This window comes from Giraffa tippelskirchi, chromosome 13 (genome assembly GCF_054371585.1).
Source record: "Giraffa tippelskirchi isolate mGirTip1 chromosome 13, T2T-mGirTip1v1.2.pri, whole genome shotgun sequence".
Classification (NCBI taxonomy): Eukaryota; Metazoa; Chordata; class Mammalia; order Artiodactyla; family Giraffidae; genus Giraffa; species Giraffa tippelskirchi.
In genome coordinates, this window is record NC_137287.1 from 21,036,632 (window position 1) to 21,324,989 (window position 288,358).

Consider the following 288,358-nt stretch of genomic DNA (forward strand, 5'->3'; position numbering starts at 1 on the left):
ACTGCAGCATGACAGGCTTCCCTGTCCTTCACCATCTCCCAGAGTTTGTTCAAACTCATGACCATTGAGTTGGTGGTGCCATCCAACCATCTCATCCTCTGCCGTCCCCTTCTCCTTTTGCCTTCAATCTTTCCCAGCAGCAGTGTATTTTCCAGTGAGTTGGCTCTCTGCATCAGGTGGCCAAAGTATTGGAGCTTCAGCTTTAGCATCAGTCCTTCCAATGAATATGCAGGATTGATTTCCTTTAGGATTGACTAGTTTGATTTCCTTGCTGTCCAAGGGACTCTCAAGAGTCTTTTCTAGCACCACAGTTAGAAAGCATCAATTCTTTGGTGTTCATTCTTCTTTATTGTCCAAATCTCACATCTGTACATGACTCATGGGAAAACCATAGTTTTGACTATATGGACTTTTGTCAGCAAAGTGATGTCTCTGCTTTTTAATATGCTGTTTAGGTTTGTTGTAGCTTTTCTTCCTAGGAGCAAGCTTCTTTTAATTTCATGGCTGCAGCCACTGTCCACAGTGATTTTGGAGCCCAAGAAAAGAAAATCTGGCACTGTTTCCAGTTTTTCCCCATCCATTTGCCATTTAGTGATGGGACCAGATGCCGTTATCTTTGCTTTTTCAAATGTTGAGTTTTAAGCCAAGTTTGTTCACTCTTCTCTTTCACCTTCATCAAAAGGCTCTTTAGTTCCACTTCACTTTCTGCCTTTTGGGTGGTATCATCTGCATGTTTGAGGTTATTGATATTTCTCCTAGCAATCTTGATTCTAGCTTGTGATTCATCCAGCCCAGCATTTTGCATGATGTACTCTGCATATAAGGGAAATAAGCAGGATGACAATATACAGCCTTGAAGTACTCTTTTCTCAATTTTGATCCAGTCAGTTTTTCCACATCTGGTTCTAAGTGTTGCTTCTTGACCTGCACGTAGGTTTCTCAGGAAGCGGGTAAGGTGGTCTGGTATTCCCATCTCTTTAAAATTTTTCCACAGTTTGTTGTGCTCCACACAGTCAAAGGCTTTAGTATGGTCAATGAGGCAGAAGAAGATGTTTTTCTGGAATTCCCTTGCTTTTTCTATGACCCAATTGATGTTAGCAATTTGATCTCTGGTTCCTCTGTCTTGGTAGCTAGAGTAGGATGATTCAGTATGAGGAAAGATAGACTCTGCTTGGGGCCTGGGCTGGTCCTCAGGGCCTATGAGAACAGCCCAGTTCTGAGCCAAATCCTGGGCTGTGGCCCTGTTCCTGGGCCCCCACTGGCTAGGTCCTCAGGGATAAGCAGGGCTGTGTAGACTCAGCCTGGTGCCTGAAGCTCCAGCAGGTAGCTTACTGATGTCTGCTTCCTCCCTTTTCCCCTTTACTCCACTGGGCCACCCTCCAGGGGGCAGAATACTGGGTGCTTTTTATGGAAGACTCTACAACCTGGCTCACGGCCTGGTTGGCTGCTGCCCCTTCCCGTAGCAGAAGGTAGCAGGTAGAGTCGGCCCCCAGGCCTGGAACGGGGTAAGTCCTGACCCCTGTCTGCAGCCTGCAACCTTCCTAGAAATGGCCGGTGGACTGAGGTATTTTTAGGTATTTCATCAGGCAGGGGATGGATGATCATGGGAAATTCCTCGGGAAATGAATGTCCACTGGAGTATGCAGATGGACAGTGTGCTCAGTGTCACCAAGGACTCTGGCCCCAGGTACATTTCCTGAGTCCTGGGAGAAGGTGGCCAGATAGCAGGAGGCTCTGAGTGGGTGTGGTCACAGGTCATTAGGGAAATGAAGATTAGAACAATGAGAGTCTTGTCACTTCTCAGAGTGACAGCATTAGTGACACTGGGCACTCGGGGGTGGGGGGAAGTGGTCCTCGAACGCTGCAAGATCATCGAGGAATATTTACTCTGGAGAACAAATTGGCACTCTTCAGAAGAATTTTAGAGTTGGTTGCCTTTCTACAAGGAAGCATGTACAAGTACAAGACCACACTCATCACAGTATGGTTTGTAAAAAAAAAAAAACAGAAAACAGCGAATTCCCTGGGACCCAGTGGTTAGGACTTGGGGCTTCCATGGCAGGGGGCATAGGTTCAATCCCTGGTTGGGGAACTGAGATACCACAAGCTGTGGAAAGGCCAAAAAATATCCCCAAACCAAAAGCAACAAATAAACCAGAAACAACTTAAAAAGCTTAGCAATAAGGAAATGGATGAATGCAATGTGGTTGCAGCAACCACAATAAATAATCTACATGCATCCATGCCTCTAGAGCTAAAAACACAATATTGAATGAATGCATGCTGCACAATGATATGTGTGTTAGCTTTCTATTGTCATAGAACAAGTTATCCCCAAGCTCACGGGCTTTTAACAGCAACACATCCTTATTATCTTCAGAGTTTGTGTGAGTCATGAATTCAAATGTGGCTTAGCTGGAAGGTTCTAGAGTTTCTCACCATGTTAATGGTCAAGATGTCAGCTAGGACAACTGTCATCTGAAGACTTGGTTAGGACCTGGAGGATTCATTTCTAAGGTGACTCACTCATACGGCTGTCAAATTTGTGCTGTTTGTGAGAAGTCTGAGGTCCTCCTGCATGTGGATGTCTCCACAGGACTGCTTGAGGATCCTTACAACATGACTGATCTCCCCCAGAGCAAGCAATCCAAGAGAGTGCAAGGTGAAAGGAACAGTGTCTTTCATAATCTAGCCTTGGCAGTCACATGTTATCACTTCTGCCACATTCTATTCATTAAGAAGAAGTCACTAAGTTTGGTCCACATTTAAGGGAAGAATTAAATTGCCCCTTTCAAAGGAAGGAGTGTCAAATAATTTGTGGATATATTTTAAGATTAGCTTACATATGATTGACATCATTTACTTAGTTTACAATGATATATTACACAAATAGTCCAGATCAGTTGGAGCTCCCTACCACTCTGGCTATAACGATTGCTTCCTGGATGAGTATGTGACACAACTTAGACCAATCAGAATTTTCCCCAGCACTTGTGTACTAAAAATCTCTCTTCTGGAGTTGCTAAACTTTTAGGATATTGAGTCTTGGGCTGCTTGATCCCACTTTGTCCATCAGAATTGAGAAAGTCTTTCTAAAGAACTGAGAGTGAGAGAGAGAAAGAAGTCCAAATGAGACCATTTGAGTCTTTGGATCAAGACATGCCTGAAGCCTTCGTGATTATCTCTGTCCTTTCACTCATGTAAAACAATAAATTCCCCCTTTAGCTTACGCTGGCTTGAATTGGGTTTCTGTTCCTTGCCACCACAACACTTTGATGAATATAGTAGCTATGGTGTTTCTGTAACTAGTCAGAGTTCCCCAGAGAAACAGAATGCATGAATATATATTTATGGCTTCCCTGATGGCTCAGTGGGTAAAAAAGTCTGGTTGCAATGTAGGAGATTCGAGAGATACAGGCTTGATCCCTGGGTCAGGAAGATCCCCTGGAGAAGGAAATGGCAACCCACTCCAGGATTCTTGCTTGGAAAAACCCCATGAACAGAGGATCCTGGTGGGCTACCATTCAAAGGGTCACAATGAGCTGGACACAACTGAGTGACTAAGCATATATATAGACTACAAGAATTGGTTCATGTGACTTTGGAGGCTGAAATGTCCCACCATCTGCCGTCTACAAGCTCATTCACCTAGGAAAGTCAGTAGGGTAGTTCCCATTTGAGTTCAAAGGCCTGAGAACTGGGCAGAACTGATGATGTAGGTTCTAGTTCAAGTCCAAAGGCTCAAGGACCAGAGAGTCAATGATGTATGTCCCAGTCCAACAGTGAGAGAGGGGCAATGTCTCAGCTCAATCAGGCAGAGAGAACAAATTTTCCCTTCCTCCACCCTTTTGTTCTTTTCAGGCCCTCACTGCATTAGATGAGGCCCACCCACACTGGGGAGGGCAAACTGTTTCACTCAGTCTGGTGATTCAAATACTACCAAGCGACTCGTTTTAAGGTAATTTGTTAAGTGGCAATAGATAATTAATAAAGCTTAGAATCACTATTTGTATTCTCAAAGTGAACTGAGGTGTTTAGGTCCAGATTGCTTACCTCTCTTTTATTAGGGCTTTTGTTTCTTGCCATTCCTGTCCCTGGGATCTTTACCTGAAATTGTTTCCTAGGCTAGAGAAATTCTTTGAACTTTGTTTTGGAAAATTATACAGGTGGTATCTTTTCTGAACTCTTGCATGCCAGACTTTTTTTATGTTTCTCTTGCGTGTAAGTAGAGCACAATCTTTCCCACTAAAAATCATACTTGATTCTCTAGTGTTACTGTATTATCTAAATCTTAGAAATCTGCTGGCATAACTAGTTTTTCTGCCTGGGTTTTTGTAGGACTTTTCCTGGATGTTTGACATTTTAAAATGTCAGGGAGTTTGGAGTTTTCATACTAATTTTTGCCAGATTATCAGGGAATTGTTTTACTTCATGAATTCAAATATTTCCTCTGTTCAGGGATAATTTCTTCTGTTATTCCTTGGAATCTTTCTTCTCCTTTGTTATTCCTTTGTTCTTTTCTTCTTGGGATCTGATTACATGCACATTTATTCCTTGAATCTTTTCTCCAATCTGCTTATCTCTTTTTTGCCCAATCCTTTCTCTCTGAGTTTTTAGAACCTTTTAATCTATTCTTCAGATTCACTGACTTGATCTGATGCAACATATAATCTTCTGTTAACTGCCTCTGTGACTTTTCAAAAGTCAGTACATACAGTTTTCATCTCCAGAATAAATTTACATTCTATGATTATTTTCTTAGCAAGAATTATTTTAGAAATTCAGTAGCCTCTAAAATTGGTAAGTCTACAAATTAGCAACTTTTTCCCTTAAGTTTTGCCCTCAGGGCCATAAAGGTGATTTGTGCATCAACGTTTGCTCCACTTCCTCATCTCAGTATCCTTTTGACCTGCTAAATCTTTGTATATGTCCAGTCATTATTCTGTGTTTGCTCATTCTTACAGAAGGAGGCCTGTGTTTGTTCAACACTGACCATTAAGATGGATTAAACAGTCTGTTTAAATATTTTTGGTCCATTCAAAGAGAGGAGGGAAAAGTTTATATTTACTGTACCTTTTCTTTGTCCTATTAAAGAGTTATCAATCTGTGGAGATTTCCTGGGCTTTCCTGACTTCCTTGGTGGTTCAGACAGTAAAGAATCTGCCTGCAGTGCAGGAGACCTGGGTTTGATCCTTGAGTTGGGAAGATCCCCTGGAGAAGCGAACAGCTACCCACTCCAGTATTCTGACCTGAAGAGTTCCATGGACAGAGGAGCCTGATGGGCTACAGTTCAGGGGGTCGCAAAGAATTGGACTTGACTGAACTACTTCACGTTTTTCACTTTTACTTTGTCCTACACAAGAGTCAGCAATCTGTGAAGATACAGAGGCAGCTTCAGCCCAGGGCAGAAGCACGAGGGGGTTTTGCCTTTGTTGGGGGTGCCCCTCTTTAATTTAGCATATCTCCTGGGTTGGGAGACATTGGCCGACAACTCAGCAGAATCAAGTTTTGTTCCTCTCCATCCCCTTAGCTGCACCCTTGGTCTACTGTTGTCTCGAGTCCCTGTGTGCTCAGAGCCAGCAGGGGTCATGGGGCTCTTTTATCCCTTCCAACCTCCTCCTTGAATGGGCTTTTCTTTTGCCTGGAATGAATCAAGGCTTGGCAGTGCCCACCTTCAATCTGGTTTAAGCCTGGTGTATTTTGCAGAAATGCCTTGATGTTTCAGCTGTAAGGTGCACCCTCCCTGTTTTCCCTTCTGTGGGTAGAGATTTTCCTCTTATTTTCCCTTTGCCTTGTCCTCCTTCACTTGGCTAACCAAATTATGCCTCCAGCCTCATCTTAAGCCCCACTGCCTCTAGGAAATGCACCTGGAAGTTCTCTCAAGGAGATGCCCTATGCCGTGCTCTTAGAAATTCTCATATTCTGCCTGTCATAGGACTCATACCTGAAATTCTACTTCTGTTAATATTTACTGATCTGTCTTTCCTTGTAGACTGTAGGCCACAGAGCACTGGGAAGTGCCTATTCATTCATTAAAAATCATTTATGGAAATGAACAAACATTGTAAATCAACTATATTCCAATAAAAATTTTAAAAAATCACTTAAAAATCACTTTAAAATTTTTTTAAAAAGTCATTGTGTCAAGTGGAAATGTGCTAGGCACTATTTTTGTCTCCTGCTCAGTCGTTCTTGTTTGGTTGCTCAGTCGTGTCTGACTATTTGTGACCCCACGGACTGCAGCATGCCAGGCTTCCCTGTCCTTCACTATCTCTCAGAGTTTGTGCAGACTCATGTCTGTTGAATTGGTGATGCCATCCAAACATCTCTTCCTGTCACTCCCTTCTCTTTTTGCCCTCAATCTTTCCCAGTATCAGGGTCTTTTTCAAAGAGTCAGCTGCTTGCATCAGGTGGCCAAAGTATTAGAGCTTCAGCATCAGTGCTTCCAATGAGTATTCAGGGTTGATTTCCTTTAGGATTGACTGATTTGATCTCCTTGCTGTCCAAGGGACTCTCAGGAGTCTTCTCCAGCACAGTGCCTGCCACAAATTATATATTCAAGGAACCGGGCCTGAGATGGTAGCTGGTGATCAGAAAGAATGTTGGAAGGTTGGTGGGTGGAGTCTTGCCACAGCTCCAGGGAGCAAGATAAGTCCAGGGTAGAGGGAACGGAGCTCTCCTAACCTGGGCTGATGCCCTGAGGTCAGCCTGAAGTGCAAACCACCTGATGGCAGCCAACAGGAATTTATTCTACAGGGCTCAGGTGAGGAGCCAGAGGGGCTGGGAACTGGGCAGGCCCTCCAATGTTGTGCTAAGCCATCAGAAGTGTGTCTGTGGCTAATTCCTCCTTGGCTAGAGTTCTGTGCGAACAAGCTAGTATGCTGGAGTGTAGTGCAGTATGTAAGTCTAGGGTCTTTGCATCAAAGAAAGTTACTTAAGCTCTCAGAGCCTGTTTCCTTTTCTGTAAAATGGGAATAAGACTGATACCTATTTTGTAGGCCCTTGCAAGAATTAAATGAGATCATGTGTATAACACATCAGGCTAGGGTCTGGCAAATAGTAAAACATGTAACCAGTATTACAGTTATAATCAATGTTACAATGCATTGTTGTCTAGGCTTCCTTTTTTAACTTTATTTTTAAAAACTTAATTTTGTATTGGAGTACAGCTGATTAACAACGTTGTGATAGTTTCAGGTGAGCAGCAAGGAGACTCAGCTTACATATATATGTATTATACAGTCTCCCCCAAACTGCCCTCCCATCCAAGCTGTCACATAACATTGTAGGCTTACTTTTTTAATTTGCAGTATGTCTGGGGGGAGATAGGAGGAGCAGAACTTTTGTCCCAGTTTGGAAGTATATTTTTAGCTGTCTCTTAGAGCCAGAGGTATATAGCAGCCACCAGGAGATGAAAGGCCTCTGCATGGACCTGTGCCTCCCCAGGCTTCCCTGTGACTGGAATATAGCACAGAACATCTGGGTCTTCCCCTACATGCTGAACCTGCAGATGAGGCCTAAGGCCACCTCGACAAGGTAAAAAGTCTCAACATGCACTAACCATACCTAACCATGGGAAAAAGTCCGAGGATAAAAGGAGTTACTTTGATATCATTGAAAAATCTAGATTTAGCAATAAAACAGTTATCAGTTATCATGGATCAAGCAGAGAAGAATGTAGGCCAAAGGAAGTTTGAAAAGGCCATAGATAAAGTCCTCTGCCTCAAAATGTAAATGTTTATATTATGGCTCTGGTTCAATGTATTGGAGCAACTCTCTTTTTAAGCCTGCCCAACATCTAGGGCTAGTTGGATTGACGGTGAAGGCAGAATAACTTCCAACTTTTTTGCCTGGCTAACTGCGTAGATGGAGGTGCCCCTAGTTGACATTTGGAGAAGACAAACAGATTTGGAGAGGGAAGGGGCCAAGTCCAGTTTTGAACAGAGAGATTTTGGAGGTGTTTGAAGGGTAATGAGGTAGATATGTCTAGAAGGCAATTGAAAATGTGGATCTGGAGCTCACAGAGCTATATAAAGATGGAAAATGAAGGAATTCCCTGATGGTCCACTGGTTAAGACCCCATGATTTCACTGCTGAGGGCCCAAGTTCAATTCCTGGTCAGGGAACTAAGATTACACAAGCCACATGGGGCAACCAAAAAAAAAAAAAAAGAAAGATGGAAAATAAGAATTGTAAATAAGAAGGAGACAATGTCCACTGTGGGCAAGAACAAGATATCCCAGAGTGTAAAGTAGAGCAAGAAAAGGACTAAGGAGAAAACCATAGAGAATTGCCATTTGGGGAGGAAAAATGGAGGAAGGAAAGCCAGCAGAGAAAATGGAGAAGGAAAAAGAAATTGAGAAGTAAGAGGAAAGATAGGGCCCAGATGTGAGACCACTGCACATTTTAAGGAGCCTTTTGAATCACAAGAAACGCAACTGAATTTTAAAGGCATGAAAACACACTCATCTTCACTCATAATGAAAAAATGCACCATAAAACAGTGGAGAGTGGACTTTCCTGGTGGTCCCGCAGTTAAGTATCCACCTTCCAAGGCAGGGAATGAAAGTTCAATCCCTGGTTGGGAAACTAAGGTACCACGTGCTGCGGGCATCTAAGCCAGCGTGCCACAGCCATCAAGTCCAACTACTGAGCCCACGAGCGTCAGCTAGAGAGCGGTCCACGTGCCACAACAAAAGATCACATACACTGCAACAAAGAAGCTGCATACTGCAATGAAGACCCAACACAGCCAAAAATAAATTAATACATAAATGTAAAAACTAAATAAAACAATGAAGAGGTAGCCCTAAAAAAAAAAAAAGTCTACCAAACTGGCAAGAATGGAAAAGTTTAACATAATATTGGAAAGGACGTGGGAATATAGACACTCTAAAATAGTAAAGACATACGCATTTAGGCCTAGTAATTCCATTTCTAGGAATCCACTGGATGGATATGCTTATTTATGTGTACGGAGAGGTCTGTACGAGGATATTCACTGCAGCATTATTTGTTGTAGCAAAGGGTTGCAAACAACCTCAATATCCATCAATAGAGGACTTGCAAAATTAATAATGACACATCATTTAGTGGAATATATGCCTTTCAGTGGAATATATGGGGTTATTAAACAAGGAAGATCAATAAGTACTCATTTGGAACAATATCTAAGATATTTGATGTGAAAAGGTCAGAAGCAGAATAGAACAGGATGTGATATCATTTATGTAAAAGCGGATAAGGGTGGCTTTGGAGCCAGACTGCCTTGGTATAATTCCCAGCCCCACCCTTGTCTAGCTATGTAACTGAGGGAAGGCTACCTGTGCTTCAGTTTCCTCACCTGTCTCCACAGGATTATCAGCAATGTAAAGGAAATTGACTTTTCCCTTTTGTACTTTTTGAATTATTTAAAAACCATGGGCATTTGTTACCTTAATTTTCATTTAATTAAAAAAATTTAAGAAAGTACATGAGTAGCAAATAAGCAGGTGGAAAAGAGGCTCCATTCATTAGGGAAATGCAATTTAAACCACAATGAGATACGACCTTGAGTCTATTCATGCAGCTAGAATTATAAAGACTGACAATACCAAGCACACCACCCCAAGCCCACATTGCTTTGGTGGCTCATTTATGTCAAAGAAAATGAGATCCTCCCTACCTATACCAAACTCACCAAGGGATTCTAATTGATCCTGCCTGGGTCACATGTTCAGCTCTGAACCAATCACTGTGGGGCTGTGAGTCACCCTAAGTGCTGATGAAGATGTGTCCAGCTGAAGTTTTCTTACGCTGCTGATGGGAACGTAGAATGGTATAGCCACTCGGAAAACAGACATCAGGGCAGTTTCTTAGAAAGATTAAAATATGTCTCACAGTAACTCAGAATTCCACTCTTAGGTATTTACCAAAGAAACTTTATGTTCACAGAAAGATTTGTACTTGAATAATCTTAGCAGCTTGAATCAAAATAGCCTCAAACTGGAAACACCCCCAAAGTCTATCAACTTGGGAATGAATAAACAGACTGTGGTATATCCATGCTGCTGCTACTGCTGCTAAGTCGCTTCAGTCGTGTCCGACTCTGTGCGACCCCATAGACGGCAGCCCACCAGGCTCCGCCGTCCCTGGGATTCTCCAGGCAAAGACACTGGAGTGGGTTGCCATTTCCTTCTCCATACAGGGAAGTAAAAAGGAACGAGCTAATACTTGCAACAGTACTGGTGAATCTTAATGGCACTATGCTAAGTAAAAGAATCCAGAAACAGAACCTCCAATACCGTATGATTCAGTTTATTTAAGATTCAAGAAAAGGCAAAACTACAGGGATGAAAAGCAGATCAGTGGATGCCAGGGATTGGGGTTGGAGAGGAGTTAACTAGAAAGAAGCAAAGAGGGATTTTCTGGCGTGATGGAAACATTTTATGGTATGTTCTTGGTGGTGGTTACATGACTGTATATGTTTGTCAAAACTCAAACTAGAGGGCTTCCCTGGGGGCTCAGTGGTTAAGAATCTGCCTGCCAATGCAGGAAATGTGGGTTCAATACCTAATCTGGGAAGATCCCACATGCCTTGGAGCGACTAAGCCTGTGCACCATAACTATTGAGCCTGCACTCTAAAGCCCGTGCTCCACAGCAAGACAAGCCACTGCGATGAGAAGCCCACTCACCACAACTAGAGAGTAGCCCCCGCTTGCCGCAAAGAGAAAAGCCCGTGCAGCGATGAAGACCTAGCACAGTCAAAAATGAATAAACAAAACTTTAGAAACTCAAATTAGATACATAAGATTGTGAATTCTATAAACAAACCTGGATTTAAAAATAAAGACTCAGTCTAACAACTCTGATTTTTTTTTTTTTAAGATAGCCTCTTCTGTAATGTTCAGTAACAGAGGGAAATTAAATGGGATGAAGATGGGAAGGGACTGATTGGATGCTTATGTGCCATGCTGTGCTGGAGAATCTTGGTGGGTGGGGGAATAAAGTTGGACCCCAGATTGACAGGAGTCAATGCGGAGGGAAGAAGTGGAAGTGTTAGCTATCTGAGGACGTCTTCCAAGAAATTCATCTGTACACAGATACCAAATAAACATGACTCAAACTTTCTATTTACAAACGAGATACAGATGAAACCAACATCACTATGGCCCATCTGATTGGTATAGTCTGATAGCCTGTGTGAGCGTAGGTGTAGGAAGTGGTGCATAATCTTTGTAAAAAGCCATTTGAAATCAAAAGACTTCCCCTCTCCTCACAAGTGTCAACTCGTTGACCTGGCCACTCCACTAGCAATTGGGATAATTGGATAGTTGGACAAGGGAGGTAGCAAAAGCTGTTAAATGAAAGTATCTTTATAATGTAAATCAGTGGAAACAACCTAAATATACATTATTAAGGGATCGGCTGAGTAATTAAATTAATAGTTTATTCCTCCTAGAATTTGCTTTCAACCTTTGGCATTTTTTGATCTGCATAATAATTTGGGAGAAGAAGGAACTGGGTAAGCAGGAAATAGAGGTGACAGGGAGATTTATTTATTTATTAAAATTGATCTCTTTGGCTGCGTTGGGTCTTCGTTGGGGCATGCAAGATCTTCATTGCTGCCTGCTGACCCTCTAGCTGTAGCTGGGGGGCTCAGTAGTTGCCACTTGTGGGCTTATTGTCCTGCGGCACATGGAGAGCTCAGTTCCCAGATCAGGGATCGAACCTCCTTCTCCTGCTTTGGAAGGTGGCTTCTTAACCACTGGATGGCCAGGAAGTCCTATGGGAGATTTGCTAAATCTATATGGGTATATGCTAAATACCCTTTTCTATCTTTTGAATTGGGAACCATGTAACTTTACTGCCTACCAAAAAGTTAAAATAAAAATTTTAATAAAAATAAAAATTATGATCTGGAGCTAAACATGGAAGACTATTTACAATATAGTGTTTAGTGGGAAAAGCCCACAGCAGGGCATGATGAGCATATGTGAAAACTGGATTTATATGGGTAAACTATGACAGGAGAAACAATAAAATGCTAACTGTAGTTGTGTCTGGATGGTAGTTTTTGGTGACTATGAATTTTTTCTTTTTATATTTTTAAATTTTTTAAAAAATGATAAATTGTAGGCTTTGTATAATTAAAAATATATACTTTTTGGACATCAGTGGGAAAACTAGTGAAATCAAAGTTTGTAGTTTGGTTCATAGTAGTAAACCAACATCAATTTCCAAATTTTGACCAATGTGCTCAATGTGTTCACTAAGATGCTCACGTTAGGGGAAATTGGATGAAGGGTACACGGGAACTCTCTGTGTTATTTTTTTGTGGCTCATTTGTAAATCTAAAATGATTTCAAAATAAAAAAGCTTTTTAAAACTTTAAAAAATAAGTTTAGTGATCTAAAAACATCACTTTTCAGGACTTCCCTTATGGTCAGTGGTTAAGAATCACCTGCCAACGCAGGGGACATGGGTTCAATCCCTGGTCCGGGAAGATTCTGCATGCCCAGGGCCTGTGCTGTGCAATGAAAGAAGCCACTGCAATGAGAAGCCCGTGCACCACAACTAGAGAGAAGCCCCCGCTCTCCACACCTAGAGAAAGCCTAAGCACAGCAACAAAGACCCAAGGCAGTCAAAAAAATTAAATATATTAAAAAATAAAAATATCATTTTTTTCTACTATGATCGCATTGTAGAATGTAGACGTGACCAAAAAAACAGAGCTTGGTGATGAAGGAAGGAGGAAGGTGGGAATTCCATTCCCAGGAGTGGAATTTTAGGATAGGAGGGTTTTCACAGGCAGAGGAGGGCCCAGGAGACTGCAGAGGTTGAAGATGAGCGTGAAAAGAGCTGTAATTGAACAAGGGGCCTGAGGAAGGCAGGTGGGACCTTAGGACGAGGTGCCTCTTTCTCCAAGACTGAAGTGAAGTGAAGTGAAATTTGCCCAGTCGTGTCCGACTCTGCAAACCCATGGACTATACAGTCCATGGAATTCTCCAGGCCAGAATACTGGAGTGGGTAGCCTTTCCTTTCTCCAGGGAATCTTCCCAACCCAGGGATTGAACCCAGGTCTCCTGCATTGCAGGCGGATTCTTTACCAGCTGAGCCACAAGGGAAGCCCAAGAATGCTGAAGTGGGTTTCTCTGGGAGGCATGGGCCAGCTCACCTGAGGAGGGGTGGGGAAAATGTGGAGCTTGTGGATGACAGAGAAAGTCTGGAAGCCAAAGTGCGTCATGCGACCAAGCAACCATGAGATAGCAGTATTTCCCAAGCGTCCCAGGAGATAAGGGTCACTGGAATGTGTTAGAATTCAAGTCTCTGTGTCTCCAACACAAACCAGGAAAGAGACTTGAAAACCTTTTCATTTAACAAGTGCCCCCAGGTGGCTCTTCCCTGAAGGGAAGCTGGAGGAACACCGAAGTAAAAGATGACTAAGCTCTTGGCTGCTTAAAACACGCTCTGATGATTGGCAGCATCAGCCTCAACTGGGAGCTGGTTAGTACAGCACACCTCACTCCAGACCTAAGAAATTACATCTGCATTTTAAATTTCAGCCCCAAGTGAATCATTGGCAGGTCAGAATTTGAGAAGCATTGTGTTAAGTAACCACTATTACCATCTGTTCATTTCAGTTCAGTCGCTCAGTCACGTCCGACTCTTTGCAACCCCATGGACTGCAGCACACCAGGCCTCCCTGTCCATCACCAACTCCGGGAGCTTGCTCAAACTCATGCCCATTGAATCAGCGATGCCATCCAATCATCTCATCCTTCTCCTTCTGCCTTCAATCTTTCCCAGCATCAGTGTCTTTTCCAATGAGTCAGTTCTTCCCATCAAGTTCACTTTGCTCAAGGTGAGGATCTATGCTTGTTTGCTCAGTCACCATCCTTTGGGGATCCATGTGAGTCTGATGGAACTCATGCTTATTGGGGGGTGGGTATGTGCACAGATGTGGCCAACTGGAGTGTACCATCCTGTGGCCACAGTGACTGGTTCAGAGGTGGGCATGTTGCAAAGAAAAAGCCAATTCTGGCTCCATGTTGGGACCGTCTCTGTGACTTGCTTTTCATTGCTTTTGTTATTATAATCACACAGAATGGCCGACCTCAGAGAATCCTGCCTTTCTGCCTGACTGTTAAATTAAAATGCTGTTGTTCAGAATCCTGTCCACCTGTAGACAGCAGGAAGGAAGAGATTAACACATCTCCTGCCCGGGGCTTGCCATTCTAGGAGATGTTTGCAAGATTAATGGCCTTTTTACTTTGCTTCAGGGCTTCCCAGGTGGCACTAGTGGTAAAGAATCTGCTTGCCAATGCAGGAGATGCGAGAGACTCAGGTTCTATCCCTGGGTCAGAAAGATCCCCTGGAGAAGGAAATGGCCACCCACTGCAATTTTCTTGCTTGGGAAATCTCAGGGACAGAGGAGCCTGGCAGGCTACAGTCCATGGTGTCACAAAGAGTCAGTTTACCTTGCTTCCTCATCTCCCCCCACCCATCTCTCTGTAAAAAGAACCTGGCATCCAGACCCTGATAAGATGGTTATTTTGAAGCGCTAACTTGACATCTTCTTGGTCAGCCAGTTCCCTGAATAAAGCTGTATTCTGTGCCTCAACCCCTCCTTTCTCGGATTCACTGGCCTCTCGTGTGGCGAGCAGAGTAAGCTTGGACTCGGTAACAGGCATGTGGCCCAAGCGGGACCAGAGTCCCTTGGTGAGTTTGGTATATGTACGGCTGGGGAAGGAGGGTCTCATTTTCTTTGACATGAATGAGCTGTCAAAGCAATATAGGCTTGGGGTGGTGAGGGTGGGTGTCAGAGGCCATCTTCCCACTGTGTGGAGAGAGGTGGTCTTGAGAAGCAGCAAGTTGCTCAGGGAAGTGGGGATGGATGAAGTGGAGAGGAATGGGTGAAGTCCCAAGACTGAGCAGCGGAGTCCCAAAGCTAGATGCATCTGCACGTTTCACTTAAACGAGTCAAGATAGACCCCCGCCCTCTCCTTTGTGGAAGCCTACATAGCTCTTTGAGCTGGGGTATCTGTCACACGTGAGAAAGCACAGATTTGAGAAGAAAATGAGGCAGGACTTCCCTGGTGATCCTGTGGCTAAGACTCCATGCTCCCAACACAGGGGTCCCAGGTTCAATCCCTGATCAGGGAACTAGATCCCACATGCTGCAACTAAAGATCCTGCAAGCCACAACTAAGATCCAGCACAGCTAAATAAATACATAAAGATAAATACTTTTTAAAAAAAGAAGAATAAAACAGGGCATCAGGGGCTGAAGTCTCGGGATGATGGGTGATGGTGTATATCAGGTGCAAGAGCTTCTCAGGAAGAAGGCTGGAAGGAGGGGCATGGAAGTGGCAGAGGGGGTCCAGGGGAAGGTGAGCCCACCTCGAGAAATGCCTGCAGGCAATGCCTCCGTTGAAGCCTATGAGCAAAGTGAGGTCAGCCGGACCAGAGACCTAGTCATGGACTGGGCCTGACCCTCAACTGATCCTGAGCACAGACTGACTCCTGACCCTGACTGTGAGGTGGGCCCTCCTGCGGCCATGCTGCTGCTACAGCTGCTGCTAAGTTGCTTCAGTCGTGTCCGACTCTGTGCGACCCCATAGACGGCAGCCCACCAGGCTCCGCCGTCCCTGGGATTCTCCAGGCAAGAATACTGGAGTGGGTTGCCGTTTCCTTCTCCAGTGCATGAAAGGGAAAAGTGAAAGTGAAGTCGCTCAGTCGTCCGACTCTTAGCGACCCCATGGACTGTAGCCTACCAGGCTCCTCCGTCCATGGGATTTTCCAGGCAAGAGTGCTGGAGTGGGGTGCCATTGCCTTCTCCGGCAATACTGACTAGTGGTAACCAAAAACCATTATTCCAACTGGACTCATAAGAAAAAACTTTTAAATGATATCTAATCCTTATAAGAGAGCTTACCATGCACTTTTACTCATCCCAAATACTCACAGATAGAAAATGATTACTATCCACATTCTACAAATGTGAATTAAAAGAGAACATTATTGCCTGAGTCTCTAGTCTCTCCACCTAGGGAAAACAAACAAAAAACACTAAACAAATATCCCCCAGGAAATCAGCATTTCTACACTGTCACAAAAAAAAAACTCCAAAATTCTCTTGTGAATATCTGTTAAGCTGTTACATTCTGAACTACACCAATTTCAGATTTTCCACTAGAACCAGACAGAGTAACAATGGTGCCCAGATCAGCCAGCTAAGCATTTCTCTCATAGAAAAGTCCAAGGCACTTAAAAATTTCTTAGTTTCTTATGTTTATGTGCATCTGTAACTTTTACCCTCAGTATCTTCTTTTAAGTGGGGCCACCCAGCTAACAGGCCCATTCCCCATTTTGTTACTATACTCTATATAAAGAGAAGTAGGTAAAGTCCTACAAAGACACACACTTCATCTATTCCCCTGTGACTAATTCTCTTAGAACTAAATACAAAATTGAGAATGCCTGGCCATGTTGCAGGAGTGGTAACCAAGGACTCAGACACCTGCATGGGTATCAATGCTTCACTCACCATCTCGGTCCTCATCGTGGATGCTGAGGTAGAGATACTCTAGGCCTCTTCCTTTTTTGCCATGCTCAGCTCCTTGAAGTTTAGTCATGAGGGTTGTTTTACCAGAACCATCTTCACTGAAGACCAGAATAGGTTAACTCAATCCCAAGTCCTGATCTTGTTCTATCTCCTTTCTCCTGGACTAGGTGCAAAAACTCTGGGGCAAGCTGACTCAGGCAACCATAGTCTCTCCTTAGTCCCTGAACTACACCCATCGCTCAGGAGGGACTAGAACATTATTCCAAGATCTCAAACTTTGACCAGAAATCCAAATCCAATTTTCCACCTGGAGAACCAGCTAGTGATCCCCCCAATCATCCTCTTTCCTGACATCTCTGCCATGGGGAGGAAGAAGTGATGAGGACACCTCCTTGGCTCTGGTTGTGTTCTGGAATTCTGTGCATTTCCAAAAACTGTTCATCAAGGTTACGGAGGGTGGGTCGCCCAGTTTGCTTGCTTAGTCGCTCAGTCATATCTGACTCTTTGCTCAACCCCATGGACTGCAGCCTACCAGGCTTCTCTGTCCATGGGAATCTCCAGGCAAGAATACTGGAGTGAATTGCCATTTCCTTTTCTAGGCCCCCGTCTCCCCAAGACCTGCATCTAAATGGAGGTGCCCCAGTGGTCTAGTATGGTGATTTCTTAGGAGCCCAGTCTGATTTCAGAGCCTGAAAGATAATTAGCATCTAAGTGGATGATGATAAATAGATGGATATATGAGTAGATGGATAACTGGGTAAACAAATTGGTGATGGGTGGATAGGTGAGTGGCATTACTGAAGGAGGCAGAAGTTTGTTCCAAGGTTGGTGAGGACCTGAGTATGTACTGGTCATTGGAGGCTGACAGGACTGTGGATAACCAACTTCATGGTCTTGCCAAAGCTCCCTTTGCTCTTCTTCACTTTCTCATGTTCTTACTTGGATTGCTGTTATGTTGCTGGGTTGAGGCATCATCCTCAGCTTGACCAAGTTCCCTCTCACATGAAATGATAACCTGGAGGATCTATGGAGGAAGATTGTCATGGTGGGTTAATGGCTACTCTTTATTTTCTGTGCTTTCCTGAAATTTTTTTAAAACAGTGAGTTGGGGCTTCCCTGGTGGCTCAATGGTAAAGAATCCACCTGTCAGTGCAGGCGACATGGGTTTGATCCCTGGTTCAGGAAGATCCCACAGGCCACGTGGCAACTAAGCCCGTGTGCCACAAATCCTGAGCTGCAACTACTGAGCCCGCATGCCACAACTGCTGAAGCCCATGTGCCCTAGAGCCTGTGTTCTGAAACAAGAGAAGTCACCACCATGAGAAGCCCCTGCACTGCAACAAAGAGTAGTCCCTTCTCGATGCAACTAGAAAGCAACTAGAACATGGCAGTTTTCCACAGTGTATAGCAGGTTTCTATTGCTTGTGCTGAACCAGTATACACTCTTCCTTCTTGTGATAGCAGCACCCTAGTGGTTCTTGAGCAACCCCACTCCTTACTCCACTCTCTTTCAATACAGTTTTTGAAGGGAGGCTGCTCCCCTAATATAGAAGTAACACAATCCCGGCCTGGACAGTGTTTCATCTCTTTGGTTACAGTGATTGGTTCGAGAAAAGACCCAAGACTCAAGTATGTCCAATGCAAGCCCATTAAATAATTCTGGGTTTTTTTGGAAGAGTTGTAAGAAAGAAGCTTTCTTCCTTTTGGGGGTGTGAGGGATGGAGCATATGGTTGGGGCTTCCACTCTGTAGGGGGAGTGTGTCTGAGAATGGAGTTAACGTGAAGGAAGGCACAGAGAGGCAGGAAGTGAGGGTTCTTATCTTATCACTTGAGTTTCTGGATCCAACCGTATCTGAAGCCAGAGACACATTTCCAGTTAGGTGAGCCAAAATTTTCTCAATCCAACGTAAGTTAGATTTTTAGAACTTGCGCCAAATTCCTAACACAATCTTAATTACTTTTGTACGAATACAAACCTGTATTTTTGCTAATGTTATTTTAAAGGAACAAAAGACAACTCTCAGATTCCTGAGTGTGTATAATTGGACAAGCAGAGCTGTTAAATAGAATTTGTCAAACAAACACCTGCAGGTCTGGCCAGAAATGTGAGCGGATGTGGCTGGGAAGATTGCTCCGGGAGTGCTCCTGGAGGAAGGGAAGGACGGGTAACGACTGGGTTCCATTCCACCTCCTCCTCTGGCTCCTTCCTGCTCCAGCTGGGTGCGCGATGAATGAGGCTCCTTCAGCCCGCAGCCTGCAATTAGAGCACCCAGGAATCCTGCTGATAACGCCCTTTTTCCACCCTGGGTTGGTCCTGCCCCTGGAAAGACGAAGCTGGAACAATTTCCTGGTTTCCTGGGAGGTGGGAGGTGGCAGTGGCTGCGTGGGCCAGAGCTGGGCCTGGCGGGGGTGCCATTTCAGCACACCCACCCTGGAGGAAGGCTTCCCAGGTGGCACTAGTGGTAAAGAACATGCCTACCAATGCAGGAGACATAAGAGACTCTGGTTTGATCCCTGGGTATGAAAGCTCCCCTGGAGAAGGGCATGGCAACCCACTCCAGTATTCTTGCCTGGAGAATCCCACGGACAGAGAAACCCCACGGGTGGGCTACTGTCCATACGGTTGCAAAGAGTTGGACAAGACTGAAGTGATTTAACACGCATGACACACACCCTGGGGATGCCTCGCTGGCAATCTCCCGAGCTGTCTCAGTGGAGGAGGGAGGAGACAAAGACAGAGATAATTGCCCTTGGGAGCATTTCATGGAACACCACATAGCTTTGTTACTGTTGTTCAATTGCTAAGTCGTGTCCGACTCTGAGTGACCCCATGGACTGGGGCGTGCCAGACAACTCCGTCCTCCGCTGTCTCCCAGAGTTTGCTCAAATTCACGTTCATTGAGTTGGTGAGGATGTCTAACCATCTCGTCCTCTGCCACCCTCTTCTCCTTTTCCCTTCCATCTTTCCCAGCATCAGGGTCTTTTTTAATGAGACAGCTCTTTGCATCAGGTGGCCAAAATACAGGTGCTTCAGCTTCAGCATCGGTCCTTCCAATGAATATTCAGAGTTGATTAAGGATGCTATTAACATCCATGCGCTACCTATGTTACTGCCCACTCACTATTTTCTTTGTTTTCTGAGATTTTTTAAAATGTGCAAAATCATGCACTATAAAGATATGCATAGAACACATATGTGGTTTTTAAAAATAGGAGAGCAAACACCAATGTTTGAACCCCCGCTGAAGAGGGGATCACCACCAGCCTGTTCTCCACATGCCCTGTAGACCTCTGATCACCTCCACCCCTGCCTCCCCCTCCCCAGAAGTTTCTGTTATCCTGATTTCTGTGGTCAGTGCCTCCTGCTTTTCTTTATAGTCTCTCTTACTCTTTTCCTTTAAGTCAACTCACTCTTTTATTTTTTTTGGCTGGGTCTTTGTAGCTGCGCTTGGGCTTTCTAGTTGCATCAAGCAGGGACTACTCTTTGTTGCAGTGCAGGGGCTTCTCATGGTGGTGACTTCTCTTGTTTCAGAACACAGGCTCTAGGGCACATGGGCTTCAGTAGTTGTGGCATGCGGGCTCAGTAGTTGCAGCTCAGGATTTGTGGCACACGGGCTTAGTTGCCACGTGGCCTGTGGGATCTTCCTGAACCAGGGATCAAACCCATGTCGCCTGCACTGACAGGTGGATTCTTTACCATTGAGCCACCAGGGAAGCCCCAACTCACTCTTTTAAAGCAACTAAATTTTTTTGACTTTTCTTTTTGAGACAAAATTCACGTAACACGACATTCAGCATTTTAAAGTGTACCGTTCAGTAGCAGTCAACATGTTCACTCCTGTCTAGCTCCAAACATTTTCTTCACCCCCGAAAGGAGATCCTGGACCCGCTGAGCAGTCACTCCCCACTCTTCCCTCCCCCTCCCCCTAGCAATCTACTTTGTCTCCGTGGATTCGCTTATTCTGAGTACTTCATGCAAATGGAATCATACAATGCATGGCTGGCCTCCTTCATTTACGCAGTGGTTTTGAGGTTCATCCACACTGTAGATGTATCAGTGCTTCATTCCTTTTTATGGCTGAGTGATATTCCATTATAAATAAATTTCTTTTAAAAGGAAACTGTTGGGATTTCCCTGGTGGTCCAGTGGTTAAGAATCTGCCTTCCAATGCAAGAGACGTAGGTTTGCTCCCTGGTCGTGCAACTAAAATCCCGCGTGTCTCAAGGCGATTAAGCCCGCATGCCACAAGGAGAATCCCAGGTGCTGCAAGTAGAGAAGGCCCCTTGCACTTCAACTAGGAAAGAGCCCGAGCACTGTGACAAAGACCCAGCACAGCCAAAAATAAACTAAAATCTAAATAATAACTAAATAAACTAAAAGAAAATTGTTTCATCACCTCTCACTTTTCCCTCTGCTGGAAATGTTCTTTTCTCAGATATGAATGAGTCCCTCAAGTTGTTCAGGTAATACCCTTGCCCAGAGGTCTCCCCTGACCACATAACTCCCAGGCTGGCCCCTCTGTCTGCCCCTGGACTCCCAGACCCTCTCTACCCTGCAGTACATTTTCTTCTTTCCATAGCACTTCTCACCCTCCGACATGCTATCCACTGTACTCACTTCTTATACAGATTGTTTCTGGGTCTGTCTCTCCCTCAGCAGGGGATGAGGTCCACGTGGGCAGGGAGCTTTGTCTGCTGGCCCCACACATGTGTCCCCAGCTCCTACAGCACTGCTTGGCAGAGTAAGCAGTTGGGGGAGGCTGAATAACAGAGCCCCAAGATGTCCAGGTCCTATCCTTGGAACCTGTGAGTGTTACCTTCTATGGCACATGGAGCCTTTGCCGATATGATTAAGTTAGGAATCTTGAGCTGGGGAGACTATCTTGGGTTCTCTGGGTGATCTGAAATGTAATCACAAGTCTTCCTATTAAAAAAAAAGGCAGGGGAAGATTTGGCAGCAAGAGAAGAAGACAATATGATGGGCTTCTCTTGTGGTCCAGTGTTTAAGAATACACCTTGCAATGCAGGGGACAAGCGTTCCATCCCTGGTCCGTGAAGATCTCACCTGCTGCAAGGCAACTAAGCCCATGCACCACAACTACTGAATCTGAGCTCTGGAGCCCTGGAGCAGCAGCTACTGAAGCCTGCGTGCCCTAGAGCCCCTGCTCTGCAATAAGAGAAGCCGCCACAATGAGAAGCCTGTGCATGGCAACTGGAGAGTAGCCCCGACTCGCTGTAACCAGAGAAAACCCTTGCTCTGCAATGAAGAGCCAGCAGAGGCAAAAGTAAATGAGTGAATATTTTAAAAATAAAAGAAGACAATGTGATAATGAAAGCAAGACACTACTCTGCTGGCTCTGAAGATAGACGAAGGGGCCAGGCACCAAGGAATGCAGTTTCAGAAGCCAGAAAAGGCAAGAGGACAGATTCCCACCTGGAGCCTCTGTGGTGCACATGGTCCTGCCGACACCTTGATCTTAGTCCCGTACGACTCTTTTCACAGCTCTGGCCTCCAGAACTGTTAGGGAATACATTTCTGTGGTTGTAAGCCCCTCAGTTTGTGGCGATTTGGTACAGCATCCACAGGAAATTAATGCAGAGCTCAATGGACAGCTGTTAAAGAATACACTGCCCAGTCAGTGATTAAAGGAAACTCCAGTATTACGTACAACAAGCAGAGGGTAACTGAGAAAACAAAGGCATTGTAAACACAGTAAGGCAGTTAAATTTGGCTGGATAGCCAGAAATCTGTGGGTTCTGATGCGGTTTTCTCTTTGTTAAAAAAGAGACCTTAGCACTCAGAAAGCGTTAGAGATCAATGAGCCCCAAACTCAGACTTGACGTCTCTGCATGTTGAAGAATGAAATGCTTTCAAGTTCTGTCCGTCCATGGTACTTAATGCTCCAGTTTGCTGGGGTAGGGGAGGAGGTCAAGGCAGACTTCACAGAGATGGTGATCTCTGTTCCTGGTCTTGGAGGGTGAGTGGAGAGAGAGAGAGAGCAGAATTTGGCATTGTAGCTAAGTTTGGGGGCCACCTCAAGTCGCCACTGTAGGTAGGTCCTGTGACTTGAGGAATGTGGCTGAGGTAATGGGGAGTCGCCAGGGGCATGTCAGCAGGACGTCTGTGAGGGGCTTGCCCAGCGGAGGCACCCTCCGGGCAGAGCCTGGAGTCGGGCTGGGAGACAGGAGAGCTGGGGGATTCGTGAGGAGGGGAGCCTTGTGCCGCTTTTTGTCTGGGCTCCGTCTCGGGATCCAGCTGCGTCTTCAGTGTTCAGGTCTCAGAGTCCATCATTGACTCGCTTCCTCTTTGACCTGCTTTTCTTCCATGGTGACCTCATCCCCTCCCCTGTCGACCCCCACAAGTCTCTCTCTGGCCCAGACCTCTTTCCTGAGTCTTCAACCCCAGGAGAGCCTGGAGTCTCTCTGTTACCACCCCCTGAGGTGCAGGCTTACGGGGGACATGTTGAGTCTGAGGCATCTCTGTCATCAGAGAGACATTCTGTGGGCCATGGGATGCTTGAGGCTGGGACTCAGGGGCCTGGAAGGGAGGTCAGAAGAGCAGTGAGGTCAGGAGCTCAGTTTGAGAAGAACAAGGGTGCGTCAAGAACAAACATTTCCACGACCTGCTTGTGGAGCCATTGCCCCTTGGAGTCAGTAATGTTGCGTCCTGCCCCCAGGCCACAGGTGCGAGGCCTTGCACCAAGGCTGCAGAAGCGGAGCCCAGAACCAAGGTCACCTCCGAGGCTAACTGCACCCTTTGTAACCATTGCCAAAGGCCCCCTGATCATCACTAACAAGCTTCCTGACTCCCAGTTAGGCAAAGATGCCCACTCCAGTAAACCCCCTATGGCACCCTATGGCCAACCAATCATCTAATGCCAACCTTCCAGCAGGAATTGTCTTTGTCTTGAGGCTATAAAATTTGGCTATTAACTCAATGAAAGCTGTTGACTCTCCCTGATCTGTCAGGAGTTGTCGGTCTGCTGCAGTGCCTACTTTATCTCTGCTCTTTGTTCTTAATAAACTCACTCCTCTCTGCAATACTCTGTGTCTGGAAATTCTGCTCCAACCCGCACTCAGACTATCTCCACAAGTAACCCCTGGCACGTGGCTGCTCATCCAAGGGGTCTGGGAATGAAGCAGTGCTCCCCCCCATCCCCACCTCTGTCCTCCCACAGGAGGGCCCTTCAGCTGGGTAGGCTGGACCTGAAGCCAGAGGACAACGGAGGGGAACTCCTCAGGGGCAGGTGGACTTGAAAGGCAGGGTGCACAGCGGTTAAGCACATGAGCTCTGAGACAGGCGTGGGTCCACCAGTTACTAGGGATTGGGGCCACAAGAATGGGGCCCATAGAGATGGTGTCCTGGGCCTCTGTTTCCTTATCTACACCTGCGCTGTGAGACTCCCACAAACTGATGTGTGTGGAGTGCTCAGCAGATTCCCTGGCCAACAATAAGTGCTTAATGAATATTAGCCATTGTTATGGTTGTTATTGTTTTTATTAGCTCCATAAACTTTTCCTAAACACCATCACTGTTCTCAGTCTTACCCCAGTTTGGGGACAAAGAGATAAGACACAATTCCTGCCTTCAAAGCATCCACTGTTTAATGAGAAAGGAAAGGAAAGTGAAGTTGCTCAGTTGTGTCCAACTCTTTGAGACCCCATGGACTGTAGCCTGCCAAGCTCCTCTGTCCACGGAATTTCCTGGGCAAGAATACTGGAGTGAGTTGCCATTTCCTTCTCCAGGGCATCTTCCCAAACCAGGGATCGAATCTGGGTCTCCCGCATTGCGGCAGCCTCTTTACCATCTGAGCCACCAGGGAATTGTTTAAGGAGAGAGGGAGACAAATGAATAAGAAATTGTACTAGGCAATGGAAACTAAGGGGCTTCCCAGGTGGTACTAGTAGTGAAGAACCTGCCTGCCATTACAGGAGACACAGGAGATGCCGGTTTGATCCCTGGGTCAGGAAGATCCCCTGGAGGAGGGCATGGCAACCCACTCCAGTGTTCTTGCCTGGAGAATCCCCATGGACAGGGGAGCCTGGTGGGCTACAGTCCATAGGGTTACAAAGTCGGACATGACTGAAATGACTTAGCATGCTCACTTGGAAACTCTCTGATAGAGGAAGCTAGTAAGGGAAGGGATGGGAAGACTCTGTTGAAGTGGTGATATCTGTACCTGGGAGGATGAGTGGAGGAGGAGAGAGGGCAGCATTTGGCACCACAGGTTGGCTAAGGCTGGGAGCTGGGTAGGAAGGAGGTGGCTGAGCCATGGGGTGTCACCTGCGTGCTGGGGGAGATGTGGGTGGCTGTGCCTCCAGATGCTCTTGACCTGCCCTTCGACAAAGCCAGGCTTCCCTGGTGGCTCAGACGGTAAAGAATTGGCCTGTAATGCGGGAGACCAAGGTTCGATCCCTAGGTTGGGAAGATCCCCCAGAGAAGGGAATGGCAACCCACTCCTGTATTCTTGTCTGGAGAATTCCATGGACAGAGGAGCCTGATGGACTACAGTCCATGGAGTCGCAAAGAGTCGACACGACTGAGCGACTAACACTCACTTTGACAAATCCAGCAAATTCCGAGCCTTGCTGCAAACGTTCTGCCTGTGATGTCATGCCGAGGCAGGTTGGTTCCACGAGTCTGACCCGGCCCCCACCCCTCCTATTTCGGGGGAGGAGGAGGAAGCTCCTTCTGGGCAATGCCCAGGCAGGCATCCGTGGCAAGTTCCCTGTCGGCGCTGGCTGCAGCCATCCCAGCCCAGCATGGACAGGAGCCAGGTTCTCGCCTTCTGTAACCTGATGCTTGCCTGCATCAGCCCTGGCTTCTGAGCCCACTCCTCAGGCAGCTCCTGCCAGGGGTCACAGTGACCTTCTCCCTGTGTGCTGCCATGCCTCCTAGCAGTGCCCCACCTACAAGGACCAAGGGAACCACTGCATGGGGCAGAGATGGCTGTGGCTGCCACAAGTCTGAGGTGGGGTTGGACCGGGCAATGTTCCCCATCCCCTCCTCTTTTTTTTTGACTGAGCTGGGTCTTAGCTGCTTTGTATGGGCTTTTTTTGCTTGTGGTGAGCGGGGTCTATTGCTGTGCATGGGCTTCTCATTGCGGTGGCTTCTCTTGTTGCAGAGCACAGGCTCCAGGGCACATGGGCTTCGGGGGTTGTAGCACATGGACTCTAGAGCTAGGTCTCAGTAGCTGTGGTGCTTGGGCTTAGTGGCTCAGAGCTTGTGGAATCTTCCCAGACCAGGGATCGAACCCGTGTCCCCTGCATTGGCAGGAGGGTTCTTATCCTCTGCACCACCAGGGAAGTCCTCCCTTGCTCTTTCACCGAGGCTCCTGCCTCCATCTAGCAGCCATCCTTGAGCAGAAGGCAGTCCTGAAACACAGGCCTGTCCACATTCACAGATGAGGGATTTCCTTCTGCCCTACAGCCAGGTGTGGAGCCTTCTCCTCTTCCTACCTGGACTGTCTGAGCCTTAAAAGGCACAGACACTGATTGGATGCAAAAATGATGGAGTGATAAAGCACGCGGGCTCTGGAGTCACACTGCCTAGGTTAGAACCCCAGCTCTGCAACTTCCTAGCTGGGTCACCCCGGGCAAGTAAGTCAACCTTTCTCTGTCTCAGCTTCTTCATCCACACAGTGGGATAACCATACCTACTTACTGTGCTAATCCCAGGGTTGGTAGATTTCTTTTTCTGTACAAGGCCAGAGAATAAATACTATACGCTTCTGAGGGGCTGCAATAGCAGCTACTCACCTCTGTCCTCCTTGGTGGCGCAGCCATACACAATTAGTGAACAAAGGGGCGTGACTGTGTTCCAATAAAACTTTATTATGGACACTGAAACTTGAATTGCATAGAATTTTCATGTCACAAACGGTCCTTCTTTTGATATTTTTAATAGTATTAAAAAAAAAACAAACACCGAAATCACTCTTAGGTCACAGGCAAAAACAGGATTTGGCTTGTGGGTTGAAATTTGCAGTCCCCTACGCCAATTTTGTAAGTGCTGAGTGCATCAACCAGCACACGGTTCTTGAGCTGATAGTGAGCACCTACTGTGTGCTTACTACACGTCAGCTCTTATCATCACGGAAGGTGTGGATATGGCAGGAGGCAGCTGTCTGCGTGGCTGACTTGCTGCTGAGGGGCAGGCCATGGTGGGGCAGATGGTCTGCCTTGGAGAAAAAGCAGCTGAGGTGCGTTATCAGGAAGTCATGCCTTGGGCTACCACTAGACAGAAGTTGCTAACATAGTCCTTTAACTGGCCCTTCTCTGCTAAGGGCCCAGAATACTGTCTTAGCTGCCCAGAATGTGTCCCCCTCCCCGGCCCAGCTCAGAGTGAGGGCCTCCTGTCACACCCCTAGGCGCCCCCACAGGGCCCCCTTCCCCTCTAACAAACACTCCAAGGACCCTGGGCCAGCTCCCTCCGGAGGGCTCAGAGCAAACCTTGCCCCAACGTCAATGACTAGGAATGGTTTATTCACAAACAGCTCCAGCTCCAAGCCCGGAGCTTCCTCCTATCTTTGGCACCAGGCAGTGAATGTCAGGCCTCAACACATAAGGTCACATCTTTGGGTCCCAGCCCAGGCCAAAGGAGTGGCTGAAACCCCCAACTTGGGGCTTTGGAGGAGTCTCTCGCTCACTCACTTTCTCTCAAGATCTGGCCAAGAACACTGTCAGGCTTCACTTTTGGCCTTTGTCCAGGCCGGCCCCATCTCCTTGGCCCCATCTCTCTCCATAGCAGGTGTGCTAAGGGGTTTGGGCTGCAGGATCTAGCTAGTCCTGGGCGGCCGTGAGTGCGGCTGGGAGGGGTCCGACAGTCCCCTGCACACGACCAGGCCCACCTTGTTCAAAGCAGACTCATAGTCAATGTCTCTAAAAAGCCCAGGGTGGGAGGTGCAGAGGACCCCCACTGTGTGCTGGAGACAGTCTGAGTTCTCAAACCGTGGCTGGTGGTCTTGGCTCCATCTTTCTTCCCCGCCCTGCCTCAGGACTCAGTGGGCACCTGGGTGTCTGTGAGCTGACTAGAGAAGGCCCTCTCCAAGCGCAGGGTGTTGTATCTGGGGGGCGGCGTGCCAGGCACCTGGGCCCCTGGGGCTGGAGGCAGGCTCAAGGCAGAGGTGAAAGTGGGCAGGTCATCGTCTATGTACAGGCCAGGGTTGTCCTGGCCCTGCGGGCTGCGGGGAGCCTCGGGGCAGGTGGGTGCCCGTCTCCGGGCCCACCATCCCTTGGCTTTATGCCACTGGTGGCGGGCAATGATGGAGAGGGAGTCGATGAAGAAGACCTCGATGATCTCAATGACGCAGACGACGGAGCAGCTCATCCACAGGCCCAGCTGGCCACCGATGTTGGACAGAAGCTGCTCGATCTGCAAGGGAGGCCAAGCCGCACGATCAAGGGGGAATCCCTGCCAAGCTGGCTTCACGCAAAGACCCCGAGGCCCAGGGGAGCCACTGGCTAGCCCTGGCCCTGAACAGGTTTGGGGAAGACAAGGGCAGGCTGCCTGTCCCCTCCTACCCTGCCCGTTCTGATCTGAGGCCTGGTTGACCTTTGGTGGCCCTACTAGCTTGGGCTGGACCCCCACAGTCTGACTCTGCTCCCCAAGGCCAGGCAGATGGGTGCAGTCACAGACCCGGGACAGTCCCAGAAGGGAGCCACTCACGCTGTTGGCAGGGTTCTCCATGATGGATCTCTGGTTCAGGTCTTTGTAGAATATCAAGAGTTTGGCCAAGTCTGTCCTGTAAGAATTCCAACAGGCAGGGCCAAGGTGAGTTGGAGGCCTTTGCACTCTAGCAAATAGCCAGCCCCTCAGCATGGCTGTGTCTCTCCTGCCCAACCCCCAACAAGGCCCAGGCTCTGAGCGCCACAGGGTGTCTTAGTACCTGGTTTATGGGGTTCCTTGTGCACCGCAGAGCACATCTCCAGCCTGGACCTGGTTACTCAGGCCATCCCTTCACTCAAAAACCATTTCCCCAGCTCTAGACTAAATCAGTCCCCGCAGCTGCCCTCCCACAACTAAATCTTACCATCGTGATTGTTTGATGGCAATCTAAAACACGTCTGGGAGACAGGCAAGTGATGTAAATGAGCCAGAGGGAAATAATGATAATAACCATGATAACAGCTAGCATTTATTGACCACTTCCTGTGTTGCCAAGCACTCTTCCAAGACCCTTATGTGACTTAACTCATTTAATTCGCACAACAACCCTATAAGGCAGGTATCCCCATTTTACAGATGTGGAAACTGAGACACGGATTGGTTAAGTAACTTGCCCAAGTCTACACAGCTCATGATTGGCAGAGTTGATATTCTGACATTCTACATCTGACATTAAAGTTCATGCTCTTAACCACTCACTGTACTAAATTCCCTCCTGTTAGGACTGTGGCAAGCTAGAAAGTTCATGTTTATTCCAGAGGGGCAGCCAGTACTCAGTACTCTTTGGTGCTTTGCAAGAATGGAAGTTTAATGTTGCCAGAATTTTTGATCTCCCAGGAAAAGTTGGAAATAACAGGTTATATTGGTGGAAACATATTTGGCTCAGGAGTCACCACTATGCAATACTTGGTTTAAGAGTTTGCAATGATTTGATCAAAGTCTATCTTTACTATTAGACTCTAAGTACCTTGGAGGCAAGGATCATGTCTGCTTGGTCATTATGGCAGTCCCAGCACCTCACACCTTGCCTAGTGGACATTAAATAAGATGCTGGAGACCAAACTGGGGTAGGGAACCATGTAAACAGTAGTGGCCCAGAGAAATGTGAGTTTACACAGCAATTCCCCCACCCACCCTCTCCACTTTTGTCTCCATCTGCTGAGATCCTTGAACTCTGGCCTGGCTGATTTTTGCTAAAGGTCCTTTGGAAGTGAATTTTGATAAGGAAAATTCAAGTGCGACTAGAAGCTGCATGGTTTTAAAGAGTATTTTTCCAAGTGGGTCAAGATACATCAGGAAATCATGAAATAAATGTACTGAGCTTTTACCAGTACCTTTTACAAAGTGAAATATAAAAGATCAGGTTGCATCCACAGAGAGATTCGAAATTTTTAGCAACTGATACAGGCACTAAGCATTTGGAACTATGTTGTGACCCATCGGACGGTTGTAAACAACTGGTACACAAGTCGGATGGTTTGGTACACAAGTGTGCAACATCTGAGAAGCAGTCTGAATGCCCTGTATATCATAAAAGAGTACTGTTTCATGATACTTTTATTTTGGCGGTGCATTCAATGGGCTGCAATGGGAAAAGTATCAATATTTTCATGCTGTGGATTGTGGTCAAACAGTTGAGAGCCCTAAGCCTAGAGCAGGGCCTACTTCATGATAAGACTCAAGTAATAGCTGTTGAATAAAGGAAAGAGTGAAGGAATGAACAAATGAAAAGGAGAGGGTTTGGCACTGAGGAATCAAGTGAGGAGGCTGGAACCAGGGTGGGCAGGAGCAGAGGAAGCAGGGCAGAGATCAACTTACTTGTTGAGTTTCTTCTTTATTTGCTGGCTTTGGTCCCAGGTGAGAACAGACAGCAACCATTTCTGTGGTGGAGAAAGAAGTGGCCTGGGGATGCCTAGAGAGGCCAGAGCCAGCCTGTCTGCTCTCACATCTCAGCCACAGCTCCTGACCCGGGCCTCCCCTGTGAATCATCCCTGAGGCCAGAGGACACAGCCAGGACCTCAGGCTATAGGCCGAAGTTTCCAGGGGGAAAGAGTGGGTAGAGAACTTACCTCAGAGACCTCCGATGGCCACTGCGCCAGGCTGGTGGTCAGTGTCCACTCCTTAAAGCTAAGCAGAGAAGGGCATGGAGTGAGTGTGGGTGGCTTGGCCCAGCCCAGCTGTGCTTGTACCACCCCTTCGGGTCCCCTCACCTGCAGGCTTCCTTGCACACCGACTGGCAGCCCAGCTCTTCCCGGACGAAGGCCTGGTGCAGCTGGTAGTAGCAGTACACTGGGGGACAGGGTACAGGGCGATGTGAACCTTGGGGCCACAGGGCCCTTTCTAGGGTTTTCCAGGGATGCCCCCATGCATGCATGCTTAGTCGCTTCAGTCGTGTCTGACTCTTTGCGATCCCATGGCCCATAGCCCGCCAGGCTCCTCTGTCCGTGGGATTCTCCAGGCAAGAATACTGGAGTGGGTTTCCATGCCCTCCTCCTGGGGATCTTCCTGACCCAGGGATCAAACCTGCATCTGCCTGCATCTCCTGCATCTCCTGCATTGCAGTCATATTCTTTACCCAGTGAGCCACCTGGGAAACCTGATACCCCCATAGTCTCCTTTTAATGATTTCACCTTCCACTTTCTACAAATACTAGTTCTCTGGAAACAATTGCTTTCTTGTGATTTTGAGAGATGGAAAACTGCCACAGTTAAGAACATTAATTGGAGGTGGGATGGGTTGGCAGTCCTTGCCTTGGGTCTAGCTTTGTTAGACCCTGGCTGTGTGACTTGGGCAAGTTGCTTAACCTCTCTGAGCCTTAGTTACCTGTTCTGTGAAAGGACACTATCAGTAATCCCTACCTCCTGGAGTTGACAGAGGGGGTCAGGGACTTAGCAGAAGCTGGGGTGTAGCATTTGGTCCTTAATCAGAAAGTGGAATTCAAGCCAGGTTTCACAACATGAGTGAAACTGGTTAATATCTCTCTGTCTCCATCAGGTCAAAGGCCATCAGGGCAGTGTCCTGGGAGTGCCTTAGCTATTCCCTGGGTGCAGCTGAACCCACTCCTGGGGTATGCAAGGTTGGGGGGGGGTTGGTGTCTCACTCACTCCAGTTGGGGTGCTGTTGGTAGTTGCAGTAGTTGGCTCCCTGGGGTAGAGGCTGACTGTATTGGGCACACCCACAGTTCTCGACCATCTTTGCCTGGAAGCACGAGTGAAGGCAGATCTGAAAGACAAGACCCAGGAGTTCCCTTAACTTCCTTGCTTGTGGCTGCCAGAGATCTCCCCTCCCTATATCCCCCAGTCAAAGAGGGTCAGCCTCCCACACCCTCGGCAGACAGCATAAATGCACCCCTCATGTCACAGCCGATAGGGTCAAAGGGACAAAGCTAGAAAACTTATTGGGAATTTGAGATGTGGAGGCCAGGAGGAGCTAGAGAGGGGCTGGGGTGGTCATTTGCCACCATGTGAGTGCTGACCCAGAGATAAGTGGGGAACTTGGAGCAGGTGCCAAGAAACAGAGAAACAAACACAGTCTCCAACTTTCCAGTTTTCAGCTGCACACAGTTCATGCTGGATCCCTGGGGATCATTAGGTACCACGATATCCACAAAGCTTAGAGCCATAAAAGCTAACAATGGGGGCTTGGAAGTCAGGCTACTTGAGTTCATATATCAGCTTTGCCACCTCCCAGCTGTGTGACCTCAGGTGAGTTATTTAATCTCTCTGACGCTTTGTTTCCCTCATTTCTGAAATCAGTATAACAGGACCTACTTCATGAGGTTGTTGTGATATGAATCGAAAGATATAAACTGTTTGTAAATGCTAGCTTCTCACTAAATATTATCCCAGTGTCTTTCCAATGAGCTGACTTTTCTTTTTCTTCTGTCTTAACGTCAGTGTGATTGCATCTTTATTTCTTACAAGCAGACCTTGTCTGACCACTAGTCTCTTTTCATTCAGTGTCTCCACCATCTCTCAGCTCAGCTCTAATGGAAGCTAGACGATTCAGGGCAGAGGGCGCCTGGTCCTTTTGCCCTGCTGGGTGATTCTCATTTGACTCTCTGGGTATCCTGGTGGGAGGTGAAGGGCAGACTCACAGAAAGGAAGACAAGGTGTAACAGGTGATCGCACCCAAGGGTCGCTGTAGGTAATACACTAATGGGTGGTGGAGATTGCAGGGAACCAAAGGACGTGTCTCATTTGATACACGTCTCATTCTACCTACTGTTTATACTGTAGGAATACGGGCCCATTGTTACCAGATCTTGTTTTTCAAGAGACGCTAGAAATCTGGGTTTTCTTATGAAATTCCCCGACTTTTAAACACCATCCAGAAAAACCAGGTGAGCAGGGTGGAAGGGGCCTGGGAGCCACCGATGAGCAGCCCCTGGTCTAATCCAAACTCCCCTGGTGGCTACTGAGGAGCGCACAACTTGTCCAAAGCTGTCAGCGGATGAAAGGCACGCCTTAGCCAGCCCCTCCCAGACTGCCTCCTCCTCCTGTCACTCATTCGCCAAGGCCGACTTAGGAAGCAGGCTTGTCCAGCTGTACATTCTGTTCCATGGAAACCTCAATTAAGCTCTGGTTACAGGTGGGTTGAAGAGCACTGGAACCAGCCGGCATCATTTGTTCTTGAGATCTTTGGATGAACCCCAGGATTCTCACCACAGTTCCTGGTCCCAGACACACCCCAGCCTATATATAATTTTGTCTCCTGGGTCCAGACCACAGCCCGGGGCTGGGTGCTGCCTCCAGCCTGTACCTGGAGGGAATACGTGGCATTGTAGATGTTCGTGATCTGCACGTCACTCCAGTCCTCCGTGCACTGGCTGTAGGGATCACTCAGCTTGAAGGACTCCGTCTGTAATCACAGCAGCACACATTCAGCCCTGCACTCCTCAGGACTCAGACAAGGGGCATTACTAGCAGCTTCTAGGAGCTGAGCAACCACCCACTCATTCATTTAACAAATATTTATTGAGCACCTACTAGGAGCTTGATGCTATTCTAGGCACTGTGTCACTCGATTGCTTAGTCATGTCCAATTCTTTGTGTCTCCACGGACTGCAGCCTGCCAGGCTCGTCTGCCCATGAGATTTCCCAGGCAAGAATACTGGGGTGGGTTGCCATGCCCTTCTCCAGGAGATCTTCCCAACCCAGGGATTGAACCTGAGTATCCCACATCTCCTGAATTGGCAGTTGGATTCTTTACCACTGAGCCACCAAGGAAGCCCTTTTGTGAGCACTATGGAATCCACAATGATCCAAATAAGTTCCCTGCTCTCCTGGAGCTCACATTGTAATGGAGAAGACAGATGATCAAAAAGCAAATAAATCATTTTGAATAATTTTTTATAGTGATCAGTGGAACTGGGTAGAGACTGGAAGGGTTGGGAGGAGGGTGCAACCTTTCAAAAAGTCTTTAGGGAAGACATCTTTGAGAAAAGAACATGTTGGTTGGACATGGAATGGCAGGAAAGAGCTGGACTTGTCATGAAATGTAGGAAGAGGATTAGGCAGAGGGCGCAGCCAGAGTGGAGGCAGGAGAGGGCCAGGGTGGCTGGACTGTGGTGATGGCTGGTCCACCGTGAAAGGGAGAGCCATCACTGGAGATGACGTCTGAGAGGGACGCCAAGCGCAAATCATGGCAGTCTCCTACCCTGTGCTGAGAAATGTGGGTTTGGATTTGGTTTTCTGAATGGTAGTGAGCCACTGGAGAATCCATGGGGAAGGGGCAGGAGGGAATAGATGACCAGTGACTGTGCTGCATGGGATTCTTGTTTCAGCAAAGGACTCATTTTCTACCTTCTTGCCTTTTGGTCCCAGAAGGTGACTTGGAAAAATGGAATTTCTTAGAGAGGACCAAAGAATGCCCAGCAGTATAGAATGATACCCTGATCATATGAGGTAAGAACATTGCAATTCACTGTTTGAAAGCCTTATTAAATTATGTTTTATTATGGCTTACACATTTGGTTCTAGCTTAATATTTGTCACTTCAAAGGAACAATCCAGACAAGACAATTAGGGGAGAAGAAGGATAATGTCTCCCAAGGGGAAGCAACTATAGAATATAAATTGTGACCAACTAGGATTTGGTTTGTGTGTGTGTGTGTGTGTGTACAAAGTTTTGGGTATTTTTTTTTTAAGATGGGGAGGGTAAAGGGCAAATGGATGGCAGATTTATGGGATGGAAGAAAACTCTTTTTTCTTTGAAGAGTGGCTGAATAGAGAGAAAGATAGTTGGGGGTTGAGGGAGGAAAGGAATCAAGTTTGGTGCAGGTAGAAACTATAGTCATCTCAAGGGGCTATAATCTCTTTCTGTTTGTATTGTAATTCATCTGTTGATCCATTAGTCTTCCTCAATTAACTGCAAGTACCTCCAGGGCAAAAGACAGTGCTCATTTTACAACATTTAAACAGAAGAAGCCGAGAGGAAAGTAACCGTCTGATTTCCTCTCTTCCCCTGAGCACCTACTGCAAAAGGTCAGATTTCGATCCTGAGATCCAGACACACAAAGATTCACATGTTCCTTTGCCCTACAATACCCTTTTCTCATTCATAATAATGAGTGTGTGTCTTTCTGTGTCAGTACAGAATAAACAGACTTACTTCATTCCTCTAATAGCTGGGGAACAAACAGATTCAGAGCTTCCAGTACATGCCAGGGCTGGGCTGGGAAATGGGCACAGAAATGCCAAGCAGTGGCTTCCCTCAAGGGCACCTTCACCCAACGCTACCCTCTAAGCTTCTCCAAGCAGCACACTCCCGATCTGGTGTCCCTTGGAGCCCCCAGGTCCTGCTAAACTGGCCACAGAGCCCCAAGTGTCAGCCCTGGGCTCTATCTGCCTGCGGGGAGAGTTCAGTACCCTGAAATCTGGAGGAGAGGGCCTGTCCACAGGTAAGCCCTATGCAGTTGGCAAAGGCAGCTGAGGCTCCTTCTGCTTAGAGAACCAGCCCGAGGACCACTTCCCAGGAAACTGATTGTGAGGAAGTCATAACATTGTGACTTTTACATGCTTTTTGAGTATTCAATGGCCCTTTACTCCAAATGATGCTTATCAAACTCAGAGCTCCTGGGTTATTCAGGCTGTTTCCTAAAACACCTGGGGCTGGGCAGGTGGGGCAAATGGCCTTTTTAGAGTGGAATAGATGTCTTCAGCTTCTCGAAGGCTCAGTCAGAGGAGCCTGGATAGAGCCCTGGCTTTCTCCCACTCTCTCCCCTCCTCACCCCTTCATCTTTCATTTCCTCTTTCCCCTGTCAGCTTTCCAGAACTGCTGACCTGGGCAGAGTGGGGGAGCATCTTGGCTTCTGTCCTGATCCCTAGGGACCCCAAAATGAGAATGAATACATATGTGTGTGTGTGTGAGAGAGTGTGTGAAGTTTAAGCAGATAGATAGATGGGTGTGTGGTATGCATGCATGCACAGGTGTGTGTGGGTGTGATTAAGCGTAACGTGTGCACATGTGTTGTATGTGGGTGTATGTGGAAACAGGGATCATTTTTCTCGAACCAGGTCCTATCTGTTTCCTTCTGAGAATTCTGGGGGAGGAGGGAAGTCGCACGGAGTCCTTAGCTCACCCCTGTAAAGTCTGAACTGTGTCAGGGAAACGCCCAAGGACAACAGGAAACCCTGGCTGGGTTGTGGTGCTTTGATTCTCTTTTCTTTTGTTCTGTTTTTATACTGTAATAAGTTATGAAATAATTCCTAGACACTAATAAATTATAAGAGTTTATGTTCCTAATCAATGGAGGGAAAAAAAAAACTATTAAGCATACGAAGTTAGGACTACTTGTTAAGAATTTGGAGGAAGTAATAAATTCTATCTCAATTTCAAATCCTGCAGAAATAGTAATTCTAGTGGGTTAGACTATTAAATGAAATAATAAAATAACTGGAAGGAAATTCAGCTCAGTATCTGATCTCAAGGAGGAAAAATACTCAATAAACATAATGACTAAAGGAGAAAATGAAGACTTTGACTATGTAAACATCTGATGTTTTTGCATGTGAAAAAGGTAACATAATGAAAACTAAAATGAAAGCACAAACTGGGAACGATATTTGTAACACATATGGCAAACAATTAATACTCCTTCTAAATACTGTATGGAAGAGAACAATATCTCACTCATAAAGAAGGAGGGGTGTCAGGAAGGACAAGAAAAATCTCCCTTAATGCTTATTTTTCTGTCCTTTCACATCTCTTTTCTTTAAAAAAAAAAAAGGCGTATAGTAATAGCCAATATTTTTGGAACACTCAATACATGCCAAGCACTATTTTCAGTTTCACATGAGTCAACTCACTGAATTCTCACCAGCCTGCACAGTAATATTACTATCATCCCCATTTTACAGATAAGGTAACTGAGACACAGAGATCACACGACCGAAGTGCAAAGTTGGGGTTTGGATCCTAGTTGTCTGGCTCCAGAGTTTGAGCCCTTAATCCCTGTTACAAACATGCTTGTGAAAAGAAATGGGTGCTTTAAGATAAGAATGTACAGTAGAGTTTGCAATGACAGTGAAGTCTCGCCCCTCTTCAGGTCCTGGTCCGCACTCCCCTGGGTGAATTTGCCTTTGCCCACTTCCTCATCTCCCATTCATGATCCAACCTATTGTACTTTGGTTTCTGTTCCACTCCTTCCACTGAAAACTGCTCTGGCAAAGAACCAGTGACCTCTTGGTAGCCAAAACCAGAAAACAGCTTTTACCCTTTATCTTGCCTGACCACTCAACTGTGTTTGGAACCCTAGCTAATACTTTCCTTGAAACTCTCTTCATTTCTTTGAAACCAAGCCTTTCCAGCTTCTGCTGCTACTTTGGTGCCTCTATTTCTCCATTTCCTCTCTGCTCAGCCCTTAAACATCTGTGTTCTGTCTCAGGTCTTGAGTGATGGCATTTATTTCTAAGTCTAGAACTATGTAGATGCAACCCCCTACCCCACCATCACCTGTAGATTTTTCTCCTGAGCTCCAGGCTTAGAGCGTCTAATCACTGGATGTTTTCAGCCTGATTCCCCAAAGCCACAACTTGGGTATGTGCCAAACTGAAGTGGTCATTTTTTCCCTGAACCCTACTCTTCTTGTATGCCCTAATTCAGAACCTAGCATTTCCATTCACCCCACTACCCAAGCCAGAACCTAAACATGGATCTAACTTCCCCTGGGCTTTCCCCCATGACCTTGGTTGTCAAGCACTGTTGCTTCCACGCTGTAATAGCTCTCAAATCCAGTCACTTCTGCTCATCCCTACAGCCATTGCCTCAGCGAGGGAGTCATAATTTCTTTCTAGTATTACTGTAAATACTCAGCTGCCTCTAGTATTTTGAGTGCGCTTCAAAGTGGTTTTTCAAAATGATTCACTACATTTTGAATCATTTTGAAATGATACTTCAAATCCTTTCTGCAACCCCCTTTGTAATTGCTGTGCCCTTTGTCTGGAGTAGCCTTCCTGATTCCATTTGCCTGACACTTGTCCTTAAGAAATCATCATCTAGAAAGCCTAGACCAACAGCTTTTGTCCTGGCTCCCGTTCATCCATTCATCCAAAAATATTTACGGAGGATCTACTATGTTCTAAGAACTGAGCCTGGGAACAGATAGAGATGGTCCCTGTTCCCATAGAGCCTGGACCTGTATTGCAAAGCTGTGTTATCTTCTCTTAAAGGTGAATTTTGAAGGTAGGTACTTTGTTAGACCCATCTCTGAATATCCAGTGCTTTGGGCACACAGTCCCTCAATGAATGAAAGAAGATCTGTTAACCAGCTGCCTAACCAACTGAGTCCACCAGTTTAACATGCCTCTCAAAAGTAAACAAATAACTACCTAAAAAATTAATGAGAAAGGAAGGAAGTCTAGTGTGTTTGGATTTATTCTTAATGACCCCCTGGTGACCTCCCAGTAATCCTTGGGTTTCTTTGTTGTCTTAAATGCTCATAAATCAGAACCAGAGCTGCCTGACCCTGCTCTGTGGCTTTGATTTTGTACATCTCAAGTTAGGTGTAGCAGAAAACCCACCCATGTCTTTGTTTACCCATCATTGCTAAAGGGAGCATTTGCTTAACAATGTGATGGGCATTACTAAGCTCAGAGAAGAAAACCAGAGGGCAATTCCCTTGGTTCTCATACTTTCCCAAGCTCTAAGTTTGCAGACACTGCAAGAGGCAGGAGGGAAGGAGAGCACAAAACAATAAGGTAAGAATGTGCTATAAATTCCAGGTGCTTCTTCAAGTACAAAATTGCTGGGGGAACATTGGATCAAAATGCTTACTGTTCTGATCAGGGAGTTTTGTAATCTGCTGGTGAAGAGAGGAATCAGAGACCTAGTTCCTTAAGTAGGAACCTAAAGTCTTTTCAGATCACAGTTCGAGCAATCTTGGGGCTCAAGATTTTTTTCCTGGGCCATCAGCATCCACACAGTCCAAGTTGGTACACAAAACTTCTCATGTGGAACAACTGCCCACATTGAACAAAGCCCCTAAGTGACATGGCTCCTTTGAGCCCTGGGGCTCCCAGATGACCATCCCCATGCTTTCTCTTGTCCAAGGTTGTTCTTGAACTGGTCTTGGCGAGGCATCGAAGCCACAGATTCCAGTTCAGCAGCTCTGCTTTCCCAACTTAAACACCACTTCCTCAGGAAAGCACCCCTTGAACTCCCCACTTCCCCCCTCCAATAAAAAGCCATAAATCAGGCATCTCTGTGATATGCTCTCATGCATCCTATATTTATCCTTCTTAGCACCTACGATTATAGTTAATCACCTATGTGATTTTTGGTTTGTTATTATAAATTCTCTCGGCTAGACCCAAAGTCTAAAAGGACAGGGACAGTCCTGGGGACACTGATCTCGCACACACGAAGTGCTCAGAAAATTCAGTGTTGGATGAATAGATAACGGATAGATATACAAGCCCCAATGTCCACCATATGACTTTGTAACACTCTGAAGACAGCATTTACGGCTGTGCTAAAGCTCTGGTGTCATCCTAGCTCTACTTTCTCTTCGGAAGACACATTTTTCTTCTTTTTTCATTCTAAACTACTCAGGTTTCTAAAGCTGAGGTTCCCAAGTTTGCTGCCTCTTGGAATGACCGCTCGGGTTTGGTAAAAATACAGATCGTTGGGCTTGTCTCTCAGAGAGATTGATTCAGTAGATCTGAATCTAATGATCAATCAAGTTTGAGACCACTGCTCTAGAGGAAAAACTTGTGAGGGATGAAGGGTAAGGTTTAATTTGGGACTTTAGTGAAGTGAAAGTTGCTCAGTCATGTCCAACTCTTTGTGACCCCGTGGACTATACAGTCCATGGAATTCTCCAGGCCAGAATACTAGAGTGGGTAACCTTTCCCTTCTCCAGGATATCTTCCCAACCCAGGGATCGAACCCAGGTCTCCCGCATTTCAGGCAGATTCCTTAAGAGCTGAGCCACAAGGGAAGCCCTTGGAATGTTAAGGTCGGCTATAAACAAAGGCATGAACAAAGGGTCCACAAGGAGACTTTTTCCCCCTCCATAAATAGGTGAAAAAAGTACCGTTAAGAATGATTGTCAATTAAACTTATAATAGATGTCATTTTTTTCTTAAATTAGCAAAGATTAAAAATTACTTAATGCGTGTTTTGGTACAACGTCATTGGAGGGCAATCTGGCTAATCTACGTCTTGAATGATATACTTCTAGGAAGTAATTGGATGACTACACATCCCACTGCACCATTGTTTTTAGTTGTACCCGGAAATAAGCTCAAGTGTATCAACAGGGAATTGCTTCAATAACTTACCCACACAATGGGAAGAATGAGGCAGAATGTACGTGTATTGATATGGAACTATTTCCGAGCTATACTACCAAGTGAAAAGTGGGGCAGAAGAGTATTCTGCATTTGCATAAAAGAAGAAATGATTATACCTATACACAGGCTTGAAGAAGACTATAAGACCCTCCTGAGTCATGGAAGCAACTGCCATAGCTGCATGTGGAGGAAGGAGGGGACCAGTGGTCAGGGATAGAAGAGAGGTGCATCTGCACGGTAGGATCCTTGTACTGACTTTGTGCATATACTCCTTTGAAATAAGTACTTAATAGTTATTTTGTTAGAATGAGAGACAGAGTGACAGAGTGAGAGAGAGACTGGCATAAAAACACCCCAGGCCTGCAAGCAGGAGACTATACAAGCAGTGACGTGACCAGGGGTGTCCAAGGACACCCTTCACCTTGCCCTTCTACTTCCACTGGGCATGGCCAACCCAAGGATTGGAGTCTGCAGCCCATATGTGCTTCTGTTGACAGGTATGAGTGTTCTCAGCACCCAGTGAGCTCAGAGAAGGTCAAAGATTTGAGAGAAGGTGGTTCTTGGTAAATGAGGTGAAACTGATGGAAGTAGGAGGGACCAAATAGACCTGTGAAGGCCCAGTGACTTTCCAATAGTGGTTTACATGCTCCATTGGCCTCTAGGTGGCCCAAGAAGGTGTAAATCTGCTCCATTTATATGACTGACAGATACATCGTTAGTATCTGATGCCTTGCTTCCAGCACAGGTTTCATAAACGTGGATGTCTGCCTTTGGAACAAGGAAAGTTCCTTCAATTCTTATCCAAAATGGTGTCCTGTCCTTGTTCATCCATACAGAAGACATAAAGACAGCCCTCAGTGTAACTTAGAGAGTGACCATTCGAGTACTCATTGGAAAACACAAGATCACGCTTCCTTTTAAAACCAATACCCTTTTCCGTAAGTTCCAGCTCACTGATTATCCTTCAATAAAATCTGTCCTCCTTGCCGAGCAGATGGAAATCAGAGCATTCTCTTACCAGGTGCATCCCTATGGAGGTGGCCATGGCCGTCTCAATCTCTGTTCCCATGTCCTCAACGAAGGGGTATTCGTCCTGCCGATGGACAATCACCTTAGCCCCAGTGGAGGACACCAGGAAGGGGTTATACTCTTCTTCGTTTACATACAGGATGACCTGCAGCCCTGGAAGGACAAAGCAGCCCATTGTGGTCAAAAGCCAGGAGAAGATTCCCTGCTGGTAGCTTATCTCTCTCACTGCTCTGGGAGTCTCAAAACCAAGACCCAGGCATTTCCTACAAGTGAAAGGTGGACAAGAGCAAAATGGGAAGTTCCATGAGGGGAGCCTGACTTTTCACTGCTCTGTTTTCAGAGCTTAGCACAAAATAGGGCTCAGGAACAGTGTCACTACTGCAGTTTTGCTAAGCACAAGTTTTGCCACCTGGCCTAAGACATGAATCTCCTCGTGGCTCTTTGAGATGGAGAGTTCTGCTGGGCACCCAAAGGGATGTTCAGGGCTGTGGTTGAGATACCACAGCCCTGTGGTGCATCTGGTCACTGCCCTAAATCCTCTCCCTGATCTTGCACCTGAGTCTAATCTGAGCCCAGCAGCCAGAGGTACCTTTTAAAATCAGGTCACTTGCTTGTCTGAAACTCCTCAGTGGCATCTCATTGCATATACAGGGACACCATAAAATACAGTTCAGAAACTTGACTATCTCTCAGGGTGATGGCAATGCCTTCCTCCTCATCCCACTTTCCCCCTCCATCAGGAAGCTCCAAGCATGCTGGTCATCTTTCTGTTTCCAAAGCACACAAAATCCATTTCCTCATTGAGGTCCTCCGACCTGCTAGTGTTCAAATGCTCCTCCATGGCCCTTACCATATATCTTCTCCTCTTCAAACAACCCTCATCCCAGAGGCCTTTCTGGACTTCCTTATCTGAAATAAAACTCCCATCTCAACTCATCCCTTGTGCAAGGTAATTCTCGAGGTATAAACCTAGGATTGATAACCAGATAATGTCTATGTGCTTGTTCATTGATTTATCTGTCTCTCTCCAACAAAATACAAGCTCCTTGAAAGCAGGGATGGCATCTATCTGATTCACCACTGGGTCCCTAAGACTTGGAAGAGGGCCTGACATATAGAAGATACTAAAAAATACTTGGTAAACAAATGAGCAAATGAGCAGTGCTTATGTGAGTTGAAAGAAGAGAATTTTTAAAATTATTCTGACTTCTTTTTGTTGTTTTTTAGTCACTAAGTTGTGTTTGACTCTTTGCGACCCCCATGGACTGTGGCCCACCAGGTTCCCCTGTCCTTTCCTGTTTCCTGGAATATGTTCAGATTCCTGTCCATCGAGTCGGTGATGCTATCTAACCATCTCATCATCTGCAGTCCCCTTCTCCTTTTGCCTTCACTCTATTTGTAAGTAAAGAAATCAAAGCCCAGAGTGGGGGAGTGATTTGCTCAAGGTCACACAGCTCATATGCAGCAGAGTCAGAATTGTGCATAAGTTCCCAGACTACTTCCCACTGATGTATGTGCCCTGAATTATGGTTTCTTACAGGTTTGGTAAGAACACAGACTGTGCAGTAACAAAGATGAGGAGTCCAAGTGGGTTTTCCTCTGTAAGACCTTGCCTCTCTTTATAGGAGCATGTCTATATATCAAATCATGTTCAATTTGTTTAGAATCTTTCAAGACAGACCAATTTGTTGAGTTCCTGCCTTCTCTACAAAAGTCACGGTGGTAGAGTAGCAATAATAATAATATTGGAGGTAGTAATTTTTGGTGGTAGAAGTAGCAGCAGCAGCAATGGTAGTAATGGCAGTAACAGTAGTAATGACAACCACAACTAGCATTTATTGTGTGCTTAGTATGTGTTATGGACTGAATCATGTGTCTTTCTGCAGACCACCCTCCACCCTATTTGTATGTTGAAGTCTTAATCCCCACTGTGATTGTATTTGGAGAATCAGCCTTAGGCAGGTGATTAAGATTAAATGAGGTCATAAGGGTGGACCCTAATCCCATAGGATTGGTGTTCTCATAAGAAGAGGAAGAGACAACACAGCTTTCTCTCTGCATGCCACCAAAGAGAGGCCGGGTGAGGACACAGAGACGAGGTGGCCGACTGCAAGCCAGCAAGAGTCCTCACCAGGACCAAATTTGCCAGCAGCTTGACCATGAGTTTCTAAATGTCCATTGTTTAAGTCACCCATCTATAATATTTTGCTATGGTAGCCCAACCAAATGAATACAGTGTGTGTCAGGTCTTATTCTAACTGCTTTTCATATTTTGACTTCTCAATTACCTTGTATTATTAATGCCATTATTATTCCCACTTTATAAATGAAGGGGAGTAAATTTCACTGGGTCGCACAGTGAGTGACAGAGTGGGTTTTGGCTCCAAAATCTGTCATCTTAATCAAGATAAAGGTGTGTTTGCAGCTCTAATCTCGTGCTCAGCACCTCTGGATTTAAATCCATCCAGAAGCTGCCTGCTGGGCATTACTCGCTCCAGCTACAATCTTAAACCTGAGTGGTTTCCCCAGGTGAAGAAACACCAGGGTTGTCCCTGTTGCTCTCTCAAAAGCAAAGAGGAGATGTCAAAAAAGAAAACAGACTCTGATAGAGAAGGAAAGAATCGACATGGATGAGAAAAAGTTGTATCCCCAGTTTCTGGCCAGGTTAGGGAGAGCCTGTATCCCTGGAAGGCATAAAGCACCCCAGTTGTCCTGCTGCCTGCAAGCTTGCCATTAGAGCACCCCAGGATCCCCCTGATGCAGATATCCTTACCAAATTCACTGCCTCCCATGGAGGTGCTGAGGATTGTCTCATTTTGTCTATTGTTGAATGTGTAGCAGTTCCCATACATTGGATGGTGGAAAAGCGTGAAGTTCCTACGGTGGAAGAATACAGGTCAGAAAGGGCTGTGCTGGGAACTCCCATCACGCGCCTGAACTGAAGTCTCAGTGGGCAGTGCCAATGGGCCAGCGCTCTTCTGTGGACAATGGATGATAGACATGACTTACCTTCCCCATCTTTCCTCTGACAGATGACAAACAAGGCCCCTCGTCCAGTTGACACATGTCGATGTAGAACCACCCTCTGCTTTCCCTTCACCCGCTGAATCCACTCACCTCCCTCTCCATCCTGACTTGGCATTCTTTGTGCCAATATATCTGTCCTCATTTCCTCTACTCTTGAATATCTCAGCCAACACTTGACTTTTTTTCCATTCCGATTCCTAGCAAATGATTCCCAGAAAAGGAATCACATCATACATGTCCTTATACTGACTTTAGAATCCAACCTTCAGGAGACATGATTCTAGTCACTCAGTTTTCACAAGGATCAATATATCGACTAATACATAGAAAGGCTTAGGATTTTAAAAGAATGAAGAAAGCCCTTACAATAAACAGGAACACTTTAGAATGTCCCATAACTGCCTAGTGTCTGCCAGGAATCCGGGTGTTATCTTAACGGTAGAAGGGTCTGAAAGCTCACGTCTGTACACAGACCTTCCTGCCCTCCCTTCTTCTCTCCCTGCCACCTTCCATCTCTCCTTCCTTACTTCCTCTTGACTAGATTGATGGTTCTCACTGGTATGTGTGATGGTAATACCCAAGTTTATACGTCCACCGCCAACTACTCTGTTTTTATAATTTAATGAGTTTAAGGATGTTTTGACGCTAAGTCATCTTCCTCTTCCTCACAGACTCTAGAGCTGAGCTCCTGTGTAAATCATTTTCCAAAAGGCAGGGTCAGTGAGAAGAGCACCTGTCACTCCCAAGACCTCTAGCTGAGCTGCACGTGCATGCAAGGAGCCCAGCGCTTAGAGCCCCTGGTCCCTGGAGCTGAGAGAGGGGCCTTGCACTCCTCACCTGGCATCGCAGGACACCCCGTCAAAGAAGCAAGTGACCAGCAGCTCGTCAGCAGAGTAGCTCATGTTGATTTTCTTCTCCTGAGACACCTGTGCCATGATGTTCATGTAGTGTAACTTGTACCACTCCTGGATAGCATTGACCCCTGAGCTGAAGGTGTAGACCGCACAGTCTGATGTGTCATTAGAACACTGTGAATAGGAGGAGACACCAAGATAAAGCCACTGGCCCGGCCAGGGGCCTGTAGCAGGACTGTGAGGCTAAGAAACTGGGATTCTAGATATTCAGGGGAACAGGAGGGATACCTGGGCAAGGATGGGCTTCTTCTCACTTCTGAGGCCAGGGACTCAACATCCTCAAGCCTCAAGGACCAAGAAGGGGCTGAGTGAGGAAGGACATAGAGCCTCACTCTCATGAGTCCCTAAGTGAGAAGCAAGACCAGCTTCTTCAGAGTCCCCAGATAGCCAGGCTTTAACCGATTACAGCTACTGAGTTCCACCCAACCTTCACCATTTCTTATTGGATCAACAGTCTAAAAATTGAGATTCTAGCCTGCCATGACCTCTCTGCAGGACCCTGGGCAAGGCACTCAGTTCAGTCGCTCAGTCGTGTACGACTCTTCGCGACCCCATGGACTGCAGCACACCAGGCTTCCCTGTCCATCACCAACTCCCGGAGCTTGCTCAAACTCATGTCCATCTGGTCGGTGATGCTATTCAACCATCTCATCCTCTGTCATCCCCTTCTCCTCCTGCCTTCAATTTTTCCCAGCATCAGGGTCTTTTCCAATGAGTTATTTCTTCTCATCAGGTGGCCATAGTATTAGGAGTTTCAGCTTCAACATCAGTCCTTCCAATGAATATTCAGGACTGATTTCCTTTAGGATTGGCTAGTTTGATTGCTTTGCAGTCCAAGGGACCCTCAAGAGTCTTCTCCAACACCACAGTTCAAAAGCATCAATTCTTCAGCACTCAGCTTTCTTTATAGTCCAACTCTCATATCCACACATGACTACCGGAAAAACCATAGCTTTGACTAGATGGATCTTTGTTGACAAAGTAATGTCTCTGCTTTCTAATATGCTGTCTAGGTTTGTCATAACTTTTCTTCCAAGGAGCAAGCGTCATTTAATTTCATGGCTGCAGTCACCACCTTGCAGTGATTTTGGAGCCCAAGAAAATAAAGTCTCTCACTGTTTCCATTGTTTCCCCATCTATTTGCCATGAAGTGATGGGACCGGATGCCATGATCTTAGCTTTCTGAATGTTGAGCTTTAAGCCAACTTTTCACTCTCCTATTTCACGTTCATCAAGAGGCTCTTTAGTTCGTCCCTGCTTTCTGCCATAAGGGTGGTGTCATCTGTGTACCTATCCTTATTTCACCTACAAAGTAGGTGAAATACCATACTTCCCCACCTCCTATGCTAGTTAGGAAGACCAGCATTTAAAATACATAATAATGGGGATTCTATAGGGAAAGTGTGATATGTTCCAGATGTTCTCATCATACTTGTGTGCTCAGTCACTCAGTCATGTTCAACTCTCTGACCCCATGGACTGTGGCCCACCAGGCTCCTCTGTCCATGGAATTTTCCAGGCAAGAATACTGGAATGGGTTGCCATTCCCTTCTCCAAGGGATCTTCCCAACCCAAGGATCGAACCCATTTCTCCTGCATTGCAGGCAGATTCTTTACCACTGCGCCACCTGAGAAGCCCCTCTCATTTCATCAATAGGGCTTGAAAACTCTCCTAAAAGACAGACACCAACAGATGAATTTGGGTATCAAGGAGAACTTTATCTTGTGTAAGGACCCAGGAGAACTTCAAAAAGTTTCAGTGATTAGAGAAAGTGCCACTTTCCCCTCAGGATTGGCAGATAGAGCTATGAGGTCTCACAACCAGCAACCAAGACTATAAAGACTAAGTAGCTCTCATCCTGCAGAAACAGCTGAGGCACAGAGAGGAGGGTGATGGTTGAGTGTGGCCAGGAAGGCAATGGAATTCATTTTTCATAAATGGCTGCTTCTTTAGAGCCCCTTAAATGGGGCCAAGAAGGAGAGATGAGAAGTCAGACTATAGCACCTCATGAAGGGAAGTATTGCTGGGAACACCGTGTGTTTCTGTTGCTCATTATCTATTTTCTTCCTTCTGGTATCTGCACTCCAGTTTTACTTGGTAGAATTTCCTTTCCCTCTTTGGATATACTTGGCCCAGACTGTACATTAAGATGCCCTACCCAACATGAGCCATCAGGTGACCCAAACTTGGGCAATCAGATAGTCCCCAATGGGATTTGAATCAATAATTGAAGCTTATATAATCCAGCAGCAATATCTGAAATGACTCTTCATCATTTCTTGCCACCAGGATCCCTGAATCTTCCCTAATTTCTGTCCTTTGAGAGGACTCCATGAGCTACTGGTCACCTTCTAAGACAGAGGTCCTCAACCGTTTTGGTACAAGGGACTGGTTTCGTGGAAGACAGTTTTTCCACAGATGTTTGGGGTGGGGATGATGGTTCAAGTGATGGGGAGCAGCAGGTGAAGCTTTGCTGGCTCACCCACCACTCACCTCCTACTCTGTGGCTGGGTTCCTAACAGGCTACCGACCTGGTACCAGTTCTACTGGCATTTTTATCTGCTTAAGATTGCCTGGGGGCTTCCCGGGTGGCTCAGTGGTAAAGAATCTGCCTGCCAATGCAGAAGACACAGGAGACACAGGTTTGATCCCTGGGTCAGGACAATCCCTTGAAGGAGGAAATGGCAACCCACTACAGTATTCCTGCCTGGGAAATCCCATGGAAAGGAGCCTGGCTATAGTCCACAGGATTGCAAAGAGTTGAACACGACTGACCACAGCATACATAATAACGATTGCCTGGATCGGTTTCAGTTGCTTGCAGCTGATTCACCCTGAATGTGTTTCTTTCTGAGGGACTATAGGGCTAACAGCAAAGAAGAAACCTCCCTGGACAGGACCACACCTCCCCGGACCCATGACCCTGCCTCCCTGACCCATGACCCCGCCTCCCTGACTCATGACTCCTCCTTCCTGGACCCATGATCCCACCTCCCCGGACCCAAGACCCTGCCTCCCCAACCCATGATCCCGCCTCCCTGGACCCAGAATCCCATCCCAGGCCCCGAAACCATGAGGATGTGCATCTTACCAGCTGGAATCCCACCACCTCCTTGGAATTGTGGATATGCATGACATCTGATGCCTTGTGAATGATTCTTGCGTTGACTTTCCGCTTCCGTCCCGTGAAGAAGTCCCTGGCCTTGCCCGTATCACCCTTCTCAAAGGCCATCAATGGGGCTAGGTTGAGGAATTTGGGATCATTGCCCTCCCTGGCTGAACTCCAGGACTGTGCCTCTCGGCGTTTCCGAGACGTAATCTCTGAAAAGCCATACAGGGTCTTCAAGGCCGCTCTGGTCTCCTGTTCCAAGTCAGCTAGGAGGTGGCGCACAGCACTGTATCTGCCAAGGTGGAAAGGAGGAGTCGGGATGGGGAAACCCCTCTGGCCCTTCACCGTGCTGCTTCCCATCGATGTGCCCATCACCCCAGTGCCCTTGGCCAAGAAGACCAGGCCATTTTAAATTTTCTTCCTCCAACATGACCACTGGCTCAAATAAATGGGGACAGGCTCCTGTATGACCCTTGTGTAACTGCCTGTGGCTTCACCTTTGCCATCACTGTCTGCTTGCTCTCGGGGTGTGTTGATGAGTTTGCCCCAACCAGCATTTCTGGAGTGGCGACTGTCAGGTGCCTCCCATAAACCAGCCACAGTGAAGACAAGTAAATAACTGCTAACCAGGAGTCTCCCCAGGGGCGGGCTCTGTCTCCACCTGGCATACTTGCCCCTACCCACAGGTTCTCCTCGAATCAGTGCTGGGAGGGAGGGGTATTACTGTTACCTTGAAAACCCCCAAGAACACAGAACAATTCAGGAGTTGACTTCGTGAAGCATAACAACACCATCTTTTCATTTTCACAATACTGAACGGTCCTGACCTCCCTCTTAACTCTCCTCACTCTCTCGCCCCCTTGCTCTATGCACAGACTACACAGCATAGTGACTGAACATAGAAACTTCAGAGCCAAACTGCCTGGGTTCCAGTTCCCCATCCTGGTTCTGGATGTGGGACTCTGGTCAAGCCATTTAGCCTTTTTGTGTCTCAGTTTTCCCATCTGTAAAATGGGATTATTGGCAAGAGTCAATCAGTTTATTCTATCTATCTATGCATCCATCCACATATCTGTGTGTATGTATGTGTATATATATATGTGCAGTTAAATAATAATAAATATTATTATTAATTTTATTAGTGTAACTTTATTTGTTAATATTTCAATCCTCTACCAACATCAGCTGGACTAGGACAAAGACTGTGTTTGGGTCATTCACTTCCATGCCCCAGAACAAGGCACAGTGAAAGACTACTTGTAGAGGCTGAGTAAGAGATTACGGAACAGTCGATCGAGAGAAGAAAGGGCGGGGGGAAGAAGGAAGAAAGAAAGGAAGGCAAGAAAGACTTTGAGGGGGAGGATGAGTTTAGACCTGATTTTGATTTTGAGCTTTGCCATCAACTCATCGAGGACTCTGTATGAGTTAGTTCCCTTTGATGGTCTTCCTCCCTTGCTCTTCCCTTCTCCCGGCCCCCACTCCTGCTCTGCCAAATTCTGATCTGCCTCACAAGTTTTCAATAATCCTGAGAAGGATTCCGATGACCCATATAGAACAGGTCAGGCAGCAGACAATTAGGCAGGACGAAGGGAAGGTCCTGCCCATAGCCCAGTGATCTCAATTAGTGGGGCTGGGTTGACTCAGGTGAGGGTTTTGGGCAGCTGAGGTGCTTCCGGAAGTCATCTAGGTGTCATGTCTGAGTCAGCCTCCAGCTCACGCTCAGGGGAGAGTGAGGGTGTGAGCTTGGTGAGCTTAGGGCAAATGGCTAAGCTGGACTCTGTGTGTGTGTGTCCAAGACAGCAGGGATGCTTGTCCATTCCAGACCCAGTCGCCAAGCAGAAGAGTTTCTTGCAGCCTCTCTCGCCCTCCCCTCTTCCTTGAGCCAGCCCATCCTCAGAAGTTGCTGATGGATTGAAAATTTGGTACAGACTTTAAACCAGGGAGAGGGCAGTTTACCAACACTGGCAAGAAATTCAAGTTTCTAAACAGCGTGTCTGCAGGCTGGCGTGCGTCACCTTCGGGAGGGGCATGACCCCTCCTCCACGTGCCTGCTCCTGCCTCTTACTTGTAAGGGTTGATGTTGCAGATGGTGACCGCAGGAAAATCCAGCTTTTGGAAGTGGACTTTGATGGAGACAGAGACGGTGTAGAAGGATGAGATGAGGAGGGCACACTGCCAGAGAATGAGAGCCACGGCTGTCAGCGTGAAGAGAATCCAGAGCAGGCGCCGGAGGCGGCCACGTGACACCACAATGCGGCGGCAGCCGTGGGTGTTGGTGTTCAGACAGTACCACTGCATCAGCTCTTTGATGTTAGGCGCCTGAGGTCCTGTCACGGGCAGATTCTTCTTGATTTTGGCTTTGATCTTCTCTCCAGGAGCCATGGTGAGGATGGGACTTGGTGGGACAGCCAAGCTGGAGGGGCAGAGAAAAAAGGCAAGTGAGTGGGTACAGCCCAGAGGCTGGGCGCTGGGAAACACCAGCTCACGTGTCCCCAAAGTCTGTCTTCCTCTTTCCCTCTGGGCTGGACAGTCTGCTTTCTGAGGCCTTGGCCCTTGCTCCAGGATATTTGTTTTGGGGCCACCACAGCTGCCAAAGAGCTGCCTCCTTCTCTGCCTGCTTCCTGTGGCAGCCCCCAGGCCAAGCTGTGCGGATGTGGGGGTGGGTAAGGCTTAACCTGAAAATGACTGGATGAGTTTGAAAGACCTTTCTCCTGGGTGCTTGGAACAACCCCACCCCATCAGACTCCACTCCCCTCTTATCAAGCTTCATCTTAGCAGCCTAGGCCTGATTTTATCACCGCCATTAGCCTGCCTTCCTTGAGGGCATCATTCCTACCTTGTCCTGCCCCTCTGGTGCTGAGCTCAGCGGGTCCAGCACAGAGCAAGTGCCTTGCGAATCGATTCTAACAGATAAAATCTGCCAAGAGAATTTCCAGGCAGCCACACTAGATCGTGCTCAGTCCCTTGCCAGACCAGTCATATCTTCCCAGGCTTTTCTCAGCTGCTTTACCGCAAGTGGAGTGTTTCTGTTTCACTTCGTTTCACTTTTTCTCTTTATAGTCAAGCTCTTAGTGTTTCTAGAGCACCTGATACAATAATAGCCTATAAACATTGGCCACTTAATATTTTCCAGGCATTGTGCCAGATTTCCTTTATTCTAACATATCACTGATTTGGAGAATACACTTTGATTATATAACAGCTTTGGGGAAGAGTGTTGAAAAGCAAATTACCACATTCATCAATATACATAATGTATCTGAATTACAGAAGCTTTACAATGTGCAATAACAATCTTTTAAGATATGAACTAAAATAATATATAGTCTCACTAGTCTCATAAATGCATACAGTCTCATTCTTCATATAGAACACATATAATAAATCTTGACCCAAATCTATCTATCTATATTTCAGTTCATGTTTCAACAGTGCCATAAGGTAGGCATACTATTATTATTATCTCCAGGTTACTGAGGAGGAAAATGAGTTCAGAGAGATTGGAGTAACTTGTGCAAAATTACACAGCTAGTAAGTGGAGGCGCTTGGCTGGAACCTTGCTGCCTTTATCACCATGGTATATGCCCTGAGGGGCCTGGTATTGTGTTGGGTGCTGCCCCCTGATGGGATCCTGAACAATTTACTTTTCAAATTCTGGGTAGTTAGTACAATCGCTTCCTAACATTGGTAGTAGTAAACACAGGCATTGGGGAGAGGTATATGGAAACTCTTGTCTCCTGTGCCTACCATAGGTGACAGAGACAAATTAGGATATACTGTAATTTGGAGTAGGATATACAGGGTAATCCCCATGCCCTCCCCCAACCCCACCCCACCAGAAGGCTTGGGCCTGGGACAAAGACTGTAGTTTACCCCATCTTGTTCTTCAGGATTCTGGACTTGAGCACTCACTTTTTCTCTACCCCAAACCCATGGGATGTTGTCCAAAATCGAGAGCTTGGGCCAAGCTGGGAGGCCTTCAAGTTTACGGTGTTAGTGAGTTTCAGGTTTATGACAGCAAGGATACAGAGTGTTGCAGGGGAGATAAGATGTCCAGGGGCAGCCAGCCACTCTAAGCCTTCACAGATGTATATGATCTTGCTGTGATCTCTGACCTTCAAAATTATGCTATAAACCTCTTGGCAAGAGGAAAGTGATTTATTGTGTTTTATCATTTTAAATATTGTCCATCCCCACCTCCTCTCTCCCTACAATCCAAAAGCAAAAATTTGCAAGAGTTTGTTTTAGAAACCTAGGTCCAGGTACAATTTTGTATCAAATAAAACTGTAACCCAGGGAAGATTTTCCCCTATGTGAATGTTCCACAGAAACTGTGATTCTGGAAGTTTCTGTCATCAAACCTTCTTGTCCTCTCACTAAAGACAACTCCTAGGGTCTCTCTACCCCATGAGCCCTTCCCCAGGACTGCTTTGACCCCAGTGGGTCAGCCACCAGTGTCCGTTAAACTGCAGGTGAAAGAAGGGAACCCACCTTGCTCATCATAAAACCTATACATCTTCACACCAATAATATTTCAACTTCTGAGCAAAGTAAGGTTTGCTACAAAGCAAGGTTGTAGCTACATTTAGGTTATATTGCTTGATTAAACATGATGCCCTTGTGGTAGAATTAGTAACTGACACCCAGCACTCATTCTTCTAAGCACTTTACAAGTATTAGCTCAATTAATTTCTACAACTATCTTCGGCAATAGGCACCACAATCTTCTCCATGATACAAATGAAACAGAGACACTGAGTGGTTAAGCAACTTGCCCAAGGTCACACCAGATAATGGCCGAGTTGGAATTGAAACCAGGAGCCTTGAACTACAGACTACTCCCCAAATAATAATAATAAAACAACAGCAACAGCAGCAAGAACAACAAAAATAATACCAGCTTTCATTTATTGATCCTTTACTCTCAAGCTTCCTGCTCATATTCTTTTCACGCATTATCTTATTTAATCCTCACTGAGGAGGAAATGGCAACCCACTCCAGTATCCTTGCCTGGGAAACCCCAAGGACAGAGGAGCCTGGCAGGCTACGGTTCATGGGATCACAGACAGTCAGACACGACTGAGCACTAGAAGGCACAGAGAAGAAAACTGAGAAGCAGAGCTTAGGCAACTTGTCCAATGCCACAAGGTAGAAAGGATTAAAATAATTCTCTGGAATTCCGGGGTCCCTCATGATTCTCTTCTGCACCCCTCTCGCCCATTCCCGACCTCGACTGTCCTCCAAATCTCAGTGATGGAACCCGAACCTCGGGCCCTGCGCGCCAGATTCGCGCTCCTCACCGGCGAGTCTGCAGCCCCTGCCCTCCCCGCGCAGAGGGACCCGGTGCTGCGCCCGAAGCCGCATCTGCTTCAGGGCAGCCAGGGCTGAAGCCGCAGGAGAGAACCCAACTAACTCGCTTCAAGGGTTTGCTGTTTTCTGCAACCACAGTCACCCTAAAGAAAACATTCCAGAGAGGGAAAGGAAAGACCGCGGTCAGGTCCACGCGTCTCACTGAGGCAAGGAAAAGAATGAGCAGGTGCTGGGTGGAGAGACTGGGCGGGGCGCAGCCCCGAACCCCTGGACCCAGTTTCTGAATAAATCAGAAACGCCTCCGGCTCTAGCTCTGCCTCCCCGGCCACCGCGGGGGCAGACAGCAGAGCGCTAGACCGAATGGATATGGGAAGGAATCCGAGCATCCCAGGTACCCGAAGGCAGCCCCTGGCTGATGATGCCCACTCCGCCTCTACCGCCCGGACAGCGTTCGGAAGCTCACCGCGGCCGCTCCAGTGCCTGAAACTCCCGACCCAACTCCACTGGGCTCACCTCACTCGGATCGGAAGTGCCTGCGGTTAGCGTGTACGCGATCCGAGTACGCTCTGTTCCGCTCCTCTTACAGCGAGAGCATCCCGCAGCCCCAGCCGCCAAGGCTCTTGTGGGCTGGGCCCCGCCCCTGGAGCCCCGCCCCCATCGGGCCCCGCCCCCACCTGCCCAGGTGTATTTCCCCAGCGACCGGGGGACTTGCGGCATCCTAGAGTCGGCCACGATTCTGCAGCGCCCCCTGCCATCACGAGGGCGTTCTGCGCCCCAGCTTGTCCTACTTCGTGCTTCCAGGTGGTACAGCGCTGTGCCTGCTGCCGCCCTGAGGCCTCCCTGCATCCTGCTCCTCAAGCGCTCGCAGCGCCTCCTGCCGCTCTGTTACTGCCCAGCGCCTTCCATTCTGGTCCAGCTGGGCACCCTCCCGGCCCCATCATCAAGAGAAATCCCAAGTAGACTCCTATCCCCGGCTTCCTCCTGATCTGGATGGAGCCTGAGGCCGCTTCAGTGCCCACCTGGGCAGCAGGGATGTTCAGGCAGGTCGCTCATCTTTCAGTCTCTTCAGCTGTTTGTTTGTTTTAGGAGCTCACGCTGAAAACTACAAGAACTGAGCTTGGAAAATTGCAACTGGGGGGACCACAGGGACACTTTTGTCACAGCCCCATCGACTAGAGAACGAACAGGTGCAGAGAGGAGAAGCGGTCCTCTCTGGCTCAGAGCTGCTCAGACTTTCACGTGCTAATCGCGCTCACTGGAGGATTCTAATTCAGTAGGGGTGGGGTGGGGCTTGAGAATTTGGATTTTTCGGGTGATGCTTCTGTTGCTGATCCAAGGACCACACTTTGAATTAGCAAGGGGTACTTTCCCAGTTAAGTGGAAACAGGTTCTGTATTTGGGGATGGCGATTCAAAGAAAATTATCTTCGAAAAATCTCAACTGTTTGTTTTCTAACAATACATGTTCATAGTGCAGAATTCAAAAGATAAAGAGAATATAGATGACTTTCCATAATCTGCAACCCCACTAAATACTAGTACGTATATATATGCTGCTGCTGCTGCTAAGTCGCTTCAGTCGTGTCCGACTCTGTGCGACTCCATAGACGGCAGCCCACCAGGCTCCCCCGTCCCTGGGATTCTCCACGCAAGAACACTGGAGTGGGTTGCCATTTCCTTCTCCAATGCGTGAAAGTGAAAAGTGAAAGTGAAGTCGCTCAGTCGTGTTCGACTCTTCGCGACCCCATGAACTGTAGCCCACCAGGCTCCTCCATCCATGGGATTTTCCAGGCAAGAACACTGGAGTGGGTTGCCATTTCCTTCTCCAATGTATGTATATAATGATATACAAACTGTTCTTTGACTTTGTTTTAATGCCAATACACTACACAGTTAGAGTCTCATAGTAAAATAAAGCCAGGGTTTTATCACTTCATGATATAGTATATGTAACTTTCCTTGCCAATAACTACATTTACCTAAGTATTCCACTCACATATCATTTAATCAGTATTTTTATATATTTCAAGATTATCTCCAATTTTTTACTAATATAAATTATTCTGTAAAATATCATGTACATCTCTGATTATCTTCTTGGGATAAAATCCTATTAGTGTATTTTTTTTTCTGTCAAATGTTTCTGTACCCAGTTAAATTGGCACAACAAAAAGGACAATTAAGCAAAAAAAGCAGGCTATAAAATACACAGAATATATATCAAAATATTTTAAAAGAAGTTATCTTTTGGGGTAGACTTACAAGTGAATTTTACTTATTTGTGTTTTCTTGTTACATATATATATATATATATATATATATATATACACACACACAAATATATATGGTTGTTCAGTCACAAATTTGTGTCCAACTCTTTGTGATCTCATGAACTGCAGCACATCAGGCTTCCCTGTCCTCTATTACCTCCTAGAGTTTGCTCAGGCTCATGTCCATTGAATTAGTGATGCCATCCAACCATTCCATTCTCTGCTGCCCTCTTCTCCTTTTGCGTTAAGTCTTTCCCAGCATCAGGGTCTTTTCCAACGAGTCGGCTCTTTGCATCAGGTCACCAAAGTACTGGAACTTCAGCTTTAGCATCAGTCCTTCCGATGAATATTCAGGGTTGATTTCCTTTAGGATTGACTGGTTTGATCCACTTGCAGTCCAAGGGACTCTCAAGAGTCTTCTCCAGCACCACAGTTTGAAAGCATAAATTCTTTGATGTTTAGACATATGTATATAAAAAATCATCTATATATGTAAAACCTGTGTCATAAGATAAAAAAAGGTTTTTTAAATAAGATTTGGAGCTAGTTGAAATCAGAAATAAGACTTCAAATCAGATCTATATAACTATAGGATATAGTGAATTTAGGCTAGATTGACTGTTTTTTAAAAATCCAGTTAAAATGTATATACAATGAAATGCACAGATGTTATGGGTTCCACGAATTTTGGTAAATATATGCACTATGTAAGCGTCACTCATATCAACATATAGCACATTGCCCCAGAGAGTTCCCTCGGCCCATTTTTACTTACTTCCCACAGACAGCCAGCATTTCTTTGGGCAAATAATAGATTCACTTTCTTGGTTCTTAAACTTCATGTAAATAGAGTCACATAGTATGTACTCTTTTTATGTCTGGTTTTCCCCCTGAATTCATTTGTGACTTTTGTTTTTCTACTATGCCATCACTGCCTCTGCTTATGGAATTATTATTACCCCAGTTTTACAGATGAAGGAACTGAGACTCAGAAAGCTGAAGTTTACCATTTGTGAGTGGTGGAGCCCATATCTGCAGCCAAGTCTGCTTTATGGAATGCAAAGCCTACATACTTACCCACAAGGCTGCATGAGAATCTTGCTGTGAGGATGACCAAACTTCATCCTTCCAGGTCCCACATGAAGCATGAAAAAACATTCTTGGGGTGGCTTACATGGAGAGAAGCCCCTCACTTCCTAGGCCATGGGACTGCAAGCCTTCTCTCAAGGTGCTTGCATAAGGCATGGTTGATCAAAGTTATAAAAACTGAAACAGCTCTGTCATCATTAGACCATGCATGCATGTGTACTAAGTCGTTTCAGTCATGTCTGACTCTTCACAACCCCGTGGACTGTAACCTATCAGGCTCCTCTGTCCATGGAATTCTCCAGGTACGATTACTTGAGTGGTTTGCCATGTCCTCCTCCAGGGGATCTTCCCAACCCAGGGATGGAGTCATGTCTCTTAGTCTCCTCCATTGGCAAGTGAGTTCTTTACTACTAGTGCCACCTGGGAAGCCCTTATTAGACCATAAGCCACTTCTTTTACCCCTGGAAACATGTTTATGAAATGTATCTACAGTCTACTTCTCATTACCTCTGGGGCCACCACTGTGCTCCAATCCATCATCTTTCTCATGTGGATCGTTGCCATAGCCTCCCAACTAGTCTGGATGAGTCCATCCTCTACAGCCTGTTGTCAGTACTGTACACTACTCACCGGGATGCTGTTATATTAGCTGTATCATATCACCTTCTGTTTAAATCCATTCAGTGCCTTTTTACTTCATTCAGGGTAAAAGCCAAAGTCTTCATGACACCTCCAAGGCCCTGCATGACCTGACTCCTGTTATCAACCTTCGCTTATCTCCTATGGATTATACTCCAATTTATTCTTCTTCTTTCTCATTGACCTCCACATTGTTTCTTGTATATGATGGACACACTCCTGTTTCAGGCCTTGTGACAGGTGTCCAGTCTATCCGAACTGTTCTCTCTCTCTCTCTGCACATCTCTACACACACACACACACACACACACACACACACACACACACAGAGTGATTCAGATAATTCCATGGATTATCCCCTTGCCTCCTTCAAGTTTTTGAATTATTATTATTTTATCAGCTACAACTTCCCTGGTTGCCCTATTTTAAATCACAGTGTTTCCTATCATCCCAAATGCCTCATACCCGCTTCCTTTGTTATTTTTCGATATGACAGGCCCGATCAAGACCGGGAGGACTGCCACGCTTCCTCCCCTCCCCAGCTGATTCCAGGTGTACCAGTCATTCAACATTGCTGTGGCAATTGATAACTGATATAACTTCACTCATACAGAAGCTTTGAACAACCCAAGCATCTCAGGACTATTGGGACTAGTGTCAGGCTCAGGAGCCAGAGCTCAGAGCCTGGAAAATGCAACCACAGGGGCCAAGTTCAGAGAAGAGTAAAATTGCTTACACTCAAAACCAGCTACTCCTTTCTCAATGATACTGGACACCTTGTGACTGGAATTAGTCTCAGTAAAGTCATTTGGTTTCAATGAATAGAAAGAGACTTAAATTAGTATCAGCAAAACCAAGAAAGTATTAAATGATGTAGGCAGAAGCCTTTTAAATAGGATCCAAAGAAACATAAATAAGGCCTCAGGAGAATGGGAACCAGCAACTTTCTGGATCTCTCAGGAGGAGGATTTTGTGGGCTTTTTTTGAGTTCCCCAACCCCTCTCCAGAGAAGGCAATGGCGCCCCACTCCATTAGTCTTGCCTGGAAAATCCCAAGGACAGAGGAGCCTGGTAGGCTGCAGTCCATGGGGTCGTGAAGAGTAGGACACGACTGAGTGACTTCACTTTCACTTTTCACTTTCATGCATTGGAGAAGGAAATGGCAACCCACTCCAGCGTTCTTGCCTGGAGAATCCCAGGGACAGCGGAGCCTGGTGGGCTGCCTTCTATGGGGTCACACAGAGTTGGACACGACTGAAGCAACTTAGCAGCAGCAGCAGCAGTAGCCCCTTTCAGTCTGAGGGGAGCCCATGAAGAATTTGAGTGGCCACTATTATGCCAATGAGCTAGATTCTGGGGATCAGGTGTCTTCACGTCCAATGAGCTAACAGCGTGAGAGTAGGATCAAACACGACAGCAGATGTCCACCACTATGGGAGAATGGGCAATTTTCAGAGCGTGTGGCTATGAGTAGAGAAGAAATCTTAAAATGAAGTGAACCAACACTTCCTTTTGAGTTAGTAGTATTACTTCTAGGCCACTTAGGAAAAGATACATTTAGATAAGACTCCCCTGCTTCCTCAATGCCTGCTTCCCTGGTGGCTCAGATGGCAAAGAATCTGCCTACACTGCAGGAGACCCAGGTTCAGTGCTTGGGTTGGGAAGATCCCCTGGAGAAGGGAATGGCAACCCACTCCAGTATTTCTGCCTAGAAAATTCCATGGGCAAAGGATCCTGGTCAGACTACAGTCCTTGGGGTCACAAAGAGTGGGACATGACTGAGTGACTAACAGTACTACTACACTGCCCCCTGGGCTTCTCCAGTGGCTCAGTGGTTAAAAGAATCTGCCTGCAATGCAGGAGCTGCAGGAGATGCTGGTTTGATCCCTGGGTTGGGAAGATCACCTGGAGGAGGTCATAGAAACCCACCCCTGTATTCTTGCCTTTGAGAATCCCATGGAAAGAGGAGCCTGGATGGTTACAGTCCATAGGGTCACAAAGAGTTGGACATGACTCAGTAAACTGAACATGCGTGCACACATACTGTCCCCTAACTACACAGATCTTATAGATTTGCTTGCCCAAAGCACTGGTATAGTGGACATCTGCTTCTTCTATTTTTTAATCAACATTTATTTCCTCTTATTCTGGGGACATCCTGAATTTCCTTGGAGAGCAACTCCCTAACACTTGAACTGTGGTTCAGTCTGGGTTGATCCCACCTCTGGCTCTGGGCCTGGCCAATCAGCTTATCTAACCATTCAGGTCACAGTGTTTTGTTCAGGAGTGGGCATGGGCCCCAATTCAATCCAGTGAGAGTCAGGCTCACCGAGGATGTTTTCTGAAAGACTGAAAAGGAGAACTTTCTTTACTATTGGAGCTAGTAGCAGAAAGGATTGTGTAATCAAAGAAGTGCTGGGAAAATCACATGAGACCTGGAAGCAATGCCAAAATAAAGAAAAGGAGAGCTAAGAGATGGAAAGGGTTCCAGCCCTGATGATAACAGGTGAGTCTCAGGACCTAGCACAACCCAAAGCTGAATTTACCTCCTAAATTTTTCAGTCATGTCAGTTAATGCATTGGCTATTGTGCTTAAGATATTTTGAGTTCGGTTTCTCTCACTTGAAATCAAAGGAGTTTCAACTAACAATCTACTTGGTTAGGGTGATGCCATCTTCCGCTCCTTAAAGTAAGTGTATTCCATATCCAGTCCCAGATGTAGGATCTACAAACTTTCTGGGGAACATTATTTTTATGTCAAATGACACCGGTGAGGGCCATCTTCCACAACTTGAGCTCATGAAAAGTGGTGGCATAATAGACAATCAGGGCTTCCCCGTTGGCTCAGACAGTAAAGAATACATCTGCAATGTGGAGGACCTGGGTTCAATCCCTGGGTTAGGAAGATCCCCTGGAGACGGGCATGGCAACCCACTCCAGTATTCTTGCCTGGAGAATCCCCATGGATAGAGGATCCTGGCAGGTTACAATCCATGAGGTTGCAAAGAGTTGGGACATGACTGAGTAACTAAGCACGCACACACACACACTAAACAATCATTCTTCTTTCTTAATCCAACCCTAGCTTCCGGTGACCTGAATACTGTTTCTGCACATTGACTTACCTTGGGCCAATAGCATTACTTTTCATAATAGTAAAGAAATGCAAATCTAGTTACATTAATTTTCTATGATTTTTTTTTTCTCCAAGGGACATAAATGCTTCTAACAACAGTTAGCATCATTTTCTAGTGTAAGAAACATTATTTTGTTAATCAGATTCTTTAAAGCTCAAGAGACATACTTATGAGGGGACTTATTGAAAGCACTTACAAGACAACTATTTCAGGAGAGTTCTTGATGGAATCTACTTCTCCTGCCTGCATGGAATGTATTCCACTTTCTACTGGCAACAGAGCCTATATTTTCCTTTGGGAAATCATCTTCCCCTAGCTTATAGCCATGATTCTGGTAGGAGCCCCCCACTTCAACACCAACCAGAGCATTTTTCTCTCTGGGCATCATTTGTTCAGGAAGGGTATGCCTCCTGAGCCAGCTGATAAAAACCTTACCCTAAAGAGAATTTAATCAGCATTTTGCTAACAGGTGAAAAGTCTTCCCAACTTCCTAGCTATGTCAAAAGGGTTTTCACTGCCCTATATCCAACTTACTTGGCCTTCGTGAATTCCACATTTTATCATACATCACCTAAAATATTTTAGTCCACGTCTAGTACTTATTTGTAATCTAAGTAGAACTCTGTATTTTGAAAGTATCTGAAACAAACAACTCTGAACTAGTTTAGTTTTAAGATGGAACAAATCATCTCATATACTGAGGAGTTTGGTTTCAGCTTAGCATAAGCCTGGATTCAAAAGATGTCACACACACAAAAAGATGTCACCAGGAACTGTTTTTTCTATGATTAAGTCTTGGCTCTACTTTCTCAGTGTTCATGCCATTTTCTGTCCAGTTCAATCATAAGAGGATTGCATTAACTCCAGTCTCTAATGTACTTAACTGAGTCCAGCAAGACTTGTGGCTCCAGCATGGATTGTAGAATTAGTTCTGAATTGTCCTTGTTGTTGTTGTTCAGTTGCTCAGTCATGCCAGACTCTTTGTGACCCCATGGACTACATCATGTCAGACTTCCCTGTCCATCACCATCTCTCAGAGTTTGCTCAAACTTATGTCCATTGAGTCAGTGATGCCATCCAACCATCTTGTCCTCTTTCATCCCATTTTCCTCCTGCCTTCAATCTTTCCCAGCATCAGGGTCTTTTCCAATCAGTTGGCTCTTCTCATCAGGTGGCCAAAGTATTGGAGTTTCAGCTTCAGCATCAGTGCTTCCAATGAATATTCAGGGTAGATTTCCTTTAGGATTGACTAAGGAACTCCTTGCAGCCCAAGGGACTCTCAAGAGTCTTCTCCAACACCACAGTTCAAAAGTATCAATTCTTTGGTGCTCAGCCTTTTTATGGTCCAACTCTCACACCCATACATGACTACTGAATTGTCATAATTAGGCTTTATTACCTTGCTTGAAGCATGTCCCAACCTCTACCTGAAAGCTGTGATTTGAATAGAGAATGCGTTGATAGGCTTAGGCTTGGATCACATGCTTAGGTTTGGAATCGTCTTTACCCAAAACACATATTTTGAGAGTGAGACAATTGTTGTTTTCCCAAAAGCAAAATTCATGTAAATTCTGGGTTTCAAAACAGCTAATCTTCCATAATTTCCCCAATTTTCCCTTCTTTGGCACTTGCTCTTGATTATTGTCTCAGTGAAACACTGTCTTCTCTGTTGTATCAATTTATCTAAAGTTTACTTCTGCTTTTTGAAAGTTTTTGTAATTCAGAGTCTCCACAGATTCTGGGTTTTAGAGGATCAACATTTGGGGATTCAAGAAGCCAGTCATGAGAAATACCAGGAGATCTTAAATCTTCTAGAGAGTTAGAGGAGAATCTGAAGTGATTTAGAAGGCTTGGTTAAACTGATACTAGGGCTTAGTCCTCAGTAGCACAGGATTGGCTAAGTGTGGAAACTCAGTGGGAATCAGTAAGTATGCTCCCAACTTTGGCTCTTTCCAGGTTTCCTGTGGCTCTAGAATAGTGTTCCTCAGTACTTGTGGATGTTACAAGGATGGCATCAAGACTCTTTAATCATGCATGCTCATTAACCCAGTTTTGGAAACCTATTCTCTTTGATCATGGAGGAGTAGAGGACAGGATCCTTAGGTTTATTCATGCAAATTTCATAATGATTTTTCGGATGCTTTTTCTCTTGCAGAAAGCTTGCTTTAGATGATCAGCACCATGGACAGCAGCGATGGGTGCAGTTGTGGGTTCTCCCTGTATGCAGGAGGTCTCTTATGATATGTTCCTCTCCCCCAAAATGCCACTTGCAGCTTTGAGATGGATACTGCAAGAAGGATGAAATAGTGAAAGTGACCTCCTCCAGCCAGCACATGACTGATAAGAGATGTCACAGTCAGATTACCTTTAGAACTAAAAATGTAGTGTTTTTCTTGATATTTGCACTTGAAGTTACGAAGTCATCACAAACACTGAATTAGCAAATCCTGAACCATTACTCTTAGGAGAAACTGAGAGCTAAGTCACAATGTATTCATCAACTGATCAATACATAAATTTTAAAAATGTGTGTTTCTGTTTTAAAATATCTTATTTAATATATATGGTTGGGGCTTCCCTGGTGGTCCAGTGGTTGAGAATCTGCTTTCCAAGACAGTGTACATGGATTCTATCCCTGGTTGGGGAACTAAGATCCAACATTCAGTGGGGCAAGTAAGCCTGCATGCCACAGCTAGAGAGTCTGCATGTCAAAACTACTGAGCCTGTGCACTCTGGAGCCCACATATCATGATGAAGAGCCCATGTGCAACAACTAAGACCTGACACAGCCCAAATAAATAAATGTATAAAATATTACATATATGTGTGTGTGTGTGTGTGTGTGTGTGTGTGTGTGTATATATATAGTTGGTTCATCAGCATTGATGATCATTGTTCACCTATGGCATATGCCTCATGCATGAACAAGGCTTATCTAACACATATATTTTCTTTGAAAGACACATCACAGCCTTCTTGTGGGTAGGAACGCTGGACAGCACATCAGCACTACACTCGGAGGCCATTTTAAACAGCAAAATCACCAACAAAAGGCACAAAAGTGTGAAAAAAATGGCACTAAATAGGCTCCAAAAACAGTAGTTGTTTACAGCATGGGTGCCCAAAGGCAGAGAAGATGGACATCCCAGCTCAAGAAGAGAGAAAATCTCCCCTCCTCTTTCTTGTCCTTCTGTTTGGCTCCTCAGCAGATTAAATGATGCCTGCCTACACTGCTGAGGATGGTCTTTATTCAGGCTACTGCTTCAAATGCTAATTTCTCAGAAAGCTTCACAGAAGCACTCAGAAATCATGTTTTACCAGGTGTGTGGGCATCCCTTAGCCCAGTCAAGTTGACACATAAAATTAACCATCTTAGGATACCAAAGGTACTCAAAAGTTATAGAAATCAAATCCCATATGGCTTTCTGTGGTTTAGTTTGCTCTCCCTTTTCTGTGTCTTAGGGTGGAAAGTTAGATTACTGATTTGATGTGTGTGTTTGTGCACGCTCAATCATGTCTGACTCTATGTGACCCCATGGACTGTTACCTACCAGGCTCCTCTGTCCATGGAATTTTCCAGGCAAGAATATTGGAGCAGGTTGGCATTTCCTCCCCCAGGGGATCTTCCTAACCCAGAGATTGAGCCCACCTCTCTTGCGTCTCCTGCATTGGCAGGCAGGTTCTTCACCACTGCACCATCTGGGAAGCCCTTGAATTGGTATCTTTATTTTTATTTTCCTCTAAGAACTACTTGAGCTACATCCCATAATTTTTGATATGTTGTGTCTTCATTTTCACTCATCTCAAAGTGCTTTCTAATTTTCCTTGTGGTTTCTTCTTGATCATTAGTTATTTAGAAGTGTCTTGTTGGGACTTCCCTAATGGTACAGTGGCAAAGACTCTGCGCTTCCAATGCAGGGGGCTTGGTTTCAATTTCTAGTCGGGGAACTAGATACCACAGGCTTCAACTAAGAGGTCACATGCCACAGCTAAAGATCCCGCGTACCGCAACTAAGACCCAGCACAGCCAAATAAAAGAAAAAAAAATTTTTAAGTGTCTTGTTTAATTTCCACATTTCATTTTCCACAATGCATGTGTGAATTTCCTACATTTATTTCTGTTACTGATTTCTAATTTCACTCAGTTGTGGTTGGAGAACATATTATACATGATTTCAATCCTTTTAAACATATTGAGGTCAGCTTTATAGCCTCCCATATGGTCTAGCCTGGATCCCTACATGATTTGGTGCCACTAAACCCGTTACCATACTAACCTCATATCCTACTACTTTCCTGTCACTCACTCACCTCCAAACTGCCCTCATGGTCATTATTTCTCAAACAACCCAGACACCTATATATCTCAAAGACTTTGCATTTGTGCTCCCCTCTGCCTGAAATGCCTGTCTGTTGAGCTTTGCTAAAAATTCACCTTTCCAGCAAGTCTTTCATGACCACTCTATTTAAATCAGGTTTGTTCCTCCTAACCGAATTCTAGATATCTAATGGAAGCTTTCAGATTTTTTTTCTAATTGTATATATTTTATTGGCTCTTGAAGACAAATCGTCAACCTGTATTGTAATCAGTTAACCTATTTTACACTCATTTCAGAGTTGCTAGTGTTTATTACAAAACTCTAGACCATGAGGTTAATAATGGCCCCCTGGAGTTGCACAGGGCACAACTGATTAAGATTGCATTCAGCTCTGAGTATTAGAAGAACTGATTAACAGTGGCTTAAACAACTGAGTCTAGAAAATCCAACCAAAGAAGTGCTCAGATGGAAATGTATAACTCTAATGCATGTATTTTAAAAGAATACTTCTTGGTAAGGATGCAGAGAGACTGGATCTCTCATGCATTGCTGGTAGCAATGTAAACTGGTACTCTGGAAAACAGTTTGGCAATTCCTTATAAAACCAAATGTGCACTTACCATAAAGCTTAGCAATCACATCTTTGGGCATTTTCCCCAGAGAAATGAAAGCTTATGTCCAGACAAATATCTTAATGGGAATATTCATTACAGCTCTATTTGTAAGAGTCAAAAACTGGGACTAACTCAAAAGTTCTTCAGTAAGTGAATGGTTAAACAAAGTGATACATCCATACAGTGGAATACCACTCAGTAATAAAAGAATGAATGTTGACAAATGTAACAACATGGGTGGATCTCAAGGGCATTATGTTTAGTGCACAAAGCTAATTTCCAAAGATCATGTATTAGAGGATCCCATTTATATAGCATTCTCAATTGACAAAACTATGGAAATGGAGAACAGACTGATGGTTGCTAAGAAGCAGGGATGGGGGTAAGAGAGGGTGAGTGGGAATATAGACGGGCAGCAGGAGCGAGTTGCTCTGTGGTGGTAGACCAGTTCTGTACCTTTATTGTAGCGTGGTCACTTAAGTCTATCCATGGGACTGAACCGCACAGAATTCCCTCCTCTCATGAAGACAAATGAGCACATTTGAAGCTCATTGAAAACCAAATGAGGTTTGTGGTCATTCAACGATGTTGTACTAATATCAGTTTCCCAGTTTTGATATTGCACTTTAGTTTTATAAGACGTCATCATAGGTAGAAGCTGACCGAAGGGTTCGAGGATCTCTATATACTAGTTTTACAACTCCTTGTAAGTCTTGTACTATTATTTCTTTTAGAAAATATAAATTTATTTATTTATTTGGCTGTGTCGGGTCTTAGTTGCAGCGCGTGGAATTGTCGATCTTTGTGTCAGCACGTGAGATCTTTAATTGCAACATGAGGATCTAGTTTCCTGACCAGGGATCAAACCCCACTGCCTTCACTAGGGGTACAGAGTCTTAGCCACCGGATCACCAGGGAAGTCCCTTGTATTATTATTTCAAAGTAAATAGTTCAAAAACTTTTAAAGACTACTTGAAAATCGACACTCTAAGCTACCATCTCAAGAAGCTAGAACAAGAACAGCAGAGTAAAACCCAAAGAAAGTAGAAGGAAGGAATGATAAAGAGCAGATAACAATGAAGTAATATAAACAAGCTAATTATAGAAAGTTGCATAATTACTCTGGTGGTGTAAAGCCTCATTCTTCAAGGAGATTTTGGTAATTCTAGGTCTTTTGCATGTTCTTATAAAATTCAGAGTTAGCTTGTCAAATTCTATGAAGAATCTTGCTTTGATTTTGATAGGGAATGTGCTGAATCTATAGACCAATTTTAAGATAATTGGCTTACAATATTGAGTCTTCTAACTGTGAATTTGTTATATCCTTTCATTTATTTGGATTTTCTTAATTTCTTTCAACTGTATTTTGTAGTTTTTAGTATAGAGGTCTTATGTTTCTTGTCTGATTTATTCCCAGATATTTGATGGGTTTTGTCTTAAGTGGTTTTACTTTAAATTTCATTTTCTGCTTGTGTTACCAGTACTTAGGAGTTAATACAACTTCTCGAGGGTGTCAAGGTCCAGTCTTCTGTTTTCTTTGACTCCATCATCTTTAGTATCTCAGGGTTGAAAGACGACCTCTTCATCTCTTGGTCTGGAATATGCTTTCCTGAGTGGAAGAAGTAAGTGACAATGTGGAAGGGAGAGCACCTAGACTGGGAGAGAAAAATTTTCCAAGAAACCTCTACAGAGATGTTAGGCATTAGAACTCTGTCTGGTTACTTTCTGGAGGTGAAAATGGAATTTTTAAACCAGGTTTATTGCTACCCCAACAAAAATCAGAGTTTTATTGTTATATCATAAAGGGAGGGCTTCCTGGTTACTCAGTGGTTAAAAAAAAAAAAAAAAACAATCTGCCTGCTGGTGTGGTAAACATGGATTCAATCCCTGATCCAGGAAGATCCCACTTGCCGTGGAGCAACTAAGCCCTTGCCCCATAATTATTGAGCCTGTGTTCTAGAGCTCATGAGCTGCAACTACCGAAGGCCCACACCCTAGAGCCTGTGCTCTGCAACAAGAGAAGCCACCACAATGAGAAGCCTGTGCACCACAACTAGAGAGTAGCTGCTGCTCAAGGCAACTAGAGAAAGCCCACATGGAGCAGTGAAGATCCAGTACAGCCAAAAAATAAATAAATAAAAAATTTAAAGGAGAAAAAATCATAAGGGGAGAATAGATATTAGATAGTCAACTAGCACCGATAACCATATATTTAGCATCTTCATGCTAAATCATGCGTATTCTTACCAGCGTCTCAATATGGCTAAGGGACAGTCCTTTTTTTTTTTTTTGTAATTTTTATTGGCGTATAGTTGCTTTACAGTGTGTGTGAGTTTCTGCCGAACAGCAAAGTGTGTCAGTTATTCATATACATACATTCACGCTTTTTAAGATTTCCTTCTAAGGGATAGTCAGGGACAGTTTAACTCAGTGTTTTGTGTTATTTGACTTATGTAAATATTACTCCGTACTGACCTGTAATTTTACTCCTTCTGAACTAGCCCCCCAAACCCCAAACTCCTTAAAGGATATCAGCAAAACATTTTTAAAGACCAGGTGAGGGAGGGATGTCCCAGAGTCTGTGATAAGCTCATGCACAATTCTCTGATTGGATGATGGCAAGATGATGTCACTGGGTGATGTCACAGGGGTGAACATTATCAGTCCTTAGGCTTCGGGAGGCTATGTGCTCATGGTAATCGAGAAGTTAACATCTTCCATTTGGTGGGAGTTTCCACCTCTGTAAAATAGCTCAGCAAATTGGCATCCGATATTAATACTTTCATCTAGCTACTTCAGAAAAGAGCTAAAGCAGAGAGTATGCGGGAAGGGTTTGTCTCAAGAAGGCCCCACAGCAGGCTCGGTAACAATTCAACTTCCTAGGAGATTTCTGCAACTTTATCTTCCAACTCTTATGTTCAGTTTTAAAATTATTCCATCAAAACTTTAATTACCTAAAGTTATTTATATTCTAATTTTTTAAAAAAATCATGTTATTGTTTCACAGATGCAATATCTTTTCTTATCTCTTTGAGTATGTTAAGTGGAATTTAAACATTTTTTTCTTTAGCTCTTTGCTTTGTCTCAATTTCCTCCAAAGGAAGGAAAATATCCTACTTACATGTCTGATGACTCTGAATTATTTATCTTTTAAAAAAAGTTTTTAAAGTTAATGAATTAATTTTTAAATTTTTGGCTGCACTGGATCTTCATTGCTGTGTGCACAGGCTTTCTCTAATTTTGGCGAGTGGGGGCTACTGTTGGTTGCGCTGCCCAGGCTTCTTCATTGCGGTGGCTTCTCTTGTTGCAGAGCTCTAGGCACACAGGCTTTAGCTGTGACTCAGGCTCAGTAGTCGTGGTGCAGGGACTCAGTTGCTCTGTGGCATGTGGAATCCTCCTGGACCAGGGATCAAACCTGCATCCCTTGCATTGGCAGACAGATTCTTATTCACTGTACTACCAGGGAAGTCCCTGAGCTATCTACCTTTAACAGTGAGGTATTAAAAATTTGTGGATGTGAGGTGTGACTTTTCAACTCAGAGGTCTTCCATGTTCAGTAGGACTCTACCAGCCCTTTGTGTCAGACTGTCAAAGGTCACTGCTTGCAGAGCTTTTTCAGAGCCCTTCTTCTCTAGAAAAGAATGCCAATTTCCTGCTGATGGTCCTCTGTACCAGTCTGGGACCAAAAGTGGGTTAGTCTAGGGATGGCTTCACAGTTTCTAGGTGGCTGTCTCTTACGTGGTTCCCTACTTCTCAGAAGAGTTCCTCTTGCCTGCCCTGTACTGGACCTTGTTTCTCTGAATTTGGAATCTCTCTTGTTTAACGTCTTTGTCAAATATACTTCATGCTGGAAGTTGGAGCTAGAAGCGTCTTTGCTTTGACTGTGTATGATAAGTGAGGGTACCTAAGAATCTAAATACATAGACTCTCAACCAGGCTCTCTATTTTAAGCCCCATGTGAAAGCCACTCAGTCGTGTCCAACTCTTTGTGATCCCATGGAATAGACCATGGGATCTTCCAGACCAGAATAATGGAGTAGGTCAACGTTCCCTTCTCCAGAGGATCTTCCCAACACAGGGACTGAACCCAGGTCTCTCGCACTGCAGGCGGATTCTTTACCACCTGAGCTACCAGGGAAGTCCTTAAGCTCCATGCTTCACCCCATCTTTTGCTATGTCTGATGCCCCTCATTCCTATTAGTTTGCTAGGGCTGGTATAACAAATTACCCCAGGCTGGAGGGCTTGAACAATAGACATTTATTTTCTCACATTTCTGGAGGCTGGAAGTCCAGGATCAAGGCGTTGGCAGAGTTGGTTTCTTCTGAGGTCTCTCTCCTTGGCTTGTAGGTGGCTGTCTTCTCCCTGTGTCTTCACATGGTCTTCCCTTTGTATGTCTGTGTCCTAATCTCTTCTTACAAGGATATCAGCTGTATTGGACTAGGGCTCACCCTAAAGACCTCATTTTAACTTAATGATCTCTTTCAAGAGCCCATCTCTAAGTACAGTCACATTCTGAAGCCTGGGGGTTAGGACTTAGGAAATGAGGGGAGGGGCAGGAGGCAATTCAACCCATAATACTGAGCTTGTAGGATTATAGGATCTCTAAGATTCTACAATTTAGTTTGCTTGTTGTTTTCTTCCTCTCTTTAACGCATATGTGCTTAGTTGTGTCTGACCCTGTGACCCCATGGACTGTAATCTGCCAGGCTCTTCTGTTCAGGGGATTTTCCAGGCAAAAATACTGGAGTGGGTTGCCATTTCCTCCTCCAGGAGATCTTCCTAACCCAGGGATTGAACCCAGGTCTCCTACATTGCAGGTGGATTCTTTACCATCTGAGCTACCAGGGAAGCCCAGAGGTGTGTGTGCGTGAAGTCGCTTCAGTTGTGTCTGACTCTTTGTGACCCTGTGGACTGTAGCCCACTAGGCTCCTCTGTTGACGGGATTCTCCAGGCAAGAATACTGGAGTGGGTTGCCAAGCCGTCCTCCAGGGGATCTTCCGGACCCAGGGATTGAAGCTGCATCTCTCCTGTCTCTCCTATCTCCTGCATTGGTATGCGGATTCTTTACCACTAGTGCCACAGTATTTCTCAGTTCTGCTAATACCTTTACCTGATTTACAGCTTTCGAAACATCCTGACATCTCTCCGCTGGGTTATCTGTTAGTAACTTGACAGCACCACCTCTCTTTTATGGTTTCCTCTGCACCACAGGGAAGAAGCCTAGAATTACGTTTCCAAGAATCTCTTTCTTAATGTTTGCTCACTAGAGGTACCAACAAAGAATTCAGAAGATAAAAGAAATTGCTATTCTCTGTCAACAATCATGGGCAGACGGGTGAGCAGACAGTAAACATGAAGTGCTCAGTATCTTCCTGGTAGGGACAATAAATCACTCCTCTTAATATTATGGGTAGCTGAGCAGACCGCAGGTCCTCCAGGAGCTGCTGAGCAGGGCCGGGAAGAGGGTGAAGTGGGCAAGGCAAGACTGTGTAAATGCAGGACCGGACTGTTTTCTGTTAAAATTTTTTTAATGAAAAAAATTAAGTTAAAAAAATTCTGTTGTGAAATTTTGACATTTTATTCATGACGGATTTTTTTTTCTTGCATTGTTTGGCTTTTAAAAAAATATGGTAATAAAATATTCTTCATTTTGATAAATGAGTTGTGATGGTTAATTTTAAGGGTCAAATTGACTGAGCTAAGAGATGCCCAGGTAGCTGGTAAAACATGATTTCTGGGTATGCTCATGAGGATTAGCATTTGAATCAGTAGACTAAGTAAAGATCCACCTTACCAGGGCAGTTGGGCATCATCCACTCCATTGAGGACCTGATTAGAACGAAAAGGCAGAGGAAGGGTAATGTGGATATTTTTTTGCTTGAGCCAGGCTATTCATCGTCTCCTACTCTTGGACATCAGCACCCTGTTTCTTGGGCTTTCAGATTTAGACTGGGAGTTATACCATTGGCCCCTGAGATTCTCTGGCCTTTGGACTCAGACTGAATCATGCCAACAACTTTCCTGGTTCTCTGGCTCATAGACAGCAGATTGCACGACTTTTCAGCCTCCACGACCATGTGAGGCAAATCCTACAATTAATCTCCTTATATACACATATCTACTCTGTCGGTTCTGTTTCTCTGGAGACCCCCTAATACATGAGTGTTTTGGTACCCTCTTAAAGTTGGTGTCCAAGGTGACAGTCTCACTAGCTTCACCCTATGCCCAGCCCTGCCTTTGGGATACACAGAGCTGTCAGATTGTTCCAGAGATTCACTCACTCTTGTGCCAAAAGGTGAGATTGATGACAATGGCTTGCCTGTCCTGTGTTCCCCTGCCTTGCATTGGTGGGGTAAGTGCTACATTTCCACTTCCCGATCAAAACACTCAGGGTGGCTTCTGTTCTTCTGATGGAACTTTGATTTACACAGTCTATCACTGACTGTATTCTCTTGTTTTTTTTCTAGTTAGAATATAATTGCTTTACAATGTTGTGTTAGTTTCTGCTGTACAACAAAGTGAATAAGCTGTATGTTTACATATCTTAACATATCTTAACCTCTCTTTTGTAGGTTTATATCCTTTTTATATTTATTTCCTCTCTCTCCCCTCACCTCCCTCCACACACACACACAGACACACACACACATATCCTATTTATTGGTTATGATTCTCTAGTATCCTGACTAATACAAAGCATTACTTGATATCAACATGACTTATTTCTGAGTGGTGTTAACCTCCATCACTTGGTTTAGGAAATGTCTGCTGGGTCTCTCCATCATAAATTTACTGTTTTCCCCTTCCCACATTTTGTTCTTTGGAAGCAAGTCATTAAGTCTAGCCCACACTCAAGAGGTAAATGTGCTTAAAAAGAAAACCTCATATCATTGCAGCAAGTAGAAAATTAGTGTTGCCACAATGGAAAGTGAATGTAAAAATGAATAGAGGAAAACAAAACAATGTAATTGACATCTCTCTAGACAGGTTTTCAGTTATCCAATCATAACAAATCACCCCGCAACTTAATGGGTTAAAACAGCACAACGATTTATTTTGCTTGTGAATCTGTAGTCTGGGCAGGGCTTGGCAGGTAAGACTTGTCTTTGTTTCATGTGCCTCACTGGGGTGGAAGGACAGAAGGGTGGGGGACCCTTTTCTGAGTGCTCACTTATGTGGCTGGCAAATTGGTGCTGGTTGCCAGCTGGAGCTCAGCCAAGACCCAGGGCTCAGGGGCTCAGGCGTGATCACTTTCCATGTGACCCCGCCAGTGTGGCTTGGGCTTCCTCACAGCATGGTGGCTGGGTCCCAGGGTGAACATGCTGAGAGAGAGAGAGAGAGACAAGAGGAAGGTACATAGCTTTTATGATATGGCCTCAGAGTCACATAGTTTCACTTCTGCAGAATTCTATTAGTCAAGGTAGTCACAAAAATCACTAAGTTCCAAAAGAAGGAGGGGAGGGGACATAGATTCTACCCTTGATGGGGAATAGCAAGGTTCTCAAAGAGCATGTGGAATAAGAACCACAAACTACCCAAATTGTGCTGCCTGCTGAAGGCTCTGAACTTTTTTAAAAGGGAGAAAAATAAAGAGATTAGCAAATGGTGGAGGGGTTTTCAAACTGTACTAGTACCACATGGAGACTTCCTTTCAAAATGAAATGAATGACAGGAACGTACTTTGCTTATCATGTATTTCTGAGTCAGTAGAGCTACCTTGAACTTGCATTTCCTTGACACATGAAGACTTTTCATGTCTTTGTGTCATTACACATGTGACCATGACATTTTTTGATTAATAAAGATGTGTTTGAGTCACCAAGTTTGAGTTACAATGATTTAATATTCACTGTCCAAAACCGTAATTATGTTTGTTGTTGTTGTTCAGTCGCTAGTCATGTCAGACTCTTTGCAACCCCATGGACTGCAGCACGCCAGGCTTCCCTGCCTCTCACTATCTCCTGGAGTTTGCTCAAACTCATGTCCATTGAGTCGATGATGCCATGCAATCATCTCATCCTCTGTCACCCCCTTCTCCTCCCACCTTCAATCTTTCCCAGCATCATGGTCTTTTCTAATGAACTGACTCTTCACCTAGGTGACCAAAGCTGGAGCTTCAGCTTCAGCATCAGTGCTTCCAGTGAATATTCGGGGTTGATTTCCTTTAGGATTGACTGGTTTGATCGCCTTGCAGTCCAAGGGACTCTCTAGCGTCTTCTGCAGCACCACAATTCAAAAGCATAAATTCTTTGGTGCTCAGCCTTCTTCATGGTCCAGTTCTCACATCCATACATGACTACTGGAAAAACCATCACTTTGACTCTACAGACCTTTGTTGACAAGATGATATCCCTGCTTTTTCATACACTGTCTAGGTTTGTCACAGTTTTCCTTTCAAGGAGCAAGCATCTTTTGATTTCATGGCTGCAGTCACCATCTGCAGTGATTTTGGAGCCCAAGAAAATAAAATCTGCCACTGTTTCCATTTTTTCCCCCATTTATTTGCCCTGAAGTGATGGGACTGGATGTCATGATCTTAGTTTTTTGAATGTTGATTTTTAAGCCAGCTTTTTAACTCTCCTCTTTCACCTTCATCAAGAGGCTCTTTTGTTCCTCCTTACTTTCTGCCATTAGGGTGGTATCATCTGTATATCTGAGGTTATTGATATTTCTCCTGGCAATCTTGATTCCAGCTTGTGCTTCATCCCAGCCTGGCATTTCACATGGTGTACTCTGCATGTAAGTTAAATAAGCAGAGTGATGATATACAGTCTTGATGTACTCCTTTCCCAATTTTGAAGCAGTCCATTGTTCCATGTTTGGTTCTAACTGTTGTTTCTTGACCTGCATGCACGTTTATCAGGATGCAGGTAAGGTGGTCTGATAGTCCCATCTCTTTAAGATTTTTCCACAGTTTGTTGTGATCCACACAGTCAAAGGCTTTAGCATAGTCAATGAAGCAGATGTTTTTCTGGAATTCCCTTGATTTTTCTACAATCTGCAGATGTTTGCAATTTGATCTCTGGTTCCTCTGCCTTTTCTAAATCCAACTTGTACATTTGGAAGTTCTCAGTTCATGTACTGTTGAAGTCTAGCTTGAAGGATTTTTGAGCATTACCTAGCTAGCATGTCAAATGAATGCAATTGTATGGTAGTTTGAATATTTTTTGGCGTTTCCCTTCTTTGGGATTGAAATGAGAACCGACCTTTCCCAGTCAGTCAGAAAATTGCTGAATTTTCCAGATTTGCTAACATATTGAGTGCAGCACTTTAAGAGCATCATCTTTTAGGATTTTAAATAACTCAGCTGGAATTCCATCACTTCCACTAGCTTTGTTCATAGGAATGCACCAATCTAATACTTCACTTGGTATGACAATCTCTACATCTATCTGTGTCTCTGCAAATGGCATTATTTCATTCCTTTTTATGGCTGAGTAATATATATATATTATATATATATATATAATATATATACACAAACACCACATATCACATATATACCACAGCTTCTTTATTCATTTCTCTGTCAATAGACTTTTAGGTTATTTCCATGTCCTGGTTATTGTAAATACTGCTGCAATGAACAATCAGGATGAATGCATCCTTCCAATTATGGTTTTCTCCAGATATATGTTTAGGAATGGGATTGCCGGGTCATATGGTAGCTCTGTTTTTAGTTTTTTAAGGAACCTGCATACTGTTCTCCATAGCGGCTGTGCCAGTTTACATTCTCACCAACAGTAGGAATCCTTTTCACCACACCCTCCTCAGCATTTTCTCTGTGACCCGTTTGGCTTCCTGACTTCATTCACTACATTTTGAATTCCTAAAGCATAGGAGCCACATGTTGCTTGTAACTGTAAGTTTTGGGCCATTTTTATCTCTGCTTGTAACACCCCATCTTCACACTATATTTCCTATCTGTTCAATTCCTATTCATCCTTAAAAACCCAGTTTGTGGGACTTCCCTGGCATTCCAGAGGTTATGACTTCATGCTTCCAATGCAGGGGGTGGAGGCTGAATCCCTCGTTGGATAACCAAGACCCCACATGCTGTGGGCGTGACAACAACAACAACAACAACTAACCCAGATTGACTAACACTTTCTATGGGGAGTGTTTACTTTCTCCTCCCAATTGAATTATTAACTTCCTCTCTGCCCTTTCACAGGATTTCATTGGTATGTCCATGACAATGTCCAGGTGTTACAGTATAATTTATTGGATGGTATGTCAGCCTTTAAAGGCAGGGAATAAGTCAAATTATCTTTGTTTTACACCAGTTCCCCAGAACCAGGCCAGAGATGACTCACACATGAGTAAGTGGTTTTTGAGGAAGAGCTCTTACAAGAAACTCATAAGGCATGAGGGGATCAGGTCATGGAAAAGGAAGACATGGAGCAAAGATGGGATTTGGAGCATGGTCTTGGAAAGGGTGGGCTTCCGTGGTGGCTCAGTGGTAAAGAATCCACCTACCAGTGCAGGAGATGCAGGTTGGATCTCTGAGTTGGGAAGATCTCCTGGAGGAGGAAATGACAACCCACTCCAGTATTGTTGCCTGGGAAAGCCACATGGACAGAGGAGCCTTGTGTTCTATAGTCCGTGGGGTCGTAAAAATTTCAGACTTAGTGACTTAAAAAAAACAATCTAGAAAGGGTACTTTCATCCTAATCCCGCAGGGAACTTTGGATGTAAGTTATGTCTCAGAATTTGTGATGATGAAGGCAGAAAAGCTGGCTTCCATTCTCCTGCACTCAACAGTCACTGGCTAAGGGCCATCCCAGCTCCAGGCACTTCCTCTATGCATGCAGATGGGGCAGTAACAGTAACCCAAAGGCAGAGGTCAGAAGAAAGTCCCAGGTGCAGCCATTCAAAGCAGAGCACACAGCTGGGACACTGGCACAGAGAAAGGGCCAAAGGAGCCCATAAATCTGGGAGGGGCACTAATAGTGCCTGCCACAATCCTGGGGCTTAGTGAATGTCCTGGCAAAGGACTGGGGGCAGTGGAGGCCATCGCCACACACCAGTGATAAGAAAGTCACAAATGGAGGTTCCATGGTTTTGAGCCAAAAAAAAAAAAAAAGACTCTTAAGATAATCCTTGTAAGAATATGCTAGGAAATTGGAAAACATGTGTGGTTTTCCAGCAAAATAAAATGACTAAAATTAATTATTCAAGAGAAGAAAATTTAGACAGACCAATATTTTTATTGAAGTATAGTTGATTTACAATGCTGTGTTAATTACTGCTGTACAGCAAAGTCTCAGTTATACGGATATATACATTCTTTTCAAAATATTCTTTTTCAAATGGTTTATTATAGATATTGAATATGGTTCTGTGTGCTTTACAGTAAGAGCTTGTTGTTTATGCATTCTATATATAAAAGCTTACATCTGCTAATTCCAATATCTCACTCCATTCTTCCCCAACCCCCTCACCCTTAGCAACCATCAGTCTGTTCTCAATGTCTGTGATTCTCTTTCTGTTTAATTGATAGGTTTATTTGTATCATATTTTAGATTCCACTTATAAGTGATATCACATGGTATTTGTCTTTCTCTTTCTGCTTACCTCCCTTAGTATGATAATATCTGGCTGCCTCCATGTTGCTGCAAATGGCATTATTTTGTTCTTTTTTATTGGTGAGTATATATGCACCATATCTTCTTTATCCATTCATATACACAGACCAATATTAATGGATGGAAACTATAAACTATTTCAAAGAACTCTCCACCCTACTAGATCCAGAGCGTAAATGGGAGAATTCTTAAAACCTTTGAAAACAAACACATCATTTAAATTAAATTGTTTCAGTGCCTAAGGAAAGTAAAGATGCTTCATGTTTTTTTTTTTAAGCTGGTAAAGGTACACACACATACACAGACTGCAGGCTGGCTTTCTTACAAAAATAGATTTAAAATTCTACGTAAAATAGTAGCAAATAGATAAAGCAAGATATTTAATGCTATTGGCAAGACATACCACGAGTAGGTTACAGTGGACATCTGTCACTTTTGCTGCCTAGCTTTGAGTAGTCCTCCTTTTGGAGGAAATCTCAAGATGAACAGAAAGCAGCTCTTTATCCCACTATGGAAGCTGTAGGAAGATATGGTCCTCTTCCTAATTCCCAGCAGCTAGTAATCAGACCTAGGATTTAACCCAACCAAATGGATGCTTTCACTTCAGGCTTAGAATTTTCAAGATATGATAGCAAAAGTTCAAGACAATCAGAAATTATTCAGGATTATTTGTATCTGGTATAGCAGAACCAGGGTTTCACAGGTGGCTCAGAGGGTAAAGAATCCACCTGCCAATTCAGGAGACGCAAGCGACGCAGTTCCGATCCCTGGGTCGGGAAGATCCCCTGGAGGGCATGGCAACCCTCTCCAGTATTCTTGTCTGGGAAATCCCATGGACAGGGGAGACTAGCGGGCTACAGCCCATGGAGTCACAGTGTCTGACACAACTGACACACACACACATCGCAGAACCAAGGGTCCAGAAGTGTAGCTGCCACTGTCCAAGGGTGGTGCAAGCTTTGGTGGCAGCAGTGTGTTCAGCTTCACCAGTGGTGCCAACAACGATACGTAAGATGATTAAGGCAGCGTTTTCTGGTGCAGGGTCCTACGTGCTGTTACCCTTAGTTTCCCAGGTTTGATTCTGAAGCTCTTCCAATAGTTCTGTGAGCAGCTTGATATGCATTCTTCCAATAAACTCCCTTTCTTTTTGAGTGAGTGAGTGAAAGTCGTTCAGTTGTGTCAAATTCTTTGTGACCCCACGGACCACACAGTCCATGGAATTCTCCAGGCCAGAATACTGGAGTAGTTAGCCTTTCTCTTCTCCAGGGGATCTTCCCAATCCAGGGATCAAAACCAGGTCTCCCACATTGCAGCAGATTCTTTACCAGCTGAGCCACCAGGAAAGCCCAAGAATACTGGAGTGGTTAGTATATCCCTTCTCCAGCGGATCTTCCTGACCCAGGAATTGAACCGGGATCTCCTGCATTGCAGGCAGATTCTTTACCAGCTGAGCTACCAGGGAAGCTCTTCTTTTTTAAGTTAGCTGAAAGTAGTTTGTATTGTTTGCTACCAAGTACTTTTGATGGGTATACAGGTCAAAGGAAAAAACAGCATATGCTCATTTCTGTTGATGCCCAGAGGCATTTGATAAGCTTCAAGACCCATTTCTGATAATAACTTTTTCTGAAGTAGAAATAAATGGATACCACTTTAATGCAATAAATAATATATATCTCAAACCAAAAGCAAGCATCATGCGTAATGGTGAAGCATAATGTCAGGAACCATGCAGGCTTTCCCACTCTCATTGCTGTTACTTAACAGAGTTCTAGAAGGGCAATTAGATAAGAGAAAGGAAAAGATGAGGTACAAATATTTTAAAGGAAGAGGCCAGGTTATTATTTCATGCACTGGTATGAATTCCTGAAAAGCCCAAGAGAATCAGTTGAAAATTATCAGAAACAACTAAAGTATATCAAGATGGATGGCTACAAAAATAATTTTTCCCTAGAGATAAAAAGCAGGAAATATAATGGCACAAAAATATCCTATTCATAATAGCAACAAACAGGAAAAAACTTCTTAATGTTATGCAAACCTATGGGAGGAAACTAGTATTCTGAGAGCCCTTGTCTAACTTTTAAAAGATATATTTTATTCTCAGGAAAGAAGATAAATATTATGATGATGTCAATTTCCCTCTAAATTAATCTATATAAATTAACCCCCCAAATAATTAAATTCATCTGAGAGGATAAGTGAACAAACAATAAAATACTAGGAGATATTACCATACCAAATATTTCAATACATTCTGTATCTATATTATCATGGAATATAAAGACACCTCAACAAGAAGAGAATTTTAAAAATTTAACTGCACGGGGTCTCTGTTGTGGTATGTGAGTTTTTTTTTTTTTTTTTTAGTTGCAGCATGCAAATTCTTAATGTGGCATGTGAGATTAGTTCCCTGAGTGGGAATTGAACCCATGCCCCCCATTGCATTGGGAGTGTGGGGCTTAGCCACTGGACCACTAAGGATGTCTTGAGAAGAGAATTTTTTTAAAACCCTACATGTATGTGGAGTTTGATATGTGATAAAAAGTGATATTTTAAAGCCGTGGGGAAAGGTTAGATCATAAAAAAAAAAATGGTGCTGGGACAACCGGCTAGCCATGTGGGTGGGAGAAAAGGCAAGATCCTTACCTCATTTCTTCTACAAAAATAAATTCCAGATGGAGCCAACATTAAAAGTAAGAAAAAGGAAAAAAATAGAAACCATAACAGTACTAAATGAAAACACAGATGAGTAATCTTTTGATCTTAGTGTTCCTAAGTATGTAAAAAATTTAGAAATCTTTATAGAAAAAATTGATCAATCTGACTTAGATAAAGTAATTTAAATTCACTATTTGATATAAAAACTGCAAATATGGTGAAAGATAAATAATCAAATGAAATCGCATAGACTAAGGAGTAACTCATATACAAAAGGCTTTCATTTATTTATATTTATATTATATTTATATTTATAAATATAAAATATATTTATAAAGGGAAAACACCAAATAAAAATTGGGCAAAAAATGCATCCAGGTAAATCACAGCAGCAAAAATACAAATTGCTGATAAAAAGGCATAACTACTCATTTTTTGTTTGCAAACAACGAAGCTGACAATGGTTAGTTTCAGCAAGGAAGAAATTTATAGGAAGCCTATCAGCTTAGCTTACAGAATCAACAGAACTGGAGAAACAGGCTTGGGCAGAAATGCAGGGAGGCAGATATCAGTAAGAACTTGCCACCAGAGCACTCAGTTGGACACTCAGCGCCACCATTCCAGGCACTGCCACCACCAGAACTTTTGTAGAACATAGAGCCACTAGATTCACTAATTGCTGCATTATCTCCAACTAACCTTGTGTCTATACTTCCAGAGCCAAGGCCCAGGTGGGAGAACCTGATTGGTCTTTCTTAGATCATCTTCCTGGGCTCTAGCTTCCAAGTGTGAGAAGGCAAGTACCTTCTCCCTGCTCAGTTTTCATCATGGAGTTTGAATTGTCCTAATTTGGTATCTGCTTCAGGCAGGAAGTCTGTTTAGATGTTGGATGGTGAAAAACCATAACATGATGTTCAACTTCACTCCTCCAGATAAAAACACATTAATACACCATCTTTTGTTCACTGAATTTGCCAATGTGAAAAAGACTGGAAAACCAAATACTGTCTTGGGTTTGAGTAGCGTGTGTCCCCCATTCATTGTTGGCAAGACAAAACCTGATGATAGCAGTCGAAATGTGAAATCTGCATACCCTTGGCCAAAGGTGTCAACTTAAGGAGACAGTTGCAGAGAGGGACCAAATTTAGATCATGACAATACTCATCACACTGTTGTTTTTAATTTGTGTTTCCCTAGTTTGAGGGTAAAAGGTGGGTCCAGAGATGGATGGGGGAAGATTTCCTCAAGAAAATTTTGCTTCGGGTGGATTTTAAAGAATGACCATCTGAGCACTCCAACTGGTAATTCTTTTCCAAGCCTGTACTGGTCAAGCTGGGATAGGATGCCTTTGGGACCCTGGGGGGACCAGTAAGCCTGAAATGGTGGGAGGGGCCAGGTTTGGAGCGGGCTTCGTGTGTTTCACTAAGAAGTTCAGATGTTCGGATTTAATGTCGCCGAAGAATCAATATACTATACAATGGCTACCTTACTAATTATCCAATAATGGGTAAGATGAGCCTCTGTTGGGATGAAGCCTATACTTGAAGGCAGGTGAGAGATTCTAGGCTGACCTCCAGTATGGGAAAATTAGTGTTGTGACTGAGAGGTGTCAAGAGAGCCTGCGGAAGGGACACCTCCTGGAACAGGTGATAGCTAAGGTGAGATTCTGAAGGTGAGGAGCGTTTGGGTAATGGAGAGGCCCAGGGAAAGGTGTTTGGAATAGAGGATATACGTTGAGAAAGGCCCATATGTCTGGTTCAAACTGCCTGCGGATGTGAGAGAAGAACAAGACATTTCATAAGGCTGAACTAGAAGTGGTGACTGGAGAACACTCCTATGGGAGGGACATCAGAGAGAAACTTATTTTACTGGACTCTGGTGACCAAGGAAACCAGCCTCTGATTACTGCTGAACTATAGCTACTACATTTGGGATTTCAGCTACATGCTGGTGGGAAAATGTAGGAAAGGCAACAAGGTGGTACTGGGCTAGGGGAGGCGGCAATATTCACACAGCTTGCCCCTCCTGTGGTGCTAAGGAGGTGCTTTGGTTTCCTAATTTCTTCAAAGTACATGACAGCCATGGGATTCCAAGTGGCTGGCTCGGACAAGCAAGGAGAACAGAAAGGAGGGCCCAGGCCGTGGTGTCACATTTTGCCCAAGGCTGCAGTATAAAGAAGAGGAGCAGGGTGGTAAACTTCCTCTGGTCTTTGACTGCTCTCAGTTTCATATTTGAAAAAAAAAAAGAATTCTTGTTAGTACCTACTGTCTGCTAGGTATGCAAGGCAGTAAAGGAAGGAATGATGTTCTGGAAAGCAACTCTCAGGACAGTCATATGGACAAAGCCATATGGCCTTCTCACTGGTGGAGAAGGCCAGGGGTTGTTTGCACCAATCCAGTCTCGATCAGTTCCAGAGCTGTCTTGGGTATGAATTCTCCAGCTCTATTTAAAGTAGCTCAGTGTCTCAGTTCGGGTTCTCCTTAGGTCAGAGCCTGAGACAAAGACCTGGGTGCAAATAGTCTGTCTGGGAGCTGATCCTGGAAGCAGGACTGTGGGATTAGGAAGAGTGAGACGGGCAAGTAAACAAATCTAGAAAAGGGTGCCTTTTCGAACCAGTTAATATGGAGGGCAATTGGGCTCAATCTTGCTGGAGACCCTGAAGAACTATGTTGGATACACCCCACAGCTGCCTATTCAATGGATGGGAGGCTGGGGTGTTTTCCCACCAGCAGGTAGTTCCCACTGGTTGAAGGTTGCCCCTCCTCAGGGGAGGAAGGCTTACTAATTCAACCCACCTTGTGAGTTCCCTGGCTTTAGGGAGAACTCTCAAGCAGACAAAGAAACAGCAGGTGTTTGAAATGTGGTGGTGGTGGTGGGGGGTGGTGTGCTGTCACATGGCAATGACTTACACAGTTTATAGCTGTGGCTGAAATTAGAGCTGGGCTCAGGGCATAAGATGTGAGGGATGAAAAGCTGTTGCTATGCTCAGTTTCATTCTAAAGCAGTTTATTCATTCAACCAAACATTTATTAGAACCATGGTCGGTGCTGGGTATCTATGGTTAGTAAAACAGAGCTAGTCTCTGCCTTAAAAGCTGACAGTCTTTTGCAAATTTTGAGCAAGAGTGATTCATGCTATGGACATAAGTTCAAAGCGGAGTGCTTAAAAAAAAAAAAAAGCAGCAGCATATGGAAGTAAACCTAACTTCCAAGTTAGATTGAAATCTACAGAGACCACAGCACCAAGACCATTCCCATATGCTAGAAACAAGCAAACAAACCTTCAACATAATGGCCGAATATCGTGATGCAATGTTGTCAAACTGCTTGAAATTCCACCGAAAGCTCCTCCCACCTTCTTTTTGGTCCTTCCCTGCTCCTCAGTTTCATATTTGAAAAAATTCAAACAGGTCTGCAAGGTTTGAGGGCTATTGTGTTCACATTTTAGTATGAATGATCAGACTGCTTTCTTCCTGATGTCCAGATGAGCTCAAGATGCAGTGGGAATGGAGGTGATTTGGGGACTAGCGCAAAGAACCCACTGAGTGTCACCATAAGAGTCCTGCTTAATACTAGTGGGAGGTCAGAGGCAAAAGCCATTTACTCCAAAACATGGTGTAAGGTGGGATTTAGATTTTAAGAAGAGGAAAGGCTCTCCTTTTCCTGATTTCTCCCTTTTGCAGTAACCAGGACTCAGGCGAAGAGTTAGCAAAGAGGAGAATCTACAGAGGTCACAAACCAGTGTACTGGGCAGCACAAAGACGTACTTTTTTTTTGGCATTGTTTTTTTCCTTTTTAAATTGAAATAACATTTAAAAATAGAATTTCACCTTCCTTTAAAGAATCAGATGATTTGAGCCCGCATTTCTGCATGAAAACAACTGGCTGGAGCTGAGTGGCAGTCACCCCCTTTAGAAAGATGTTGATTTGCAATTTGCCAGAGTCCCCACCATTTCCTATATTCTCCAACGCTGAGTCAAGTCACTTAAAGTAATAATGGTCAATATGATGATTGAAATGCCAGAATTCTTTACTCACTGATGTGCCCCTCTGATATTTGTATGTCTGTGACCTTTTGTTTAGAGGTCAAGTCTAGGGACTTTGGAACATACTCGGGTTTGAAATGGGTTAAGACTTTACCAAACTCAAAGGGGACAAGAGAGGATGAGATGGTTGGATGGCAACACCATCTAACCGATGGACATGAATTTGAGCAAACTTCGGGAGATAGTGAAGGACAGGGAAGTGTGGCCCCTGTTGTAGTCCATGGGGTCACATAGAGTCAGACACGACTTGCTGACTGAACAACAATCTCAAAGCAACTGAATGGAAGACTGAAGGAGATACTGCACTGCTTAGCACAGTGCTTGTAACAGCAGCTACTCTCAGCATTCACTAATAAGAGAGCAGGCAGAAACCCTGTTAGCTTCACACGTTGTACTCCCAGTATCTAGCACGGTGCCTGGCATATAGAGCTCAAAGGGGTCTGAGAGGAAAGGTAAGTGGCGCTTTAAGACATGCCTGCCGAAAGGTGTCAGACGCTGCGATGGCGTTCGAGGGGCAAGCAAACGGTCAGGGTCCCTCGGAAGCCTAGAGGGGCTGACTTGCCCAGGATCCGTCAGGGCCATGTCCATCAGCTCTTCCAAGATCTAATTTAGAAGCGGCATTCTCATTCATGCACTTTCCCAAGGCCTTCACCATCAGAGAAGCCAAGACCGAGACCCGCCCCCGGGGTCCACCACCCTGCGCGAGCCGAGCGCTCCCCGGCGCCGCCGGGATCTTGCCCACACTAGATATGGCCTCTCTCGGGCTTCACGCAGCAGGACCGCGCCCGGAGCCTCCAGTCATCGCGTTTGACTGAGGAGGCAGCTCCGTTCCCACAGTCAACATGGCGGCCGCGGCGGCTTCAGCGCAGGGCGGGCAGCGCCGGGAGGCGGGTCACGTGAGCGACCCAGCTGGGCGGATCTCGCGCGCACCCGCCCGCCCCGCCAGCCGCGGCTGGCTCGCTGGCTCGCTCGGCGGCGCTCTGAGGTGTGTGGGGCATCGAGCCCCCGGCCCGGTGAGGCGAGGCGCGGCTCGGCGGGATGCGGCGGCGGCCGTGGCGGGGCCGCGGGCCAGGCGGGCGGGCGCGGTGATGAGCGTCAGCGGCCACCGCCATGTCCAAGGTAACGGCGCCCGAGCCCGGGCCGCCGGCGGCGGTGGCGGGCGGGAAGGAGAAGCGTTCCTTCAGCAAGCGGCTGTTCCGGAGCGGCCGCGCGGGCGGCAGCGGCGGCGCCGGGGCCCCCGGGCCGGCCGCGCCCTCCTCGCCCTCGTCGGCGCGCTCGGTGGGCAGCTTTATGAGCCGCGTCCTCAAGACGCTGTCCACGCTCTCGCACCTTAGCTCCGAGGGCGCCGCCCCGGACCGCGGCGGCCTCCGCAGCTGCTTCCCGCCCGGGCCGGCCGCCGCGCCCACGCCGCCGCCGCCGTGCCCGCCGCCGCCCGCTTCGCCCGCTCCGCCCGTCTGCGCCGCGGAGCCGGTGCCCGGGGTGGCGGGGCTCCGGAACCACGGCAACACGTGCTTCATGAACGCCACGCTGCAGTGTCTCAGCAACACGGAGCTCTTCGCCGAGTACCTGGCGCTCGGCCAGTACCGGGCGGGGCGGCCCGAGCCCTCGCCTGACCCCGAGCAGCCCGCGGGCCGCGGCGCGCAGGGCCAGGGCGAGGTCACCGAGCAGCTGGCGCACCTGGTGCGGGCCCTCTGGACCTTGGAGTACACCCCGCAGCACAGCCGCGACTTCAAGGTGAGCCCTTGGGCAGCCTCCTGCCCAGGGCTTCCTTCCCCGCTTCCGTCGCGGCCGAAGGACGGATGCTCTGGGTGCCTAAAGAAAGAGGAGTGGGCTCGAGTCCGGGCATATGGTGCGGATTGCAAGGAGAACCGTTCACTCATTGATTCATCGCGCATTAAGGGTGGGCACACCCTGCGTGCGGTGGGCACAGGGGAAGGGTGCAACAATGGGCAAGACCGTCCGCTTTCCTGGAACTTCCTTTCTTGGGGATGGGAGTGTTGAACTTGGTTGGGTTCATTCAGGTCCTTGTTTTGCCACTTACAAGCTGTGTGACCTCGGGCAGGTTTCTCAGCCTCTCTGTGCCATAGTGTTCTGCTCTGGTGCCTACTTCATAGGTGGTCATGAGCTGCTTACAAGTTGATACGTTGGGTTGAACCCTATGAAGTTACCCATTGTTGACCGTTCTGCCTTCCAGATTGGCACTTTTATGGGGTTCAACCTGGTACGTAAAGTGTCTCCATTGTGTGTAGTACTATGAGCGTTTGCTGCCAGTATTATTTTTATGATTAAAACTTCAATAAGTTAACGAGGTAATGTCAGATAGTGGTTTGAAGGAGGTACAAGCTGGCGGTGTGACTCATGTGCTGGCCGGGTACATTACATGGGAAGGGGAAAGGATTAGGGCGACTTCTCGGAGGAAGTGACTTTCTTAGACTTGAGTAACCGCAGGGAGAGCCCTCCTTGAGGAGCTCCGGGGAGAGCGGGTCCCAGGAGTAAGGACAGTGCGGAGCCCTGAGATCGGAAAAAACTTGTGCACTTGACCCACAGGGTAGCTCTGGGATGGGCGCAGTTTTCCTGTAAAGGGCTGCATAGCAAGTGTTTTAGGCTCTGCTGGTCAAAATGCAAAATCGGGGATAGAAGGTAGTTACTTATATAACAACAGGAAACACATTTCTACTCCTTTTTTACTGTCTAAAATAAAAATATGATAATTGAGTACAGTATTTTGTGATACAGCTCTACCAAGGAGAAGAATGGGACTTTTTTTTTTTCCCGGAGGGGACAATGATTAGCTTAATTGGAGTTCAAAATTAATGTTCCCTGTCATCAAATTGATTGCAAGTATTCATCTCTACAAACTATTCTTCGCTCGTGGGCTGTACAGAAACAGGCAGTGGGCTCGATGTGGCCCTTGGATCCTTGTTGTGAGTGCGTTAGAGCCGAGAGCAGAGTGGAGGGCTGGGGCCAGATGGTGTAGGATCATTTAGGCTGTGATAGGAAATAGGCTCTTATTCTAAGCAAAAGGGAAAGATAGTTTGGGATTGTTGTGATAATTTGAGATTCAGGTGGGAAATGGATATAAATAGAAGAAAAGCACACAGTAAGAAAGTTAATTCCTTTTCTGTTCTTTCTTGATCATGCCAAAGTGAAAGTCTCAGCTTGGTGATAGCATGTCTTTAACAGTTCTTGCTCACTCCCCCATCATTTTTTTTTTTTTTATAACAGGGAGAACAAGCTTCCAGTTTAGAGACTTGAGTAGGCAACAGTAGCTAGAATTTAATATGTTTTCATTGGATTTGTTTTTACATTTGTCTTCTATTTATGGCAGATGGTACTGGCTTTCCTTTGGCGCTATGAAGTTTCTTTCTAAAATACATCTATTTAAGCAAATGATTTGATTAAAATATAAAAGGGTCAGCTATCTAAGCAATCAGCTCTTGGTTGAGGACCTACTTTCTTGCTTTGGAACAACACTCTCCTCCTCTTTTAATACATTTTACTTACATTTTATTTATGTTGCTCTACCCTGTTTTTCTTACAAAGATAAAAGTGGTCACTATTTGATCTTGGAAATTTGAATGGAAATACTTGACAGGGATAGGGACTGGAAAAAAAAGAGATTCATGTCAGAGATCTCAAAAGAAGTAAGTAGGAGAGAATGCCTGTATGTGCCTGAAAGTAGCCACAGCAGTTGCCAACTTTACAAGGTCATGGCCCAGTGTTTTAAATTTGGTTTGCTATTCCAAAATGTGAAAATCAATTTCTACAGCATTTTTGTATGTGAACATTTTCATTGCTTTTTAAGAGGTTGTGTTCACTTTTTTATCCATTAAAAAGCTATCACACAAATGGGTCCATAATTCTAGAAAAGTATGCTTTGGTGAAGTTGAACAGATTCTTAGAGGCCCTGTAAATGTAATCTTCTGAACCCTTAGTAGATTGCACTTTCCATTCATTCATTCTCCTCCCTCTTTTGAAGGTTTATTCAGTGAGTTAGGAGTGCGTTCAGCCTAGGAAGAGCAAACCCTAATGAGGGTGCCTTAAGCAGTGTGGGCAGTGCTTAGTCGCTCAGTCATGTTTGACTCTTTGCTACCCCATGGACTATAGCCCGCCAGGCTTCCCTGTCCATCACCAACTCCTGGAGCTTGCACAAACTCATGTGTCCATGGGGATTCTCCAGACAAGAATACGAGAGTGGGTTGCCATGCCCACCTCTAGGGGATCTTTCCAACCCAGGAATAGAACCAGGGTCTCCTGCATTGCAGGCGGATTCTTTACCAATTGAGCTACCAGGGAAGCCCCTGCTTTACGCAATAAAGATGTTGAATTAGCTCACCTGTGAGAAGTCTAGAGCTAGGTGGTTCTCAGGTGGTGCAGTGACTTAGAACCCAGACCATGTCTGTGTTTCCATTCTGTTATCCTTAGCTATTACTGGCTGTTTTTCCTTAATGTTTGTCATCTCAGGGCGTTCTACCCAGGCAAGGCAGGAAGTCATTAGGGAAATAAAAGTTCCTCCAGAAGCCCCCTCCGCAGGCTTCTGCTGACATCTCATTAACTATAATCATGTTGCTTGACTGCCCCTGGCTGCTGTGGAGGCAGGAAGGTGGAATGTGATTTTCCTGCCTTGATAGACGAGATGAGTCAAGGAGGGGATTGTCTTATAGGTGGCCCACCAAAATGCCTCACATGGCTTGTGCCAGACACTCTAACTTGGGGAAGACACTGCACCTGTGAAAAACAATGTTGAACAGGAAGCCAGTGGATGCTGACACACTTGGTCACCACGCCCCCTTCACCTGTTGGTGGCAGACATTGATATTTGAGGCAGATACGTTTCTCTCGAGCTCACATTCAGAATCCTGCTGAATTCTGGGCTCCAGGCAGCCATTACCAGTTGACAGAGGAGATAAAAAACAATTTACCATCTTGGGATAATTTGCCTTGCGATCTCAAAAAAAAACCCAAAAAATGCTCAGGATGTCTTTGAATGTATTTTTATTGACTTAATGAGTTCAAGTTACTAACAATTTTGTTTGTGAGATTTTCAATTAGGAGTCTAACTACATTGCTTTCAGCCTTAGGAGCTTGCCAGGAAAACAGATTTTTGGTTTTGGGTAAGCTGGATGGTTGTTAAGGTTGGATTTTCATTTTCCAGAATGAAAGATGTTGAGTGGTCCAATCTTGGTAAGCTTAAGAAACTGCTCTAGCTGCCACTTACATCTTTTTCTCTTTTTGCGCATTTTTCTCCTCTTAGAGTAGTGCTTCTCAGCCAGGGCACTTCTGCCTCCCCTATCCTCCGAGTCCTGGGGACATTTGCTGATGTCTGGAGACCCGTACTTGGGTGTCACAGCTGGGGTGGGGCTGCTGCTGGCAACTAATGGGGTGATTCCAGGTTTGGGGCTGTCACACAACGTGGATTTCCCATGTGGCTCAGTGGTAAAGAATCCACCTGCCAGTGCAGGAGACATAAGAGACACAGGTTCAATCCATGGGTCAGAAAGAGCCCCTGGAGTAGGAAGTAGCAACCACTCCGGTATTCTTGCTTGAAAAATTCTGTGGATAGAGGAGTCTGGCAGGCTGTAGTCCATGGGATGGCAAAAAGTTAGACATGACTGAGCACACACACATCATACAACATGCAGGACAGTATCCCTCAAAAAGGATTATCCAACCCCAAATATTAATTGTGCTGAGGTTAAGAAACTGTTGGAGGAATGTTTTGAATTTTCCTAGTACAAGTTTTCCTTCCTTCCCCAGCCTTTAGTGTTGTCTTGTTACTTTTTCTTCTCTGTTTGCTGCAGCTCTAGAGTAAAAGTTAGACTTTACTGGCAGGATCCTTGGATCACTGTCTTAATAGTAAAACTGTGAGGGTAAGTCAATCATTTTGAAACTTGAGTGCTCAGTGTTCTGTTTTAAGAGAAAATAAGTGTATTGTCCTAACTTTCATAGGATGCTCACTTGGGTGTTCAGGTTTGTACAGATGCTCTCTGATTTCTAGTACTCACTGCCCTTTTGGAGTAAGTGACAGGCAGATGGTCATCTTTCAAGTAACAAAGATGGGTTTTATAGCAGCAGTTTTCAAACTGTGCTTCCAAAGAACAACTGGAACAGAGTGATCTACTGATAAAAGAACTATGGGGACTCCTTCCAAATCTGCTGTAAAACAAAAACTAATTGATGAATTGAATTTTCTCTCCTACATTTTTTTCCTTGAACTTTGGTGCCTGGTGGTGCTTATTTATTAGTGAGAGTTCTTGGGTTACAAAGGAAGTATATGTGTATAAATGGTTACAAAGGGAGTGTATGTGTATAAATGAGTGGTGGCAGACAAGCTAGCAATCAGGCTTCCAGTGGCTCGGGTTCACAACTTACTTTGTCATGGACTCATACTGGGGAGCTCTGATTTTATGCTACAGACCTATGGTAAAAGTTTTCCTGGTTTGTATGAAGCGGTTTAGTACCTTGACATCTCACAGTGGTTCCTAAGAAGTAATCTGACATCAGGGTGTCCCTCAAATTGATTTGAAAAGTAGGAAACAAAATGAAATTGTATTGATCACCTTCCGATTTATGACAGTATTAATAGAAAGACTGTCTCTTCCTGGTGTGTTTTCTTGTCTGTCAAACGTGGTCGCTTCTGTTTATGAGTTCCGGACCTTTGAAAGAGAAAGGCAGTGAGACTGTCATCAAACTGTAGACTTGGAAGAAGACTCGGGTGAGGTGTGAGTGATCCTCAGCCTTTCTGGGTGAAGAAACGGAGGTTCACCTGCTGGCTAGAGGCTGAGGGAGAGTTCTGACTGCGTGTTTGCCCCCCGCCCCCCCACCCCAGCGCACACACTGAGCTCTGGTTCTGTGGCCTCCTTATCAGCACAGCCACTGAAACAGCAAGTCTCAACATAAAATGTATAAACAGGCTGGCAGACATGCTGAAACACGTAGCATTTTTTCCCCTCTAAGTTTGCAGTGCCAAATCGTAGTGAAAAGAAGGTCAGCTGCAGCTAGCTTTATGCATGTGCTGTTGCTCCTGATGCTTAGGTACTTTTGGAAGTCTTCCCTAAAAAATTGTCCTTTCACACCATTTAAATGCATATAACAGACACATCTTCTGCATTGATGGGCTCGTACTCCCCATAGAGTCCTGCAACTTGCTTTCCTCTGTGTCCCTATCCTGGACTTGAAATTATATCACAGATAGCATAGCTTTCATTGTTTCTTGTTAATAACATCCAAGTCCTTGTCCTTCTTTTTAACGGTTGTATGGGCACCCTGCAGTGCGGGAGACCTGAGTTCAGTCCCTGGGTCAGGAAGATCCCCTGGAGGAGGGCACGGCAATCCACTCCAGTGTTCTTGCCTGGAGGATTCCACGGACAGAGGAACCTGGCCCACTACAGTCCATGGGGTTGAAAAGAGCCAGACATGACTACATGGCTGACACACACAATAGAAGCCCGCTGATGGCATTTTGGTTGTATAGTTTTTAACCAGTCTAGCCAATCCTTCACCATGTATCTAGTTTCCTTTTCTAAGGGGTAAGTCTTGGCTGTGGCGTTGCTGAGTCAGAGGGAACGTACATTTACACTGATGATGGGCCTCTCCAGACTGCCTAACCAAAGCCTGTGCAGGACAAGACTCTGACCCGTCCATGCTGCACGCTGGGGCCTCGCCCCGATGCGTGCTTCCTCTTAGAAGGGGCTGCCCTATTCATCAACTTTCAAACTTACTTTCTCTCACATGGGTCAGGTTTGTTCCTCTAGGTATGCCTGTTCTCCACGCTTCTTCGACATGTGGCTCTCCCTCCACTACATGCCCAGCTGATGCGTGCAGCTTCATGAGAAAGCTCAAGAAAAGCGTAAAGACTAGTTGGGGAACAGAGATACACAGGGCAGTTGTGGAGTCGCGTGTTTGCTGACTTACACCGTGTTTACTGAGCAGTTATTGTGTACAAAGGGACTGGTTTAGGGGAGGGGTTGGGAATAGAGGATTAAGTGTGAGGATCCTAGGACAGAGTTCTAGCCATCAGAGAACTTACCAGTTTTATAGGGAAATTTTTAAAAAATTGTACTGACTGGTAAAGTTCAGGGCAGGGTTCAGAGAAGGGTGAAATCGTGGTAAGCAGAAGTATAAGTAGAAGATTCATTCATTCATTGTCAGCTGTTAAGCTTCTACAAATGTATGAATTTATGGAGCTCCTATCTCCATATCACGTGCTGCACTAGTCATTGGGTATGTGTGTATGTTCATTTGTGTCTGACTCTTTGCGACTCCATGGACTGTAGCCAGGCTCCTCTGTCCATGGGATTATCCAGGCAAGAATGCTGGTGTGGGTTGCTGTTTCCTTCTTCAGGGGATCTTCCTGACCCAGGGATCGAACCCTCATATCCTGCATTAGCAGGCAGATTCTTTACCACTGAGCCACCTGGGAGGCCCTAGTCATTGGGTATATAGAGGTAAACCAAACAGCATGGTAATGTAAAAAAATAGTGCCAGGTCCTGTGGTCCATTCCTTCCTGGAACTTTTATTGTTACAGGGGAGGCAGATGTAGTCATAAGCATACACTGGTAAATGTGAAATTTAAAATTTATTAGAGGATCTCCCTGGTGGTTCAGTGGTTAAGAGTCCGCCTGCCAAAGCAGAGGATACAGGTTTGATTCCTTTTCCAGGAAGATCCCACATGCAGCGGAGCAGCTATGCCTGTGCGCCACGACTGGTGAGTCTTTGCTCTGGAGCCTGGGAACCGCAGGTCCAGAAGCCTGTGTGCTCTAGAGCCTGTGCTCTGCAACAGGAGAGGCACCCCAGGAAGTGCATCTAGAGAGTGACCCCTACTCACTGCAGCTAGAGAGAGCTCACACACAGCAGCATGGACCAAGCACAACCAAAAATAAATACAAAAATAAGATAAAACAATTAGAGCTAAGAAGAAAAAGCTAAGGTGTATGAGAGAATAAAGGGAGATTAAAGTGTATTCAAAAGGCTCTGCAGGGGCAGGGCTGGGGGTACATTTGAAAGTTTTGACAGGCCTTTTTCATGGCTTAGAGAGCTAGGTGGGGCATCTGATAGATGAGGCTGGAAAAGGGGGCTGGGTGTGCAGACATGGGGCCTCTAGGACCCCTTTGTAGGGCAAGATGACGGGATTAGATTTGATTCTAAGAGCAGTGGGAAGCTCTTGCAGATTTTAAGCAGAGTTTCGGCATGATCTTGAAATGTGAAGTGCTCACGTTCTGAGTCTGAATAGTGAACACAGACTGGAAGCAGGGAGGCCAGTTAGGAGGCTTTGCGAAGGTAAAGCTACCTACCAGTGGTGGGTGGGATGGAGGAGGAGATGGATTTGAGATATATCTGGAGGTATACTCGACAGGACTTGCTTAAGGATTGATTCCAGGGAAGGCACTGAGGCAGAGGGGAGCAGTCAGAGTAAGTCCCCGGTGTTGGTTTTGAGCAGCAGGGTGATTACTGGTGCTGCACACTTGAGGAGCAGCAGCATTGGAGTTCAGTTTCTGATGGGTTAAATAGGACACTCGAGAGGTGTCTAGTTGGCAGGTGGATAAGGGAGTCGGGAGTTCAGAAGATCAGAACTGGCTACAGATAAAGATTTGGGATTCATTGGTCTATGGTGATATTTAAAACTGGGAAGTAGCTCAGAAATGGAATTTGAAGATAAATAAAGCTTGGCCCGTTAAAGGAGAGAGAGATGCCATTTCAGACTGTTGGGGAATAATCTGAGTAAAGGCACAGCGTCTGGGGTCAGGAGGCCCTGGGCTCTCTGCTGCGGGGATCTGGGATTTGGAGCAGTTTTTGCAGCCTTGGCCCTGTTGACATACCTGGCGTTATTGGCTTGGTGAGTCTTTGCTGTGGGGTCTGTCCTGGTGTTGTAGGATGCTGAACAGTGTTCTGTCCTCTCCCCACTAGGAACGGGTAGTACTCCTGCCTCAACCCCAGTCTGTCTCCAGACTTGCCAGATGTCCCCTGGGGGGCAAAATTGCCCCTGGTTGAGAACCACTGATTTGGTGAGAAGGGGAATTAAATGTAGATGGCTGAGGAGGTGAGAGGGGACAGATTAGGTGTGGCTGTGAAAGCCTGCCACAACTATTTAGCCTTGAGGCAGTAGTCAGCAGTGATTCAGTGGAGGCTTCTTGAGCTGGGCAGACTCTGGTTTGATGAAAAAAGATGTTTCAGAAAAATGGGTCTGATGGTGAGCAAAAACGAATCCGATGGAGGAGAAAGGAAGGGCTTGGAAAGGACAGTCACAGGAGCGACGTGAGGAGGAGGAGGAAGGGGTGAATCCAGAGACATTTTGGAGGATGTCGTGACATCATTAAGGAGACTCCATTAGGGTTTCCCTGGTGGCTCAAATGGTAAAGAATCCACCTGCAATGCAGGAGATCCAGGTTTGATCCCTGGGTCCAGAAGATCGCCTGGAGAAGGGACTGGCTGCCCACTCCAGTATTCTTTCCTAGAGAATTCCATGGACAGAGGAGCCTGGCAGGCTACAGTTCTTGGGAATGCAGAGTCTGACACGACTGAGCGATTAACACCAAATAAGAGATGGGATTAACACCAAATAAGAGATGGAGAGATAAAGGAAACACCAGGGTCAGACCTGGGTGATGGAGACAATAAGGGGAAAGCTGACAGAGATGGAGCAGTCCAAAAAGGACTGCTGAGGGCAGAGAAGATCATGACTATAATTTGAACATGTGGGATTGGGGTCATGGGATATCTAAGAAGGAATCTTAATAGCTTGAATTCAGCTGCATAGAGATGATAACTAAAGCGAGGAGCATCGAGTGTGTAGTCAGAAGCCCAGGGCCAGCCCTTTGGGGGAAACTAAAAATAAGGGGATAGGAGGAGGGAAGGACTTGTTGGACTTGTTAAAGGGGCAGAGAGATAGGCGAAAAACCAAGAAAGCTGAGTCATGAAGCTTGTCTCATTTTGGTTGACTTCCTGCTCTTAGCCCTGAATACAGTGTAGAGCTGCAGAAACATCACTTTATATCCATTAAGAGTCAAATTCAGGTTGAAGTATTGTAGACCTAATTCATTAAGTCTACAGATTTATCGAGCACATTGCTTGTGCTGGTTCTGTGTTGGGAGGCACTGGGCTGTACGAAGATGAGTGAGATGGTCCATGCCGTAAGGAATTCTGGGTCTAGAAAGGAAGGTAGGGGTAAAGAATCAACTGCAGTAGGGTAGGATGAGTGCTGTGATAGAGGTGTGTACAGAAGTGCCGTGCAAACCTAAAGGGGGAATGGAAGAGTTGGGGGCTGGAGACATGCCCCCTGGGCTGAGTCTGGAAGGATTTGGTAGGAATCCTCTCGGTGGATAAAGGGAGAGGTGGGAAAGGCCTGTTGGAAACAGAGTGGAAAACCCATCATGTTCAAGGGCTTAGAACCTCAAACATCTTGGTTTATTCAGAGAATTTCAAGGTCTAGTGTGGTTGGAGCAGAAGGGTAGGGTGGTGGATGGGGTGGGGAGCAGGTCACTGAGTAACGCTTCGGGCAAGGTTAGATCTCTGACCTTGATCTAGTTTGGTTCTCTGCACATTCCCAGGGACAGAGCTTGAACTTCAACTCAGGGCAGTGTGATGATAACACTCATATTTTCACTCTACTGAACACATTGCCTTGAAGTGCCAGCAGTTTACAGTTTTGTACTTGTCCACATATATGGTTCACATTTTACATAGTCGCTGTTACTCTGGCCAAGCCGCTTTGGATTATGATTTTTTTTTTCATGCAACCTATAAAACTTTTTCCCATGTTTCTAAATTGTAATCATTATACTGGTTAATGTTTAATGAAACATACGGTATCATACTGCTAAGTGATAATTTAATCATCCAGTCCTCTTTTATTGGGCAATTTGCCCCCTGAAAGTGAAAGTGAAAGTTGCTCAGCCGTGTCTGACTCTTTGCGACCCCCTTTTTGAGAAACTGTAAAACTGTTTCCCACAGCGACCACACCTTTGTACATTCCCACCAGCAAAGCATGAGGGTTCCAATTTCTCCACATCCTTGCCAACACTTGTTATTTTCCATTTCTTTCAAATAATAACCATGTTAGCATGTGTGAAGTGTTACCTCATTGTGGTTTTGATTTGCATTTCTCTAATGACTAATGATCACTAGTCATTAATGACTGAACTGTTGACTTGGATTATCTTATCAAGTGCTTATTGGCATTTGTATATCTTCTTTGGAGAAACGTCTATCCAAGGACTTTCCTCATTTTTGAACTGGATTTTGTTGTTGTTGATGTTGAGTTGTAGAAGTTCTTAATATATAATGGATGTTAATCCCTCATGATATATGATTAGCAAGTGTTTTCTCCCGTTCTGTGGGTTGTTTCACTCTCTTAATCACTGTCCCTTGGTGTACAAAGTTTTTAATTGTGATGAAGTTCAATTCATCTTTGTTTTTTCTTCTGTTGCCTATGCTTTTGGCATCATATCTGAGTAATCATTGCCAAATTTAATGTCATGAAGTTTTCCCTCTGTTTTCTACTAAAAAATTTTATATTTTAGCTCTTATATTTAGATCTTTGATGCATTTTGAATTAACCATTGTATATGGTGTAAGGTTCTTTTGTATGTGGGTATTTAGTTTTCCCAGCGCCATTGTTGGAAAGACTACTGTTTTTTCTTTGTTGAATGGTCTTGGTGCCCTTGTCAAAAATCAGTTTTATTTCTGGGCTCTTTATTCTATTCCATTGATCTGTATATCTGTCTTTGTTTCTTGTCAGTGTTTCAGCACACTGTTTTGTTAACTGTAGCTGTGTAGTAGGTTTTGAAATCAGAAGTTTGAAAAAAAAAACAAAAACAGAAGTTTGAGTCCTTCAAATTTGTTCTTCTTTTTCAAGATTGTTTTGGCTTTGGAGTTCCTGAAGATTCCATATGAACTTCAGAATAGGTTTTTATTTTTGCAGAAAATGGCAGTGGGATTTTTATAGGGATTGCACTGAAGTCTGTAGGTTGCTTTGTGTAGAATCAGTATCGCAACACCATTCTTTCAGTCCATGAACTGGAGTGTCTTTTATAAATGTGTTGTCTTTAATTTTTGTCACTTAAGTTTTATAGTTTTCAATGTATAAGTTTTTCACCTTGGTTAAATTTATTCCTAATTATCCTTTTTGATGTTGTTATACTTGAAACTGTTTTCATTGTTTCCTTTTTGGATTGTTGATTGCTAGTGTATAGAAATGGAACTGATTTTTTTGTATGTTGATATTATATCCTGCACTTTGCTGAATTCATCTATTAGCTGTTTCAGTTTTCTGTAAATCCTCAGGGTTTTCTACATATAAGATCTTTTTTTTTGCAAACAGAATTTTACATCTTTCTCTCTAGTTAGGATACCTTTTACCTTTTTTTTTTTTTTTAAAATAAAGCTTAGTTGATTTACAATGTTGTGTTAGTTTCTGGTGTACAGCAAAGTGGTTGTTACATATGTATATTCTTTTTCATATTCTTTTCCATTATAGTTTACTACAAGATATTGAATATAGTTCTCTGTGCTATACAGTAGGACCTTGTTATTTATCTGTTTGTAACTGCTAATCCCAAGCTCTTAATTTATTCCCCCTCCCACTTTCTTGCCTAGTTGTTCTGGCTAGAAATTCTACTATTCTGTTTAATAGAGGCGGTGAAAATGGGCATCCTTGTCTTGTTTCTTCATCTTAGGGGGAAAGCTTTCAATGTTTCACAGTTGAGTGTGATGTTAGCTGTGCACTTTTTAGATACTGCTTTTATCACATTAACTTTTCTTCTTAGTTTGAGTGTCTTTATCATGGTAGAGTGTTGAATTTTGTCATGTGCTTTCTCTGAATGAATTGAGATGATTGTGTGGTAGTTTTCTTTCATTCTATTGATGTGGCATGTTGAAGTGAAGTGAAGTTGCTCAGTAGTGCCCTACTCTTTGTGACCCCATGGACTATAGTGTCCATGGAATTCTCCAGGCCAGAATATTGGAGTGGGCAGCCTTTCCCTTCTCCAGGGGATCTTTCCAACCCAGGGATCGAACCCAGGTCTCCTGCATTGCAGGTGGATTCTTTACCAACTGAGCTATTGATGTGGCATATTACATTGATTGATTTTTGTATGTTGAACCCTTCCTCATTCCAGAAATAAATCCTACTTTGTGGTCATGGTGTCCCTTGGGATTTTGAAGGTTCTTTTCTTTTTGGAAACTTTATAATAGCTCTTTATAGAATAGTGTGGATGTGTGTAAGGTAACACCTTCATAAGCCTTGAGACATTTGATGTAGATACTTCTCTCAGTCTATTGCTCTTTTAGTTTTGTTAACTTTTGTATATTACAGAAGGTTTTAATGTTTTTGAACCTGTCCCTTTTCCTTATTGTTTTTGTTACTATATAGCTGAAAATATATGCTTTGATACAGGATAATTTTTCTATTTTATTTTTTGTTGGTTTTTTCCATTATGTTCTAAAATATTTCTCTTTCCAGTGGTTTAGAGTTTGGTTTAGTTTAGTGCATGTGAAAAGTGGGGATTTATTTTAAGGTTTGAGGTTTCCCATCTTGTATAGTATAGTGAGTGTCTGAGAACCTGGACTGAGGAGCCGGAGAGCCTGTGTTTCAGTCATGGCTGTACCACTTATTAGCTATGGGACCTTGAGCACTTAACTCTGGGCTTAGTTTCCTCATTTGTAAAATGTGGATAAGAATATATCTACCTCATTTATTTGTGTTTTTTTTTTTAAAAAACAAGTAAGAGAAAAACTTGGTCGAGGGCCTGACATATCATCAATGCTAGTGAGTGTTAACCGGTATTGTTACCCCAACCTTATTATCACCCTGCTTATTTATAGAAGTCTTCTCCATGTTCAGAGTTTTATGGTCTGTTTTTGAATTTTGTATTCTGTTTCATCAGTACTTTTATTGGTACCACATGGCATTGTTGTTGCTTGTTCTTTTCACGCTATTCTTTTTTTCCTCCCACTGTGAAACATTTATTTTTGTTCTGCAATAATAGACATGATTAAAACCAGTGCAGAGAAGTACTGAGCTTGTTGAGTAAGAAGTGCTACCTTGCTCTTCTTTACAAGTTCTCCAGAAAGATTTTTGAATCATTTTTGTCAGGTTTCAGAAACTAATCCTGTGTGAATTTTAGGGTTAAATATCTACATTAATTTGGGAAAAATAACCGTCTTTGCTGAATGTCTGCCTGTCACTGATAAAATCCACAACTTTAAACAAAACAAACTAATAATAACGTTACAGTAAGAAAACCTGGCTGACTGATAACTGAGGGAGAAATTGAAACAGTTATTAAAAGAACTGCTTGTTCTCCCAGAAGATAACAGAATTGGATGAATTTAGTCATACATTCTTCCAAGGATCAGATAATCCTCGTATTACATAACTGTCAAAAGGGTAGAAAAATTTCCTCTCAGAGGCAAGAGGATTCTGTTTCCTAAACCTGTTCATGTCTGTCTCCTCCACGCCACTGCGAGACCCTCTAGGGCAGCGAGTCTGATTGCCCAGCCCTCTTCTGTTGGAGGTGCTTGGTTAATCTGCACTGAAGGTGCCACAGCAAGGAAGGACAGCTTGCAGACCCGCCTCAGTTGTAAACATCGATGTGCCGGTGATGGGCCACTTCCTGTTGTACACAGATGGGCCAGACCTCCCTGAGGACTGTGAATTAACGCTTAGGCTTTAAGCCTTGAGAAAGGAGGGGAGAAATTGGAGAAGGGGGTGGTATGCCTCAGTATACAGAATTTTTTGAGCAAGTTGTCTGAAAATGGAATGAATTGCCTCACCTCAGAGTATTTTTATCTTTGGAAAAGTTTCACCAGAGTCCTGGGTGGTCTTGGAAGGGGGAGTTACACACCCGATACTAGGCTGGGTTGCATTCAGTTTTTTTTTTTTTTTTGCATTCAGTTTATTTCTCGTTCCGTGTCTCCTGCTCCTTTCCTCTAACTTTGAACATATTAAAAAAATGCATATTAAAGCAGACTTGCCAGTGTTTGGCAGCTTAACATGAAGGGTAGAGAGATGAAGAGATGAAGATAATTTGGATGTTTTGAAACAGGGTGCCTTAAGATGGCGCTTTTCAAGGCTGAAGGCACAGAGGGGAAAACAATTCTGCAGGTGGACAGGTAAGTTCAGTTTTAGCCAGTTCACACAGTGTGTGAGCATAAGAGCCCTAGGAAAACTTGTGTGGTGGTGTTTTTATATTTGCTGAACGTCTCTCATCTATCGGGCAGGGACTATAAAGGGAATCACCTCTTAAGTTTTCAGTGACCCATGTAGAAAGGTGTTGATCTGGTCTGAAGTGGAAATCTCTCTGAAATTGATGCAGATGTAATAATAAATGCAGATGCTTGTCCCGAGCTACTTGTTTTCTATCTTCCTTTGTGTGGTGTGAAGGTTTTAGGTTGACTCTGCCACTTTTGTTTTGTTATTGGTGTGTGGTTTGGTGGCTTTTTCCTGTTGCCATCTATACGCTTGTCACAGTGAGGGGCTGCTAAATGGGGCAGTGTTCTCTGTTTGTGCAGTTCTCCACAGCTGTTTCCTATAGTGAAGACTGGAAAACAATGACCTCATGATTTCCACAAAAAAACCTTTTATATATAGTCATGGAAAAGAAATCATTCAAAACCGAGTAATTTAAAGTTCTGTCCTCTGTAGCTTTTTCCTTCAAAATTATTCTTGTTTGTTCTGCTAATTAGTCGTTCATTGGCTGTTCCTTAAATGACCTTTTATGTTTCACAAACAGAACATTTGCAGTGGAGCACATCGGGCTATCTTGTTTTTTGTTTGATTGTGATCTTTCTCTGTTCAGAAACCATTGTTTTAGGCCACGAACTGTGGCAGTTCCTAGAGGAACTGGCCAGTCACCCAACATCTGTTGCTTCTTCCCTCCAGTTGTTGAGCTTGGATGGTAGCAAACAGTGTGTCCACAAACAAACAGTTCACGCTTCAGAAGACTGCATAGGGCTGGTCAGGAAATGCCTTTGTTGCTTCTACTGTTGGGAACCTTTGTAAGCTCCTTACCAGCTTAGTAAATTCTTTTTTTTTTTTTTCTTTTTAAAATTCTCTCTCTTTTTTTGGTTTTGTAAACTCTTTAAGAGCGAGGCAAAGCTGTCTGGTTCTCAGGAATTTAAGAAACGATAATAATCATAATCATGGAAATACCATTTATTTGGAGCCATATTATTTACAAGGTACATTCATATACAACTTTTTTTTTTTTGACCACACCACCTAGCATATGGAATCTTAGTTCCCCCTGAATTGAAAATGTGAAGTGTTAACCACTAGACCACCAGGGAAGTCCCTGCTCCTTTCCTTTTGAAAAATCTGTGAACCCATGAATTTTGAATTCAGTCAGAAGCCTGGTATGGCTGAGATCTTGGGGTGGTCACTGAGTCTCAGTTTCCTGATTTTCCTTTTCATTGCCATGTGATAATATCAGCCTCACAGATCGTGTGTTTAACCACTGAACTGCCGGGCAAGTCCCTACAATTTTTTCATTTAATCTTCATGACAGCCCTAGGAAAGGAGCATTTCTATTCCATTTAAAAAATTAGGATACAGGGCTTCAGTGCTAGTGAGTAGCAGAGCCAGGACTCAAGCCTTGGGTGGTTTTTATGAAGTTAAAGGAGAAGATGTAAAGTAAGTATTGTAAGTATTCCAGAAATAGAAGGTGCTCATTCCAAGTCTTTGGACACCCAAATACCCTTTCCCATGTCTAAATTCTGTCGTATTGACAGTTTTTCTTGCTGCCAGATTAATCTTAAAGGTTATCTTTAATTACATTATTTCTGTTTTCAAAAGTTGCCTTTAGTTTTTCTTTTGTATACAAAATGTGGTATAAAGTTCTTAGTTTTGCATTTACACTTTTCCAGGAAAAAGGCATACCAGGCCCTTTTAAAAAAGTTACTCAATAGACATATAGTTATGTTAATTTCCTCTAAATGTTTCTAATACTTACTTTGAATTCTGTACTTATCTCATCTTGGGCTGGTGAAAAAAATTCACAGACAGGCTTCTGTGTGTGGACCACACTTTGAAGAGCACTGCTGTGCAGCTTCCCATGATCTGATTTTGTTTGTTTATTCCTTTAGTTTCAGTGAAAATATTTTTCTGTCTATGCGTTTCCTGTTAAATGGTAGTTAGATCTAGAGGGTTAATGAGATTGAGGGTTGAGTTTTTTTTTTAAGCCCTCTTATTTTTTTCTGGTAAAGCTAGTTTCTGAAAAGTGTTACCAACTCCATCAGGAAGTCTGTCCTATCTGGTTGTGTCACTCTCAATGTTAGCAGTCATTGATGGTTAGTCCTTGATCCATTAGTTCGTTAAGGGTTGAAAAATGACAGTTTTAATTTTAACATGTCTCTTCACTTACTAGCTGGAGTACTTCTGTAGAGACTCTTGCCCTTGTCGGTGGATTGGTTACCTCAAAGTAAATTTTGAGAAGAAAGACAAGATAAATATTCAGTGGGTTTTTCCCCCTTATATTCTGGTTTTCAAAATAATTACTAGATTTCCAAATATAGTTAGTGAGTTTTTTGTTGTAACTATATGAACTTATGGATTTAGATGCATGTTTGAAAGGTGTGTATAGTCAAAGCTATGGTTTTTCCAAGTCATATGTGGATGTGAGTGTTGGACCATAAAGAAAGCCGAGTGCCAGAAGAATTGATGGTTTTGTACTGTGGTGTTGGAGAAGACTCTTGAGAGTCTCTTGGGTAGCAAGGAGATCAAACCAGTCAATCCTAAAGGAGTGCTGAATATTCATTGGAAGGAATGATGCTGAAGCTGAAGCTTCAATACTTCAGCCATCTGATGCGAAGGGCTGACTCATTGAAAAAGACCCTGAGGCTGGGAAAGACTGAAGGCAGGAGGAGAAGGGGACGACGGAGGATGAGATGGTTGGATGGCATCACTGACTCAATGGACATGAGTTTGAGTAAGCTCCAGGAGTTGTGGATGGATAGATAGGGAAGCCTGGCATGCTGCAGTCCATGGGGTCGCAAAGAGTCGGACACAACTGAGCAATTGACCTGGACTGAGGCAGTTATTAACCTTATTATGCCCAACTTGTCCGATTTTTGGCCGTTGGGATAAGCTGGCTACCCAGGCCTTTTGGCACTATACTAGTAGTCTGTGATGTCAACCCAAAATATAGGAAGTTAAGATTTTCCAGGCTTATCTTATATGTTTCCTGCTCCAAATGTGGAATCAGTCATTTCTTTAAGGAGACCTAGTTCCTTTTGGTAGCAGATAGTTCCGAGAGGCCACAGTCAAGGCCAAAGGGGTGTACCTGGTTTCCTGTGTCTCAGTAGACAGTGTGAGGAAACATGTGATTTATAAGTCAAGAATTCATATTGATAATATCATTCAGGAATTCAGGGTTTTTGTTTAACCTCATTGATCTTACATCTATATTTCTCCCATGCTGAAAATCCTATTCTTAACACTAGTGTAAATTCTTGTTTACATTATCTCACAATGCGTTTATAGTCTCTTCACAATAATCTCAATATTAGCACCAACAGGATGAATATTTAAAAGTTTAAGATTAATTTTTGTCCCTAGGATATGTCCTACTAGGACTGTGTAGTCATATTTTTGTTTTAAAGTCTCTTTGAATAGTTCTCAAGTGTGACTTAGTCACCAATGTGATGTATACATTCATTTGTTCTTTCTGCTTTTGGTTTTGAGGAATTGTTTTTTAGAATTTAGTTTTGTTGTGTAATTATACAAAAAATAAAATTCATTTGTCTGAAGTCATATACAAAACAAGATCTGTTCAAAGAAGTCTAGTTTCTGATTACTGTATTCCATTCCCTTTCTCCTTAAATTTTATGATTTATTCTTTCATCGTTTTAGTAGAAGCAAATATGTGTGTTATAATCTCTCTCTGACTTAAATAAATGTTAACACACATACATATATGATTTTCTTTATCATGTTTCTTTCTTGTAGCTTAGCAGTTGCCCTGCATAGCGTGTTATTTTGTATATTCCTTGTAACAGTGTAAGGTGGATATACATATTTTTTTCTGTTTTGTGGATGAAGAAGCAGGCATTTCTCCAGACCTTTCATTCTCTCATTCTCGTTATTCCCATAGTGTCGGGTGCTGTCCTTTATGTGTATATTCATGAGTGAGTGAATGAGCAAGGAACTCACTTTTGTATCTGCTCTGCTTTGAGCAATGATGGGAGCAGAGAAGGACTGTTTTTAAACTGTAGGAAAGGAAATTCAGCCTTGTCTTTGAGGTCAGTACCTCTCTATAGCTGGATAAGGGCACATTGTAGAAAGAACGTTTTTCCTGATCAGAGGTGGTCCCAGCAATTATAATGATACATTTACTTGAAACATTCTTTAATGTTACCCTAAAATAAGAGTTCCTTTTTGACAGTGCAGTGACAGCTTGGTAAATCTCCCTCATTTTAGAGTCTTTTATGAGAGTTATAATAAAGTAGGATAGCCAAAGAAAATGCCTTTAAAAGCAACAGCTCATGGGAAATAGTTACTAGTTAATGATTTCAGGATTTTAATAGTGACAGGAAGGAAGGAGGGTAGCTTCATTTCCCTGCAGGCAGGAGAGATGGAGGAGCATTGGCAGCTTTTTATCTCATATCCAGCAGGAGGAAGGGTTAGCTGAGTTAGAGACCTGTTGGTCGCTGCCCTTTGAGCCTTTATTGTGACGTCAGGTAGCTGGTTAGGCTGTAGTTACTGCCCCACCCACTTTCTGATGATGCTGACGTCTCTCTCAGGACTCAGTGCCAGAGGACAGTGCTAGGAGGAGGGTGAGGGCAGCCAGGGTACAGGTCTGCTCCTTTCCTTTTTTTTAAGTTTTCCAACCAGGGATCAAACCTGAGCTCCCTGCATTGGAAGCATGAAGTCTTAACCACTGGATTGCCAGGGAAGTCCCTGCTCCTTTCCTTTTGAAAAATCTGTGAACCCATGAATTTTGAGTGTAGTCAAGAATCCTGGTATGGTTGAGATGTTGGGGGTAATCACTGAGCCTCAGCTTCCTTATTTTCCTTTTCGTTGCCATGTGATAGTATCAGCCTCACAGACTATGGTGTTTAACAACCTTTGGTTCCTTTACACCTGAGTGATGGAAACACGTTAGCAGGATAACCCCACCAACCCAGCTTGTAAAAGCAAGCCTAGAACATGGGAAAGGGAGCTTGGTAGGAAGAAAATGTTGATGCTTTCCAACTGTGGTCTGGAGAAGACTCTTGAGAGTCCTTTGGACAGCAAGGAGATCAAATCAGTCGATCCTAAAGGAAATCAACCCTGACCATTCAGCTGGAATACTTTGGCCACCTGATATGAGGAGCCAACTCAGTAGAAAAGACCCAGATGCTGGGAAAGATTGACGGCAGGAGGAGAAGGGGATGACAGAGGATGAGATGGTTGGATGGCATCACCGATTCAAAGGACATGAGTTTGAGCAAACTCCAGGAGATAGTGAAGGACAGGGAAGCCTGGTGTGCTGTAGTCCATGGGGTCGCAGATTCGGACACAACTGAGTGACTGAACAACAACAAGGGAGAAGATGTGGAGACTTCTACAAAAGGCCACTATAGTTAAGTGCTGAGGAAAAATAAATGTGTTCCACATAAAATTTTCTCTGGGTCTGGCCTTGTGATTCTGATTGTTTTGAGCTCACCTTTGATGAATGTGTGCTGACCTCTTGAATTGTGGGTTTTTTTTGAAGGCGTGGTATATAAATCTCCAGTATAACAATGCTAGATGATTCCCTGAGGTGTGTGTTCCCCAGAGGGGCTCTCTCACTGTGATACATTCTGTGTCATTTTGTTGTTAATCTGTGATCTTTTTTGAATAACAGTAATAACCCATTCATCTGGCTTTTTGAGAGAATAAGTCTTTTATATAAGCTGTTTCCTAGATAATTATTTAAATATCAAGTCTTTAAAAGTTTAACTTTTTCCTTTTTTGATAGATGGCTTGATAGCATATTTTTCACACTCACTTTTTCAGGGAGGGAATCCTGGACATAGTTTACACTCTCTGGTGATTTAGAGTGTTATGAACTTCATCTATTGCACTCTTCTGTAATAGGGAGGTATTTTTGGAGACAGTGGGACTGTGCAGGACTTAATAAATGGTCCTGAGCTTAGATTGTTTGAATTCTTTCTTCTGCTTTTGGTAATACTCCTTCTTGCTGTCTCCCATCCTCTGTCAGGGTCCTTCCTTAGTTTTCTCTTGCTTTATTCAGTTTTACTTTATCCTGGGCATCTGTACATCCTCCTTCCTCATTCCTGTAACTTGCAGTTTCTAATCTGCTTCTAATTAACTAACCAGATAAATAGAATGGACTCAAATAAGACTAAATATTCTGCATTAGGTTCTAGGATCTGGCTAAATTAAGAAACTTTAGTATTTCCTTTTTGAAATCATTTAAAAAAAAACGTCTTAGTGAAGTATGGCATACATACAGAAAAATGCATAACATTCTTAGTGTACAGCTCAATGAATATTAAATCCAAAAGTGATATTGAAGGACAGAAACGGTATGGACCTAACAGAAGCAGAAGATATTAAGAGGTGGCAAGAATACATAGAAGAACTATACAAAAAAGATCTTAATGACTCAGATAACCACAATGGTGTGATCACTCACCTAGAGCCAGACACCCTGGAGTGTGAAGTCAAGTGGGCCTTAGGAAGTGTCACTATGAACAAAGCTAGTGGAGGTGATGGAATTCCAGCTGAACTATTTCAAATCCTAAAAGATAGTGCTGTGTAAGTGCTGCACTCAATATGCCAGCAAATTTGGAAAACTCAGCAGTGGTCACAGGACTGGAAAAGGTTAGTTTTCATTCCAATCCCAAAGAAAGGCAATGCCAAACAGTGTTCAAAGTACCACACAATTGCCCTTATCTCACACACTGGCAAAGAAATGCTGAAAATTTTCCAAGCTAGGCTTCAACAGTATGTGAACCGAGAACTTCCAGATGTTCAAGCTAGATTTAGAGAAGGCAGAGGAACCAGAGATCAAATTGCCAGCATCCATTGGATCATAGAAAAAGTAAGAGAGCTCCAGAAAAACATCTGCTTCATTGACTACACTAAAGCCTTTGTGTGGATCACAACAAACTGGAAAATTCAAGAAATGGGAATAGCAGACGATCTTACCTGCCTCCTGAGAAAAATGTATGCAGACCAAGAAGCAACAGTTAGAACTGGACATGGAACAACAGACTGGTTCCAAATTGGGAAAGGAGTATGTCAAGGCTGTATATTGTTACCTTGCTTGTTTAACTTATATGCAGAGTACATCTTGGTGAAATGCCAGGCTGGATGAAGCACAAGCTGGAATCAGGACTGCTAGGAGAAATACCAATAACCTCAGATACACAGATGATACCACCCTTATGGCAGAAAGTGAAGAAGAACTAAAGAGTCTCTTAATAAAAGTGAAAGAGGAGAATGAAAAAGCTGGCTTAAAACTCAGTATTCAAAAAACGAAGATCATGGCATCCGGTCCCATCACTTCATGGCAAATAGATGGGGAAACAATGGAAACAGTGAGAGACTTTATTTTCTTGGGCTCCAAAATCACTGCAGATGGTGACTACGGCCATGAAATTAAAAGACGCTTGCTCCTTGGAAGAAAAGCTATGAACAACGTAGACAGCATAGTAACAAGCAGAGACATTACCTTACTAACCAAGGTCCGTCTAGTCAAAGCTATGGTTTTTCCAGTTGTCATGTGTGGATGTGAGAGTTGGACTATAAAGAAAGCTGAGTGCCAGAAGAATTGATGCTTTTGAACTGTGGTGTTGGAAAAGACTCTTGAGAGTCCCTTGGACTGCAAGGAGATTAAACCAGTCAATCCTAAAGGAGATCAGTCCTGAATATTCATTGGAAGGACTGATGTTGAAGCTGAAGCTCCAATACTTTGGCCACCTGATTCAAAGAACTTATTCATTGGAAAAGGCCCTGATGCTGGGAAAGACTGAAGGTGGGAGGAGAAGGGGACGACAGAGGATGAGATGGTTGGATGGCATCACCGACTAGATGGATGTGAGTTTGAACAAGCTCCAGGAGTTGGTGATGGACAGGGAAGCCTGGCATGCTGCAGTCCATGGGGTCGCAAAGAGTCGGACATGATTGAACAACTGAACTGACTGAACTGAAAGTGCTATTATATCAACCAGATCAAGAAATGGATCGTCACTAGCACTCCAGAAGCTTCCTTTTCTGACCCCTCCCAAAACCTACCCCCTCCCTTTTCCCCAAAGGTAACCACTTTCTTGTCTTCTAACACCATTGATTAGTTTTGCCTGATTTTGAATTTTGCTATAAGTGAAATGTTTTTTTTAAAGGCATCTTTACTGAGATATAATTTATATACCGTCTACTTGACCCATAAAGTGTATATAGCATTCAGTGATTTTGAATATATTCACTGAGTTGTGCATCCAACATTGTAATTTTAGGACATTTTTATTATCCCCAAAGAAACCCCATATCAATTAGCAGTCATTGTTCATTGCCCCCAGCCTCCCACTGCTAGATGTCCACTAATCTACTTCCAGTTTCTAGAGATTTTCCTATTCTGAACATTTAATAGAAATGGAATCATTCAACACATGGTCCTTGCATTTGGCTTCTTTCACCTAACCTGATGTTTTTCAAGGTCATGTTGTACCATGAATCACAACTTCATTTCCTATGATGGCTGAAAAATATTCCATTATATGAATACACCATGTTCTGTGTATGACATCTGTTGATTGACATTTGGATTGTCTCTTCTCTTTGACTATTAATGAATAATGCAGGTGGTGCAGTGGTAAAGAATCCACCTGCCAGTGCAGGAGACAAAAGAGACTCAAGTTCGACCCCTGGGTCAGGAAGATCCCCTGAGGTAGGAAATGGCAACGTACTGCGGTATTCTTGCCTGGAGAACCCCATGGATAGAGGAGCCTGGTGGGCTACAGTCCATGGGGTCACAGAGAGTTGGACACAACTGAGCACACACACACACACCTACAAATTTTTGTGTGGAAATATGTTTTCATTTCTCTTGGATGTATACCTGGGAATAAAATTTCAGGGTCATATGGCAACTCCATGTTTAACTTTTTGAGCAACTACCCAACTGTTTCCACAGCATCTGCACCATTTTACATTCCCACCATCCCTTGTATGAGGGTTCCAACTTCTCTACATCCTTGTCAATATTTGTTTTTGTCTGTCTTCTATTATAGCTATCTTAGTGGGTGTGAAGTGATGTCTCATGTGGCTTTTATTTGCAGTAGGGAGTCTTTTGTGTCTGGTTTCTTTTGTCAAAATTCATTATGAGTAACATCTCTTCTGGTAAGTGTAATATCTGAAATATTGTAGAAAACTTGAAAAATATGTGACAGTTGAAAAAGGAAAATTAAAAATGTATAAAAGTTGTTTAGCATATTACTTTTTAAACAACTCTTTAGATGAAGGTTCTGATACCTATTTTTGGATTGTTTCTGGTTGCAGCAAACATATTTTTAACATAAATTTTCGTTTTGACTTTTTTTTCGGAATATTTAGAAGTGAAATTCCTGTCAGAGATTATCTGTTTTGAAGGTTCTTAAATCATGTTACGTCATTTTTGGAAGGGTTGTGCCATTAGCAGTGTAAGAAGGTCGGTCATACCCCACTGTTGCAGGAAAGAAATCCTGAAGATGAGTGGGAAAGAGCATTTTATTGTTTTAATTTGCATTTCTTCATTGATCGTGAAGGTCGCACGGCTTCATCTGTTCTTTAAGGTGGGAGGACGCCTATATGAGAGTGACATTGAGATAATTTAGGGAATTACCCGGTTTGGATTTCACAGACTTCTTTTTGTTTGCTCTCTGTCTTCACATACTCTGAGTTAGCCTTCATGTTCCACAGGCAGATGAACAAGTCCTGTACCAACTGTGTGTGCGTGCATGTGTGCTAAGTCGCTTCAGTCATGTCTGACTCTGCGACCCCGTAGACTGTAGCCTGCCAGGCTCCTCTGTCCGTGGGATCCTCCAGGAAAGCATACTAAAGTGGGTTGCCATGCCCTCCTCCAGGGGAATCTTCTCAACCCAGGGATCAACCCTTGTCTCTGGCATCTCCTGCACTGGCAGGCAGGGAAGCCTCCCTGTACTGACTAGCATTGGCTGAAATTGGGGCATGTCAGACCAGGTCTAGACTGGAAAGGTTCTAGCACTTTCTCCGGGAAAGCACGGAGCCTGAATAAGCTGGAGGCTGCCTCCGTGGTGGTTGTGTGCTGCCTGCTTCCCGAAGTAAGGGTTGAAGGAAACCATGGAGGCTTCCCATATTTGGAGACGACAGCCATGTGTGGCTTACTAGTCAGCCTGGCTTAGCTGTCAGGCATGCGCAGTGCTGGGTGTGGAGAAGAGGGATATGGCAGGTCCATGACTTGACAGCTTCTTTAGCCAGTTAAAATTGATTTGGACTGCTCTACGTTTATGGCAATATGAATGTGTAATTCATAGGGAAATTTACTGGTTCTCTGCTTATGAACAGCATCTCTTGATTACTAGTACTTGATGTTTTAGTTATCAAAATGCAATCACAAAATATTGATTCAAAGCAAGATTATTTCCAGAATAATTTGAATCCCTTTATAAAATTGTCTGTTTGGTCAAAAACATTTTAGATCTGATTATCATCAAATACCAACATATTCAAAATCAAGAGGACATATACTTTGCTAGTGAACACACACTGATTATAGAAGAAGTTTATTTGTCTTTGGAGTAGTTCAGGGCCTCATGCCTCCCCCACTCTTGTCTTTCCCACACTGTTCCACCTCCAATTATATGTAGGTCCCTTTGTTGTTGTTCAGTCACTAACTCATATCCGATGCTCGCGACCCCATGAACCATATAGCATACCAGGCAAGAATACTGAAATGTTTAAGAATACTTCTCTGTTCATGGGGATTTCCAGGCAAGAATACTAGAGTGGGTTGCCAGTTCCTTCTCCAGGGGATCTTCCTGGACTAGGGATCGAACCCATGTCTCCTGCATTGACAGGCAGATTCCTTACCACTGAGCCACCAGGGAAACCCATAGGTCTCTTTACTTCCACCCCAAAGGGGAGTGACCTCGGTTGAGAACATCACTGGCCTCTGTGAAGGTGAGCAGGGCCATGTGCTGAGTTCATAAGCCAAGCCCCTGTTTCCCCCTTGTCGTCCCACCACTTCATCAGGAAGCTGAGGCTGCTGCTCTTTTTTTCTCTCCCTAGAGCTGAGCTTTCACCTCCCACCCGCAAGCTGGGGAGGCCTAAAAAGGCCCCTGGTGAGTGGCTGGAGGCATAAACTCTTTTTTTTTTTCCTCTCTCTTTCCCTCATTTTTCTTTGAACCTGGTTGCTTTTCCCCCGCACTGGTAAGATCCAGAGGTTGATTTAGGTTTGGGGTTTATAATTAATAAGGTAGGAAACTTTGATTTAAAACTCCCAAGATCTGTCTGGCAGAGAAAAAAATTCTTAGCATAGTGTAGCCTGACTCTCAGGAATTTGGGGCCAAAACCTCAGCTAGAAGTAAGGTCTGTGTTTTGTTGTTGGTGTTTTTTTTTTTGCCAGCCCTTTCTGTGATTGAGATTTGGTTCCTTGGCCAAAATACTAAGGTGTACTATCATAAGGTCACCCTATGTACCACTTGGTTATCATTATCAACAAATTCATTTAGAAAATGTGGAAAACAGTGAAATATGTAAAGGAAAAATCATTCCAAACTTGCCCCTTTAAGGTAACAATTATTAATGTTTTGATGTATAAAGGATGAAAAGCTGCTGCTGCTGCTGCTGCTAAGTCGCTTCAGTCGTGTCTGACTCTGTGTGACCCCATAGACGGCAGCCCACCAGGCTCCCCCGTCCCTGGGATTCTCCAGGCAAGAACACTGGAGTGGGTTGCCATTTCCTTCTCCAATGCATGAAAGTGAAAAGTGAAAGTGAAGTCACTCAGTCGTGTCCGACTCTGAGTGACCCCATGGACTGCAGCCTACCAGGCTCCTCCATCCATGGGATTTTCCAGGCAAGAGTACTGGAGTGGGCTGCCATTGCCTTCTCAGATAAAAAGCTGAAAGGTCTTTAAAAAATGTTTTTTCAAAGTTTGAGATCAAATTCATACGTAGTTTTGTATCTTCTTTCCACTTAATTTTATTATATATATTTTTTGTATTTTCTAAAACTTTCAAACGTTTGTAATGTTCTGTGGTAGGAATATATAGTAACTTCTTAGATATTTAGATGGCTTTTCCAGTTTTTGTTTTGAAGGTATTTATTTATTTTTGGTTGTGCTGGGTCTTTGTTGCTGCGAGAGGGCTTTCTCTAGTTCTGAGCAGGCGCTCCTCTCTAGTTGCAGTGTGCAGGCTTCTCATTGCAGTGGCTTCTCTTACTGTGGAGCATGGACTCTAGGGCCCGTGAGCTTCAATAGTTGTCGGCACAGGAGCTCAGTAGTTGTGGCTTGCCCAGTTTAGTTGCCCATGGCATACGGAATCTTCCCAGACCAGAGATCAAACCTGTGTCCTCTGCACTGGCAGATGGACTCACCTCCACTCTACCACCAGGGAAGAATTTTAACTGTTGAGGATGATTGCACTTCCCATATGATGACCTTTTAGTCACATCAGGGCTTGGGTGTTTCCTTTTTTGATTGTGTTGATAGTTAGCTAAAATTCTCCCTCTTCCTTCCTTTTTTTTTTTTTGTTAAGTTTTTTAAAAAGCTCTATTTTACTATAGTTGGGAGGAATCTTAGATTGTGTAGGAAAATGTCGAGGAGACTAAAAAGAAGACACTTGAGTTTCTTGAGTTAGTTGATTGGATGCATAAACACATTTTGGTGACCCAAGTTGACTTTGGAGTTGGCTTGGCTTTACCAGTTAGAGTGTCCTAGGAAGGATGGAATGACAAGATCAGAATCATCTCCACCAGCAGACCAGCCTGAGCGTTCGTTATAAGGTGAACGCTCCCCTCTATATTTGCTATTGACAGACAGATGCAGCTCTCCCAGGGCAGATGGTTGACTCTGGTTTGCTTTCTGTAGCAACCGAGGACGCTCAGGCAGGGCATATTTCTTCACATGCTGCAAGCTGATCTGCTGACATAGTCTGAATTCCTCCTTACTCCTTGAATAATAACATTTCAATTAGATAGACTGCATTTTTGTTTCTGGGCCATATTTCAGTCATAGGAAAAAAATACAAATTACAACAAAACAGACGCTGATTAACACAGATTTATTTAAAAGCAAAGAAGCTCCCAGAAGCCTCAGGCTTGGTGCAACTATAGGTCAGTCTCCAACACATGTTTTGTGTCTGCGTTGACACTGGTGCTCAGAATGAAGAACCGCAAGCCCTATGTGATCCTGAGTTGTATAAGGGAAAAAACCATTCATTGAAAAAATTAATTATGGGCAAAAATGTTTCAAGGCCATTTTAATCAGATGAGGGTTTCCCTGGTGGCTCAGCTGGTAAAGAATCCGCCTGCAATGCGGGAGACCTGGGTTTAGTCCCTGGGTTGGGAAGATCCCCTGGAGAAGGGAAAGGTTACCCACTCCAGTGTTTTGGCCTGGAGAATTCCATGAACTGTATAGTCCATAGGGTTGCAAAGAGTTGGACACGACTGAGCGACTTTCACTTTCACTTTAATCAGATGAGGCTGGAGAACAGTGATAACATTGGACAAGTTACTTCACTTTGCTGAACCCAAGGTTTTTTGTCTGTAAATAATGATGTTAATATTGTACTTAACAGCCTAGGGAATGTCTGGGGATTAATTTTTATAGGAAATAACACCTATAAAACAATTAGTACAAAGCCTGATACACTAAAGGCACTCTAATATTAACTTGTTGTTATTATTCTTTGTGTCACGTACTGTATTTGCTAGGTTTCTAGGAAATAATATTGAATAAGACATCCCTGATCAGTCTAGTGATAGAGACAGATATGAGATTATGTATCCTGGTGATTTGAATAAAATGTAGTAATTGATATAATGCAGTTATGACAAAAGAGCCTCCCGTAAGATTTTAATGCTTTTGCAACTGAAAATTTAGTGGTTTTTTTTAGCATGGCATGCTCTTTCTCAGTCTTGGCTTCACATTAGAAATAGAATGGTTAAATCACATTTGAAAAACAAAACTGTTGATGAACAGGCCCCACCATAGACCTAATTAAGTCAGTATCCCATGGCTGCTGCCACTTACGGTTTTTATTTGTAAAATAAATTTTCCCAGGTGATTCTGTTGTACCACCATGGGTCAAGAGCCAGTGCCTTAGATATTTTCTTCTCTTTTTCTTTGGCATTTTCCAGGATTATACTATAGGCTAATTCCTTGCTTTTTTTCTTGACTTTTGAAACTTACATGATGACAGGTATTTAGTTTAAAATGATTTTGTGATTTCATGAAAGCCTCACAATGATAAATTTAAAAAAGTATTAACATCCCCATTTTGCAGAAAAGATAGCCAAGGCTCAGAAAAACTATGCATTAAGTAACAGTTGGGCTTAAACTCAGGTATTCAGAATCCAGTCTTTCTGTTTCTACTGCATTTCTACCAGAAATATTCAACCAGTGTTTAAATACTTGAAGGTCTTCTCTTGCCGCTGTGTTTTCTATTGATACAGCTTTATGATCTGTTGAAAAATCTTGCTCTTTGTTCATCTAGCTGAACCACTTGTGATCTATTTCTTTTATTCTGGCTCTAATGCTCTCGACCATACTTCCACCTTTAGCTATAATTTCTTGAAATACACTAGCCATTTCTCAGTCCTTCTATTACAACTTTTTCTTTTGTAAAAGAATATACCCTTTCCTATTTTTCATTTCATCAGTGAGTCCCTGCCACCAAGTTGTTCTGGTATATATTAATTTAATATTTAAAACTAGTAACTATAAATATCCCTTGCTGTCCAAATCTGTTTTAGTTTCTGAATTTGGAACTTGAGAACTTGGACATAGGGGGCACCTGTGCTTGAGCTACCCTTTGTTTGGCTCTCAGTCTGAAGGATCAAGGAGCTCTGTACCAGAATAACTCACTCTTGTGGCCAAACGTGAACACATGAACAGGTGGTGTGTGGCAGTCTCTGCAGTTCTCCCTGAGTTGTCTTTGCATCCTAGAAGGAAGCTCCTTTCCCGTTGCCTCCTTCCTCCTCTGTCTTTCTCCTCTTCCCTCCAGGGTCCCAGCTCCATCTTGCTGAGGAAGGAGGGGGAGCAGAGAACTTGGGGGATGGGAGTGGGGGGCATTCCAGGCGTAGGGACCATGGAGGCCGTCCAGTCTCTTTCAAGGGCTGTAGTTGCCACTGCTGGCTTAGTCCTGAGGGCCTCTCTGCCTTGTTTGCACTGTAATGTGAATAGACCTTCACAGATGAAGATACGAGGAGGAAGGGCTGGATGAAGGTCACAGAGAGCCCTGTTGGGTGTGGCTGTGTCCTATACCCTGGCATGGAATTCTGTTTTACAGACACTTTCTCTGTCACTGTTTTTTTATGGGTCATATCTTCTTGGGTCGCTAAGAGTCAGACATGATTAAGCAACTTCACTTTCTTTTTCTTTCTTTTCTGCTTTTACGGTTTTCATTGATTTGTACCAGCTGCATCCCCTATGTTTTTAGTTAGTTATTCTTCATCAGCTTAAGTGTCCAAAAGGTCAGATATAAGAGATGAAACTTTTCTCAGGACAAGTGCTTATCGTTCTGTTCTTTGCAGCACATCCCAGAAACCAAGTTTCAGTTTTAGATCTTTCTCTTAAAATGTAAATATATTGTCCTCCCAAGTTCTTCTGTTCTTTTCCAGAATCACCGAAAGTAAATTCTACGTTCCTTCTGGCATAGAACCAAGGAAAGTCAGCGGTGATTTGGTTTGATGAGTTTTGGCAAGCTACCTTTTCTCCAAAAGAGTAAGCCAACTCCTGATCATTCATGTCAGATATTGCCACATCCATTCCCCATAGAAGGAAATCACCAATAGCCATTGCTTTGTCATCTTTTTTGAGTCAGGTAAACGATGTCTTGAACCAGTTACTGTCTTTTCCCTGGAGCCCAGGATTCTGCTGCTTTGGTACTAGGGCTCTATGGAATGAAAGAACCTCATGTCTAATTTTTTTTTTTTAATTCCAGTTGGATAGACTTCATTCTTTTTCTTTTCCGGGCCATGCTTCCAACTCATTTTTTTTTTTTCCTCTTTAAGGGAGAAAAAACATTCTCTGTAGTTCTAGACCTTAAGGTTTTATTTGAAGGGTGAAGAGAAATTTTAAGAGGCTTGAAGGCCCTAAAAATGTGTTTTGACTTTTACTCATTGTTTAGTAACTAGATGTTAGGGATCATCTTGAATGAAAAATTGGAGTGATGGTTAGATTTATTTATAGTAGTACGTAAAGTATTTAAAGCAGCAGTTTCCAGTTTAATGTTTTTACAAATCAGCCTGATACCCAGATTTTGCAAAGTAGACACAGACGTGTAAGATTAATTTTAAGAAGGTTCATACTCTGTCATAGAAGTGATACATTTATATGATTTCTCAGATGGTAGAAATATTTACAGATGACATATTCTAGTGATAATCAACTTTTAAAAAACCTGCAAAACCAGAGAAGGATTAATTTGATGACATCAAGTAGACTAAGATTTAATTAGGAAAAAAAATGATAAAAGACAAACCAAAGCAGTGTCAGATGAGGCCCCAAAGAAAAACCAAATCACTTGCTGGTGTTCTAGGGGCAGAGTTTGGGTGAAGATGTGAGATGCCAGGGTCCGGCTCACTGCTTCATTGTGTGACCAGCAGTCAGGTTCAGTGAGTTCCTCGAGATAACCAGCGGTGTGGGGCAGAGCCATGCTGGAGCCCAAGCTCCTTGACTCCTATTATGTTTCTTCTTCCGTAACACACATTAAAGGATGGTTACTAGATTATTCTGTGTTTTGGTTTGTCTGGGGAAGAAGTGAAATGGTCCCAGTAGTCCCTTGGGTCTCTGCAGTGGGAAGAAGTCACCACTGTGAAGGGGGAAAAGGAGCATTTGTGTTGTGTTTGTTCAGTGAGGTTCCCTGTGAAATCGCCTTTAATTTGAGCTGCAGTGATTTAGGATGGGCTTGGCCCTAGAGCAGTTTTGGCTGTAGTTACAGAGCGCTGTGAGAGTCCTGTTGCTTGTCGAGTCGTGCCCAACAAGAATCTTGCTGGGCAGCTTCAGCACAGCACCTTTAACACAGTGATCGGAGGAGAAGTGCTGGATGAGTTGAAGTGATAATGGCAGGAAGCGTAAATCAAGTTTCGTGCAATCTTGATAAAGAATGAATGTTGTCCCCACCCTGAATTTGATGGACACTGTACATAAAATATCTGTTTTGACACATAAAGAAGCATTTTATTTCAGCTAATTTGTTTCTTAGGACGCATATACTGAGAACTACCCCTCCTCTACTTTGGAAGTAAATAATGGAGAGGGTCTTGAGCAGAAGCTGGCTATGCTTCCAGCATTTTGTGTGCCTCATCTGTATGCCAGAAGGCTTGTCTTTATCCCTGCTGAACCTAAAACTTCCTCTTGGCGGTTAGCCTCTGCTTCCTCCACGAAACAAAAACAACGTTCCCTGCCTCCCAGTCTGTAACTTCTCTGGATCTGTAACTTTCCTTACCTCCTTTTCTGTCTCTCCCACTCCTGTTTAAGGCAGTTCCTCTGCCTCTTTTCTGAATCCTTCCATCTCCCCTTACCGGAGAATCCTTTCTTCGGGTATCTCCTTTCTCTCAGCTTCTTCCCTCGGCACGTAAGTCCCTCTGTCCTGTAAGTGCCCCCTCTGGAGAATTAGAGCTTCTTTCTTCCTTCCAAAGCTTCTTGGATACGAAGAGTGGTATTCTTGATACCATTCAGTTGCCTTGCCTTTTCTTCTCCTTTACCCTCTCTGATCTGTGTCACTGACAATCTCTTAATTTGCTGTTCTGAAGTATGCACCTCTGTGCTTGTCGTACGTGACTCCCCTGTGGTGGTTTAAGTCGTTTCCATCTCCTTTAAGGTTTCTTCTCCCTCAGCTTGTGTGGTGCCACTCTCTTCTGGCTGCTCCCTCTGATCTCCTTCTTGGGCTTCTTTTCTGGGACTTGTCCCTTATATAAGAGTCGGTCCCAGCTGCCCCCCTTTTCTCATTAAATGTTCCCTGGGTTATTTCCTCCATGCTCATAGGACAGGGTGTGTTCCCTGTGGCTCAGATGGTAAAGAACACGCCTGCAACACGGGAGACCCAGGTTCAATTCCTGGGTCAGGAAGATCCCCCTGGAGAAGGGAATAGCAACCCACTCCAGTACTTTTGCCTGGAGAATCCCATAGACAGCGGAGCCTGGTAGGCTACAGTCCATGGGGTTGCAAAGAGTCGGACGCGACTGAGCGATTGACACTTTCACTTTCAAAAGATAGGTGTTTGTGCTCTGATTGAACTTGCCAGCTCAGATCTTTTCCCTGAGCACCAGCCCTCTCCTCACTTGGGATCCTGTGAGTCCCTCAGACTTAACCTGTCCAAAGTTCTGCAGTCCCCCATCTCTTCCTCTGTTCCCAATTTCTTTATACATCGAAGTCAGAAATTAAGAACCTCGGTGTCATCCAGATTTCTTCTGTATATCACTCGGTATAGCGTCATCACTCATGTGTTTCTCTTCCAGCCTGAATCAGCTGCAGGTTCACCTCCTAGTGCTGCTGATTTCTTTTCTTTCTTTCTTTCTTTCTTTCTTTTTTTTTACTGATTCATTTTTCTTTGCTAGGAGGTCTCTTTCTTCTGTGGATCACATTCTTCCACTGTCCATCACAATGGCTTTAGTTTTGATTCTCCTCAATGAGAAAATAATTATGGCCACAAGCCAAACCATTTTAAAATGGATTAAGATGTCAAGTATATGAAATGCTACAGGGTGATTGAGGAAAATGAAGACTGAGAAAGAGGGAATTAGATTCGGTGATTGGGTGGTGTCAGACCTCTGGGTGAGTTCTGTAATGCAGTGATCTCTTTACCCACACCCACTCCCCCTTTTTTATACCTGCTTCTGAGGTGGTGTCCGCATAGTATCCTTCAGGTCACTTAAATTCTTGTTTGTTACCAGGGTCCTTCCTCTTCCTTGTTCACTTTATTCAGTTAGTGAGTTTTGCCAATGATACCTCCATATTCTCTCTCATTTGTGTCCCTTTAAATTTTTTCCTCCTTAAATTCGAATTTTGTAAATCATCTTTTTGTTACTCACATTGAATTTGATCATCAGTTTGTGATGGGTCTTCTTCCTAATTAAAGATTTATCCCTTTTCATCTCTGTTATCATTATCTTAATTGGAAAATACAATGGACAGTTGTTAGTTCTTTGGCTTACTTGATCATTCTTCAACTTTTAGCACTGTTGATTACTCTCTCCTTAGCTGTCTGCTCTTGACTCTTGGGACTTTATTATCTTGATTTTCTTGGCACATCTTTGATGGCCTTTTCTTGGTCATCTTTAAGGACCTCCTAAATAGAGCAGTCTTCTGGATTCTGTCTTCTGGTGGATCTCTCATGATCATGTCTGGACAATGTTAGTAATACTCATGATTTCAACGACCACTCATCCCTTCACCCCGAAATCTTTGTCCTGAGCACAGACTCTTTCATTGAGTGCAAAACCTGTTTTTTTTAGTTGCTTACCAGTTATGGCCATTTGGAGGTTCCACAGAACTTCAGATATAGTGGATTCTAATAGGAACGCGTCACTCTCTTTTCCAGACTTCTTCCTTTTTTTTTTTAATCTTGTCATGATGAAGGGAACCAGCAGTGACCCATCATCCAGATAAAGACACATGATGCCTCCTTCCTCACTTTCCACATTCGTTAGGTCACGTGCGTGTGTGTGCTAAGTCGCTTCAGTCGTGTCCAACTCTTTGTGACCCTATGGACTGTAGCTCTCCAGGCTCCTCTCTCCATGGGATTCTTCACGCAAGAATACTGGAATGGGTTGCTATGCTCTCCTCCAGGGAATCTTCCTGACCCAGGGGTCAAAGCCCATGACTCTTATGTCTCCTGCATTGGCAGGCGGGTTCTTTACCGCTTGCACCACCTGAGAAACCCTCATTAGGTCACAAATCTTATCAGTTCTGCTGCCCCAATTTTGAAATCTCTCTCAAATTTGCCCTCACAGTCTTAGCTTAGACCCTTATTCTCATCTCATCATTTCATTCGTTTCCTAACTGTGCTTCCTTTGTGCAGTTGTCTCCCCTTCTTTCTCCCTGCTTTCAAATCCATTACTGATAGCTCACATTTGAGTGCTTATTATATGTCACTTATTTGTGAAATGTTTTGCATGCATTCACACTTAACCATCACACTAAACATCTATTACCCTTTTTACTTTGGAGCAGAGTAGGCCACTGCTTCACCTGCAGCCTTTCACTGGCTACTCCTCTTTGCAAAGACTAGAATCTTTGGAAGCAAGTCACTGTCACAGTCCGCATTCAAGGTGGTGGAGTTTGGGTTGTGGGGGTTAAGGTCCAGCTCCTGGAAGAGAAATTCTTGACACATTATTTAGAATTCTTCTTTAAGGGAGATTTGTTTCTTCCTACTTATTTACTCACTCAGTCATTTACCTTATGTAGACTTATTTTATACTTTGGCTTATCATCCAACACTATAATACTTACTTTTGCCAATTCTCATTTTTTCTTTTACTTTTTAAAAAATTGAAGTTATAATTGGCATATAACATATTAGTTGCAGGTTAACATAATGATTTGGTATTTGTAACAGTTCTTATATTTAAGATGTTCAAGTTATTACCAGTTTTTTTTTTTCTATTAGTGAATTAGAAGTGAATTTTTTTTCTATTAGAAGTCTTGGCATGCTGTTTTGATGGTTTCCTTTAGATCCATATTCCTAAAAGTAGGATTGTTGGGTCGGTGCATTTAAAAGTTTTTGGTGCACGGGTGGTGCTTTTATGAGCACCTGGTTTCATATTTGCTGTCTTTCCAGGAAGTACTCACTAACACCCTTGAGATCTTGCATTCCTCTTTGGGATTATGGATGGTTTATCTTTAAAGCCAGAAACTCACTATTCATGCTAATTTATCTACCCGTGTAGAGTATTGTGTCAAAGAATGCATTGCAGTATCGGGGAAATTCCCAGCACGATGCCCAGGAGTTTCTGCTGTGGCTTTTGGACCGAGTGCATGAAGACCTCAATCATGCTGTGAAGCAGAGTGGCCAGCCTCCTCTGAAGGTAAGGGCATGCCTCTAGGGCAGTCAGGGAGTGAGTGCTGAGCTGAATGGAGGAAGGAGTGAGTGTAACTTCTTCCAAACCTCCATGGAGTAGTTGTTGCAGTTTGCAGTTAGTTAATACTGTGAAATTGACTAAGTGAGTTTCATGGATACTTAGAGGCTGTCTCTCCACTTAGAGGCTGTCTCTCCCTATGCTGGCAGTTGTCAGGAACAAGAGTCGCTGTCTCCGAGGAGCTTACACTCATGAGAGGGGACGCGTGTGCCTGTATGACTACCTTTAGACTGACATTAGACTCACTAAACTGTTTTTAAAGCAGAAATTTGCTTTCTATTCCAATGAGATGTAGTCTGTAGATCACTGGAATGTGATCTACACACAATCAAAAAGGAAATGTATGAATGTCTCTGTTAGAATCGGATTTGCATGTAGGAACTGAACGCTTAGAATATTCTTACTGAAAATCAGTGATTCATTATCAGTTTTTTTTTATGTAGTCTTAATATGACAGACAAAATGATTTATGTAATGGAAATAAAGTGTTGTTCTCCTCTCATAGCTTTAAAAATTTTTGATAATGCTATTCTGTACCTCAAATTTTAAGTTTCTAGTTTTGGTAAGTTGTTAAAATTTTCTGATTCAAGGTCCTTTGTGCCTGAACATTCTGTACTGTCATGACTGTACACTTGTGGCTGACTCTCCCTCCAGATTGAGACATACTCAAGATCAGGCACTGTGTCTTACTCTCTTTGTATCCTTATGCCTTTTGCAGCGCTCTCTGCACATGGTAGCCGATGCTCAGTAACAAACTGTGGGGGGGTGGGGATGAAAAGGTTAGGTAAAATGTGAGTAGAATGATTAGGCCTAAGTAGGCAGCAGAGCTAACAGGTACTAGAGAGTAAATTCTCTTCAGGCAGGAATTGGTACTTTTGAATGGTTGCAATTATTCCCTGGAAGAGGTTGGAGGGAGCCTGTTGAGAGCTGGAGGATTGCAGCGCTCAGGGGAAGGATGGCCCAAGGGCCTGGACGTCGTGGAGAGACGGACAAGCGCTGTGTCTGGGAGAGCCTGTGAGGCCATAAGCCCATGTGACCCATGTCCTGGCAGCTGTGTTCTGGTTCCTTTAGCAGATGCCTTTCCCCGAAACATCTGGATCTGATGCAGATCTGGTAAAAAGAGATCTGGGACATTTTGACATCTTTAGGCTCATTGTCAGTCAAGACCTGGCACTTCTAGTCTGTAAAGTTGTACTTTATTATTATTTTTTTTTAGCCACCATCAGAGACTGATATGATGCCTGAGGGACCATCTTTTCCTGTCTGTAGCACTTTTGTACAAGAACTTTTTCAAGCCCAATACAGGTATGAGCAAACTAAATTTTCCTTATGTTGTCTGCTTATATAGTTCTAGGTGATGTTAATGTGAGTGTCTTACATTCTTATTTTTGAAGATCTTCTTTGACATGCCCTCATTGTCAGAAGCAGAGCAACACTTTTGATCCTTTCCTCTGCATTTCTTTGCCAATTCCTCTACCCCACACAAGGTAAGAACAAAGTTAATCAAATTAAAACTGTGTTCCTATATGTTCCTTTTCTTCTGTAGGCTCCTCTACTGGGGCTTCTTACATATTTAGACAAGTAATAGGATTACTGACCAACTGAATACAGGCATTATTAAGGCCTTACAGAAATTTTTAAATGCCAATCTGAGTCTGTAGGGTCGGCAGGTACATGGGGCAGGCAAGTCTTTTTGGTTGGTCTGGTTGTATTCTGTTCAGCTGGTCGTCCACCTGTAGTATGGGAGCTGGAGGAGGTTGTCGAGTGCCTACTAGAGCCCCTAGAGACCTTGCATTACACTTTTAGATTAGCTGTTTTGTTTGAACTGTTCCTCAAAATTTCTAGGAGTTATGCTGTTTTAAAGAAAACACAAAGCACAGAACCAAGGATTGGTACGCGGTATGTTTGTTTTATAAACACTGCCCTTTCCAAAGCGTTCTTCGGTGCTCTCACAGGAGTCCGTGAGCACACGTCCATCTCTTCCGCCATCTTGAGCCAGTTCTCTCGAAAGAGTTATTGATTATTGCTTGATAGTTCTGCATAGGTCCAACTGAAGGTGTGGGTTTGCTTTAGTTTTGTTTATTTCATGTCAGAGTTGTTTTGCTCTTTCATTTTAGTTGAAGTAAGTGACTAATGAGAAGATCTGACTTTGATCTGCACAGGCCTCTCTATGTCACCGTAGTGTATCAGGGGAAATGCTCTCACTGCATGCGGGTTGGCGTGGCCGTGCCTCTGTCTGGGACTGTCGCCAGACTTCGGGAAGCAGTGTCCGTGGAAACAAAGATCCCCACTGATCAGGTAATAAGTTTGCTAAGACCGATGACACACGAGCCACAAAAATGTTGCTTTCTCTTCTTCTGGAATTTTTTTTTAACAGCTCTCAGCCAAACATGGTTGGATAGAAATTTAAAACTAGTTGCTTCTACTGTTAAAGGAAAGATAAAAACATCAAGATCCAAAGGAGAAAAATACACACAAAAACTTTTCATGCTTCATTTAGTTGTGTATATATATATTTAAAAGGAAAAGCTGTGACTTTACACCAAGACCTTCTTTAAGCTTTGTTTATAGAGTATAATTAATTAAACCACCACCACCTTAAATCATTCTGTGGATGCTCATGTGGGCCACAGGAAGAGCATCCTGTGGTATTTGAAGATCAGAGAGGCTTGGAAAACCCAGCCAGTTGTTCTTGAAAATTCCTTCCCATTATGGTGAAAAGAATGAGCATATTGCTAGTACTGTACATACAGGGGCTCAGTGTGGTTTATTTTCTGATTAGAGTGTTTTACCTTGTTCAGATAAGAGAGAAAGGAAAGTTGTAGCCACCCCCCACCCCCTCTACCCCCCCCACCTTTCTTTTTTGGGTAAATATTTGATACATAGTTGTATTGACCCAGAATAATTTTGGCCTGTTTGTGACCTGACATACTTTTACACACCTCTTTTACTCAATTCACTGTTAAAGTTTTATTTGGGAAAAAATTCCCTATTTAAAATTTACCAAGGAAAGATGATGATGATTCAGTGGCTGAATGGCTTTTCCCTAGATAACTTCTGGAAGCTGCTATGTAATCATGTAAATAATGAAGGTGTTTTGTACTTTGGCCTCCTGTGACCTCATCTGGGAAGTATTGCAGTAAAACAAATACCACCAGCAGTGTTGCCCTGATGCAGCAAGTATTTCATATTTTCATAGGACAAGTACTGGCAGATTGATAAAATGTTCGTGGTTTTCCTTACTTTGAAATGCGCTTTCGTTCTTTGTTTTTTTTTGTAAATTCAAGATGAGGGGAAAGAGAGAGAGGGCGGCTTCGGTGTGTGTCTGAGGCTAATCTGGTTGTTTCTTTAAAGCCTCCAGTGCTGTCTGGCTCTTTTTGCATTAAGTGAGTGATATGATTACGGGTTTGTTTGTGACCTCAGCTTGCTGGAGAAAGTGACGTATACTTGCATATTCACCTGCAGGAAAACAATGTGTTCATTAAAATCATTAGAAGAAACATGTAGAGGACTGTTTTTCTTGGATTGTCTGTGGACTGTGCCACCAAGCCCCTTTCACCGCATTGACTCGTAGTATATTTGTGATAGTAGAGGGGCCTTAGGAGCCCAGTCCAGCCTCCTCATCTGAAGGAGGCCCAGAGAAACCATGTGACTTGTTCAGGGTCACGAAGCTGGTTGGTGGCAGGCAGGAACTGGAACCTCTTCAGGCCTGGTCCAGTACTTTTTCGCTGGCCGGTGCTGCTGTGCCTATAATGAGGTCTCTACATGTCTCCATTGTCTTTTTCCCCATCTTTTATTTTTCTTTCTTTATAAAGTAGTCAGCTATTTCAGAAACTTAATAAAAGTTAGTAAAAGTGAAAGTACCTTGTATTAAGTATCTTAGAACTAAGGCTTATTAACTTTAGTACTGTGTTGTATACTCATTTATATTTTGTCTTGTGCATATACTTTATTTACTGTTTTATGAAAATGGAACTGTGTACTCATACTTTTCTTTTCTAACTTTTAATATTTCCTTAGGTGATCTTTCTGTGTTAGTGCAAATATATGTAGCTTATTCTTTGCAAGAACTTGATAATTCCAGTAGAACTATAGTGTAGTTAACTAGTTCCTATTGTTGGGCATTTGAGTTGATTTACTTTTTTTTTCCAGTGCAAATCTCCATGGTTATTTGACATTTTTTAATCTGAAAAGAAGAAAATTTAATGGTAGAAAATCTCAGAATCAGATGTAGACTCATCATTGCTATGAGGCTGGATAGTTGTATAACCTTAGGCAAGTCACTCCATCTCTCTTTAGTTTCTTCTGCCTGTGAAACAAGGGCTTTAGACTTTGTAAGGGCTGAGTCTCTTCACCAAAGCTTAAAGGAACTCTAGATTTAGTGCCCCAGCACTCTGAAATCAGAGGTTGTTGTTATAAAACCACAAAGGATATTGTGCTTTGAAGACTGTCTTATTAAAGGCAGATCCCCCGGGCGTGATGAGGTGTTTCCAAGCCCTCAACTCCCCTGCAGGCCTGCTGATCTGGAGAAGTTCACAGCTGGATTGGGAGATCAATTCTTACTGACTTTCCAGTTACCCAACTATTTGCATTTTTCCCATTTTTAGATTGTGTTAACAGAAATGTACTATGATGGGTTCCATCGTTCCTTTTGTGACACAGACGACCTGGAAACAGTCCATGAAAGTGACTGCATTTTTGCCTTTGAGACTCCAGAAATATTTAGGCCTGAAGGAATTCTCAGTCAAAGAGGTAAATGAGCATCTGTTTCCATAATACCACCTGGGTTTTCAGGTTTAACAACTGTCTACTCTTTTAGCTTATTGTATGATGGTATAATTTTTTGAAATTGTGGTGAAATACACTTAACGTATCTTTTTATGATGGTATCAATTTTAGGTAACATATTTCCCTGGAAGAAGGTAATTCTTGAAAAGAACTTTGTTCCTGGCCTTAGGTTCTTCAGCTCCTAGGGCTTCTGTTCTTTTTACTCTGCTCCAGTGGTTGTCAAGGCATCAGTGTCACTTGGGAACTGATGAGAAATGTAAATTCTTAGGTGCCCCTCCAGACCTACTGAGTGAGAAACGTTGGGGGCAGAGCCCAGCAGTCAGTTAACAGGTGATTCTGATGCAGGTGAAAGTTTGAGAACTGCTGCTCTACCCAGTCTTACCAGTTTTTGCACTGGTGATTTTTAAAACTAAACTCTCCTCTAGCCCCCTCTTTTCTTCTGGTTGCATACCCTGACTTTCAGCGGTCCACTGGAATCTCTGCTTGGAGCCCTGCAGCCATCTCACACTGAGCATTTCTTTCTTGCTCCTCTTGCGTTTCTTCTGTGGAGTATCACTGTCCTTCTTCTCACCCAGGCTTGGTCCAGGCACCTTTCTCTTGGATTTTGACTTAAATTCACAACTGATCAAACACTCTGTAGTTTTCCTCTTCATTCTACTGTCACTGACACGGTGCAGACCAGTCTCAACTGAGATTTTCTAGTAATTTCTTTACCCCTGGGCTTTCTCCTGTTCAATTATTTCTTCACAGAGCTACGAGGCTTATTCTTACATAGGATTCTGATCATGTTACATGCTTATTGATGTCCCAGTGGTTCCCTTTTGTCTGCAGTTAAATCTAAATACCTTGGAAGAATGCCTGGCTCCTTTTGTCTGCATTTAAATCTAAATACCTTGGATGAATGCCTTGCTTTTTTTCTAGCCTCTCTACTATTAAGTTGGTGCAACAGTAATTGCAGTTTTTGCATTGTTGAAATTGGCCATTTGATAAATCGGAATACATTCTAAATAAATGTGGTGGTTACATTATACGTCATTTTAATGTGCGCTTCTTGCTTTGTGTTTTTTTGTTTGCTGTTTATATTTATTTTAGACTATGGAAATGATGTTAGACAAAAAGTAAATTTAAGCGATTTTCTTATTTGAGTTCAAAATGGGTTGTAAAGCAGCGGAGACAAATTTGCAACACCAACAACACATTTGGCCCAGGAACTGCTAACAAATGTATAGTGCAGTAGTGGTTTAAGATGTTTTGCAAAGAAGAGGAGAGCCCAGAAGATGAGCCTAGTGGTCAGCCATCGGAAGTTGACAGTGACGATTGAGAGCCATCATCAAAGCCAATCTTCTTACGACTGCATGAGAAGTTGCTGAAGAACTCAGTGTCGACCATTCTCTGGTCATTCAGCATATGAAGCAAATTGGAAAGGTGAAAAAGGGCGATAAGTGGGTACCTCATGAGCTGACTGGAAATCAAAAACGTTGTTTTGAAATGTTGTCTTTTATTCTGCACAGCAACAACGAGCCATTTCTTGATCAGATTGTGACATATGACGACAAGTGGATTGTAAATGACAGCTGGTGATGACCAGCCAGCTCAGTGGTTGGACTGAGAAGAAGCTCCAAAGCACTTCCTAAGGCCAAACTTGCTCCAAAAAAAAGGTCACGGTCACTGTTTGGTGGTCTGCTGCCCATCTGAGCCACTTGAGCTTTCTGAATCCTGGAGAAACCATTACATCTGAGAAGTATGCCCAGCAATTGATGAAAACTACGATGCCTGCAGCCAGTATGGGTCAATAGAAAGGGCCCAGTTCTTCTCCACAAGAACAACTGACCACACTTTGCACAACCAACGCTTCGAAAGTTGAAAGAATTGGTCTGTGAACTTTTGCCTTATCCACCATATTCACCTGACCTCTCGCCAACCAACTACCACTAGACAAGCATCTCAACAGCTGTTTGCAGGGAAAATGCTTCCACAACCAACAGGATGCAGAAAATGCTTTCCAAGAGTTTGTTGAATCCCGAAGCACCGATTTTTATGCTACAGGAATAAACAAACATTTCTTTTTGGCAAAAATGTGTTGATTATAATGGCTCCTATTTTGATTAATAAAGATGTGTTTGAGCCTAGTTATGATGATTTAAAATTCATGCTCCAAACCCTTAATTATGTTTGCACCAACCTAATATATTCCATCTTCTTCCCCATGTATTTCTTCAACATGCCACATGCTTTTGTACTTTCCCTCCTGTTTGCTCTGCTGAAAATTCATTTCTCCAGCTCTCATTAACACCTACTGTCTCCCCTAAGCACACCTCCCAATCTCCTCATCCCACTTGTCCTAAGCAGCCACTATTCTGCTTTCTGTCTCTGTAGATATTTCTAGTCTAGATGTTCATATGAATGGAATCATATAATATGTGGCCTTTTGTGACCTGTTTCTTTCACTTAGCATAATGTTTCCAGGTTCATCCATTATAGCATATTATCAGTCCTTCAGTTCTTTTTATGGCTGAATGTTATTCTGTTATATGTATATACCACATTTTCTTTATCCGTTTGTCTGTCGATGGGCATTTGAATTTCTACCTTTTGTCTATTATGAAATAGTGCTGCTGTGACCATTCATGAACAAGTATTTGTTTGAATATCTATTTTCAGTTTTTTTGGAATATATACCTCGAAGTGTAAATGCTGGGTCATATGATAATTCTATGTTTAACTTGCTGAGAAATTTCCAGACTGTTTTTAATAGAAACTGCATCATTTTTTCATTCCCACCAGCAATATATGAAGTTTACAGTTTCTCCACGTTCTTGTCGATAGCTGTTCTTTTAGCCGTCCTAGTGAGTGTGAGGTGATATGTCATTGTGATTTTTATTTGCATTTTCCTAATGATAAATGATGTTGGTCATCTTTTCATGCAGTTTTAGGCCATTTCTTCTTTAGAGAAATGTCTATTCAAGACCCTTCCCTCCTTTAAACTTAGGTTGCTTATCTTTTTGTTTTTGAGTTATGTGTTCTTTATGTTTGCTGGGTACTAGACCCTTGTCAGATATATGATGCAGATATTTCCTCCCATTCTGTGGGTTATCTTTTCACTTCCTTGATACTGTCTTTTGATGCATAAAAGTCCTTAATTTTGATGAAGTCTAGTTTATCTTTTCCTTCTTTTGTTGCTTTTGCTTTTGATGTCGTTTCCAAGAATCCATCACTAAAGCCAAGACCATGAAGATTTATGTTTTCTTCTAAGAAAACTATAAGTTTAGCTCTTAGATTTAGGTCTTAGATTCTTTTGAAGTTAATCTTTGTGTGTGGTGTGAAGTACCATTCTTTTGCATGTGAATGTTCAGTGGTCCCAGTACCATTTGTTGAAGAGATTTTTCTTTCCTCGTTGAATGGCCTTGGTGCCCCTGTTGACAGTTCTTCTCTTGTTCATCTCTACTTCCACAAGTCTCTGGTGCCTTTAGTCTCTGAACCTGTGGTAATTCTGTATTGTGGGTTGGTCAGCTTTACCCACTGCCAGCTTAGGATTCAGTTTTCTCTCTTTATTTTCAGGCATATGCTTTTGTTTTTTTAAAAAATTGTTTTCTAATTTTAATTGCCTTATAGTAAAAGGCCAGAAAGCCTGTCCTCACTTCCCCAACCCCAGACTGGCTGACTGACTCCTGCTCTTCCGCGTTCCAGTGTGGCTTCTGCTAATCTCTGACACTAGCTTGTTGTGTGGAAATGCTGGTTCCTTCTCTGTCCTTCCTACGACACTGTGAAATTCTTTGTAGCTGGGACTGCATTTTGCTTCATCTTTCTGTACCCAGAAAGATGAGTATAATTCCTAATACATGGTCAGAGCCTTTCCCCAAATCCCCCTTTATATCCCAGTTGCTTAGAGTTAACACTATGTTTCTATTTATAAGTGAATTTGGTGAGGTCCGTGGTTACATAAGTGCCTTTGTTGGAAGAATATACCACTTAGCGAATATGTGTAAGCCTCTGCTCTTTACAAAGGGCTCATCAGTATTTCGCTGATGCCTGCGAGGCTATTCTTTTCCCCATTTTACAGGGGAGGGAGCTGAGACTTAGGTTAGGTCAGGGGCCCAGGTCACACGGCTGGTAATGGTGGGCCTAGACTTTGAATGTGGAGCTTGATATTTGAGCAGCTGAGTGTATCCTCATATCTTGTTAGGAATCCTGATCACTTTTAGCAGAACAGGTCTTCCCAGCCTTACCTCTGCTAAGAACCTAGGAAATGAGCCCATTAATTGTCTCAAATTCAGTATTTTCTCATACCAAACTTTAAAATGGTTATGAAGTGAAACCTGCTGCTCTTTTGTGATTTTTTATGGTATTTAAGCCTAAAAAGTTTTCTTGCCTCTACTAGCTTGGTGAAGATTCAATTCTTCCTTATTTCTAGTTTCTGTGTCCTCATTTTTAGACTCTAATTAATTTGGAGTTTATTTTGGTATTAACTAGGTTCAACAAATGCATAGTTAATACCAAAATAAATTTGTTGAATACCTATTGCTGGGTATTTAGTTTATTGCTGGAGTTTTGCTGTGAATACTTATGTGTAATCCAGCTTTTATTTTATTCTCCTTCTGGTAATGCTATTATTATTTCTTTGGTGTGGTGGTGGTGGAGGGCTTCTTTTCTCCAGTTGGCGTGTCATTTCCTTAGGCTATGCTTCCAAAGGATTAAAGAAATGAACAATTATTTAGTCAAGCACTTATTGAGCTAAGTGTAAGACCTTGCGCTAGATGCTGAATTCCTTAGTACCTCTGAGCAGATAGCTTGCTTTAGGGCATGTTCGAAGACCTGGGTTTTAGCCACCAGCACTGTGCCTGTCAAACATATATTTTTGTTCACTTTATTGTAGGTCAATCCAGTCTAGTTGATTTAAGTTCTGTAATGGCTGTCAGCATCTTAGACGCCTGGGTCTAAATCAGAGAAAAGAACCTGCCTTTGCAATATTGAAGATTGTTCCACATATACTGGTCTTTATTGTTTATTAAAAAAAATTTGGTTGCTGGTTGTATGGGCTCACTTTAAGTCTGTCCTAGAGGGTCATCCTGCAGACTTGCCATTCTAAAACCAATATTCATTGAAGTGAATCGTTTTAATTTTCAGTTTTTAAGGTAGGTAAGGCTAGTTTAAATGATATAATAGATGCCAAGAATTTTTTTTAAGGGCTGGATGAGTAATCTCAAAGTCGATCATTTGTTCCTCATTCAGTTGCAGCGTAAATAACATAATGACAACTTAACTTTTCTGGTGGGTATATTTTTTATAATGAAAGAATAAAGACATTTGAAGAGATAAAGTAAGTTTTCATTTTATTTTAGGAATTCACTTAAACAACAACCTAAACCACTTGAAGTTTGGCTTGGATCATTGTAGACCGTCTCCTACACAAGCAGCCGCAAAGCAGGGGAAAGCGGATTTGCCCCTCTCAAGAGCAGGAAGCGACAAGATCGTTCTGTTAGTGTGCAACCGAGCCTGCACTGGGCAGCAAGGAAAAAGGTGACAAATGACTTACTTTCCAATAAGTATTGAGACTTTAAAAGTCTAACATTTTCAAATGTTTTAAAAAGTAGGGATTAAAAAAAATCCTTGCTCTTGAGTATGTCATTTTTGATTCTGATATTTAGAAAGAGCATGTGTGTAAGTTGACCTGATCTGAGGGGTTGACAGGGGAAGAATATAAAATTAGGATGATAGGATCTGAGTTAGGATGGCTCTCAAGCTCATGTAGTTTTCAGAGGCACATTTCTTATCTGTATTTTCAGCTCAGGATCCTCCTGGAGCTCTAGGCTTCTAGACCTGTATCCAGCTACTTTCTTTACAGCTTTAAAAAAAAAAAAAAAAATTCTTAACAAAGCTGCTTGGATGGCATGTGCACCTCGATCTTGTGTTCCAAGCTGAACTCATTGTCTTTCCCTATAAACCTGACCCTCCCATCATTTCCTGACTCGGCAAATGGCACCACTATTCATTCAGCTGTTTTTAGTCAGACTTTTGGGACTTAGAAATCTCTCTTAAATCCTTTTCCCTCTCTAAGAATTTATGGGAGTTTTAGACTATCTTTTAAAGTAACTTTACCACACTAGTAATGTAACTTGAGTAATAAGGACATATGGATGTGTTTCAGGGAGGAAGGATACAGCGTTTCTAATATTAGAGTAGCATTTATATTAACCTTTTAAAATGTTGCTTTGAATAAGTTTCTTATTTTAGAATGGTAAATAACATAAATGCAAAATGTGTTGATTTATATATTTATGATGTTCATCAGCGAGTGTTTATAGTGTGTTGGGCACTGTTCTAAACACTAGGGGTACAGCTGGATCTGTGTTCTCATGGTGCTTGCAACGTAGTTAGGACAGAGCCACTGAAGACAAGTAAACATTTAATTTCAGACAGTCATTGTTACTTTGAAGATATTAAAACACGCTGGTATGATGGAATGCGCTGGTGGGGGTCTGGCAAAACTACATTAATGAGGAAGGTGAGGGAGGGCCTCCCTGAGGAGGTGGTAGCCAGGCCAAGCCAAGTGAGAAGTTGTGAGCTGTGTGAGCCTCTGGGGAAAGGATCCCATGAAGATGGGACATCGACTACAAAGGTGCTGAGATTATGGCCAAGTAACATTCCATTGTATGCATATACTACATCTTTATCCAGTCCCCTGTCCCTGGACATTTAGGTTGCTTCCATTCTTGGTTATTGTAAATGTGCTGCAGTGACTATTGGGGTGCATGCATCTTTTCGGATTATAGTTTTTTCTGGGTATTACTGGCTGAGAGGCGAGGGGAGGGATAAATTGGGAGATTGGGATTGACATACACATACAACTATCAACATATATATAAAATAGATAGCTAATAAGGACCTACTGTATAACATGGAGTTGTACTCAATACTCTGTACCCTATATGGGAAAATCCAAAAATGAGTGGATATATGTACATGTAAAACTGATTCACTTTGCTGTATACCTGAAACTGACACAATATTGTTAATTAACTGTACTGGAATAAAAACTTTTCTAAAAAACATGCTGAAATTAGAAGGAGCTTGGCATGTTTAAGGACAGAAGGAAAGGCAACTCATCAGATTTGTATAAAATAAAGAACTATGCAATCACTTTCATGATGCTGGTCTCAAAAGTAAAGACATCGTCATATGAAAAAAATATGGCCACTGATTTACACATCATGCTTGTAATGTATTTCACATCACAGTTGTTTTTAGGCAGGTAGGCTTACTGTTAAATACTACTGTGAGTAAACTGGTGCTTGTTAGGAGCAGGTTTCTTGGTGACATTAGCACCTCTGCTTTGGCCTGAGTCAGGGTTTGTGTATTCATTTGTTCATTCATTCATTCATTCATTCATTCAGCATCTACTGTTTTCTAGGCATCGTCTCTTTGGGCTAGTAGGATAAGTCAGTCATAGTGCCTGCTATCACATAATGCCGTCTGTTGGTGGAGGCAGAATAAGCAGGTGGTATTTGCAATGCAGTAGTGCTTGGTAAAGTCCCATGGATGGAGGAGCCTGGTAGGCTACAGTCCATGGGGTCGCTGAGAGTCGGACACGACTGAGCAACTTCACTTTCACTTTTCACTTTTATGCGTTGGAGAAGGAAATGGCAACCCACTCCAGTGTTCTTGCCTGGAGAATCCCAGGGACGGAGGAGCCTGGTGGGCTTCCGTCTATGGGGTCGCACAGAGTCGGCCACGACTGAAGCGACTTAGCAGCAGCAGCAGCAGCAGTGCTTGGTCCACAGGGCTCCGGGAATGCATCCACAGGGTGCCACTGGGTCCTTATGTGGTTGAATAGGAAGTAGCTTAAGAGTGAGGAGGCTTTTCCAGGCTGAGGGAATTGGCTGCCTGTTGAGGGTGTGAATTGGATGCATTCAGGGCAACAGCAAGTAGGTCGGAATGGCTGGGGCTTGGGTGAGAGTTAAGGCTAGACCAGTGCTCCCCACCGTGGCTGCATCTTAGAACCACCTGGGGGGCCCCTAAAACAGTCTCAGTGCTCAAACCACAGACCAGAGTGATTACAGCAGAATTTCATGGGCGTCATTGTATTTTAAAGCTCCCTTGCTGATACCAGCCTGCAACCATGGCTGAGAACCACAGCTCTCTCTCTCAGTCTCTAACCCTGTGAGCTCGGCATGGGATGGGAAACCTGGCAGGGGCCACATGGCTTCTCCCCGTGACTAGAGCTGACCTTTAGTGTCACTTGCTTGTCAGTGTCTTCCTCGTCAGACCACGAGGATACGGCTGCTTCCCTGCTAGACCTCCCAGCCCTCTGTCTGTTCCTCTGGCACCTAACCCCTTACGTGTTTGATCCATGTTATTTGCTAGACTCACTCACGTCCACTCCCACCTGCCTTCCTCACTATCTCCACTAATTCTGTCATCTTACTACCTAATATCATGGTACCGTACTTTATTGGAAGCCATTTTGGTGTATAAGTTGTTAAATTTCATTTATAAATCTCAGTTTCTCTTCTGACTCTTTTCATCCACTTAAGAGTGTTAAATCTCCTATTTGCTTTCTTTTGAAAGCTGCCCTAAAAATAATTGTATTGTGATTCTATTTTAAAAGATCGTGAAAAAGGAGTTACAGTATTGAAGGAATTGTCATACTTTCTAAGGTGATGACAGTTATTTATGTATGTTAGATTTGGACTACCTTTTGTGCTGCACTTAGAGAAGACAATAGCATGGGACCTTCTGCAGAAGGAAATCTTGGAGAAGATGAAGTACTTCTTGAGGCCCACAGTTTGCATTCAGGTGTGTAAGCCTTTTGATACTCCAGAATAGCATGTGTGTACCCCATGCAGAAACAGTCACCACAGTGAGATGGAAGTTCAGACCTTTGACCTTAGGGAAGACTAGACACTGTGCTGGAGTGTTGGGGAGCCCCGGAGAAAAGCTCCTTAGCAGAATCTGCATTCAGGTTTTCCAGACTGAGAACTTATCCCTTATTTTATGAAGGCAGCTGGCTCTTGCAAGGTTTTCTATGAACTGCTGGGTATTCTTTTATGTTTGTCTAATAAAGTTTAGCATGTGATCAGCTTTTGTAGAGAGAGAGATTTTGTAGACAAACTATATTTTCACAATTCTGACTACTTTGTTAAGGTATCCGTGGAAAACTTAATGTTAAGCTAAAGCAACATGTTACTTGTCTTGCATAACATTTGATATGTAAATTGCATTTGGGTCAGTCATATTTAAAGTGTGTTAGAGTGGCTTGGCACCCTCACGGACTATTGCAGAGAAGCGTTTTGTAGAACAGGTTGCTTGCCCACTAACCTGGTTGGGAAATGCCCCTGTGAACCATATGCCCTGGAAGAGAAACCGAACCTGATTTGCCTTTGCCATTTGATGCAGGTGTGTCCATTCAGTTTGCGTGTGGTCAGTGTTGTGGGAATAACATACTTGCTGCCCCAGGAGGAGCAGCCTCTGTGCCACCCGACAGTAGAAAGGTAAAAAAAAAAAAAAAAAATCACCTAGGATTTTTTGTATGCTTGTTTGTAATTTCTAGTGATGTCTGATGTAATTTCCATATAAGAGTGGTAGGTTCTTCAAGCTCATTTAGAAAGTAAACCCTTACTTTACTTTTGATTCATGTTTGAGTGGGATATGTTTTATGATCATTTTTAGAATCAGGAAAACCTAGAGTACTTATGTTAGGAAACTAAATTGGTCTGTGTCTGAGGATGATAGATAAATTATACTTGCATATTCACCAAGATTGAAGTTTTCCAAAGTAGAATTCTAATCATAACACTTTACTCCTTGAAATCCTTAAATGATAAGCCCAGTTTCCACAGTATATATTCTCTATAGTTTCAACCTTGACTGTTTCTTTTCTGTCAGGTCTCATTCTTCTCCCCACTGTCTCAGACCTTTAGCAGCATCGAAGTGCTGAGGGTTGTTTGAGCATAACAGCATGGGTTTACATGCGCCTTCCCATGTGCAGCTTCCTCTGTTGCTAATTCCTTCCCTTTGAGCCTCTCTTCACACTGTCCCCTCCCCCTATTTGCCCCCAGAATTAATCTCTCCTCTATGCTACTTCTGTGCTTTCTGCACACTTCTGTTCTCTTACAACACTCTACTGTATTAATAAAATAATAGACCTATGTATACATAGACACAGTACACTTATATGGATACATATAAATATAAAACACAGTATTGCTTTTATTATAATGCCTTTTCCAGTAAATATTGAAGTGCTTGCATTTCAGGATTCCAAAAAAGTATACAACATAGTTCTGTTCAAAAGGAATTCACTGTTTGGTTTTAGAAATTAGAGTTAATAGATTAGATAATGATCTAAAACATTGCAAAAATAAAAAGTATTTGATAAGTAATATCGACTATTAATGCTGAGTGTTTCAGAAGATGGCCGAGGAGCCAAGGAGCTCAGGGGCAGTAAATGAGATAAAACTTGAGGGGTCCCTTGCAGGAAGGCATAGTTTACGTTGGTGTGGGCACAGTCCAGGGACCAGGCATGGTGTATGGAGGGAGGTGGAGAGAGGCAGACTTTGTTTTCAAAGAAAGATTGTTGTCTAGTCTCTGGTGAGAAATTAAACAAAAATTGGAAAGATCATACCCTCTGAGAGTTACATGGATAGCTTTATAGTGTGGTACTAAATTTCTTCCCTTATCTTTATTTCCATGTTGAATATTTTAATTTAAGGATTTTTCAGTCCAGTTGTAATCAAATCATTAAATACGAGGTTATAATGTTCAGAAACCTTTTCTGATGGGGACCAATGGCGAAGATTTTCAGCAATCACACTGTGATTTCAGATGGTTTGCATATTTAATTAAAATCATTTATTTAGAAAGTAATATGTGACTCTCTTCTCTATCCTATAGGGCACTAAAATCTTGTGGACCAGGCGGTACTGCTCATGTGAAATTAGTAGTAGAATGGGACAAGGAGACAAAAGATTTGTAAGTATTTTCTTACTTAATGTTTATATAGTCATTGTTTTGATGGTTATTTTAATAGCATACCTTTGATCTTTCAAATTAGCTGAAACACAAACCTCTCTTTTCTTTAGCTAACTATCAAAGTGTGTTGCTAATCCTTTATTTAAGCAATGTATTATTTCTCTCCTATACATTCTGTTGTCTGGATCCCCAAATCTTAGAATATTTGTTTGCCGCTAATGAGACAGAAGCTATATATCCAAATTACTTTGATTATTATTACAGGCCCATTAACTCTAGCAGGTTACACCAAAGGCATGCCCTTTAATACAAAAGGATAAGAATGTATGAATTAATCAGCATAGTGTGTGGCCAGTCCCAGAAAAACCAACTCCAAATTATTTCTTGAAAATGACTTTATAGATTGGGAACTTTTCAAGAACATTTTGGATCCTAGAAAAGTTGGATTGCCCCTTTTGTTCTCTTACATATTGATCTTTTCGGTTATGAATTTATAGTCATGTTGTGAAGCTGTTAATTTTATTCTTGTGTCCGTTTTGCAAGACTGTCTCTGATATATGCTTTTCTGCCCCTCATTGCAGCTTGTTTGTAAATACTGAAGACGAGTATATCCCTGATGCAGAAAGTGTCCGGCTACAGAGGGAGCGTCACCATCAGCCTCAAACTTGCACTTTATCCCAGTGTTTCCAACTCTACACCAAAGAGGAGCGGGTAAGGGTGGGCAGCGTTTGTTGGGTGGTGAGGGTAGTAGGGAGACACCAGGGTGGGATGACCATGGAGAAGAACAGATTATCCCCCGAAAACCCCAAGGATTGGTTACATTTATGTAGGTTCTGCACATGTGATGTGCATCTTAGTGTTATTCCTTTTAGGACTTTAACAAAAAGCAGTTTAAATTTCTGGAATTTCTGGAAAAAAAAATGCTATAGACACAAATCTTTGTATAGTTCTTTTTACCCTCCTTTTTAATGGTTAATGATAAAGTTATTTTTTTGTTTTAACGTAGAGATTAAATTATTTTCCTTTGTAACTAGGTCAGTGGTTCTCAACTTTTTGGTAGTGAGAACATAGATGCCAGGACTTACTAAAATTAATTAAAATTGAAAATTCAGTTCCTTAGTTGCATTAGCCACATTTCAAGGGCTCAGGAGACACTGGCTGGTTGCTCTTGTTTTGGACAGTGTAGATATAGGCGTAAATCTGTACAGTGTAGGACAACATGGTTTACACCACTTAGCATGGTGCTTTGCAGATTGTAGGGATTCGGTAATTATTTGAATGAATGGATGGGTAGATAGTGGATGGGACTCTTGCCTGTGTGTGTTTTTTCAACAGGAATATTTAATAGCAAGGTAGAAAACATATGCTTATCTAACATATTTTTATATAACTAAGCTAAAGCAAAACATCCTGTTCATTGGATAAATATAGCCTGCTGTATGTGTGTGTGATTCAGAGAAGTTTAAAATACACTGTAATTTCAAAACTTCAGAATTTGAAGAGGTGCCAGTGTTCTCATTTTTTTCATATGAGAAAAGAAAATTGCTTTGAAAATCATTTGAGGCTTGGATCAAAATTCCATACCTATATTCTTAGGATCACTCTGTAGAGTCTTCATGATTCATATGATACAAGGGAAGCTTCAATTCAACTTTCCTTTTAAAGGAGACATCCCAGCTCTCATAAACTCATCAGCCAGGAGAATGTTGGTGGCAGTTACAGTGCAGGAGTGATGAAGCTGATTCTTTACATAGTGGTCATCTTGTATGCTCATTGGCTCACCTGTGTTCAAGTCCACTCCTACAAGCTGACCTGATTCTGAATATTCTGCTTGAACTTAAACTGGTGTTTCCTGAAGGTCAAAACCCAAGTTCTGAGTAGGAACCCCGTGAATAGTAAGCAATTCATTAGCAATACTTGGACTCCCAAGCTGGGCCCTGCCCCTTACTCACTGGACTTGTATACAATCAAGGCTATCATGTGCCATTGCCATGCCCACTGCGCCAGCACTGGGGGTGACACAGCCATCATCGGTAGCGTTTGTAACAGCCCTCAAGCCATCTTTTATTGCCTGTTTGATTTGCATGAGTGTGTACTTATTTTGTCCCTTAACCAGTAATGTCACAGATGGTGCATTTCTCAATAAAGGCGAACTTCTCTTCTCCCAGTGTGTAGTCATGGACAAGTTCAGCATGTCCCAGTCAGGATTCAGGTCATCAAAAGAATTTAGAGCTACCCCACCACAGGCCAGAGTCAGCTTTTCCACCTTGCTCTTAGCTCTGTGCAGAGCTACTAGGCCTTCTTTTGCAAGAGCATTTAAGGCAAAGGAGTCAATTCCCTTTTGATTAACAATAGCACATCCTTTAAGTCACAGCCACACTTTATTTTGTAAAGTTTTATTACTTTTAAAACTCCATCTTTAGTGAATTTTCTTTCAGCCTTTACTAATTTCTCTCTCTCTCCCCCCTGCACTCTTATTTTAAAAAAGCCAGAATTCACTTCTGCTTTTTGGATTCTAATGGCACGTTGCATATAAGGATGTATGCATTTTCTACTTTTTTTTTCACGTCAGGATGGCGTGTCCCATCATCCAAAACAAGACCTCTGATTAAGCTTATATAATTTCAAGTTTATGTTTATCTCCATGATCTCAACCATGCAGGGGTCACTATGTTTTATCTTTTTTGTTAATGACCAAGATGGATCTCTTGAGAAACCTGTATGCAGGTCAGGAAGCAACAGTTAGAACTGGACATGGAACAACAGACTGGTTCCAAATAGGAAAAGGAGTACGTCAAGGCTGTATATTGTCACCCTGCCTATTTAACTTATATGCAGAGTACATCATGAGAAATGCTGGGCTGGAAGAAACACAAGCTGGAATCAAGATTGCCGGGAGAAATATCAATAACCTCAGATATGCGGATGACACCACCCTTATGGCAGAAAGTGAAGAAGAACTAAAGAGCCTCTTAATGAAGGTGAAAGAGGAGAGTGAAAAAGTTGGCTTAAAGCTCAACGTTCAGAAAACTAAGATCATGGCATCTGGTCCCATCACTTCATGGGAAATAGATGGGGAAACAGTGGAAACAGTGTCAGACTTTATTTCTTTGGGCTCCAAAATCACTGCTGATGGTGATTGCAGCCATGAAATTAAAAGACGCTTACTCATTGGAAGGAAGGTTATGGCCAACCTAGATGGCATATTTAAAAGCAGAGACATTACTTTGCCAACAAAAGTCCGTCTAGTCAAGGCTATGGTTTTTCCAGTGGTCATGTATGGATGTGAGAGTTGGACGGTGAAGAAAGCTGAGCACTGCAGAATTGATGCTTTTGAACTGTGGTGTTGGAGAAGACTCTTGAGAGTCCCTTGGACTGCAAGGAGATCCAATCAATCCATCCTAAAAGAGATCAATCCTGGATGTTCATTGGAAGGTCTGATGTTGAAGCTGAAGCTCCAATACTTTGGCCACCTCATGCAAAGAGTTGACTCATTGGAAAAGACCCTGATGCTGGGTAGGATTGGGGGCAGGAGGAGAAGAGGACGACAGAGGATGAGATGGTTGGATGGCATCACCAACTCGATGGACATGGGTTTGGGTGGACTCCGGGACTTGGTGATGGACAGAGAGGCCTGGTGTGCTGCAATTCACGGGGTCCCAAAGAGTCGGACACGACTGAGCGACTGAACTGAACTGAACTGAAGATGGAATCTACTGCCGCTGCTGTTAGTTTAGCATGAATTTTAGTATGTAGAGATGTTTTGGCCGTGTCAGTAAGTGTTTCCCTGTCCATCTCTTTGTGTATTTTGATTCGTTGACAAAGCTAAAGTGCCTTTTCCTTTGCAGTTTTGTAAAAATCCTTCTGTTATTATTCTGAGATGAAAACCCTGTATTAAACACACAGTTAGAAAAGTACCACTAACTTGGAGATGTTTAGTTAGATGTTACTGTAGTTCATGATAAAGCAAATTTATGGAGGGATATCCTGGATCATTCATACCCTTCCATGCAGCTAATATAGTGTGCTGACTTTCTCAATACTTTTAAAAGGATAAATAAATAGCCCTTTCAGTGTAGAGGAGAAGAACAGACATTACAGTAGCGGAGTCAGAACCAAGGAACTAAAGCACTCTTGGTGCTCACTGTGCAACAGGCCTGTGTGGTTTTTAAACCTTTTCAGGTTTAGACACCTTGAGAAACCTTGATGAGAGCACTTAGAGTTCATCTGATTTTGAGTTGATGTTTAGGATCATAATTCCAACTACTGATTGTTACTACTCATTCTTGCATGTAGGGAGTCATGGAATTTCAGAGTTGGAGGGGACTTGAAAGCCTTTTTCTAATGATTGAGTTCTTCTCCCTAATTTCAAATAGATGATTGTCCAGCCACTGTTTGTCAGAGACACCATTTCCTCTTTGGGTATCTCTGATAGTGACTGATGTTACCCTGAAATACGTCCTCAGTTGCTACAACCCACAGGCAAACTCTCAGGTCATTAAGAACAATTGAGAACAGGTCTTCGTTTTCTTCTACTTGTTTATCCTTCAAGTGTTTGAACATAGTTTTCATCTTCTCACTAAGCCTTTTCTCCTCCACTCAGTTAATAGCTAGCTCCTTTATTAGTTTTTCATTAGACATATTTTTCTAATCTTGGGCTTACATAAAACAATTGACATTGAACCTGACTGATTACATGCTATGTGTAGCCCCTTATCCTATTTAGCTTTTTTTTTTTTTTAATTTGGAAGATGTTCAAAGCTTCAAGTTGGGCAAATCTACTAGATGACAATGAATCGAACCAGGATCTCCTGCATTGCAGGCGGATTCTTTACCGACTGAGCTATCAGGGAAGCCCAGCCCATTGGTATTCTACAAAACATCTCACTGATCTTGTAATCGGGATTTGTTCATTCAGTACTTGTTTGCTGAGTACATACTATGTGCCAGATGCTGTGCTTGGTCTGGGGTTATAGCAGGGGCCAAGACAGCATTTTTTCCCTCAGGCTGTTAAAGTGTAGTGGGGATAAACAAGTAAATAAAGAAGCAAAGGTCCTGGGGTAGAAGAAAGGTTGAGAAACAGAAACGAGGCCGATGTGGTGGGGCACGGCAAGTAAGAGACTTTGTCCTGGTCGTAAAATAACCCTAGCAAGTACTGCAGTGTCCAGCCCTTCCATAGAAGGCTTTCAGTAAATGTATCCTGCAATGAATGAGTGAGTGTTCCTTGGGAAGCTCAGTCACTGGGTCCAGAAATAACAGTTCAGATAGGAAAGAGGAGGTCAAACTTAGGCTGTGTGGTGATAATTTTGGGGTCAAGCTGCCTGCAAGCTCAGTGATGGTCAGCAGTGTTGTGCGAGTGTTGGTGCTGTTGGCCGCCTAAGGATGCTTCAGAAACAGTGTCCAGATCTCAGGTGGTGACAGCCCTGCTCTCCTCATCACCTTGGATGTTCACTGTTAAGAGACTGACATCCTGGGCCACAGGCAGAGAGTGTGGATCGTGGATGGCGTGTCTGGAAATCCTGGCACGGCTGAATGTGTTTTGACAAAGGAGACCTTAAGTGAAGATCTGATAGGTGTTTTCATCCATTTCATCTTGTGAATGAGGGCTTGGACTTCTTTTGGAGTGGGTTGCCATTTTCTTCTCCAGGGGATCTTCCCGACCCAGGGATGGAACCTGGGTCCTCCCGCATTGCAGGCAGACGCTTTACCACCTGAGCCACCATGGAAGCCCAAAAAGCAGAATCAGAGACTGGAAATTGCAGGGAGGGTAATTTCATCGTAATACGAGCAAGAACTCTGTAACAGACTGCAAATGGAGCAGCTGCCTCCTGAGCCAGCGCCTTCCCTGCCGGGAGTTCGCGAGGCTGGCTGTGCTCAGGTGTGCTCCGTAGGCCCGGCAGCTTTGCGGCAGTTTATGATGAGCTCAGTACAGGAGTAGAGCAGTGTTGTAGAAACTGTCAAAACTACCGGACATTGTCATGACGTTCTTACTGTATCTTATAAAAGAGTATCTGTTCATGATGTGTTGAAAATGAAAAAACAAACAAACAGCCTGCTTCTTTACTAGAAGTGCTGGGCTGGGTGGCCACATACTTAGGTGGACAGTTTGCATATTGCCAAGATGTGGACTTGCCAGATGCCAGTGTAGGTCCCTCCTGTCTAACGTTCTCACTCAGTTCCATCCACTCAGACACCTGTCCCTCCCCATCTTTCCTGCACACACAACTGGGTCTTCGTGTCATGAAAAAAAAATCCCTCAGTTCTGCTTCCCTTTTCAAGCCATCATGCCAGTCTTTCTCTTCTTTTCTGCCTAACTTGATCATTAGTGATTTCAGCGCGTTCTCCTTCCTTCCTCCTGGACCTCTCGTCATCTCTCTGACTTGGGTTTCTGACATTGCTGCCCAGGGTTCTCGGGGCCCATCCTGGGCTCAGTTCAATGGCCTTTGCTCAGCCTGCATTTGACCTCTCCATGGGATGTGGTTCTGATAACCAGCCTGTTCTTGCCACTGTTTTTTTGGTCTGCATGAAAGGAATGCTTCTGACTTGCCTGTGTTTCTGACTGTGCATCCTCAGCTTTCGGTGATTTCTCGATCTTTGTTTCCCTTAAAAATCCGCATCTCCCCAGGTTCTGTCCTTGGCTTCTCTTACATCTCAGAGGGCATGGCTATCCGTTCCATTCCCATGGCTTCTCTCACCTCATCGTGTTGATGGTCCCAGATCTGAGGCATCTTCTGAAATCCGGAATGAAATTTAAAAACCTCTCTCACCAGACATGTCCTGTTAGTAGCTCTATGTCCCCTTCCTGAAACCCTTGCCTGCAGAGGGGACACCCACGGATCTTGGTGGTAGCAGGAGGGGGTGGATTGTCTGGAGCAGTTTGATGTTTGGGGGAAGAAGAACAATTAAGAGACTAGAGGAAGTAGAGGTAAGAGTGAGTGAGGACTTTGAATTAAACTGCTTGAGGGGGATGGAGAGGGGAGGAGACAGGTGTGAGGAATGTTAGAGGGGTATTATCTTGGATGGATGTGGAGTGGAGGAAGAGGGAAGGATTTGAGGCTTTGAGATGACCCCTGTGTTCTGCTCTTAACAGGTGGTAGTGATATTTGCTGGGGTAGGACATAGAGAAGGAGGAGAAAGGGGAACTGTATTGATAGAAAGGCGATGAGTTGAGTTTGGGAGTATGACGAGCTTCTGTGACATTTAACATCTTTATACAGTATTTATTTACCTCATTGGTCATTCCTTTTTGAGAGAGAGTCTATTTAGCAATCACTGGAAAAGACCCTGATGCTGGGAAAGATTGAAGGCAAAAGGAGAATAGGGCAACAGAGGATGAGATGGTTACATAGCATCACATGAGTTTGAGCAAACTCCGGGAGCTAATGAAGGACAGGGAACCCTGGCGTGCTGCGATCCATGAGGTCGCAAAGAGTCGGACACAACTTAGCGAGTGAACAACAACAGCAGCAGCTATTCAGCCAGTGTTTGGGTGCCAGCCCTAGCCCTTAGATTGTGTTTTTCCATCAACTCCCATTAAATGTAGTTTGTGGAGGGATTCAGAGTTGAGCCACGCCTTGGCCCAGAAGTGAGGAGACACCTGTAGGGGTCCTGTCTTAAGCGGCGCTAACAGCGTCGTGCTCCTTGTTTCCAGCTCGCCCCCGACGATGCCTGGCGGTGCCCGCACTGTAAGCAGCTGCAGCAGGGCAGCATTACGTTGAGCCTCTGGACTCTGCCCGATGTGCTGATTATACATCTGAAGAGATTTCGACAGGTAAGGAGAGCCTCTGTCCCAGGGAAGAGCGCTGTGGCCAGGTGTCTTACGCCCCCTGTTGGCAGGCTGTTGGGGGTGGTTCCTTTGGTGTCCCTGTGTGAGCACACAATCTTGTGTTGTTACGAATTTCCGTGTCTGGGGCCCTGTTTTGTTCTTTCCCAAAGCAAAGTTCAAGCGTCCTATGACCTTTGAATCCTAACCATTTTAGTTCATACTGCAGATATTTTACTTTGTTCCCGAGGATTTGGTTTAGATTTGTAAATCTTATGCTCAAGTAAGTGTGCTTTGGGATTTGAAAAAAAAAATTTGAGCTCCTTTCTGGGGGCGAGAAGAATTGTGTTTCTACCTAAATTAATAACGGGTGTTGTCCTGCTTCCAAGGAGCTGTTGTACAGTTGGGGAGATGAGTCATACATGTATACGAAGAAAATCTGCTTTGCATTGTATGGCTTTGTGAGTCAGTTTTCCCAAAAAGGCTGTCTGTTCCTGAGGTTAGAGCTGTCCCGGGTGGCCCCCTTGTAAGGGAGGTAAATGAGAGGTAAACGCTGGAGGAGTCTCTGAGCCTGGCTGCAAGAAGGTTTGGATCTGAAAGATTAGGAGGAGGCCTGCAGCAGGTGAGGGGGGGCACACGTATAATGCCTGGGCACGGTAGGTGCAGAGCAGGACCGGAGGCTGGGAGCCGAGGCCAGTGTGGCTGGAGGTCCGGGGGGCGGGGGAGAGAGTAGAATGAGTTGAAGTAGAAGAGGCCGGCGGTGGCTGGTCGTCCAACCCTTGTAGACAGAGTGGGATTCTGAACCGGTGAAGCAACATGACCAAAGGCGTGATTTGAAGAGACCGTTCAGGCTGCTGTGTGGAGAATTAGAGGCTACAGGGATGCAGATGGGGAGGTCTGAAGGAGGCCGTTTATCCAGGGCAGGCCCGGCTGATGGCTGGCATTGGACTTGCGGCAGTGGAGGTGGAGAGACCTGGATAGATTTGGGAGATGTCTAGGACTCGCTGATGAAGTGAAGATGTTGGGGGCGCACACGTGGTCACTGGGGCGGGGCTTACACACGGAGGTTTGGAGTCCAGCCCCTGTGCTAGTGAGGAGTGAGCATTTGCCTTGAGTGTCCCAGCTGCACGCCTCCATTGGGGTCTGCGGGTGGACGGCCCATTGGGGGTTTGCCCAGCCAACTGTCTCTTTCCACACACACAGACTGATGTCCTTTGCTTTCTGTTTCTTTTGAAGACATATAGTCACCCCTCCAGCGCCCCAGCTCAAAACTGTGGTGTCATCTGTGACTCTTCTTTCTTGTCCCTGACACCTAGGCTTGCTTGTTCCTCCCCACTTCCTCCTGTATGTGACCTCTTCTCCCCATTCTTGCTGTCATCCTGCCAGTTCCAACTTTCCGCTCCTTCCCAGCAGATTGCAGTTGTGGTGTCTTTTTATTGGTTTTGTAACCTACACTGCTCTTCCCTCTCGAGCACGTTTTGGGCACGACTTCATGACAGCTCTCATGACATCACCTCCTGCCTCAGAGCCTCCTGAGGATCCGGGTTCCTTAGCCTGACCATGCAGGACCTGCCTGCCTTTCTCTTAGGAACTTTTTTTCTTCCCTTAGTAGGTCAGTATTTCCTCGAGAGTGTGCTCTATCTGTGTCTGATTAGTTTTTTAAAGCCCCCATAGACACAGAAGAGCTTCCCTTGTGGCTCAGCTGGTAAAGAATCTGCCTGCAATGCGGGAGACCTGGGTTCAATCCCTGGGTTGGGAAGATCCCCTGGAGAAGGGAAAGGCTCCCCACTCCAGTATTCTGGCCAGGAGAATTCCATGGACTGTATAGTCCATGAGGTTGCAAAGAATCGGACACGACTGAGCGACTTTCACTATAGACACAGGAAACATTCTGTACATATCTACTCAACTGATGGCAAGATTTCCAGATTGCCTAAGGTTGTCAGCTCAGTGAATGTAGTAAGCTGAGCCAATGTTAACTTTGAATGTACTCGCTGGAGGAGGCAGGGCAGGAAGAGGCCCTGTTCCGTGAGTTCGGTGCCAGCACCGTGCTCTTCCTTTACATATGCTGTTGTTACTCCATTCCTTTACATGCCTCTGGATGAACCACCGGAAATTGTTGTTTTGCAAGTTAAAAACTTTTATTAGATAAGGACCAGAAGGCTCATTATCCCCTTACATGTAGTTAATCGCGGGTTCCATTTTTGGTAATATTAAAACCTGTTCCTCGAGGTATTGGGTTGGCCAAAAAGTTCGTTCAGTTTTTTCTATAGCATCTTAACAGAAAAACGTGAATGAACTTTTTGGCCAACCCCAGTAGTTAACAGTATTAACCTGTTCCCTGTGTCGTATGTCTTTGGAAACATCGGATAGGAAACTCAAACCTACTTCAGCTGATAGAGTCTGCCTTTCACGCTGAACTGACCTACCCTCTGCTCGCATGAACCATACCATCAGGACTTGTTTTTCTTCTTGCAACAGGAAGGAGACAAGCGTATGAAACTTCAGAACATGGTCAAGTTCCCTTTGACCGGGCTGGACATGACACCTCACGTGGTTAAGCGAAGCCAGAGCAGCTGGAGTCTGCCATCCCACTGGTCTCCATGGAGACGGCCCTACGGACTCGGGAGGGACCCTGAGGACTACATCTATGACCTGTATGCCGTGTGCAATCATCATGGCACCATGCAAGGGGGGCACTACACAGGTCTGCAGTGCGAGAGGCCGGGCGCCTGTGCTGACGATCCCCCCGACGTGTTGTGCTTGCGACAGGATGGCTGTGCTCTAGACCCTTGCTTTCTCTTCCAGCGGGACATGTGCCGACTGCGAGGGCAGCTGTCACCTTCCGGTTCTCTGTCCCCTGGCCTCATCTGGTCAGGCTCTGACCCGAGCAGGGAGTGGTGGCCTGTGCAGAGGGGTGGCCTTGTCTGGCTCACCCAGCACTTGCCTTCTTGACCTCACCTGACCTGCACACCCCCGTTTAAGGTTCTGCTCTGCTTCCTTGAGGGCCTAGCATCTCCCTGATTTGGAGTGGTTGTGGATCACTTTTTTTAATAGTGTCTTTAAAGTGACTTGTAAGGGTTTTTCTTTTTGCTTTGTGTTCAAATTTATTTTTTTAATTTGTCAAAGCAGTAGTGCTCATCATGAAATTTAGAGACTAGAAAGAGGCAGAAAGAATAGTGCCATCAACCCATGAGGATACCACTCCAAAATAATCCGTGAGATTATTACTCAGAAAATGGTGGGCATTCCCTGGAGTCCAGTGGTTAAGACTCTGAACTTCCACTGTAGGGGGTGAGGGTTCATTCCCTGGTCGGGGAACTAAGAGTCCACATGCTATGTGGCACGGCCAAAAACTTTAAAAAAGTAATATTTTTAGAAACTGTGATAAATAACACAGAACAGAATTTTCCTTTCTAACTATTTTTAAGCTTACGGTTCAGTGTCGTATCTTCGTGCAGTCATGACCACTGTCCATCTCGAGTTTCTTTCATCTTCCCAAATTGAAACTCCGCATCCATTAAGCAGTAACTCCCTGTTGACCCCTCCCCAATCCGTGGCAGCCACCCTTCTTTCTATGAAACTGATTACTGTGGGTACCTCGTGTAAGTGAGTCATACAGTATTTGTCCTTTTGTGTCTGGCTTACTTCACTTAGCGTAATGTATTCAAGATTCACCCATGTTCTAACGTGTGTCAAAATTTCCTTCTTTTTTAAGGCTGAATAATATCCCATTGTAAGTAGGTAACATTTTGATAAGTGGTGTTTACTTCCAATGTTTTTCTGTGAGTTTTGGCCATTACTTTATACTGTTGTGATTGTACTGGATGTGCTCTGTTCAGGTGAATCTCTATGGAGCACCTCCTCTGTTTCCTGCTGGCCATAGGCCATAACATATCAGAGACATGTTGGAAACGAAAAACATCTCAGCCTCTGTCTTCCAAGAGGGTAAACAAGTGGTTGGGACAGTGTAAGCACACATAATATGGAAGAGCGGAAGTGTGTATTAGATTCTGCGCTTGAAGTGTGGACTGTGGGTAGAACAGGGGCCAGGAGGAGAGAGTGGCCAGAGCACCCGCTTCCTGGATGGTCAGGGGAAGCTGCAGTTAGTAACCTACCACCTACACATGAAGTCCTTCTGGACTAACGGGGCAGACATCTACTTTTTGTAAACATTATTTTTAATGACCGCAGGATATTCTGATGATGAAACTCTAGTGTGATATATAACCATTTCCAGTTGTTGAACACAAAATTTCTGGTTTTTAACTTTGAAGATGACACTGGTGAACATCTTTGTGGATAGTCCCCTTTTCTGTGTATTAATTCTGTATCTCTTTGAGATTGAGTCTCAGAAATAGAGTGATGGGGTTCAGGGCATGCATGCATGCTGGGGAGGCATGTATGTTGGGGGCTTCTTGCCTGGACATCTGTGTGTAGGTGAGAACTTGACATGTGGGTGGCCAGGACTCGGGTTTCTGCATCCTTCCCACTCAGCCCGTTTGGCAGAAACACTTCTCTGGGACTTTCTTGCGTCCTCAATCCAATGGTTTCTACCCCAGGGCCCCAGGGTGCTGTTGGTTCATAAACGTGGGGGGAGGTAGAGGAGGGTTGGCCCTGCCAGTTGGTCTTTCAGACTTTCTGAGACTCTTCCCTGGCAGTTAGCCCCATAACACGGTGAACAAGCCTCCGGTTCCAGACCCCCTCCTTGGCCTTGCATACTTCCTCTCTTAACTTGCTCTTCCTCCAGGAGGCAAGAGCTTGAGTGTCATTGGACACAATCTTATTCTTGAAACCCATTAAGTTCAAATTCTTTCAATATTTAGATGCTGCAAGCTGCAGTCACTTGTGAAAGGAATGATCCAACTTGGAGTGTGTCTCATAGAGTGTATCTCATACTGGAGCGCTTTGGATGGCCTCTACTTGCCCTAGGAAGCACTTTCTAGGAGAAAAAGGAGATAGAGGATCTACTGAAAAATCTATTAAAGCCAAATTTTAATACTGGATTTTGTATCTTAACATATTTTATATTTATATTCTGTGGGAACCACTTTGTGTATCTAGTTGGATTTTTCCTCTTGGGGCATTCCTGGTCATATCTCCATTCTTTGATACTAAGTCACAGAGTTATGTCCTCAGGGACTCTGAGAATTGAAAGGGACTTAGAGGGAATTTAATTTCACTCATTAGCTGGTGAAGTAACACCTTCTCTGGCATCCCTGGTTGGTGTTTGTGTAGCTTCAGCTTTGGTAAAGAATCTTCCCTGCAGAACACTGTTTCTCAGGAAAATATGGACAAGCATGTTGTGTGGTTTCTAGCTAGAAACTGTTGAGGAAAATAGGACAGGGCTAGCCTATCATGTTGCTCTTTTTATCGAATAGACTGGAAAATGCATGGAAACCCATAACTACCTTGGAGGCAGTACAATTAGAGGAATGTGGGCTAGAAGCTAGACACATCTTCCTAGCTCTGTGACGTTAGGCACATAACCTTATTCTAAGCTGGTGGCCATGCAGGGAAGCTGAAAGTGCTCATGTCTGCTTCTTGGGGCCTGTTACCTCGGAGTGACTCAGATATTTTCTGCATTGATTTCCCCTTCCCCATGCTTAGACCATACCAGTGCTTCTCTCATAAGAACATTCAAGTTCTTCAGCATTGTTAAGTTAAAGATACCTTATTTCTAAGGTTTCCCATGGAACGTTTATTTTAATATGTTCTTTATTTTGCACTGGTTCTACGTATAATTGCATGGTATATGTATGGCTGACTTGTAATGATTCTAGAACAGTGCTTCTCAAACCATCTTCGATGAAGAACCTTTTAAAAGATTTCTTAAACCTTTAAAAAAATTTCCAATCCTTTGCGAGCCAGAACTTATGCAAAAACACAATAAAAATATCAGACTACTATGAATGTTTTTAAATGCTTACCCCGTTTTGGTGCTTCTCTTGTGGACTGGCACCAGTCTGTGAGACACAATTTGCATAGCACTGGTCTAGAAAACAATTTAGAAAACAGCGCTGGGAAGAAAAGCACACAGAATTATTTTATAAATACATCATTAACCCGTTGATGAGCCCCTGAGAGTTTCCATGCTGTGGCTGAGGACAGAGCATCCCGGGGAGAAGCAGACTGGAGCTAGTGCACGGTTGCTCTGCCACCTTCTCTTGGGCACGTTCCTTACGGTTTTCCTCCCACCCCTTCTCCCACTCCCGAGCAGCACCCTCTCTCCAGCTGGGCCATAGTGCATCAAGCCTGACCACGCCACTGACCAAACAATTGCTGTTTTACCAGCTCCATTTGCCCTTCCCCCTCTGGTTCCAGTGAGTTCACAGCTGCAGACGACTTCCTACCCTGCAGTCATAGATCCTTCGCCTGCTCTTTGTTGGCACCTGTCTGGTGTAGCCCTGCCTCGCCTGGTCCCTTCCATCTCCTTGGAGTCCATACTTACCCAGTGGTTGTGGCCTATCAAGGCTGTCACTCCTGGTGCCACTCAGGGACCTTATGTGTCCTGTCCCCGGGGCCCTACTGAGTCTGTTGCTGCATTCAGCCAGATATTATAGCACTCATTTATGTTCACCCCAATAAATGGATCTTTTTAGAAAGTAATGGTATGCATGTAGCTTTCCAGATCAAGCTTATCACACTCCCTGATTGATTCACAGCACATTAAGCTGTGTCTGTCTATTCTTGCTGGTGCTTCAACACTCTTTATTCTTATCTCAGGCTTAGAATTTGATCTGGAGAGAAGGCCGCATGCATTCATGAGCTCCCGTTCTCAGTTTGCCGGGGCACTTCCATGAGGCATCGTTTTGGTGCCTCTGAGGGAGGTAGGGTAGGATGGGGGTTTAAGAACTAGGTCGAGGACTAGATAATTCTGAAACGAACTGGACCTTGTGCTTTACCAGCTGCGTGACCTTGGGCAAGCTGGTTAATCATTTTGAGCCTCTGTAAAATGGGAGTAATAATAGAACAAATTTCATAGGATCAAATGAGATATACATAGTAAGTGTTACACAAATATTACCTGCTGCTATTACTAATATCATTATTTCTAGTTCTCGAAACACTAAAATGTTACAGCATCCTTAAAACAGGGCTTCTCAGTCCTGGCACATTAGCATGTTTGCTGGTAACTCTTTGTTGTGGGGGCTGTCCTGTGCACAGTAGCATGTTTAGCAGCAGCCCTGGTCTCTACCCCCCAGTCATCACTAGTATCCTACCTGCCCCGCCGCTCCTCAAGTTGTGACAGTCAAAAATGTCTTCATTCATTACCAGATGTCCCCTGGGGCAAAATCATCTCTGATTGAAAGCCACTGGTTTAATTAAATATTCATTTTCTAAGATTAAGTAGAATGTCATCCATTTGGAATAGGTTGGAATTTCTTGAAACATCTTGCCTGTGTATGATTTGGAATTTGGCTTTTTTTTTTTTTTTTTTTTTGCCCTTTCTCTGCATTACTACCTGCAACCTTAAAAAAGTTCTTGAATTATGTGAGACAAGGAAACGATGTCTGTGGGTGGAGTGTAGCGGCCAGGGTGGCCACGCCGGTGCTGATGGCTGGTGGGCTCTCTTTGGCAGCATTCTGCAAGAACTCCGTGGATGGCCTCTGGTACTGCTTCGACGACAGTGACGTGCAGCAGCTGTCGGAAGATGAGGTCTGCACGCAGACGGCGTACATCCTCTTCTACCAGAGGCGGACGGCTATACCGTCGTGGTCAGCCAACAGCTCGGTAGCGGGTAAGGCCATTCCACTCCGGGAGTGGTTTTTCTGAGAACAGAAGGTGGTATTTGATGATCCAGAGGACTTCTCCAGAAGGTCTCCTGATTCTGCTGGTTGGATCAGGTTAATTGTCACATTTGCATTTAATCTGGAAGGCAGAATGGTTGCAGTGAAACAAACGGGGCTGGAATGTGCGAGCAACTATGAACCAGGAGTTCCCATGGAGGTGGAGTGGAGCCCAGCTCAGAGCACGCTCTTGCTATTTACTTGTGGAGTCAGTGAGCCAGGGATTTGAGGAGCACCACCGGGTGCTCTCAGAGTAGAGAGACTGAGTGATTTGGAAATAGAACCAGACTTGGCTTTGCCACCCCTTGGTCGGGTTATCTTGGAGCATGTCCCATCTAAGCCACGTATTTGTCATTCGTAACATGGGTGTAATAATACTACCTACCTCATGGGGTTGTTGTGTGCAGCAGATCAGTTAAACTTGCGTTAAAGCCTTTTGTAAAAGGTAAAGCACCGTTAGAAATTACTCTTTTTTTCCAGTAAGATTGGCCTATTCTGTTAGGGGAAGGATTGAAGGCTATAATAATCTTAGAGGGCTTGGGTTTAGTTTGATGAGATCTAGTCTGTTGTGTTTAATAGACACAAGAACCAGTATCCACACTGGATGTTGATGCAGCCACACACAATCCAAGTGGGGAGAACGCGTCTTAATGCCAAGTTGGAGTTGAGAGAATAGGGCAGAGTTCTGGGACGTGGCATTGTGTGCTCAGTTATTCATCCCTGCTCCCCTTGAAGCTTGTGAGGGATAAGCTGGAAGCTGCTCAAAGGAAGCATTGCTGAAGCAGAGAGACCCCTGGTGCATCACGCCCCACGCAGTACAGCATTCACGTCTGTAGCTGCTCTCAGTTCACAGAAGGTGGGGACTCCAGGGCTCTAGTGCCGTCCCTCAGTGCTTTCCAGAGTCTGAGATGTGCTCGGACCTGACACCCCCTTGAGGTCTCCTTGAGATATTCATGCTGCTGCACGTTCTCCATCTCAGGAGTGGTTTCTGTTGTTCTAACTCATATTTAAGGGCCTTCCTGGAACAGACAAGACAGAATGGCACGTGGCCCTGTGTGAGTGTGTGTGCTTGTTGTATATTAATACTGTGGTTTAAATGATTTAAAAATTTCACCAAACAGGCCAAGAAGGTAACAGTACATTGCTGCTTGCTTTCGTCCCTCTGTCTGGAGTATTACTGCAAGTGCTTAGAACAGTACCTGGGGTGTAGTGCTCAGTAAACATTTGTAGGGTAGATGGAAGGTATGAACAGTTGTGTCTGTTCCATTCTGTTGCCAGCACTTAAGACTTTGCTTTATGAAGTATCCGTCCCTGTACTTGGATTTTACAACTGCAGAGGTGTGTGGGAATCTGCCCTCTTTTTCATCCTCACAGGGGGCATTCGAGCAGGCACGGTGTGGGATCTGGGAGTTAGCGCCAGCCCAGCAGTGAGGCCCTGGGGTTCTGGCCTGACCTCGGTGCCCACTTCCTTTCCTGCAGGCTCCACGAGTTCCTCCTTGTGCGAACACTGGGTGAGCCGACTCCCGGGGAGCAAGCAAGCCAGCGTGACCTCTGCGGCTTCCTCCAGACGCACCTCCCTGGCCTCGCTGTCCGAGTCCGTGGAGATGACTGGGGAGAGGAGTGAAGACGACGGTGGGTCTGGGTTTCGGTGACAGATTTCCAAAACGGCGACTCATGAACGCGCGCAGGCTCCCTCATGTTGAGGAGCCAAGTCCCACGAAAAAGGTGGGAGAACATAAAAGGGGGTGACAGTGAGGGGGCTGTGTGGCTGTGGTCACCATCGTATGTAACCTTTTATACCACAGGGCCTTTTGCTTTTCCTCTGGGATCCAGGACTTTTTCCTTCCACTTTGTCGTTTTCCACTTTTAAAGTCTAATGTAGAGGCTAGAGCTTTAACTGTACGGTAACAGGTACAGTTTTTTCAAAGTGCTTTTTAAACTCTTCAGAGTTAGCTGTGAGGGGACTCAGCGAGCTTGTGATTTGCCGAGGGCTTTGCGGGAGGCCGCCTAGTGATGAGCTGCTTGGCAGGGCCTGGTGTGGGGGCTTCCAACTTGCTCGGCTTCTCACCTTCCCACCACGCTGTCTCCCTGGAGGGACTTGTGGTGCGTGCTTGGGGAGTACAGAAGCAGCTAGAACAAAAGCTGTTGCCTTGTTGCCTTTGCATAAAGCTGTTTGGGAGAATTTTGAAAACAGTCACAGTATACAAGCTTGGAAAAGCTGATAAAAATTGAGCTCTGGTGTTTTTGCTTTCAGCTCCCGCAGGACTAGTGGCAACACAGCCCTCCGCCTCCACCTGGAACCCCAGGCTGGGGGGAGGCGATCAGGCAGCTGGAATGTTGGGAGGGGGAGAGAGGGAGCTCGGTGACTCACCCCAGCAGGTCTTAGTCAGTCTGTGGCCTGCCTTTCCATCGCTTCTAGTAAACTGCTGCTTGCTAGTGGTGATGGGTAAATCTGAGAACATGAACTGCAGGAAGAAAGCAGGAGTCTGGAGGAAGGCCCGCCGTGGAGAACTCCGTCCCACCTCCAGCTCTGCCCCTTCTTCTGACTGTCACTTCTTCATTTGTAGCCTAAGAGTCTTGGGCTGTAACCACCAAGCTCCTGGCTGGCGCTCATGACATTTTATGAAAAACTGACAGTGCCCCTTGCCTTGTTTATTATTTGGAAGTGGTTTTCAGCACAGCCTTTAAAACTTCGAGTTCACTGTTGTTTCAACAGTGAGCCTAGATATGGTTTGCCCCCAGTCTGTTCTAAACCATGGAGTTGAGGGAATCTGTATCGCCTTTAGGGTCATCATCAGACAGTCGTGCTGGGTGGAGACAGGACCAGGGCCTGTCTCTCAGGGTCTCATCCAGATGGAGTTGTTTTAATACCACAGCTCCAGTAGCAAGTGTGTGGAGAATTTCATTTAGAATACTTTCTTCGGAAGTTCAAAGTCACTTACTGCTCTAATTATGAATATTTTTCTTGAAGGCTTTAAGGCATTCCGGGTAGAAGCGTATTGTCTCTAGTTCTTTCCACCGATGGCTTTCACAGTCAGCGATCACAGGCCCGCCTGTCTGTGATGTTGAGTTGGGGGAAGGGGTTGTGGTTCTGGTGTTGGCTCGGCCTCTAATTACCTGTGTGGTCACGGGCACGGACCTCATTGCTGTGGGCCCCAGTGTCCTTAGTAAGATGAAAGCCGTAAATGAAGTAGCTCACATTTATTGAGCGGTGTGCAATGTCAGGTACCTTGCCGGGCATAGGACTTTGAAGATTTTATCTAATTCTCCTAGTAGCTCTGTGAGTTACAAGGGTCAGAAATTATGACCCACAGGCCAAATATGGCCCTTGTCTTTATTTGTTAACAAAACTTTTGTTGGAGCACAGCCACGCCTGTTTTTTTGTGTGTTGCCTGTGGCTCCTTTTGCACTAGGGTGGCAGAGTTGAACAGGTGCCCCACAAAGCCTAAAATATTCACTGTCTTGGCCACTAGAGGAAAAGTCTGCTGAGCCCTGATGTCGAGCAAAAAGATTGTCTGCTGATCCCCAAGTTAGAATGCCCCTATTTTATAGGTAAAGGCTCAGAAAAGTTAAAATCACATGATGACTCACTGACCCCAGACGCACTGGCTCTGAAGGTCACACTCCTGTCATCCCCTGCGGCTGGCCTTCCTTTGGTCTGTAGATGTTACTAGCACGTCTTGTTGGCTTGGCTTAATGGTAATCTCTTTGCTGCATTCAGGAGGCTTCTCAACTCGTCCGTTCGTGAGAAGTGTCCAGCGCCAGAGCTTGTCATCCAGACCGTCTGTCACCAGCCCCTTGGCCGTCAATGAAAATTGCATCCGGCCTTCCTGGTCCCTGTCTGCCAAGCTGCAAATGCGCTCCAGTTCCCCTTCCCGCTTCTCAGGGGACTCTCCGATTCACACCTCTGCGTCCACACTGGAGAAGATCGGAGAGGCTGTGGATGACAAGGTCTCCATCTCCTGCTTCGGTAGCCTGAGGAACCTGTCCAGCAGCCACCAGGACTCAAGCGACAGTCACAGTCGGCGGGAGCACAAGGCTGTGGGTCGGGCCCCTCTGGCCGTCATGGAAGGCGTGTTCAGAGACGAGTCGGACACCCGCAAGTTGAACTCCAGCGTGGCGGACACACAGAGCAGAGGCTTGGCACACGGGGATCACTTGCCCCCCGTCTCTGATCCATTTGATAACAATAACCAGATTGCTTATGTGGATCAGAGCGATTCTGTAGACAGCTCTCCAGTCAAAGAGGTGAAACCCCCAAGCCACCCAGGCTCCCTCGCAAAGAAACCAGAGAGCACAACCAAGAGATCCCCCAGCGCCAAAGGCGCTTCTGAGCCAGATAGAAGCTTGCGGAAGGGGAGACCAGCCTTGGCCAGCCAGGAGTCCTCTCTTTCCAGTACGTCCCCTTCTTCTCCCGTTCCCATGAAAGTGTCTGTAAAGCCCTCCCGCTCCCGAAGCAAAGCCGATTCTTCCTCCAGGGCCAGTGGACGGCATTCCTCTCCTGCCCCTGCCCCAAAGAAGGAGTCCTCCCCCAAGTCCCACGAGTCCGTGTCATCCCCTTCACTCCAGAAGCAGAAGTCAGCTTCTTCCCTAGCTTACACTGCTTCCTCCACATCTGCCAAGAAAGCCTCAGGCCCCACCCCGAGGGGCCCCTTCCCTCCTGGGAAGAGCAGGACTTCAGACAGGAGCTTAAGCCGAGAGGGTTCCAGGCACAGCTTGGTTTCTGACAGGGCCAGCGTCACGTCCAGCTCCAAACCCAACTCCCCGCGCGTGAGCCAGGCCAGGGCTGGGGACGGCCGGGTGGACGGCAAGCACGTGCGGAGCTCCTCCATGGCCAGCCTGCGCTCCCCCAGCATGAGTGTGAAGGCTGGTCTGAAAAGGGACAGCAAGTCCGAGGACAAGGGGCTGTCCTTCTTCAAGTCGGCCTTGAGACAGAAGGAGACCCGGCGGTCGACGGATCTGGGCAAGACCACCTTGCTATCCAAGAAGGCGGGTGGGGGCTCCGTCAAGTCGGTCTGTAAGAGCGCGGTGGACGACAAGGCAGAGAAAGGCTCCCAGCAGCCAAATGCCAGTGCGGTTGGGAAAGAGCCGCTTGCCTCCAAGGACCCCGCTTCTGCTAAGCATTCCCTTCTGTCCGCTCGCAAGTCCAAGACTTCCCAGCTCGATTCTGCAGTGCCCTCGTCTCCTGGGTGCAGGCAGTCTGCTGAGAAATCCTCCAAAAAGTTACCTTCTAGCATGCAAACCTCTGCACGGCCTTCTCAGAAACCTCAGTGATACTTCTGCAGTCCAAGTGTTTTATCTGTAAAGATGTTAATTTATTTAGAACCCCTTCCCTCCCACCAAAGCCCTTTATGCTTCTGTTTTGTATTTTTTTGGGGTCACGTGCCTGCTGTGTGTGTGTATGTGTGTGTGGTGTGTGTGTGCGCGCGTGTGTGTATGTGGAGAATTCAATTGCAAATTGTTAAAAGCGTCGCCTTATTCTGCCATTGAACCAAATAACAGCCATAGGCAAAGCATTGACACCAAGCTAACTGAAATAATTATAGACAATACCCTGGACGGTCCCTTTAGCAACTGTACATATTTCTTTCTAGAGAACTCTTAGTGACTTTCATTGGACACTAGGGATTTGAAACCTGTGAAACCAGTTAAGCTGTCACTAGTGTGCTCTGTAGAAGGATGAATTACTTGGGTTTCATCTGAGTGGAATTTGTCGTCAACTGTGGATTGTCATGTGGCACCAGGAACTCTTAAAAACTGTGACACTAACAGTGAAACAAACTGAGGGAAAAACTGTCGCTTTCTGCACTTTGGCCCCATCTACCAGTCTTTGTCAAGGGCAATATTTTAACACTAATGTTTCTCAGGTATATACTCAGCTAGTGTAGGACAGTTGTGCATCTGTGAAAGGATCAAAGAAGAAGGTAGCCTGTGGGTGGCTGTCATTTCTCCTACTGCCGCAGAGAGGAGTTTTTAGAGGTAGAAGTGAAGTCTTTCACCACCTTCCTATCTGCAAAGACGTGCATTGCCATAAGCTGTCTTGACCTGTAGGATGTGTCCTAAGAGATGGCAAGTTGCATAGCCAGAAAGCCAGTCACAAGTAGTTAAATTTTTTTTTTTTTCCCTTGTAAATTTGCTCACTAAGGTCATTGGGGTTTTGAAATGGAGTAGAGAAGATTCCTGAAAAAAAAGAAATAGATTCTAGACTGGATGCATAAATCTGTGCCATTTCCTTCTCTGGTGTTGCTTTTTTTCTGTGTTAGAAATTGGAAGCTCCGTGCTGCCCCGAGTACGCACACCCGTGTTTCCTCGTCCTGTAACTTGGAGAGGAAAGAAGCTGCCTGATGCCAGCAGCCGGTGATGGTATTTTCGAGCAGTGTCTGACAGTGTCATATGCACACTCTGTTCCTGCCTGTCAGGCTTCATTGTGACTGTTTTTCAGGAATGCATTTAGTTATTCTTTGTGCTGAAGATTTAATCCCTTACCCAGAAACTCATAAGCAGGATAGAGCCTGTTTCATCTGGCATTGTCAGTGAAAATGGCGTTTCTCATTTAGAGAAAAAGGGAATCTCAAGAAATTCACAGATAAGCAAGATATGTATATAGATTATTTCATGCTTTTAGGAGGTGTTCTGGAATTTTTAGCTTTTTTTTTTTTCCATTTTTTAAAAACGTCAAAGAGAGTCATGGTTCTGATTCTCTTTGAATAGCATTTGTCACTTTGCTGTGAAATATAGCATGCTAAGTTTATATGCTTTTACATATTAACTTTTTTTTTAAGTCATGGACTCTTCAGGTTCTTCCTGAACACCTTGTACACAGATCCATTTATAATCTCCCTTTTCAGTATTGCTGTGTGAAGTAACTATAACATACATTACATGCATAGCTATGAATTCTGCACTGCCCTGTTATTCTTTTTTTCCCCCCCTTTCTTTTCTGTGAATACCGCTAGGGAAATGCTTCTAGTAGGTTACTTTATTTTGCTGCTAATTTGAGCACTAGCAGGTTAACTTGCAAGTCTGGAGGCCGTGTGTGTTGAGGGTAGCTGGAATTTTAGACCCCTGCGACGTTTAAGGCAACACATCTGGCCTTGAGAGAGTTAGGCTAGTGCTCCGTGAAATCCACCTACTCTGAGCCCCTTGCACTTGATCATGACTTCACCGCTCCGCCGGGAGCCCTCATCTCGCCATGCGGGCGTCTGGTTTCCCAGAGCAGCCTCACTCTCCCTGCCGGGCTGTGACTGCCCTCCGTCTTGGTCTTGTTGCTTCGAGCAGCACATTGACAGCTCCATCAGTGTGTAGCCACCGTTGAGTTTCCCTGTATCACTTCTATTTCCTAAAAAGGTTGCACCAGATGTGGGGTTGTCAATATCTGGAATTGAGTGTTTGTCTGATTTGAACCTCTCATCTTTCTTTAATCGGTAAATCTCATTTGAAATCTTTTATCTGAAGCTCTGAAACAGTGTTAGAACCATAGTTGGACTACTCAGTGTTTTAATAACACTTTTTGTGGGGTGGGGTGGGGAATATAAACAGTTAAGCATTAATAGAATGTAATTTAATTTTCCTGGTGGTAAATATTTTTATTCCGGAGTTCTCCAAGAATGGATTTTCTATTGTGTTTAGTGTCTTTATAATTAAAAAAAAACACCCAAATCTATGAAATCTATTAAAGTTCCATGGGATCTAGAAATAAACTTTACATATCTATAAACTGTATGTCTATGGAATTTAGTTCCTGTTTCAGATTTAAATGGTAAAAAAATCAGGAAGTATTATGGCACTGTCTAAGCATCTTTGTAAGCAATGAAAATTTCATCCTTAATTATTAGGTTGCAGCGTTTAAGCCACAGAAAAAGGCAATTTTGCCCAAAAGTTTGGAGATGCTCTTTGTGGTGTGAAGTATCTTATAGAAAAATTATACTTGGTTCAGTTCAGTTCTTTGGTAGAGTTAGGGACTTGGTGTTCTGTTTTCTCTCTTCTCAGTGATGTTTGGCACAATGAGCTTATATGTGTTTTGGGGTTAAAAATCACCTGCTGAAGATGGTAGACCTGGGTTCCTAGTTGACAACCAGGTGGGCCTGATTAGAGCAGTCATATTTCCTGATAGGCACAAAATAATCACCAACAGTACCGTTGCATCTGTAATCTTTGTTTGCTTTTTAAAACCTTTATTCTTGATTTCTTTTCCTGTGAACATCAAGTGCACTGAGTCTTCATCATTCCTTCCAGCAGCCCTGCACCTTGCCTTTGTAACCCTAATGTAATGTGGAAGCACAAAGACACTGTTAAGCTCGTGACACCTCAAGACCGTCTCCCACCTTTTTTGTGTATTTTCTCATCCTAAAAGCAGCCTAACGGAAAGTAAGTAATGCTCCACTGGACCAATAGAAATGGGTGTGGGAGTGTTTGTGGTATAGCAAAATGCTGTTACTGTCTGTGAGGCTGCCCTGACGTCTTCTGTAATCCTTCTTTCATTATTCATTCTGCAAACATTCGGTGAGGGCCGGCTTTGCTTGTAAAGGCCAGCTGAGAGCTTCGGGAGTTCCGTGTAGCTGAGGAGCCCTGGGAGCACAGCTGATGAACCAGGGGTGCCAGTGACATCCTAGACGGGGCGACAGTCCTCCCAAGCAGAAAGAGCAAGCGGATCCTGGTGATCGGCTGAGGCCGGTGGGCCTCTTGAACAAGTCTGTTCTGTTCTGGAAACCAAAAGTGCCCTTCTTCATCTTTGGAGACATTTTACTGTCACATCCGCTGTTTCAGACTGTGCTGTCTCTACTACTCAGAGGTTGGAAATCCATTCTGAAGTCACTCTTCATTAGAATTTGGTCATCTGCATTTGTGTGAGGTGGATGTGGGGATTCCTGGGGGTGGGTGGGGAGAAACATGGTCATCCCTCTAAAATAACCTATCATGAAGAAAACAGGACAGAATGTAAAGGAAACAGAGGCGACAGCCTTTACAAAACAAGGAACAGAAGAGCTGTGAACAAAGCTCATTTATTTCAAATAAACATGTTTTAAAAAGTAGATTGACATCTGATGTTAAATTTCATTCTGACAAATTACTGAGCAGCTGGAGATACTGTTTCCTGTGTAGGTTATAATAATTATTGGATGCAAAGATTATTAGTGTTTCCAGGGTGGATTTTTGAGATAGTCTTCAAATCACAAGCACAGTTTCAATAAAACATGTATTCTGTGAGGCGCACTGAACTTTGTATTACTTGGAATTGAGAAGAGCAAAAGTTGCTGACAAACCAGTGCCTATATCATAAACGTAAACACAAGAAAAAGCTGTTACTGGGCAGTCTGTCTGTCTTCAGTTTCATAAAGGGTAATGTTACTGCTAACTCCATATTTTGGAGGGGGGGAAATCCCATGCTTTTATTTAAGTGAACAGTCAGTCCATACTGCCTTTTGATCAACTCTCAAAGTGTTTTTGCATCTGCATTTTGAGCATGACCAATCATTTTTTCCCCCAAGTAATGAATATAATTTGGCATGGCCTCTATCTAACCCAGAAAGCATGCTCTTCCAACCTATGCAAGCAACTAAGAAAAAAATACAGACTACTTACCCTTAATGTAAGTTAAAAAACAAGAACAAAAAACTCAGATTATGGACCTCTATTTTTGAATTTGTAATTCTATAATCACTACTGAAAAGCATGAATGTGATTTTTTGGTTTGCTTTGCACATGTTTCTCTTTGCCGATTTTTTTTTTAAATCATTGGCAAGATTGTGTGTAAAATAAGTATTTTGCAAGTAGGAGTGGAAATGGGTGTGTTGAACAAACTGGTTTATATACTGTATTTAGCCAGAAGACTTTCCTAAAGTATTTTGTTCTAAAAATAACCTGCCATTTTCTATAGATCTTAATTTTTTGTATCTTCTAGGGTTCTATTGTGGTCACAAGGAAAGAATGTGACTTCTAACAGTGCTAACAATTTTCAGACACTTTTGTAGAGACTCACAGCTGTTCTGGAAAGCTTTGGCGCTTCCCCACCACTGGTCACAATGAGACTGAGCTGTGAGGTGTACAGTAGCGTCCACAGCGGGTTAGGTTCTAGAGCTGCTCGGAGTCCTCTAAGGCTGGTGTTTCCCAGTTGAGGGAGAAGGGAGATCCATAACAGACTTGGGATCTCAGACTTCAGATCTCACATACTCTTCACGGATTCCATCAAGCCTCTTGTGAAGAACTTGTCTGAGGTTCGGATACCCAGCGCTCACTGGAATTGTCTCGGGAACTTTTAAAAATGCCTCGGTCCCACTCCTCAGCTTTTGATCTAATTAGTGTAGTGGCAGGTCCCAGGAACTACCATCAATATATTTAGATCTCTGAGGTGTTTCTAATTTGCAGAATTGGAAAGCACGGTGATACACCTTTCCTTTGCTGAGAACTGTGGCGAGAATCACTGCCGTGTAAAGTACTCACAAACGACTCAGAGTCCTCTGTTGCTTTGGAGAGACAAGAAAAAAAAAAGTTACTGATCAACCTCCTGTTTGAAATGGGGGGGGGCGCTTTCTGATAAGAGGAGCTCAGAGCATTGTGTGCCTCAGCACTTGCCCATCTGGTGGGAGCCGGGGGTCTTTAGTTCGCTGGAGCAGTCGGTGTCCCGTGGGGCTTGCCTCCTTTCCACAGCCTCTCCGCCTGAGGCCACAGCAGGGCCAGACCTTGGCAGGGAGCAGGGCGGTCACTCTGAGTTAGAAAATGCTAAAGTAAAACCTCCAGTGGCTTTGAAAAACCTGTCCCTGATTCTGATAGACCATGGTCACCTTGTAAAAATTATAGTAGCAAACCCTAGGCTGCCGCCCAATTTCCTATTGAGGAATATTTAGCTCACTCTCTACTATCCAGAATGTAGTTTCAGGAATTTTTTTTTTTTTTAGTTTAAAAATGAATGTGAAACATTTTATTTGTTTTTTTTTTGGAGGGAGGTAACCCTCAGTATTTTTTTCATGTAACTAAAAAAATGAATATTCATCCAAAAATCTGGCAGTACATGTTACCTATGGAGGCGAATGAAATTTAGTTTTAATCTGTGGTGAGCTGAATGCACTATATTCAAAATAAGCTGCTGTGCTTCTCAGGTGGTTTCTTCCTGTTAAGCATGATGCTGCCTACAGAGAAAGAAAACACAGTTTACCGGAGTTTTTCAACACTTCAAGGAATAAGTTAGAAGTAAAAACCCAAGTTGCAAATGCTCCTTTAGAAAGGCTGCCCTGAGCAGTGATACCTGTTGTAATGGTGAAAATGCAATATGAAATCCCCTAGGTGCTATTCTAAATGGTGAGGTGTCATTATACCAAAATGGGGAGGCTGTTACCGTGTTTCTGAAGTTCTCTTTATAGGCCTAATATGCATTTATGTTCCCTTTGGTTTTGCTCACCAACTGTGCCTCTCACCACTGGTTAAAATTGAATTCAAGCCCCATTACAAAAGTAGTTTCTTGATCTCTTAAGTTTTTACAGTGGAATTTCTATAGTTGTCTTAAAAGCTGCATGTCATATCACTGTATAACAAAATGCTTTGGTGGTGGTCATACACCATTCATAGTGATTTGTGTATAATTTTCTTTTTTAGTTGTACAGTAATATGGAAGGCAGGATGTCTTTCCTTGAGGCTGGAAACAAAGTGTATCATATGTTTTAAATTATTTTAGAGCAAGTGCATGAGATGTGTCACTGACTTCTGTTATTTATTTGTATGTTTTATTATTCAAAGTGTATGCACTTTTAAGAAGCAAAATTTATATTTTTATGTTTAAAATGTTTTATTTCTGGAACAGCAGTTGATTATATAGTATACAGTTGGAATTTAAGAGAAAAGTGGAAAAATGTAATGAAATATAATAAATTTATTACATGATGCCCTCTTCAAGCCATATTCCTCTTTCTCCCCTTGCCAACCTCCATAATTTTGGTGTTAACTAACTTTGGAAATTAAACAGGTACTTGTACTACACTGATGTATACAAAATGCTTTAAAGTTGTAGAATTAAGTGAAAACAAGTTACAGAAGGATATATACATTTTGTAAGTAACATCTTAAAGCAAAAAAAAAAAATCACATCCATGCTTATTTAATTTTCATAACCAAGAATAAATGCAGCCATTTTCTTCAAGAGGCAGTTTTTCCTGGGCCATGGACCTAGACAAAAACTCACAGTTTAACTCAATTCCAGTGGGCTTTCAAACTTTTGTATTATTTCTCTCTTTTACCAAGATTTTATGATGGGAGGCAACAGTGGTATAAAAGGAGTCATCTTTTCTGGACCCTCTTTTGCCCCTGATATCTTCGTTTTTGGCCATCCTGTTGTGATAAAAATTTCCAGGTGGCAAAGATTTTGCCACCTCTCAGGATGACTCCCTATTGAAGATGTCGCATCACGTACGACCACTTGGGGGCACTAGAGATCACCATTATCAAAGGTGTTTTACAAGTCCATCCTTCAAGTTCTTAGCCTATGTGGGAATGCTTATTCGATATGAGTTGAGGAGCGTTATAAGTGGACAGGGATTTCAGTTTAGATAAGTACCACCAGCCATCATTTTTCCTAAGAATTGTTGGATACAGATCATAGGACAGATCTTATTTTCCTACAGCACAGCATTATGGTTTAGGATTGGGGCGGGGAGGCTGTTCTTAACCAAGGATGCTGCTGCTGTCGCGTCAGTCGTGTCCGACTCTGTGCGACCCCATAGACGGCAGCCCACCAGCCTCCTCTGTCCCTGGGATTCTCCAGGCAAGAACTCTGGAGTGGGTTGCCATTTCCTTCTCCAGTGCATGAAAATGAAAAGTGAAAGTGAAGTCACTCGGTCGTGTCTGACTCTTCACGACCCCATGGACTGTAGCCTACCAGTCTCTTCCGTCCATGAGATTTTTCCAGGTAAGAGTACTGGAGTGGGTTGCCATTTCCTTCTCTGAACCAAGGATGAGTGAACCATAAAACCTAAAGTACAGCACCATAAACCTAATTTTAACTGGTTGCACTTTAGGTTGTATGAGAGAATGTAACCATGTAGTACACTGATCATTTGAGAGGTGTCTTTATGTCTGAAAATGTTCACGTGTCATAAAATACATAGATACCATAGTCATTTTAATAATAAGGCGAATATTGAAAGATCACTGTCTCCTTAGAATTTGGAAGATGATTTTCAAATATAATGATCAGTATCTCCACACACGTTTCCCTTCTGTGTCAGTCTTCCTGGAAGAAGCAAAGGCCTGATAAATCCCCTTGCCCTGGACCACTTATTCCTGTGGGTCCCATGACCGATTCCAGGTCACTGTCACTCCACAGGGTGTGGCTTGAAGCCACCCTCCACACTTCAACCCCCAGGATGCCCTTTCTCCTTCCCTGGCACCTCCTGAATTCTCCCAGGTAGATGTCTTGGGTTTTCTTTTTTTGTGGCTCTGTTCTCTGTCTGAGATGGGTCATCTGGTAGGTGTGCTCTCTTTGGGTGGGTTGGGTCTTACTCATTTAGAACCCTCTGGAGCTCAGTCCTGACTTGGTCTGGCCTCAGCCATGTTTCTCACCCCCTCCCCACATTTCCGCACAGAAGACCAGAGCTCTCGTCTCCCAGACAGATTTTTGCCTGATGCTGCATAACCCATCATCTTGGTACCCCATTTCTTAGCATGTGCAGGAGGCTGACATTAATTTGACTTGCTCTTTGGATTTATAACAGCTCAGTTTTTCTTTAAGAAAGTGGGAAGACAACGTGAGTGAAACCAGTGTTGCGGTCAGAATCGGGCCTCCCTGCTGCCAGCAGGCTCTCCTGTAGCTTTCCTTGGTTTAGGAAGATTTCACAGAGGCCCGCAGTGTACAGATCCAATTCCTAGGACACAGGGGCATCGTGTCTCTCCAGAGAGCAGGGAAGGGAAGGCATGGGGTGGGTGGTGATGCCGTGTGGTCAGCGCCAGCCTCAGCGTTCCAAATCCATAAAAGGGTGTGTTGGGGAAATCGCCCCTTTAATTGTCTAATTCAAAATTACAGTCCAAGCTTCCCTGGTGGCTCAGATAGTAAAGAGTCTGCCTGCAGTGTGGGAGACCCAGATTCGACTCCTGGGTCAGGAAGATCCCCTGGAGAAGGAGACGGCAAACCACTCCAGTACTCTTGCCTGGAAAATCCCATGGACAGAGGAGCCTGGCAGTCTACAGTCCATGGGGTCCCAAAGGGTCGGACACGACTTGAGTGATTTCACTTTCCCTTTTCTTTGTTTAGCAATGCCTCCTGTCTGTCTGGAGATAGGACCGTTCTCTGAGGAACTCGCTGTCTAGTCAGGGTCAGGTTGGTGGATAGATAATGAAGATTTCAGCATGTGCTTTCTGCTTTTCCTCCCTCAAGTTACCTCCACATTCCCACCCCACCTCCAGCCATGTTTCCGGCTGTTGTGCTCAGAAGCCTTTTCTCTTGAGCTGCCCCGCGGTTCACTCCCTTATCTCCTAATGTCTCGGCTAGGCCTGCCCTGGCCATCTTTTAAAACACTGCAGCCAGCTTCACATTCTCTCCCTCCTCCCTACTTTGTTTGCTTCATGTCACTTAGTACCGACAGCCGCTATCTGTACAGTATATATGTGACATACAGTCGTGTGTGTGTGCCAGGTCGCTCCAGTCGTGTCCAACTCCGTGGCCCTATGGACTGTAGCCCACCAGGCTCTCCTGTCCATGTGGATTCTCCAGGCAAGAATACGGGAGTGGGTTGCCATGCCCTCCTCCAGGGGATCTTCCCCACCCAAGCATCAAACCTGCGTCTCCTGCATTGGCAGGCGGGTTCTTTACCACTAGAGCTATGTGTGGGATACCGTGTATATACCTAAAATGGTACGTGTGCTCACAGGAGGGCAGGGCTGTTTGTTCTGTTCTTTTCCCACCACCTAGGAGAGTGCCAGGCACAAGTAAGTAACTACTAAGTAGTTACTAAGTAAATATTTACCAACTGGATGAATGGATTTGCTTGGGTAAATCCACTTAGCCTTTCTGCATTTGGCTTTCTGTCTAGAAGGTGAAGAGTGATGGTACCAGCTTCATGGAGTCCTGAGGGTTAAACGGGAAAGATGCTCTGAGCATTCAGCATGGGGCGTGGCTCAGAGAAAGGGCTCAGGGGATGGGGAGGAGGGGCTGACCCTGACCTTCATGGGACCGCTACAGAGGAATGGGCATCAGAGCATAACTTGTGCATCCCAGTCTGGGGAAACTGCTTGCGCTTTCTGGAAGTCCCAGGAGTCCAGTCTTCCTGGAATGTAGGACAGGAAGGCAGGAAACAGTGGATGAAGAGGGAGGGAGGTTGCCAGAGGCTTCATCTAGAAGGACCTTTTATGACCATACCCATTTGTCCTGAAGTAAATGAGAATCCAGGAAGAGATTTTAATTTGGAAGAGAGATGAGATCCAGTTTGTGACGTAGCGTGGTCACCATGGCAACGGTGTGGCACCAGCAAGCCCTGATTAGGAACTTATTGCAGGAATCTGGGTAGAGTCCTGTGGAAGGGCTGACCTAAAACAGTGTTGGGTGAACAGAGAGAGGAGGTGGCGTGCTCAGACCTTGGGGACAGGCTGCTAGGTTTGAACCCTGGTACCATGACTTCCTAGCTGGACAATCTTGGGCAGCTCACTTCTCTGTGCCTCAAATTCTTTACCTGTTAGCTGTGGCTAACAGTATCTATATGATGGTTGGGTGGCTTAATTGGTGTGCTTGGTTTATTTACATTTAATATAATCACTAATGTATTTAGTTTTACCCCTTCTGTTTTGTATTTCTTTTTCACTTCTTTCTTTTAGATCAATCAACCATTTTTAAAATTCCAGTTTTTCACTTCTGTTATTCATTCTTTTGCTCTTCTTTCAGTGGTTATCCTTGTGATTTCAACATGCATTCTTGATTTTTAAGAGTGTAAGAAAAACTAGTAATTTTTACCCCTTCAGGGTTTTAGAACACTTTAACTCCATTTTACCCTTTCTGCCATTTGCTATTTGTTGTGTATTCAGATGCAATGTGTATTCAGCGTATATGTGCAGTCTGCCCTCCCTTCTGTGGGCTCTACACTGTGATTGGTTGAATCCACAGATGGGGGCACCTGTGAACAGTACTATGCCATCCTTGGACGTGAGCATCCTTGGATTTGGGTATTCACAAGGTGGGAGTGGGGGTCCTGGAACCAATCTCCCATGATACTGAGGGATGGCTGTGTATATGACTTATACAACATTACTATTATTTTATTTTTTTATCCTGTTTTTGCATTTATTTATTTTTGGCTGTGCTGGGTCTTTGTTGCTTTTGGGTGGACTTTTCTCTAGCAGCAGGGAGGAGGGGCTACTCTCTAGTTGCAGTGCTCAGGCTCAGTAGTTGCGGCACCAGGGCTCTAGAGCACAGGCTTAGTAGTTGTAACTCATTGGCTCAACTGCTCCTTGGCATGTGGGATCTTCCAAGACCAGGGATCGAACCTGTGTCCCTTGCATTGGCAGATGGATTCTCATCCACTGTGCCACCAAGGAAGTCCTAACTGACATTATCATAATTGATATTAGAAGCCAGTATTCACTTAGACTTACCAAGATATTTACTGTCCATTGCTCTTCTTTCCTTCCTGCATTTCAGTGCTCCTTCTGTGGTCAGTTCCCTTCTTCCTGAAGAATTCCTTTCATGTTTCTGTTTTAAGCCCAAGCTAATGATGCTCTCTTAGTTTTTATGTGATTGGAGATGTCTTTATTTTGCCTTTGCTTTTGAAGGTATTTTCAGTGGGAATAGAATTCTATGTTGGAAGTTATTTTCTTTCATTTTCATTCCATGGTCTTTTGCTTTTTATTATTTCTGTAGATAAGTCAGTTCTTTGAAGGTGTGTATTTATTTTCTAAATGCTTTGAAGATGCCTCTCTTTGTTTTTCTTCAGTTTCATCATGATGGGCCTGGTGTGGGGTTATTTTTTGGTTTGTTTCTATCTTGCACTTCATCGATCAGACTTGGGGAAGTTTTCAGCCATTATCTCTTTAAATATTGCTTCTGACCCATTTTTCCACCTGCTTCTAGGGCTCAGTAAATGGCATCACCATCCACTCCAGGTCATCAGTCCAGAAACCATGGATCCATCCTTTACTCTGCTTTTCCACTGAGACCCTATCTTTACATCTAATCCATCTGCAAGCCCTGTCTAAGCCTTATTGTTTTCAGTTGCTAAGTTGTGTTCGACTCTTTGCAACCCCATGGACTGCAGCATGCCAGGCTTCCCTGTCCTTCACCATCTCCCAAAGTTTGCTCAAAGTCATGTCCACTGAGTCAGTGATGCCATCCAACCATCTCATCCTCCGTCTCCCCCTTCTGTCCTCAATCTTTCCTAGCATCAGAGTATTCTCCAATGAGTTGGCTCTTTGCATCACGCGGCCAAAGGATTCAGATTCAACGTCAGTCCTTCCAGTGAATATATTCAGGGTTGATTTCCTTTAGGATTGACTGATTCGATCTCCTTGCGGACTCTCAAGAGTCTTCTCCAGCACCACAGTTTGAAAGCATCAATTCTTTGGCGCTTAGTCTTCCTAATGGCCCAGCTCTCACATCTGTACATGAGTACTGGAAAAACCTTAGCTTTGACTATGCGGATCTTTGTTGGCAAAATGACATCTCTGCTTTTTAGTATACTGTCTAGGTTTGACATAGTTTTTCTTCCAAGGAGCAAGTGTCTTTTGATTTCATGGCTGCAGTCACCGTCTACAGTGATCCCACAATTATGTACTGAATCGGCTCACCTTTCTTTCCACTGATGACACCTGACTTCAGGTCACTATAGTCTCCTGACTGGGCTTCTGCATCAGCCTCTTAAACAAATCTGTCCACTTCTCCAATCCCGTCCTATGTCACTCTCCTTCACTGCAGGCATAGAAGCCACCTGAGTATACTGACCACAAGGCCTTGGCACTGGCTGTTTCCTCTGCCAGGAATGCTCTTCCCTTGCATGTCTATATGGTAAGTTCTTTCTCATCCCAAATGGAGGCCCATATCCAGGGTCATTGTCACCTGATTCTGCAGTCATTTTTTTAAATGAATACCTCTATATTCAATTCTTTAATTCTTTTCATTCTTTGTTTTATTACCCTATTATATTTTCATAGCACATTCCAGTCTCTGATATTCTTAACTTATTTCTTCACTGCACTAACTTATCATGAGTCTTCCCCACCAGAATGTAGTCACCATGAAAGCCGAGTCTTTGTCTTTGCTTTGTAACTTATGTCATTTTGTATGTTTTCAGCTCTAAGGAACAAAATGTACAACCAAATTAGACTCTGCTATTTCAGTGTTATATGCGTGTATGCTGAGGTGCAGAGAGAGTAAATAACTTACCTAACAATCACACCAGTCTAAGTGGTACATCTTGGATACAGACCTAGGCCCGCTACTTCAAAACTTGTCTTTTTTTTTTTTACATTATTACTCCAATACCTTATACTGTAATTAAATAAGGAAATTTAATAATCAACCTATACAACTAACTGCATTTAGTAATGCAGTTACTAGAAGAGGAATCCTATACTGTATAAAGTCCTCTTGTGTATGGAATCTCTGAGTAAATTTTTACTACAGCAAATTCCGAAAGTGAGCAAATTGCTACTTTTTGGAAACACAATTTAGGAGAGTGTCCTTGGCTTAATTTTTTGAAACTTAAAACTTAATTTTACACTCATATAAAAGTTGCAAAAATAGCTCAGAAGATTCCCTTGTATTCCTCCCTAGCTTCCCCTAATGTCAGCATACTGCGGAACCATAATACTTATTAAAACTCAAAATTAATATTTGTTTAATATTATCAACTAAACTACAGACTTTATCTGAATTTTACCAGTTTTCCCACTAATGTCTTTTTTTTCTTTCTATTCCAGAGACCAATTCCAGACCCCATGTTATGTTAAAGTGACATGTCTCCTCCAAATTGACAGACCTCACTCTTTCACAAGGGGATTCCCTGATAGCTCAGTTGGTAAAGAATCCACCTGCAATGCAGGAGACCCCGGTTCAATTCCTGGGTCGGGAAGATCCACTGGAGAAGGGATAGGCTACCCACTCCAGTATTCTTGGGCTTCCATTGTGGCTCAGCTGGTAAAGAATCCACCTGCAATGTGGGAAACCTGGGTTTGATCCCTGGGTTGGGAAGATCCCCTGGAGAAAGGAAAGGCTACCCACTCCAGTATTCTGGCCTGGAGAGTTCCATGGACTGTACAGTCTATGGGGTCGCAAAGAGTCTGACACAACTGAGCGACTTGCACTTTCACTTTCACTCTTTCACAACCTTAACAATTTTGAAGAGTATTAACAAGTTGACCTGTCTCTTGAGAAACCTGTATGCAGGTCAGGAAGCAACAGTTAGAACTGGACATGGAACAACAGACTGGTTCCAAATAGGAAAAGGAGTCCGTCAAGGCTGTATATTGTCACCCTGCTTATTTAACTTATATGCAGAGTACATCATGAGAAATGCTGGGCTGGAAGAAACACAAGCTGGAATCAAGATTGCCGGGAGAAATATCAATAACCTCAGATATGCGGATGACACCACCCTTATGGCAGAGAGTGAAGAGGAACTAAAGAGCCTCTTGATGAAGGTGAAGGAGGAGAGTGAAAAAGTTGGCTTAAAGCTCAACGTTCAGAAAACTAAGATCATGGCATCTGGTCCCATCACTCCATGGGAAATAGATGGGGAAACAGTGTCAGACTTTATTTTTTTGGGCTCCAGAATCACTGCTGATGGTGACTGCAGCCATGAAATTAAAAGACGCTTACTCCTTGGAAGGAAGGTTATGGCCAACCTAGATGGCATATTTAAAAGCAGAGACATTACTTTGCCAACAAAAGTCCATCTAGTCAAGGCTATGGTTTTTCCAGTGGTCATGTATGGATGTGAGAGTTGGACGGTGAAGAAAGCTGAGCGCCGCAGAGTTGATGCTTTTGAGCTGTGGTGTTGGAGAAGACTCTTGAGAGTCCCTTGGACTGCAAGGAGATCCAGTCAATCCATCCTAAAAGAGATCAATCCTGGATGTTCATTGGAAGGTCTGATGTTGAAGCTGAAACTCCAATACTTTGGCCACCTCATGCGAAGGGTTGACTCACTGGAAAAGACCCTGATGCTGGGTAGGATTGGGGGCGGGAGGAGAAGGGGACGACAGAGGATGAGATGGTTGGATGGCATCACCGACTCGATGAACATGGGTTTGGATAGACTCCGGGAGTTGGTGATGGACAGGGAGGCCTGGCGTGCTGCAATTCATGGGGTCGCAGAGAGTCGGACATGACTGAGCGACTGAACTGAACTGAACTGATATATCTTGTATCTCAGTTTGGATTTATTTCATGCTTTGTCATGGTCAGATTGGGATTTTGCATTTCTTAACAAAAATATTCCAAAAGCAGTGTATCAGAGGGAGAAGGTGACTGATACATCCTTTTACTGGTGTTGTTAAAACCTTAGCCATTTGGTTAAGGTGATATCTTCTGGGTTTCTCCACTGTAAAGGTGCTATTTTTCCCTATGAACTTAATAAATGTCTTGGGGAGGTAATGTTAGGTCATGCAACTGTCCCATCTCTCCTCCTGTGGCCCACTAATTTCAGCACCACCAGTGGATCTTGCCTGCAACAATTTTTTTTATTGCAGAGATGTTCTTTTTTTTTTTTTGTAAGGAAGGTTTTTTTAAAAAAATTTTAAAATTTTTTGGCTGTACTGGGTCTTTGCTGCTGTGTGGGCTTTTCTCTAGTTGCAGCAAGCAGGGGTTACTCTCTAGTTGTGGTGCACAGGCTTCTTATTACAGTGGCTTCTCCTGTTGCGGAGCAAGGCTGTAGGGCACGCAGGCTTCTGTAGTTGTGGCTCCTGGCCTCTAGAGCACAGGCTCAATAGTTGTGGCACACAGCTTTAGTCGCTCTGTAGCATGTGGGATCTTCCCAGACCAGGGATGGGACCTGCATCTCCTGCATTGGCAGGTGGAATCTTCACCACTGAGCCCCCAGGGAGGCCATGGGGGTATTCTAGTGGTGAAAGAAAGACATGGTAAAAACCTCACTTAATAAGAAGGTCAGAGGCAGAGAAGTGCAGGGCTGGCTCAGTGCCTCAGCCTGGACCAAGGCTCTTCTCTCTGCCATTCTCAGCAAGTCCTCAGATTTGGCCTTCAGTGGTGACATCCAGCTGAGAAAGATGGGGCCTTTCTCTACCAGAGTGTCTTGACCAGGGAGGGGAATGTTTCTCAGATCCGCTCCCCTGCCCCTCACCATTTTCTGAAATCCTCCCCTCGGATCCCATTGACCAGGATCTTGGTTACCTGCCTGTGGCCAAGTTACAAGGAAAGCAAAGGAAGTGACTAACCACCATTTCTGGCCAGTGTTGGGGGGAGGTGTGGGAGGGCGGGCTCCAGCAGAGAAGAAACTTAGGGGCAGGGGTGAGCGCTGGGGAGAGAGCCCCGTGTCTGCCGCTCTGCACTGTCCCCGACACCTAAGACAGCGCCCTATACCTGCAGGCACTCAGTTAATCCTTGTGGAGCCTGTGAGTTCTTTGTCTCTTGGCTGGAGACATAATCTGCCATGACCTGGAAGCATTAGAGCTTGGGACCGTGGCCCCAGCCAGGAGAGAGTGACGTGGGGAGTGGATCAGGGGATTGGTGAGTTCAGCATGGCAAGGATGGCAGGATGGCAAGGGGGACCCGGTGGGAGTCCCCTGCTCAATGCATGAGATTCCTCATGCATTGGTCTCCAGCAGGGTCATACATCTCCAGCCCCTCAGTCCCCTCCAGGCAAGCCTGGGGAGAACCTACAAAGGCATTCATGCAAGAAGGCAGAGAAACCTGTCTGCCAGACCCAATGGCCTCTACTGAGAAGTTTCTCCAGAGGAAAAGGGGTACTGGGCGGGGGGAGCCCTTCTCTGTACACACAGGAGCCAGGCTCTGGGGACCTCGGACATAGCCTGGTAGCTTGTTTGGTAAATAATGACATTGTTATAAATATTTAATAAGTCAAGGGACTGCAGCACATGAAAAATGGATGAGGTCCCTGTGTGGGAAAATGCAGGCTTTCTCTCCACGTCTGCTCTGAGGGAGGCAGTCAGATAGAGCCTGACGTCTGTTTGGGCTGACACCTGTATTTGTGGTGGGGCTGATGAATGGCCGGAGAAATAGTCGCCGTGTTTAGGAAGCATCAATCCATCAAGCTGGAGTTTAGGCTGAGGGAGGAATTCACAGCCATCAATATTCCCTTGTTTATTAAGCAGCGTGGGTTTCGGGAGGCAGCGAGCCTCGAGTTGGTCCTGAGAGCAGCGCCTCCAGAAAGGGCACAGTGGCTCCTTGATGAATGACTTTAATAAGAAGCAGCTTAGAAGTACCTTCAAGTAAGAAACTAATAACAATAATTAGATGTTTCTTAATCATTTATTTATTTTATAATTTATGCCCTGCCTGCTTCCAGTAAAAGAATGGAAGTGGCTTGCAATTAAAACACATCTACCCAGGATGGTTCAAATGAAGATAAACACGCAATCAGAAGGTATTGAGGGAGTGAATTTTTCTTAATCAACTTGCCTGCTACCCACTGAGAGTGTTGTGTGCCCTCTCCTTGCCAGTCACCTTTGACTCCTCAGTGCCACTGGGATGTGGCAGATGCAAAGTGACGGCTGTGGGTGTCACGGGACAGGTGGGTGAGGCGGAAGCAGGATGTGACCCGTGGTCTCCGCATCTCATCCCTGGGCTCCCAGCCACATTTGCATTTCGTTTGTCATCGCTCCAAACAAATCTGTGTGTCTGTGGCAGAGTGGCATGAAAAATTAATGCCCCTGTGTCAGAGCTTGTCAGAGTGACAGTGCAGAAAGGGAATAATGGGGGCAACACGTGTGGTGCTTTCTACTTAACAACCACTCTTGTGTTCCCTGACCACCTTCTCCCAAGCCTGCGTGTCTGGGCTAATGGGGTTTCAGCAGCCAGACCCTCCCCATGGGCTGAGGCCAGAGAGCCTGCCTTCACACAGTAGCTCAGACCATGTGTCTGGTCTGTGCTGACCCTCCTCCCAGCCCAGCGGAACAAAAGTGGCCGTGGTCAGAGCTGGGTGACCAGTTAATCAGTCTTGGCTGAAGCATCCTGGGCTTAGGGAAGGAGGAGGAAGGTGGTCAGAGGGTGGGCAGAGAGAAGGCTGAGGCAGAGATGTTCCGGCGAGGCTCTGGTGTGGGAGAACCTGGGAAACAGGTGGGCAAGGGGCAGAGAGGGGAGTGGGGAAGACTTAAGTGTCTGTTGCTTCAGAACCTCCATGAGTGGCAGAGAGAAAGTTTCCCTGCACATTTAGACATTCAACAAATGTTTGTTCACTGTGAATCTGAGGTTGGCTTCTTTCTGACCTGAGGTCATGGGGACGGGAGAGGCCACCTCCTCTCTATAGCAGGTGTGGTCTCATGTAGCAGATTAAAATCATAGATTCTGGAGCTTGACCACCTGGGATCACATCTCAGGTTTACCAGGCTCTAAATTTGTGAGTGAACGTCAGTCAGTTGCATCCAACTCTTTGCGACCCCGTGGACTATACAGTCCATGGAATTCTCCAGGCCAGAATATTGGAACCAGGTAGCCTTTCCCTTCTCCAGGGGATCTTCCCAACCCAGGAATCAAACCCGGGTCTCCCACATTGCAGGCAGATTCTTTACCAGCTGAGCCACAAGGGAAGCCCTAGGTCCCAAATTTGTGGCCCTAGGCAAATTGTTTAACATATTTTCTTTTAGTGCCTCAATGTCATGTGTGTAAAGTACTTAGAACAACGCCCAGTGCTTGGTGTTAAATGGATTAGCAATTGGATTTCCCTGATCTTCATCCAAGGTGAGTGGATGAGGAAGGTCCCTGGAGCTCAGTGACCTAGCCTTGAGCTGTGTGGGGAAGGTCGTGTGGCTGGAGCTTGGGGAGGGAGTTAGGAGCTTGTTGGCCTGATGAATGGCCTTGGGAAGATACACATCCTCTTGTGTCCGCTTGGCCGATTGATCAAAAGAAATCCCCTTTGCCTCCCTAATCTATCTAGATGAGTATGAATACAATGTTAGGGTTAATTTAGATGAACTACCCTCATCCAAGCCAGGGCCCAGCCAGGTTCCCTGCTCTGGCCCATAAAACTTCTGTCAACACACAAGCAAGTGTTAAGAGGCATTGAAGAAGTGAATTGATTTCTCTGGGTTAATGGTCTTGTTCTCTGCAGTAGATACTGGCAACTGTCCTGCATTATCCCTTCTTCTCTATGCTACCGGAGGCTGCATCTCCCAGCCTCCCCTACAAGTAGGTATGGCCACATGACTAACTTCTGGCTGAAAAAGTCTAAGAAGAAGTGATATGTACAATGTCCAGATCACATCTTCTTTTTTTTTTTTGGCTGCACTAGGTCTTTGTTGGGGCTTCCCTGATGGCTCAGACAGTAAACTCATAGCTCAGTTGGTAAAGAGTCTGCCTGCAATGCAGAAGACCCTTGTTCAATTCCTGGGTTGGGAAGATCCGCTGGAGAAGAGATAGGCTACCCTCTCCAGTATTCTTGGGCTTCCCTTGTGGCTCAGCTAGTAATGAATCCGCCTGCAATGCGGGAGACCTGGGTTCGATCCCTGGGTTGGGAAGATCCTCTGGAGGAGGGCATGGCGACCCACTCCAGTATTCTTGCCTGGAGAATCCCATGGACAGAGGAGCCTGGTGGGCTACAGTCCATGGAGTCGCAAAGAGTCGACATGACTGAGCAACTAAGCACCAGCACCAGCTTTTTGTTGTGCCACGAGGGCGTTGCTGTGGGATCTTAATTCCCCAACCAGAGATCAGACCCACGTCTCCTGCACTGGAAGGCAGATTCTTCACCACTGGACCACCAGGGGCGTCCCCAGGTCACATCTTTTAAAAGGAAGCAGGTTGCCCTCCACTTCCTCTCTTTCCCCCTTCCTGCTGGCTGGTACCTGGAACAGACAGGGAAGCCACGTGTCGGGGTGAACAGCGCAATCCTGCAGTTCCAGACTATTGTGTAAGGGAAAATAAAAGCCTAGTAACTTATTTAAGATATCCCATTGTTAGGTCTTTGTTTCAACAGCAGAGCCTCTTCCCTAACTGACATAAGTTTCCTTTGGCACAACTTTGGCACACTCAGAATTCTAGGACAAGGACTGGAAGAGTAGAAAGAGGAGGGAGAAGAAAAAGAAATGAAGAAGGAAAGAATAGGATGTCCCCCTCTCTTTGTCACCTAGTTGATCCATATTAATCTCTTCTCAAGTACCAGAAAAGTCTTTCCTGCCTTCTACCCTCCTCCAACATCACTATCAAATGGCTCTTTAGTTCCACGTAACCCTAACACAACATTTATCACAATTGCAACACACACTCCTTTGGCTCCTGTTTCACCTTCATGTTTGCTCTCAACTGACTCAGATTCTAGGTCTGTTGTCCAAAGCCTTCCAGGGCAGGAGCACATTCTTCCTTGACCCCTGGTCCCACTAGCCTTAGGAGGCAATGATCTACAGCCAGGCTCTGTGCCCTCTCTTGGAGTCAAAAGATGGAACTGCGGGACCAACTGAATCCCCCCATTTTCACTATAGATTCCATGTGGTTGCCCAATGTTGGCTGAAGATTTGATCATTCTTTCAACAAATATTTATGAAATGCCTTCTATATGTCAGCCACAGTACGCTAGTCTTTGCTGTTGTTGTTGTCCAGTTGCTAAGTTGTGTCTGACTCTTTGCCACCCTAGGGACTGTAGCATGCCAGTCTTCTTTGTCTTCCACTATCTCCCAGAGTTTGCTTAAATTCATGGCCATTGAGTTGGTGATGCTATCTAACCACCTCATCTTCTGTTGCCCCCTTCTCCTTTAACCTTCAATCTTTCCCAGCATCAGGGTCTTTTCCGATGAGTTGGCTCTGTGCATCAGGTGGCCAAAGTATTAGAGTTTCAGCTTCAGCATCAGTCCTTCCAATGGATAGTCAGGATTGGTTTCCTCTAAGATTAACTAGATTGATCTCCTTGCAGTCCAAGGGACTTCTCCAGCACCACAATTCAAAAGCATCAATTCTTCAGTGCTCAGCCTTCTTTATTGTCCAACTCTCACATCCATACATGACTACTGGAAAAACCATATCTTTGACTATATGGACCTTTGTTGGCAAAATGATGTCTTTCATTTTTTATATGGTGCCTAGGTTTTGTCATAGCTCTTCTTCCAAAAAGCAAGCATCTTTTTTTTTTTTTGATAAATTTATTTATTTTAGTTGGGGGCTAATTACTTTACAATATTGTAGTGGTTTTTGCCATACATTGACATGAATCAGCCATGGGTTTACATGTGTTCCCCATCCTGAACCCCCCTCCCACCTCCCTCCCCATCCCATCCCTCTGGGTCATCCCATTGCCCCAGCCCTGAGCATTTGTCTCATGTATCGAACCTGGAATGCTGTTCTGTTTCACATATGATAATATACATGTTTCAATGCTATTCTCCCAGAACGTCCCACCCTCACCTTCTCCCTCAGAGTCCATAAGACTGTCCTATGCATCTGTGTCTCTTATTCTGTCTCGCATATAGGGTTATCATTACCATCTTTCAAATTCCATATATATGCATTAGTATACTGTATTGGTGTTTTTCTTTCTGGCTTACTTCACTCTGTATAATGGGCTCCAGTTTCATCCATCTCAATAGAACTGATTCAAATGTATTCTTTTTAATGGCTGAGTAATATTCCATTGTCTATATGTATCACAGCTTCCTTATCCATTCATCTGCTGATGGACATCTAGGTTGCTTCCATGTCCTGGCTATTGTAAACAGTGCTGCGATGAACATTGGGGTACACGCGTCTCTTTCAATTCTGGTTTCCTCAGTGTGTATGCCCAGCAGTGGGATTGGATTCATATGGCAGTTCTATTCCCGGTTTTTAAAGGAATCTCCACACTCTTCTCCATAGTGGCTGTACTAGTTTGCATTCCCACCAACAGTGTAAGAGGGTTCCCTTTTCTCCACACCATCTCCAGCATTTATTGCTCCAAAAAGCAAGCATCTTTTATTTTCATGGCTGCAGTCATTGTCCATAGTGATTTTGGAGCCAAAGAAAATAAAATCTGTCACTGCTTCCACTTTTTCCCTTCTATTTCCCATGAAGTGATGGCACCAGATTCCATGATCTTAGTTTTTTGAATGTTGAGTTTTAAGCCAGCTTTTCATTCTCCTCTTTCACCTTCATCAAGAGGCTCCTTAGTTCCTCTTCACTTTCTGCCATTACGGTGGTATCATCTGCATATCTGAGGTTGTTGATACTTCTACTGGCAATCTCGATTCCAGCTTGTGATTTATCCAGTGCAGCATTTCACATGATGTACTCTGCATATAAGTCAAATAAGCAGGGTGACAATATACAGCCTTGACGTACTCCTTTCCCAGTTTTGATCCAGTCTATTGTTCCCTGTAAGTTTCTAACTGTTGCTTCTTGACCCATATACAGGTTTCTCAGGAGACACATAAGGTGGTCTAGTATTCCCATCTCTTTAAGAATTTTCCACAGTTTGTGGTGATCCACAGAATCAAAGGCGTTTGTGTAGTCAATGAAGCAGAAGTAGATGTTTTTCTGGAATTGCTTGCTTTCATTATGATCCAATGAATGTTGACAATTTGATCTCTGGTTCCTCTGCCTTTTCTAAACTCAACTTGTACATCTGGAAGTTCTTGGTTCAGGTATTGCTGAAGCCTGCTTTGAAGGATTTTGAGCATAACCTCACTAGCATGTGAAATGAGAACAATTGTCTGGTAGTTTGAGCATTCTTTGGCACTGCTCTTCTTTGGATTGGGATGAAAACTGACATTTTCCAGTCCTGTGGCCACTGCTGAGTTTTCCAAATTTGCTGACATATTGAGTACAGCACTTTAATGGCATCATCTTTTAGGATTTGAAATAGCTCAGCTGGAATTCCATCACCTCCACTGGCTTTGTTTGTAATAATGCTTCCTAAGGCCCACTTGACTTCACACTCCAGAATGTCTGGCCCTAGGTGAGTGACCACACCATCATGGTTATCCGGGTCATTAAGACCTTTTTTGTTTAGTTCTTATGTGTAATCTTGCCATCTCTTCTTAATCTCTTCTGCCTCTGTTAGGTCTTTACTGTCCTTTTTTGTGCCCATCCTTGCATGAAATGTTCCTTTGATACCTCCAATCTTCTTGAGAGATCTCTAGTCTTTCCCATTCTATTGTTTTCCTCTATTTCTTTGCATTGTTCATTGAAGAAGGCTTTCTTATTTCTCCTTGCTATTCTCTGGAACTCTGCATTTGGTTGGATATATCTTTCCCTTTCTCTCTTGCTTTTTGCTTGTCGTCTGTCCTCAGCTATTTGTAAGGCCTTCTTAGACAACCACTTTGCCTTCTTGCATTTCTTTTCTTAGGGGTGGTTCTGGTCACTGCCTCCTGTATAATGTTACGAACCTCTGTCCATAGTTCTTCAGGCACTCTATTTACCTATATATATGCATAAATAAAATAAGAGAAGAAGGATTTTCATGGCCTGAAGGTGGTCATGTGCCATAAATGAGAGACGTATTTATCTCAAGTTTCTGTAACTGAGGTCAGTTAGATAAACAAGCAGTCTAGTGTAGAATTTCCTTTTCCTTTGGTCTCACAATTCATCAATGTGAGGAATTATTAATGAAACTCCCTCAGCTACTGGCATTAAACTGTCTTCACCTTATTTCCGAGAAACTCTCTAGACATGTGAAAAAATTCATCAGAGTGAGTCTCTGAGGACTCAGAACAAGTGCCATGCTGTGAAGCCATATTGCAGCAGTAAAACTGGGAAGGATATGGCCATGATGTAAGTAGAAGCAGGCTACTAGGAAAAGGTATTATCAGAGACGCAAAAGGAATTTTTGGAGCTACAAAACATGATCGAAAAAATAGACTAGCGCAATTAAATTAATTAATTAAAAAGCTCTATTTAAGAAGCTCTTCTAGCATTTGGTTAAAAAGGACAAAGAAACAGCAATCCTGAAAGACAAAATAAGATATCAGACTAGCTAAAATGATTCCATATTTATGTAAAAGGAATTTGAAAAATAAACAGTGAAAGATAGAGGAGAAAAAATAATCGAAGCGAAAATGAAAATTTACTGGACCTGAAAATTTATTTATTTTTTTGACCTGAATATTTAAATCTTTATGCCAAGAGGGTTTCCCGATTTATCCTCAGAATTAATTGGAAAAAAGTCTGTACATGGATGTATTTTGTGGATTTTTATAAATCCTTAGTGTTAACATATTAAGAGCAGTTCAACAGGTTAAAATGTGATTAAAGAGGAAAGAAAGATGCATTAGATTGTTCCCCTTCAACAGTGAGTATTAGAAGGCAATGGCGAAAAGTTTACAGAGTTGGGAGGAAAAATGATTGCGACTCTAGAATTCTATACCCTTCCAAACTATTGTTTGTGCATAAGAGTAAAACACAAATTTTCCACATGTTCAAAAACTCAGAAAAGGTATTATCCACATATAGCCATATGAAATTTACTGGAAGCAGCTCTCCAGCAAAATGAAAAAAATTCAAAGTGAGGAACTGAACAAAAGGAAGACTTGGTATTCAGAAAAGAGTGGTTCCAACGTATATACATAATAACATTAAGTGTGAATGAGTTAAACAATCCAATCAAAAGACAGAAATCGTCAGACTGGATTTAAAAACAAGATATAACTATCTGCTATTCATAGAAGATACACTTTAGACTCAAAGATAGAAGTGGGTTGGAAATAAAATGATGTAAGAGAAATAACATGCAAATAACAACCATAACAAAGCTGAATGGTTATACTAATACCAGAAAAAAATAGACTTTTAAACAAAAAAAAAGACACTAAAGCAGGGCATTTGATAATGATGAAAGGATTGATACATCAGGAAGATATGGCAATTATATATATTCACCTAACAATGGTGCCCACAAATACATAAAACAGAAATGGGCAAAACTGAGAGAAAAATAAATAATTCAACAGTAATAGTTGGAGACTTCAATAGCCCATTTTCAGGGATGGGGATGGATAGAACTAAAGAGATCAGCAAGGAAATAGAAGACTTCAACACAAATGAATAGACCTAACAAATACCTATAAAACACTCCATCCAACACTAGCAGAATATACGTTTTTCTCAAGTTCACATGTGGGACAGTCTCCAAGGTAGATCATATAATACACCATGAAACAAGTCACAATAAACTTAATAGGATCAAAATCATACAAAGACTGTTCTCTTTATATAATGGAGGAAAAGCAACAGAAAAAATTTCTGTTTTTCACAAATTCACAAATATGTGGAGATTAGAAACACACTCAATAGCCAATGTGTAAAGGAAAAAACTCACAGGGAGTTAGAAAATACTTTGAAACGAAAGGAAAGAAGATACAACATGCCAAAATGTATGGGAAGCAGCTACAACAGTGAAAAATGAAGAGGTGTAAATACCTACATTTGAAAAAGAAATACCTCAAATCAAGAACATAACTTTCTACATTAAGAAATGGGGGAAGGGACTTCCCTGGTGGTCCAGTGGTTAAGAATCTGCCTGCCAATGCAGGGGAGGCAAGTTTAATCCCTGATCTGGGAAAAATCCCACAAGTGCCTAGGCAGCTAAACCCATGCACCCTAACTATTGAGTCTAGACTCTAGAGCTGGGCTGCAACTACTGAAGCCCACATGCCCTAGAGTTCATTCTCCACAACAAGAGAAACCTAAGCACTACAACTAGAGAAAAAGCCCATGGGCAGCAAGGAAGACCCAGTACAGCCAAAAATAAATAAATAAAAATTAAAAAAAAAAAAAGAAATGGGAAAAAGAACACACTAAACCCAAAGAAAGCAGAAGGAAACAATAATGTGTAGAGTAGAAATTAATAAAATAAAGCTTAGAAAAACAACAGAGAAAAGAAAAGTTGGTACTTTGAATAGGTCAACACAAGTGGCAAATCCTTAGACTGATGAAGAAAAAGCAGAGAGGACTCAAATTATTAAAATCAAGAATGAAAAAGAGGACTTTGTGATTTATAATAAGAAATATGTACTTGGTCTTCATCAGGTTACTGACAACAGAACTTTTAAAATCTTCGGATGATGATGATGAGAGTGATAACAATGAAAGGAGTGTCGTGTCTTTTTTAGTCCTAACACTGCCCTTTCAATCACACCTGAGTTTATGATGATGTGATAACTTTGGGAAACCTCCTAAGGGTTGAGGAAGGGAAGAACTGGTTGCCAGGGGAACCAGCTATTTGTTTAGAGGGTTGAAACTTTCAATCCCACCCCACAACTTCCTGAGAGGAGTTGGGGCAGGCTGGAAGTTGTGTTAATCACCAATGGCCAATGATGTAATCAATCATGCCTACATAAAAATCTTTACAGTACAGAGTTTGGAGAGCTTCCCTGTTGGTGAACACAGAGGTTGCTGGGAGCCTAGCTTGCTGGAGAGGGCATGGAAGTCCCTTGCCCCTTCCCACATAGCTTGCCCTGTGCATCTCTTCCATGTGGCCTGAGTTGTATTCTTTTATAACAAACTGGTAATCTAGTAAATTGTTTGTTGAGTTCTGTAAGCCATTCTAGCAAATTATCAGAAGGAGGGTGTGTAATGGGAATCTGTGATTTATAGTCACTTGGCCAGAAGCACAGGTAACAACCTGGACTCGTAATTGGCATCTAAAGTGGAGGTGTGTGTGCTGTCCTGTGGTACTGAGACCTTTGTGGGATATGTGCTAACCCCAAATAGACAGTGTCAGGGCTATTGCCCTATAGGGCATCCAGTTGGTTTCTACAGAAAATTGGAGAATTGCTTGGTGTTGGAAAAACCCTCCCACATTTGGGTGTCAAATGTTAAGATTGAGAAAAGGCATGGAGTAGAGATTTGAGAGGAAAAGTTCTTTTTTTTTTTTTTCTTTTTACAACATAACTATTGACCTTACAGAAATATAAGGGATTATAAGAAAATACTCAACACTGTAGCCCACAAATTAGATAACTTAGACAAAATGGACAAATTCGTAGGAAGACATAAACTACCAAAACTGACTCAGGAAAAAGAACATATGAATAGACTTTTAACAAGTAAAGAGATTGAGTTAGTAAAACAAAACAAAATTACCCACAAAGAAAAGTCTAGATCCAGAGGGTTTCATTGCTGAATTCTACCAAACATTTAAAGAACTGATACTAAACTCTTCCAAAAAACTGAAGAGAAGGGAACACTTTGCAACTCATTCTTTGAGACTAGTATTAAGCTGATACCCCAATAAGGTAAGGCTTTCACAAAACAAGGAAACAGTGAATATGAATGCAAAAACCTGCAACAAAACCTAGTAGGCTGAGTCTAGCAATATATGAAAATGATTATACCCCATGACTAAATGGGATCTGTCCCTGCAATGGGAGGTCCCAAAGTCAATTATTTTAAAAGACCACATGAATAGAATAAGGACAAAATTACATGACTATCTCAGTAGCTGAGGAAAGGGATTTGACACTATTCAACATTCCTTCATTATAAAAATACTTAACAAACTACAAATGGAAGCAAACGTCCTGACTTGATCAAGAACATCTATTGAAAACCCACAGCTAATATCATACTAAGTGGTAAAAGACTGAATGTTTCTTCCTAAGATCAGGAACAAGAAGGCTATCTGTTCTCATTTTTTTTTAAATTTCATGTTGACTTTTAATTGTAATGTTCTCCTTAATAGCCAAAGCAGATGTCACCGTTATTGATGTTAGTGTTTCTTTAGGTAGAAGAAAATGCAAGAACCGAGACTCATAAAATTTTCTCCTGAAAATATCTAACTTTTTGAGGACCTGTTCTGCCAGTTTTTCCAAGAGCACAGAGTGCCTCATTCCTGATCTCCACCCTGAACTTCTTTCAGGGGATGTTGACGGTCAGCAGCTTCAGTGGCCAGGATTTAATCCTTGTAGAGGTAGATGACAAGGTCCAGTTTCCAGTCAGTAGGAAATCTGACCATGGTTTGTGGGGCATCTCATGACCACTTTATCCCATGGTGCTAGGAATGCTTATTCCCAGGTCTGGCGAAGATTTCACTGATAGACCACTCCGTGTGCTGTTGTTACTGGAGCAGGCCTCATTCACGGTGCCGAAGGCTCCAGACCACCTGTGTCAGTTGCCTCTTATGGTCCAGGAAAATATTCCCTCTTGTTGCTTCTTCCCATATCTATAGTTACACTATTACAATCATTGATCTCATATGTTCTCACTGCTTTTACTAAACATTGCACTGGAGGTTCTAGTCAGGGAAATTAGGCTAGAAAATGAAATAAAAGACTCAGATCGGAAAAAATGAAGTCAGATTACCTCTACTTGCAGATAACATGGTCTTATATATATAGAAAATTCTGAAGGAATCCACTAAAAAAGCAATTAGAACTAATAAATAAATTAAGTTTGCAAGATACAAGATCAATATACAAAAACTAATTGTATTTCTATACACTAGTGATGAGCAGCCTGGAAATGAAGTTAAGAAAACAATTCCATTTACAACACCATCACAAAATAAAATACTCAGGAATAAACTTAAGAAATGCAAGATTGTATGTTGAAACAACAAAACATTATTGAAAGAAATTAAAGAAGATTTAAATAAATCAAAAGACCTCCCATCCTCATGGATTGGAAAACAATATTGTTAAGATGGCAATATCTCTCAAATTGATTTACACAGTCAATGAAATCCCTATCAAAACCACAACTATCTTCTTTGCAGAAATTGACAAGCTGATACAAAAATTCATATGGAAATTTTAGAAATCCAGAATAACCAAAAAGAAATCTTGAAAAAGAAGTTGGAGTACTCTTATGTGCTAACTTCAAAACTTACTAGAAAGCTATGGTAGTCAAGACAGTATAGTACTGGCATAAGGACAGATATCCAGGTCAATAGAATAGAACTGAAAATCCAGAAATAGACCCTCATATTAATAAAAGTCAACTGACTTTCAACAAGAGTGTGAAGACAACCCAGTGAGACAAAGAACAAATACTGATAAGACAACTGGATATCACATGCAAAAGAATGAAGTTAAATCTCTATCTCATACCATGTGTGTGTACTCAGTTGCTTCAGTCACGTCTGACTCTGTGCAACCCTATGGACTAGCCAGCCAGGCTCCTCAGTCCATGGGATTCTCCAAAGCAAGAATACTGGAGTGGGTTGCCATGCCCTCCTCCAGGGGATCTTCCTGATCCAGGGATCGAACCCACGGCATCTCCTGTGTCTTCTGCGTTGCAGGAGGATTCTTTACTGCTGAGTCACCCAGGAAGCCCATCTCACACCACAAAAAAAAATTAATTCAAAATGAGTCAAAGACTAAAATTAAGTGATAGGGACTTCTCGTGGTGGTCCAGGGGGTAAGAGTCCACAATCCCAATGCAGGGAGCCTGGGTTCAATCCCTGGTCTGGGAACTGGATCCCACATTCATGCTGCAACTAAGAAGTCCACACACTGCAACCATGAGATCCTGCATGATTCAGTGAAGACTGAGGATCCTGTGTGCCACAGCTAAGACCCAGCACAGCCAGATGGTTAAGTGAAGTGACACAACTATTATATTCTTGAAGAAAATGTTGATGTAAATCTTGTAAAGTTGACACCAAAAGCACAAGCAGAAGGAAAATAATAGATAATTGGCATCATCAGAATTAAAAACTGTTGTGCTTTGAAAGTCACTGTCAAAAAGTGAAAAGACAACCTATAGAATGGGAAATAATTTTTGCAAATCATATTCCCAATAAGAAATTTGTACTAATATATTTAAAGGACTCTTAAAGCTCAATAATACAAAGACAACCTAACTTAAAGGTAGGCAAAGAATTTCAATAGACAGTTCCCCAAAGAAGATACACATATGATCAATAAACATATGAGATGTGAATATCATTAGCTGCCAAAGAAATGCAAATCAAATCCACAATGAGATATTACACTCCCTCCAAGAGCTAAAATAAAAAAGAAGGTAATAACAAGGGTTGGAGAAGATATGGAGAAATTGGAATCCTCATAACTGTTGGTAGGAGTGCAAAACAGGGCAGCCATTTTAGGGAACAGCTTGGAAGTTTCTCAAAAAGTTAAACATTGATTTAACATACAACTCAGCAATTCCGCTCCCAGATATATATCCAGAATAACTGAAAACAGGTCTTTAAATGAATACTTGTATAGGAATGTTCTTTGCAACATTATTCATAATAGCAAAAAAAAAAGTGGAAACAAATCAAATGTCCTTCTACCAACAAATAAATGAAAATGTGGTATATTCATACAATAGAATAATATTTAAGAATAAAAAGAAATGAAGTGCTGATACATGCTAAAACATGAATGAACTATAAGTGGAAGAAGCTAGTCTAAAAGACCACATAATGTATCACTCCATTTATATGATATGTCCAGAACAAGCAAATCCATTGAGACAGAACACCGATTAGTGTTCGTCTAGGGCTGTGGGTGGGGCTGGAGTGAAGGAGGAGAGAGAGGAGTGGGGGGCAGGTTGGGGTGAAATAGGAGGCACTTCTGGCGCGTACAGAGTTTCTTGTTGGGGTGATGAAAATATCCTAAAAGAGATTGTGGTGATGGCTGCACAACTCTGTGAACATACTAAAATCTATTGACTTACACTTTAAACAGGTGAATCATGTTGTTTATGGATTGTATCTCAACAAAGCTGTTATGCACATAAGAACAGTGAAATCTAAAGTTGTCTAAGTAATTGTTAGTATGGTTGTTAAGCCTATGTGTGTGTGTGTGCATGTGTGTGTGCATGTGTGTGTGTGTGTGTGTGTGAGTCACTCAGTCATGTTAACTCTTCAACCCTATGGACTGCAGCCCACCAGGCTCCTCTGTCCATGAAATGCTCCAGGCAAGAATACTGGAGTGAGTTGCCAGTCCCTTCTTCGGGGGCTCTTCCCGACCCAGGGATCGAACGTGGGTCACCCACACTTTGGGCAGATTCTTTACCATCTGATCCACGTGGGAAGCCCAAGCCTATTATAACTGATAAAAAAAAAGAGAGAGAGGGAAAATAGTTTCTTTGTACTACAATCAGCAACACTTTGCAAATCATATTTCACAGCATATTTTTATTTATTTATTATCTATTTTTATTATTTTAATTTTTACCTGCACTGGCTTCCTCATTGCTGCTCATGGGCTTTCTCTAGTTGCAGGCAGGGAGCAGGGCCTACTCTTTGTTGTGGTCTGTGAGCTTCTCATTGCAGTGGCTTCTCTCGTTGCAGAGCACAGGCTCTAGGGTGCACAGGCTTCAGTGGTTGTGGCTCACAGGCTTAGTTGCTCCATGGCATGTGGAATCTTCCCAGAGCAGGGATCGAACCCATGTCCCCTGCATCGGCAGGCAGATTTTTAACCACTGGACCACCAGGCAAGTCCTCACGGCATATTTTTAAGGATAAAGATTTTGTGACATTTGGAATCATATAAACTCTTTTGCATATTTAGAAAGCACTCAGCATTGTGTTTGGCTGTCTATAGATAAACAGGAAAAAGTCACCCCTCTTGTGTCTTTCATCCCTAACTCTCATACTACTACCACTACTGCACTTACAACACTTCCGGCACAGAGACTTCTGTCCCAGTGGAGTTGAGGTGAGTCACCTTCCTAAAACATGGATGGGTTCAACCTGGGTGTTCTCTAAAGCCTATACTATTGGATATTTTAAAATAGAGGCTTCCTCACATAGGCATGATCAATTATTAACTTCATTGGCAGCCCCTCTCCCCTCTCTGGAGAATTGGGAGTAGGGCTGAAAATTCCAAGCTTCTAATTATGTCTTGGTCTCTCTGGTGACTTGACCCCTCATCCAGGAGTACACCAAGAGTCCCCTCCTGAGAACAAAAGGCACTGCTATCACTGAGGGAATTCGTGGGATTTAGGAGCTCTGGTCAGGAACTGAGATCAAATACCGGATATTAGAACCAAAGATGCTCCAAGTGCTCTTATCATTCTGAAAATTACAAGAGTTTTAGGAGCTCTGTTCAGGACCAGGTCAGAATATATATATATATATATTAGTCACTTAGTCATGTCTGACTCTTTATAATCCCACGGATCTTAGCCTGCCAAGCTCCTTTGTCCATGGGATTTCCCAGGCAAGAATGAAACAGATGACCAGTCCAAGTTCAATGAGTGAAATAGGGGGCACTCTAAGCTGGTGCACTGGGACAACCCAGAGGGATGGGATGGGGAGGCAGGTGAGAGGGGGTCTCGGGACGGGGGACACATGTACACTCATGGCTGATTCATGTCAATGTATGGCAAAACCCACCACAATACTGTAAAGTAATTTGCCTCCAATTAAAATAAATAAATTTAAAAAAAGAAAAGAATACTGGAGTGGTTTGCCATTTCCTTCTCCAGAGGATCTTCCTGACCCAGGGATAGAACCCAGGTCTCCTGCATTGCAAGCAGATTCTTTACTGTCTGAGCTACCAGGGAAGCCATACAAACATACATACATACATACATACATACATACATATATATATATATATATATATATATATATATATATTCTATTATCTCACAACAGATTCCAAAGGATTATCATTCACTGAAGATGGAAATTGTCTATCTTGTTTATATGCTGAATTATTATGTGTATCAGAAATGCTTTCAACAGGAAGCCAGCTTGGTGCTCTGTGATGACCTAGAGGGGTGGAATGGGGTTGGGGCAGGAGGGAGGCCCAAGAGGGAGGACGTGTGAATGTACATGACTGATTCACTTCATTGTACAGTAGAAACTTACGTAATATTGTAAGGCAACTATACTTCAAAAAAACAAGTAAATAAATAAAGATTTAAAAAAAGAAAAAAAATGTCCTCAGATGCAGGTAACAAGAAACAACCACAGTGGCTTGTACAAACATGAATCTATTTTTTCTTCATATGAGAAATCTGAAGGTAGGCTGCTGCTGGTTTTGGTTCAGATGTTCAATAATGTCAAGCATCTGGGATTCTTTTGGCCTTTCCCACATTAGTGGTCAAGACAGAGAGAAGGAGGAAGAAGACAGGGCAGCACCAATATCAGAAAAGCAAAATCTTTCCCAGGAACACCATCAATTTCCATTTATATCTGGGTCACACGGCCACCTCTGGCTGGAGAATGGATGGGAAAAGGAAGCAGGACTTGAGCTAAAGGTTGTCTGTCAGGATCCCAATGTCTATAACAATCTTTGATATATACAGTAAGTGGTATCCCCAGAGTCCTTTATAAGTGTCTGTTGAATGCACATGATAGAATGCTTATTCATAAATACTCACTACTCCTCTCTTTAGAGGATAAGACATCCATGCTCCATATGTAAAATAGATACCCAATGGGAAGTTGTATGGCTCAGGAAACTCAAACTGGGGCTCTATATCAATCTAGAGGGGTGGGATGGGGCGGGAGATGGGAGGGAGGTTCAAGAGGGAGGGGATATATGTATACCTATGGCTGATTCATGTTGAGGTTTGACAGAAAACAACAAAATTATGTAAAGCAATTATCCTTCAATAAAATAAATAAATAAATAAAAATACATCCATGCTCTGTTGAACTCAGGAATCTGAGTTTTCTTTAGCTGATGAAATGGGCATAGAAGTGGTTTAAAGAGCCAGGCTCTATTATATGAGTGAACTAAGTCAGAAAGAGAAAGACAAATACTGTATATTAATGCATATATATGGAATTTAGAAAGATGGTAGCGATGATCCTACATGCAGGGCAGCAAAGAAGACACAGATGTAAAGAAGAGACTTTTGGACTCAGGGGAAGAAGGTGAGAGTGGGATGATTTGAGAGAATAGCATTGAATGTGTAATTAGATGATCAATGCAAGTTCAATGCATGAAACAGGGCACCCAAAGCTGGTGGTCTGGAGCAACTCAAGGATAGAGTGGGGAGGGAGGTGGGAATGGGGTTCAGGATGGGGGGACACATGTCTACCTGTGGCGAGTTCATGTTGCTGTATGGCAAAAACCATCACAATATTGTAAAGTAATTATCCTCCAATGAAAATAAATAATTAAAGAAAATAAAGAGCCAGGCTCTTTTCTCTGCCTCTGTGATCATGGAAATATGTGTCAAAATGGAGATTCCATCATATTGGGCCCCTGAATGACTGAGCTGGGAAGAACTCTCAGTTTACCCAAGTTATTTAAACCATTGATGTCTTGGATGGGGGTGTTTGGACTGCAGCTTAATCTAACTTATCCTGACTGATATACAATACATATATCTGGTGAAGAAATCCACAACAAATCTCCAAATTAAAATTTTACAAATTATATTTTCTGGTCACATTAATAGCAAGAGTATGCCTAGATTAGGATAAATGATATTCAGAAATTAAACAAAATAAAAAATAACTCTTCTGTCAAAATGGAAATCAATACTGAAAAGACAGACTATTTAGACATTTAAGATTGTGAGAGCACTGTATAAAAGTACATATGAGAATCTGACTAAAGTTATGCTCAGTAAAATCCATAATCTAAAGCTGTTATTACTAAAATAAATATGCTTTAATGTTGAAAGATTGAGAATAATTGGCTTAAGATTTCAAAATCAGAAGCTGGAAAGCAAATAGCAAAATAACAGTGAGAGGAAGAAATTAATAAAGGCAAGAACTTACATTAATCACAAAGCGAAAAGTCAAGGAATTGATTAGTCAAATCAAGAACCAGAACTTTGAAAAGATACATCAAATAGACAAATCTCTGGGAAGTTTGACTCCCTTCAAAGCAGATGAAAACATGATAGATACTCAATGTAAGGTATGAGAAAAGGACAGTATAAATTGGTGCATTTCCAGTGGGATGTTTGACATAACTGTCGAAAATGTAAAATTTGCAAACCTTGAAAATTTGATGAATAAGTAAACGTTAGGCTGAACTGAATGAGGTTCTCAAATGTGAAGTCTCATGAAAAAATACTCTTTTATAAGAAGTTTGTAACCCCATACCTGGTGAATAGGGGATAAAATGGAATGCCCTCTCTAGGAGGCTTTGGAGAAGAACGTGTCTCAGTGATTTTGGTCACTGAGATGGGCCACCTGGAGGCTGACCCCATGATCCTATGTGTCCTGTACAAACAGAGTGGTCCTGGCTATACCACCTACATTCCCTTTTCCCCTCAAGAAAATTTTCCTTGATTGACCTGATTCTCAAACAGATAAGGTCATCCCCAGGCTCCCAGAGCACCCACAGATTTTATGGGTATTCACAGCAATGCCTCATTTTTCTCTGAGCTGTCCTCACCTCTGATACCTCTGGGAAAGTCCTTGAGTCAATTTGTCCCTTCTCATGCTGTGAACCAGAGCCTCTTTTAAACTCAGGTTCAAGGTCCCTCTCCTTTCACCATTTTGCCCCTCAATTAAATAAACACAGCTAGAAGGTTAGAGCTTATTCTAAGCTCTGGAGCTCACTCTGAAGATGCTCACTGGATGATGCCCCTAGCACCTCCGTCTCCTATGGGAAGATTTCTTTGATATCCAGCATGCTGGAATGCAAAGTGCAAATGCATCCTGGCTCCTGGCCTAGAGTTGTTGCTGTTCAGTCACTGAGTCATGTCCAACTCTTTGTGACTCATGGACTGCAGCACACCAGGCTTCACTATCTCCCAGAGTTTGCTCAAACTCATGTCCATTGAGTCAGTGATGCCATCCAACCATCTCATCCTCTGTCATCTCCTTCTCTTCCTGCCTTCAATCTTTCCCAGCATCAGGGGCTTTTCCAGTGAGTTGGCTCTTTGCATCAGATGGCCAAAGTATTGGAGCTTCCGCTTCAGCATCAGTTCTTCCAAAGAATATTCAGGGTTGATTTCCTTTAGGATTGACTAATTTGATCTCCTTGCAGTCCAGGGGACTCTTGAGTCTTCTCCAACACCACAGTTCAAAAGCATCAATTCTTTGGTGTTCAGCCTTCTTTATACTCCAACTCTCACATCTCTGCATGACTACTAGAAAAACCATCGCTTTGACTATATGGACTTTTGTCGGCAAAGTGATGTCTCTGCTTTTTAATACGCTGTCTAGATTTGTTATAGCTTTTCTTCCAAGGAGCAAGCATCTTTTAATTTCACGGCTGCAGTCACTGTCTGCAGTGATTTTGGAGCCCAAGAAAAGAAAATCTGTCACTGTTTCCATTGTTTCCCCATCTATTTGCCATGAAGTGATGGGACCAATGCCATAATCTTAGTTTTTTGAATGTTGAGGTTTAAGCTAGCCTTTTCACTCTCCTCTTTCACCCTCATCAAGCGGCTCTTTGGTTCCTCTTCACTTTCTGCCATTACAGTGGTATCATCTGCATATCTGACATTGTTGATATTTTTCCCTAGAGTAGACCCTTGCCTTTCTATTATTCATTCATTCATTCATATATATTTATTCCATTCACTCAAAAAATATTTCACACCTACTTAGGGCTGGGCATTTTTGTAAGCACTGGGGATTCAACAGTAAAAATAGCAGAGAATAATCCTTGTCCTCCTCCTGGAGTTAACATTCTAGGAGGGCAGATAGACAATAAACAGAATAAATGGGTGAACTAACAAGGTATGTCAGCAGTAAAATCTATGAAGAAAAATAAAACCAAGTGGGAGGATAGGGAGTGTGGGGTAGTGGGAATTTTAAATGGGATGGTCAGAGCATCCCCCCCACCCCCCCTCACCCAACTAGAGGTGACACTGGGATGAAGACATGAAGGAGTAACGGAGTGAGCCTGCAGATTTCTGGGAGAGACAAATCCCAGGAAGAGGGAATGGTAAGTGAAAAGCCCTGAGGAGGAAGCACGTGAAGAGTGTCCAAGGAGGCAGCTAGGAGCTCAGTGAGGCTGGAGCTGAATGAGGAGAGGGGAATTAGGAGACAAAGTCAATAGGAGCAGCAAGGTGGAGGCCATTGTCAGAACCCTGGCTTTCTTCTGTGTGAGCTGGGGGCCACTGCAGGGTCCTGGGACGGGGAAGGGGGAATGGAGGAACTCTGCCGGAGTCCAGCTCCGGCAGCCAGGGAATCGCCCTGAAGGGATGAACGGGGTCGGCGAATGGTGCAGCCTCTCACTCATTTGGACTGCATCTCGGAGGAGAAAATGATGCAGTCTCTCGCTCAAAGCACTGGGCTGCATGTTTATTTTAAGCATCAGGTTTTCTTTTATACGTTTATAAAAGCATTAGCTCAGAGGTATGACATCTTCAGTTTCCCCTCACCATATTTACTGTCTCCATAAATCATTGTTGTCCTTCAGAGTTCCCTCTTAAGTGTCCTTGTGATAACGTTGTAACTCAAGTTTGTCTCTGGGCTGTATATCACATTCCTCAGTTTATTTCTTATCTCTTTAAATCCTGCTATCCCCTAGTAACTTAAGCTCATCATCTCCTAAAAAGGCTTTTAGCTATTAGTATCTCTAAAATACCTAGTTTCCATAAACTATAGTAAAATATGCCAACACTACAACATACCTTAAACTTTTAGCTTCTAACTATTCTTAATTATTCCTAACCCCTAAACTCAGGGAACTTGTTTTGCCATAAACATTCCCCTTACAGGCAGGTTTCAGATAACAATGTTTCCCATGGCCTCAAGCTGCGCTCGTCCTGGAACATTCTTTGTAAAGATCCTTGAACAAATGTCAATAGTTAACTTTATGGATTAGAACATTCTTTCCAGCCAACTCAACCGGAGGAAGGAAAGGACAAGTCAGAATCACCAGACCTAACTCCTTCATCCCGGGACCGTGCCTGCGGGATGAGGAGAGGGGGTGGGGGCCGTGCCTCCATTTTGTCAGTAATGCCTATCGCGGCTCCCGACAGAACTCCAGCGGCTCTGGTGGGAACAGATGGTGGTGAGGCTGGGATAAACGGAAGAGGCCAAGAAAGAGGTTTCTGCAGTAATCTGGGCAAGAGGTGAATGTGGCTTAGACCTGGATGATGGCCTGGAGGTGATGAGATGTGGCTGGATTTTGGTGATACTAAAGGTAACGCTGCTGAGGAGGGTTGTGGGAGAAAGAAAGTTGCCAGCCATGGCTCCAACACCAGCTTTTAAAACCATGAGCCAGCTCTTTCTATAGGAAACCCTACAAGGTAATGCGAGCTGTCATAGCTCATCTTTTAACCACCCAGGTCATCTCTGAGGACTGGCATGAGATTATCCCCGAATGCTCTTCCTGAGAACTCAGCGATTCTCCCTCCAGAGGGCTCTGCTTCCTGTTGTTGGATGAAAAATGAATAGGATGCGAGCAGGGAGGGAGCCCAGGCTCATCTGAATTCTGCCTTGGTCCCCGCGCGCTCTTCAGTGATGGGGAGAAAACCACCACTGTGTAAGCTGCTCAATGAAAAGCAATATTTAATTAGGACTGAGAGAGTTAGGCAAGCAAACAATTAAATGTTCTATTACGATCAGTCTTGAGCCATTTAAGCTTCAGTTCAATAAGAAATCATTATAAAGGTCTAATAGAAATGAAAATATAAATAGTATTGTTTTCTGTTGCATTTCAACTGTCTCCTCGGCCTTGAAGATCTAAGAGTGGGTTTAGCCATAGTGGGTGAAATCTCTCAGCCACAAGGGGATTTAGCACAAACAGGAAGGTGGGTGTGTCCACCAGCTGGCTGGGGAGCCAGCAGGAGCCAGTCAGCTAAGCTGGTTCAGACCTGAATGACAGGGGCTTTCTCATCTTATTTTTAATGTCTGAGAAGCAGCATGAGGATTCTTCCTGGGAGGGAGGAGAGGCAGCTTAAAAGGAAATCCCTGGATGTCTTGTGAGAAGCTGCGTTACAGAATAAATACATCTAATAAAGTCCCCCTGGCTACACAGCTGGGAGGATTTGGAAATAACTTCAGACTGTTTCATGAAGGAATTGCTTCACAGTAGCAGGAAAAATGCCTGCAAAGGGCATCACCATCACAGCGGAGGGCTTTGGGATAAAGATACTATCCACCTCTGAGATCCACATCTCTGCACTAGGACTCCTGCCCTTGCCTCTGGGGATGTAGGGGTGCAAGCCCAGGTCACCTCTTCCTTGTATCCTTTCAACATCTCCAGCCTCTTTTCTAGGAGTCCCAGTCTCCTTTCTGGAATATCCAATGTGTCATGAGGATATGGTCTGGATGTAGTCCTACTACAAATCAAGTTAGATCTTTTAAAAAACATATTTATTTATTTTTGGTTGCACTGGGTCTTCGTTGCTTCTCGTGGGCTTTCTGTAGTTGCGGCAAGTGGGGGCTACTCTTTGCTGTGGTGCACAGGCTTCTCGCTGCGGTTGCTTCTCTTTTTGCAGAGCACAGCTTCTAGGGTGTGTGGGCTTCTGCAGTTGTGGGACACAGGCTCAGTTGCTCCGTGGCATGTGGAATCTTCGTGCATCAGGGATCAAACCCGTGTCCTCCGTGTTCGCAGATGGATTCCTATCCACTGTGCCACCAGGGAAGTCCTCAAGTCAGGTCTTTGGGGTTGCAAGTGACAGAAAAGCCCACTCAAACTAGGTTAAGCAAAATGCAGAACCTGTTGGCTTATGTAACAGAGGGCTGGATCTAGCTCCAGGCATGACTAAAGCCAGGTGCTGAAATGACATCCATGGGAATCCATCCCCCTCACCCTTGACTCTGCTTTGCTAGATGTTGGCATCACTCTTAGACAAGCTCTCCCTAAGCAGTGGCAGGATGGCTCCCGGAAGTGCCAGGGTATGTATCAGTCTTTCAGCAATGATAACGGGGAAATCTCTTCTAATAGCTCTAGTCAAAGACCAGCATGACCTATGTGCAATGCAATGCAATTATTCAGTCATGTCCAACTCTTTGTGACCCTGTGGACTATAGCTCACCAGACTCCTCTGTCCATGGAATTCTCTAGGCAAGAATACTGGAGTGGGTTGCCATGCACTCCTCCAAGGGATCTTCCCAACCCAGGCTGTCCCCCCTTCCCCAATTCAGTTACAGTGTCCAGAGGAATGGAACATTCAGATTGGCCAGGCTAAGGTCTCATGTCCATCCTTGGATCCAGAGGTGACATCGCATTTACAGAAACCACATGATTTTGAATGGGAGGGAGGTGTTTTCCCCAAGGAAAATCAGAGTGCTGCTGCTGCTGCTGCTAAGTCGCTTCAGTCGTGTCCGACTCTGTGCGACCCCACAGACGGCAGCCCACCAGGCTCTGCTGTCCCTGGGATTCTCCAGGCAAGAATACTGGACTGGGTTGCCATTTCCTTCTCCAGTGCATGGAAGGGAAAAGTGAAAGTGAAGTCGCTCAGTCGTGTCCGACTCTTAGCGACCCCATGGACTGCAGCCTACCAGGCTTCTCCATCCATGGGAGTTTCCAGGCAAGAGTACTGGAGTGGGGTGCCATTGCCTTCTCCGGAAAATCAGAGTACTAGTCCCCAAAGTGGTAGAGGTGTGATGGGTAATAGTAATAGGTTACACCACATCCTTGCCTCCTGATTTTCATAGTTATGGTCAGAAGGTTGTAAGCCCCTTTAAGCCCAGACCCACACACAGCAATGGCAGGGTGGATTTGTAGCTTCATCAGCAAGGCAGTGGGCAGTGGACAGAGCCAATCTGAACATGGCGAGATGATACAGATCCTCCTTAACCTTCCAATATCTTTCAGGCTCTGAATTCTGGTCTTGTAGTTCCTTATCTACTTCAGGGTCTTGTTTGAGACCAGTTATGAGCCAGGGAGAAATGCACATAAGATGAGGCACGGAGTGAGTGTCTCAGGCTCACGGGTCTAGGCTTTGGGAAGAGACCCTCCCTTTTCATTGCATTAGTCTGTGGTTGCCCTCAGAACTGTCATATCTAGAGCAGAGGTTGATGTTTCACTTCAAAATATGAACTATTTTAGGCTTTGTAGGTTTCTGTTACAACTGCTCAACTCAGCCACTGTAGTGTGAAAGCAGCCAGAGACAATAAGTAAACATACAGCCTTGTCTATGTACCAATAAAACCTTATTTACAAAACAGGCCACAGGCCAGGGTGGGGCCGCGGGCCACAATTTGCTGACCTCTCATCTAGAGCATAGCAGGAGGCTGGGATCCTCACGATGTTGGAATGGACTAAAAAGCAAAACCTCTTCCTAGGAAAAACTCCTGTGTAAAGAAAATGGGAGAAGGCAGGATGGGCCAGAGGAGCTGTGAGACCACACTGCAGACCCTGTATGGCCTCTGCCAGCCTAGAGGGGCACTCCAGAGCACAGGTTGCCCATTAGTGGGGTTTGACATTGGGCAGAAATGGCCAGGCCAGAGGACACTGTCTTGCTCAGTCATTGGCCAGGGGCCAGCCCGGGAGGAGTGGTGAAGGCCCCTGAAGGAACTGCCAGATGTAGGCTGTCAGTTAGCAACACTCCTTGATGCTGGGCAGTGTGCATCTCTTGAAGGGGGCCTTGAGTGGCCCATCTCTGGGTCTTCCACGAGCCCGGAGATCAAGTGGTAAACACAGGGGGAGGGGCCTGGGAGGGAGACGGGCTTGCATTGGAAGAGGACTTTGGTCTGCTTCTAGAATGGGCCAAAAGCTTTAGATTTGGGCCAAAAGCCTTTCTGTGCAAAGTGTGCTTTGGCCTGGAGCATACCTTCTCTTGAGAACTCGTGGTGGCATCCAGCCGCCAAATGAGAAGTCAGAGGCCCTGGGTCTTGGCTGAACTCGTCACGGCCACCACATCTGAGGTCAGTCAAACTTGTTTTGTTCATTTTTATTTATTCATTTATTTGGTTTCTTTATTTTTTTATTTTTGTAGTGTTGTGTTGGTTTCTGCCATAAAACAATGCGAATCAGCCATGATTATACATATATCCCTTCGGTCTTGAGCCTCTCTCCCCCTCCCCACCCCACCCCTCTAGGTGATCACAGAACACCAGACTGGGTCCCCAAACTTTTGAATATAATTTGGCTTTCCATGCAGCCTCCTCTATTGCAAAGAACATGCAGGTCACTAGGCTTGAGTGAATAATTGTGTTTCTCATTGTAAGTGAATGTGCGTGTGTTAGTCGCATCTGACTTTTTGTGACCCCATGGACTGTAGCCTGCCAGGCTCCTCCATCCATGGGATTTTCCAGGCAAGAATACTGGAGTGGATTGCTATTTCTGTCTCCAAGTAAATGAACACTTTGTAAGTGAATACTTTGGAATTAAGGCACATGTTCCAGTCTCAGTTTCACGTGAGTCCACCTCAGAGAAATGGGTTCACTGTCAGAGCCTGGACAACATTTCAGCCTAATAGACTGAGAACTGGATTGTAAACCTTTGAAAGCCAGTGCCGCCCCGTAAGGCTTTGTGGAACATAGGAAGTCTGCCTCCTGTAGACACTCCCCTGCGTTGCCCAGCTCATCTTTGGATTGTCCACATTGCAGATATTTCAGAAGGTCATTTGGGTGGATGGGGGTTTTTCCGGTGGCTCAGACAGTGAAGAATTTGCCTTCAATGCAGGAGGCCTGGGTTGGATCCCTGATCCCCTGGAGAAGGTAATGGCTACTCATTTCAGTATTCTCGCCTGGAAAAAAATCCATGGACAGAGGAGCCTGGTGGGATACAGTTCATGGAGTTGCAAACAACTGGACATGACTGAGCAACTAACACTTTCACTTTGGGTAGATGACAACCACCAAACCTTGTGAGATGTGGAAGGACTCATCATTCACAAATGTCTGAAACCGCATGAGGGTAGTATGGGAGGCTGATAACCACAGCATATTTCAAGCCTCAAACCTCCTGTAGAGAGTCTGAAGGCACAGGTTCCCAGCTAAAGGTTACATTTCCTTGACTCCCAACCTGGAACCCCAGATGGTCAGGGTCCTTACACCATTAGGGAGAGCAGAGCTGTGCTTGCAAAACTATGACCTGAGCCAAGGACCACACAGGACCACAGTGGGGCGGTGCCTTCCTGAGGAATAGAGAGACACCGCTGGAGATGCAGAATCTCCATCATCTGGTTAGGCATGGCGAGTTGGCCACTGGTATCTGGCACAGCTCTGGGGTGAGTGAGGAATGAATGTGTGTGTGCTGCGGCTGCTGTGTGTAGAGACACTGTCCCTAGGTGGTCTCTGGGTGAGTGGGGTGTAGGCAGAGAGAGGAATTTTGCATCTGATTGGCATCAGGGTAAACGCAGGCACCATGTCTACATGGACATGATGAACTAGGAGCCCGTGCCTTGAACACAGGGTGTGAGATGTGTGTGCAGCATCTGAATGAATGTGCTTAATTTTTATCATCACACAGCTCTTTTATCAGCATACTATTTCAGTTTAATTGATAGTAGCTCTCCCTCCTCCAGGATAATTCATTCAAGTTTATCATTAAAAGCAGAACTAAGATCTATCCATCCTGGTTTCACAGGATGTTGCAGGCTTATCTCCTGGTTTGCCTGTCTGTTTAACTGGTTAGCTAGCTGGCTGAGCAGTCAGACTTTAGATCACCTCTGTGGGTTTCCTCTCTTTTCTGAGCCACATTTTTGGCTTGTTCTGTGGAGTCATCAAACCCCTGTTTCCTCTGCAGCTCATCACTGCTGCAGAATCCTTTTTTTAAATTTAAATGAGTTTAAATCACTTAGAATATATTAGATTACCCTCTCCCTTGGGCTGGATCTTTGTAAGGATGGAAGTAAACTGAACATTTAGCAGTCATCTTTTCTCCGTCTCTTAATTGAGCAGGGGCTGGCTGCTGGGCAGATGGGTATTTTGCCCAAAGACGTCCCCCCAGCATCTATAGCTGGGCTCCTGTTGTGCCTGTAAACACACAAGGCCAGGCTGGGGTGAAGATGCGTAAGGATTTAGAGCCAGAACCTCACTAAACAAAGCCCCATTTGAGGCCCTACTGAATTTATGATGGCCAGTCCCTTCTTAATTGGCAGCCATCTGCCTCACATAGTAATTCACAGAGACCTCGTGTCAGTGTTTAGGCAGTGTTCTCTTTTGCAAATGATTTATGATTCATAATGAGCAAAAGATTGCTCTTCAGATGACCCATCAGGGTTAGCTGACCCAGCACTGGGGTCCACAGGAGAGGAAGCTATTCTCCAGGTTCTGAGTGGGAGAAGAGGAGGGGCCACAACAAGCAGGCATGCTGCAGATCAGGGCTTGCTGTCAGCCTACACAACAGCTTTGAGTGCATTTGCAAAATGTGCCTTCTCTGGGGAGATACAGCCCCACGGCCATATAGTTTGAAGGGGAGAGCTCCTTCTAGGAAGAAACGTGACTTTCTCTGGGCACACTCAGCCCTGTGCCAGGGAGTGTGCTGTGGAGAGGAGAGTGCCAACCATATTTCAGTCCCCTTAGACTTCTTGGCCAAGCCCTTTAGTGCACAGCCCTGAAAATATGCTGCTGCTTCTCTTGTGGCCACTGGACCAGCTGCTTCCAGTGCTGGTTCTTCCCACCTTGAGGGCAAGAATAATCTACCATCTTTTCTTCCCCATGTCCTCCTCATGCCTTAACCATTCTGCTATGGTTCAGGAATAATTGGCTCCATTTTAGAGATGAGAAAACCAAGGACCAAAACAGTTTTCCAAGGCTACGCAGCATGTAAGTAATTGGACTTCGTTGGCTAGAACTCAAATCTGTCCAAAACCCATGGTCTTTCAACTACATTTCCTTGTAAAATTATTGGATGGATACTAATGTGTGATCAGAAGGCAATCATCCTTCAGTACCCATAGGAAACTGATTCTAGGAGCCCCCATGGAACCAAAATCTGCAGACACTCAAGTCCCTTATATGAAATGGTTTAGTTCAATGAAGACAATAGGCACTCCAAGCCCATGGATTCAATCAACTGACATCGAAATTCAAGAATCGGACTGTACTGCAATGTAGGGTCTCTCCCTTCTCAACCCTGTGATGATGACTTTAGTCAGCACTAGCTACCAACTCTTTGTCAGACTCTGGGATATACATTGGGTTTAAAGAAGGAAAAGAGAAAAAGGGGCTTTCTGTCTAGTTGGGTGAGACTGAGAAATCCTGTCACCCAGCACTCCCATGTCTATTTCTGCTTCTCCAGAAATAGACAAGAAGGGGCCCTGGACTGGGGATCAGGGGCCTGGGAGCCTCCTCTAAGGCTGGCTGCTGATTTGCTGTGTGATGCCCTGAGCAAATCACCCAACTAGGTGATTGACTCACTCTGGTTTGCTTGGGACTTCCCCATTTTTAGCATTAGAAATCCTATATCCCGGGAACCTCCATCCCCATCTGTGCAAAACATTGCACAGTTAGTTGGTCACCCTACATTCAGCCCTAAAATGTCCATCTGGCTCCTTTATGGACTGTAAAGCACTTTACAGAAAAGAAGGGGTCAGCATTTTTCTTTTCTTTCTTTCTTTAATTATATAATTCATGCATGACGATTGCTGAAAATAGAGACAACCAAAAAAGTACTATGCTAAAATGGCTAATAAACATAAGAAAAGATGCTCAATTTCACTCTTAAAGAAATGCAAATCAAAACAAGATATCATTTTCACCTCTCAGATTGGAAAAGAAAATGAAAACAGTGAGAACACTTAGTTGAAGCTGGAAAGACTGTGGAGGACACGTGCCCTTTCATTTTCTGTGGAGGGAATGCAAATTGGTGCATTGAGAAGTCCATTTGGCATATCTAACAGTGTTTGAATGTGTGTACATCCTTCATGCTAGTAAATCCATTTTTAAGAATGTGCCCTACAGAAATACTAGCATGAGTCCATGAAGATGTATATTTGAGAGGATGTCTGATACAGACTTTTGGTTGTTGTAAGAAAAAATTGGAATTAATCCAGGAGTCCACCAACTGGGGCAAACAATAATTGCACATCATTTGAATTTGAGGCAGCTTCTTCTTTGGACGCCTGTAGACAAGGGTTCTCAAATGCCAGTGTGCAGCAGAATCCTCTGGAGGGCTTGGTCAAGCAGATTGCTGGACCTGGTCCCCAGAGTGTTTGTGGATCTGGGGTGGAGCTGTAGGATTTGCCTTTCAAATAGCTCCCAGGTGATGCTGCAGGTGCCAAAGTGTGGTCACACTTTAAGAACCACTGATACGGAGAGGAATGAGAAAACTTTCTTCAAGTATGACCTAATCCAGATCAGGGAGCAACACAGAGACAAAGAGGCCTGGGCAGGGGTCCAGGAATGGGGTGAGGGGTCCCCTCTGATTTCTCCTCCACTGGCCTGAAGCCCCCACCTGATCACTCAGAGCATGGGCCAGGTAAAAAGCAGCTGGATTCCTTGGCACATATGAATGCCAGGACTTCCTACAGAGCGGGTCTTAGCTGTGGGCAGAGGAAGGGAGCAGCTTGTGGGTTGGCCTCACCAGCAAAGTTACAGGGCTGGGATGAGGAAGGAGGCCAGCTGGGTGACTTCTGCCAGCTGTGTTTGTTGGTGTCTCTGCTCCTCCCTGGGAAGCTGGCATTCTGATTTCAAGGACAACATCAGATGCTGGGGGAATAGAGGAGCAGGTGTTCTCAGGAACCAAACCTTGCAAATGAATTAACAGGTGTTGACTGCTGCCAGGCAGAGGTGTGTTATGTGTGGATATTGTTTCCTGCCTTCTTCTCCCTTCAATCTCAGGCTAACACATGACCTCACCCTCCTCAGCTGGAGCTGCTCTTGAACTCTCCCCATGTACATACTGTGACAATTTGGGATTTTCCCTTAGGTACACAGTTTGCTCTGTCTTCTTTATCCAGGGCAATGGTTTGTGACATGATGATGAATATGAGAAAGGAGTGGGGAAACACCCCCTTCTTGCCTCCCTCTTGAAAACCCCTTACAATTCCCATCACCACCACCTTTGCTAGGAACCACCCCTAAGGAAGGGCCTAGGTCCTAGGAAAGGTCAATGGAGGGATAGAAAAGGACAATAAATCACAGCTACTGCATTGCTCCTCACCCCCCAGTTGGGCAGTGCTCCATTTCTAGTTTTTGTTTCCCCAGTGGATGCTCTGTCTTTGTTGACCCAGCTCCTTTGAAATGGATATTCTCGTGCATATTCTATGCATCACTTTGAAAGAGCATTCTGGTGCCCACTAGCTACTCATAGTCTTATTCTTGAACCACTTTGATCCATGCATTGCACCTTGCTTTGTTGTGAACTTGAGTCTTCTGGGTATTGAATTTGCTGTATATTCTCCCATTTGTTTCTCTTCCTCTTCTTTCAGATTCATACCAACTTGGCTCTTCTAAAAATAAAAGTTCTTAGTTCTCCACCCAAGCTACACTGTCCTGGATTATCAAGGGTGATTCCCATTCCTAGTTCTCCCAAGTAAGCGTTGTCCCACCTTTCCCATTCCAGAAATCCACACCTGCGGGCACAGCAGTTCCTTTCAAAGACTGGGAATTTCTTCTAGAGGAATCCCTGCCCTGAGCTACAGGAGAGAAATACGAACTGGGAAGCAAAAGTTTCCCACTGATGAGAGCCATAACCACAAGAGTCCAGGCCAACACCAAGTGAACAGTACAGTTCACAGGAAGTCTTTGAGCTCTGAGCTGACAGGAAGGGGCCAAAGTGCCAGCCAGTCAATGAACTCCGTGATAACCAGGCAAAAAGCACCTCCGCTGTCCGTGGTGCTGAACCCCTCTATTTGCCTCTGGGAGAGAAACAGGTTCAAGAAACCGACATGAAGGAAATTAAAATTGTCCTAAAACCTAAGCCCCCATCAGGAAGGTGAATACCACTAAATTAAGATCTAAGGACTTACCTGGTGGTCCAGTCAGTTCTTAAGACACCTTGCTTCCACTGCCAGGGGCATGGGTTCGATTCCTGGTTGGGAAGCTAAGATCCCACGTGTTGCCTGGCCAAAAAATAGAAAAGAAAAAAAAAATCTAGTTAAACTGTTGTCGTTGAAGGTCATTTGGTTGGGCTTCAGGTCCACTGATCAAGAAGAAAGGAAATAACATTGAATACCTGGACAGGCAATGTGCTTGACACTTTGGGTACATTATTTATCTTAATCTTTAAAATAAACCGCAGGGGTAGGCCTTGTTATCTTCATTTTACTGATGAGGAACTATGGGTACAGAGAAGTTCCTCACACTTCAGCTAAGCTCATACAGCTATTAAGTGGTGGAGCCAGGGCCCAAGCACAGAGGGGCTTATTCCCAAAGCTGGAACTGATGGCATTAGACCCACATGGCCCTAACACTAGTGTGGATGGCTCTTTGCTAGGTAGCTGCTGACATTTGGGCAGGTCAACAGATTGCATGTTTTCTCCCTAGGACATTTCAGATTTCAAAACTTCAAGACTTAGAAACCATTTCAAAAACCTTCATTGTCCTCGGAAAAAAATACATCCCACATTCACACAGATGAACAGGCTTCATTTACTTTCTCATTTATGGGAAGAGGATGTGAATATAAGCAAGACGTTCAAATTAAAATTGACTGTTTCATTTTAATTGACCTTTGATTCCCAGCTCACTATCTCCCTCACGTCCCTGCTCTGGCCCCTTCCATCCCTTGCTGTGCTCTGTGATTCATCAGGGCCTGAGGCTCAGCAGCTGTAATTGCTTTGTAACTTCCTGGAATGTCAAAGCCAAGATGGAAATTTTACGTATCACTCTACCAATTCCATCCTGGCTTTAATAATAAGTTGGCAGAGGGGAAGGCAGATTTACAGCAGGAGAGAAATGTAATCAAATTTGGAGGTGAAATGCAATAAGTACAAATGCTAGTTTTCATTTGGAAGCTTCTTAGATAAATGTGATCTCACCCAGCTTCCCAGCCAAATCTATTGTTTCTTCTGGAGCAGCAGGGGGCCCCACTGGAATAGTAGTCCTCAGAGGGAAAGTTTGTATCCAGTATTGCCCCATCCCAGTCCCAGTAGAGTGACCCTGATGGATGGAAAGCAATGAAGGGAGAAGCATGAAGAGTCAGTTAGGGAGACAAGGCTTAATAGAGGCCTCCGATAAATTGCATGTGTGTGCTGTGCTAAGTCTCTTCTGTCATGTCTGACTCTTTGCAACACTATGGACTATAGGTCTCCAGGCTCCTCTGTCCATGGGATTCTCCAGGCAAGAATACTGGAGTGGGTTGCTGTGCTCTCCTCCAGGGGATCTTCCCAACCCAGGGATCGAACATGTATCTCTTAGGTCTCCCGAATTGCCAGGCAGGTTCTTTATCACTTGTCTCACCTGATTAACTGCATACTTGAGGGGAAAACAGAGTTAAGTACTTTCTAGGCACTGTAGTAAGTGCTTTGCATGTCTTATCTGAGCTTCTTGGTGACTCAGTAGGGAAAGGAATGTTATTCTTCCCATTTTAAAGAGAAATACAGTGAGAACTAGGGAGGAGATTCTCAGCTGCAATAGTGCAAGGTTCTGTTTGACTTTGCAGCTTATACTATTATTTATTTATTTATGGCTGCGTTAGGTCTTTGTTGATGCATGAGGGGATTCTCTAGTTGCAACAAGTGACCAGGGAAATCCTAGCTTATACTGTTAACCGCTCTCTTGCAAGAACAGTAACAGCTAACATTTCTTGAATCCTTATGTGCCAATCACTCTTCAAGTGCTTCATGAAAACTTTCACAGCATCTCTGTGTGTTAAGTGCTGTTGTTGTTCATTTACCAAGTGAGAAGAATTTCTGAAGATGGATCCTGTAAAAGTCAGTGAGGGTCATGTTAAAAGATGTTCACATGATTAGCTGTTAGGGAAATGCAAATTAAAACCACAATGAGATATCACTATGTATCTATCAGGATGGTTAAAAGTTGAAAAAAAAATAGTGATAAAACCAAATGCTGGTGGGAATGTAGAGGACTGGGATCATTCATTCATTGCTGATGGGGATGTAAAATGACACAACCTCTCTCAAAAAAGAATATGACATTTCTTATGACATTAAATATGTGTTTCCCATATAACCCAGCAATTGCACTCTTGGGCATTTGTCCTAGAGAAATGAAGACTTAATGTTCACAGAAAAGCCTATACATGAATGTTCATAGAAGCTTTATTCATAATAAGCAATAATTGGAAGTAATCCAAATGTCCTACAGTGGATGGATGGTTAAACAAACTGTGGAGCATCCATGCTATGAATTACTGGTCAGTAATAAAAAAGAACAAGCTATTGATACATGTAACAACTTGGATGGATCTCAAGGGAATTAGGCTGAGTGGGGAGAAAAAAAGCCAGTCCCCAAAGAGTACATACTGTACGATTCCATTTAAGTAACATTCTTGAAATGACAAGATTATAGAAATGGAGAATCCCAGTTGCCATGGATTTGACAGTAGAGGAGGGAGGCTTGTGGTAATGGATCTTGACTGTGGTGGTGGGCACCAGATCTATGCACATGATAAAATTTAACAAAGCTACACACACACACACACACACACATTGTGTGTGATGTTGCATCTAGAATCCAGCCTACTCAGCAATGCCTGGGTCAAATCTCAGGCAACAAGGGTGGCTGTTCTCATCTCTTTTTGGCAGATGAGGAAATTTAGGGTGAGAGCTGAAAACCATGGCATGAGAGAATGACCCAAGAATAGTGGTTCCAGAATCTCAAATGAAGAGAACAGCTGTTACTCTGGCTGGCACTGTCCTCAGAACTTTGATTCTCTTTAGCAGCTTAATGAGATAGATACGAACATCATCTCCATTTTTTAGAGAAGTAAACTGAGGCACACAATGCTAAATAACTTTTCCAAGGTCAAACAGCCATGAATGGAACAGCCAGAAATTGACTCTGGTGCCCATTCTTTTATCCACAAGAGCTGTTTTGATTTCCAGACGTGACTAGGTATTTTTGACGTTTAAACATTTTCAGGTATCTAGTTACTTGCTCCAAGCTTATCTCCAAAGGGATGATTTTGCCCCAAGACTTACAGGCCACAGGAAAAACCTTCTCCCAGGGCAATAATAAACAGTCTTTCCCAGCATGTAGCTCTCCCCTGCAGCACTGGACATAGCCACATTGTTTAACCACGTAGGATGCAAGGTCAGGGATGGTGTGCTGTCAGGAGACAAAAGAGAGGTCTGCTTGCTGCTCTGTCTTGGGGAGTTTCCCATCATCAGTTTCCCATCATCTCCTCCGGAACTCTTCATCCCTTTAGGATTTTTTTATCTTGAAATATCTGGAGGTTATAGATTTTTTACTAACCAGTGTGGTACTTGAGTCTCCTTCCTTTGACTCCACGTCCTGATGGGTACCAACGTTAAATCCATCCTTCACAGCAATGAGACATATTTCTCACAGCAGAGTCTGTGGCCAAGCTCTACCCTAGAACCACTGGGTCCAGAAATCCTGCATTTTACTAAACCATACCCAAGCCGGGTAAAACTTCCTCAAAGGAAAGGTTGAGATTGCACTGATAGAGGCTCTAAATTTTAGAGGAAAGTTAAAAGTCAATGGGGGGCTTCCCAGGTGGCTCAGTGGTTAAAGAATCTGCCTGCAATGCAGGAGACGCAGGAGACGTGTGTTCAATGAGTCGGGAAAACCCCATGGAGGAGGGCATGGCACTGCACTCAAGTATTCTTGCCTGTAGAATCCCCTGGACAGAGGAGTCTGGTGGGCTACAGTCCATGGGGTAGCAAAGAGTCGGACGTGACTGGAGCGACTGTGCACGCACACATATACAAAAGTAAATGGGAGTTGAGTTTTCCCTAGTTGGCTCCATTTGATAGATAAGGTTTGGCAGGATGGAGAGCTGCAGTGTTTAAGATTGGGTTTGAAGGCTTTAAGCATTGAAAAGTTTATGGTGTTCCCCAGATCACCACTATTACTTCAAAATAAAAATATTACTGAAGCATGAAACACAAAATGTACATGTTGAAATAGCTTTCTCCTAGATGTGCTAATTGGCAAATGTTAAGTAAGTTTATTGAAATGCAAACTGTCTTATTTCAGGGCTGCCACTTCTTAAATGGTGTCCTACAGGTGATGTTTGTTCTGCCTCAAGTCATCTGCCTCTGGTAACATTCATTCATTTGTTGGTTTCTTTCATGCAACAGATATTTATTGAGCTTGGCATAGCAATTAACCAAAAAGCAAATATCTTTGCTTCCATGAAGCTTGCATTCTAGCGCTGGGGAGACAGGCAAGAAACAATGTCAATATGTAAATCTATGCCATGTTCAGAGTGACAAGTCCTTTGGAGAAAGTAAGATGGGGAAAGGGGAGAAAAGTTCTAGAGGTCGGAGGAGAGGTTTTCAGAGAAGTCTTCTCCGAAGGTGAAGTTTAAAGAAAATCCTAAAATTTCCCTGGTGGTCCAGTGGTGAAGAATCCATCTGCCAATGCAGGAGGCAGAGGTTCAATCCCTAGTCTGGGAAGGTTCCACATGCTGTGGCACGGCTAAGCCCGTGTGCCACAACTGCTGAGCCCAAGCTCTAGAGCCTGTGCTTTGCAACAAGAGAAGCCACCTAAGTGAGAACCCCGTGCGCCACAACTAGAGAGTAGCCCTGCTTGCCTCAACTAGAGAAAGCCGTCATACAGCAATGAAGACCCAGTGAAGCCAAAAAAAAGTCTTGAAAGAAGTGAGGGAGCCATGGCCCTGAAGGAAGAGGGTTCAGGCAGAGGGGACAGAGCTTTGCCTGATCCTGGAGCAACCACAAGCACAGACCCCTGACCACCACCCCTTCCTGAAGCCACCCCCCGCCGCACACATAGAGAGCCGTAAATAATCCTCAATTCAGAGAGAAGCCAAGCCAAGCTGTTCCTCCCATCTCATTGCAGCATGAAGTCTGACCCGCTCCTCATAGCGGTGGCCTTATGGCTGCCCTCCAAACCCTCCTGATAGGTACCACCTTCTCCCTTGGGGGGTCAGGTCAGATCTGTTCAGTGAAGACCAGTTAAGGCCCTGTGCCCAGGCCTCTGCTAGGACCCATCAGAGGCTGGCTAGCAAACCTGACACAGAAAAGTATTAAGAGAATCCAAGAGTGAGGGGTCAAGAAGAGGGGTGGAGCCAGCCTGGGGGGTGGGGCTTTTTGGATCTCTCTTGGCCCACCCCCGTCACTCCTGGTCTCCAGACACACTCCTGCTTTCAGTTCTTAGACTTAGCATATCTATTCTCGCATCAGGACTTTTGCTGTTTCTTTCCCTTGAATTCTCTCTCCCCAGACTTCCCTGGAGTTGATTCTCACTATTCAGGCTTCAGCCAAGTGCCTCCTCCCCAGGAAGTTCTCCAGGATGGCCCTGCAGCCTGCCTTGGTGTCACTCTGAGTCTCGTCCTTCTTTCCTTCTTCTCACTGTCTCCACTACCAACTGAGATGAGTGGTGTCGAGGTCCCCTCTCTCCCCTGCCTCCCAGAAACTGGGACCCAGTTTCTCCCATTTGCCCTTCCACCCCCAGGGCCTCGAAAATAGGAGGCACTTAATAAATATCAACCAATGAATTTATTTACTGAGTAAGGGACTATCAACGCTTACCTGAATGACCCATGCTATCCAACTGGCTCTTCCCCTGCCCACACCCCTCTGCCTACTGCCCAGGCCCCTGAAATACATTCTTGGATGCTCCTGCTGACCATGGAGAACTGTTGTCACCTATCCTACAAAACGGAGGGCAAGGTAATGTTAAGAATGTGGTTTGGAGATCGAGATGAGTTTTTGTCCTCTGGCTCTGCCACTTTTAACCTGTGCACCCTAGGCAAGTTAATTAACCTCTCTGAGCCTCAGTTTCCCCACCTGAGCAGAGCTGCTATCAGCAAACAGTAGCCTTTGTTACTCTACCCAAATCGCAATGGTTACTAACTCTTGCTGTCTAGAGGGGAGGTTAGTACCACCCTCTTCCTGAGATGAGCACCCTGGCCCTGGCTGGAGCCCCCAGGGACCCTTGCAGAGAGACAAACCAAAGGAAAAGTCCAAACTCAGTGATTGTGCCCCTGGGGACCCAGAGTTAATGATCCGGGGATGGTTAATGAGCTTTCTTCTCTGCTCTCTCCCATCGCAGGTGGTGTGGCAGCCTTCCAGGCCTGGCGGCTGCTCCCCGCACCTGCCCCTCCACATCCAATTTCTTTGCAGTGTCCTAAAAAGCTAACCAAGCTGAAATCGCTGATGCCAAGGCTTTAAAGCTCCTGCACCAGAATTTAGTGTTCTCCAAGGCCCCAGCCTCGTCTCCAACTTCTAATCCTTTCCATCTGTTGGGAATGGTCGAAGGATTCAGCGATGATCACTGCTGAGATGGTCTCTTCTGCTTGGGGCTGGGAGGATGGCTGTCCTGGAGGCTCACTTCTCATCAATTCTTGTAGTGTCCCTTCTTGTGCTTGAGTGTCTTCCTGGGTGCCTCCTGAGGAAGCCCCAGGCATTAACGTCACAATTGTATTATGATATAATAAAGCTGTCGGTGATTACCCTGGAGAGGTGGCAGGCCATAGTGACGTGGAGCATAGATTGGGAATTGAGTTGCCTGGATTGAATCCAGGCTCCATTTAATAACTGTGTGATCTTGGTTCAGAATAATGCTATCTTTTCTATTACATACAGCTTACCTGGTGGGAGCCAGGCATTGTTCATGAACTCTCAATTTAATAATAATAATTATAACAACAACTGATATTTATTGAGAACCAGAAATGCTTTGATGAATCCACTTAATCTCCAGAAGCCAGCCATGTTAATGGACAGCTTTTGTGGTGATCAGGGTTGTCCCTCAGTCAGTACTGGATCCAGAAACTTATGCACCTGAGCCATTAATTGTGTGGGTGGCTTGCCTGAGGGCCAGGAAATTGTGATGAGGATCCTTTAAGGATTCATTTCTAGGCTCAGAGAAGACAGGATATCATGTCCCCAGCCCAGCCCACACCATATCCCTTGGCACTCATCAGATTTCAGCAGCAGCCTCTGCGGGTAGTTCTCATGTATTTGGATGGTGTCCTACCTCAAGTGCCTTCATTCTCTCTCTACTTCTCTACCTTGGTGGACAACAATGCCCCCAGGGATAGTCTCAACCAATGAGGCGGTAGATAAATGTCCCAGCCTCCTGTCCTTCAGAGGGACAGTTCTTCGGAGTGTCCACAGTGGGACTGAGTCATAAGCAAGTAGTCAAGTCAACAGCTCACCGTTTATTGGCTTTTCCTCCTTCCCTGATTACCCTCCCTGTTTCTTTAGTTCTACTTCTTGGGATCCCCTCTCAAATCAGCTCAGTTCAGTTCAGTCGCTCAGTCGTGTCCGACTCTTTGCAACCACATGGACTGCAGCACGCCAGGCCTCCCTGTCCATCACCAACTCCCAGAGCTTGCTCAAAGTCATGTCCATCGAGTCGGTGATACCATCCAACCATCTCATCCTCTGTTGTCCCCTTCTTCTCCCACCTTCAATCTTTCCCAGCATCAGGGTCTTTTCAAATGAGTCAGTTCTTTGGAATCAGGTGGCCAAAATATTGGAGTTGCAGCTTCAGCATCAGTCCTTCCAATGAATATTCAGTACTGATCCCCTTTAGGATGGACTAGTTTGATCTCCTTGCAGTCCAAGGGACTCTCAAGCATCCTCTCTAACACCACAGTTCAAAAGCATCAGTTCTTCAGTGCTCAGCTTTCTTTATAGTCCAACTCTCACATCCATACATGATTACTGGAAAAACCATAGCTTTGATTAGATGGATCTTTGTTGGCAAAGTAATGTCTCTGCTTTTTAATATGCTGTCTGGGTTGGTCATAGCATTTCTTCCAAGGAGCAAGTGTCTTTTAATTTCTTGGCTGCAGTCACCATCTGCAGTGATTTTGGAGCCCCCAAAATAAAGTCTCTCACTGTTTCCATTGTTTCCCATCTGTTTGCCATGAAGTGATGAGATTAGCAAAGATGGTGGAATAGAAAGTTAGCAAAAGATGATGGAGTAGAAGGATGTGCACTCGTCTTCTCCTGAGAGAACTCCAAAATTACAACTTGTTGCTGAACAACTGTTGACAGGAGAATGTTGGATCCCACCAAAAAGATACCCCCGTCTAAGGGCAAAGGAGAAGCTTCAGCAAGATGGTAGGAGGGGCAGAATCACATTTAGAATCAAACCCCATATCTACCAGAGACTCCCGGAGGGCCCAAACAAACCTTGTGCACACCAGGACCCAGAGACACCACAGAGACTGAGCCAGAACTGAGTTTGAATGTCTCCTGCAGAGGTATGGGCTGCAGGGGCAGGGACTCTGGGTGCAGCAGACCTGGATATGGCATAAGCCCTCTTCAAGGAGGTTGCCATTAACCCCACTATAGAGCTGCCAAAACTTACCCAGGACTTACACAAGAGTGGAACAGACTCTTGGAGGGCACACACACACAAAAAAACTTGTGTGCACCAAGACCCAGGAGAAAGGAGCAGTGTCCCCACAAGAGACTGACCTAGACTTGCCTGTGAGTGTCCAGGAGTCTCTGGTGGAGGGAGGCCTGGGTCAGCGGTGGCCTGCTCAAGGGTCAGGGGCACTGAGGGCAGAAGTGCATGCATGGGGCCTTTTGTAGGAGGTCACCATTATCCTCATTACCTCCACCATAGTTGGGCCTCAGGTCAAACAACAGGGAGGGAACACAGCCCTACCCATCAACAGAAAATTGGATTAAAGTGTTACTGAGCATTCCCCCCCACCCAACCATCAGAACAAGACCCAGTTTCCTCCTCAATCAAATCAACTACCTGCACCCAAATACATGCCTCTGGCTCTGCTTGGAGGGATCCCTAACTAAGACAGTTGCCCAGTGCTGGAAGCCCAAGAGGACACCCTCTGGTCAGGGCAACACTTTCCATGCTGATTCCCAGAGCTCTGACAGAGCAGAGATGGATGACATACAGGGACCATGATACTCAGGTGATGTTCAAGTTAGTGTGAAACATATTCCAAGGTTCCCAGCAAGCTTGGGGTGGTGCTGTCCCATGAACTCCTTATTGCTCCCCAGAATGTAATCTTCTCATCTTTCAGCAATAGGACTCCACAGCTACCTAATGAGGACCACATTTCCCAGCCTCCCTTGCAGGTAGGTATGGCCATGGTCTTGCCAATGGAGTGTGAGCAGAAGTGATGTGTCACTTCCTTAAAAAGAAATTGCTTGGCCTCCACTTTCATTGCTTGGCCTCTTCCCCCTCCTCCTCTTCTCTGGGGACTGGAATGTGGACTTGAGCTCTGACTTAGATGAGAACATCTCAGGTAGAAGGAACCAGGGACCTTAAGCAACAGTGTGGAGTAGAGTCACCCTCCTGCTCAGGACTACTGCCTATCTTTGGGATGTTACATGACAGAGAAATAAACTTCTATTTTGCTTAAGTGTGAAAGTTGCTTGGTCATGTCTGACTCTTTGTGGCGCATGGACTAAACAGTCCATGGAATTATCCAGGCCAGAATACTGAAGTGGGTAGCTGTTCCCTTCTCAGATCTCCCCAACCCAGGGATCAAACTCAGGTCTCCCTCATTGCAGGTGGATTCTTTACCAGCTGAGCCACCAGGGAAGCCCAAGAATACTGGCGTGGGTAGCCTATCCCTTCTCCAGTGGATCTTCCCCATCCAGGAATGAAACCAGGGTCTCCTGCATTGCAGGTGGATTCTTTACCAGCTGAGATAAACTATTGTGTATTTGCATCTCTCTGTTTCAGGAACTTATCTTGTGCCTTAACTAATTCAATCAATAGGAATGGGTCTGAACAAGCAAATCATGAGTATGAACGCTGATGTGATCTCATTTGTGTCTCAAGGCCAGTGACACTTGGGAAGTTCAGGTTATGTGACTCTCTTGCGCAGTATTCAAAGTGTGAAAACTAGAGTGAGACCTCACTGGGAGTGAGGTGAGACCCAGTCTCCTCTCAACTTGTCACAGACCTCAGAGGCCCCCTCCTTGGTGTATGTCCCCTTGCCTGGAATGCTGTGTACTTCCATGTTCTTTTTTCCAGTTCCTCTCCTCCCAGGCTTGGTTGTGCATTGGGGCGCTATTGCATGTGGCTTCAAAGGGTGTATCCAGTCAGCTTGGGGGACTGGGCTCCACAGTAAGTGGGCAGCTGGCTTGTGTCTGCTCATCTTTGTTCTCCAGGTGTGGGCAGCATTTCATCCTTTAGTCTGTATCTCCTTATTTATTAAGTAGAGCCAGGTGGTGATAACTTGTGTCATTAGTTTTCTCTTGCTTTTTTAATTTAATTTTATTTTATTGAAGTATGTGTGTACAGTACAGTGATTCAATTATTCATATGTGTATTCTTTTTCACATTCCTTTCCCTTATAAGTTATTACAAAATATAGTTTCCTGTACTATATAGTAGGTCTTTGTTGATTATTTGTTTTATATATAATAGTGTGTATCTGTTAATCCAGACCTCCTAATTTATCCCTCCCCCACCCTTTCCCCTTTAGTAATAACCATGAGTTTGTTTCCTATGTCTGTGGGTTTATTTCTTATTTCTGTTTTGTAGATAAATTCATTTGTATCTTGTTTTTTAGATTCCACATATAAGTGATATCATATGATATTTGTCTTTCCCCATCTGGCTTACTTCACTTAGTATGATAGTCTCTAGGTCCATCCATGTTGCTACAAATGGCATTATTTAATTCTTTTTAATGATTTATATATATATATATAAAGTAGTGTATTTTAAATAGCTATTGTAAATAGTGCTACAGTGAACATCAGGGGTGTATTTCTTCATGGTATTAGTTTTCTGTTGGTGTGTAACTAATTACTACAAACTCAGTGGCTTAAAACAGTATTTGTTTATTATCTCGCAGTTCTGTGGAGTCAAAGAGAACTTAGCTGGATTCTCTGTTTCAGTTCTCCCAAGGCTTCAGTTATGGTATTAGCCAGGCTAGGCTCTCATCTGGAAGCCCTGGGGAAGAAAGCACATCCAGGGTCATTTAGAGTGTTGGTAGAATTCTGTTCTTGTGGTTGTAGGACTGAGGTCCCAGTTTCCTTGCTGGGTGTTGGCCACCCTCTAGGCCTTATATTGGTCCCCTTTATAGTCAAAGTCAGTGATGATCTGTATCTTTCTCATCTTTTGAATCTCTTGTACTTACTTTTCTGCTATCAACTTGAGAAAACTCAGAGCTTTTAAAGCTCATATGATTGTATTAGTCTCACTGGATAATCTCCCTTTTGATGAAACTCAAAGTCAACTGATAAGTTACCTTAAATTAAATCTAAAAAATACTTTTTGCCTCAAAAGACAACTTGATCACAGACATATTTTTGCATCATATTGACAGTCCTGGAAATTTGAGCAGGAAATCATACGAACATCTTAGAATTCTGCCTACCTCATCTACGATTCCTTGAATTTTAGAGTGTTTAGCCTTCCCCTGTCCTTGGAGGGGGCAGAAAAGCTCATATCGTGATGCTTGATTTGGAGGAAATCTCTCACTAGGGCAAAGCATCCAAGAATGTTTGAAGGAGATGGGATTAAGAGTCAGAAGGATGAATAATTAGTCTTGGATAAAGGATAGACATTTTATTTGCTTATCCAGTCATGTTTATTGAGAATCTCTCAGGGCCCAGGATCTAGCAGTGAAGAGAATAGACATAGTCCCATGCCCTTGTGGAGCTGGTGGTCTGGTGGCTGATGAAGTTCCCCCAAAGAGAAGTATGGGGTTCAGTGAGAGGAAGGAAATGAAGGCCAGCATGTCCTCTAAGGGTGATGAGGGCAGGGGTTCAGGTCAATTTTTACAGTGTCTGTGAGGAATGGAAAAGACACCATCTCCTAGGTGAGGTAGAGCTCAAACAATTATAGGCTGGTCTAAAGAACATTAAGCTCTCTAAAGATCCTGAGTCTCCTCTCATGCCCCATGGTCACCAGGAAACTATCTTGGTTAATTTGCTTAGCCTGGAAGTCACTAATTTGAGTATAGAAATGCCTACTAGTGCAGGAACTTAGCATAAATAAATGAAACAGCCTGAGAGTGAACAAAAGAATAGGGCATGTATAATGGCAAATGGTGACTGGCCAGTGGTCTCAATGTCAGGGGGTAAGAGGGAGTGCCAGTGTCCCCACACACTGGAGCACAGACACCTGTCTATGGCGGTTGCCAAGATCCACTCCAGCTGATTGTGGATTGTCACGTCCCTGATGGCACATCAGGGGCAAATCATTAGATCTTCAAACTGACAAAATTCAGATGATTTTGTGGAATATCTCAGATTTTAAAAATTTAAGTAATTTTTTAAAATGTAAGGATCTGCAGGTGTATGTGACTCAGAGCCAACCCTCGGGCATCTACTTGTGACAGTCGATAGAACTGTCCTCAATGAGTTATGTTTGAATGCTCCATCATCAGCTTTAACTGAGGAGCGCAGGTGGCCTCTGTGGCCCAGGGTTCCCATCCTGAAGTTCTGCATCATAAATGCCTTTGTGTTTTCAATAGAGGAATCCTTGTGTCCTTGAGATTTCTCTGCTTTCTCCTCTTCTGTTGTGACCATGGGAACAATCGCATTGCCTTCTCTGCCATGCATGTTTTCAATTCCAATTATTGCTCTTCTGGTGTCCAATGTCTGCCTTTCCCTCCTCATGGTCTCATTAACCAAGGCAGCTGTCCAATCTTCGGTTCCATTTCCTACTAACCTGATCTCTGACTCTGGGCTAAGAAGCTGACTGTTTTATTTACCTTGGTATCTACAGTGCCTGGTACATGTCAGGCATGAATCTCTCTGTGAGCATATTTTCCTGGGTAAGCATTCTTAAATTCTCAATAAATATTTGAATGTTGAATGAATGACATGTTGGCCATTTGACACAAGAAATCAACGTATGTGAAAATAATTCTGTACATTAAGACAGTATCGTTGAGAACTCAACCCTCAGTTCAGTTCAGTCGCTCAGTCGTGTCCGACTCTCTGCGACCCCATGAATTGCAGCACGCCAGGCCCCCCTGTCCATCACCAACTCCCGGAGTCTATCCAAACCCATGTTCATCGAGTCGGTGATGCCATCCAACCATCTCATCCTCTGTCGTCCCCTTCTCCTCCCGCCCCCAATCCTACCCAGCATTAGGGTCTTTTCCAATGAGTCAGCCCTTCACATGAGGTGGCCAAAGTATTGGAGCTTCAGCTTCAACATCAAACCTTCCAGTGAACACCCAGGATTGATCTCTCCAACCCTCAGTGTCCCTTAAAAAGTTAGGATGAACAACCATCCTCATTTGCCCAAGAATCAAGGGGTTCTTGCAATGTAAGACCTTCAGTTTTTAAACTGGGACAGAGGAGTTTCTCAAGACATGAAACTTTCATTGCTGTAACTGTGACTGTCTTGGGAAAACATTGTTGGTCACCCTCCTCTAAAACAAACAAACAAACAAAAAAACCCAAACACCACCAAAGGAATACAAGATTCTCTTGAAGCTCAAAAAATGGAAAAAGTCCATTTCTCCTTCTAAACCAGGATGTTTTCTTTTATCTGCTGATAAGAGGTTTGAAAGTCTCATGCTTCCCTCTTTGCCTTGACCTCTAAGAAGGTCCAAAGTTAAGTTTTCTGAATAAGATCAGTAGCATGTAAGTCTAGGCTGTCCGAGATAATTGTTTCATCGCCTCTGCCTTGCTTTTTTTTTTTTAATCTTTTTTCTCTTCGGAAGTGTTAACGTGGTATAAATTGCACCCAGAATTACATTAAATAACTCTTGCCAAGCGAACTTGAGAGAAAACCTGTATCGTTTGCTTTTTTGCTTCTCTTCAATTGGCTATTATTTCATTCCATGTGTGTATTATTTCAGGGCTTGGCAAACTATGGCCTGTGGGTCAAATTTGGGACCACTGCATCTTTTTGTAAATAACTTCTTACTGGGGATAACAGCCATACTTATTACTTTATGTATTGTCCATGGCCATTTTCATGTTACAAGGGCAGAGTTGAGTAGTTGTGATGGACACCGCGTGGCCCATAAAGACTAAAATATTTGCTCTCTGTAAAGTTTGTCACTCTCTGCATTATGTCACAAACTGTAAACCCTTTTGAAAAGATTGCTATAGAATTTCAAATTATACATATATATGTATAATTTGTTTTCAGATGTAGTTTCAAAATTTATATATATGTATATATATATATACGTGTTCTGTTTACAAAAGTAATATATGCTTATTATAAAAATGTTAACATCACAGAAGTATGTAATGATGACAGTAACCATCCTTTTAAAAATAGTTTTATTTGTTTATCTATTGGCTGTGCTGGGTCTTTGTTGCTGCACAGGCATTCTCTAGTTGTGGTGAGCGGAGGCTACTTTCTAGTTGCAGTGCTCAGGCTTCTCAATGCAGTGGCTTCTCTGGTTGCTGAGCACAGGCTATAAGGGGTACGGGCTTCAGAAGTTGAGGGTCCCAGTTCTAGTGCACAGGCTCAATAGCTGTGACACACAAATCTGTTGCTCCGTAGCATGTGGAATCTTCCCAGATCAGGGATCGAATCCAGGTCTCCTGCATTGGCAGGTGAATTCTTTACCACTGAAACCACCAAGGAAGCCCAGGAACCATCCTTTTTTAACTTCAATTTCTATTGGTGCCCTCAGTTAGCTAGTAATATAGATCCCTCCTGATTTCTTCTGTTGCATAATCTATCTCTATATATTATATATAATCTATATTATAATAATACTGAAAAAGACATAAATCTCTCTGTGAGCACATTTTCCTGGGTAAGCATTCTTAAATTCTCCATCAGCAGCATTTTCCACCCATGTCCCCACCGACACATTCACAGACACTCTCACTCATTGTTCCCAATATCTTCCTTCATTGATCTAGTTTAATCAAAAGCCCTTTCTAACTTGTCTTCAGAACAGCATCATTGCAAATTCTAATTATTCCTGGTACCTCTCATTATGATGATTATTCTTTTTTATCAGTACTAATTACTGTTCCTTTAAAACATCTCTCAGAACCAGTGAGGATGTCAGTTGCCTGAAGACTGTCACTTGGCTTCTAAACTGTCAGGCTAAGTATTCGGACATGGCTTCAGCTGATCATCCACTTGCTTCTGAGATGTTCTCGGGACCAAAGCCCTGACAGCAGGGGCCTGATTGCATCCCTCACCCTCAGAACTCCAAGTCTTCAAGGGCATCTGCCATCACCCAGAATCATAGACCCACACTGCTTTCTTCATACTGATTGCACCAACTTCCCCTCTCTCCCCTTACTTCCCTCCCCAAATATTTCCTCTGGGATCCCTAGAATCCCCAGTTTGTAACCAGGAGGCATCCCTATATTTTCAAGTTCTCCTCCAAACATTTTCTTTTGGTTCTTGCCTTGCCTTAAGCCAGAGTTCCACAAGCCTCCTGGACTGCCTTCCCAAGTTAGGTCGCTTTTCTCTCTTAACTCAAGAACCCTAGGGCTCCCCTTTGCCAATCCCCAAACATTTTCCCTTTCCAAAAGTTTCCAGAATCTTTCAAGTGAAGCCCTGAGATTATAGTGCCAGCTTCTTCTCCTCAAAGTGGTCATCTGCTTTCTTCTCAATCATTAGAGACTCTAGTGCCTAATGAGCCACTATCTCTATTTCCACCCTGTTCTCATCACTCCTGGTGATTTCAGCATCTACACAGATATCATCCAACCTTTTAATGTCTCCTTTGCTTGGCCTTCGCATCGCCTTGTTGTTGATGGTAACTGTATAGTCCCTTAAATGTGAATTTCAGGTCTCCCCCTTTTTGACCTATATGTTCTCTCCTATTATACTACCTCCACTTGAAACATTTTCCTAACTCAGTGAGACTTTTAGTTCAGCCCTGTCTAACAGAAAACTAATAAAAACCACATGTTACTTAAAATTTTCTAGTAACCACATTAAAGAAATATAAACAGTTAAATTAATTTAAGCATTTTTATTTAACCCAATAGATGCAAAATATGATCATTATATTTTGAGGAACAATAGGAACAGTGACAGGCTTTATTTTCTTGGGCTCCAAAATCACTGTGGATGGTGACTGCAGCCATGAAATTAAAAGACACTTGCTTCTTGGAAGGAAAGCTATGACAAACCTAGGTCACATGTTAAAAAGCAGAGACATTACTTTACCAACAAAGGTCCGTATAGTCAAAGATATGGTTTTTCCAGTAGTCATGTATGGATGTGAGAGGTGGACCATAAAGATGGCTGAGAGCTGAAGAATTGATGCTTTTGAACTGTGTGCTGGAGAAGACTCTTAAGAGTCCCTTGGACTGAAAGGGGATCAAACCAGTCCATCCTAAAGGAAATTAATCCTGAATATTTATTGGCAGGACTGATGCTGAAGCTGAAGCTCTAATACTTTGACCACCTGATGTGAAGAGCTGACTCATTAGAAAAGACCCTGATGTTGGGAAAGATTGAAGGCAGGAGGAGAAGGAGATGACAGAGGACGAGGTGGTTGGGTGGCATCACTGACTCAATGGACATGAGTTTAAGCAAGCTCAGGGAGATGGTGAAGGACAGGGAAGCCTGGAATGCTGCAGTCCATGGGATGGCAAAGAGTCAGACATGACTGAGACTGGACAACAACAACAATTATTGTTATCATTGTAACCAACAGAAACATTATTATTGCGATATTTAATATTCTATTTTTTTCTTCTTTTTAAAAAACTATTTATTTATTTACTGAGTTGCACTAAGTCTTTGTTGCAACATATGGGGTTTTTAGTTGTGGTATTCGGGATCTTTAGTTGCAGTATGTGGGATCTAGTTCGCTGGCTAAGCTTCAAACCTGGACCTCCTGCAACGGGAGCGCATAGTCTTAGCCACTGGACCACCAAGGAAGTCACACATACTATTTTTCATACTCTTTGAAATATGTGCGCTTTATATTTACTGTATATATCAATTTCAACCAGATGCATTTCAAGCGTTTGATAGCCACATGTGGCTATCATATTTGACAAAGCATCTCTAGCCCATTGACCTAAATCCTGTCTCTTGAATGTCCTTCCATTCAAGAGACGCAGATTCCATTTCCCATTACTATCATCACACTTTTTCAAACATCCTCCACTGTCCCTTTATCTGTTCATCTAGAAAAAACTCATCATTGGTTGGACCAAACTATCAGTCTGCATGTGTGCAGTTGAATATGCAGGAGAAAAGTCACACATCTGGGTTGCCTGGCTTCATGTTAGTTTCAGAACCACAGATTTCAAGTGGTCATATAACCTTCCCCAGAAACCTCATCACATGTTCTTTGTGAAAGTGAAAGTCGCTCAGTCATGTCCCACTCTTTGTGACCACATGGACCATACAGTCCATGGAATTCTCCAGGCCAAAATACTGGAGTGGGTAGCCTTTCCCTTCTCCAGGGGATCTTCCCAATCCAGGGATCAAACCCAGGTCTTCCGCTGCAGGTGGATTCTTTACCAGCTGAGCCATCAGGGAAGCCCAAGAATACTGGCATGGGTAGCCTATCCCTTGTCCACCAGATCTTCCCAACCCAGGAATCAAACCAGGGCCTCCTGCTTTGCAGGAGGACTCTTTACCAATTAAGCTATCAGGGAATCCCCATGTTCTTCATGACATTTGTTTAATTGGTCTCTGAGACCATCATTTCAAATGTTTTTATCTCTTAACTCCCCTCTTCCCACCACCTCTCCCTCTCAGCAGATGCCTGGCTTCATTATCCACTAACAGGCATCACAAGTGAAATAGGTCTAAAGTGGAACCCCACATGCACTTTAGGTGATGGTGCCATGCTCAAGCCCCGAATCTAGGAATCAGGTTGCTTTCCTCATTTCTAATTCACCAACATGTCCTATCGGCCAAAAGTAATCTAAAATCTGTCCCTTTGTCCTTGAGTTTATAACTACCACCTCAATCTAGTCAGCATCACTTCTTGCCTGGACTTCAGGGACAGCTAACTGGCTTCCTTTTTTTCATTCTGTCACCTTGCAATCCCTTTTCTACTCAGCAGTCAGAGCATCTTTAAGAACATAAACTGGAGAGTATTGCTCCCTTTCTTGCAACTCTCTTGTTTCCATGGCTACAAAGGTCCTACACGATGGCCCTTGCTCAATTCTTCAATGAAATCTTTGATTGCTTTTCTCCCCACTCCCCACTTTATACTCATGCTGGCTTCTGTCTTCTTTCTGGAACACGACAAGCTTTTTCTTGCCTTCTGCTTTTGGCAGTGCTGTTCCCTCTGCCCAGAAATATCTTCCCCTAGTGTTTCTCATGATTGACTCCTTTTCTCCTTTCGGTTTTTAGAGACATCTTCTCAAAAGAGCTGTAAAGCCCCATGTAAAGCCCTCCTCTCTTCTCCCCCATTGGTTATTCTCTTGTCAGGTCTCCTGTTATTTCCCTCATGGAACTTATGGTCTGAAATTACCTGGTTTACCTCCTCATTTACTTCTTTATTATCTGTTTACCCACTAGAAATCAGCGCTATGCTGGTATGGATGTTGTCATGTTTAGCGCTATGTTCCCTAAGCCAGGTACAGTAGCCAACACATAACAAACTCAATAAATATTCATCGAATAAATGAATTAACAGTCAAGGAACTGGAAGTTCCAGTAAATCCGGGCTCCTCTCATTACTGTGAAATGCACAGAATCACAAGATGGAACTTAACAGCCCCAGCAAGATCATTAACCTCCGATCTGGGTCACCAAGATTGACAAAGAGCCCTTTCCCCCCACCTTGATAAAGATCATGTCTATAAATACTGCTGGGTGTTTAAGCTCTTTGAATGTGGTAAAACAGCAAGTCTAAATAGGCTGCTTTCCTGACAGTGTTGGGTCAACAGAATATATTATCCCAGAGAGGCAGATGGGGTTGAAGCCTCAGGGCTACATCAGTTCAAGAGCTCAAGTGATGTTCATCACGCAGGCTGTACAAATAGGCTGTGACCTAGTGGTAGTTCTGAGAACTTATCATATATTCACAAATCATGCTGGCTTTTGTGTGGAGGATGGATTGAAACGAGCAAGGAGGAGTATGGAGCATCCGTTAAAAATCTTTCACTTGCAAGTGACAGAAATTCAACTTAAATTAGTTCCAGCAACAAAAGAACATATTAACTCATGGAAACGAAAATGGCTGGGGGTGTTTGGCTTCAATTATAGCTGGATCCGGGGACTCAAAACTACCACTAGTCAGCATTTGGAGCTTAATTACCTCTGCTCTGGAGCATGGTCTAGATTTAATTTCATGCTTCCAAAGAACAGAGTATGGACAGGGGAGACTAAACAAGGCAACTTTAAGCAAAAAAGCCTGGTAAACATCATGTTGGCCAAGTGATCAAAGTCAACATGGCCGGTGACAAGTCATATTGACAATATGTATATCTTGCTGTGCTGTGTTGGGAAGGGCACTTCACTTCTGGGGTATTTTCCTTGAAGCCCCTGACTCCAGTCTAATCATGAGAAAAACATCAGAGAAACCCAAATTAAGAGAAATTCCACAAAATACCTGACCAGTACTCTGTAAAACTCTCAATGCTGTGAAAAACAAACAAACAAAAAGACTGAGAAACCATCACAGACTCGAGGAACCTAAGGAGATGTGACAGCTAAATATAATGTGGTCTCCTGGATAGGATCCTGAAACAGAAAATGTCATTAATGGAAAAGCTGGTGAAATCTGAATGGTCTGGGCTTCAGTTAGTAGTGATGTATACATGTTTTCTTAGCTGTGATAAATATAGTTGGTGATGTAAGAAGTTAACATTAGGGGAAACTGGGCGAAGGGTATATGGCAACTCTCTGTTGTGTCTTTGCAGTTTTTCTGTAAATCCAAAATTGTTCCAAAATAAAAAGTCTGTTAAATCCTTGGTGTTTAGGAAAATGAGTTAAAAACTTATGTCTTCACAAAAACTGGCACGTGGATGTTTATAACATCTTTCTTAGTAATTGCCAAAACTTGGAAGCAACCGAGTTGTCCTTCAGTAAGTGAATGGATAAATAAGCAGTGGTCCATCCAGACAATGGGCTGTCATTCAGTGCTAAAAATAAATGACATATCAAGCCACAAAAAGACACAGAGGAAACTTAATGCATATTACCAAGTGAAAGAAGCCGATCTGAAAAGTCTACCTAATGCATGATTCCAGCTGTACAGCATTTTGGATCAAGCAAAGCTTGTTGTTCCAGCGCTCAGCCATGTGTGACTCTGCAAAGCTATGGAGACATTAAAAAGGTGAGTGGTTATCAGGTGTTCAGAGGAAGAGAGGAATGGATAGACAGGACACTGAGGATTTTTAGGGCAGTGAAACTACTCTGTATGATACTATAAAAATGGCTATATGTCATTGTACATTTGTCCATACCCACAGAATGTACAACATCAAACATGAACCCTAAGTAAACAACTCTTTTTGACCCCATGGACTGCAGCACACCAGGCTTCCCTGTCCATCACCAACTCCCAGAGTTTGCTCAAGCTCATGTCCATCGAGTCGGTGATGCCATCCAACCATCTCATCCTCTGTCATCCCCTTGTCCTCCTGCCTTCAACTTTGCACAGTATTAGGATCTTTTCCAATGAGTCAGTTCTCTGCATCAGGTGGCCAAAGTATTTTAATAATTTAACAAATTATTAAATAACAAAACCAATCAGCAAAATCCAGTTTCTCTCTATTTCTGAGTTCCATCTTCCTTGCTGTCAGCTTTTCTCATGAATAGAATCTCTCCATTTTGACTAGGAAAATATGAATATTTACCTGTTGTCCAGCATAATTGGGGCTTCCCTGGTGGCTCAGACAGTAAAGTATCCACCTGCAATGCAGGAGACCTGGGTTCGATCCTTGGGTAGGGAAGATCCTCTGGAGGAGGGCATGGCAACCCACTCCAGTATTCTTACCTGGAGAATCGCCGTGGACAGAGGAGCCTGGTGGCTACAGTCCATGGGGTCGCAAAGAGTCGGACATGAGTGGAAGACTAAACACCAGCATAATTATTAACGGCATCTCCTTTTACCTTCAAAAGTGTTCAGATTTGGGTGATAAATTATGTAGTCCTCCAACTCTGTGTGGACCCCAGCAGCTCTGGGACTTCATCCTCTCAGCTTTAAGGTCGAGAGACAGGAGAGGTTCTTATTTCTCAGAGGCCTGGCTGAGGTCCCAGCCCCGAGTCTGACTGGCCCTGCTCGTGTGAGGTGACCATCCCTGAAGCAACAGTCAGGGCTGGGGAGTCTTGGGCGCTCAGTGGCCAAGTCCTGGCCACATGCTCACCTCTAGCACCAGGTCTGGATGCCTCTACCCAGTCTGCCTGAGATAGAGGGAAGGCTCATTCCTCAGGCTGAGTTGGAAGTGCAATGGATAACAGGCAGGTAAAAACATAGATGTCAATCAGGTGGGCAGACAAGAGGTGATCAAATGATTTACTTTCCGACTCCCAAAATTAGAGTGACTCTTCTTTTAAACATGTTTTATCTATTTATTTAATTTAATTTTTTGGCTGGACCCTGAGGCGTGTGGGATCTTAGTTCTCTGACCAGAGATCGAACCTGCAACCCCTGCATTAGAAGGTGGAGTTTTAACCACTGTACCTTTGGGGAAGTCCCCCCAAATTAGAGTAGGTTTAAGGTTGCACTCATGGCACATTGCTCTCACCCCCTCTGCACCACAGTTAGTGTGTTAAGACTCACGCATATAGGCAGACTCTCTCATCTTGGCCATAGTTCATTGTGATTGATTGTTGCTGTGATGTTGTTGTCTTAACAGTGATAGTTGGGAATTATTGGACTGCTTGTGAGTCATGATTTATAGTTGCTTCCTGTTTCTTTGACACTTCACCCATGTGCAAGGTGGAAATTTTGCTGTGTCTGCGGAGGCATATTGTGAATTCCACTGGTGTGTGTGTCAATGGTGGGGCATGATGAGAACCATCATGGCAGGGGACAGATAGCCAGTTTCATAACAAGAGGTCTCAGGGCCACCCAGCGGGGCTGGCATAGTCCTCAGCAGGCTGGGTTCCTGGCAAGTCCCGTCCACTTGGACATTTGATGTAAGCACTGGGTGAGGTCACAGGCTCAGAGGGACAGAAAAACACCTCAACACTGCTAAAGCTGTGTGGCCTTGGGAAAATTACTCAAACTCTCTGAGAACAGATGAGACTAATAATTGTACCTCCTGATACCACTGTTTTAAGATTAAATAAAATAATACATAGGAAGCACTTAGCAGTGAGAAGCACATAGTAGGAGCTCAATGAATATTCACTATTATTTTTATTATCTTAGTACATCTCCAGAAGCCTGCCTACAAGAAGTCAGTATTTCAGTCCAGGATGCTTTAAGGCAATGCAACTCCAAGTGTGGTCCACAGCCCTGTACTAGCAACAGCAGCTGGCAGCTTGTTAGAAATACAGACCCTTGGGCCCCATCTCACACTTCTGAACCCAAACCTCTAGGCTTGGGTTTGCAGTTTAACAAGCTCTCCCCATGGACGGAGGAGCCTGGTAGGCTGCAGTCATGGGGTCGCGAAGAGTCGGACATGACTGAGGGACTTCACTTTCACGCATTGGAGAAGGAAATGGCAACCTACTCCAGTGTTCTTGCCTGGAGAATCCCAGGGATGGGGGAGCCTGGTGGGCTACCGTCCATGGGGTCGCACAGAGTCGGACACAACTGAAGCGACTTAGAAGCAGCAGCAACCAGCAAGTTACATACATGGGAAGTGTGAGAACTATTGCTGTAAATTGCCTTCCGGTTAACCCAGAGGGCAGTGCCTCCAAGCCACACCCTTATGAGAAACAAAGGGGATAAAGCAGAAGGGATGAAGTTGTGGGAGGGAGGCTTTAGTCCCTGGGAGTCCTCTCTGGCCATAAGGACTTGGGCTCCGCTGGAGGTGCAGAAGGCTCTTTCCATAAAAGGGAGCAGGCCCCTGAGGCCACACTTGTCAGGAAGACTTCTAGATGCAGTGGAGAGTGGGTGGCTAGTTTTTAATGAAGCTTGCACTTTTCAAAAGTCTTTCCTCTTTTGGCTCCCATGACCCTGAGCGATCTGGAGCTGTCCTGATGTTCTTGACTTGACCCAAAGGCTCCTTTGCTGCCTGCTCCCCACCCTGCCCCCTAACACGGCTCTCCAGGACTCCCCTCAGCCCTGCCCCCATCACACAGGTGTGTCTGCCTGTGTGATCTTAGCCCCGCCCACAGGAATCACTGCTACAAGCCTCTGCCTTGACTTCTCCCTGGAACTCCAGCTAAGTACTTCGAGTTGCCAATAGCACTTTCCATCCAGAGGACCACCGACTTAAAATGCCCAGCGCACACTCAATGACCTTTTTCTCTCAAATCTGATTTTCTCTCTGGGTTCTTTATTCAGTTGAATGACTTCTTCCAACCTCTCCTGCCCACCCCACACACTCTATATACCAACCACATTAGACTCACTAGATGAGCAGCAGATTCTCAAATGTCTGCTATATTTTCCTATCTCGATGGCATCAATGTTACCTCCATCCAGAATCCTTTTCATCTAACCTCTATCTTTAAACTGCCTACTCATCTTTCTTCCTCATTTTAGTAAATGGCATCACTGTCCATCCAGTTGCCAAAGGATCAAATCTGGAAGGCATCCTGGCCTTGTAGCTCTTCCTCACATGCCTGGCAAAATGTCAGCAAGTCCTGCTGTCTGTCCTAAGTGTGGGACCAGGATCCCTCTAACACTTTCTGTTTCCTCTGCCACCTCCTTAGCCCAAGTCACTGTCACCTTTAACCCACACTGCAATAAAACTTCCCAGCAGGTCTCCCTGCCTTCTTTACCTAACAACCAGAATCATCTTCCATCTTCCTAAACTGCAGAAAATACTCCCCACCTTGAAACTGCCAATGCCTTTTCATCTTCCTTAGAGTACAATCCAGATGCCTAATCTTCAAGGCCTTACATGATCTGGGCCCCACCGTCTTTCTCCTGAGCCTGCTCTCATCTTGTCACATGGGTCTTTTTTTTTTTTTTTTAACTTTTTATTTATTTAGTTTATTTTTGGGTACACTGTGTTGCTGCAGTGGGCTTTCTCTATTACTGCAGGCAGGGGCTACTCTTCATTGTGGTGCACAGGCTTCTCATTGCCCTGCCTTCTCTTGTTCTGGAGCACAGGCTCTAGGCACACAGGCTTCAGTAGTTGCAGCTCCCAGGCTCTAGAGCACGGGCTCAGTAGTTGTGGCACATGGGCTTAGTCGCTCTGTAGCATGTGGGATCTTCCTGGACCAGGGATTGAACCTGTGTCTCCTGCACTGGCAGTCAGATTCTCATCCACTCTACCACCAGGGAAGTCTATCATATGGGTCTTCATTTCATTCCTTAGACATACCCAGCTTGTTCTTGTCTCAGGGCCTTTGCACTTGCCATGTCCTTCACCTAGACTCACTTCCCCTGTATCTGATCATGGCCAACCCCTTTGACATTTTGGGGGAAGGCCACCCTGCCCGAAGGAGCCCTTTCCTATGACTTCCTATTGTATATTAGCCAATACCACTTTCTTTACTTCTTTGCACTTATCTCTTGTTTGTGAATGCAGTAACCAGATCTGCCCAGTGAGCTATTGTGCCCACAGTGCCTGAAATGGTGCCAGGTCAGACAAGGTACTTAATAACCACTGGCTGAATAAATGTCCAAAATGCCTTTCCAGATTTTCTGGTTTGAGTAAATTCCTTTGCTCTTCGTACCCATCATAGCTTGGGTTCTAAGGAAATGGACTCTGAGGCAGAAATTTGCCTGTAGGTGAGATAGGGAGCTGGAGAGGCAGGAAGGAGTGGAGGGAGTTAAAAGAGAGACCATGGCTGCTCTGCAGAGATGTCCCCACACCAGCCTGTCATTGCATGTGGCTGCCCCTAGAGAGGAGGCATTACCATGAGCAAGCCAGATTCCCTCAGCTGACGGCTGCACCTGCAGATGAATCCAGCTGTGAACTGATGGCCACCAACACCTGTGGCAGCAGGGGATGAAGTTATCTGGGAAGATCTGGGCAGCCCACATTGTATCTGCTACATGCCCCCAGCACAGCATTTAGCAGAACCTGCTGTAGCTCACTTATTTGTGTATGTCTCTCAATCTATCAGCCCCAGGAGGCAGGAACTAAGATTCCACCCCCACCCCGACCTTTTTTTTTTTTTTTGGCATTTCCCCATCATGTTCAATACATAGCATGTGTTTAGTAACTGGAATTTAAATTTAATTTAGCAGCAAAAAAACTTGTAGCTAAGAATTTCCTTTATGTTTGGGAAATTCTTAATGTAGACTCCACAAAAAGAGTTAATGGAAATGCTTTTGGGGTTGGAGAGGGGAAGCTATAGCCAGGCTCTCAGAAATGTAGCACAGAAACTAAGTAAATCCTCCACTTAATAAGCTTTAAAGACTCTCAACTCTTGGGTGTTTTCCTTTACTTGAAAAGCAGAGCACAAAGTGAGCACTAGGCGTTGTAGATCTGGACCCTGGCCAGAAGATTCACATGAGGGAGTGATTTTATGACAGACATCTGTTGGAAAATTCAGTGTAGTTAGCTGCACTCCTTTCCGATGTAATATCTAGAATACATAGGCTGGAGGAAGGAACCAGGAGGAAGAGGAATAATTGAGAAAAATAATGGGTTTCAAACTAGAGTTCAACCTTCTTTAGTAAAAAATTTGATGTGTCTTTCTAATGAATGAATAATTGAACAGAATGAGATAGGGGATGCCAAACAGAAGGCTTTTGACAAGGATTATCAATTTAGGGTTGCATCATTTCAGATCTATCCTCGTGCCAGGCTCTCCACCCAGCTGGAATGGCTTATGTCTCTCTCACTCCTTGTTTCTTAGACTCGCAGCTGTTGGGGTTTTACCAGGCCTGTCCCAGCTGGATGAGACCGTGAGTGGTGCCAGGGCAGTGGCAGAAAGGGTCCCATTGATTTAGGAATTGGAGGAGCAGCTGGAAAGGAAAGAGGAAATAATCCACTTGGGCTGTGGTGAGGTGCGGTGACTGTATCCCTTTAGGTTCTAGGGTTAAACACAGAAAAGCCAGAGCCCAGGATGGATCACAACACCTTTGAGGTTTTATTAATGTCATGATGCTTTCTCCACGTGACAGTGAGACTATGCTGTCCCCAGCAAGCTCGAAGGAACTATGTGTATTTGAAGTATTTCATTAGTCACCGACCAATTCAGCCATCCTTCCCATCATCTTAATAACCTCTCTGTACCAAGTGGTAGGGAGGTGCCCTACTCATTAAAAGAGGCAGTTTAAGTGAATTTCACATACATGATGGCTTTGGATGGTTTCTTTTTTCTTTCTCTTTTTCATTTTTGAGATCTTAGTGAATATGACACTCAGCATATGCTGACTGAAGTGGATAGTTGACTAGAAGCCTCCAGGATTTATTCAGCAGCTTTGTCCCAATAATTTTACTGCTGTTGTTGTTACCATTTAGTCACTAAGTTGTGTCCGACTCTTTGCAACCCCATGGACTGCAACACGCCAGGCTTCCCTGTTCTTCACTATCTCTTGAAGTTTGTTCAAATTTATGTCTGTGGTGTCAGTGATGCTATCTAAACATCTCATTCTCTGCCACCCTCTTTTCCTTTTGCCTTCAATCTTTCCCAGCATCAGGCATCAGGTCTACCATGAATTAATCAGATTAATACTCAAACTGGAGTCTGGTAAGATAATGAAGATTGATAACCGAGGAACTTCCCTGGTAGCTCAGCTCGTAAAGAATCTGTCTGCAATGCAGGAAACCCAGGTTTGATCCCTGGATAGGGAAGACCCCCTAAAGAAGAAAATGACAACCCACCCCAGTATTCTTGCCTGGAGAATCCCATGGACAGAGGAGCCTGGCAGGCTACAGTCCATGGGGGCGCCAAGAGTCGGACACGACTTAGCGACTAAACCATCATCACCTGGTGATCCAGTGACTGGATCAGAGTCTGGTGATCCAGACTCTGAGCTCCCAATGCAGGGGACCTGGGTTTGATGCCTGGTTAGGGAACTAGATCCCATGTGCCACAAATAAAAATTCACATTGCTGCAACTAAAGTATCTTGCATGCTGCAACTAAGACCTGGCACAGCCAAATAAATAAATATTTTAGAAGACTGGCAATTAGGATGACTGGGCAGGCACTAAGTGCCCAGGTTGGCAGGCTCTGTGGGCCAGAATGTGTGCCCTGGGGTATGTCACATGGAGTCTTGGGTGCAGCCCATTGGGGATAGACAGAGATTTGATGATACATTTGGAAGGCAGGTGGATCTTGCTGGGGAGACTCTCTTTTATGGGCTGAACTGTGTCCCCCTCCAAAAGATATGTTGACGTTTTAACCCCTTGTACTTCAGAATATGACCTTATTTAGAAATGGTCTTAACAGAGGTAATCAAGTTAAAATGAGGTCATCATTGGACTTTAATCCAAAATGACTAGTGTCTTTATAAAAAGAGGAAAATTTGGACAGAGAGACATTCATGCAAAGAGGGAAGAAGATGATAAGACACACTGGAAGAGGATGGCCATGTGATTGGAGTGATGTGTTTATAAGTCAAGGAAAACCAGCAAACCAGAGAAGCTAGAAGAGGCCAGGAAGGATTCTCCCCTAGAAAGCACGGCCTAGCTAACACCTTGATCCTGAACTTCTAACCCTCAGAACCGTGAGACAATACATTTTGGTTGTTGTAAGCCACCTGGTTGTTGGTACTTTGTTACAGCAACCCCAGGAAATAGAGATGCTCTGCAAGAGACATTGCAGACATTGCAGTTCAGTCACTCATTTGTGTCCGACTCTTTGTGACCACATGGACTACAGGATGCCAGGCTTCCCTGTCCATCATCAACTCCCAGAGCTTGCTCAAACTCATGTTCATTGAATCAGTGATGCCATCCAACCATCTCATCCTCAGCTGTCCCCTTCTCTTGCCTTCAATCTTTCCTAGCATGAGGCTCTTTACCAATAAGTCAGTTATTCGCATCACGTGGCCAAAGTATTGGAGCTTCAGCTTCAGCATCAGTTCTTCCAATGAATATTCAGGACCGATTTCCTTTAGAATTGACTGGTGGTGGTTGAGTAAGTGAGAGCAAATACTGCATGGTGTGGTGGGGATCAGTCCTTGGATCAGTCCTTGGTAGTCCTCTGGCAAGCTAAGAGCCACCAGGATGAGGCAAGCCCTGTCTATTCTCTCATCATCCTACAGAGTGGCCTGTGCCTAACATGGGGGCGTACTCCAGGGAAGACCTGCTTTTATAGCACCTTTGCCCACATAGCCTTGTGTGTAGGGGGACATAAGGCTCTGTCACATGTCATCTGTCTTTAGATTCCAGCTGCACAGGAATAGCGAGGGACCTCCAGCTTCTGGTACCTGCAGGATCTTTGTGGAAGTTGGACGTGAGTCGCAGCCTGGCCTCTGAGAGCAGTGGGAACCCTGATCCCTCTAGCCCACTGCCAGAAAGGCTGAACTTCGAGGATCACTCACTGGACAGTCCTATTTGTCTCTCCAGAGGAAGCCATTCCTTGACGTGGGCTCTAGGCAGGATTGAGGGATGTGCTTCTATTCCTCAGCTGATGCCAGAACATCAGTAATGGAAGGGAGGAATGCTGCAGGTAAAAACTATGGAGAGTTAGAGCTCAGAGCATGGGATGATCCAGCAATTATCCAGTTATCACTGGGTATCAGATTCAGATCAGAGTCACAGAAAAGGAGATGCAATGTAGGGAGACAGTGGGGAGTGAGCTCCGGGGCCCCCAGATCACAGATGTGGCTCTGTGACTAACGCTGCCCTCCAAGAGGGGAGGGGGTAGGTGTGCAGTGGGAACTGCGGGAAAGAAGCCATGGGTGCTGCTGGAGTTGAGTGCGGGAAAATCCACCCTGCCCTGCATCACAGGAGGGAAAGCTTTTTCAGCATTGCTTCAGGACCTGGGGGAGGTGGGGAGAATGGGGAAAGCCTTGGGCAGATGGGGGCAGGGTTGGGGAGAGAGGGAGACAATGACAGACCACTCGGAGGAGCACAAAAGTGGAAAAGAGGAAGGTGGACAATCTAGAAACTAAACTTCATATGGAATTCTATTAACAGTTGATGGTTTTACAAGGGCGGCATCCTTTTCCTGTTTGCTTAGATTTCCATGAACTCCTCAAGGGCAGAGACCAAGCTTGGTTTATCTTTGTATTCTCCCTTCCTGATTGAGTGCAGCCACAGAAAAAGTGCACAAAAAGAAAGTTCATTGTTGCATGGATTATTATTATGGTTATTGCATGAATAAATTATTTCTGTATTCATGGCCTTGGAGAAGAGAGGGCTTAGTATGATTGCTTCCTTATCCGTGGGGAGAGTGAGCCCTCAGGGACTGCCTGTCTCAGCAGGGGAACTGATATACAGTCTTGGAGTGGGGGTTTTGGAACTCAATGGAGGTCAACTTTTGAACAACACTTCACTTCAGAAATCAACACTGAACAGGAAGGACAAAAGGGCAGGAGGGATTTGGATGAGCTGAGTGAAGCCGGTGTTTGCCAACCTGTGTGAGCTGATAGAAATACCAGGACTGGGAACTCCCTGATGGTCCAGTGGCTAGGACTCGGTGCTTTCACCGCAGAGGGTCCAGGCTCCATCTCTGGTTGGGGAACTAAGATCCTGTAAGCCGCAGAGTTTGGCTAAAGAAAAAGGAAGAAGTACCAGGACTCTCCTCACTTGCTTAGTTGATGAGGTTGCCTGGCTTTAGAGTCATATGGAGAAGATCAGAGTCCACTCTGGTTTAGAGAATTTCTGCAAATTTTATGGACCTCAGAGTGTCATCTGGCATCATGGAAATAGGACGTGTAACAGTAAAGGATACAAAGCTCATAAAACTTGTATAAAGCAAATAGTTATTTTTTATATAGAAAAATTTACAGTTCTCTTGGTCCATTCTCCATCTTTCCATACAACCTCTCCATCTCCATACAGCCCATATCCCTTGAAAAGTGGTAAGGATGCTATCAGGGGGACAGGAGAAACAAGGCTGCTAGGGAAACCTTCTCCTCAATTTGGAGATGTTCTTCCTTCACATCTCATACGGGAAGCTATCACCCTGTGGGCCACGGGAACTCTCTGGAAACTGAGATGCTGCTCAGTGGGTTAGGCTGATCCGGGCACCCAGGAGATGCCTGGGCTCATATAGTCCCTCCTCGCTGCCTGGCATTTGTATAAATTGTTTTTGCCTTTTCCCTGAATCTCTTTTGGGATTTTCATGAGTTTCTTATCAAAATCAATGACTTATTTAGAAAATACAGACTTTCATTTGTTTCATGTCAAGGAATGTTTCCCCTCCTGTCCATTTTTTTTTCATTTCATTAGAGAAGGCCAAAGGAGAGGAAGAAAGCTAACCTTTTGAATTTCCAGCCTCCCCCTCCCCTCCAAAAAAGACAAGGGTTACTAAGTGCTCAAAAAGGGATTTTCCACAGGTTAGAGGGAAAGGATGCTTAAACTCCCCTTCTTAACTTCCTGGTGGCTGGCAAATATTTGCATCAAGCAGAATTCTTGATTTAAGGGACGGAGAAAAGAATTTATTAGCTTATGAACTGTAAAGGTCAAGGGCTCAGTTGGCTTTAGACATGGCTAGATTTGGGGATATCGTCAAGGCTTGTCTCTTGGTTCTGCTGGATTGTCTAGGTTGGCTTCATTCTCAGGCAGACCATCTTCAAATGAGACAAAGATGGGTCCTCCATAGCATTAGACTCAAATCCATTTAGCTTGCTTATCTAGCAGAAAGCTAAGTCCTTTGGCATGATGCTTGTTGGCTTTGATTGGTTCAGTCTGGGCATCTGCTCATCTCTGAACTCATCACTGTGGCCAAGGACTTGCAGCACCCTCATTGGCTTACTTGCCCATCCCTGGAGCAAGGGAGTGGGATCAACCGAATGTAACTGTCAAGGACTTACATGCTGATGAAGAAGGGAGGGGGGAAGGGAGGGAAAGTGGATCCACAAATGAAAACCACAGTGCTTTTTTCCAGAACAGGGGTGATAGTGTGCTGGGTAGAAAAACATGTCCATCACATTTCTACACAAAAGTTCCAACAGGACTAGAATATCCATTCTTAGTCAGGTGTCAGGTTGTATGTGGCAGGGCTGCAGCTGACCGAAGACTTTGTACGTCACTCTTAGGTAGATTCTGGACAATTTCTTTCCTTTAGCTTCTATTCTAGATATAATAATGAGGTGTAGGGAAAGCTGAGCTCCCCCATCTGCTCAGAAAATGTTTCTTTATTATTATTGGGGTACAGTTGCTTTACAATATTGTGTTAGTTTCTGCTGTGCAGCAAAGTAAATCAGCTGTGTGTGTGTGTATATATATATATATATATATATATATATATATATATATATCCCCTCCCTCGGGCACCTCCCTACCCCCATTCTACCCCTCTAGGTCACCACAGAGCAACAAGCTGAGCTCCTATGCTATACAGCAGGTTCCCTCTAGCTATATATTTTAGACATGATAAATGTCAATCCCAGTCTCCCAGTTCATCCCACCCTCTGTTCCCCCAAGGTGTCCATATGCCCCTTCACTCCCGTGTGATTTGAGTGGGGCTGATGACACCCAAAAGGAGTCCAACACGAATGGTGTCAAAATGAGATAACTCTGCTGCCCCACAGCCTGCCCAGAGCAGCCCCTCTTCAGCAAGTGAAGAGACCCAGGTACCTCCCAGGAATCAAGCCCATTTTCCAGCAGAGATTTTCCACTGAGTTGGCCAATTTTTAAAATGCTCTCTCTATCTATGTCTCTATGGCTGCCCTGCAAATAGGTTCATTGGTACCATTTTTCTAGATTCCACAAATATGCATTAATGTACAATATTTGTTTTACTCTTTCTGACTTACTTCTCTATGACAATCTGTAAGGTCCATCCATGTCTCTCCTAATGATCCGATTTTGTTACTTTTAATGACTGAGTAATATTCCATTGTGTATACGAACTACATTTTCTTTATCCATTCGTCTGTTGATGGACATTTGGGCATATACCCCGAGAAAACTTAGAATTCAAGAAGACACATGCAGCCCAAGGTTCACTGCAGCACTACTTACAATAGTCAGGACATGGAAGCAACCAGGAGATGTTTTTGATTACCTTCCTTCCATTTGTTTCTAATCTTCATCACTTTATAACCCAAAGTGGCCTGACCACCTCACAGGGCTAACTTTGGAACATGGTTATTATTCTGCTTGGACTTGGAGACTCAGTCTGATCACTGCAACTTCTCCCCTGACCCTTCCCTGGTGGCTCAGACAGTAAAGAATGTGCCTACCATGCAGGAGACCCGGGTTTGATCCTCAAGTTGGGAAGATCTTCTAGAGAAGAGAATGGCTACCCATTTCAGCACTGTTGCCTGGAGAATTCCATGGACTGACTGAGCAACTAACACTTTGCATCTTTGGGCTTCCCAGGTGGTTCAGACAGTAAAGAATTCACCTGCAAAGCAGGAAATCTAGGTTCGATCCCAGGGTTGAGAAGATCCCTTGGAGGAGGGAATGGCAACCCACTCTAGTATTCTTGCCTGGAGAATTCCATGAACAGAGGAGCCTCGCAGGCTACAGTCCATGGGGTCGCAAAGAGTCGGACATGACTGAGTATCTAACACTAACTAACTCACCCCTGTTATTAACACATCCAAATGGTTTTCCCCCTCATTTTAAAAGGAGATATAAAAGGCAGCTTTTGTCCACACATTGGAGTGTAACGCAGTTTGAGTCTGGGAAACGTGTTGGGAAGACTTCTGGCCCCAGAAACGTCTGGGATGCTGCAGGTTGGAAATAAGATGAGAATACTAAGTGAGCACCTGAGATGGTGATGAGGAGGGAGACCAGAGGAATCACATCCACCCAGTGGTCACAGAGGCTCTGAGAGCTGGGTGATGCTGTCGCCCAGAGTAGGGGGCAGCTTCTAGACTGAGCCCACAGGAGGATGGCCATTTTAAAAATCGGCCAATGCAGTGGAAAGTCTCTGCTGGAAAATGGGCATGATTCCTGGGAGGTACCTGGATCTCTTCACCTGCTGAAGAGGAGGTGCTCTGGGCAGCCTGGGGGTCAGCAGAGTTATCTCATTTTGTCCCTACCATTCCTGTTTAGACTCCTTTTGGGGTGTCATCAGGCCATCTCAAACCACACAGAGGAGTGAGGCATGATTTTATCTGAGGAGGGGAGAGGGTCACGGGGGGAGCCTGAGATGTCCACTGGTGCCTGAGCATACAGGGCTTCTCTGAGGACAGCTGGGCTGTGATGTGACACAGAGGCAGAGATGGGGAAGCCTTGTAATTGTTAGGGCTGGTTCTGGGATGAAGTGTCCGTGATTGCATCCGGGTGGAACTGTACCTTGGCTCAGTAAATGGAGTAAGTGAAAGTGAAAGTCACTCAGTGGTGTCTGACTCTTTGCAACCCCATGGACTATACAGTCCATGGGATTCTCCAGGCCAAAACACTGGAGTGGGTAACCTTTCCCTTCTCCAGGGGATCTTCCCAACCCAGGGATTGAACCCAGGTCTCCCGCATTGCAGGCGGATTATTTACCAGCTGAACCACAAGGGAAGCCTAAGAATACTGGAGTGGGTAGGAGGAGGGCATAAGTGGCAGCAGTGTGTAAGGTCATAGTTCCTGCTGGGAACTTGATTCAGCCTCCCGGCGTGCCATCGCAACTGATTCTCTCTGCAGCCTTCAAGAGAGATGCTGTTGGCACTGAGAAGGTACCTAACATGTCCGTGTAAGTGGAGAACTGAGATCTGAGCCCTCGGTTGGTTGTTCGAGAGGAAGGAATCCAGGCGGAAACCCTACAACCCAGGGGCTGCACTCCGGGTGTGTGTGCGTGTGTGCGCACGTGTGTGTGTGTGTGTGTGAGGGGCGATGTGTGGAGGCAGGGCCCACATGCCTAGTGGAAGAAAAAGGGGAGGGGGACCTGAGGGCCTCTGGGTGTCCACCACTCATCTCAGACCAGGAAGGAGCTCCTCAGAATGGCAGCAAGTCTCAGCCAGAACCAGGCTGTGACTCTCCAAAGACCCAAAGCAACCTCACTGGGGGATCCTGGCTTTCAGTTCAGTTCAGTCGCTCAGTCGTGTCTGACTCATTGCGACCCCATGGATTGCAGCAGTCTCCATGTCCATCACCAACTCCTGGACCTTGCTCAAACTCATGTTCATCGAGTCAGTGATGCCATCCAACCATCTCATCCTCTGTTGTCCCCTTCTCCTCCCATCTTCAATCTTTCCCAGCATCAGGGTCTTTTCCAAGGAGTCAGTTCTTTGCATCAGGTGGCCAAAGTGTTGGAGTTTCAGCTTCAGAATCAGTCCTTCCAATGAATATTCAGGACTGATTTCCTTTAGAATGGACTGGTTGGATCTCCTTGCTGTCCAAGGGACTCTCAGAGTCTTCTCCAACACCACAGTTCAAAAGCATCAATTCTTCCATGCTCAGCTTTCTTTATAGTCCAACTCTCACATCCATACATGACTACTGAAAAAACCATAGCTTTATCCTGGCTTTAGGGGGCTTGATTTCCACTGGGGCAGATGAGTGAAGTTTTCTGCAAAGGGTCAGATAGCAAATATTTTCTGCTTTGGAGCTGTAAGGTCTTTGGCACAGCTCCCCACCTCTGCTCCAACTTAAAGCAGCCAAGGAGGTGATGCGGCTGAATGGGCGTGGCTGTACACCAGCCAAAATAAAACTTCATTTATTGATACCAGAACAGGCAGAACAAGTTGTAGTTTGCTTTAGGGTCACTGAGAGGACAGACGGACTGCCAGGACCCAGGCTAGATGGCAGGAAGTGGGGATCTCACCAGAGAATCGGGCTTTCTGGGGGGAACCTCTTCCTAATAAACTCTACCCACCCCGGATCTCTGTCTCGTCTCAGCAGGAGAGCTGAGGGGCCCTAGCTGTCCTCTCTCTGACAAGTGAAAGATGACTGATCTTCAGCATATGAGATCATGTGCAGGACCTCAGATGGTGACAGAGAAATAGTCCAGCAAGGCCCGACTTCTTTCCCTGTGGACAGAGTTTATGCCAAAGAGAAGTGTATCAAGCTACATAGCGAGTGTAGAAGCTATCTTCACTGACATTGCTTTATCAGATGGAAACTCTCCTGTGACTCCATCTCAGCCCAAGTGAAAACCAGCGCCCTTTCTGAAGGTCTGCAGGGTCCTGCACAATCTGGGCCTTGGACTCCCCTTGAACTGCATCTCCTACCCCTCTCCCCAGGCTCCCTCCAGTCACACTGACCTCCTTGTCTGTTGCATGAACATATTAGGTACACTCCCACCCCAAGACCTTTGCGCTGGCTGTTCCTTTTGCCTTGAATTCTTTCCCTCCATTTATCTGCATAACTTGCTCACTCATCACCTCCCCCTAGCCTTTGTTCCTATGTCACCCCTTCATAGCCTTCTCTGGCATCTTATTTGAAATTGCCACCTGCTTTTCCTCCACCTCCTCACACTCCTTATTCCTTTTTTTCCTGCTGTATTGTTCTCCATCACACCTACAGCCACCTGACATTCTATGCATTTATGTGGCTTTTGTCTGTCATGCTCCATTAAAATATATGTTCTGAAAGGGCAGAGATTTTGCTTTATTCATTGCTATCTCTCTAACACCTAGAATAGAACCTGGCACAGAGCATGTATTTAATAAATATCTATTGCATCTTTCTGGTTGGTGTAAATTAATCACAGCTTTTATGAATTCCATTATGTGGATATATCCTCATTTATTTAACTGACTGTCTTTTGATGGACAGCATCTCCTGGTTCCAATGTTTTGTTATTAAAAACAGTGCTGCAAAATCTAGCTGTGAAAGACTCTACAGACAAATGACCTGGTTTCTTCAGCAAAGAAATTGCAAAGAAAATGAGAGAGAAATGGATGGTGTTGGGGAGAAGGCCTCCAGATGAAAAGAAACTTGAGAGATGTTGATATATATCAGCAAATAGCAACATGTGAACAAATCCTTAAAAGAATGTTTTTGACATTTGTTATACAATTGGAAATCTGAACACTGGTTGCTTAGTAATATTAGAAAATATTGTTAATTTTGTGGGATGTGATAACGGTGTTGGGGTTGAATTAAAAAAACACCTCCTTGCCTTTTGAGATAATCAGTGGAATATTTGCAGATGAAATGATTTGCAGATGAAATAAATGCAGATGAAATGTCTCAGGTGTCTTGCAAATAATGCTGGGATGAGGACAATGAGAGGGTGACAGATGAAACAAGGCTGGCCATGTGCTGATAATTGTTGAAGCTGGGAAGCAGGATCATGGGGTTTATTGTACTGTTTTGTCAGGATTGGGATATGTTTGACAACTTACATATTAAAAAATTTAAAAAATACAGAGCTGTATAATCCAACATATGGAGTGAGATGAAGTAGGTGGGGTTTTAGATGAAATAAAATTGTCCACAAGTTGGATAATTCCTAAAACTGGATGCTGAGTACATGAAGGTTTGTTAGATCATTCTACCCACTACTATCTATGCTTGACATCTTATATAGTGGAAGGTTAATTGTGTTGCAGTGAACATCCTGTCGTAACCTCCTATTTAAGTTTTTCCTGGCCTCAGTCTCCTTAATCCTTGGTGTGATTGCATCCAAAGCTGCTACAAGTGGTGTCTGACCAAACTTTGTCATGCTTTGATATACTCAAGTCATTTAAACAACAAGTTTGTTGAGGTATCATTTACATGTTGTTGTTCAGTCACTAAGTCATGCCCAACTCTTTGTGACCCCATGGACTTCAGCACTCCAGGCTTCCCTGACATCATTATCTCCTGGAATTTGCTCAAACTCATGTCCATTGAGTCAGTGATACCATTCAACCATCTCCTCCTCTGTCACCCACTTCTCCTCCTGCCTTCAATCTTTCCCAGCATCAGGGTCTTTTCCAGTGAGTCACCTCTTCACATCAGGTGGCCAAAGTATTGGAGCTTCAGCTTCAGCATCAGTCCTTCCAATGAATATTCAGAGTTGATTTCCTTTAGGATTAAATAGTTTGATCTCCTTGCTGTCTGAGGAACTGTCAAGAGTCTTCTCCAGCACCACAATTTGAAAGCATCAATTCTTTGGTGCTCAGCTTTCTTTATCATGTACATATCATACACAAAACTAATCTATGCAATTTAATGGTTTTTAGTAACAGGACAGAATTGTGCATTCATCACCACAGTCCAGTGTTAGAAAATTTCATCACCCAGTTAAGACTCCTTGATCCCATTTATACTGAATCTCTCACATGATGTGAAGAGCTGACTCATTGGAAAATATACTGATGCTGGGAAAGATTGAGGGCAGGAGGAGAAGGGGGTGACTGAGGATGAGATGGTTGGATGGCATCACTGACTCAATGGACATGTGTTTGAGTAAACTCCAGGAGACAGTGAAGGACAGGGAAGCCTAGGGTGCTGCAGTCCATGACGTTGCAGAGAGTCAGACATGCTACTGCTAAGTCACCTCAGTCGTGTCCGACTCTGTGCAACCCCATAGATGGCAGCCCAGCAGGCTCCGCCATCCCTGGGATTCTCCAGGCAAGAACACCAGAGTGGGTTGCCATTTCCTTCTCCAATGCATGAAAGTGAAAAGTGAAAGTGAAGTTGCTCAGTCGTCTCCGACTCTTAGCGACCCCATGGACTGCAGCCTACCAGCCTCCTCCATCCATGAGATTTTCCAGGCAAGAGTACTGGAGTGGGGTGCCATTGCCTTCAGACATGACTGAGTGACTGAACAACAACAACAAATTGTATGCTAATAAGCTAGTCATGATCAAGGAGAACTTCCTGCAGATTAATGAGTGGCTTGAAGAGTAGACAGACAAATCCACATCTAGAAGTCACCAACCCCAGTGAGTAAATTTCTCAGTAAATATCCTCAGGATCATGGTGGTTGATAAGGTCCTAGAGCCCTCTGGTATATCTTGCAGTTCCAGGGCTCAATTTTGCATTACTTCCTTATCACGGCTTTTGATCCCAGACTCAATGGAACATCAATATAATCACATTGCTGAGCTTAATTCCTGATTTTGTAGTGTACCACGTCTTCCCAGTTCATTAGAAAGCATTTACTAAGAGCTTCTTACATTTTTTGAACAAAACTACTCCCATGATCCAAATTATTGATGTAGGACCTGATTATCTAGTGATTGAATGGTCTGTATCTATCGAACTTCATCTGTAAATCCAGAGCCACAGGGGCCATTCATTCACCAGATGAATACATTTCAACAAGTACCTACCATATATCCAGCTCCTAGAGGTCCAAAATTTAAGTAGCTCTTGTCATTGGGAAGTTCAGAGTCTAGTGATGGAGACAGACACATAGAAATAATGGCAAAAACAAATAAGTGCAAGGTACAGTGTTAGTACAGAGGGAATCCAAAAATATTTCACAGAACCTGTGTTTGATTTGGATCCTGAGGGATGAGTAGGAGTTGTGCATGCATGCGTGCTAAGTCACTTTGGTCCTGTCCAACTCTGAGACCCCATGGACAGTAACCCACCAGGCTCCTCTGTCCATGGAATTCTCCAAGGAAGAATACTGGAGTGGGTAGGTGTTCCCTTCTCCAGGGGATCTTCCCAACCCAGGGATTGAACCCATGTTTCTTATGTCTCCTGCATTGGCAGTTGGGTTCTTTACCACTAGTGCCACCTGGGAAGCCTGAGTAGAAGTTTGCATATACAAAAAAAAAAAGGCAAGAACATTTTGAGAGAACACATATAAAGCACAAGGTGTAAAATGAGATTTAAGAGCCTAATTATTTCCTGCCTTTTATTTTCCTTTGAGTATGCTTTTTTTCTCCTTTCAAAAATTTAAGATGAAATGCTTTTTTTCCTTTTTAGATATCAATGTGACTTAAAGCTATTATATATATATATCCTAAAATATCACGCTGTGAAAGTGTGGCACTCAATATGCCAGCAAATCTGGAAAACTCAGCAGTGGCCACAGGACTGGAAAAGGTCAGTTTTCATTCCAATCCCAAAGAAAGGCAATGCCAAAGAATACTCAAACTACCACACAATGCACTCATCTCATACACTAGCAAAGTAATGCTCAAAATTCTCCAAGCCAGGCTTCAACAGTATGTGAACCATGAACTTCCAGATGTTCAAACCGGATTTAGAAAAGGCAGAGGAGCCAGAGATCAAATTACCAACATCCATTAGATCATCAAAAAAGCAAGAGAGTTCCAGAAAAACAGCTACTTCTGGTTTATTGACTATACCAAAGACTTTGACTGTGTGGATCACAACAAACTGTGGAAAATTCTTAAAGAGATGGGAATACCAGATCACCTAACCTGCCTCCTGAGAAATCTGTAAGATGGTTAGGAAGCAACAGTTAGAACTGGACATGGAACTGATGGACTGATTCCAAACAGGGAAAGGAGTACATCAAGGCTATATATTGTCGCCCTGCTTATTTAACTTACATGCAGAGTACATCATGCAAAATGCTGGACTGGATGAAGCAAAAGCTGGAATCAAGATTGCCGGGAGAAATGTCAATAACCTCAGATATGCAGATGACACCACACTTACGGCAGAAAGCAAACAAGAACTAACTAGCCTCTTGATGAAAGTGAAAAAGGAGAGTAAAAAATTTGGCTTAAAACTCAACATTCAGAAAACTAAGATCATGGTATCTGGTCCCATCACTTCATGGCAAATAGATGGGGAAACAGTGGAAACAGTGACAGATTGTTTTTTTTCGGGGGGTGCTTCAAAATCACTGCAGATGGTGACTGCAGCCATGAAATTAAATGACGCTTGCTCCTTGGAAGAAAAGTTATGACCAACCTAGACAGCATATTAAAAAGCAGAGACATTACTTTGCCAACAAATGTCCATATGGTCAAAGCTATGGTTTTTCCAGTAGTCATGTATGGATGTGAGAGTTGGACTATAAAGAAAGCTGAGCACCAAAGAATTGGTGCTTTTGAACTGTGGTGTTAGAGAAGACTCTTGAGAGTCCCTTGGACAGGAAGGAGACCAGTCCATCCTAAAGGAAATCAGTCCTGAATATTCATTGGAAGGACTGATGCTGAAGCTGAAATTCCAATACTTTGGCCACCTGATGCTAAGAACTGACTCATTGGAAAAGATGCTGGGAAAGATCGAAGATGCTTGGGGGAGAAGGGGAAGACAGAGGATGAGATGGTTGGATGGCATCACCGACTCAATGGACATGAGTTTGAATAAACTCCGAGAGTTGGTGATGGACAGGGAGGCCTGGCGTGCTGCAGTCCATGAGCATTGCAAAGTGCTCAGACATGTCATGAAGAGTCAGACACGACTGAGCGGCTGAACTGAACTGAACTGAAAGCTATAAATTAACTTTTGCATGCTATATTGGATGCATCCATACTTTCTGCTGTAAAGTACTTTTTTTTAAATTAGTTTATTTATCTATTTTTCAACTTTACAATATTGTATTTGTTTTGCCATACAGATATAAAGTACTTTTAATGTTGTTTCCCAGATCAATACCGTTTGGGTCAAATCTAATTCTAAGACATAGTTTGAAATTGTCAGCATGGCATAATGCAGTCTTTGAGACCTGACCATTACTAATTTTTTCAATTTACATCCTACTCTTCACTGTCAATATTCATAGTTCTTAAATAAGCCATGTTGTTTCTCCACATCATGTGTTTGTACATATGACTATTTTTGCCTGGACTAGGAAAGCCTGTCATGCTTCCAAGGACATTTGATATTGACAATCCAGTCTCCCTTAAGTCTTCTAAATCCAGTTAGCAGCAAAATATGCAGAGACATGCTAAAAAATTAACTTGGTAGATAATCACTTAATGCAGATGGTCCCTGACTTATAGTGTTTTATCTTACATTTGTTTTTGACTTTACAATAGTGTGAAGGTGATATGCATTCAATAGAAGCCATACTTTGAATTTTTACCTTTTCTCCAGCTAGTGATGTGTGGTATGATACAGTTTGAGTCTCAAAACCAGGAGATTAACATCAGTACAGTTCTGTCAAATTTCCCCTAATGTTAGTCAAAGTGAAAGTGAAAGTTACTCAGTCGTGTCCAGCTCTTTGAGACCCCATGGACTATACAGACCATGGGATTTTCCAGGCCAGAATACTGGGGTGCGTAGCCTTTCCCTCCTCCAGGAGATCTTCCCAACCCAGGGATTGAACCCAGGTCTCCTGCATTGCAGGTGGATTCTTTACCAACTGAGCTATCAGGGAAGCCCACTTTTCAGTATAGTATTCAATAAATTACATGAGATCCAACACTTTATTATATAATAGATTTTGTGTTAGACAATTTTCCCCAACTGCAGACTAGCGTAAATGTTCTGAGCATGTTCAAGGTAGGCCAGCCTAAGTTGTGATGTTTGTTAGGTTAGGTGTATTAAATGCATTTTGACTTATGATATTTTTAGTTTATGATGGGTTTATTGGCCATAATTCCCATTGTAAGTCAAAGAAGATCTGTATTGATCAAATAAATCTGAGGAATGTTTGCCAAAGACAATAATTTTTAGTTTTACAAGATTGATATTTTTATGATTGCAGTTAAGTACCAGAGTTACTTGTCTCATGAGTTTCATGATGGTAAATCTTGGTTCAGGATAATAAAACCTTAATCCTCAGCACAAGAACATGTACTTCTCTTCCTATTTCCTGTGGGATAATGGCATGGACTCAATTCATAGAGAAGTAATACGTCTGGTTACCAAGGTCTGACTTAGAGGACTTGACTATAATAGAAACTCGTTTTTTAAAAAATGGAGATTTGCTTTGCTTCCTAACTAGTCTTATTTTTTCTGGTCCTTGTAGTGAAATAAAGATATAGGCCTTTAGATAACTTAATGCTTAAAGATTTATTTCAAGTTCCTAGATCTTGAAAGCTTCTAGGCACAGAATTAAGGACCAATGAGAAAAATTAAAAGCTTCCAATAACCTTACCTTTTTCTTGACAGATGTCTTCATAAGGCAAAGGAAATTTTGTGGTTAATATACAGTAAGTGGCTTAAATACATTTACTACTTATATGAGGCATCAGGCTGATATATTTAGAATTGCAGTCAGTTGAGTAGAAAGCTGGCATATGGATTTGAAGGATTATCTGGAAGATTAACAGATGTAGTTTTGATGGAGAATAAAGTTGCAGGTTGAGTTCATCCAGAAGGGAGAGTGCCCCGTAGTATATCCATTAGAAAGGGCTTTCTGATGTTCTGGTGGCAAAAGCTTTTTTCTGGATCAGCATGTTTCAGAGCTGGAGCTTCTGCACACTATAGCATCTTCAAAAGAAACACCTAGCCTTCCTTACTTTAAAACATCATTGAGATACTTTAGGCTGTTAAGATTGTGGCCAAGTTTATATAGGATCTTCAAATCTGCAGATATAATTCTACCTACATTTCTTTGTCTATTTTAGACCTAGCCTCTGGGATCAACTGTTTTTCTTTCTGAAATACGTTCCTTCATTAATTCATTTAATGAAGACACTCTTTTATTTTGTTTGTCTTAAATGGCATTATTTAGTTCTTGTTAGAGACTGATAGTTCAGCTAAGGTATACAATTCTGAATTGACAGTTTTTTCCCCCAGCACATTTATATCTCATTCTATTGTCTACAGGTTTCCATTGTTGCTATTGAGACGTCTTCTGCTTCTCAAATTTCCATTTTTTATCTTTTATTCCTGACTGCTTTTAAGATTGTTCCTGTTGGTGGTGGGAACGTGTGGAGAAGGAGTTTGAATATTCTTCACATTCACTGTGATGTGCACAGGTGTGGATTTTTTAAAAATAGGATCAGTACGCTTTCTGAGTCTGAGGATTAATGTCTTTATCAATTTTGAAAAATTCTCAGTCACTATTTCTTCAAAGATTGCTTTTCTTCATTTTTTGTATTCCTTTCTTTTGTCCCCTCTTTGGAGAGGAAGTCTTAGGATTCCTTCTTGTGTGCCTTCTCTAATCTCACAAAGTCAGGCCAGGTGCTGCGAGCTGATCATTTATTTCCTTAGGGCAGTGCCTTGAAGTGTTAAAGGTTTGTGCCTTGAACCCAGCAGAGTGGAGGCCAGTGCTGATGTTTGTGTGCTGTCTGTGGGGGTTTGCATGCACCCTCTCTGGGAGTACATGGACATCATTTGTGAGGCTCACATGCACTATCATACATATGTGGAATGCTGGGGACTGCACTGGCCAGCTGGGGATGTGGCAAGTGAGCAGTTTCATAGGATTCATGGGCAAAGTTCTTGGTGGAGTCTGAGAGCCAGTTAGTAGGACCTGTGGCTGGATTTTGAGATCCACGGGGTGGTTGCTATGAGCCTCTGTGACTTTTCCCTGATTATAGCTCCCCCAGGGTCATTCAGCTGTGTTAATGCCCTCAGTGATCTGGGTGGAGTAAGATAGGTGGACTTCTTGGGAAACATCTCTCCAGGCTGGAGAAGCCAGGTACCCACTCTGTTCTCACTTCCCCCATGGGAGAAATAACAGGCAAGGGTCTCTCTTGGCACTGAGCATTGCGCTTTGTGGGGCAGGGAGGACACAGGTAAAGTGAAACTTTTTCTCATTCTCTTCAACGTGTTTGTCCTTGGATTTCAAATGGGGTGCGTGCTAAGTCGCTTCAGTTGTGTCTGACTCTTTGCATCCCCATAGACTGTAGCCCACCAGGCTCCTCTATCCATGGGATTCTCCAGGCAAGAATACTGGAGTGGGTTGCCATTTTCTCCTCCAGGGGTTTTTCCTGACCTAGGGATCGAACCTGCGTTTTCTGTGGCTCCTGAATTGCAGGTGGATTCTTTACTGCTTGGGCCACCAAGTAAGCGCTCAAAAAGCAACTCACCCCCTTGCAACTGTGGCAGGACTCAAACCTGCAATCTTCTGATCCGAAGTCAGACATCTTATCCATTAGGTGACATGGCCACCTTTGAATGGGGGTACTGGCATCTTTTCACTGGATTCCGGGGTTCTCACAGATGTATTTCCATCCATGTGAAAGTGAAAAAAAGTGAAATCACTCGGTTGCATCCAACTCTTTGCGACCCCATGGACTGTAGCCTACCGGGCTTCTCCGTCCATGGGATTTTCCAGGCAAGAGTACTGGAGTGGGTTGCCATTTCCTTCTCCATGGGTGGTTGTCAAATTGGTGTTTCTGTCAAGGTAAGGGCTGGAATCTTCTATCCTACCCTCTTGCTTATATCACCTTGCAGCTCTCTATTTCTTTCCTTGGAGCTATGATTGGATATATGTCCTAGAATCACTCTTAATTTTATATCTCTTAACCACTTACAATTCTACATCTTTTTGTCTCTCCAGGCAGTCAATATTCTGGGTAGCTTTTCTCAGGTCTGTTTGCTCTATCGGTTTCTAATCTGCTGATTATCCATTCACTGAATTTTTCATTTAAATTATTATTTTTTTTAATTTTTAAAAATTATATTTGGCTATTTTAACTCGTGCCTCTGCTATTCTGAGGTAGCATTTTTTCTTTCTCCTTTAAAAATACATATTTTAATTATCTGAATCCAACATTTCTGTTATGAAGTTCTTGGAAGTCTAATTCAGCTCTTCGCTGTTTCTGCTTATTGTCATTCCTGGTGGCTTACTTGTCTATGTGTGTTTTAGTTTTGGTTAGTGAGCTAATATTTAGTGAGATATTTTTTGTGGGTTTCTGGGAGGCTTGGGTTCAAGGTGAGTACCTTCAGAGAAATTTTTCTGGGCACACTAAAGCACTGCTAGCCTGGAATCACTCTACTAATTTTTCACCTTGAGGTTTTCCAAACCATGTAGGCAGTGCACTTTAAATCTCAAATGCACAAGAAGAATTCAGTGATTATGAATTCTCAGGGAAATGTTTCTTCCCCTTCTGATTCAAGATCAAATCAAGAGGCTTCCTTACTCTAATCTCTTTGCTGGTGGGTAAATTACTTTTACCAGAGGCATTGACCTTTGAGGGTGTTGGCCTTATATTTCCACCATGGGTAGATCTAGGACTTTGGTCCTTTGTCCTCACATAACTGTTAAAATCTGTAAAACTGTAAAAGCATCTTGGTCACTGAGATGGGCAAATGTTGCCAAGCTTTTAACAGTCTAAGTGTCAATGTGCCACTCCGATTTTCAGCCCTCACTTTGTATTTTGGCATCTGGGATTTCTGCTATTTGCATCCTAGCTCATCTATTCACTAACTGAAAAGATTTTTACATGTTTTGTGTCAGGGATTTTTTTCAGGATGTCAGTCTATTAGATTACTAGAAATGCAAACCTATGTTGTTTTATTTCATTTTTTTCCCTTAACAATATAAAATGAACATATTTGGTGCCAGTAAAAATTCATTTAAGACATATTTTCTACAAATGAAAGAATTTACCTATTTGTATATTTCTTTGTACATTTCCATAAGAGGTCTTTATTTCATTAAAATAATTTTTACATAGACAAATTTAAACATACGTGTTGATTTCTCCATTTTGAAAGTTAGCTTTTTTTTTTTTTGGTATGGCAAACAGGCAATTACATTCTTATTGTTGCTGCATCTTAATGATAACTTAAGATACTCCCTTGAACTTTTGTCTCAGATTTAAGTTTTTTGTTTATTACTTGTGCAGACATTTTATTCCTCTCCTTGGCTAACTGTCTCAGATATCATTATCATTATACATGCTTGCCAGTTCTATTTATAAAGGCAAAAAGAATCCAGAATGTTTAGTGTGTGTGTGTGTGTGTGTGTGTGTGTGTGAGAGAGAGAGAGAGAGAGAGAGGAGGGAGGGGGTGAGAGAGAGAGAGAGAGTGATAGATACACAGAGAGACTGAAGATACTCACAGACATATGTACTTACCTGCTATGCAGATGTCTTTATAAGAAAATGGAAAATACACAGTCATGAGACTGCAGTTTTCTCCCTAGCAAGCTCCCAAAACACCACAGTAGCTTAACTGTGCTGCGGCTATGATTGTTTTTGCATTTCTTGGGGCTGGCATGGGCTATGTATTGATTTCAGGGTCACTAATGACCATGTGGAATAGAAGAAGCTTTTGTGGCCAGACTGAATCCAGGCTGGGAATTGCATGACTAACCATTCTTGAGACATTGTTTGCTGAGATCATCAAAGTGGCTTTTATTTTTTTTTATAAACTTTCTGTCTCCAGTCTTCCTGTGGCTACAGATGGGGTACACTTGGGAGAGCAGTCTGGACAGGGCTGAGGACCCCCCGAGAGCCTGAATATTTAACAACAAAAAGGTTCTTCCTGGTGTAGCAGGTCCTTGGATAAGTATTTGGACCCAACACTCATATGAATGCAAACTTTCCTCAATGTCACCCAGACAGTGGTCCTTTAGGACTATTTTATACATACTATATGGGGCATGCATGGTCTCTAGAGCCCTCTAGGGTTATGTAAAAAGTGTTTAGGAAAAGAACCTCACTTCACACCCTAAGTCAGCAGATGTCCCACACGCTGAAGATTCTGTGGAGTGTCCAAAGCCCAGTTTTTACGATGTCTCTCAGCTCAGCTGTGATGACTACAGAGTCTCTAGTTCTGGGTTCCCCTAGGCATCTGATGAGGCTCCTTGGGGCTTCAGGTGTGTCCATATCTTTTTTAAGTTGGGGCATCTCTGGAATATCCTTTGTTGGGTATTCAGCTCCGTGAGTTTTTTCTAAAATTGACCAATCACAATGCCATTGTTTGAACAAGGGGAAGTTGGGGAAATCAACTTCCCACCCTTGTCATTTATCCATCTGTCTACCTGTCCATCCATCCATCCATCCATCTCTCCATCCATCCATCCACCCATCCAAGTGCCCACACAGTGTCGGGCACCATGCTGGGCTCTGAGACACAGACTGAAAAAGCCAGGCCTGGTTCCTAACAGCAGAGTGCTCATGCTCTATCAGATGGATAGATAGAACGTGAGTGATTGTGGAGTCAATTGCACCCAGGTGCTGCACATGGGATGTGTTGATTCCTCTGTGAGCCTAAGTCACCAGATAGAGTTGTTTTTAGATTCCCACTGCTTCTATCACCATCAATGCACCATCAATGCAGATGGTGACTGCAGCCATGAAATTAAAAGACGCTTACTCTTTGGAAGGAAAGTTATGACCAACCTAGACAGCATATTAAAAAGCAGAGACATTACTTTGCCAACAAAAGTCCATCTAGTCAAGGCTATGGTTTTTCCAGTGGTCATGTATGGATGTGAGAGTTGGACTATAAAGAAAGCTGAGTGCCAAAGAATTGATGCTTTTGAACTGTGGTGTTGGAGAAGACTCTTGAGAGTCCCTTGGACTGCAAGGAGATCCAACCAGTCCATCCTAAAGGAGATCAGTCCTGGGTGTTCATTGGAAGGACTGATGTTGAAGCTGAAACTCCAATACTTTGGCCACCTGATGCAAAGAGCTGACTCATTTGAAAAGACCCTGATGCTGGGAAAGATTGAGGGCAGGAGGAGAAGGGGATGATAGAGGATGAGATGGCTGGATGGCATCATCGACTTGATGGACATGGGTTTGAGTTGACTCAGGGAGTTGGTGATGGACAGGGAGGCCTGGCGTGCTGCAGTTCATGCGGTCACAAAGAGTCAGACACAACTGAGCGATTGAACTGAACTGAACTGCTTCTAAATTTCTCTACTGCAACCCGTAGTCCAAGCCATCATCTCCTGCTTCTAAATGGATGTCTTTTTACTTCTGCACTTTCCTTACTTAGTCCATTCTCCACACAGCAGCCAGAGTGACCCCATTAAGCATAATTTAGAATTGTCACTTGTCTGCTTGAAACTCCCCAATGGCTCCTAAGACCCTCTCCTTCTGGCCCACCTTGTACCTCTTGAACCTCATCCGCAGCCCTTTCCCTTCACTCACTTGCCCAGCCACACTGGCCTCATTGTAACTCCTGTTACAATGTAAGTAAGTAACTCCTGTAAGTCCCACTTCAGGACTCTGCATTTGACCTTTCCTCCATCTAGGATGTTTCTCTCCAAGATATCCACAGGGTTCAATCCTTCCCCACTTTTGAGTCTTCATCCAAATGTCACCTTCTCATCCCCTGGTTTATTTTTTCTGCAGCACTTATCACTAACACACTGTGTTTTACTTATTTTTTGTCCATCTCTCTGCTTTGGAATTCAGGTCCAGGAGATCGTGCAAGTTTGTTTTGTTCTCAGCTGTATCTCCAGCACCTAAAGCAGTGCCTGGCACGTATTTAATGGCACATAGGGCTCATTCAATATTTGTTTCAAAGAAAAAGAAGGAATGAATCTTCAGTCTCTATCTCCTTGGGTGATTCTCCCACATCAGGCCATAGTCTTGTCTATCTGTCTTGTCTACCCAGGAAACCGAGAAAAAGAGAATGTGGAGAAAGGCCCCATTCACCTGGCCTGGCCTTTCCCTGCCCACTGCTGGGACGGTGGAAACCATAAGACACTCTTAAACTCAACTAATCCTCCTAGTACTCTTTCTCCCTGAGAGAGGAGTACTTTGCTCTTGCTTGGGTCCTGCTTGGGAAGGAGTGAGAAGCTAGGTGAGGACCGTGTCAGAGAAAAGGACCTCAAGATACATTTCTAGAGGCCCACACAGGGCACTTTTGTAGACCGATTAAAGGTCCTATTTGATAGTAGTAAGCATATGCTGCTGCCCTGCTGCGCTCTGGATTTCTTCTGGGCAGGGCAGGGTCAGTTTCTAGGTCTTTTGTTGGAGGGAAAGGGGCCTCTCTAGCTGGTAACATTTCCAAACAGCTCTTATCCACAGCTGGGGAAGTGCAGCTGGCTTGAGTCATGATGCTGGCTCAGAGCAAAATTAGGGTCCAAACATGCACACAGCATCCAACGACTAAATAGTTGAGATCAGAACACATTAATCAAAGTAGTGCTCAAGCAGCCAGTTGAATAACCGTGCACCAGATCAGGGACCTGACTCCAGCTGGCCAGCATGAAGAGGAGACCCACCAAACTGCCAAGGTTGTTATGAACAGTGGAGTGCAACGGCAGAGAGTGTCCTGGGAGTGAATCTGGGGACAATGCCTAAGCTCACTGGGTGGCCAGCCACTTCTTTCTGAATTCACTTCCCACTGTCCAACCAGACCTTTCTATCCACCCGTGGGGGCCATTCTTTTTGCCATTTCATCCTCTCACGTCCCGGAGAGACTGCAGTTGCTGTCCTAAACCACCAGGTGGTGACCATGCTTCGAAAAGTCAAAACCTGTCATGTTATTGGGAGCTAGGCTTTGTGACAGATAAGCACATTACATGCTATCTCATTTAAACTTCAGAGAACTGGGAGGAGTAAGTGCTATTACTATCTCTGTTTTAAAGGATGAAAAACACTGAGGCTTAGCAAATTTTAAGACAGTGTTCTCAGATGAATGCATACACTGGGAAAAGTCAGTAGTATTTAGTGCTCACAATGGAGCCCTTTCTATGTCTCAGGGGCCAGAATAATGTTTTACAAACTCGATTTAATTGGTATCCTCAAACAACCTTACAGATCAGACCCCGTTGTTACCCCCATTGTGTAGATGAGTTTGCTGGGGTTCAGAGAGGTTAACTGCTGTGTAGGTGAGTCTGAGTAGGTGACAGCCCCAAGGCCAAGAGCAGAGGTTGCTTACACTTCAAGTTTTGGGGGGAGCTGAGCGGGGTGGGGGGTTGTCTAGGTCCCTGTTCTCTGGTGGGGAAGTCGGGTCTCAGGAAGGGAGAATCCCCAACCTCCCACAAGCAGGACACAGTCAGTTTTGACCTCAGATCCCACCATTGGCCGTGACTCAGGGATATGACCCACTTTGGGGTGTGGCTTGGTTTTCTCATCTACAAAAGAAAGGTTTGGACTTTCTCTACAGAAACCTTCTAAATGCAAGTGCTTTGCATGGTCGGCCAGGTGACAAAAACGAATGACCTGCGTCAGGCAGGGGGTGTGGGAAACTGGTGGACACATGCCCCACTTAAGGGGCAGCTTAGCCGGTTGTCATGCTGCATTGTGGGTTGATTGTTGCAAGATCCCCTGATTTTCCAGGAGAATATAGAAATCTAGAAGTTTAGGGTTGTTTTTTTTTTTTTTTTCCTGTAAAATCTTTTTTAAAAATGTCGGCAATGGATTCAAAGCTTAAAAAACTGCAGATTAATACACACACACACACACACACCATGAACTGGATTTGGCTGATAGCCCCTTGAACCCGGGCTTGAAAATGCCTGTAGTTCCTCCACTTCTGGGCTTCTCTCATTCCTTGAGCTTTAAGAGCCATGGTGCTGGCCAAGGAGAATTGAGGAAGGAGAAGAAATAGGAGGAGCACTGTACGGGAGGTTTCCACGGGGCTCCCCCTCCTCTCAGCGGGGCGCTTCGTCCAGTAGTTCTACTATGGTCAGTTTCCATATCATCTGGGAGCTTGGTGACTCTTACCAAGCCAGGATGGTCCTAAACCTGGGTAAAACCTGGACCTCTGAGAGCCTGGGGAGCCCTCCAGATGATTCTGACACACACCTGAGTAAGAACGTTGTCCTGGATCAGTGGTTCTTAGCATTGGCTGCGTGAGAGAATCACGTGAGGAGCTTTTAGGCCAAGCCCTGCCCAGGGCCAATTAAATCAGATGTTCTGAGTAGGGAGGCTTTGATCTTTCAAACAGCCCCCCAAGGATTCTTACGTGCACCCAGGGATACGACCTGCTGACCTGGATCAATGCTCCTGGTCAATGCTTTTCACACTCTAAAGTGCTGGAGGATCACTTCTGGGATCTTACTTAAAATGCAGGTTCTGAGTCAGGTCTGGGACTGGAACTGAGATTGTGCATTTTAAGGAAGCTCCCAGGTGATGCGTCTGCTGTTTCTCTGGGGACCGCTCTGTGAGTAGCAAGGGTCTGGGATGGTGTTTTCCAAACTTCCCCAGACAGTAAGAATCACTTATTCTTAATACATATATACATTCTGTGGAGATAAACGAAGAGCACACAAATGAGAAAAGGCAAAGGCTATTTACTTAGAGCTTGCTCTAGGGAAAGAGTCAGCCACTATCACTTGAGTTTTGGCAGCGACTCAAAGACAAGTGGAGGAGAAGGAAAGCTTTGTAGTGAAAAACAGGGAAGGCTTCAGGTGTGCCCTGATTGGAGATGATTGGCTCGGAGAAGCCAGGAGCAGGGCCAACTAGAAGTGGTGCATGCTGTGATTGGCTAGGGGAGTGTATTTGGCTTTCTCTGGTTGGCCCTAAGGCCTGGTTCTTTTGGGCTAAGGGCTACAGGGGTTGCTGTTTAGTTTCCTGGGCTGGATGCTGAAGACAGTGGGTCAGAGTTCTATTTTATATATAGTCTGGCTATTGTTCATTTGTATATTTAATCATCTCTCAATTCCTGGCTTTTCTCTGGACTACCTGATTCAGAAGGTCTGAGTTGGGGCCTGGGAATCTCGAGCTGATTCTTGTCATCAGGAAAGGGCGGGGTGGTAATGAAAACCACTTAAATTAGAGTTGCCTGGGGACACAAGCTAACAGTAGCTGCCCAAACCCTACCCCACAGGATCTCTGGGCTTGTGGTGAGGAAATCAGTATCTTCTTTATTCCAGAGTAAAAAGCATCTCAAAACATTCAGTTCAGTTCAGTCGCTCAATCGTGTCCGACTCTTTGCAACCCCATGAATTGCAGCACGCCAGGCCTCTCTGTCCATCACCAACTCCCGGAGTCTACCCAAACCCATGTCCATCGAGTCGGTGATGCCATCCAACCATCTCATCCTCTGTTGTCCCCTTCTTCTACTGCCCCCAATCCTTCCCAACATCAGGGTCTTTTCCAATGAGTCAACCCTTTGCATGAGGTGGCCAAAGTATTGGAGTTTCAGCTTCAACATCAGACCTTCCAATGAACACTCAGGATTGATCTCTTTTAGGATGGATTGATTGGATCTCCTTGCAGTCCAAGGGACTCTCAAGAGTCTTCTCCAACACCACAGTTCAAAAGCATCAATTCTTCGGCGCTCAGCTTTCTTCACCTCACATCCATACATGACCACTGGAAAAACCATAGCCTTGACTAGACGGACTTTTGTTGGCAAAGTAATGTCTCTGCTTTTAAATATGCTATCTAGGTTGGCCATAACCTTCCTTCCAAGGAGTAAGCGTCTTTGAATTTCATGGCTGCAGTCACCATCAGCAGTGATTCTGGAGCCCCAAAAAAGTAAAGTCTGACACTGTTTCCACTGTTTCCCCATCTATTTCCCATGAAGTCATGGGACCAGATGCCATGATCTTAGTTTTCTGAATGTTGAGCTTTAAGCCAACTTTTTCACTCTCCTCTTTCACCTTCATCAAGAGGCTCTTTAGTTCTTCACTTTCTGCCATAAGGGTGGTGTCATCCGCATATCTGAGGTTATTGATATTTCTCCTGGCAATCTGGATTCCAGCTTGTGTTTCTTCCAGCCCAGCATTTCTCATGATGTACTCTGCATATAAGTTAAATAAGCAGGGTGACAATATACAGCCTTGACGTACTCCTTTTCCTATTTGGAACCAGTCTGTCGTGCCATGTCCAGTTCTAACTGTTGCTTCCTGACCTGCATACAGGTTTCTCAAGAGACAGGTCAGATGGTCTGGTATTGCCATCTCTTTCAGAATTTTCCACAGTTTATTGTGATCCACACAGCCAAAGGCTTTGGCATAGTCAATAAAGCAGAAATAGATGTTTTTCTGGAACTCTCTTGCTTTTTCGATGATACAGCGGATATTGGCAATTTGATCTCTGGTTCCTCTGCCTTTTCTAAAACCAGATTGAACATTTGGAAGTTCACGGTTCATGTATTGCTGAAGCCTGGCTTGGAGAATTTTGAGCATTACTTTACTAGCATGTGAGATGAGTGCAATTGTGCGGTAGTTTGAGCATTCTTTGGCATTGCCTTTCTTTGGGATTGGAACGAAAACTGACCTCTTCCAGTCCTGTGGCCACTGCTGAGTTTTCCAAATTTGCTGGCATATCGAGTGCAGCACTTTCACAGCATCACCTTTGAGGATTTGAAATAGCTCAACTGGAATTCCATCACCTCCACTAGCTTTGTCCGTAGTGATGCTTTCTAAGGCCCACTTGACTTCACATTCCAGGATGTCTGGCTCTAGGTGAGTGATCACACCATTGTGATTATCTGGGTCGTGAAGATCTTTTTTGTACAGTTCTTCTGTGTATTCCTGCCACCTCTTCTTACTATCTTCTGCTTCTGTTAGGTCCATACCATTTCTGTCCTTTATCGAGCCTATCTTTGCATGAAATGTTCCTTTGGTATCTCTAATTTTCATGAAGAGATCTCTAGTCTTTCCCAATCTGTTGTTTTCCTCTATTTCTTTGCACTGATCGCTGAGGAAGGCTTTCTTATCTCTCCTTGCTATTCTTTGGAACTCTGCATTGAGATGGGAATATCTTTCCTTTTCTCCTTTGCTTTTCACTTCTCTTCTCTTCCCAGCTATCTGTAAGGCCTCCTCAGACAGCCATTTTGCTTTTTTGCATTTCTTTTCCATGGGGATTTTCTTGATCCCTGTCTCCTGTACAATGTCACGAACCTCTGTCCATAGTTCATCAGGCACTCTGTCTATCAGGTCTAGTCCCTTAGTGACTTAAAAAAAAATAATGATTCATTATTTCTCATGTTCTGTGGGTTGACTGGGACCTCCCCAGTTCAAAGACCCTGGAGTCCTAAGAGAATTGTGGGAGATCGTCTCAGGTCTAACATGTGTGCTTTTTTTTTTTTAAAAAAACTATTTTTGGCTGTGTTGGGTTTTTGTCGCTGCATATGGGCTTTCTCTAGTTACAGTGAGTGGGGGCTACTCTGCATTGGGGTGCACAGGCTTCTCATTGCAGTGGCTTCTCTTGTTGTGGAGCAGACTCTAGGCACGCTGGCTTCAGTATTTGCAACTCTTAGGCGCTAGAGCACAGGCTCAGTAGTTGTGACTCACGGGCCTAGTTGCCCTGCACCATAACATGTTCTTTAGGAAGGAAAATTTGTAAGTACTAGGGAGTCACCAATGAATTAGTTTGAAGTAAGCTCTAAAGTGTATTTTAGCAGGTTTCAAATAAAAAAGTGTACTGATTCCAACATTGCAAAGCAATTATCCTCCAATTAAAAATAAATAATTTTTTTTAAAGTGTAATGATTCCAATGGACTCCACAAGGGAGTTTTTTTTTTTTTTTTTAATACTATGATGTAGTGACTACAGGTATTTTTTTTTTAACTATAGGTTAATTGTCTGCATGAAGCCTGCTCAGGTGAGAGTGGTGTAAACGTTTGGAGTTTTTGAAAGACAGAAGTTGTGAGAAGGCACATTTCAAATAAGTAGTGATAATGATAGCTAATGTTTATTTACTATGTGCCACACACTGTTCTAAACACTTTATGTATTTAATCCTCTTTTGATATTCATGACAACCTTATGAATTAGGCTCCATTTTACAGATAAGGAAACTGAAGCAAGAATGATTCATTTGCTGGAATTCTTACCTGGTGGCTCAGAGGGTAAAAAAATCCGTCTGTAATGTAGCAGACCCGGCAATGTTAGATCCCTGGCTCAGGAAGATCCCCTGAAAAGGGAATGGCTACCCACTCCAGTATCCTTACCTGGAGAATTACATGGACAGAGGAGCTTGGCAGGCTATAGTCCATGGGGTCGCAAAGAGTCAGACACAACTGAGCAAGTAACACATGGAAGTACATGGAAGTCATGCAGTTAGAAGGTAGAGGAGCCAGAGTTTGAACACAGGCATTCTGATGCTATGCTGTATACATTCAAATCTAGTGTACACATTGTATACATGCTAATAAGAGGAATTAGTGCTGTCTGAAACTCCAGGTGTAACCTCTCTCATTACATACTCCATGGATTATAGCAAAGAGGCTGCTTTCCTGTAAGCAGCCTGGCTTTGTTGGATTAGATAAGCAGTTTTGTCAGGCCAGAAAGGACTGATTAGGGGGTCTCAGTCTCCCAAGCAAAATTACCTCTTGTCGTTGTCCAGTCGTCAGCCAGGAGGAAGTTGACCCTCTAATTCTCTTTTCCCTGCCCAGCGCCCTGTAATTGTCCGAACGCACCTAAGGCCAGCTCAACAATCTAGAGCTGGTAAAAATAAAACTACGGTGAAAAAGGCCACATCATCAGTTGCTATGCCAACCTGTGCTGTACCTAAGTCTATTTTCTGGGGAATGTTGAGGTAGAAAAGGTTTTGGAGGCTAAGCTGTGGGGTGGGGCATTCAGAATCTCTCTTGATGGATTTTGAGTAGAGTCTGCCCGAAATATCCTTCAGAGGCTTACACTGCCTTTAGGATAAAGTCTCCTGCTTAATGTGGCTGGCACCCCTCCCCTGCCCTCTGGGTTTCTCTCACTCCCTTTCTTCATCATGTTTTCTACTCCCATGGCACTGAACAAATTTTATTCTTCATTTCCTTGCTCTCCATCACCTCCAAGCCTTTCCACAGATTGAGTTCAGCTTGGACTCTGTTCCCTTCCTCTCTCCTCTGCTTGAATCATCCTCTGGTTTCACTTTATGTCACTTTGCTGCTAAGTCGCTTCAGTCGTGTCCGACTCTGTGCAACCCCATAGACAGCAGCCCACCAGGCTCTGCCGTCCCTGGGATTCTCCAGGCAAGAATACTGGAGTGGGTTGCCATTTCCTTCTCCAGTGCATGAAAGGGAAAAGTGAAAGTGAAGTCGCTCAGTCGTGTCTGACTCCTAGCGATCCCATGGGCTGCAGCCTACCAGGCTCCTCTGTCCATGGGGTTTCCCAGGCAAGAGTACTGGGGTGGGGTGCCATTGCCTTCTCCAATAGTATGTCACTTTGAGAACCTGTGAATTTCAAGAACTGTGAGGGGTCTAAGTTTTGCCATCCTTGAAAGCTAACCTGTGAGCTTGGCTTCACAGCCTTGGGCAAAAGACACAAGACACCTGGGTCAGAGAGAGGGGGTAGTTTATCACTCAGAGCAATAGCAGAGCCCAGAGTATCATCATTTTGTTCGGTTTCCTGAGCCTCAATTCCCACAGGGTGATAGGAAGAGGGCCAAGTGACAATGTGCACCCAGGGGGCTGCATTAGAGGAGAGGAACCTGGAGCTTAGGGAGCCTGATTCTTTTATACTGGGCCATGTCCTAGTCTACACATGGCTCAGGGAGGAGCTATTATCTCTATCTTCCAAGGCTGTTTTCTGTATAAATATCCTTGAAAAGCAAGCCCAGGACAAAGGTGATCAGGACGTTTGCATAGAAACACACAAGATCTATGGAGAATTGTGTCCCAGTCACTCTGGGTTTCATGTCATTTCCCTGGTCCTCCAAATTAGTTTCCTCTCAACTGTACTTCCATTGAGGGGGACCTTCCTTTACTCCTCCTTCGCAAGGTCTACACCAGTTCCTTTGTGGTAACTTCTCATAGAACTGGGCTTTTGTCTTTCAGAGCACTTACCTTGATCTGCAATTATATGCTCATTACTGAGATGATTAGATTAACATCAATTTCCCATTATGCTAAATGCTTCAAGAGGGGCAAATCTGTCTATTTTCACAACTCTATCTGTGCTGTCCAACACGATGCTTAGCACACAGTGGGAAGTGAATAAATGTTTATTGAGTGAATGGGGCTATTGCAATAAGCAGAATAAAATCACGAGGCCCAGAGATATGAGGTGATCTGCCCAAGGTCCCAGAGTTCCTCTTGGGCAACTGGATTCAGAAGGCCCTGCTGGCAACCCATTTCCTTTCATGGACACTTAGTCAGATTCTATCTTCTTCACACAGTGATGGGCTGCTGACTGGGTAGAACATTGGGAGGAAGAGGGAGGGACTTAGGCATGTGTGAACAGTATCTGGTTCTTTTTGGCTGTGAGATTCCTCCTGGCTGTCTTGCTCTGGGCTCCATTGAGAGACAGAGTTAGGTTAAGACTATTAGACATCTAAGAGGTAGTTTAGTTAAGAGTTTCAGAACCAAGAATATTGTAAAAATAGCCCCTAATTATTGCCCTCCCATGTCCCTGACCTTGGGTAGTCCCCTCCCACACTGACTGTGGGCTGGCCTTCTAACTTGCTCTGGCCAATGGCACATTGGCAAACAGGACACAAGCTGAAGCTCAAAAAACCCCCTTGCTTATCTGGATCCTCCCCTCTCATCCATCTCGGGATCCCTGTGACCATCCACCTCCATATGAATAAGTCAGGGTAGCCTGCTGCTTGATGAGTAATGCATAGACAAGTCATCTCCATCGCCCCAGCTGACTTGCATCCAACTACCAGCCATCTAGGTGAAGCTGTCCTAGACCATCCAGCCCTGGTTGAGCTGCCAGCTGACCACAGAGATCAGCTGAGCTGGCCCAACCAGAAGTATCAGCCTTCCAAGTCACAGAACTATGAGAAGTAATAAGGGGGTGCTATTTAAAGCCATTCAGTTTGGGACCATTTGTTATGTAGCAAAATCTAACTTATACAACTGTGGACATATTTTTTAGGTTGAAATCCTCGTCTTCCCATTTAATTGTTTAACCTGAGAAAAATTCCTTAATCTCTCTGTGCATTAATTTCTTCATCTGTAAAATGAGGATAAAAATAGATCATGTGACTTTAAATGTTACATCATTAAGTGAATTATTGTTTAAAAAATTCTCAGGATGGGGACTGGTACCCAGTAAGTGCTAAGATAAGAGGAGCTATTTTATAATTATTAGATTATGGTTTCTACTACTCAACCCACATGTAATTAAGACAAAAATTAAAAAAAAGATTAATGCCAATGTCTACCAAGTTTGTTTTGAAAGTATTGAACACCGATTGCCATCAGTATTCCCCACCTCTTCACACTGTGTGCACCCTCTGATGCTTTTGCCCAAAGTGTATTCTAGTCTGGGGGAACCTCAGCTGAGAACCCCTGGGTGGAAGGATTCTCCCTCGCCTCTGGGCAGACATTAAGAAGGCTGGAGCCGGCTTCCTCCCCACCGTGGCTGCTGCATTTCAGCAGCCTTCATCTGTATTCAAGCCAGGGAGCGACAGTACAGAGCAAGAAATTCAAATGCACATTTGAGACCCCATGAAGCCTGTTCTCCAGACTATGCTCTGTAGGGAGGGCAGAGCCCTTCCGGCTGACCTGGGCCTCTGCCTTCCCTCCTCAGGGCCATGCTCATTAGAGGGAGAGCTTGGCTAATGGGGGTGCTCATCGCCCAGCCAGGCCCCCGCACATGCTCTGCACGAACAGCCTCGCAGGGGTCCAAAGGGTTACCGAGACCAGGGCCTCTTCCTGCTTCCCCAGCTGCAGAAGCTGATGCAGGTCTATTTCTTTAACAAATTTCCACTGAATGGTATTAGTAGAGAGAGACGGAGCCATCTCCCTGACCCTCGTATTGTGTGATATGAAATCATCCCATGGGGGTGTGTCATTGTGAGCAGTAATCTCTCCTTGAGCCCTTTGGTTTACATCCAGCTCACTATCACTTACTTACCCAGCCCCCAATGTCCTGAAATGCTTAACAGAACAAGATATTAGAGTATAAGAGAAAAGATGCAGTGCTGAAAGAAACACTATAAATTCTTCCAGCATTTCTCAGTCTCTTTTACTTTATATTGTTTTCCTCCTGAGCACACAGACCAGGGCCTAGATAAGAGAGGCAGAGATTGATTTAGAACACAGGCTTTGAGGGCAAACAGATCTATGTCTGGGTCCCAACGGAGTCAGGTACTGGCCTTCTGTGTCAATGTGCCCTTCACCTTGACACACCTCAGCTTTCCCACCTGTACGGTGAGGGTGATGTTCATTCCTGTTGGATAGAACTGTTCGAGAATTAAAAGAGATGAGGCAAGTTTCCTTTGCCAAACTTCACATGCTTCTCTAAGATTCTGGAACACTTATTGGGTGCACTCCCCTCCCTCATCTCCGCCTGGTAGAACAAATTCATTCGATACAGGAAGACAGGAGAAGATCTGAGATGGAAGCAGGTCACCCCAGGCATAGTAACAGAGCCATTCTTGGATTGGTCCCCCAGATTCCAAGCCCTTGACTTGTTGCTCCATCTGCCCCAGCTATGAGGAACCTCTCCATATCAACATGGGGCTGGCCTTCCTAGTATTGACTGCCCAGGCCTAGACACCTGGTCTGAGGGTGGCTGATCCATCCTTGCTGTCAGGAATTTGGTCTGCGACCTTCAGTTTCAGCCAAAGTGATCAAACTTCATTTAGAGTGGTTATCACGTTGAGTAGGGGCCCTGTGAAGGAGGGCTATGTGTCATAAGCTCGGGACAGTTGTGCAGCAAAAGGGGTTATAATGTACAGAAAAGATAAGGAATAGATGATGAAAACACCAGTGGGAAGCACCAAGAGATACAGACAGCTAGGGGAAAGGCAGATCTCAGGATGCAGCCGAGTGAGCCTGGTCCAAGGTGCTCACTTGGAAAGTGTTCATGCGGTGCTGAAGGGGCGAGAAGAACCATTTGCAACTTCTTCAGGTTTTGCTCACTGAGGCAGACCTAACTATGACTCCTGCACTAGGATTTCTGGGAGACTTGGACTGCTTACAGCCCCTCGGGGATTTGAAACAAACCTCTGAATTTTCTGTGGGCTATGCATGACCTCTTTGTGTAGCTTGGGCTACACAGCGTGGTGGCTGGGTTCTGAGAAGGGGCATCTCAAGAGTGAGTGTTCATAAGATCCAAGCAGAAGCTGAGAGATTTCTTATGACCTAGGTTTAGAAGTCCCAGATCATCATTTTTGCCTCAATCTATTGGTCAAGCAAGTCATTAAGAGCATTCCAGATTCAAGAACAGGGTAATCAATGGGAGGGAGTGCCAAGGAGTCTGTGCCCATCTTTAATCCATTATAGAAGCCAATCCAAGCAAGTATGATAATGTCAGCATCTCAGCTGAGATGACAAGGGTACATGGATCCTGGGTTGGGTGTTTTTTTTAGGACAGGTGGGGCTAAAAGGACAGGGAGAAGGGGGGCGTGAAGGTGGGATCCAACGGCTCCTTATTCCTCTAGCCATCATCGTCATCATCGTCATTGTCGTCAGCTTGTCAGTAATTTAGCTAATACTTACTGACTGCTTTCCGTGTGCTAACTGGTGTACACAACAGTCCAATGGGGTAGTGACTATTATTGTTCCCATTTCAAGGAGGAGACACTGAGCCACAGAGACACTAAAGTAATTAAGTCAAGATCATGCAGCATGTAAGCAATAGAGCTGGACTTGGAAAAAAGGAATCAAGTTCTAGAATCCATGTTTTGAGCCACTACCCTACACAACTTCACATTACTGCCCAAATAGCCACTACTGAGCACCTGCTATGTCCCCTGTTTTAGGTTCTTTGTTATCTTGTGTGCTTCAGTCATGTCATGTTGCCATGCCCTCCTCCAGGGGATCTTCCTGATCCAGGGATTGAACCCGTGTCTCCTCATCGCAGGTGGATTCCTCACCACTGAGCCACCAGGGAAGCCTGTGGAAATGAGAAATATGGCTGGAACACAGCTCTGGGATCCCATAGTGGTTAAAAGTCCCACTAATTCCACTAAATTTGGCCTCCCGTGCCATTCATTTCCTATTGCCTGTGCCAGGGGTTTGTCAACAGGGAGGGGGGAGGGGGTGAGTAACCACGTCACAGTGTGAATATTAAAGACAGACAAGCCAAGTGAGACCCGTCACTCAGGCCACCGAGGTGAGACATGGTTCAGGGGTTCCCAAGGCACCCATGTGGGCTGAGTGTTGGAATGATCCACGGCCTGATGGCTACAGTTCAACTGGACGGAGTAATGCAGCTGTATCATTGTTGAAGGAATTTGAGTGTGATGTATTACATGCATTTAATAAGAAAGGTCATATGTGCTTATACTGGGGGTAAAGGCTTGCCTCTCTTTGAGCCCCTCATGTACCGCTTCCATGGTCCATGTGAATAAATCTTGCCCATAAACAAAGATGTTGGTGTGCTCTTAGTTCCCCAAACTGGGGAGACCTCTTGTCAAAGGGGACCAACCTCATCCTCACTCTAGAGTTGAGAATGCCTCTGGACACATGATCTGACCTTGCTCCTGCATGCTAATCCCTCTATACAGGGACATCCCCTTGCTTACTGAGGTCCTTGTGCCAGGACACAGTGACCTGTGAGGGCCTGTGAGGAATGCTACCACCAGGCTCCACCGTCAGGTCGTGAGGAATCAATTCCAGAAGCCTTGGAAACTGTCCCCAGGGCAAGCAGGGTGGTCTAGCAAGTGAAACAGTGGCAACAGCTTCACAGTCCATTGAATCTATTAACACAGAACCTTGCTGCTGCTTGTGTCTGAGGCAATGGTTGGTTTTACCTTCATTATAGGTTCTCCTAGGTACAAGCACCAACATCACAGTGAAGCAAAAAGACCTGATTCAGTTTGACAATTAAGCCAAAACATATTTATACTTGACTTCATTCTTCAGCTGATTCCTTGGCAGGCTGAAAAGTGAAATCGATGGTGGGGATCAGGCATTCCTAGTGACATTTGTGTGCACTTCTGGGGTGGTTCTCAGCCTCTTGAATGAATTCTGGTGTCAGAGGAGCAGGGAATTGAGAGCAGGCAGTTAGTTGAAACAAGTCAGGAAGAAAGACAAATACCATATGATATCACTTATATGTGGCATCTAAAATATGACACAAATGAACCTATCTATGAAACAGACTGGTGGTTGTCAAGGGGGAGGCGGTTGAGCGGGAGGTTGGGCTTAGCAAATGTAAACTATTATATATAGTGGAGAAGGAAATGGCACCCCACTCCAGTATTCTTGCCTGGAGAATCCCAGGGATGGAGGAACCTGGTAGGCTACAGTCCATGGTGTCACTAAGAGTCAGGCACGACTGAGCGACTTCATTTTCACTTTTCACTTGCATGCATTGGAAAAGGAAATGGCAACCCACTCCAGTGTTCTCGCCTGGAGAATCCCAGGGACAGGGGAGCCTGGTGGGCTTCCGTCTATGGGGACGCACAGAGTCGGCCACGACTGAAGCGACTTAGCAGCAGCGTATATAGAATGGAAAAACAACAAGGTCCTACTGTATAGCACAGGCATCTATAATCAATATCATGTGATAAACCATAATGGAACAGAATATAAAAAAGCATGTATGTATATATGTATAACTGAGGCACTTTGCTGTACAGCAGAAATAAATACGACATTGTAAATCGACTATACTTCAATTAAAAAATATTAAAACAGCAAAAAAAGAAAGCCAGCTCTGAGAGAATTGGTGAGCAGAGGTGAAGTGGTTTCTAGAAGTTACTAAAGAGTTTTAAAAGGATGCTACCTGTGATAAGAACAGAGGAGGAGACAGGCAGCTGGGCAGGAGCTGAAGGAAAGATGAACAGAGAGGGAGGCTAATTTCGAGAGATTTCTCTTGAAGGTGGAATTTCTGAGAGAACCAGATCTTTTACTGGACAGGACAGGGCCAGGCCATCAAGACAGAGAAGATTTTGGTATCAAACCAAACCAGCCTGCTGCTTAGTTCTCCCGAAGGCAAACTTCTGCGTAGGTCAGGAGGAGGGATGTCCAGATCCTCTTACGCACAAGGCTCTCAAGGGTGGAGCTGGTGGTCAGGGCCCTTGGCCTTGGGAGTGTCGCCCTCATTAGCAGTCTCCAGTGCCCCGAAGCGTGGATTGGAATAGTTTAGACATAAATGCCTCGTTCCTGATTGACTTGTTTCCATTGAGTCTATACCTATTAGGGATCTGTTGGTAATTATCCGGCTCCACTTCAGCCCCTGGAGGCCTGTATTCCGCAGCAGTAATGAGTCCGAGCAGCCTCTCTGGCATAATAAACAGCATAGGAACGGGTGCAAGGGCATTGGCTTCCTCTCTCAATAGGGTAACTCGGGCTTCAAGGACGATCAAGACTCACGATCACAGCGAGCTTTAATTGCTTTTATAAAACTGCAGATGAGTAGCTGGCATTGAGATCCCCCCAGTCTCAGCTGAGAAGTGAGATCTTTATTCGTGTTGCTTGTTGGAAAGTAGGGGGCTCAGTGACAACAACAACAGCAATCATTCAATGAGTATTTATTAGGTGCCAGGCCCTGTGGTAAGTGCTTTCTCTGCATTACTTTGTGTAAAACTCACCATTGTTGTTGTTGCTTGGGTGTTTTGTTTGTTTGTCTGTTTTTTTTACTGCACTGGGTCTTGTGGTTCATGGGCTTCTCTAGTTGTACCGTGGGGCTCCCTAGTTATGGCGCACAGGCTCAGTAGCTGCAGTATGTGGGCTTAGTTCCCCAACCAGGGATCAAACCCACCTCCCCTGCATTGGAAGGTGGGTGCTTAACCATTGGACCACCAGGGAAATCCAGTTCACTACTGTTTGATGAGTGAGGGACTATGATTGTCCCCATCTTACATGTGCAGAAAGTGAGGCTCCCACAGAGTGATGTGATTTGCCTGGTTGGTAATGGGTGGATCTGATTGTAAATCTGGAGATACTGGGAAGCAGGCAGGTGTCCTGGACAGGAGGACATGAGGAACCATTTCTTGAGTCTTTTGTCTTTAAGCTTGATGAAGAGGTCGTTATTTAAAGGAGATGGAGGCAAAGCAATATTTTCATATATGAAATCTTTGTCACAGTTCCTTTTTCTGTCTCTCAAAAGGAAGGATCTCATAAAATCTAAAAATCTACCATTCAAACAATCTCCATGTTCATATAAGTTACTGTAGGACCCCCAAAGTCCACAGCCCCTCAAGAGCAGCAAGAGTTCCTGATAACCACACATACTACAGTTAGGAAATAAAGTAGATATTTTAAAACAAAATAGATAACATATATTTTTAAAGTAAAGGAAAGAAGCAACCATATGCACCAATGATTGGAAAGATGTATATAAGCATTTGAACAGTAGAATTCTGGAGGATTTTCCCCTTCTTTCTGTTTTGTATAATCAACCTATTTTTAATTTAGAATAATTTCAGAAACAGTTATTTTAAAAAGCAACCATAAAGCTCTCTCCTTAAAACTCAGCTGTGTATATAAACCATTTCAAAGAAAGTGAAAATGAAATGCAACATCTTTGATTTTAGGGGATAAGCTAAAGCTGAATTCAGGGAAAATAATTGCTTTAAATTCTTTAGTCATTAAACAAGTATGAAGTGAAACAAATAAAATGAGCATTGACCTCAAGAATTAGGAAGACAAGGTCAACAAAATAAACACAAGGAAAGCAAGAGAGAGGACTTAACAAAAAAGAACAATCAAAAACTGAACTAGAAATTCCAAGGCTAATAAACATTGATAGCTACATCCAAAATCTGACTCATTAAAATGACCAGTCAGCAAAATTCAGAGTAGAAAGGGAATAAGAAGTGTGAAATTAAAGGATATTTTAAAAGAATTAGAAAGGAACCAAAGAGCCTCTTGATGAAAGTGAAAGAGGAGAGTGAAAAGGCTGGCTTAAAACTTGACATTCAAAAAACTAAGATCACAGCATCTGGTCCCATCACTTCCAGGCAGGTAGGTGGGGAAACAATGGAAACAATGACAGACTTTATTTTCTTGGGCTCCAAAATCACTGCAGATGGTAACTGCAGCCATGAAATTAAGACACTTGGAAGTGTCCTTGGAAGAAAAGCTATGACCAACTTAGACAGCATATTAAAAAGCAGAGACATCACTTTGCCGACAAAGGTCCATCTCGTCAAAGCTATGGTTTTTCCAGTAGTCATGTATGGATGTGAGAGTTGAACCACAAAGAAAGCTGAGCGCCAAAGAATTGATGCTTTTGAACTGTGGTGCTGGAGGACTCTTGAGAGTCCCTTGGACAGCAAGGAGATCAAACCAGTGAATTCTAAAGGAAATCAGTCCTGCCTTTTCTAAATCCAGCTTGTACATCTGGAAGTTTGGTTCACGTACCATTGAAACCTAACTTGAAGGATTTTGAGCATTATCTTGTTAGCATGCGAAATGAGCAAAATTGTGTGGTAGTTTGAATATTCTTTGGCATTGCCTTTTTTGGGGATTGGAATGAAAACTGACCTTTTCCAGTCCTGTGGCCACTCTTGAGTTTCCCAAATTTGCTGACATATTGAGTTCAGCACTTTAACAGCATCATCTTTTTGGATTTTAAATAGCTCAGCTGGAATTCCATCACCTCAACTAGCTTTGTTTGTTGTAATGCTTCCTAAGATCCACTTGACTTCACACTCCAAAATGTCTGGCTCTAGGTTTGTGACCACACCATCATGATTATCCAGGTCATTAAGACATTTTGTGTATAGTTTTGTGTGTTCTTGCCACCTCTTCATAATCTCTTCTACTTCTGTTAGGTCCTTACTGTTTCTGTACTTTATTGTGTCCATCTTTGCGGGAAATGTTCCCTTGATATCTCTAGTTTTGGTATCTCCAGTTTTGTCAAAGAGATCTCTAGTCTTTCCCATTCTGTTGTTTTCCTCTATTTCTTTGCATTGTTCATTTAAGAAGGCTTTCTTATCTCTTCTTGCTATTCTCTGGAATTCTCCATTCAGTTCAGTGTATCTTTCCCTTTCTCCTTTGCCTTTTGCTTATCTTCTTTTCTCAGCTATTTGTAAGGCCTCCTCAGACAAAGAATGAGGCCTCCTCCTCCTTGCCATCTTGTATTTCTTTTTCTTTGGGATGGTTTTGGTCACCACCTCCTGTACAATGTCATATCCCTACGTTACAACAATTTTCAGGTGCTGCCCTCGTCCTTTAGTTTACCTACAATTTCCAGGCTCAGGCCTTGTACACAGTTACCAAGAACAACTGCACATATTGTGCACTACACAAGTTCAGAGGGTATCATTCTCATAGACTAATATGAATGGTATACCCTGGAATTGTGTGATGTGGTGATACTAACCCTGTTTTTACTTGCATTTTAGATCTCTGAATTAGGGGTTTTGACATCTAATGGGAAATTTACACAAAAGCTGCATTTAAGAAAATCAAAGATCACTTGCATTTCCATATATTAGCTACGCTTGTTTTCGGCTGGTGGCATTATGATTCAGTTCTATCCTCTTTGTGATTTTTCACATTTTCTGATTTTTCTGCAAGAAACATTATTCTCTCTTTAATCAGAGAACTGGGGGAACAACAATAAATGTTACATTAAGAAAAAAGTAAACGAGGTGTCTTGAGATTCTGGCAGGAAGAAGAGCAGACACCAGCATTTACTTGCAAGTGAGAGGCTGGAAGCAAGCGAAGAGAGGATTTCTAATGAGGCCAGGAGTCCAGGGAATGTGTTAGAAGGGGACTGTGATTACCATCTGAATCTAACAGTCTTCTCTAGAAATTACTAAGTGCATGGTGTCCTGGGAACACAGGGATACGTGGAAACCAGCACAAGAGCAGGGTACATTGCCCTAGGAATGAGGATTGAGGTTTCTTTCCTTTTTCTTTTTTCTCTCTTGGTGAAAGGAAGTGAACATAGGCTCTGAGCTTGGGAGAAGCTTGATTAATTGCCAAGTTGTGGCTAGTGAATAAAAGTTCAATTAGAATTGTGCTTGCTAATGAAATCCAAATGTTGGAGCAGGAAACTGGCAGAAGCAGCCCTGTTTTCTGAAAGTGCAGACCAGGAATCTGGAGAGGGTGGTGCTGGAGAGAGCGAAAAGCTATTCCCCTGGGCTGGAAGTGCTGTGGGCAAGAGTGCTTTCACTATAGCCAGGGCACAGACAAATTGCACTCAAGCCTGTGAGCTGTAAACCCTTTGATACTTCCAAGACCTCATCTGTAAAATGAAGGTAAAATACCGTCCTCACGGAGTTATTAGAAGAATGAAGTGGTGTGACATAAAGTTCGTTTGTCTTTCCTTTTTCTCAAGCTAATTCAACATGTCAAGCACTTACAAAGTACCTGCAAGAAGGCAGGGCATTATGTGGGTTCTGTGGGGAGCAGTAGACAGACTGTACAATATAGCACCATGCTCTTTATGTGTATATATAATCTCTTTAAGCATCACCATGATCCCATGAGATGAATATCTTTATAATAACTTTGTTTTTAACTTTTCATTTGGAAACAATTTTAAACTCACAGAAAGTTGAAAAAAAATAGTGTAGAAAATTCCTATGTACCCTTCATCCAGTTTCGCCTAACATTAACATCCTACATAATCACAGTTTGAGTCTCAAAACCAGGAAATTAACATCAGTACAGTTCTGTTAAGAAAATTAAAAGCCCTTACTCAAATTTCCCCTAATGTTAGTCAAAGTGAAAGTGAAAGTTAGTCATGTCCAACTCTTTGCGACCCCATGGACTATACAGTCCATGGAATTCTCCAGGCCAGAATACTGGAGTGGGTAGCCTTTCCCTTTTCCAGGGGATCTTCCCAACCCAGGGATCAAACCCAGGTCTCCCACATTGCAGGCGGATTCTTTACCAGCTGAGCCACAAGCCCAGTGTTAGTCAATGTTTCTCCAAATGCCCTTCTTCTGCTGCAGAATCCAGTCCAGGAATCCCACATTGCATGTAGCTGTTGCGTCTCTTGAATTTCTAAGTTACAGATATTCTGAGGGATTTTGGTTGTATCCATCTTGAGCATGGAGTGAGGAAAGGCCATTTGATATGAGAAGGATCCACATAGCAAGTTTCATTTGAGATTAGATCAGTGTTGCTCAAAATGCTCCTTCTACCACTAGACATCAAGTTTACCTGTAGTGACCATGCAGATCCCAGAGGACCAGTTCAGACCTTCTAAATCAGCTTCTTTGGAGGTAGTTCTCAGAAATCTGCATTGTAACTCGTTTCGCAGTGGTTTTATGCACATTAAAATTTGTAACCTAAAGGGAGAAATGTATAGGGAGGGGAGGAAGGAAATAGTGTTAAACATTTGCACGTATGCATGCTCAGTCACTCAGTTGAGTCCAACTCTTTAAGACCCCATGGACTGTACCCCGCCAGGCTCTTCTGTCCATGGGATCTCCCAGCCTAGAATACTGGAGTGGGTTGCCATTTCCTCCTCTAGAGGATCTTCCCAACCCAGGGATCGAACCCGTGTCTCCTGCTTGGCAGGCTGATTCTTTACCATTGAGCCACCTGGGAAACCCAGGTGGGATTACCATTTACCTAAATCCAGTTTGTCTGAAGTTGGGGGTTATGTGCAACCTTTCCTGCGGGAGAGTTATACATGCCTGTTCTTTGAGTTCAGACAAAGCAGTATTTGCTTCTGTCAGTCAAACGTGAGCAGAAGTGACATATGTCATTCCTCTTGATGTTAGGTACATGGTTTACCACATCTCAGTAATATACCAAGTAGAAGCTGTATTATCAGTCTGAGTCCTGGAATTAAGATAACTTGGAGCACAGCTTCATTCAACCCAGGTTGAAAATGTGGAGTGAGCAAGAAACACTGTTTGCTGTGTTAAGCCTCTGAGAATTCAGGGTTGTTACTGCAGCAGAACCTAACCCATTCTGATTGGTGGCAACTAATATGAAACTAATTCACCTAGTTGCCTGTACATATAAATATCAGGAGATTTCCTTTGATTTGCCTAGGGGAATTTTTGACATAATTTTTAATTTCTTTGAAACATTTTCTGAATGTGTATTAGTTTATTCTCATGAATATCTTTTTTTTTCTTCTGTCTGCTGAATAACCTTTCTTTAATGTGTATACTTATCCCAATAAATATTTTCAGACTTGCATTATTTCATACAGGATTTACCAGATTCATCTCTTTTGATTATTAGTCTCCTTCTTGAATTTTTTTTTTGTGCTGTGCATGCCTGAGTGTACTCCATGAGCTAAACCAAATTAATATGTAGCCTGCATTCTCTCCTGTTTAAGAAGTCTCTGGCATTTTGACAGCAAGGATGAAGACACGAGATAGATGGGTTGAGAATTATATTGAATTCCACTCTATTTTATTTTTCAAAATACTTAATTCATAAAGGAATTCTGGGACTCTGAGACACAATGATACATATAACCTTACTACCAAATGTATGTATTATTAAATTATAAAACTTTGCAGAAAATATCATTAATGGCAAAAAGTCATTAAAGGGTTTGAACATCTATTCATTTAACAAATATTTATCAAGTGCCTCAAACCTACCAGGGGGTACAGCAGGGAATGATGAGTGGCTGTCCCCATGGAGGGTTCATTAAGTCTAGATGGTTAGAGGCAGGATTTGAGGCCAGTGGTATGACTGAGCCATTTATTTCACCCTCCCTTTCTAGAGCCTCAGTTCTCCATTTGTAAGATGAGGCTGATCATAATTCACATGACTGTGTTAGAAATGGATGGACTCATGCATGTAAAATGACACACAGCTGGCAGACAGCAAAATGCTTAAAGAGGGGTAGCCTTGTTGGCATTAGACACATCGTCTTAGAGTGAGGATACAGGGGCTTTGAACAGAGGTTACTTTTTGCAGAGAAGTGTAGCAGTGAAAAAAGAAAGATGGTGGCACGGCCAAGGGTCATTTGTTTAGCTCGGGGCACTGAATTATGCCTAGGGGCAGAAGGAGAGTGAAAAAATATTGATGATTCAACAGATGGGACCATCTGTGCAGCTAACTCTTGGAAAACCCAGCCTGGTGTGGAACCCAGGTTATAGGCAGACAAGTTAGATTCAGCCCAAGAAGGGGAGCTGCTTCTTTTGAGGCCCAATGAACCTAGAACGAGAGCGGGAAGGACTCCGCTAAGGCTCACTAAGGATCCTGAGCGCCAGGCGGAATTTGAGGGCTCTCAGGCGAAGGGCGCCTTGGTCTCTTTGATGAGAGGACACGGATGTAGCAGCTCAAGGTATTTGGGGAGAGGTTGGCTGAGTAAGGCAACCCTCTGGCAGCCCTCTCTCGCTTCTCTCCCCTTTCACTATCCGTCTGTCCTGCATAATTGCCTGTTTAAATGTCTGTCTCCCTGCTAGACTGTAAGTACCTGTGTCTCGCGGCCTCCAGCCCAGTTCCGTGTTCCTGGCACAGAGCAAAAATCAATAAATGTCTGTGGAAAAACGCGCCGAATGAATGAATCAATTTCTTTTGGTGGCCCCAAAGAAAGTGACCAACTCCACCTGCAGGTGGCGCTCGCTGAACAGGCAGAGGAGAGTGGGAAGGACATTTAGGAGCAAACATACCTGAGAGGCTGGAATAGCCTGAAATGCACTCGAGGCGGGGATGGGGCTGGGGACGGGGTGATGTTAATGGCTCCCTACCTATGGCCGAAGGTTCTTTCGTTTTAGTTGCTGGTAAACCACGTCGTCCTTTTGCAGCTGGCTTTTGAGGCTGAAGTGATGGCTTTTATCAGAGTGTGGGTGACACAGAGTCTTTAGGTGATTAAGACTGTTGGCTTTGGAGTTGGACTCTCCGAGTTTAAATCCAGGTTGTGAAATCCTGAGCTAGTCACTTAACTTCCTGGAGCCTCAGTTTTCCCTCTGAGACGTGGGCATGATGATACTTGTACAGACTCCCTCCAGAGCGGCTACAGAGGCGGAAGGGGAAGCAAGGGGCACTGGGCTGCATGGCACGGAGCAGGGCGCAGGCATCTAGTGGTGACCAGAGGGTTAGGGTCGGGCTTTGTGATCTGACTTACAAAGGTCAGTGGGCATCCCGCTCTGGTCCTGCCCACTCGGGCGTGTGGGGCGGTTCCTCTGGGGCCCTGCCTCGCAGCTCCTGCAGCCTCTTCCGAAGATGAGGAGCGGGCAGAAAAGATTCTGGGGCTTTCCAGAACCTTCACACACACACACCCCCCCACCCCGCCCTGATTGCGGGCTCGAAAGGAGGCTTCAGGCTTGTGGGTCCCCGGCTTCCGCCGCTTCGCTCCTCCTCCTCCGCGCTGTGGCTCGCAAAGTGGCCCTTTAAATGGTTTTTATAGCAGCGTAAAAGCGCCTGTGGGCGGCTGGGCCCCTCCCGTGACCTCGTAGCTGGTGGTAAATTGCCTCTCTTGGCAGAGGCGGCTGCGGGGAGCGCGCCAGGATCAATAGCTAAACCCTGGGTCTGGGGAGGGGAGCGCTGGCACGCTGGGCCACCAACTCCCTGACTGCTGGCGCTGCCACGATTGAGGGGGGTGGGGAGGGTAGAGGAGTCCAGGGGTGGGGGAGAGTGAGCCAAGGCAAAGACATGCTCTGGACTGCTGGACTGACAGGCAGGGCTGAAGCCAGGCCTCCTCAAAGCCTGCTTGTCCTCCAGGAGGCTGGGCCCCCTGTACCCCAGGAACACTGGGATTAGCAGGAGTGTGTTGCGTTAGGATCGGTAGAAATGGAACTTGGATCTTGGGTCTAAAGGCAGCAGTAGCCCCCATTATGCCCTGTTCCCTGAAGGCAGGCAGGGGCTGGTGTCAAGTTAGGAGACTGTCAATGCCACAGTGGTTGCCAGCATGTGCCCTGGACTCAAGCTTAGGTGTATGATCCAAGCTTTGTCTCTCACTACAGTTTTGGGTAAATGACTCATTTGGGTCTCAGGTTGCTCATCGGCAAAATGAAATTATTAGAGTAAGCTTCCTCAAGTTGACCTGCTCTTACAGGTTTGGCACATACAGTTCACTCCCAGTCTGCCCTGGTCTGCATACTGTGCCCCCTCCGCCTCCCAACATATTCATTTGTTGAAACTTAATGCCCAATGTGGTGGTACCGAGAGATGAGACCTTGGGAAGGGTGCTTAGGTCATGAGAGTGGAGCCCATGTGACTGGGATAAAAGAGATCCCAGTGAGCTCTCTCACCCCTTCTGCCATGTGAGGACAGAGCAAGAAGAGGGCTGTCTATGAACTGAGAAGCTGGTCTTCAGCAGACACATAATCTGCCGGGTGCCTTGATCTTAAACTTCCCAGCCTCCAGAACCATGAGGAATAAATTTCTATTGTTTATAAGCCACTCAGTTTATGGTATTTTTGTTACAGCAGCTAAAGGGACTAAGACAGTGACAGAGGAGCGTACTGTGAGCTACAGTCCATTGGGTCACAAGAGTCGGACGAGACTTAATGACTAAACCACCACCATAGCCGTGCAGGCGTGATCACAGCAGTCTATCCTGCTAAGCCTAGATAACCTCGACTATTTTTCCAAGTACTAGCTACACAATCAAGGTTTGGTGCTCAGGATAAAACCTGCAGGCTGCCACTGACCCCGGGCCTTGCCAGACCAAGGGCTTCAAGCTCCATCACAATTACACTTTGCCTCACTTAAGAATGAATAACCCTGCAATTATTGCAGATAAACATGTCCCAGGTTTCATTGCACTAGAGAAGTTTGCATCACCCGATACGCTGATAAATAAATGTGCATATCTTCTCAGCCATTATTTAGAGGAAGATAATATGTCTTGGAGATTTTTCATCTATAGAATTTAGTGAATTAAACATTATCAGTGCTTGCTCATTCGCTCAGTCATGTCCAGCTCTTTTCGACTCCGTGGACTATAGCCCGCCAAGCTCCTCTGTCCATAGAATTCTCCAGGCAAGAATACTGGAGTAGGTTGCCATGACCTTCTCCAGGGGATATTCCCAACCCAGGGACTGAACCTGGGTCTCCTGCACTGCAGGCAGATTCTTTACCATCTGAGCTACTTGGGAAGCCCCAAACACCATCAGATATTTACTTAAATGGAAACTTTGGTGTATCATTTGCCTGTTAGTATCAATTGTGATAATGTAATAGCTCATCAGATCTTGAGAATCAGATGACATAAAGGACATAAAGTACTTGGCACAGTACCTAGAACAATGGCATTTGCTCAATAAAACTTATGCGAAGAGTTGACTCATTGGAAAAGACCCTAATGCTGGGAAGGATTGGGGGCAGGAGGAGAAGGGGACGACAGAGGATGGTTGGATGGCATCACTGACTCGATGGACATGGGTTTGGGTAAACTCTGGGTGTTGGTGATGGACAGGGAGGCCTGGCGTGCTGCGATTCATGGGGTCGCAGAGAGTCGGACAAGACTGAGCGACTGAACTGAACTCAACTGAACTGAACTGAATACTAAGATATCAGTGACTGCAGCACATGCAGTACGAAGGTGCATTGTTTACCTACAATTAGGTTCTGCTACATAAACAGAAACTACTCTGCCTGATGCCATGCCCACATTCAGCCCCTTCCCTTCTCAGGCCCACATTCCTACCTCCCCCAGGGTGCTTCTGAGAGCATCTCTGGTAAATGACTTTCATGTGAATCCTTTTTTCAAGGCCAGCTTCTAGGATACCCAGTCTAGGGCAACCACTATCACTGGCAAATCCTGGAACCAGTCAGACTCCAAGCCAGTTCAACCTCAGAACTCAGCAGTGCCCTTCTCCTTGCGGGGCACACTCTTATCAATAATAGCTAACACTTGTGCCAGACACTACACCAGTTACTTGATATATATTAACTCAGTCCTCACAGTAACTCTATGAGTTACTCTTACTTGCATTTCCAGATGAAGAAACAGAAAATCAGAGAGGTCAAGTGACTTGCCCAAGGTCCACATACAGTAAATAGCAGAGTGAATCCAAACCTAGGCAGTTTGGCCCTTGTGTGCTTAGTTGCTTGGTCATGTCTGATTCTTTGCAACCCTATGGACTGTAGCCTGCCAGGCTCCTCTGTCCATGGGGATTCTCCAGGCAAGAATACTGGAGTGGGTTGCCATGCCCTCCTCCAGGGGATCTTCCCAACTCAGGGATCAAACCCAGGTCTCCAGCATTGCAGGTGGATAGTTTGGCTTTTAATAGTACACTTGTAGCCTGTCACTACAAAGCACCTGGGAGAATTCAGTAACTAAAATGTAGGAGTTATTTATTAAGCAACAGATCAGTTGGAAAGTGAATTATCAATGGTTTATAAAATAATTTGTTTGGAAATCAATCTAAATATCCTTAAGAAGAAATTTTGAATAAGATCAGGCAAATAAAATACAATGAAACTGATGGCTTTTGAACAGTGAGTTTATGTATAATGTTTTTCTGGGGACTTGCTGACCCATGATTGGGGTCATCTCTGACCTCTGGACATCCTGGCTCTGTAACCTAAATCAGAAATAATTCCTGTTAGGGTCTCCTGCCTAATGATCTAGGTGACAGGTGAGAGGGCAAAGATGTGTATGTGTAACATCACACACACACGCACACATACACACACATACACACATGCCTGGGGGTGTCATCTTTAGAAAACTAAAGGGGTCTGAGCTGTTTCCATGAGGCTCTGTTGTCTGCATTTCTCCTCAAAGTGGCTGGGGTCATCTCATCTGGGTGATGGTCAAGAAGGATTGTGTTGTGGAGGTCACTCGAAGCATGAGCTAAGGTGAGGTGGGAAGGCATAGAATGGGACTGGAATGTTCACGATGGCATCTTCATTCACATGTTGATGCTGGGGTAGCTGAAACATCTGGGTAGTGCGCAGCAACCACCTCTTGCTGACTCTCTGTCTTTCTTTTCATGTGATCTCTCTTCATGCCAGCTTTGGCTTCCTCAGTTCAGTTCAGTAGCTCAGTTGTGTCCGACTCTTTGCAACCCCATAAGCTGCAGCACACCAGGCCTCCCTGTCCATCACCAGCTCCCAGAGTCCACCCAAACCCATGTCCATTGAGTCGGTGACACCATCCAACCATCTCATCCTCTTTCGTACCCTCACAGCATGGCAAATTCAGAGTAATCTGACTTCTTACATGGTATCAGGCTTCCACACAAGAGTACAAGCAGAGACTGTGCAGCCTCTTTAAAGGCTACACCTTGAACTGGCGTAGTAGCACTTCTGCCAAATTCCACTGGTCAAACCGGTCATAAGGGCCAGTTCAGTTTTAAATTAAGGGGAAAATTCTCCAGCTTTCAATTGGAGGAGTGGCAAAGAATTTACCCTGCCACAATTATGATGTAAAAAAGACATAAAGTTTTATCATTAAGTTACTGGACTGCTGGGGTTGTTTGTTACAGCAGCAGGCTTATACTGACTAATACACTCTGTCATAAATCAGGTGTAGGAGCTCATTGACATCTTTCCTCAAAAAGGAGTCCCTTCTCCAAAGATCATCTAGTAAATGAAGCAAAAATGAGAGAAAATGGAAGATACTGCACAAGGAATCATCTCTGATTCTCGTTAAGACATTTATTTTCTAAATTTCCAACTCTTTTTGCATTAAAGGAAAATACATTCAAGCGAGAGATATATGGACTCTTCTATTTGGTTTAAAGATAGTTTTCTTAGGGAAAAAAGTTAGGAGTCAAAGTGATCTATAACCAAAATTCACTGTCTTAGAAGTAATAAATTTCTCTTTACCTAGAGGCAATTGAGCAGAAGCTGGTATCACTGGGATGGTGGGTGGGGAATCCAGTCAACACTTCCACCTCCAAGACTGGCTTTACTCAGACCCAGTGAGAATTTGGAGAGTTTGGTGGAATCTTTGCCCTCCCAAGAGACCTGTTAGGAATCTAAGCTCTAGCTCATCCTGAGAAGACAGCTAGGAAGTGTGGGCATTCATCTTTCTAGAAAGTTCCTACACCAGGCAATAGAAATTGGTCCTTGGCATTTGATAGAAATAATGCTGGTCTGCAGTGTGGTGGCTTTATTCTTTGGAGGAGTCTCTGAAATGCAAGAGAGAATGATGTGGGAAATAAGCTGCAGGATGAGATCAGCCTGTGAGGGTCCTGCCCAACTCTGTCTTGAGCTTCCAAAGAATCTTCCCTCTACCTCCTCCCTGGACCACCTCATACTCCAGCACCGACAACCTGATCCAGCAGGGGTCTGGTGGGCAAGTGACTATCTTCAAGTCTTAGTTAAAACAAGCCATCAACCCTCAGAGTGTCTTGGTGTGTTCCTGGAAGGACAGACTGCCTGGATGGATAGAACATGTAGTCAGAGATTCTTAAATGGCTTTGGGTGTCTTTGGATGGCTTCCCAAGAGGCAGTGGTAGTAAAGAACCCGCCTGCCAATGCAGGAGACATAAGAGACGTGGGTTTGATCCCTGGGTTGGGAAGATCCTCTGGAGGAGGGCGTGACAAGCCATTCCAGTATATTTGCCTGGAGAATCCCACGAACAGGAGCCTGGCGGGCTATGGTCCAGAAGGTCACAAAGAGTCAGACATGACTGAAGTGACTTCACACAGTGTTTGGATAATACTGTGGACAAGTATTTGCATTTTCTCCCTTTTCTTTCCTCCCAGGCAGGCAGGTGGCAGGTTTGGCATTTGGTTGCCTGGGGGAAAGAATGTGTCAAGGCTGAAGGCCGAAGTATCCCCTGAGATTTCTGCCATTTTTCTGAAAACCTAAACAAGTTAAGGATGGGTTTGTGGGAAGAGGCAGAGTGGCTTGAGAGGCTCAAGAAAGAAGGGTTTTTCCTCAGATTAAGAAAAAAAAATATCCCCCAGCCTGGAGTACGAGAGAGTGGCCAGTGGGCCCGTGGAGCAGTGGGAAGACAGAATGACCCCAGAGAGAAATAGTTACATAGTATGTCCAAGGAGTTAAGACCAAAGGGACCTGGGCTCCCAGCATTGCCAGAGACCCCTGTGTCCCACGCCTGGGGAGAAAGAAGCAAGGAGAACTCCCTGCTGAAGGCACCAGACAGATGGAACGAGGGAGCTCTCAGAGGTGACTGATGATGGAAGACCCTGTGCCCTCAGCCTTGGCACTGTGTCTGACTCCAGATCCTTGACAGCATAGCCTGCGGTGAGCTGGAGGAGGGCTGAGGATCAGAGATGGAGGGCTCTTCCTGAATCATGAAGCTCAGAATGGGGAATAGAGCTGAGCCTTATTAAGGGTTATTAAACCTTACTAAGGTTTTTTTAATAGGAGAAAATTAAACAAAATTTTAATAACATGTATACATAGGAGTGATCCAGGAAAATGAATAACTCACCAACATGGCTGAAACTCTCACCTTAAATTACTGTCTTCAGCTAAAGACAAAAGAGGATGTTGGGGTTAATAGTTTGGGATTTTAAAGGGGAGGAAGGCAATTCACATGAAGATGGAAAAGCAAATGTTTGGTAAACAAATGTTTACTGGGATATACAGAGACAATGGTACACAGAGAAATTTTAACAGACTTTGCTAGGCTCTTCTCTGTCTATTCCACCTAGTTCACACTATAGTTATCTATGGTGACAGGACCCTTCCTGAACAGCTCCTTCATCTAAATTCTTTTAGGCAGTTAAGGAAAGGTCAAAGTTTCTTCCTGAGTCGTCTTTTGGGCTAAAACAATCAAATGACCCACATGCCAAAGAGACTTTGGGGATGGCAAAGTTTGCTCCCCCTACAGCTTTTTCATGCCCTCTTCATTAATGGATGTTAGAGAGTCTTCAGCCTTCACACAAGAAGCAAACACTAGTCTCTACATTCAAGTGCTCTAAACTGTAAGAGATGTCTACTGCCCAGAGAGTCAGTGCGAAATGAAAATGCAGGACATCTTGTTAAAAAAATTATGAAGAACATCCACAGCTACAGCAGAGTATTAAACCAAGTTTCTTCTGAGCACTGGGCCCTGTTGGGACTGTACAGGCAACACATCGATTACACTAGCCGTGCTAGTCAAGTGAAAGAAAGTGAAGTTGCTCAGTCATGTCCGATTCTTTGAGATCCCATGGACTGTAGCCTACCAGGCTTCTCCGCCCATGGAATTTTCTAGGCAAGAGTACTGGAGTGGGTTGCCATTTCCTTCTCCAAGGCTGGTTATTAAGAATAGAAAGGTGTGACCATTCTTGCACTCCTGACTATTGATTCAGAGATTCGTATCAACTCTATATTTGTTATTGGTGAGTAGAGAACTTAGTGGGGAGGGGATGATTAAGGGGGTGAGGAGGGCATTTCCAGTTGACTCCGGGGCTACTGAGTCTGTGCCTGGCTTCCCTGGTGTCCTTCAGGAGTTCTAGAGTGGTTGCCTCCCCCGGGCTTCTGTATTCACAGTTAAGGAAGTAATCCATGCCTAATGATGCCATAAGCACCATCACACCTTCTTTTGTGTAAATAATGTCTGATAAAATGAGGTGTGAGCCTGCTGTTGCAAAGAACACTTAGCTGTTAAATGCTTTTCTTTCCAGTCCATTGACTTTCCCTATTTATAGCTATTCCAGCAGAGCGTTTGTGTCACATTCATTTCCTGCCAGCTGTTGGTTTCCTCATCTTAGTTCTGAAGGGAAACCCACAGGGACCTCCCTAGGACCACCCACTCCCCACAGCACTGACCTCTGCTTGGGTCAGGAGTCAAGAGAGAAAATGTTGGGTGAGGTCTCTTCTCTCTTCCTCTCTGGCCCTGGCCCTGGAGCTTCTTTGCCAACTGAGACAGAAACAGTTCCTTGACCTGGGTTTACCTGAAAGGAGAGTATTAAAGAGCCTGGAGTGGGAGGAAGTTTTTGTCTTGCAGAGAAGACATAGGGTGAGGGAGTAACAACTGACATAAAGACTTGGGTGACTTCTAAGAAGGATGGTGACAGTCTAATACTGACGCTAATATTAACAGTTACAGTAACACTGGCCATTAATCTTTATTGAGTTGTTTGCTATGTATTGAGTACCATACTGAGCACCTAAATGCATTATCCATTTAACCCCAACCCCACGAGGCAGGTCTTGAGTAGGCAGTATTGATCAGAGGGGAATCTGCTTACAGGAGGAGATAAGATATTGTGGCTGTTGAGTAGAAGTAAAATGAATTGTATTTTGTGCATTTGGACTGCATCTGGGAGAAACCATAGAGGTCAGCTAAATTCTGTCTGGACAGAGACAAAATCAAGAAATAAGACATGTGAAACTGGGATGTTTTTGTTCTTTGACCTCAAGAGCGATTTTAATCAAGTAGAGTTTAGATCTCAGTCAAGACTGAATCCACACAGGCAACACTTCTGGTTGCCCAGGTAATAAGACTCACACATTAGGATATTAAGATTATAATGGGAAAGTGCAAAAGAAATAAATAGTAATTAGGGAAGGAGCTGTGTGTGGCCCAGTTAGGACCACCTTGGGGGGAAATAGACAATAGTTGAGGGCAGCAGGAAAACATTTGTATATGTGCCAAAGTTACCTTGAGAGAACGAGACTTGGAGCATGCTTCTGGTTTCTCCCCCAGACCTTGGTGAAAATGGACTGGATAGTAAATCATGCACTTGCTTGTCCACATTGACTTCCTTTTTGATTGTTGGCATAGCTTCCTGGAGAACCATTTTCTTTTTTTTTTTTTTTTACTTGTATTTTTATTTATTTATTTATTTTTCTTTATATAATTTTTTTTTAAATAAATTTATTTATTTTAGTTGGGGGCTAATTACTTTACAATATTGTAATAGTTTTTGCCATACATTGACATGAATCAGCCATGGGTTTACATGTGTTCCCCTTCCTGGACCCCCCACCAACCTCCCTCCCCATCCCATCCCTCTGGGTCATCCCATTGCCCCGGCCCTGAGCCCTTGTTTCATGCATCGAACATGGAATGGTGTTCTGTTTCACATATGATAATATACATGTTTCAGTGCTATTCTCCCAGAACGTCCCACCCTCACCTTCTCCCTCAGAGTCCATAAAATTGTTCTATGCATCTGTGTCTCTTATTCTGTCTCGCATATAGGGTTATCGTTACCATCTTTCAAATTCCATATATATGCATTAGTATACTGTATTGTTGTTTTTCTTTCTGGCTTACTTCACTCTGTATAATGGGCTCCAGTTTCATCCATCTCAGTAGAACCGATTCAAATGTATTTTTTTTAATGGCTGAGTAATATTCCATTGTGTATATGTACCACAGCTTCCTTATCCATTCGTCTGCTGATGGACATCTAGGTTGCTTCCATGTCCTGGCTATTGTAAACAGTGCTGCGATGAACATTGGGGTACACGCGTCTCTTTTAATTCTGGTTTCCTCGGTGTATATGCCCAGCAGTGGGATTGCTGGGTCATATGGCAGTTCTATTCCCAGTTTTTTAAGGATTGGAGAACCATTTTCTCGGGAAATAGTGAAAGGCCACCCTCCTGATGACCGTGGCTCTGTATTTGGCTTTGAACACTAAGCCATGGCTAACCTGGGGTCTGAGAAGGACAGCATAGAGTCAGTCCTTGTCGCTGTAGGGCAGGCAGGCTCAGGGCCACCACCAGAAGTAATTTTGACAATCTACTACTTAGATTTTTCTTCCTGTTCTTAGTAACAGAGGGTTGGGGATGCCCCCAAAGAGTCAGGGAAATAGACTAAGGGTCAGCAGTTCTTGCTGTTGACATCACTGTGTAGATGAGGAAACTGAGGTTCAGAAAGGCTAATATAAGAGGTAGAACCCAAATGTTTCTGACCCTAGTCCAAGAATATCATTCCTTCTAGTCTCTTATCCACCTTCTCAAAAGCAAAGAGACTGAAGAAGGGACAAAAGGTATAGTGGATTCATTAGCAAAAGTGGTCACAGTCCTTCTCTTCTCTGGATTCTTTTCCCTTGCAAGATGACTCTGAAGTTCCCCTTATCAAGAGGCAGAGTTTATGTCCCTCCTCTGGAAACTGGGCTGGCCTTGTTACTCACTATGGAAGTGATCATGCGTCATGTCTGAGTCCAGGCCTCAGGGGCTCCTGTGGGCTTCCATTCATCTCTTGCAAGCCTGCCTCTGCCCTGTGAAGTAGCCCAGGCTAACCTTCTAGAGGGTGAGAAACCTCACAGAGTAGAATTGAGGATCTCAGCCGACTGCAGACACATCAGATCACGTGTTAGCTGATGACCCAGATGCACGAATGGGCTCAGCCAACCCGGGGACGCATGAGCAATAATAAACATTTATTGCTATTGTCCTGAAGTTTTGTGATTGTTTGTTACACAGCCCTGCTGTGGCATTAGATGTCTAATACAGGAAGCTATGGAGCCTCCACCCTGAAATGATGCACAATAGAAAGCTGGGCAGCAGGATGGAGAAGCAGATTTGGTGAGTCACGAGGACTCTAAGAATCTGAATTCTGATTCTGCACTCCATGATGGATAGAATGGAAAGATATTGTCTAGTACTGGCCTCAGAGACATTGCCCTTGGAGAAAGAAAAAGGAAACCAACATTCTATGCCAGGTGGTTTTTAGAGTCACTGTTCCATTTTCTCCTCATGTTATTTCACAGCACAGTGAGGGCAAGGGACCTGCTTGCAGTCACACAGCTAAGATGTGGCAGAGTAGGGATTCTCATCCAGGTCTGATGGACTCAAACAACACTTTCTTTTTAATTGTCTTCATGTTTCATCTAGTCATTGAGCAAACATGTATTACACTGGGCCCTGTGCTGAAGTTGGGATTTCCTAGTGGAATGGTAGACAACCTCTGTCCCCAGAGAATTATGGTGTTGGGGGGCTATGAGACAAATCTATTCAGAGTACAATTCCCTCTCAGTAGAGAATTACTAGGTCAGAGAGCTCTAGATTCAGGAATGTTTAATGGATAATGGTTTCCAATAATGTAATGTCTTTGACTCCCCATCTTATTCCTCATCCAGCCATGTACTTGGGATTTGGGCCCTGGTTATGGACTTTCAGCAGTACTGAATTCAGGGCTACTGTTCCAGTGGGTTTGGCAGTGCTCAAGAGTGGATCATGGATGTTGGCTAGCCTTAAAACTAAGTTTGTGTTCCATTAGGCTCTGTACTTGGCTTGAACGCGGGGTTCTTGACTGAGCTGAATCTGTGATGGACAAGGCAGGTGTGCTCAGGGCCACCCCCAGGAAGTGACATCCTGGCCCTCCCCTCTGTGGTTGTCCTTTCCTTCTCTTGTTCAACCAGCCCCTAACATCTCATCTCTTGGGTGGTCTTCCTCATGCTAATTAGAAGAAGGCCATGCTTCCTCCTCACCCAGGAGTAGATACAGAAAAGCCTGTTTTGCATGGTTCCTCAATCCGCTTGCCACTTCCCCAAACAACTATACCACTTCCTTGACACTTGCTACTGATGAGTCCTGGTTGATCTGTGTCCTAGAATCTGGAGCAGGAGAACTCTAAGGATAGATTCTGATGGCAAAATGCTAAGGCGGTCCATTCCAAGAGCCTGTGCCCCTGGGTTGAAGGAGTCAGGTACTCCCCGTGGTTTCCTTCTGGATGGTGAGGGCTGCCAGGCCAAGTACTGTGGGCTTCAGTGTGTGCAAAGCAAGATGAGCAACCTGAGGACTTGGGATACTTTCTCAGATGGGTTTGTGTTTTGGGGGGAGGTTCCCAATCAGAAAAGTTGGCAGCTGCCCTATTTCTGTAGGGTCCAGGCTTTCTACCCATGCTCAGTATAAAGAGACAGATCCAGATACAGGTTTAGCAGAAGGAGGTGTCAAGACTCTGGGCTGGAGAAGATAGCATGGATGAAGACAGGGCCACAGCTGGAAGCCACATTGAGAGAAGATAGAAGAGCAAGGAGATGGGAAATTTAATAACCACATTAAAAAATTAAACACCAGGCCCCAGTGGTTGTCGCTTTCCATCCGCTGAGATTCACAACACTTGACATCCAATTATAATTGTGGGTTCCTATAAAACAGTCCATTAACTGCAACTATAAATTACTACAGCTTGTGTGGAGTAGGCTGCTGGCTTAGTAGCTGATACTGAGGATTATGGAAATTATTAACAATCAACAGTGCCTCGCGAAGTCCTCCTGCTCTGGGGAAGATGTACAGACCCTGGAGGAATGAAGACAGCTGCTGAGGAGTCTGGAATGACACGTTCTGGCACAAAGGACAGCTGCCATTGTCTTTGACGGAGGGAGCGCATCTCTCTACTGCTCCTCAAGTTGCCATCTTATTCCCTCCTGAGGACCAGGGATGTAGAGACAGGGATGTACACCCCCATGCCCACATCCACATCCCCTCCCCACTCACACACACACACACACACACACACACACACACACACACACACACACACACTGTGTAACTCCTGCCAACAGCTCCTCCCACTAAAGGAAAAAACAACATACCCCGTGGATCCAAAGAAGTACTTTAAAATTCTTCAAGAGCTTATTTCATTCTTTATTAGAGTGGGCATCCTCCCTCCCTTTTCCACTCCTCCCTCTCCTCTCTGGGCAGCACTACTTCCTGTGAGGGGCGGGCCAGCCAAGGCGCCTTGGGTGAGCTGTCTGGCCTCGTCTGCAAAGTGGACAGGACGTGCTCAGCCCTGATGGAGTTTTCTGTCAGTCTGTCTGCGTCAATTTACTGTCTTGCAGGAACTCCCCAGAACTTCTTGCCTACTCTTTCTTTTCTAAGGTTACTACTATGATTCTTACTTTTTACCATTTCAGTGGAATTTGGGGAAGGAATAGAGAGATAAACATGTAGGTTAAATCCGCCCTCTGGAAACTAGAAGTTGTTCATTGCATTTTAAAATTAGATAAGATTTTTTTCTTTTTAAAGAATATGTAATATGAGTGACTGTTTTGCCAAATGTTTGACATATATTAATCTTTGACATTAATCTTCCTGAGAATTCTGTAAGGTGAGGACTACCATTAACAGCCCTTTTTATAGATGAGGAAACTAAGTCTTTTGGCTAAAACC

At 44.1% G+C, this 288,358-nt stretch overlaps 2 protein-coding genes and 1 pseudogene across 14 annotated transcripts; 1 reads left to right on the forward strand and 2 right to left on the reverse strand.

Moving 5' to 3' along the window:
- Positions 1–27,013: 27,013 nt before the first annotated feature.
- On the reverse strand, positions 27,014–239,471 carry SCNN1G (sodium channel epithelial 1 subunit gamma). Of its 4 annotated transcripts, none has more exons than XM_081554539.1 (15): positions 239,438–239,471; positions 61,420–61,813; positions 55,829–56,170; positions 50,157–50,504; positions 48,074–48,383; positions 44,905–45,095; positions 43,814–43,917; positions 41,030–41,193; positions 32,978–33,076; positions 31,321–31,438; positions 30,426–30,504; positions 30,285–30,342; positions 30,034–30,095; positions 28,216–28,291; positions 27,014–27,921 (listed from the first exon to the last, which is right to left on the reverse strand). In XM_081554539.1, the coding sequence occupies exons 4-15, from the start codon at positions 50,471–50,473 to the stop codon at positions 27,541–27,543; spliced, it is 1,959 nt and encodes a 652-aa protein (XP_081410665.1). In that variant the 5' UTR covers positions 50,474–50,504; positions 55,829–56,170; positions 61,420–61,813; positions 239,438–239,471; the 3' UTR covers positions 27,014–27,540. The 4 variants fall into 4 exon arrangements, with proteins under 4 accessions (XP_081410665.1, XP_081410664.1, XP_081410663.1 ...); XM_081554538.1 differs by having other exon boundaries at positions 61,415–61,813; XM_081554537.1 differs by lacking the exon at positions 239,438–239,471 and having other exon boundaries at positions 61,420–61,848.
- Positions 84,705–164,192, forward strand: USP31 (ubiquitin specific peptidase 31). Of its 10 annotated transcripts, none has more exons than XM_081554536.1 (17): positions 84,705–85,494; positions 120,810–120,947; positions 122,215–122,303; positions 122,393–122,485; positions 123,161–123,296; positions 125,606–125,750; positions 131,126–131,303; positions 134,468–134,579; positions 135,180–135,274; positions 136,677–136,754; positions 137,336–137,465; positions 144,406–144,525; positions 146,998–147,223; positions 152,099–152,257; positions 153,786–153,938; positions 156,028–156,702; positions 162,208–164,192. In XM_081554536.1, exons 1-17 carry the CDS (start codon positions 84,871–84,873, stop codon positions 162,237–162,239), a joined length of 3,183 nt encoding a protein of 1,060 aa, XP_081410662.1. In that variant the 5' UTR covers positions 84,705–84,870; the 3' UTR covers positions 162,240–164,192. The 10 variants fall into 10 exon arrangements, with proteins under 10 accessions (XP_081410662.1, XP_081410652.1, XP_081410661.1 ...); XM_081554526.1 differs by lacking the exon at positions 162,208–164,192 and adding an exon at positions 160,542–161,338 and having other exon boundaries at positions 156,028–157,607; XM_081554535.1 differs by lacking the exon at positions 162,208–164,192 and adding an exon at positions 160,542–160,617.
- LOC145532160 (T-complex protein 1 subunit zeta pseudogene) lies at positions 138,397–140,640 on the reverse strand (annotated as a pseudogene).
- Positions 239,472–288,358: the final 48,887 nt, after the last annotated feature.

Bases quoted from the DNA above. Each gene is read 5' to 3' on its own strand.
- SCNN1G (XM_081554539.1), bottom strand. From the start codon at position 50,473: ATGGCTCCTGGAGAGAAGATCAAAGCCAAAATCAAGAAGAATCTGCCC. The intron at 45,096-48,073 runs GTAAGATGCACA...TCCTATTCACAG, and splicing joins AGGTGGTGGGATTCCAGCTG to TGTTCTAATGACACATCAGA. The intron at 30,505-31,320 runs GTGAGTGAGACA...CCTGTCCCCCAG, and splicing joins CCAACAGCACCCCAACTGGA to TGTACTGCTACTACCAGCTG.
- USP31 (XM_081554525.1), top strand. From the start codon at position 84,871: ATGTCCAAGGTAACGGCGCCCGAGCCCGGGCCGCCGGCGGCGGTGGCG. The intron at 136,755-137,335 runs GTAAGTATTTTC...CCCTCATTGCAG, and splicing joins GACAAGGAGACAAAAGATTT to CTTGTTTGTAAATACTGAAG. The intron at 147,224-152,098 runs GTCTGCAGTGCG...TCTCTTTGGCAG, and splicing joins GCAAGGGGGGCACTACACAG to CATTCTGCAAGAACTCCGTG.